At 44.4% G+C, this 226,537-nt stretch overlaps 5 protein-coding genes across 10 annotated transcripts in view; 1 reads left to right on the top strand and 4 right to left on the bottom strand.

Moving 5' to 3' along the window:
* Positions 1 to 14,211: 14,211 nt before the first annotated feature.
* LOC132823029 (copine-1-like) lies at positions 14,212 to 109,434 on the bottom strand. Of its 3 annotated transcripts, none has more exons than XM_060836568.1 (16): positions 109,343 to 109,434; positions 46,625 to 46,778; positions 42,674 to 42,853; positions 40,845 to 40,919; positions 39,904 to 39,975; positions 37,679 to 37,762; positions 34,755 to 34,844; positions 32,780 to 32,875; positions 31,276 to 31,362; positions 30,704 to 30,763; positions 25,235 to 25,368; positions 25,075 to 25,129; positions 23,945 to 23,996; positions 20,797 to 20,930; positions 18,782 to 19,018; positions 14,212 to 16,335 (listed from the first exon to the last, which is right to left on the bottom strand). In XM_060836568.1, the coding sequence occupies exons 2-16, from the start codon at positions 46,754 to 46,756 to the stop codon at positions 16,222 to 16,224; spliced, it is 1,602 nt and encodes a 533-aa protein (XP_060692551.1). In that variant the 5' UTR covers positions 46,757 to 46,778; positions 109,343 to 109,434; the 3' UTR covers positions 14,212 to 16,221. The 3 variants fall into 3 exon arrangements, with proteins under 3 accessions (XP_060692551.1, XP_060692549.1, XP_060692550.1); XM_060836566.1 differs by lacking the exon at positions 32,780 to 32,875 and adding an exon at positions 32,632 to 32,730 and having other exon boundaries at positions 14,213 to 16,335; XM_060836567.1 differs by lacking the exons at positions 32,780 to 32,875; positions 109,343 to 109,434 and adding exons at positions 32,632 to 32,730; positions 53,698 to 53,787 and having other exon boundaries at positions 14,213 to 16,335.
* On the bottom strand, positions 86,717 to 109,432 carry rbm12 (RNA binding motif protein 12). Of its 2 annotated transcripts, XM_060836564.1 has the most exons (3): positions 109,343 to 109,432; positions 94,162 to 94,247; positions 86,717 to 92,606 (listed from the first exon to the last, which is right to left on the bottom strand). In XM_060836564.1, exon 3 carries the CDS (start codon positions 92,579 to 92,581, stop codon positions 90,077 to 90,079), a length of 2,505 nt encoding a protein of 834 aa, XP_060692547.1. In that variant the 5' UTR covers positions 92,582 to 92,606; positions 94,162 to 94,247; positions 109,343 to 109,432; the 3' UTR covers positions 86,717 to 90,076. The 2 variants fall into 2 exon arrangements, with proteins under 2 accessions (XP_060692547.1, XP_060692548.1); XM_060836565.1 differs by lacking the exon at positions 94,162 to 94,247 and having other exon boundaries at positions 109,343 to 109,418.
* A 6,482-nt stretch (positions 109,435 to 115,916) lies between the features above and the next one.
* On the bottom strand, positions 115,917 to 142,874 carry LOC132822857 (tyrosine-protein kinase HCK-like). Its single transcript, XM_060836230.1, has 9 exons — positions 142,771 to 142,874; positions 139,374 to 139,454; positions 136,249 to 136,352; positions 132,850 to 132,996; positions 124,036 to 124,218; positions 121,253 to 121,329; positions 119,885 to 120,038; positions 118,152 to 118,283; positions 115,917 to 116,083 (listed from the first exon to the last, which is right to left on the bottom strand). Exons 1-9 carry the CDS (start codon positions 142,872 to 142,874, stop codon positions 115,917 to 115,919), a joined length of 1,149 nt encoding a protein of 382 aa, XP_060692213.1.
* A 19,788-nt stretch (positions 142,875 to 162,662) lies between these two features.
* On the bottom strand, positions 162,663 to 176,248 carry mrgbp (MRG/MORF4L binding protein). Of its 2 annotated transcripts, none has more exons than XM_060836189.1 (5): positions 176,033 to 176,248; positions 170,115 to 170,236; positions 165,859 to 165,967; positions 165,154 to 165,228; positions 162,663 to 163,294 (listed from the first exon to the last, which is right to left on the bottom strand). In XM_060836189.1, exons 1-5 carry the CDS (start codon positions 176,154 to 176,156, stop codon positions 163,122 to 163,124), a joined length of 603 nt encoding a protein of 200 aa, XP_060692172.1. In that variant the 5' UTR covers positions 176,157 to 176,248; the 3' UTR covers positions 162,663 to 163,121. The 2 variants fall into 2 exon arrangements, with proteins under 2 accessions (XP_060692172.1, XP_060692173.1); XM_060836190.1 differs by having other exon boundaries at positions 165,859 to 165,940.
* Positions 176,249 to 222,145: 45,897 nt separating this feature from the next.
* Positions 222,146 to 226,537, top strand: part of LOC132823027 (elongation factor 1-alpha 2) — a 30,522-nt gene continuing 26,130 nt past the window's right edge. The window contains exons 1-2 of one of the 2 annotated variants that reach the window (XM_060836561.1): positions 222,146 to 222,250; positions 222,864 to 223,035. In XM_060836561.1, coding sequence (XP_060692544.1) covers positions 222,892 to 223,035 — 144 coding nt within the window. In that variant the 5' untranslated portion in view covers positions 222,146 to 222,250; positions 222,864 to 222,891. Of the gene's footprint in view, positions 222,251 to 222,498; positions 222,632 to 222,863; positions 223,036 to 226,537 lie in introns of those variants that run through there. The other variant, XM_060836563.1, reaches the window with a different exon arrangement.

The raw sequence follows: 226,537 nt of genomic DNA, 5'->3' as shown, positions 1-226,537 counted from the left end.
ATCTCAGACTAAGCCCCACTCTCTGCAACTGGATCCTCAGTTTCCTGACCCACAGGCCACAATCAGTGAAGATTGGGGACAATATTTCATCCCCACTAACACTCAACACTGGAGCCCCCCAGGGGTGTGTACTTAGCCCCCTACTGTACTCACTGTATACCCATGACAGCGTCACCAAATACCAAACTGATGCCATTTACAAGTTCGCTGATGTCACCACCATAGTCGGTCAAATCTCAGATGGCAACAAAGCAGACCACAGACAGGAGGTAGAAGACCTGGAAAATGGTGCACTGCAAACAACCGAGCCCTCACTGCTGGCAAAACCAAGGAACTCATTATTGACTTTAATGGAAAGTTACTCATGCCCCCCCTACACATTAACATCACAGAGGTGGAATGAGTGGAGAGTGTCAAGCTCCTGGGAGTGGTCATCCACAAGAAGCTTTCTTGGACTCTTCATGTGGACACACTGGTTACAAAGGCCCAATAACATCTCTTCTTCCTCAGGCAGCTGAGGAAATTTGCCGTGACGGCGAATACCCTTGCCAACTTTTATAGGTGCCCCATCGAGAGCATTCTGTCTGGATGTATCACTACCTGGTATGGCAACTGTACCATTCAAGATCGGAGACGGTTACAGAGAGTGGGGAACTCGGCCTGGACAATCACAAAGGCCAACCTCCCATCTATAGAATCCATCTACCAGGCCCGCTGTCAAGGAAAGGCCGCCAGCATTCTCAAAGATCCATCCCACCCTGGCAATGTTTTTCTACAACCTCTACCATCGGGGGGAAGGTACCAAAGCCTGAACACACACACCAACTGGTTTCGTAACAGTTTCTATCCTACTATTGTTAGATACTGAATGGACTCACAAACTCTTAACATTCACCTGTACCTGTGTTTTTGTTTTTGCCGCTGTTTACTTATTTAGTATCTATGCTATTTAACTCTGTGATCTGCCTGCATTGCTCATACGACAAAGCTTTTCATTTGCCCTCAGTACATGTGACATTCCATTCTATGACGTTCTGTGACGTGATGTTTCGTTCTACTCCATTCCATTATCTCTGGCTGGGCCCAGTATTTATTGCCCGTCCCTAGTTGCCCCCTTGAGAATGTGGGGGTGAGCTGCCTTCTTCAACTGCAGCAGTCCATGTGCTGTAGGTTGACCCACAATGCCCGAAGGGAGGGAATTCCAGGATTTTAACCCAGTGAGCTAAAGGAACAGCGATATATTTCCAAGTCAGGATAGTGAGTGGCTTGGTGGGGAACTCGCAGGGTGTGGTGTTCCCCTGTATCTGCTGCCCATGTCTTTCTAGATGAAAGTAGTCATGAGTTTGGAAGGTGCTAAGATTCTAAATGTATGTTGTTATATTGAAATATTAAAAACTGATGCCTGATGTTGATTATTGGACTTTGCTGTTCCCTGCTGGCCATCAAGTTCTAATGCAGAAACGACAGAAGCCTGCTTGAGGTTCCTACGTTTTGATAAGGCAGTACCTGAACCCACACTGTGCCACCTCATTCACTGCTGAACCAACTGTCTGGCAAGGACACAGTTTCCACAGAGACTGGAACCCTCATCCCTCCTGTCAGAGGTCACCTTAGGGGGAAGCAACACTGTTCAAAGCAAAGATTAAAGATTTCAGTTTCAATCACCTGGGGACATACTGGGGACTCAGAGTTAATCAACAGCATTGAACAAATGATTAGGGACTGGGATTAATGATTTAAAGCAGGGAATGTGCCTGTGGAGAGAGGGAGGGGAACTTCCTTTCTGGAAGTACTCAGGAAGGGGCCCTCTCCAAGTATTGTGCGTCACGGCTGTTCTGCACCTCCTGCTGGTGACAGGTTGGCAGGAACAGGTCGCTAGGGTCAGAAAACCGAGCTAGACCCATTCCAAATAACCTCGCTCTGTCGTCAATACTCAGCCTGATCCAAAGAAGGACAATTGTAACAATTCAGAACAATGGATTATTGGGCGGGGGGGAGGATTACTGCAATAAGATGGGGGGGGGGCGGGGTTTAAAGAGCCCAGATAGTATGGGAGTCATTCTCACATCACCCTGGAAGTGTTTGGCCAGGGCGTGTTGAAGGGATCAGGTTAGGGTTGAGGGAGGAACTATCATTTTTATTTCTGTGTGATTTTCCACATGATAATTAAGGAGTATGACACGTTGTTTACGGTGATCGGATAAACTGAGCATGGCTTTCATTTTCACAGAAACCTGGTCAGAATGAAGCAAAGTTGGAACAGAATTGGAACTGAGCCCAGATCACTGAGCAGTTCTGGACTTTTCTCCAACTCTCCAGATCTCCAAGATCTCTGTGTTCCTTTCTTTCTGATCTTGTGTATTCCGGATTTCCAAAGCTCCACCATCAGGGGCTGGCTGTTCATCCAATAGGGACCCTTCATGGAGAATCCTAAGCTATGTTTGGGCCACGTGTGCACCATGACCAAGAGCCAACTCAGAGAGAAAGATACAATGAGACTTGGAGTTCAACCTGAGTTCTGTTGAAAGTAAATGATTTGGACTAAAACATCTCATTCACCAGTTTTACTGGTTTCTCTTCCTGGAAACCTTTAGTTTGATAATCAGTCCAAAGCCCAACAAACACCTTGGAATATCTTACTACATTAAAGGTGCCATACAAATGCAGTACATAAATTCACGATGTGCTGTTGAGGGTCAGGGGGGAAGTATGCCTCATTTCCCAAACTGTGAAAAGAATATGATTCATAAAGGCAATTAACTGGAGCTTTCCATTAAGGAAACAATAAGAGAAGGTTGCGCACATGACCATCGATCTATCAGCACCTGGCAGAGAAAGGGAGAGAGCTTCACAAACAAGGCCACGTTCTTTCAAATAATGGGATACTCTCGAAATACAAACACCCCTGCCTCTGTCACAGAGGGACAGCTATGGTACAAATTCCACACCAGCACTGTATGACACATCTTCATTTTTTGCTCAACTGACAGATGAAAAGGCTCCCCCTCACCGTACACTCTTTCAGTACAAGGTTTGTGTAAAGATTTGTGGCTCGGGTGCTGTGGATGTAGGAGTGGGTGTGGGAGTGGGTGTGGGAGTGGGAGTGGGAGTGGGAGTGGGTGTGGGTGTGGGAGTGGGTGTGGGTGTGGGTGTGTACACTGAGCTGGGAAGTTGGTTTGCAGACATTCCATCCCTGTCTGGGTGACATCTTCAGTGTTTTGCAGCCTCCTGTGGAGTGCTGCTGTACTGTAACTTCTGGAATTAATTTGGTTCAGTCTCTGCCGCTTCCAGGTGTTTGTTGGTGTGGGCGGTATATTGGGTCTAGGTCGATGTGTTTGTTAATGGAGTCCGTGGATGAGTGCCAGCTTAGAACATTCCTGCACAGTACAGGACCTTTAGCCCTCGATGTTGCGCTGACCTGTGGACCCAATCTGAAGCCCATCTAACCTACACTATTGCATTTTCATCTATATGTTTATCCAATGACCATTTAAATGCTTTTAAAGTTGATGAGTCTACTCCTGTTGCAGACAGTGCGTTCCACGCCCCTACTACTCTCTGAGTAAAGAAACTACCTCTGACATCTGTCCTATATCTATCACCCCTCAACTTAAAACTATGCCCCCTCGTGTTAGCCATCACCATCCAAGGAAAAAGGCTCACACTGTCCACCCTATCTAACCCTCTGATTATCTTATATGTCTCAATTAAGCTCCCTCTCAACCTTCTTCTCTCTAACGAAAACAGCCCAGGTCCCTCAGCCTTTCCTCATACCAGGCAACATCCTGGTAAATCAGTGGCAAAGACAAAAACACAGGTACAAGTGAATGTTAAGAGTTTGAGAGTCCATTCAGTATTCGTACAACAGCTGGTTTTGCAACAGTTTCTACCCTACTGAGAGAAAACTGAAATTTCTCTCAAACTCTTAACATTCACCTGTCCCTGTGTTTTTGCTTTTGCCGCTGTTGACCTGTTATTTACCTGCGGTATATACTTATCCATCACTAAAGTAAACATAAATGAATTGTGGTCACTATCGCCAAAGTGCTCACCTACCTTTGGGCGGCACGGTGGCACAGTGGTTAGCACTGCTGCCTCACAGCGCCAGGGACCTGGGTTCAATTCCCGCCTCAGGCGACTGACTGTGTGGAGTTTGCACGTTCTCCCTGTGTCTGCGTGGGTTTCCTCCAGGTGCTCCGGTTTCCTCCCACAGTCCAAAGATGTGCGGATCAGGTGAATTGGCCATGCTAAATTGCCCGTAGTGTTAGGTAAGGGGTAAATGTAGGGGTATGAGTGGGTTGCGCTTCGGCGGGTCGGTGTGGACTTGTTGGGCCGAAGGGCCTGTTTCCACACTGTAAGTAATCTAATCTACCTCCAATCTAACACCTGACCGGGTTCATTACCCAATACCAAATCCAGTGTGGCCTCGCCCCTTGTTGGCCTGTCTACATACTGGGTCAGGAAACCATCCTGCACGTGTTGGACAAAAACTGACCCATCTAAAGTACTCAAACTATAGTATTTCAGGTTAATATTTGGAAAGTTAAAGATCCCATAACAACTACCCTGTCACTCTCAATTCTAGGAATTCTCTGGCTGTCCTGTGTTTAGCATGTCCTATGATCGTTGTGTTGTCCCAGTCAAATTTATGCTCCTTGTCATCTGTATGGGGCTACTGGGGACAGTTGGTCGTGGCGTTTAATGGCCAGTTGGTGTTTGTGGATGTGGGTTGCTAGTTGTCTGCCTGTTTGCCCTATACAGTGTTTCGTGCAGTCTTTGCATGGAATCCTGTAAATTACGTTAGTCTTGCCAATGATGGGTATGGGGTGTTTTATCCTGGTGAGTTGCTATCTGACCGTGCCTGTTGGTTTATGGGCTGTCATGGAACTGAGTGGGCGGAGAAGGCTGGCTATTATTTCCGAGACGTTTTTTTAAATAAAAAGTAGAGTAGCTAGTGAGATAGTTCATGGGTTGTCCTCGTCACATTGCCTATCTGTTAGGCATCTGTGAATGACGGTGTAGGGATATCCATTCTTGGTGAAGATACTGTAGAGGTGTTCTTCCTCTTCCCTTCATTGGTCGGGATGGCTGCAGTGTGTTGCAGCTATTTTGAACAGGATCCTAATACAGCTTCTCTTGTGTGTGTTCGGGTGGTTGCTGTTGTAGTGCAGGACCTGGTCGGTGTGTGTGTGGCTTTCCTATACATCCTGTGGTGCAATCACCGTTCTGTGTTCTATCCACCATCACATCCAGGAATGGGAGATGATTCTTGGTTTCCTTCTCTCTTGTAAATCTGATCCCTGTGAGTATGGTGTTGATAAACCAGTGTGTGTTCTCAATTTCTGTTTTCTTAATAACAAAAGTGTCATCCAAGTATCTGATCCAGAGTTTGGATCGGATTTGTGGGAGGGCTGTTTATTTCACTCTTTGCATCACTGCTTCTGCTATGAACCCAGAGATGGGTGGGCCCACAGGTGTCCCATTGAGCTGTTCATATTTGGTTGTTGAATATAGTGTGTGTCGTCAAGCACAGCTCTAGTAGTTTGTGTACACAATCCTTGTTGATGGGTTCCCTGTCGTGTCGTCTGTTCTGTTTGTCCAGGAGGTTGCATATTGTTTCTCTGGCTAAAGTTCTGTCAATTGAAGTGAATAGTGTTGTTACATCAAATAAGACCATGGCTTCGTCCTTGTCTATGTTTATGTTCTTGATGTTGTCTCAGAATTCCTGTGGTGAGAGTGATCTGCTAACAAGACGTTTTAGTTTTTGTGGAAGAGCTTTTGCCAATTTTGGTGATGGAATTCCTGGGAGTGCCACGGTGGGTCTAAGTGGTATATCTGGTTTGTGTACCTTGGGTAATCTGTAAAGTCTTGGGGTGTTGATGCCTTCTGGTTTCATCCTTTGTAGGTCAATCCTGGTTATCAGCCAGTTTCTGTGTCAGTTCCATTGTGTTGTTTATTCCATTGGTTAGTTGTGGCATGGAGGTCACACTCCCTCTGCAGGCAGGTGTCAGTATATGCAAGGAGTTTCTCTACTTTCTGAATATACATACTGTGTTTGGTTTTGTCCATAACCTTTGTCTGCTGGTATTTGCCATTTCTGAATGTTTTAGGGTTTCTTTCTCTTTGATGTTAAGGTTGTTCATTTGACTTTGCTTTGTTAGTAAGGATATAATTCTTTGTCTGGCTGTTTGCTGTGTGCTTTCAGTTAGTCTGTTAGTTCTGAGCATACATCCTGGTGCAGCTAGAGAATCTGTTGTTTTTACATCCCTGAGGTTGTAGTGGAGTTGGTATAGCATTTTCTGTGTCTGTAAGCTGCCTGCTGGAGAGGTTTCTAACCCAGGTGTCTGTCGTGTTGTCTTCTTTGCTGTTGGTAAGCTTAGCCATTTTAGCTTGTAGTGGCGTTCTCTTTCTGCATGCGGTGTTTCACGATGATGGCCTGTTCAATCTTTTGGCCTTTCAGTCTCATCCCCTTCCTTCACTCGTCCTGCTGCTAATGCTTCATGTATTTATGGGGCAATGAAAAATAAGCTTTATTTTATGGACCAGCTCATAAATGTTTTCCTTGCTGTTGTAACCTTCGGGTCATCATTAATAGACTGAAGAGAACAATTTTGCAGAGCTTGGGAGAAAAGATAGTGAAAGAAAAGTCCTGGAAAAGGTACTGAGCAAACTATTGGGATTGAAGGCAGACAGGGTCCCAGGGCCCAAAGGTCCACATCCTCAGGATAGAAAGGAAGTGGCATCAGAGAGACTAGATCCATTGGTTAGATCATTCCAAAGTGCCCCAGGTGTGGGAAGGTGCCTGTGGTTGGAAAAATACTAATATAATGTCCTCATTCAAAATAGGGGGGTGGGTAGAAAGTAGGAAACTATAGACCAGTGAGTTTAACGTGTCATTGAGAGACCATTAGAATCCATTACTAAGGAATAATTCGGACATTTGGAAAATCAAACTACAAGCCATCATGGCTTTGTGAGGAGTAAACCACATTTAACAAATTTGCTAGAGTTCTTTGCAGAGGTGTTAAGTAGATAATGGGGGCCCAGCAGATGTGGTATATCTGGACTTACAGAAGGCATTTGCTTAGGTGTTTTGCACAAAGAGTTAATATACAAGGTCAGATCATAGGGTTATGGGTAATTTATTTGCATGAATTGAGAATTGGCTAGCTAATGGAAAGCAGAGTCAGAATAAATGAGTCTTTTTCTGGTTGATAAGATATAACTAATGGTGTGCTGCAGGATTTGGTTCATAGGCCAAAACTAGTTTCAATCTATATTAAAGCCTTGGATAGGGGAATAGGAAGTACAGGATCCAGATTTACAGCTGACACTAAACTAGGTGGGAAAGTAAATTGCAATGAAGAAATAGGAAATTTACAAATGGATATTGGTAGTTTAGATGAATGAGCCAAAATTTGGGAGATGAAGTTTAATGTGGATTAGTGTGAGGTCATGCGTTTGGGTCAGAGAAATAGAAAGGCAACTCATTATCTAAACGGAGAGATATTTCAGGGTTCTTTAATGCAGAGGGATCTGGGTGCGATTGTGCATGAATCACTTGAGGTAGGTAATCAGGAAGGCAAATGGAAGTTTGGTGTTTACTACTAAAGGAATAGAATAAAACAGTAGTGAGGTGTTGCTTTACAATGTTGGTTCTGGTGAGCAGTTCAGAGGAAGACTCCAGAGATAAATGGTTCATCTAAGAGAGATTGAGCAGTTCAGGCAGATATTCTCTAGGAGTTTAGATTAGATTAGATTGCTTACAGTGTGGAAACAGGCCCTTCGGCCCAACAAGTCCACACCGACCTGTCGAAGCGCAACCTACCCATACATTTACCCCTTACCTAACACTACGGGCAATTTAGCATGGCCAATTCACCTGACCTGCACATCTTTGGACTGTGGGAGGAAACTGGAGCACCCAGAGTAAACCCACACAGTCAGTCGCCTGAGTCGGGAATTGAACCGGGGTCTCAGGCGCTGTGAGGCAGCAGTGCTAACCACTGTGCCGCCCACAAAGTTTAGAAGAATGAGAGGATATCTAATTGAGGCAAATAAGATGCTGAAGATAATTGACAAAGTAGATGGAGAAAGAATGGTATTGCATGTAATCTACAGTGAGAGTTCCATCAATGTCCCACAAGACTGCATACTCAGCCCCTTATACACTCAACCGTGGGCTCAAATTCCACCCCAACTCCATTTACAAGTTTGCTAATGACACCACCATTGTAGGTCAGATAAATATCGATAAGACTGAATACAAGAAAGAGATAAAAAGCTCAGTGGCATAGTGTAAACACAACAATTGCTCCATCAACATCAATAAAATGATGAAGCTGGTCATTGACTTCAGGAACTGGAGTGGAGGATACGACCGTGCCTGGATCAATGGAGCTGAGGCGACTGTGGTCAAGATTGTCAAATTCCTGGGCATGATAGTCACCAACAATCTACCCTGATCCACCGGATCCATCTTGCAACAGTCAAGAAAGCACAACAAAGTCTCTACTTCTTCAGGAGGCTAAGGGAATTCCCCGTCCACAATGACTCATCAATTTTTATAGATGTTCCACAGAAAGCATCCTATCCGGATGTATCATAGCATGGTCTGGCAGCTGCTCTACCCGAGGCTGCAAGAAACCACCGAGAGGTGTGAACACAGCCCAGTCCATCACACAAACCAACCTTCTATCTATTGACTCAGTCTACACTTGCCCACTCGCTCGGGAAAGCGGCCAATATCATCAAATTATACTCTCGTCCACCCTCTTCCCCAGGGCAACATTATACAAAGTTTCAAAATACATACAAATACACAAGTATGGTCTTTACTTTAATATCAGAAGTGTAATAGGTAAGACTGATGAGTTAATGGCGTTGATTGACACAAGGAAGTATGACATTATCGTAACAGAAACATTGTTGAGGGAAGGGCTGAACTGGCAACTCACCATTCCAGGGTACTTGGTCTGGTCTATCTGTGAACTCCAGACCCACTGCAATACCCACATTCTGTGAATGAATTTTTTTTAAAAAAGTGGATACCTCTTGTATTTTTCCCAGCCCCAACAGCCAAACTAATATTTCAATAATCTCCGCTAATTTAGCAACCAGTCAGGAATACCTCCTCCATCTTTATAAAGTATCAGTTGATCCCAATGCTCTCTCATTGCCTGTCCTTTTACCTTTCACAAATTACTAACGCTTCCCCACATTCAACTTTGCCTTATCTGCATCTAAAATTCCTACAGAGGCTCCTGACTGTGTCAGGAAGAGAGAACTAGAATTCAAACTCCACGAGGCATAAAATTATCAACATTTTTATAATCACCAAAACTGTCCTTTTTTCCTCTACATTACTGTTACCGAGAACAAAATGGTCATCAGATTTCTTCAATAATCTCAACAATAACTCATTTACTAGAAACAAACTCAGGGTATAAACACTCGGTCAAACTGGTTCGTAACTCATCTGCTGCACAGAATTAAACTGGATTCTCCTTAATCTGAAATACACGCGTGCATGCACAAACATACACACGTGTACATGGGCAGGATGAGATATGATTGCTCTTCAGGGCTGTGTCGAGTCGGTGAAGTTAAGGAAAACCCTGTGAATCAAAGATTCAAACTACAGGGGGTATAAGGGTAAAATGAGATGACATTCTCTCAACTTCTTGACAATGGTATCACAGTTGTGAGGAGGAGTCACTGGACCCGAAACGATTACTCCGATTTCTCTCCATAGATGTTGCTAGAGCTGTTGAGCCTTTCCTGCAATTTGTTTTTGTGATTTCCAGCATCTGTAATTTCCTTTGGTTTATATATACATTACAGTTGGCCACAGAATGACAGAGGGCTACTGTAGGAGCAAGTCTGTTAGACAAGTATTGTGATGGACTTAACAGCTGGACATTCAGAGTCTGATGGGATCAGAGATATTATCGCCTGGAACTTACAAAATTTATCAACAAGGTGCTTTATAATCACCCCTGGCTGGTCTCCTATCAATGTGAGATCAGTCAATATATTGCTACCCATGCCCTAACTCAGTGGTTAGCACTACTGCCTCACAGTACTAGGGTCCTGGGTTCGATTCCAGCCTCAGATGACTGACTGTGTGGAGTTTGCACATTCTCCCAGTGTCTGCATGGGTTTCCTCCAGGTGCTCCTGTTTCCTCCCACAGTCCAAAGACATGCAGGCCAGATGAATTGGCCATGGGAAATTGCCCATAGTGTTAGGTGCATTAGTGGCGAATAGATCTGAGTGGGTTACTTTTTGTAGGGTCGGTGTGGACTTGTTAGGCCCAAGGGCCTGTTTCTGCACTGCAGGGAATCTAATCTAATCTAAACTTGCACCAAGTCTCGTTTACTCATCACCCAGCGTGCCCGCTGCCTCTTTCGAAAGCTCTACACTAATTTAAAATTCACCAATCCCTCAGTGGTCTATCTCTGTTGATTTCTCCAGTCCTATTGACTTTCTATCCTCCCAGAGATCTCAGTGCTCATCCAACTCAGGCATGTCGAACAACCAACTTTAAAACCACTCCGTCAGCAGTTGTGCCTTCAAACGCCAAAGCCCGAAGCTATGGCATTCATCTCTCCTCTCAATCCTCCTTTAAGATACTCCTTAATCGTACCTGAAGTACTCCTGAAAAAATAAATTTTGCCAAAGCTTTGGAGCTTGCACTCATCAGGACAGTTTGCAAGAAATGCCAAAATGAAAGGAGAACACACTGGTACTGCACTGAGAGCCAGGAGGCTTCCACCCACTGAGTTCGGACTGGCCATCTGTGTAAAACACAAACCTGCAGCAATGAGGTTTCCTAATAAAGTAGTGCAAAGTTAGGGATTCGGAGGGGGTTTGTCAGGGTAGATGCTGAGAGGATGCACAGGGATATCCAGAACTGGCTCAGGGAGGGAACTGTTACAAATAAAAAGGTCTCCCATTAAAGATGGAAACTTCGTCTGAGGGCCATCAGTCTCTGTAATTCCCCATCTCCGAAGGGAAGTGGAGGCTGGGCCATGGAATACACTCAAGACAGAGGTAGACAGATTTTCAGGCTGGGAAAGAGTCAAGGGGAACAAACAGGAAAGCAAAGCTGAAACCATAATCTTATTGATTGGTGAAGCAAGCTCAGGGATTTACTGCTGCTCCTAATTCTTATGCAAGGTGGTGGCATTAAATTATAGATGCATTCTCTGCTCCAACTTTAATACATAATGACTTCAAACACATGTTCATAACTTTTTATTCAAAACCCATAATTATAGTAAAAACAAAGAGTTACATTTAAACCAACTGGTCACATTCTACTACAGCTTTGGTCTGAACAGGAAGCCTGGTCCTGTGTTTTTAGAGAGGGAAAGGGAAATGGGTGGAGAACAAAGGAAACACCAACGACAGGATAGACCAACACTTTAATGCTTTGTGAAATAATTCCACTCGCCTGTTCCTTCAATAAATTGAGATTCAAAGTCTGAATGATCATATTTAATACATGAAGTTGTTGGGATTTTATGAATGAACTTGCAGATCTGATAGTGACACTGTTAAAACTCAAAGCGAGCATGGTTTGGCAGGTTCACAAGAAATCAAAAGGTGTGACTATAAAATTGGACAAGTGTACATTTAGCACAGGCCTGAGGTCTGTTAGCCTCCTCGGGCATTCTGCCTACTTTAGTAAAGGCAGCAATGGAGTGGTTTAGAGGTCTGCTGTCTCAGTGTTGACAACGTCTCAACATAACTTTCTGACCATCATTCAAATACCTTCAATTGGAACAAGGCAGGTCAGCAGCTGTAGTGTTGCGACCTAGTATCATTATCACGAGACTATTGATTCATACGGGAGAAAGTGAGGACTGCAGATGCTGGAATAGCACAGCAGATCAGGCAGCATCCAAGGAGCAGGAGATTCGACGTTTCAGGCATAAGCCCTTCAGCAGGAACGACTGAATTAATGAATAGAACCAGGTAAAATTCTGGGCTCTGGGTTTGAATCCCACCATGGTAGATGGTGCAATCTGAATTCAGTGAATAAAAAATCTAGAAAGGAGTCTGATGATAACCATCAAACCATTGCCGATGTTATCAAGCCCCACCTGGATCACTAACATACTTTAGGGAAGGAAATCACTGTCCTTATCTAATCTGGCCGACATGGCTCCAGACCCACAGCAATGTGGTTGAATCTTGACTCTCCTCTGGGCAACTAGGGATGGGGAATACATGATGGCCCAGCCAACAACAATCCCATGAATTAATTTTAAAAATTAGGCAACCATTTGGGATTCAATGGCTATTAGATTTCTGGGTGAATAAACACCAAGCAAAAGAAACTGCAAGAGCACTCACCAGGGAGAGCAGTGATAGGACACTGGAAACCATGAAACATCAGGAACTTATCTCAACTCATCTTAACAAGGTGTTCAAACATTAACTACATCAACTTTGCAAACAACCAGCAACAAGAGTACTGGGCTAATGGTAAGATTCTTTGTAGTTAGCGAGTAGTGGCGTCATTTCCAATGGTGATGTCATTTCCTGTTCTTTTTGTCAGGGGGTGGTAAATGGGATCCAAGTAAATGTGTTTGTTGATAAGAGTTCCGTAAGGATCCCATTTACCACCCCCTGAGAAAAAAGAACACGAAATGACAACACCAACCCAAGGAAACCCAAACACAAATAGAAAGTGGACTATACTACCAGTGTTTTATCTGAAGGCTCACTGAAAATGTTACCTAGTATGGTGACACAACATCTGAAAACAAACTGTCCAGCTCAGTGAGCAAACCTACATCCAGATTCTTGGTAGTGTAGATGAGCAGAGGGATCTCAGTGTCCATGTACATAGATCCCTGAAAGCTGCCACCCAGGTTGATAGCATTGTTAAGATGGCATATGTTGTGTTAGCCTTTATTGGGAGAGGGATTGAGTTTCGCAGCCACAAGGTCATGCTGCAGCTGTACAAAACTCTGGTGCGGCAGCACTTGGAGTATTGTGTACAGTTCTGGTCACTATTATAGGAAGGATGTGGAAGCTTCGGAAAGGATTCAGAGGAGATTTACTAGGATGTTGCCTGGTATGGAGGGGAGGTCTTATGAGGAAAGGCTGAGGGACTTGAGGACGTTTTCATTAGAGAAGATGATTGAGAGGTGACTTATTTGAGACATACAAGATAATCAGAGGGTTAGATAGAGTGGACAGTGAAAGCCTTTTTCCTCGGATGGTGATGGCTAGCACGAGGGGCCATAGCTTTAAATTGAGGGGTGATAGATATAGGATAGATGTCAGAGGTAGTTTCTTCACTCAGAGTAGGAGGGGCGTGGAATGCCCTGCCTGCAACAGTTGCAGACTCGTCAACTTTACGGGAATTTAAATAGTCATTGGACAGACATATGGATGAAAATGGAATAGCATAGGATAGATGGGCTTCAGATTGGTTCCACAGATCAGCACAACATTGAGGGCTGAAGGGCCTGTACTGTGCTATAACGTTCTGTGTTCTAACATTATTAGCTGGCGATTTAAGAACAGAAACTTGGTGGTGTTTCCAATCATAGCTTGGGAATTTTAATGACATAATATTAGTAAAATGCCAAGAACTAAAACAGTCTGGCATGGCTTCCCTCCCATCACTGGTTTGGGTGTGTCTTCTTCCCACTTTAAATTATTTAACTTGCAAGTGGAGTGTGGAGTCAAGTGCAGAAAGTAAACTATTACAATATCACAATGTGTGGGTCGGTTGCTGGGTATTGATTCATGGGGAGGTCTGCACCCACACCATCACATTGGGAAATGGCTGAGTCCAGCCTGAGATACAGAATGTAAACAAACTGCAAGGGCTTCTCGGCTGGAACTCTAAATGGTCAGCAGCTCTTTATTAAGTGTCGAGTAATGAGAGAATCTGCGCTCGTGTTGTATTCTTCTGTCTGTCCATTTCAGCTCAGTGTGGGGAGACTGATGTAATCATTTAGAAGGTGACGAGGATCTACTCTTCCAATTTATGAAGGGCAAATCATTGTTAACATCTCCCTGTGGACCGTTGTAAATCCAGTACTTGGCTAATGTAGTCATGATTTGGAGATGCCAGTGTTGGACTGGGGTGTACCAAGTTAAAAATCACACAACACCAGGTCATAGTCGAACAGGTTTAATTGGAAGCACACTAGCTTTTGGAGAGACGCTCCTTCATCAGGTGATTGTGGAGGGCTCGATCGTAACACAGAATTTATATTAAAAATTTTGCAGTGTCTCTGTGTTACGATCGAGCCCCCCACAACCACCTGATGAACGAGCATCGCTCCGAAAGCTAGTGTGCTTCCAATTAAACCTGGTGGACTATAACCTGGTGTTGTGTGATTTTTAACTTGGCTAATGTAATTCACCAAAGTGATACTAACTTGGAAGAGGAAAGAGCTGACTCCAAACTTGACCAGCTTAGTTACAGACTGTACAAATGTAAGGTGTCAGGGACTGACCCCACCAACAGGTGGGGGAACTGTCGGAGGCGGCCCAGGGAAAGGCAGCTGGAGACCTCTTGATGACAATTGAACAGGAACCGGCCAATTATTCACAAAGGCAAGTGTTTAATTTTGGCAAATTGGGAGCATTTCCATCTGTTCCCCAAACCCACCCACTACCGCTGTAGAAAAATGACCTCTTTGCATTTAATGTTGCATAAAGTATAAAAACTAAAACATTGACAAACAAAACAGTTTTTAAAAAGTATTTTGTCCCAATGCAAGATAAATAATGCAATTTCATAACCTGCCAACATACAGACATTAACCAGTACCCACTGACAGACTGAAAATAGTGAAAAAACACTGCAGCAGAAAACAATAACAGGTCAAAAGCTAATAGCTGAAAAATACCAACCCCAGGAAACTTGGTTACAGATCACAGTGTCTTCATACATTCACTGCCTTTTCAAGAACAGGAATGAAAGCATTCTAAAGCCAATTGCCACCTATAGTACCCAGATACTCGATTATTGTAAATCCATTAGCAACATCTCTATAAAGTGCATGCAGCAGTGATTAAAGCTTTGGAAAGTCAGCTGTGCGAGGCAGCAGAGAATGCACTGAACAGTTAGAGTCAATATTGGTTTTCACAAAGCTCTCTCAGATACACAATGACATAAACAGAGCAAACAGTCAAGGACAAAACGACTTATAAACTAGACAACTCAGTCTGAGATGGAACCCAAATTGAGGCGGTTACTGATTAGGCTATCTGGAAAATGAAACCAAGTGTCTGTGAACCCCTGGCTGTTGTGGAATGTGGTGTGAATCCAGCCCAGGACCAGATAAACCAGAGGGGCCTCACCTGCCTTTCAGCCCCAAAGAAAGCTGGGTATTAAACGCCAGCCGGAGTGAAAAGGCAGCCGCATGCTAGCACAGAGCAGTGGGCGGGGCTGGGGCAGGGGAACAGATGTGTTTAGATCATGCTCCAAACCAAATTCCTCAACCAAGAAATAGAATCCGATAGGTCACATTGAAGAATAAGCCAGCAAACAGCTTGCATTGAGAACTTGGATAGGTTTCACATCCCCAGCCCGCAAAGCCACTAGTCAGCAGCACTGCTGCCTCACAGTACCAGGGTCCCAGGTTCGATTCCAGCCTTGGGCAACTGTCTGTATGGAGTTTGTACATTTCTCCCTTTGTCTGTGTGGGTTTCCTCCCACAGTCCAAAGATGTGCAGGTCAGGTGAATTGGCCATGTTAAACTGCCCATAGCGTTAGGTGCATTAATCAGAGGGAAATGGGTCTAGGTGGGTTACTCTTCAGAGGGTCGGTGTGGACTGATTGGGCCGAAGGGCCTGTTTCCACACTGTAGGGAATCTAATCTAGTAAAAAAATGACGATTGTAAGTCAGTTCTGGTGGGCTATCAGTAAAGCCCCAGTCCTCCCAGAACTGTTTACAGACTGGCAACAGGTACTTGCATATAATTTTAAGCCTTGTAGTTCACAGAGGAGGATTATGGAAAACTGCATTTTAAAATCTGCTATGTCAAGGTTAAGTGTTTAAAAACAAACTTCTACAATCTGCAGGATTCGAAAAAAGTTGGCAACACTGGGTATACTTGTATGTGACCGACATCAGAAGAGGTTCTGGTCCCCGATTATAACATGTGGGTGTCTGTGTGCGTGTATACAGAGGTTGGTGCAAACGTTACACAGACACAGTGCAGCCCATGTCCCGGGTGAAGGGTTACTGGGCTGGCTTCGGTGGATTCAGTGGTGCCAGATTTCTCATCTTGAAGTATGACACTAGCTGCTTAGGCACCTCTGCCAGGACAGTCTGGGCCAGGGCTTCCTTCGGAGCCTAGAAACAAAACAGGTAATAAGTAAAACCATGTGTTAACCTTTGTAGAGAAACACTGGTCTTTACAAGCGCCTATAGTCTCTCACAACAGTGACTAATCAAATTCCACAACCTTCCCATCATTGCATCAAGGACATGAATCATAAAAGTGACTCAAACAAAAGAAGGAATTATTTTCTATAACTGATACTCTTTATCCTTATCTGAAGAAGGATGCTCTGTATATGTAGGAGGGTTATCAGACTGACTTTTGAGATGCCTGGACTGACTGAGAATAGACTAAATTGGTTCGGATTATATTCACTGGAGGTTGGGAGAATGAAGGGGATCTCAGAAACCTATAAAATTGTAACAGGATTAGACAGAGTCAACGCAGGAAGGATGTTACCAATGACAGGGAACCTGTTTAAGGATACAATGTAAGACTGAGATGAGGAGAAATGCCTTTACCAAGAGTTGGAGATGCTGGTGTTGGACTGGAGTGGACAAAGTTAAAAATCACACAACACCAGGTTATAGTCCAACAGGTTTAATTGGAAGCACTAGCTTTCGGAGTGACGCTCCTTCATCAGGTGGTAGTGGAGGAATACTATGATAGTTTCACTTCTTTCATGCGTAAATCACAAAACCTTTTTTAAAATTTACATTCTCAGGTTAACTGTAACAATTGGTGTCAGCCAGATAAGATGTTGAAGGTGTTAGCCCCTAAGTGCTGTTGTCTGTGCCATAATGTTTAGACTGACTCTAATCTAAAAAATGAGGTAGCAGAGTCTTACATGGATTCATGAATCCACATGAAAGAAGTGAAACTAACATGGCCATTCTAACAGATGAGAGACTTAACAAACAATCAAGGTATTTTTCAATGTCTAATTTCAGTTACATCACACTGTAAACTTTTGCTATAAATTCTGTGCCTTACAATTGTGTCCTCCACAACTACCTGATGAAGGAGTGACGCTCCAAAAGCTAGTGCTTCCAATTAAACCTGTTGGACTATAACCTGTTGTGTGATTTTTAGCTTCACCAGAGAGTGGGGAGCCTGTGGAACTCTGTCACAGAAAACAGGCTGGGCCAAAACATTGAATGATTTCAACGAGGAGTTAGTATTGGTTCTTAGGACTAAAGGCGTCAGAGGGGGGATATGTGGAGAAAGTGGGAACATACTATTAACTTGGATGATCAGCTAGTGGAGCAGGCTCAAAGGGCTGAATGGCCTACTGCCATTTTCTATGTTTCTATGTAAACTAGCCAGAAATTGGAACCAACTGCCAACCAGAGTAGTTGGTGCAGGCTGTGATGATGTATTTTAGGGGAGGCTTGATGAAATTAGATTAGACTTACAGTGTGGAAACAGGCCCTTCGGCCCAACAAGTCCACACCGACCCGCCGAAGCGCAACCCACCCATACCCCTTACCTAACACTACGGGCAATTTAGCATGGCCAATTCACCTGACCCGCACATCTTTGGACCGTGGGAGGAAACCGGAGCACCCGGAGGAAACCCACGCAGACACGGGGAGAACGTGCAAACTCCACACAGTCAGTCGCCTGAGTCGGGAATTGAACCCGGGTCTTCAGGCGCTGTGAGGCAGCAGTGCTAACCACTGTGCCACCGTGCCGCCCACTCATCTTGGAAGGAGTAGGATTCCGGGGTTTGGGTGGGTGGGTGGAGCATGGGGTTGCTGTGGAACAGCAGCACCACCATACACCACATGGGCCGAATGGCCTGTTTCTACACTGAAGACTCAAAGTTGAGTCAGACCTCAGTCTACCCAACGTACAATGATTGGCAGACTCCGTGAAGGAAACAAGATTCAATACCTTGCTAAATGCAACAAGTGCTTTCAAACACAGCAGGCAATCTGTACGTAACAAACTCCCTCCAGCAGTAACAGCCAGATATTTGGATTCATTGATGTGAATAGGTGGACAAGGTCACTGGGCCAATAACCCCAGGGCAATTCCTCCGATCTTCCTTAGAATAGTGCTATGGAGTATTTTACCTTCACCTGATAAAGCAGCTGAGTATTAACTGTGAAATATGAAAAACTAAACACACAGGAGTCTTATTCGGTCAGTGCAGGAGAGGAGTTCTTCAGCTAAATCCATAACCCAGCTCTCTGAAGGTAGCCCTTTAAATTACCAGGTCTCTATTTCCAAGTGCTGCCAAAACGTGGGGAGGGTCTTTACCATTCTTCAGGCAGCGGGTTCCAGATCCACCCAGCTCCAGGTGAAACATTTACTCAACTCGCATGGATCTATCTTAAAGCCTCGTCCAAATCCTGAACAAAGGGTCAGCCTGTATCTTGTGTTCCAGTTTGAAATCACTACCCACTGTGGTGGGTGTTACACACCATAGCTCAGGCAGGTGGTTAGATTCGTGTGAAAGAGTTGCAGAGCGTTAGACAGAGCCCAGTTTAACTCTCAGTCTTTTCTACTTACGTTCTGAAACTGTCTGAAGGGGACAAACTGCACAATGTCTCGGACGACAGGCTCTCCGGCCAGCGACTTCAGGACACCATCATCACCATCAAGGAACTCCATGGCTTTGAAATCCGCGCTGCCAACACCAACTATAATGATGGACATCGGCAACTTTGAGGCTTCAACAATCGCATTCCGTGTCTGGTCCAAGTCAGTAATCTCCCCATCGGTGATAATCAGCAGAACGTAATATTGCTGAAAGGCCAGAATCAGAACCAAAACAGAGATGATGCAAATACCAAGATCCTCAGAACTTACTGCCCCCAACTCCACCGCCCCCTGCCATTTTCCCAATGAAGTTCTTTAAGAGAGATGAAGTAAGTTTCACAGGCACTCAACACACCACTCCTGTCTCCCAGCTGCTCTATCGAGCCATTTAACTGCAGAAGACCATGCCCATAGCCAGACAGGAACGTGGGGTGAAAAAAAAAATCACTGGATAGAGATGACTATGCTGGGGCTTATTTCCTGGAGCATCAGCAGCTGAGGAGTGACCTTATAGAGGTTTATAAAATAACAAAGGCATGGATAAAGTATTTTCCCCAGGGCAAGAGAGCCCAAAATCAGACACCATACGTTTAAGGTGCAAGGGGAAGAATTTAAAAGGAACTTCAGGGACAATTCTTTCACACAGAGGGTGGTGCATATATGGAATGAGTTACCAGAGGAAGTGGTGGAGGCTGATATGATTACAACATTTTAAAGGCATCTGGATGGATATATAAATAGGAAGGGTTTAGAGGGATATGGGCCAGGTGCTGGTAAATGGGACTAGATTAATTTAGGAATCTAGTCGGCATGGACAAGTAGGCTGAAAGGGTCTCTTTCCATGCTGGACAGCTCTGAGAAGATTGAACAGTCCTATCCCCACCCTCGCTAGCTACAGACCCCACAAACTGATAAGAACGTATCTGACCCCTGCTAGCTGTTACTCAGTATAGTGTGGAAAGGACTGTTCCATGAATCGAACCACAAAATCTCCCTTACTCAGGACTGACCGATCTATTGATCAACTGTGTGGTTTTCCTCCAGGTCCTCCAGTTTCCTCCCAGAATCCAAAGATGTGCAGGTCAGGTGAATTGCCCATAGTATTAGGTGCATTAGTCAGGGGTAAATATAGGGTGGGCGAAGGGGTCTGGGTGGGTTGCTCTTCAGAGGGTCGGTGTGGACTTGTTGGGCCGAAGGGCCTGTTTCCATACTGTAATTCGCCTAATCAAACATCTAAACTCACCACAGGTTTTTCAATATCACAAAGCCAGGACCCTTTCCCCATTCAGAAGAGGGAGGCTGAAGGAGCATGGGAACACCACCACCTCCAGGTCACATTCCAGCAGAACCGGAATCACCTGGAAGCTACACTGAATAAGGCAGCAGATTCCCAAAGGATATCGAGAACCAGTTCTTTAATATCAAGCCTGACAATGTTTTGTGACCAAGCTTTACTGGCACAAAAGTCATCACAAGATCCAAACTAGTTATGACACTCTCTCACAAAGCTCCGACAATGGGATTAAAAAATATCAAGATAATAAGCATATTGCTGCACAACACAGATATTGTCTACTGCCTTGGGAACCATTTAGCACTAGCTACCTGGTCCCACGTCCCCCCTATAGTGCAGTGACATTGCTGTGGGCACAGCCCAGTAAGAGCAGCAGAAAACACCAACTTCTTCACACCTACTCCTGCTGATCCCTGCAAATCTCCATCAAGTGTTACTGAAGGACAAATGTTGGCTTCGTCTGCAATGCTCATTTCCCATGAACAAATTAAAAATCCAACTCTCTTTTGAAAGTTTTTACTGAACCTTCTCTCAGCCCTGTGTTAGACAACGAACCTCATTTCTCCTATGGCTCTTTGGCCAACTACATGAAACATCTCTCTTCCAGTTACTGATCTTTTTATCAGCAAGTTGCTCTTAATTCACGGAATTTTTAAACACTGCGCTCCAAGCTCCCTGCCTGGGTACTCACCGCAGCCGTCCCTGCCTGAGTGGAAGCAGCAGCGAATCGCGACACGTGGGTTATAATGGGACAGAAGTTGGTCGGTCCATATAGCCTGACGTTGACAATAGCATTTCGATACGCATCAATAATCCCCTGTACTCCTGTTAGCACAAATTGGGGGCGTGGGGTGGACAGTTGGTCGGAGACAGGGGAAAGTGGAGCAGTGGGAGGGGCAGTAGGAATGGGAGAGAAAGAGAGACAAGGAGAGACAGACCAACAGAGGTGATGACAAGGGAGAGAGAGAAGTAGAGAGCACTATTACTCAGTCTTACATAGACTGCACAGATGGGAGATCAAACCAAATATTATGGCAAAAATTCTACTAAAGAACATGTCATCATTCTGTCCCCTTGGTGAATCACACCTTCATTCCCTGTTGAGATCTTGGGCAATTCATCATTTTTTCCCAATCAGGACTACAGCATCGATCCCCACACTGCCTGTTATACAGTGTCCCAGCGCCCCAGTGTACAACGCCCCAGCCTAAAACTAGGTCCTCTTACTGTGAAGGCCATGTCATTTTATCTTGTGCTTTTTAAGATTGTTGACTGAAATGGGCAAGAAATGTTTCAAAACTGGTGTCGTCAAGGATTGCTGCAGATTTTGACAAGTCACCTGACCCTCATGGCAAGCAATATTGAAACAGCTGCTGGAATGAGCAGCAATTACTGACAAACTGGAGACGAGGGGCTCCATATTCAGGGGGAGGTCTGGCTGGCAACACAACGTTTTTATTGGTCTATGGACTGGTAACTAGTTACTGAGGTGAAAGATCTTTTGCCTGCCAGTCTTGTGATCGGCTCTCAGGTAAATGAGCAACATAAAGAGAAATGATCAAATCTCAACCAACTCAGGAGCGGTTTCTCTTTTCCTCAGAATCAAAACCCACTTTAAATCTGAAGAAAGCCAGTTCCTTCAGCGGTTTCTGTACTTCCAAGTCTCTGACTTTTTAACTTATTAAGTCAGAGATCTTTTATAAATGAATAAACAACATGTGACTCTTGCAAAACAGTGGAATTATCCAAAAAAAAACCTTCAGCAAGAATCAACCCAATAGATCTTGTGAACAAACACTAGAGAATTATTTTGCATGTTTGTATTCTCCCATCCCAGTCTGTGCCAGTGTGCATAAGGGGATGTTAATAAGTTGATCAGTAATTTGTAGAGCTTGACCCAATGTTTGCAATAAATAGTAATTTTCAATAAAGCACAGAAATCTGATATGGGCTTTCCTTTAAGATTAGAAGTAAACTATGGGATTATGTGCTTTTTAAAATATACTACGTTTCTGGCAATATGGGGATTAACGAGGCTTGACTACCAGTGTGTCACTTCTGAGCGATGACACCACCTTCCTTCATCCTACATTAGTGGTGGTCAAATGGGGCTCTTATTTTGGCTTCTCAGGGTCAAGAGTTTCTGCCCTGAGTCTTCACCTGACTGAAGAGATTGACCAATGGAGCTGGCTTACCAAGGACAGCATCGAATATAACAGCACACAATAGGCCATTCGGCCCTCAGTGTTGCACTAACGTGTGATGCAGTATTTGTAGATTCCCTTCTCTATCAATTTGGAGGATGTGGTGAGGGTGTTACTGATGTTGGTGCACAGTCCATGTCTCTTAACAGTACATAGACAACAAAAACTCTATGTGGTAGGACTTTTGTTGACAACAAAGACCTCAAAGTCAAACCCTCGCTTCTGTAGTTTGTAGAAGCTGGAGTGATTGCAGCCGATTGGATGTTCTTGCCATTAACAGCGTTTGAGAGCAGTGGATGGGAAAGGCTCATTATATTCCAGAAGGGGGAATATTTGACTGGCCAGGTGTGGGCTAATAAATGTTGCCAAAAGAAATTTTAGGGACAGACTGAATTTCCTTACACAGAATTGATGAGATTGAAAGTGGATTTCTGAACGTGGTGCAAATCTTCTCCCCTTAGAATGAACCAGGTGATAAAAACATTGAGACACCTCAAGGAACAACAATAAGGAGAGGTCATTCAGCCTCTGAAACAGCCCTTCCATTAAAGGATGGCTGATCCATGACTGCATGGCAGCCTCCCACAGTCCTGAATACCATTAACTGACAAAACGCTACTCTGTTATCCTGGAAACTTAGGAGAGGCCACGTATATAGTCTCAAAAATATGAATACAATCCCATGTCAAGTCACTGGAACAAAACAGAAGCAACTGGACATTTCATTAGCACTATATCAAAACTCATTGGAAGGGAATTGTTAAAGCTCAGCTTCCAACGGCTAATCCCTTCAGTTTCAGAAGCCAAAGTGATACAGCTTTGTTTGATGGGAGGCAGACTGAGTGCTATTTGTAACATCAATAATATGTAAATCTCACAATAACCCTCAATGTGTACGAAGAGGGGAGGCTTCGAGAGTGAGGCAAGGCTTTCTACTGCACAGTTATTCAAACTCTAATGGCTTCGACTGGCTGTGATCAGATACACTGGAGGAGCAACTGAGAAAGGTTCAATGGTTTCCAATTGGCAGCAGAGCCACTGAGGAGCAGGGGATGGAGAAGGAATAGGAAATGCATCTCTCCAACTCATATCTTGGAATATTCTGAACACCAAATGTAATGCTGTCCCCTCCCAATCCTCAATTTGTTTCACATTTTCCAACATGAACTGCCCATCTCAATCCCAGAGTTAACAACCTTCACCAATCGGCCCTCAAAGCAGTGAGGGGGGAATGTGGGGCATGGTGTTGTGGGTGGAACACACAAGGATGGTACATACGTACTGTACAAGGTCAGGCCATTGGAAGACAAATTAAAATATAACTTGAGTATGTGAAAAATGCCAGGGACACTGCATTTTCATTTGTATTTTTGGTATGGCATTTCAGGTTACATAGGGGCATTCTGTGCTAGCTCAAAGCTCCATTTAAACAAATGCCTACATGGGTGACTTGTGATTTTACTGTACCCAGTATCACCACAACACGGAGGTGGCTATGGATGAAATGAAAGCCAAACCCAACAGACAAGCTTGCCAGAATTAAGCAGGAAGACACTGAACAAAAAGCACATTGCGCTACACTTGCCTTCCTTTCTACTCCATGACCTCAAACAGACAGATGGAGAAATCTCCTACCTTGACAATATGGGTTGGTGGCATTAAAATTCAAGGAAAACTCGTGGGAAACCTGCAGGAAGTAGGAAACAACAATTAGGTTTAAAATCTTCCTCACTGAAATTCTCTGACCAACCTATTGCCCACACCCCCAGGTTCACCCCTTCCCATTGGGTCAATGCCTTGTACCTACATTACTCAGTGATCAGTCTCACTCCTGGATCACAGGATAAGACAGGCTTGGAGCACATTGCCTGCATGTGTGATGGAGTCAAAACGTATGGTGCTGGCAAAGCACAGTCAGGCAGGCAGCATCCAAGGAGCAGGAGAGTCGACGTTTTGAGCATAAGCTCTTCATTAGGATGCATGATTGAAGCATTTAAGAGGCCAGTGGGTGATTATTTATATAGAAACAATGAGCAAGGGTTATGGTACAAAAGCAGGAGAAGGTCACGAAGTTGTAATATTCAGTTAAAGAGCTGGTGAAGACATGATAGGCTGAATGGCCTCCTTCTGGGATTGGGTAAGGTGACAACAGTCCAAACAGCAGATGGCCCTACACAGCTGACCCAGAGACCCATAACTGTTCAGCCTAAGGTGCCGGAGCTCCACTGGGGTGTGGCAGCTTCTCTGTTGGAAGCTCAAGGATATAATGTGGTGGTTAGCTTCAGATCGATAGCCCCAGTTCAGAAGGACATTCAGAGATACTGGGGATTGATGTTCTTCAACAGACAAGTTTTTGCATGTTGTGAACTTTTCAGAAATGGTGGTTAGACAGCGGCACGCTTTAGTTTAGTGCACCAAGTCAGGTTGCAGACTCAGGAGCAGTCAGTCAAGTAATAAAAGTGTTCATTTTGATACAGTTAGGTCACAGATATTCCATGTGGCATTCTCAACCTTAAAAACAAGATACAGACTCAATGGGCTGAGGGGCCTTTTCCATATGATTCTATGAAATGCAGCAGTAAATCTGCGTGGAGAATGTAGTAATGATATTTACATTGTAAATTCTTCCATGGTAAATGCATTTCAGTATCATAACTGAAAAATCATAAGCAGAAAGCAACATGGGGAAGGTTTGTAACAATGCAATGCATAAGACACAGCACCACCCCTGCAAACCCAGGGCTGTGCCTCTCCATTGCTCTTACCTTCCAATCGGGAGGAACTTGAGCCCCAAACCCAAATGCAGGAAACAGCTTATCTCTGTGGACACAGGGAGAGCAATGATGAGGCAGAACTCAATACACTCAGTGGGTTCTCATTTCATTAATCCACCAGCCAGCAGTGTCCTGAAAACAAGGAACTCACGTATCGTAATCCTGCACAACCTGGCCGACAGACCAGATGGCACTCAGGTACTCGTTGACTCCACTCGGGCTGATGTAATGTAGCGAGTCTGAGGAGCGGGGATCTCCGTTTGATCCAGTGAAGTCGACACCGACCTGAGAAAGGGGAAAGTTGTGGAATACATTCAGTGAAAAGATGCAACATCATAAACTGCACTCCCAGAAATACAAATTCTGAAGTCCATATGCACGTGCTGTTTGCAAATCTCCTGCTGTTAACACTCCGACATCCCACATTTAGAAGTTTCCAAAATAAACAGGTCATGCTGTAATGCCACTTTCCCACCTGTAGCACTGTTACAGTGTCTCAATTGTACAGCCTCCTGTACCCTCCATCAAACCAACGCTCTCTTCTTCCGTACTGTTTTGAAATTTAATGATGAATATTAAATCAAGTCAAGTCAAGTCAAGGAGTGACTAACTTGATGGAGTCATACTCTATGACTGAGGCTCTTTGGCCTACTACATCTATGCCAACTAACACACACCAAACCACACAGACTCCATTTACCTGCATTTGGTTCACAGCCTACCATGTTCTAGCAATGGAGATAATGGAGACTAAAATCGATCTGATCCACTCTGAAAACGACATCTGGCTCCACTTCACCTGATGCTGGCCCTTCTTTTCTCCTCACAGTTATCAACACCACAAGAGACTGACTTGTTCAAAACTGTCCCCCCCTCAGCTTGAACCTGTGCCATCTTGTGGTTGACCTTCCCACCGTGGGAGAAAGCGTCTGACTTTCCTGCCTCTCAATTTTGTGGATCTGTCAGGTTACCCTTCAGCCTCTGTCTTTCCAGTGAGAGAGTATCCAATCTCTCCTCAGTAACCAGGCAGCATCCTGGTAAACATTCCTCGCACACTCTCCAAAACCTTCATGCCCGCTGGCAGTGTAGCAACCAGAACCGCGCACAATTTTCCAAAAATAGCCTAACTAAAATTTTGTACAGCTGCAACATAACTTGCCAATTTTTATATTTGATGCCCCGGCCAATGAAAGCAAGGTTGCTGTATGCCTTCTTGACCACCTTATCCTCTATAAAGGAATAAGTTGATTAGGGATAGTCAACATGGTTTTGAGAATGGTTAGTCATGCCTCACAAACCTTACTGAGTTCTTTGAGAAGGTGATCAAATAGGTGGATGAGGGTAAAGTAGTTGATGTGGTGTATATTTCAGTAAGGTGTTTGAGAAGGCTCCTCACGGTAGGCTATTGCACAAAATACGGAGGCATGGATTGAGGATGATTTAGTGGTTTGGATCAGAACTTGGCTAACTGAAAGAAGACAGAGGGTGGTGGTTGATGGAAAATGTTCATCCTGGAGTTTAGTTACTAATGAAGTACTGCAAGGATCTGTTTTGGGTCCACTGTCGTTTGTCATTTTTATAAATGACCTCAATGAGGGCGTAGCAAGATGTGTTAGTAAATTTGCAGACGATACTAAGGTCAATGGAGTTGTGGATAACGACGAAGGATGTTGTAGATTACAGAGAGACATAGATAAGCTGCAGAGCTGGGCTGAGAGGTGGCAAATGGAGTTTAATGTGGAAAAGGATGAGGTGATTCACTTTGGAAGGAGTACCAACAGTAACGACTACTGGGTTAATATTCAGATTCTTGGTAGTGTAGATGAGCACAGAGATCTCGGTGTCCATGTACATAGATCCCTGAAAGTTGCCACCCAGATTAATAGGGTTGTCAAGAAGACATACAGTGTGTTAGCTTTTATTGGTAGAGGGATTGAGTTTCAGAGCCATGAGGTCATGCTGCAGCTGTACAAGAGTATTGCGTACGGTTCTGGTCACCGCATTATAGGAAGGATGTGGAAGTTTTGGAAAGGATTCAGAGGAGATTCACTAGGATGTTCCATGGTATGGAGGGAAGGTCTTATGAAGAAAGGCTGAGGGACATGAGGCTGTTTTCATTAGAGAGGAGGTGGTTGAGAGGTGACTTAATTGAGACATATAAAGATAATCAGAGGGTTAGGTAAAGTGGACAGAGAGTGTCTTTTTCTTCGGATAGTGATGGCTAGCACGAAGGGGCATAGCTTTAAATTGAGGGGTGACAGATACAAAGAGACGTCAGCGGTAGTTTCTTTACTCAGAGTAGTAAGGGCAAGGAACGCACTGCCTGCAACAGTGGTAGACTCACCAAGTTTAAGGGCATTTAAATGGTCATTGGATAGACATATGGATGAAAATAGAATAGCGTAGGTTCGATGAGCTTCAGATTGGTTCCACAGGTTGGCACAACATCAAGGGCCAAAGGGCCTGTATTGTGCTGTAATGTTCTATGTTCTTATCCATATGTGTTACCACTCTCAGGGATCTGTGGACCCATATGCCCAGATCCCCCTATATGTCAATGCTCCTCAGGGTTCTGCCATTTATTGTAATATTAACACTTATATGTGACCTTCTAAAACACATCACCTCACATTTGTCAGTATTAAACTGCATCTGCCAGAATCTGTAATTTATGTATATCCCACTGTATCCTTTGATAATCCTGCAGAATATCTGCAACTCTGCCAATTTTGGTGTCATCCACAAACTGACTAATCAGACCACCTATATTTTATTCCAGATCGTTTAAACATATTACAAACAATAGAGGTCCCAGCACTGACCCCTGCGGGACACCACTAGTTACTAAATTCTGGGAAGCACTTCTCCATCGCTACTTGGTCTTCTATGACTGAGCCAGTTCTGTATCCATCTAGCCAGCTCACCCCGGCTCCTAGGAGAGTCTACCTTCTGTAGCAGCCTGCCATGAGGTACCTTATCAAATGCCTGATAAAGTCTGTGTAGACAACATCCACTGCCTTTTCTGCAATCATTTTTGTCATCTCCTCAAAATACTCAAAGGGGTGATATATGACGTACCCTGCAGAAACCCATTCAAGCCCATTCATTTCCAAATCTGAATAAATCCTGTCTCTCAGTATCTTCTCCAACAGCTTTCCCACTGCTGATGTCAGGCTCACTGGCCTGTAATTCCCTGGATTATCTCGGTTTCCTTCTTAAACAAAGGAACATTGGCCATTCTCCAGTCCTCTGGAACCTCGCCTGAGGCCAAAGAGGATGTAAATATATTGGTTAAGTCCCAGCTGTTTCAACTTTTACCTCCCACAGTATTCTGGGAGATCCTTGTTTACCTTAATGCATTTCCAGACAACCAGCACTTCTTCCTTCATTATGAGTATTCATACACCTTTCCCGAACGTCAACATCCCTCTCTTAGGTGAATACCGATGTAAATTACTCTTTAAGGATCTCACCCATTTCCTCTGACTCCACACAACCTCCTTTCTTTATCCTCGAGTGGGCCTGCTCTTTCCCTAACTACCCTCTTGCTCCAACGTATGCATAAAATGCCGTGTGATTCTCCTTAACCACGCTGGCCAAAGACATTTCATTGCCCCTTTTAGCCCTCCTGATTCTCCTTTTGAGCTCCATTCTTCAATCGCTTTGTCTATTTTTTTGTTGTCTAGCCCTTTGGAGTACACTTCCTTTTTTTCTTATTAAGCTTATAATTTGTCCACTCATCCAAGGTGCCCAATTCCTGCCATTCCTGTCCTTCATTTTCACAGTGCCCATCCTGCACTCTAACCAACTGGTCCTTAAAAGACTCCCACATGTCAGGTATGTATTGACCCTCAAACAGCTGCTCCCAATCCACATTCTCACTGGAACTTTGATTACCTAGCCAAGCTCATTTCCCAGCCCCAAATCCGGTGTGGCCCACTCATTCAACTACCCACATACTGCTTCAAACAACCTTCCAGGACTCACCAAATTGGTCCCTGTTCAAACCCTAAGCATTAAGTGAACCCCAGTCAACACAGTGGAAGTTAGAATCACCCACCTCAACAACCCTGTTATTTTCACATCTTTTCAGAATCTGTCTACATACCTCTTCCTCTATCACCCACTAGCAGCTCGGGGCTCTGCAGTACAATCCCAGCATTGTGACTGCACCCTTCCTATTCCTGAGCTCTACCCATAATGCCTTGCTGCAAGTACCCCCAAGGGTGCCCTCCCTCTACACAGCTGTGATTTGCTCCCTGACTAGTACTGTAACTCCCTCACTACTTCTGCTTCCTCTTCTGTTTCTTCTAAAACATCAATATCCCACAACACTTAGCCGCCAACCCTGTCCCCCTTTCAGCCATGTCTCCGTGATAGCAACACCATCATAATTGTAGAATACTGAAAGAGATTGATTCCCTCAGTAGGGATGTCCACACAATACATGAGCCATCTTTCGTTCCAGATGCTGTTAGACCGACTGGCCAAAACCCACAACATTCCTGACCCTCACTTCATTCTGTTAAAGGAAGAAAAGCAACACTTTCCAAATCAAACACTGCACACAAAAAAATCCTGACCTTTTGTATCAGCCTCACTCAAACCAGAGAGACCGAATTATCTTCTTAAATATAAATGCCCACACCCTTGAACAAAGTAATGTTAATATTAATTGTCTGTGTATAGTTCCTGAGGTGGGAGCTATAGACTGAGAGAGGTTTGTGAGGTCACTTTAGAGGTAAGCTAATGACCAGTGTCAGCCTATTCTCCAACTGATCCAGGTCAGAGAGATTAATCACTGATCAGTGCATGTACAGGGAGGTGGGACTGAAACTAGGGGGTAAAATAAACTATTGTGGACAGAATTTCAAACAGAGATTTCCGATGCAATTGTTGTTTCCTACTGCCTTCAGGTTTTCCTTGAGTTTCCAGCCCAACAACCCATGCTGCCAAAGTACAGGTCATTTTGCTATAAGGTCCATTTCATTAATGCCAATTTGCTATAACACAATTGACAAATCGGGGACACTGCTTCTAAAGTGTAAACCTTTAAAGTCTGTATTGCTTATAATGCGGTTCTGGTCCTATTAGTTTAAATAGTGCTGCTATTTTGTGATTTTCTTATAACACAGGATTGCATGAAAACGGAACTCCCGCGTTATAGCGGAGCCAACTGTAGGTAATTGGTACAGGACTGGAGTCCCATACAAACCTAACCTGCCGAAGGATGGGCAGTTTTCCTTCACTTTAAGGTATCAGTGAACCAGGTGTACTCTGCTATCTTCATGGTCACTTTCACTTCATGGTCCCTTTGTTTGTGGGCTTTGTCGAACTGTATCAACCTTCTGAAACGACCAGGTTGGGAATTGAACTCTTACTCTCTGGTTTACTGAGGAGATGCACTTTCATGGATTTTAGTTTCTGACCTGTACACATTAGAATAGGAAGTTCTCCAGTATCAACCACTGTACAAAACTATCAATTTCAGCCTCCAGTTCAGTACATGGCCTGTAAGATATTACGTCACAACTACAGACAGAGATTAGGAATAGCCCACTCTCTAAACCACTACCTTACTGCATTCAAACTCACTCAAATACCATTGAAATTTACTTACTGTGAAATTAATCTGACATCCACCCATAACGTAATCCAGGAAGGAGTATTCAGTTTCCAGCTGTTAAATAAAACAAGGTGGAATTAGTACCACTTGTGGTTGCTGGTCTCTGAAAATGTGGGCAGAGACAGAATCTATTCCCTGTGCAGTGAACTCCAGGACAGGGGACAGAATTGCAAACGTAGTGTTTGGTTGTTCAGGGATGGAATCAGGAGGCACCTTTTCATATGTAAACCAAAAAAAAATGTAGAGGTACTGAGAGCCAATTAAAAGCTACAAGTGAAGATATCAGATTTTTATTAGAGCAGAGAATCAAGGTGTGGAAACAGAATCGACCTAGTGATTAACCATTATCTAACTTAACAGCAGAGCAGGCCAGAGGGGCTGAATGGTCTCCTGCTGGAGCTGTGGAGGGGCTGAATGGTCTCCTGCTGGAGCTGTGCCAGTGCAGCTAATGCTGAAGGCCGTTAACATTTTATAATGGGATCAGGGAGCAGCATGGTTCTAACAATGAGTAGATTCTTCCACAAATTTAGACACTTCCTGGGAAGTTTATTTCAGGATTTACATACCTTGCAAGATCGAACCCGAATAATGCCAGAGTTCTTGTAGCTCTTCTTCTTCTTTTTCTTCTCTGGGTTAATGCATTCAAACTCAATCTTCAGGGGAAAACACACCAATCAGAAAATGGCACTTTGTATAATCACACATTTCAATTCTTCACTCCAGACCTAGACTCCATTCCCATCACCCATCTTCCTTCAGCTAGATACAGTAACACGTTTTCCATCTAATCTGCCGACCATCTCTAGACCCCAATGGCTTCACCTCTCTCTGGTATTGATGACCTTTTCCACAATGGCTGTCATTTTCCTACTACAAGAAGAATGTTGTGAAACTTGAAAAGGTTGAGAAAAGATTTAAAAGGATGTTGCCAGGGTTGGAGGGCTTGAGCTATAGGGAGAGGCTGAATAGGCTGAGGCTACTTTCCCCAGAGGGTTGGAGGCGGAGGGGTGACCTTATAGGAGGTTTACAAAATTATGAGGGGCATGGATAGGGTAAATAGACAAGCTAATTTCCCCAAGGTAGGGTGAGTTCAAAACTAGAGGGTTTAGGGTGAGGGGGGAAAGATTTGTAAGGGATCTAAAGGGCAACTTTTTCATGCAGAGGGTGGTGTGTGTATGGAATGAGCTTACAACATTTAAAAAAGCATCTGGATGGGAGGTTTATGACTAGGAAAGGTTTAAGAGCGATGTGGGCCGAGTGCTGGCAAATGGGACCAGATTAATTTAGGATATCTGGTCAGCATGAATGAGTTAGGCTGAAAGATCTGTTTCTGTGTGACATGGAATGACTCTTATCAACTCTTTGTCAGGGACCAGACCGGCGGATCTCCTACCTTCTCTTCCAACTACAATCCGCAGGCTTTGAAAGCCCTAGCTTGACACCAGCTGCTTCTTTAATGGGCGGAATATTCTATTTTGGTTACAAAGCTCTCTTGAAAGCCTGAAACCAGCATCATCCCCAAATCTGCATAGTTTCTGTTTTCCTGTTTGTTTATCTCCACTGTCTCCTCTTGGACTGAGATCAAGTCCTCACCAGAAAACCCTGTGCTCAAGTGAGCAGTTCTTCTTTCTGCGGAGCTGTACCCACTGTGACTAACCTGACCTCCCCCTAAAAAGGCGCAGAGGAAGTGGGGAAGGAGGGAAAGAGGAAGTGAGGGAGGAAGAAAGCACCTGAAAGAGAACGAAGAGTGTGGGAAGGTGCAAACAAAACCAGAAGTTTACAGGACGGACAAGCCAAATTTGCAAAAACAGAAAACAACACCGCAGCACAACACAGGGTCTGTGAAGAAGGGGGGGTTCTAAATAAAAAAGCATATGTCACCTAACGTAAAGGTTTGAGAGAGAAATTAAGAAGGTTCTCACCGGATTCCCCATTTCCACTTCCTGTAGCTTAGAGAAGTTAGTTTCAAAAAGGCCTATCAGATCATGAGAGCCATCACCATCATAGTCAGAGCAGGTCACCTACAGGGAAAAGGGGACAGCCAAGATGGAGAGTTAGACAGGGCCTCACCACTTGGTCCTTTGCTTCCAACAGTTTCTGAGCAGGAGCCGTGCACTCCCCTATCAAATCGGAGCCTGTGCTTTCATCCTTATCGTAAATAGCCACCTAACATCAAACAAACACAAAGTGCAGCGTGAATATGTTTGGGGGAACGAGGGTCACAGAGATGAAGATGGCCTCCCTTTCAAAAAGGGAAACGGCAGCTTCATGATTCACCTCACCAGGATGCACTCCCAGCCCAGCGGAGGGGAGACGTGGGGCACCTGAGATCCACAGCCTTCAGTCATCAATCACTTGGTGCACCAAGACTGGTGAAAAGCTATTTAACTGCGCAAGCATCACAGCCGAACACTTTCCCATCTCCATCCAACGTCAGCACAAACAAGTGTTTAGTACAAGTCCCCAGGGTGAAAGTGGTGAGCAGTTGCTGATTTTCTGCTCACCTCCAATGCCCAAATCCTTTCCCTATCGAGGGGAATTGAGATTGGTTGGAATATTCCACAACGGCAGGTCAGGTAACCCAGAACAGACAGAACTGGGGTGGAAAATCAGAGAGTGGACAATGCACTGACCAACAGAGCTGCCTGAAGAGAGAGCTGGTGTACCCAGATAATTGTAGGCAGAGCAGAAGAAATAGGAGCAATAGGCCATTCAGACTATTGAGCCCACTTTGCCATTTAACACAAGCTTGGCTGATCTAGGGCTTTCATTCCACTTTCATGCCCCCTCCCCACACCTGATTTTCTGAAAGTCCGAAACTCTCTCTAACCCAGCTTCAAATATTTTCAATGGCGGAGCATCCAGAACCCACTGGAGTACCGAATGTACACGATTCACAACCCAGTGAGCAAAGAGACTTTCACCCCAGTCGGAAAGGACTCTGAGGCCTGGGCTCCGGATCTTGGATTTCCTGCCCAGTGACAACAATCTCCGAGCACCAATCCTACCCAGCCCCTTCAGAATTTAAATCCCCACTTCTTACATTACTCTGCCCTTCTGTAAATCACTGTCCAGAACCACTGAAACAACAACAAGTGTGTAGCCAGTTCCAACAGGAGCTAACAGAGGAGCTGGGAGCAGGCTGCTGGGCTTTATACCAGAGAGTAAAAAGTGAGGTCTGCAGATGCTGGAGATCAGAGCTGAAAATGTGTTGCTGGTTAAAGCACAGCAGGTCAGGCAGCATCCAAGGAACAGGAATATTGCCTGTCAATCGAACTGTATTTCCCTAATGACTTGATTAATTCCAGTCACTACATCCACACTCTCTCCCCGCCCATAAACTTCCCTGCTCCAAATAGAACAGTTTCAACTTCACCTTGGATGCTGCCTAACCTGCTGTGCTTTAACCAGCAACACGTTTTCAGCTTTATACCAGAGGCTCAGGTAACCATTCAGACAAACTGCACTTCAAAAGTTTTCAATAACCACAATCCAGAGTATCTTTGATGTGTAACCTGGACCAAGGTGAGATGGCGTGAAAGTACAGATGCTTTCACTGTGTGCTGGAGCAGGCTTGAGGGGCTGAATTGCTTCCTCTTGCTCCCATGACTCAGAGCATGAAATATCCAAGGAGCTGGGTAAACCTAGGGCAGCAGAACACCACATAATTTAAATAGATGCATTAACTGGTCAGTAAATGAAACCAGGAGAAAGCGAGGACTGCAGATGCTGGAGATCAGAGTCAAAGAGTGTGGGGCTGGAGACGTTCCGATTGCAGCAGGATCCTGATTCCTGATGAAGGCTTTATGCCAGATGTTTCAACTCTCCTGCTCCTCGGATGACCAGCTGTGCTTTCCCAGCACCACACTCTTTGAATAAATGAAATCCTCCAGTTACAGCTCCATTGAAGGGTCCATTTCCTGACAGTAGCTCCCCAGTCACTGGGCACAGATTTAAATTCCTGCACTACTTAAAGGGTCAGCTCCCAAACAGAACCACCTGGAAACTCGGGAATGCTCCACAGAAAAGGACTCAGCAGCTGTACCTTAATGGGCTTCTGCATATCTCCGTTACACAGCGACTGCAAAGAGACAGAGAAAGGCTTCCAGTTCGGATTCAGATTGTTCTTAATAACCTGCAACCAACAGTAGAGGAAGAGAATGCTGTTAGAACATCAGAACCAGTGTCGACATCCTTCCCTGCAAGAAGCCACAATCAGAACAGGAAGCCATTCAGCACGTTACGTCTGTGCTAACTCCTGATAGAGCTACCCAGTACTCCTCCTCTTTCCTCAGTACTGAAAATATTTATTCTTCAACTTCCATCCAAATCTCTCTTGAACAGTATTGTTAAGTCTGTTCCCACCACTGTCTCAGGGATGCATTCCAGATCACAATGGAGTACAAAAACAAAACCACTTCCGGTTCTTTTATCAGTTACTTTGTAACTGTGCCTTCATATTGCCTGTCAATGGAACTGTATTTCCCTAATGACTTGATTAATTCCAGTCACTACATCCACACTCTCTCCCCCCCATAAACTTCCCTGCTCCAAATAGAACAGTTTCAACTTCACCATATCCACGTAACTCGAGACTCTCATCCCTGTTGTTGAACAGTCCATATCGGTGCTGGAAATCCCATATACCATCTGTGGGGATGGTTCGGAAGGTCCTGCAGCTGAACTTTAAGTGACTGGCTGAACTGGAACTGCTGGTTTTCACTGGCAACCAGTCCAGTGACTTCTCAAACTAGAGTGCTCACCCCAAACTACAGCTCTGCAGTAACTGTACTGGTCAATCACAGAGGTGCGAGAGAAACAAGGCTATAGTTGTAGGGGATTTCAATATTGCTAACACTAACTGGGATTGCCTAATATGAAAGGATCAGACAGGTTGGCAGTTTTAAACTCTAGGAAAAAGATTCTGACTCTTAACTCCATCTATGCCTCTCATAATTTTATAGACTTCCATCAAGTCTCCCCTCGGCCTCCACCGCTCCAGAGAAAACAACCTGAGTTTTTCTAGCCTTTCCTTGTAGCTCATACCCTCTAATCCAGGCAGCATCTTGGGAAACCTCTCCTGTACCCTCTCCAAAGCCTCCACACCCTTCCTGTATTGTGGTGACCAGAACTGAACACAATACTCTTAAGTGTGGCCTAACCAAAATCTTATAAAGCTGCACCATGACATCCTGACTCTTGTACTCAATTCCCCGACCAATGAAGGCAGCATGCCATACACCTCCTTTCCCACACTATCTCCTTGTGGGGCCACTTTCAGAGAGTAATGGACTTGAACCCCAAGATCCCTCTGTACATCAATACTGTTCCGAGTCCTGCCATTAACTGTATACTTTTCCTTAACATTTGATCTCCCGAAGCATAGCACCACACACTTACCCAGATTAAACTCCATCTGTCATGTCTCCGCCCATATCTGCAGCTGATCCATATCCCACTATATCCTTTGACAAACTGTCTACATGATTCATAACTCCACCAATCTTTGTATCATCTGCAAACTTACTAGCCCAACCATCTACATTTTCATCTAAGTCAGTTTTATAGGTATCACAAACAGCAGAGGTCCCAATATGGATTTCTGCAGAAACCCAACAGTCTCAGACCTCCAGCCTGACAAACATCCTTCCACCATTACCCTCTGCCTTCTATGGCAGCCACATCACCGTAGATCCCATGCATTTTAGTCTTCTGGATGAGCCTACCATGAGAGACCTGGTTGAAATCCTTACTAAAATCCATGTAAACAACATCCACAGCCGTACCCTTATTGGCTTTTTTGAGGTGACAAAGGTGGTCAATCAAGTCAGCACAAAGTAATGCTGACTGTTCCTAATTAATCCATGCCTTTCTAAAACGCTCGTAAATCCTATCCCGAAGAATTCTGTCCAACAGCTTCCTGACCACCAACATGACCATCACCAGTCTGTAGTTTCCAGGATTCTCCCTATTTCCCTGATTGAACAGAGGAACAACAATAGCTACTCACCTGCCCTCTGGGACCTCTCCTGGGGGTAATGAGAACACAAATATCTTGGTCAACGTAATGACAGACCAGAGATGGGTTTGATGAGAGGCATCGACAAAGTAGATTAAGAGAATATTTTCCCTATGGTAGACATGTCTAAGGAGAAATGTTTTCCCCCAAAGGGTGGTAGCAATATGGAATGTGCTGCTTGAGACAGCGGTGGAGGCAGGTACTCCCGCAACATTTAAGCAGCATCTGGATGAGCCCTTAAAATACCCGGATTTAATAGGCTATGGACCAAGTACAGGTAGATGGTTTTTGTTGGTCGGCATAGACATGGTAAGCAGAAGGGCCTGCTTCAATGCTGTATGACTCTATGACTCTTGTACCTCTAAGACAGCAATCCAGAAAAGCCTACCTGGACTAGTTTCTCACCAGGTCAAATGATAAATGGTGAAAGCAGAGAGCAAAGCTACATAAACAAAACAAAGTCACTCCACTACCCGTTACACAACACTCAACCCCATGGTCAATAATAGACTGGCCAACTTTTAAGGGCATTTAAATAGTCTTTGGATAAATATATGGATGAAATGCGAATAGTTTAGGTTGGGTGGGCTTCCAACTGGATCCACAGGTCAGCACAACATCGAGGACTGAAGGGCCTGTACTGCGCTGTAATGTTCTTTGTTCTATTTCCAGAAATATCTTCAGTTACTCACCCAAACCTCTCATCAATATTAAAGTAAGAAGTAGTTTTTCAGACTTTCAGAACATTTTAATGCAACAGAATGCTAATCTATATATTTATACACAAAACATATACTATATACAGCTATCTATAATATGTAATGGAAGGAAGAATTGAAGGGAAACAGAGTGGGTTAACTCTGAGTGTCTGCACAGGCAATCTGGAGTCAAGCAGCTTGTATCAATGGGGAACATTACACTTTGTTTTGGTTATATTAAAACGTCATTACCTCTGATCGGTACGCTAGTTGCCATTTGTCACCATCTCCCTGCCTGTAGAGCTCCAGAAATGGATCAGATTTCCCCATGAAATCCTTTAAAAAGGTAAAAATAAAATAAAGTTCACCAAACAAAATATTGCAAAATATTCCAATTAACTTTCATGTGCACATTTTATTGGCATCCCACCCAGTGACAACAGTATGTACCATCTACAGGACACAGTGCAACAACTCACAGATTCCTTCAGCAGCATGTTCAAAACCCACAACCACTACCACCCTGAAGGAGCAGATGCTTAGGAACACAACGACCTGGACTACCTTGGCTTGGAACTATTAAGGGACCATTTTTTTTCTTTTGAACTTTGTAAGGAAGTAGAAGTCTGGCACTGTTAAATAGTTGAGAGGCTGGGAGAGTTTTGCAGCTTGGAAAAATCATGTGTGCACATTTTTAGCTGTGCAAGATAATGTTGCTTTTCAAAGCAGAGAGATTATTATTTTGAAACCTAATGTCATCAAGAGTTAAGACTACCTAAAGACAGCCTTCAGATTGGTTGAGCAGGGTTTGAGCAATGTGACCTGTAGGTTTTTCTCTATCTGAAGTCAATTATTAACTTGTAAGTATTTCTGTAACCATGGCAATTAATTAGCTTTTGAAGACTGGCTGTAGAGTGAATGGACTTGGTGCATTACTAAATTGTCTTTTGTTTATATTGTTTCATGGACCAGCCTGGTAAATAATGGGGCATCAAAGACGTGTGTTTTTGTTCTGGAATCTGTTTTTGTTTAAGGTTAAGGGAAATGCCTGTAGCTGAGGGGGAGTGACTTCTAGTTTCACTGGCAAGAAAGAGAAGTTGATGCCAGGTCCAAACCAGCCATGATCGCGTTGGATGGCAGAGCAAGTTTGAGGGGCAGAATGGCCTACTCCTGTGCTTATTTCCTAAATTTCGATGTGTAACTTTGAGCTTGAGAAATTTATCAAACTGGATGTTTGCAATACTGCCCCCGAGAAGGGGCTGACAGATACAATTAATCTGTTACCTTGAAGGGAACAGGCTACGTTAGCCCCAGATCAGAAGTGTTGAGATAAAAACCCTGAAGCTACTTAAAGCTGAGCCCAGTGAAGCTCAGGTGTGTGGTCATTCCAAGAAGAAGCTATCACAGTTCAGAGTCCAAAAGGTGAAGTCGCAAACAATTCAAACTGACTTAGATTTTTGATACAGGTGCATGCATCATACAAAGTGTGTCTTGGGAACTGTTTTTGGGTTGTTGTGGGGATTATATGAAGCAGTTTCGTTTCATTTCAACTTATAAAAGAATGTTTTGGGATTAATGTGATCATGCTTTTACTGCATGTTTAAAATGTGAATTACAAGTTGTTAGTTTAGATTATTCTATTTTAACTACCAGCCTTTTGTAATATATTTCCATTTTGCTGTGAAAGCAAAATCTGCAGCATTTCATGTCTGTGTTCTTGTGAGAGAACAATTCATTAAAACCAAAACAAATGAACATCAAGTCAAGTTTCTGTCTGGGATCTGACTGTCCAGTGGACTCCAGCTGGGTTTACGTCAGTTACAACAGAGTCACTTCCCGTTGATGATATAACCTGGTCTGAATTGCTTTTGGCCTGAGTAGTGGTCAGTCAGGCAAGTTGATCTTGTGATGGTTTGTGAAACAATGTAGCAATGATTATTAAGTTAAAATGTGACACATAGAACAAAAGAGCTTTTATATCACACCCAGAACACACTCTGGGAACTCCCTTCCCAAAAGCACTGTGGGCATCCCCGTACAAATGGTTTTAACAGTTCAAGGTGACAGATCACCACCACCATCGCCTTCTCCAGGATAATTAGAAATGGACAGTAAATCTGACACCCACATCCCAAAGGAAATAACTGTAGGGAAGAGAATATTTGAATTCAAGATGGGATCAATCAGCTCAGGTTTGTCTTTATGGCCAGCCCCCATCAGTAATCCAGTGCACTAGGAAAGGTTTCGCACCTTTGCAGGAAACAGATCTGGAAGCTTCCTACTTTTATTTATTGGGTTGACCAGGAAAGCCTCTCCCATTGTACATTCCTCGTTCTCAAATGATACACACATTACAATCATCAATTACAATCTCATATTACAAAGAACCGTGTATTTTAGACTTGTATCCTCAGGTAGCTGCAGCTGAAGTGAAAGGTTAGCTCTAACACAAACACTTGACAGAGAATGTTTAGCACCTTGTTTTCCAGGTTTCTTGCTTCCAGTTGTAGAACTGCAGACCGTTTATCCCGGATCTCCTCAGCCACTACCTGAGCACAGACACAAAAAAAGCACCACACCAGAATTGAAAACTCAAAGTCTCAATGGGATCTTGCAGGACGTTTCGGCACATGCTCGGTCAGGAGTTTATTCCGAGTATCCAATGATGCATGCAACATGCACGAGGCCCATTAGATACTTTATCTAACACTGTGCAGTCCCTATGCTAGGAGTGTTTGATGGGGACAAGGTAGAGGAAGTTTTACGCTGTATTTAACCCCACGCTGTCCCTATCCTGGGAATGTTTGATAGGGGACAGTATAAAGCTCCCTCTATGTTGCCTCAAAAAATGCATTGCAAACCTCAACAGCATTTATCACTAAGTGCTTTCTAAACTCTTGGACTGCAGACTGCATTTAGCTTGCAAGCTGGTACTTTGCATGAATTAGATTTCAAGAGTGGACAGGCCTCAGTGAACTTCTATCCTTTTACTTTAAGCAGGGTCGAATCAAGTTCCAGGGATAAGCAGCTAAACACACTCACCATCCAATCTATTCAGGTTAAAGACTTAGCTCTCATATTCACTACAAATGAAATTCTAATCAATTGATAAGATTGTATTATTTGAATGTTTATACTGTGTTAAAAAGAATGTAAAGGCTTTAAAATATGCTACATATTGACTCAAGATAACCCACTGCCTTGACTGATTGTTCCGCAGCCAAACTGATACAAGGACATTGTAGGTTCCACATTTCCAATTAATTACCCGTGCTGCAGCAAGGACCCTAGCTCTCCTCATCTCTATCTCTGGGCAGATGAAAGAACAGAAGAGATCTAGAGAACCTGAAGCCCACCTGGAAGTATTTTGCATTTGCAGGGTCAAGGCGAAAGGATGCTGGGTTGAGGGTTAACTTACAGTGATGTTCCCTTTTCCAGCCAACTTCCCCTTCTTCAATTGCAGAGGCCGAGTGAATGACTTACTGGAGACAATCTGAAAGGTACAGGAAAAGGGTGAGTGGAACAGAAAATGCACCAATCCCGAACTCCCCTCTCTTTTTCCCTGATAACCTTGCACCAATCCCAAACTCATCCCTCTCTCTCTCTCTCCCTGACAATTCTGCACCAAACTCATCTCTCTTACTCTCCCTGATAACCCTGCACCAATCCCAAACTCATTCCTCTCTCGCCCTCCCCCCACATTATCCTGCACCAATCCTAAACATCACTGTCTCATCATAGCCCTGCATCGATCCTCTCCTCATTCCTGATGAAGGGCTTATGCCCGAAACGTCGAATTTCCTATTCCTTGGATGCTGCCTGACCTGCTGTGCTTTAACCAGCAACACATTTTCAACTGCATCAATCATAAACTAACTCCAACGTCTCACTCTCTCCCTGATAACCCTGCACCAATCCCAACGTCATCCCTCTCTCTCGCCCCCCCCATAACCCTGCACCAATCCTAAACTAACATCACTGTCTCATCATAGCCCTACACAGATAATAAATTCACCCACTGTCTCACTCTCTCCCTGATAACCCTGCACCAATCCCAACGTCATCCCTCTCTCTCACCCCCCGATAACCCTGCACCAATCCTAAACTAACATCACTGTCTCAACATAGCCCTACACAGATAATAAACTCACCCATTGTCTCACTCTCTCCCTGATAACCCTGCACCAATCCCAAACTACTCCCTCACTCTCTCTCCCCTTAGCTCTGCATCAATTCCAAACTAACCCCTCAGTTTCACACTCTCCCCATAGTTTTCAACTCCTGATACCTCAAAATAACAGAATTTTATGGTGAATTAACAGCTGTCATATTATCACCAACTTTGCAGACAGGATGACGAGTGGTGAGGATGTCAATGATGCTACGGACAGACGTAAATAGGTTAGACGGGGGGGGAGAAACTCAGCTGATGGAATGTAATGTGTGTGTGGGGGGGTGAGGTCATGCACTTTTGCAGGAAGAATGGAGGAGCTGAATATTATTTAAATAGAGGAAGACTGCAGAAAGCTACAGCCCAAAGGGATGGAGTCCTCACCAATGAATCATTAAGATACTAGATTCCAAGTTCAGCAGGGAAGGCAAACGGAATGTTGGCCTTTACTTCAAAAATAGGGAGGTTGAGCGAAAAACTATAGAAGGCACCAGTCAGGCTACAGCTGGAATACTGAATGGTTTTGGTTGCCTTATCTAGGGAGAGGTATACTGAGCAGTGGAAACAGGCTAGAGATGGTGCATTAGGTTGATCCTGGGTCTGGAGGGATTCCCTTATAAAGTGAGTGGGTGGGGAGGTTGAACTTGTATCCACTGGATTTCAGAAAAATCAGAGATTTTAAAGGAAACTAACAAGGTTCTTAGAGAACTTGATATGGTGGATGTAGAGAGGTTGCAGTCCCTGTCGAATCTAGGACCCGGCAGCACAACATCAGAATAAGGGACTGCACATTTAAGACAGAGATGAGGAGGAATTTCTTCTCCTAGAAGAGTGTGAATCTGTGGAATTCTTTACAACAGAGCACTGTCAAGGCTGGGTCATTAAGTATTTTCAAGGCTGAGATAAGCGTTTTTAATCAGTGAGGCAATCAAGGGTTACAGGGGAAAGGTAGGAAGGTGGAAATGAGGATTATTAGAGAGACAGTCCCTTTGGGATTTTCCACATACAAATGAAGGAGGACAGGTAGTAAACGCAGGATCCCTGAAGGTAAATGAATCAAACACAAAGGTACTTACCTGGCCCAGTGTACACTCAACTCCTCCCAGATAGTCGTCATCACTCAGATTTGTGGATTTATTGTCAATATCGTAAATGCCAAACTTCAATTTCTGCACACGCTCAAAGAAATAATCCACCTCCAGTTTCTTGGCAAACTGGGGACTCTGGCAGTTTTTAACCCTCTCTGTTCGGTCCAGCTGTGGGTCAGAGACCAATAGAATTAGTCATGTACCATTTGTCATTAAAGGCAAAATAACAAGTCTGTCCTGCTGAGACGCTGTAACATGGTCTTTATTCAGTGAGAGTCTTGGTTCACAGGGCAGCTTGCTCATCTCAGAGTCTAAAAGCCCTAGAGTTCACACTCTTAACTGGGCAAATCCAAAACAGTGCTATGGGAGTACTGTTCTGTTGGAGGTGTCATCTTTAAATCAAAGACATTAAACTAAAGCCTCTTCCATCCTCTCAAAAGAATTTGAAAGATCACAATACATATTAAAAGAGCAGAGGAATTTTCTGATGTCTTTGACACTTTAACATTCAATCGTTATCTAAGTGCCAATGACTTAGTTCTGTATTTAATTTTGGTCTGGGAGAAAGGGAGGACTGCAAATGCCGGAGATCAGAATCGAAAAGTGTGGCACTGGAAAAGCACAGCAGGTCAGGCAGCTTCCAAGGAGCAGGAGAATCGATGTGTCCGGCATCAGCCCTTACTGCTGAAGGAAATTCTCCCGCTCCTTAGAAACTGCCTGACCTTCTGTGCTTTTCCAGCGCCAGAGTTTTCAACGTTAATTTATCTGTAGCAGCTTGCTGCGCATAAATTAGGTCCACATTTCCATATTTTCAACAGTAAATAATTGTCCATAAAATTCTTCAGGACATTAAAGGTGTCAAAATTGATAAATAAGGACATGGTAGGTGAATTGAACTAGAATTCTGCATTGGTCTTCCCTCGAGATGATATAAGTAACATCACAGAAATTCAAACCAGAAAGTGAAAGACACTGAAGAAAATATCACCAGAGAAGTGGTACTGAGTAAATAAAAGTAAAGCTGAAAATGTGTTGCTGGTTAAAGCGCAGCAGGTCAGGCAGCGTCCAAGGAACAGGAAATTCGACGTTTCAGGCAAAAGCCCTTCATCAGGAATGATCCAGCAACACATTTTCAGCTCTGATCTCCAGCATCTGTAGACCTCACTTTTTACTTAAATAAAAGTAAAGGCAATCAGGGTTTGGTTAGCTCAATTGCCGAGGCGGTTGGTTTGTGACGCAGAGTGAAGCCAATAGAGTGGCACCAATTCTTGCAATGGCTGAGGTTACCATGAAAGGCTCTCTTTCTCAACCACTCCTTGCCTGAGGCATGGTGACCCTCACGTTAAACCACCATCAGTCATCTGTAATGAAAGAGCAGCCTCATGATCTGGTAGGACTATGATGACTTTGATATAGCGAGTATGTTGATGGAGTTGTGGGCTGACATGCATCTGGGGGCTGACGGGCTTCATCCTGGAGTCTTCACAGAACTGGCCAGTGAGATAGCTATGGCATTGGTTTTAATGGCCAAAACTCCCGAGATTCGGGAATGGTTTCATTAGATTGGAAGATAGCAAATGCTTTCTGCCACCTTGCTTTATTCCAGGAGGAAAACAGGAAATTACAGGCCAGTTTACATCTGTCACAGGTAAAGGTTAGAAGCCATATAAACACATTATTATGGTGCATCATTACAAAGACACGTCATATTTAATGTTTGCGTGCTTTGAAGGATTCTGGACACCAGGATTATACTGAGAGGTCAATGAAAGGACACTGGAACTTATTTTGTAAAAAGGCATTGCTTAGACTTCACAGGGGGCTTGTTTACTGCAGAGAACCTGTCGGGATTTTATGACAGTCAGATTGCAGATTGTGATGCTGGAGATTGTTTGGACTTATTGCTTTGTGGGCAGTCTGCAGGGAGCCTGGTTTTGAAGGGGGGGGCGGGGTCGGAGATTGAGGCTTAGACATTTATTGTTGCATAATACAATTTAATGTGTTAAGAGAGTTTTACATCTTTGTTGAATAAGTTTTAAAATAGAACATAGAACATTCCAGCGCAGTACAGGCCCTTTGGCCCTCAATGTTGCGCCAACTTGTGAAACCAATCTGAAGCCTATCTGTCCTATGCTATTGCATGTACACCCATACATAAATCCAATGACCATTTAAATGGCCTTAAAGTTGGCGAGTCTACTACTGTTGCAGGCAGTGCGTTCCTACTACTCTCGGAGTAAAGAAACTACCTCTGACATCTGTCCTATATCTATCACCACTCAGTTTAAAGCTATGTCCCCTCATGTGAGTCATCACCATTTGAGGAAAAAGGCTCTCAGTGCCCACCCTATCTAACCCTCTGATTATCTTATATGTCTCAATTAAGTCACCTCTCAACCTTCCTCTCTCTAACGAAAACAGCCTCAAGTCCCTCAGTCTTTCCTCAGAAGACCTTCCCTCCATACCAGGCAACATCTACATAAATCTCCTCTGAACCCTTTCCAAAGCTTCCACATCCTTCCTATAATGTGGTGACCAGAACTGTATGCAATACTCCAAGTGCACCAGAGTTTTGTACAGCTGCAACATGACCTCGTGGCTCCGAAACTCAATCCTTCTACCAATAAAAGCTAACACTGTATGCCTTCTTAACAACCCTATCAACCTGGATGGCAACTTTCAGGAATCTATGTCCATGGACACACAGAGATCTCTCTGCTCATCTACACTACCAAGAATCTTACCACTAGCTCAGTACTCTGAATTCCTGTTGCTCCTTCCAAAGTGAATCACCTCACACTTTTCCGCATTAAAACTCCATTTGCCACCTCTCAGCCCAGCTCTGTAGCTTATCTATGCCCCTCTGTAACCTGCAACAACCTTCAGCAGTATCCACAACTCCACCGACCTTCGTGTCATCCGCAAATGTACTAACCCATCCTTCTACACCCTTACGTACGTCATTTATAAAAATGACAAACAGCAGTGGCCCCAAAACAGATCCTTACGGTACCCTACTAGTAAGTGAAGTCCAGGATGAACATTTCCCATCAACCACCACCCTCTTTCAGCAAGCCAACTTCTGATCCTAACCGCTAAATCACCCTCAATCCCATTCCTCTGTATTTTGTGCAATAGCCTACCATGGGGAACCTTATCAAACCCCTTACTGAAACCCACATACACCACATCAACCGCTTTACTCTCATCCACCTGTTTGGTCACCTTCTCCAAGAACTTCAAGCCAGGAGCATCTGGAATAAGTTGGGTGAACATGCAGATGTCACTTAGTATGGTGACGAAACATCTGAAAACAAACCTTCCAGCTCAGCGAGCAAACCTACATCCAGAGTGATCTGTCACAGGGGTCAGTGCTGGGACCTCAACTTTTTACAACTTAGATCGATGATTTGGATGAAGGTACCAGAGATATAATTGCTAAACTTTCTGATCATACAAAGATTGGTAGAAAGGTACATCACAAAGAGGTCATGAGGAGATCCTAAATATAGATACTGTTAACTGTGTGGGTAAAGGTCGCCCCCACCCCACCAAACAGACAGTATCCATAAACCTATCCAGAGGCCTGTGCATTGATTTTTCTTGATGCCAAGGTCCTAAACACCAAGAGATCCTGCTTATAGATTTCCACAACTCTCCTCCTTGAAGTGCTCCCTCAAATGTACCTCTTTGACCAAGATTATAGTCACTCGCCCTAAAATCTCTTATGGGGCTTGATATCATAGTCTGTTTGACAAATATTGCTGAAGGAGTTGGAGAGGTTTTGCTTCCCAAATAGCTCTATATAAATGCAAAACTGTTTTTTAGTCACTGAAGGACTATGAGATTTTAATGGAATAAAACCTTACAAAGTGAGAGCATGCTACTTATTTCAAGTGGCTTCAGAACTCCCAAAGGTTACCTCAGAGACAGCATTACCTCCATCCACTGGTCGCCTGCCTCAGTGTTTTGAAGTAAAACACATAGTGGGTCTGACATTGAACCAACATCTTTGTCCATCAAATTCTCACAGGAAATGGTCAACTGTACTTTTGTCACACAATGTGCCATCTTGGAGAAACGACTCTACGTTCTTAAAGAGAAGAAAAAACATAATTAAAAAGGCCATTGGTATACAGGTGAAAAGTCCTCAATCATAAATACATTTGGTTCTCTTACCAGGTTCATTCAAATCACTGAATTATCAGGAAACAAATGAATGGTCATGTGAAATTTACCTATAGATTGCATTTTATCCCCACCTTGCTGCAAATGTTGGAAAATTAAAAATCACTTAATATACAGTCTGCGTCTGCAGCCTCAAACTTACAAGAATTTTCAAGCCTACAACATAATTAATGTTCCAATTGTTTAATCTGGAACAGCCTGGGGTCAATACTCATTCAGGAGACCAGAATAATATCTAGCTCCTTCTCTTGTCCTTACAGCACAACATTCAATTTTGCAATCAAACCAGCCACTTCAACTCCCTCTCCCACTCTCCCAAGGCCATGCAAATCCTGAGCCACCTCCACCGTCAAATTCCAGCCACCCACCAACTGAAGAACGAACACCACCTCTTCCACCTTGGGACCCTTCATCCACATGGCATCAACGTGGACTTCACTAGTTTCCAAATCTCCCCTGCCCCCAGATCCAGTCCTCCAGCTCAGCACCGCCCTCCTGACTTGTCCTAACAGTAGGCTCCAACCTATCACATATCGCCTTCTCACCTACCTTCCTCCAACCCCACACCAACATTTATCTCTCAACCCCCCCTTCCCCATCCACATTCCTGATGAAGGGCTTATGCTTGAAACATCGACTTTCCTGCTGGGCAGAAGTGGGTACTGCAGAGGCTGGAGATTAGAGTCAAGATTAGAATGGTGCTGGAAAAGCACAGCAGGTTAGGCCTCGGATGCTGCCTGACCTGCTGAGCTTTTCCAGCACCACCCTTTTTGACTTTGACTCTCCAGCATCTGCAGTCCTCACTTTCTCCTAACAGTACTGAAAGACTACCTTTAACACATGGACTGCAGCAGTTTAAGGCAGCTGCTCACCACCACTTTCTCAAGGATAATATGGCTGGCAATAAATATTGGTCTCACCAAGGACACCCTCAACCACAAATCACTAAAATAAGTGATATTTACTGCTCATGTGCAATGAAAAATGATAGAAACTTTACATTACTGCTGTAATAATTCATACTAATTAGTAGTGAGAAACCTCCGACTGCATGCACTACCAGGTCAAAGCCAAGGAGGAAGCATTCTTCCTATTGCCACTAAAAGGCAGGTGGAATTTTAACTCCTACAGGGTGTGGTCACTGAGAGCATTCAAGGGTGTGACTGATGGATATCCATTGGGCAAAGGTATTGTGGGAGGAGGATCAAAAGGCAGGCTAATGGAATTGCCCACAGATTGGCCACCATCTAACTCAAAAGACAGCGCAAGCAAGAGGTTGAATCACCAATTCCTGCTCTTAATTAAACTAGTCCAATGATCTATTTAACAAAACATGTATTACGCATGAGCCAACAGACTTTCCTGTGATAGCCTACATTACAATCCAGTCCAAGCATCAGCTGCAAATTAGTACAATGCTCTTGATTCAAGTCAGCAGTCATGGGTTCAATTCCCAGCCCAGACACAAGGCAGGTATGCCCAGCATGGTACTGAGGGAGAGCTGTCCTTGTCAGAGGTGCTGTCTTTCAGAAGAGAAATTGGATGCAGGCCCCACCTGTCCTGTCTGACAGGTTATCCCAGGCACTATTTTAAAGAGCAGGGCTTTCACTCCAGCAGGGCAGCTCAGTGGTTAGCACTGCTGTCTCACAGTGCCAGGGACCGGGGTTCAATTCCAGCCTTAGGCCACTGTGTGTGGAGTTTGCAATTTCTCCCTGTGTCTGCTCGGGTTTCCTCCAGGTGCTCTGGTTTCCTCCCACAGTCCAAAGAATTGGCCATGCTAAACATAGTGTTAGGTGCACTAGCTAGGGTATATGTAGGGAAATGGGTCTGGGTGAGTTACTTTTCGGAAGGTCAGTGTGGACTTGTTGGGCTAAAAGGCCTGTTTCCACACTGTAGGGAATCTAATCTAATCATTATCAGAGAGAGGAAAAAACAAACAGAAATTCCTGGAAAAACTTAGCAGGTCTGGTAGTCAGAGTTAATGTTTCCGGTTGCAAGAACTCAGGATCATTGAACCCGAAACATTAACTGATTTCCTTCCACAGAGGTTACCAGACCTTCTGAGCTTTTCCAGCAATTTCTGTTTCTGATTTACAGCACCTGCCATTCTCTATTTTTTTTAATTTAAAAAGTCATCTGGTCATTAACACATTGTTTGAAGTGTCCCTGCACTTTGACCTGGTTGTACACCAACTAAGAAGGTTCCCACATTGTGGAATCTAGCCACGTACAAATCTCATGTTACGTTTCCTAAACTGATCTCTATTCAATGGTCATGGACTCTATATCCGGAGGCTGTGAACATTACGAACATAAATCCAAGTTTTTCCTTCATTTGCAAACCACCAGTGAAAGTTCAAGGAGCTCTATCTGAAGCCAAGTATAGACTAGAACGCACTGTGATATCTGCCGGTGTTCCCCACTGTCAGGTATATTTGCTGGGTATCAGCTTTCCTGATGGGCAAGGAGGTGGGGTGATCAGCAGTTCAAAAGTAACTCTGGGTGCTCACCTACAGGAAATTATTATTGGAGCTGCTTATGATGGGGCTCAGAATGTGCTTATATATTAAACAAAGCAGCATTCTTTAAAGTGAACAGTTTCAATTCTGAGGGGCTGTGTGGCTTTCGAATGTCCAAACACAGTGGAGGGATGACAAGAATGAGCTAACTTAAAGTCTCAAACTTCATAGACAAGAGGAAAGAATAGTGAGAGCGAGAGAGATGTAGCATCCACTAGCTAACAACATACAGAGACATTCATTGTCTAGATTCACCCGAGGAATACCCACTTCACTGGTGCAAGGAGGAGACCCCAATTTAGTCTGAGAGAGAAACTGCCTCACTCAATAAGAATGTGAAATTACTAATGGTCCACGCCACCAACCCTTCAAAAACTCTAACTCTTTAAGCCCAGTGTTGTTCTGGTGCATCTGCATTGTACCTACAGGAGTATTGACCTCAGAAGGTAATCCACCCACATTAAGGTCAGTAATGGGAATGAAACACCTTACTCCTTGAGGAACATATCAGCCATGATCAAATGCTGAGTAGACCCGATGGGCCGAATAGCCTAATACTGCTGAGAGCTTATGGTCTCCAGACTTGATCTGTCCGAGGCTCTGTGCAGCTAAAACATTATCACTTCCACCCTTTCCAGATTTTCAGCTAAACACCTACTTTCACATGGCCATGTGGATTTTTTTCCTATCTGTTCATTAGGTTTTGAAGTCAGAAGTCACACAACACCAGGTTATAGTCCAACAGGCTTATTTGAAATCACAAGCTTTCACAGTGATGTCCCTTCATCAGGTGAAGTCTTCTGACAAAGGAGCAGCGCTCTGAAAGCTTGAGATTTCAAACAAACCTGTTGGGTGTCATGTGATTGCTTTGTCCACCCCAGTCCAACACCGGCACCTCCAAATCATAGTTTATGATGGACAGTGAATTCCGTTGTACTTTCACAGCAATTAGTCTCTCAACATGAAAATATATTCCAAAATGTCTCTCTTAAATCCAAAATGGACGGTCCACATTCTCCCTTAAAACTTCCATCCCATGTTGAAGTTTAATTTCTACAAATTTGCCCATTCACTTTCTGTACTTTGTAATTTGCTGCTCTCCACTGACATATCTTATTGTATCTTTAATATTTTATTGTCAACTAAAAACCTGGAACTAATACTCTCCATTTCTCTGTTAGTGGTGTATATGATGAAAAGCTGAGACCCAACACACATCCAAAGTGAAACGCCCAAAGCCAGACCTTGGCAGAAGAAAAAGGCGGCACTTTATGGTGAGGGCTCTAAAATAAGCTTGGAGATTTGAAACTGCTCAACCTGCGCTTCAAAGCGAAACATTAAATCAACAATGTAAAACTGCAGATTCAAATCAGGAGTCAATAGATAAAAACAAACAGTTGGGTAACTCAGTAACCCTGAGAAAACATAACATTTAATGACAGCAAGCTCCCTCCTGCTCTGTCCAACAGGACATGCCAGAGAGCAGGCTCCAGAAACTACATACAGGACAGCTTCACTAGTGTAACGTCCCAGCTTGACTCCCATTAAATGAAAATTGAAGATCCAGTCTCATAACTGATTCTGGTTCCTCCCCTTGATAAACACCATCAGTGAAACGGTGGATCCTAAAGTCAAACTGCAAGTAACTCAACTGTGCTATGTAGTCTAGTTTTTGGAATGCAGAAATCAGCCAACGTAATCATTTGGTCATCTGCTTTTTTTCTATTAATTCCTTGCAGATCAGGTCACAATCATTAGAGAGCAATAATTTGCTCTGCAAACCCAGACCCCCTTCCTCCATTATAAATCCTGCCAAAAGCCTTCTCAGAACTCCACACAATCACCACAGTTACACCATGCACATCAACAACATTTACAGGCCAATTCCCATTTGTAAAATACCCTTTAAACTTCGTTCCACCGAGTCCTATGCTGCATGGATTAATCTGGTCATACACAGTTCAAAACAGCGATGAGCAGACAAAAAGGGCACGCCCTGCTGATACTGCACTACTCATTGCCTGTCTTCAAAGAGACTCCTACACAAAATGTCTGACAGATTCATTATTCAAAGTATGAGGAATTGGCAACGGAGGTAAACCAGTAACTGGAAACATTTTTTTAAAATTACATTGCTTAACAACTAGTTTACTGTGCTAAGTGAAGTTCAATGTCTTAAGGATAAAGTTAGAAGGGGAAGAATCTCAATTATGGTAAACACATAATTAGTTCTCAAACCATGCACTCAGGCTGCTGGGCCGAACTGGGGAACATGGGATAATAGGTTTCTGATTTAAAAGGTGACTGTGCTTCAGAAATACCAAAATATCTGACAAACCACTGCTCAACCATTTGTTCATAAACCTGCAATGCAAAGGATATGAGGAACATTCAAAATAAGCAACAAATAAAAACTTGAAGGGGGAAAAGAACTACTGTGCTACAAAGAGGAAGCACGGGAGAATTAATCAGTTTCCCCCCAAATAAGGGTTAACACAGGAATGATGGGCTGAATCATCTCCTATGGTTTTGAGATTCTATAAATTGCTCAGCATTTTTTGGAGGATTAACAACCCACAGCATATTCTCGGAGAGTTAGTGAACACAACACAAACCATATGAAACATTCAGGTGGTGACAAAAGGAAGTACTTGATCATTTTTGAAAACTCCTTTAAAAGGATTTTAACAACAAAAGCAACTCAAATAATAAAACACCTTCCACACCCTCTTGGTAACACAACCAATGAATCATTTTTGAAATTTGCTGACAAAGATTCATTGGAAACCCAGTTGTGGACAGGCCATAAAGGGGGCTGCAAAGACAGGATACAAGATCTGGCAAAACCATGGCAGATGGGAGCATAATGTGGAAAAATGCAAACTTGTCCATTTTGGCAGAAGACTAAAAACAACATATTATCTAAATAATGTAAGATTGCACAGCTGAGATGCAGAGGAACCTGGGTATCCTCGGGTTTAAATTGTGTACGGTTAGTATGCAGGCAACAGAAGTAATTAGGAATGCTAACAGGATGTTATTTATTGAGAGGGAAAATTAATATGGAAATAGGGAGGTGATATTTCAATTATACAGCCTGATGAGACCATACCTAGAGGACTGTGCAGTGTTGGTCACCTATACTGTATTCCTGCTCCTGATTCCTATGTTTCAATGAAATACATTCAATGTAGTCACATATGTAGACAAACATGGCTGTTAATTTGCATGTGGAGCTGTCATGTTCTTCCTATAATAGCTGTGGAATCTTTAGCATCCAGCTGAAGGGGTAGAGAAGGTGAACTGGCCATGCTAAATTGCCCGTAGTGTTAGGTAAGGGGTATATGTAGGGGTATGGGTGGGTTGTGCTTCGGCGGGTCGGTGTGGACTTGTTGGGCCGAAGGGCCCGTTTCCACACTAAGTAATCTAATCAAAAAAATTTGGAGAAGGACAAGGCTTAAAATCTCAGCAGGCAGACTGTATTTCTGACAGTGCAGCACTCCCTCAGTAGTGCTACAGTGTGTCAACCTGGACTGTGCTAAGTGGAAGCTGAAGGCAAATCTTCTGTCTCAAGAGAAGTTGGTAAGTAAATGGAAATCAGAATGTGGACATTGAGAAGGGAGTCACAGGAATTAGATCGTGGAGAAAACAGGGGAACATTTTGAAATCAGTAAAGCAAAAAAAAAAGGGCTGTGGTCGTTGTAGTTCTGAAACGAAAACAAATTGCTGAAGAAACTCGGCAGCTCTGGTACTATCTGTAGAGAGAGAAACAGTCCGAGTCCAGTGGCCCTTTCTCAGAGTGCTCAGTACACAGGAGGGTGGAGCACTATGTAGGACAGGCTGCCACAAGTTCCAGGTGTAGGTGCACCGTGGTGACAATCTCACTGGGATAACAATCCCGAGAACCCAAGTTTCACTAAATGCCTCACTGCTGCTGTATGCCTTCTCCATTTCAATCAGACACAACCCCCACTTCAAAAACAAGCCATGTTTGTGCAGAAGGTCGAGCTAATTGTGCCTGAGAGCTAGGATAGTGCTGAATACACAGCGTTCCCCCCCGTGCAGGCATTACTCCACCCCGTCAGCAGCAATTCACTCACACTGCAGCATTTCTCAACAACACCATAACATTACAAAAAACACAACAGACTTTAGCTACACAACACTAACAGGAGGTTCGAGAACAGCAGCTTCAGCAGAGACTTTCTGGAATCTCCCCCTGCCCAACAGGGATCAACCAGGGGCAGCTCCTGTGGGACACTGGAAGGAGCCCTCACTGTCACTGTGTCTCAGTGGGATACTCACTGCGGTACTCAGGGACACTGTATCGTGAATCTCTCCTACACCAACCGCCTCCCAGCTCCAGACTGATACACACCAAACCCAGCCACCCTCCCCAAAGTGATTGGCTGACCTCCCAGACAGGGATCCCAGCCATTGATCCATTTCAATGTCAATCACAAAACGTAGCCGGAATCAGGGAATTCCGCCTTGGTGGAATTTGGGTGTGAGCAGAGAGAGAGAGACAGACATTCACATGGGGAGAGAGAGAGAGAGGCAGGCATTTCCGACTCTCAGGCAGAGAGAGATACACTTAGACTCACAGGCAGTCACTGACAGTTTCAGGCAGAGATAGAGTGTCACATACAGGCAAGGAATACTGACACACACACAGAGAAAGATAGCAAAAAGTCAAAGATCATCACAGACTCTGTCACAGGTAGCCTCAAACACCCAACTCCCACACTGCACTTTCTACACACATTCCCAAACACTATACATCATACACAGGGCCCTCAATCCTATTCTCAAACACTCTGCACAATCACTCCTTTCTGCATTTAGGAATCAGGCCTGTAACTTTCTTTAGCATCTTTCTTTAATTACTTTAGATCTGTAACAGAGAACTAAAACTAAGCTGTGCTGCAGATGCTGATTTAGCAAGGACCAGCTAACACTCATAATCACTTCGGGTTCAAGTCCCAACCGCTCCAGAGATGTGTTGTAAAATCCCTGAACACTTGCATTTAAAAAAACCTACATAAGATACTGAAGCAGAAGTGGGCCATTCGGCCCATCGAGTTTGCTCTGCCATTCAATCGTGGCTGTTATGTTTCTCAACCCCATTCCCCTGCCTTCTCCCTATAACCCTTGATCCCCTTACTCATCAAGAAATTATCTCTTGTCTTAAATACACTCAATGACTTGTCCTGCACAGCCCTCTGCAGCAATGAGTTCCACAGAGGCACCACCCTCTGCCTGAAGAAATTCCTCATCTCCGTTCTAAAGGGTCATCCCTTCACTATGAGGCAGTGCCCTCAGGTCCTCGTCTCTCCTACTGGTGGAAACATCTTCTCCATGTCCACTCTATCCAGGCCCCTCAGTATTCTGCAAGCTTCATTCAAATTCCCCCCTCATCCTTCTAACCTCCACTGAGTACAGACCCAGAGTCCACAATCACTCCTCTTAACAAACCCTCCATCCCCAGGATCATTCTTGGGATGCTCTCCAACACCAGAACATCACCCCCTTAGATACAGGGCCCAAAACTGCTCACAATATTCCAAATGCAGCCTGACTTATACAGCCACAGCAGTATGTCTCTACTCTTGTATTCTAGCCCTCTTGAAATAAAGATTAACATTGTATTTGCCTTCTTAGCCACAAACTGAACCTGAATGTTAACCTGAAGAGAATCAAGAACGAGAACTCGAGGCCTTTCGTGCTTCAGTTTTCCAAAGCCTTTCCCTATTTAGAAAAAAGTCTATGCCTCTACTCTTCCTCCCAAATGCACTTCACACTTTCCCACATTGCATTCCATCCACCACTTCTCTGCCCACTCTCCCAGTCGGTCTAAATCCTTCTGCAGCCTCCACACTTCAACACTACCTGTCCCTCTCATCTTTTGAATCATCTGCAAAATTAGCAACAGTACCCTCAGTTCCTTTGTCCAGATCCGTGCAGAACACCATGAATAACCAGTTGCCATCCTGAAAAAGACATCTTCATCCTACATTGACTGACTGGCAGAAGGCAATCCTCTATCCATGTCAGTACCTTGCCCTGAACACCATGGGTTCTTCTCTTATTTAGCAGTTTCCTGTGCAGCATCTTGTTAAAAGCCTTCTGGAAATCCAAATAGATCCTGTCCACTGGCTCTCCTTCGCCAACCTTGCTTGTTATCTCCTCAAAGAAATTCTAACAGATTTGTCAGGCATTATCTGTCCTCGAAGGCGTCACACTAACTCAGCACTTCAAAGTACTCCACAATTTCATTCTTAATAATAGATTCTAAAATCTTCCCAACAACCAAAGTTAGGCTAACTGGCCTATAGTTTCCTGTCTTCTGTCTCCCTCCCTTAAACTGGGGTGTTACATCAGCCATTTTCCAGTCCTGCAGGACTCTCTCTGACTCCTGTGATTTCTGAAGATCACAGTCCAATCACTCTACATCCCCTCAGCTATCTCCTTCAGAATCCTGGGGTGTAATCCATCTGGTCCAGGTGAGTTATCCACCTTCAGACCTTTCAACTGCCTCTTAGTGATGACCATTACACTCATCTGTCCCCTGACTCTCCATTTCTGGTATGTGTCTTCCACCATGAAGACTGATGCAAAGTTATTAATCAGTTCCTCAGCTATTTCTTTGTTCCCATATTTACTTCTTTCACCATCAACCCTCAGCCTAGATTCACATCTGATTATATTTCTTGCTCTGCTCCAAATATGGGGAGGAAATGTGGTATTGTCACTAGACTAGTTTAGGAGAAAGTGAGGACTGCAGATGCTGGAGACCAGAGTTGAAAAATGTGGTGCTGGAAAAACACTAGACTAGTTTAATTTGGAAAACTTAGCCAGCACAGACGAATTACACCAAAGGGTCGGTTTCAATGCTGTATGACTATTAATCCAGAGACCCAGCTTACCACTGTGTCAAACAAAAAACCAGAAAGCAATCCGGATGCTAGAAATCAGAAACAAAAACAAATTTCTGGAAAAGCCCAGCAGGTCTGGCAGCATCTGTGGAGAGAAATCAAAGTTAATGTTTCAAATCCAGTGATCCTTCCTTCATTTCAGTTCTGAAGATGATTCACTGGAGCTGAAATGCGTTCTAAATCATGATGCAAAACCTATTTTTCCAGCCATTTTGTTTCGACCCATTGTGCCACCATGCTGACTATGTAATGTTCTGGAGCGTCAGGTTCAAAGCCTGCCATGGCAACTGGTGGCATTTGAATTCAATAAAGACATTAGGAATTAAGAGTCAAATGATGACCATGAATCCGTTGTCAGATAAACCCATCAGGATCATAAATGGAAAGAAATCTGCTGTCCTTGCTGATCTGGCCTATACATCACTCCTGAGGGAGAGCATAATTACTGTCTGGGCATTTAGGGATGGGCAATAAATGCTGGCCTAGCCAGTGATGCCTATGTCCCATGAATGAAGATTTTAAAAAAAAAAGCACCTCTCAAAGTACTGTACAGCCAATTAAATGCCTTTGAAATGCTGTCACTCTTGAATGCAGTGTTGTGTAATTTATAAGTAACAATTAGCCAACACTGTTCCTATTGCAGTTCACTGTAGTAAGTGTGTACAAGTTGTGTAATGAGTTGTGGACATTAATTAGGAATTGACTTGTGTTCCCCATGTCATTAATTTATGTTCTTTTGTGTAAATAGCTTTCTTTCAATTTGAGAATAATACCTATTGCCATGTTTTTGCCTGTGATTGAACAGGCCGACTCCCAGCCCACAGATTTTCGAGGCATGAGACATAGAGTCTCATGATGTACTGGAATCTGGAGGACAGGATGCTGTTCTTTCCTCATCAATTGCTCCATCTCATAAAGACATTTGGGCTCACAGCAGTTTGATGGAGCAGCTGTTGTCACTTTGAATGATTGGTAGAAAGCTCCTCTCAGTCAGCCATGTTAATATGCCATGCTTCAAGGAGATCTTCACACACTAACCAGTCTGTAACTTCCATCTTCTGCCTCCCTCCCTTCCTAAACAGGGCTGGGACATTAGCCATTTTCCAGGTTATAGCAAGGATGTTATTAAACGGAGGGTTCAGAAAAGATTTACCAGGATGTTGCCAGAAATGGAGCATTTGCAAGATAAAAATAGACTGGAAAAGCTGGGATCTTTTTATTCCACTGGAGCTTAGGAAGTTGAGAGGTGACCTCATTGAGGTTTATAAAATTATGAGGGGCATAGAGAAGGTGAACAGCAAGGGTCTTTTCCCCAGAGTGGTGGCATTTCAAACAAGGGGGCACATTTTTTAAGGTGAGGGGAAAGACTGAAAAAGCACATGAGGTGGTAATTTTTTTTAACCATTCTCTGTTTATGTGTAGAATGAGTTGCCAGAGAAAGTGGCGGATGCAGGTACAGTTACAACATTTAAAAGACATTTGGGAAAGTACATGAACTAGAAATGCTTGGAGGGATATGGGCCAAGGGAAGGGGGGGGTGGGGGCAAGGAGAAAACTAGTTTAGTTTGGGATTATGGTCAGCATGGGCTGGTTTAATCGAATGGTCTGTTTCTGTGCTAGTATGAATCTATGACTCCTCTGGGACCCTCCCTGGTCCCAATGATTCCTAAAAGATCACCACCAATGTTTCTACAATCTCCTCAGCTATCTTCTTCAGAACTCTGGATGCAGTCCATGTGGTTCAAGTGACTTATCCACCTTCATACCTTTCAGTTTCCCCAGCACCCCCTCCTTAGAAATGGCCATGACACTTATCTATTTTCACCTTTTCCAGAATATAAGTCCCCTGGACCTGATGGCATTTATCCTAGGATTCTCTGGGAAGCAAGGGAGGAGATTGCAGGGCCATTGGCCTCGATTTTTGTGTCCTCGTTGTCTACAGGAATAGTGCCAGAAGACTGGAGGATAGCAAGTGTGGTTCCCTTGTTCAAGAAGGGGAGTAGGGATAACCCTAGTAACTATAGGCCGGTGAGTCTCACTTCTGTTGTGGGCAAAGTCTTAGAGAGAATTGTAAGGGCTGGGATTTATGAACATTTGGATAGGAATAATGTGATCAAGGATAGTCAACATGGTTTTGTGAAGGGCAGGTCGTGCCTCACAAACCTTATTGAATTCTTTGAGAAGGTGACTAAGGAGGTGGATGAGGATAAAGCAGTAGAAATGGTGTATATGGATTTTAGTAAGGCGTTTGATAAGGTTCCCCAGGGTAGACTACTGCAAAAAATACAGAGGTATGGCATTGAGGGTGCGTTAGAGGTTTTGATTAGGAATTGGCTGGCTGGAAGAAGACAGAGGGTAGTAGTTGATGGTAAAGGTTCATCTTGGAGTGCAGTTACTAGCAGTGTTCCCCAAGGATCTGTTTTGGAATCACTGCTGTTTGTAATTTTTATAAATGACCTGGAGGAGGGGCTAGAAGGTTGGGTGAGCAAGTTTGCGGATGATACGAAAGTCGGTGGAGTTGTTGACAGTGAGGAAGGATGTGGCAGGTTACAGTGGGATATAGATAAGCTGCAGAGCTGGGCAGAAAGGTGGCAAATGGAGTTCAATGTAGGTAAGTGTGAAATGATTCACTTTGATAAGAGTAACAAGATGGGGTACTGGGCTAATGGTCGGATAATTGGTAGTGTGGATGAGCAGAGGGATCTTGGTTTCCATGTACACAGATCTCTGAAAGTTGCCACCCAGGTAAATAGTGCTGTGGAGAAGGGATATGGCGTACTGGCTTTTATTGGTAGAGGAATTGAGTTCCGGAGTCCTGAGGTCATGTTGCAGTTGTATAAGACTCTGGAGCGGCCGCATCTGGAGTATTGTGTGCAGTTTTGGTCGCCATACTATAGGAAGGATGTGGAGGCACTGGAACGGGTGCAGAGGAGGTTTACCAGGATGTTGCCTGGTATGGCAGGAAGATCGTATGAGGAAAGGCTGAGGCACTTGGGGCTGTTTTCATTGGAGAAAAGAAGTTTTGGGGGTGACTTGATAGAGGTGTACAAAATGATTAGGGGTTTAGATAGGGTTGACAATGAGAACGGTTTTCCACATATGGAGTTAGCTATTATGAGGGGGCATAGCTTTAAATTAAGGGGAGGTAGGTATAGGACAGATGTTACGGGTAGATTCTTTACTCAGCGAGTCGTGAGTTCATGGAATGCCCTGCCAGTAGCAGTGGTGGACACTCCCTCTTTATAGGCATTTAAACGGGCATTGGATAGGCATATGGAGGATAGTGGGCTAGTGTAGGTTAGGTTGGCTTGAGTCGGCACAACATTGAGGGCCGAAGGGCCTGTACTGTACTGTATTTTTCTATGTTTCTATGTTTATATCTGCCCCCAGATTCTCTTGAAGTTCCGGTATGTGCTTTCTTTGTCCTTCTCTAGAATACTAGCAACCTGAGAGCTGAGAAAAGACAACCTCATTGTAGAGACACTTTTCCATCATTTGGGCTGACAGTGTCCAGTCCTTTGTAGCTGGTATTGTGGGAAATCTGCCCAAATGCCTGCGGAATTGGTTTCGCAGAGGACACTTATATTTGTCTAATAATCTTACCATTGGGTCTGGAGGATGTGGATGAGGCATTGCTGGTGGAATTTCTCTAGTCCTCTTTGTGTTGCAGATATGTAAAATATTGGCAGGAAGAACAAAAATGGCGACACGTATTGTCTAAGTGGTGAGAAATTACAGAGGTCTGCAATGCAGAGGGATCAGAGTGTCATCATGCCTGAATTGCAAAAAGTTATTGAGTGAATACAATAAACAATTAGGAAATCCAATGGGATGTTATAGCTTATCATGAGATGAGTCAAATAAAAAAAAAATGAAACAATGCTTCATTAACAAAGGCATTGGGACCATGTCTGGAATACTGTGGACAGTAACTGTCATTTTATTGAAGGAATATTGTAGATTCATTGGAGGCAGATCAGGGAAAGTTCTCAGAGATATCTGGAATGGGTAACAGGTCTTATACCTGGGTAACCGGAGTGATTAGCCATATTAGGATTACATCTGCTGGAGTTAAGACAACTTAAAGCCTAAAAAATGTCCTGTGGGATCTTGTGAAAAGGGTATTTATTTTTCTTAGAAAATCTATGCCTGGAAATCACTGTTTAAAAATGAAGGATTCCCCAAAAAAGGATGTATTTTTTCTTGAGTGCTGTGAATCATTGGAACTCTTTTTTTAAAAAAGTGTGTCTTGGAACATTTTCAGGCAAATGTAGATAGATACTTGATAAACTAAGAGTTGAAAGTGATCAGGGATAGGCGGGAATATAATCACATCACCCATGATCAGATAGAATGGTACAGCAGGCTCGAGGGGCCGAGTGGCCTACTTGTACCACTAAACCATGTTGGCATGTTCTATCCCACGGTCTCATTTTGCCACAAGAACAGTTGGGATAGCCGTATCTGCATTACCGAAATCCGATTAATACTTTTCTATTTTCTCTCCACATCCTTGACTTTAAAATAATTGCTTTGAGCTACTGAGCCCCTCAAAACAAATTTTTTTTACAGCCTTTATGCTGTCCTCATTTCAACACTAAACAACTTCATGATCTCTGACTTCCAATATTCTTTGTTCCTTTTCATGCTGAAGAGGAGTAATTCCAAACTTGCTTTTCCTTTTCAGAGTTCCTTCACTTGCAGTTGAAGAGTTTCTTTGATAGCATCTGCATTGTCCTCACTACAAATCTCAATTTACAAAAATTTTGAAATGTCCCATGAATAAAGCTGGAGGCTGAACACTAACAGCTATTATCCCCTACAGTTCAACATCATTCATGACAACCCATATACTAAAACAATCCAAATACTACAGGCATGGGCTGAAAAGAGGAAAGTAGCAATCACAAATGCCTGTGAATGACCATCTCCAATCAGAGATAATCTAATAATTACCCTTTGACAGCCAATGACATTGCCATCATGGAATTCCTTCACTATCAACATCCTGAAAGTTACCATTGATCAGAAATGCAACTGGACTGGCCATATGAATACAGCGGCTAGGAATACAGCATAGAGTCATAGAGATGTACAGCATGGAAACAGACCCTTCGGTCCAACCTGTCCACGTCGACAGATATCCCAACCCAATCTAGTCCCACCTACCAGCACCCGGCCCATATCTTTCCAAACCCTTCCTAGTCATATAACCATCCAATGCCTCTTAAATGTTGGAATTGTATCAGCCTCCACCACATCCTCTGGCAGCTCATTCCATACATGTACCACCCTCTGCGTGAAAAAGTTGCCCCTAGATTTCTTTTATATCTTTCCCCTCTCACCTTAAACCTATACCCTCTAGTTTTGGACTCCCTGACCCCAGGGAAAAGACTTTGTCTATTTATCCTATCCATGCCCCTCAATTTTGTAAACCTCTATAAGGTCACCCCTCAGCCTCCGATGCTCCAGTGAAAGTGAGTAACTCACCTCCTAACTCCTCATAGCGTGTCCATCATCTATAAGACACAAGTCAGGAGTGTGATGGAATACTTCTCATTTGCATGGATGAGTGCAGCACCAACAAACTCAAAAAAAAACTTCACACTATCCCAGACAAGCAGCACACCTATTTGTGGATGTTGTGATATTCACTCACTCCATTATCAGAAGCAGCAGTGCGTACTAACCACACAATGCACTACAGAAAATCACCAGGGCTCCTTACGCAGCACAGTCCAAACCCACAACCATTTCCATTTAGAAGGACAGGGGCAGTAGACGCATGGGAACACCACCCCCTGAAAATACTTCTCGGAGCCACTCACCATCCCAACATTGCCATTCCTTCACTGCTGCACTACTCTGGAATATATTGAACCACTAAATCTTTTTCATCTTGCTTACTTCCCATGTAGTGGCCCTATCACTTAAGTGCTACTAATGATGGCTCTCCAAAACATTGGGGCTGTTTTCCCTGGAGAATTGGAGACTTAGGAATGACCGTAGAGGTTTATAAAAACATGAGGGGCATGGATTGGATAAATAGACAAAGTCTTTTCTCTGGGGTGGGAGAGTCCAGAATTAGAGGGCATAGGTTGAGGGTGAGGGGGGTAAAGATATAAAAAAGAGACCTAAGGGACAACTTTTCCCAAGCAGGGGTTGGTAGGTGTGTGGAATGAGCTGCCAGAGGATGTGGTGGAGGCTGGTACAATTGCATCATTTAAAAGGCATCTTGATGGGTATATGAATAGGAAGGATTTGAAGGGATATGGGCCGGGTGCTGGCAGGTGGGACTAGATTGGGTTGGGATATCTGGTCAGCATGGATGGGTTGGACCGAAGGGTCTGTTCCCATGCTGTGCATCTCTATGACTGTATCTGAGCCTTGAAACTGCCATGGGACGAAATGAAGGGGCAGTCGATGGGCTGGGAGATGGGGGCAGAGTCTAAATCCATGTGATGTACACTTTAGCCAGATCAACCAAAATAAAAAATTTTCATTCTTAGTTTTGTCAGAACCTAAGAAAGAGGCAGGAACAGATCATCCTACTCTTCAAACGTGGTCCCCAACCAGAGAATGGTCATGACTGTATTTGTGGTTTGAGGCAGTGTTAGTGGGTCTCCCATCAAAAACTGACTGATCTCAACATTGTCAGGTAACAAGTCAGTATGAAAGTTATATCAGACTATTTAAAATGTTTTATTTGGTTTAATTTGTTTTGTTTCTTTAAACTCAAAATCTATTCCTATATTGTGAAGAGATAAGTTGCTGCTTTTAAGTGAGATTTATAAAAAGGCAGTAATTGTGATTAATGATCAGAATAAATCAGCACTGTATAGCATTCTCATTTTAAAAACACGTGGTATTAAGCATGAAACTAAAACAACACAAGCAAAAGCATTGTTCAATGATGAATAGAAATGACACTGGAGGAATTAACCAATCACAACAATTCACATCACATTTACCCAGTGCCCCCACATGACCTCTTCCATTTGTTCAATCTTTATTGACCATTGCAAAGTTGTAAAGAACTCTTGATTTAATGCACAGTGAAACCTTCACTCTCTCCCCTCTAAACCGAATCTCAGAAAAGATTTGTGTCAACATCATTTTCAATTACCACACCAACTGCCTTTAAGATGCAACTGTCATCAGAGAAGCAGTTTCCCGCAGTGGAATTGTAGAGTCACAGAGCCAGAGATGTACAGCATGGAAACAGACCCTTCGGTCCAACCTGCAAATGTGTTGCTGGTCAAAGCACAGCAGGTTAGGCAGCATCTCAGGAATAGAGAATTCGACGTTTCGAGCATAAGCCCTTCATCAGGAATAATTCCTGATTCCTGATGAAGGGCTTATGCTCGAAACGTCGAATTCTCTATTCCTGAGATGCTGCCTAACCTGCTGTGCTTTGACCAGCAACACATTTGCAGCTGTGATCTCCAGCATCTGCAGATCTCATTTTTTACCCTTCGGTCCAACCTGTCCATGCCGACCAGATATCCCAACTCAATCCAGTCCCACCTGCCAGCACCTGGCCTATATCCCTCCAAACCCTTCCAATTCATGTACCTATCCAAATGCCTGTTAAATGTTGCAATTATACCATCCTCCACCACTTCCTCTGGCAGCTCATTCCATACACATAGCACCCTCTGCATGAAAAAGCTGCCCCTTAGGTCTCTTTTATATCTTTCCCCTCTCACCCTAAACCTATGCCCTCTAGTTCTGGACTCCCCGACCCCAGGGAAAAGATTTTGTCTATTTATCCTATCCGTGCCCCTCATAATTTTGTAAACCTCTATAAGGTCACTCCTCAGCCTGATGCTCCACTGAAAACAGCCGCAGCCTGTTCAGCCTCTCCCTATAGTTCAAATCCTCCAACCCTGGCAACATCGCTGTAAATTTTTTCTGAACCCTTTCAAGTTTCACAACATCTTTCCAATAGGAAGGAGACCAAAATTGCATGCAATATTCCAACAGTGGCCTAACCCATGTCCTGTACAGCCGCAACATGACCTCCCAACACCTGTACTCAATACTCTGACCAATAAAGGAAAGCATACCAAATGCCTTCTTCACTATCCTATCTACCTGCAACTCCACTTTCAAGGAACCGTGAACCTGCACTCCAAGGTCTCTTTGTTCAGCAACTCTCCTCGGGACTTTACAATTAAGTGTACAAGTCCAGCTAAGATTTGCTTTCCCAAAATGCAGCACCTCGCATTTATCTGAATTAAACTCCATCTGCCACTTCTCAGCCCATTGACCCATCTGGTCCAGATCCTGTTGTAATCTTAGGTAACCCTCTTCGCTGTCCACTACACCTCCAATTTTGGTGTCATCTGCAAACTTACTAACTGTACCTCTTATGCGCGCATCCAAATCATTTATGTAAATGACAAAAAGTAGAGGGCCCAGCACCGATCCTTGTGGCACTCCACTGGTCACAGGCCTCCAGTCTGAAAAACAACCCCCCACCACTACCCTCTGTCTTCTACCTTTGAGCCAGTTCTGTATTCAGCCACAGATCTACTAAACTCATCTCAGTTGACTTCAAAACAACTTGACTCATCGGTCTGAAGTCAAGACTGGATACTTCAACTATTCCTTGAGGTCCGTATATAAGCAACACATCTATCAACAAACACATTGACGTGGATCCCATTTACCACCCCCGAGAAAAAGAACGGGAAATGACATCACCAAAGGAAATGATGTCACTACAATAATTTACACCACCAACCCCAGGAAACTCAAACATATAAACAAAAAGGCTACAGCACAGTGCTTCATTCGGAGGCTCACTGAAGATGTTGCCTTGTATGGTCACAAAATATCTGAAAACAAACCTTCCAGCTCAGCGTAGAAACCTACATCCAGAACCATATCCTTGTTGTTATGCCTCTTCAAACCTTTACCCTCTTTGATATCAATATATCCCAAGGAGGTTTACACTACTCTGAACTAGCAGATTTAGAGATCCAAGCCTTACCTTATTTTCCTTTATGCATTCACAAGATGTGGCCATTCCTTGCCTGTCTCTAATTGCCCAGGTGGCAGCTAAGAGTCACATGTAGGCCAGGCTGGTAAGATCAGCATATTTTCTTCCCCAGAGGATATTAGTGAACCAGATGGGGTTCTTCCCAATCATTAAAGTTTTAAATCCAATTATTTTATTGAGTTCACATTCCCCCATCTGCCACGGCAGGATTTGAACCTGGGTTCTCCGAATATTACCTGACTAATAGTCTAGTGATAACACCACTGAACTATTGCCTCCTCTTACAAACAGCAACACAAAAAACAATGACATGCACAAAAAATTCACAATATCTCCCTCAATGATTTTATTACAGCATTTGCTTTCGGTGAAATATAAACTAAATAGCTGGATGAAGGTCTTGTCAGTATGCTCCAAACTGTGCATGCTGGAAATCTGAAATGGAAGAACTTGCTGGAGAAACTCAGCAATTCTGGCAGGATCTGCAGAGAGAGAAACAGAGTCCAGTGACCCTTCTTCAGAACCTTGTTTTGGGTCACCAGACTTTAAACATCAACACTCTCTCTCTGCAGATGCCGCAAACCCTGAATTTCTCCAGCATTTTCTGTTATTTCTTTCTACTTGTTAAACACAAGCCTGATGTTTTAGTATTCCCCTGTTCCTGAGTGTGTTTGAAAAGGATGCCTGATGCATTACAAAACCAGTTGGTAATGCCCCAACAAAATATTTCCAGGAACTCGTGTTGCCTTTTTCATGATCCAATGTATCATAAGTATTTATGGATTGTTTCTAAAACAAATTCAATTATATCATGCTTAATTTATAAATCCAATTACAGGCTGAAAAAGGTGTGTTATAATGTGTCACTAACCAGGAAGGATGACAAACTGCTTGTATGTATTGCATAGGTTAGCAGTACACTTGTTTCACCATGCTCACCAGTGTAAGACCCTGCTGACTGCAGTAATGAGTAGTTTAGCTCTTAACAATCCATCAACACAATAATTATAGTGATGAATTGTACTAGACCACCAGGCTAGTTCCCAGCCGTGGGAAATTACAGGGTGGTTCTGAGTTTTTCACATTAGGAGCGGAGCCATACATACCAAGGTCTCTGTGATTTATTACATCCTTTGGGATATCTAGTGCCACAGGACCAGAAATTTGCTTCAATTCAATATTGGGATGGTGAAAGCCATTCCTTTCTCCCTGCTAACTCTGATGCTAGACATCAGTCTCCACCATTCCAATGACCACCTGGTTAGCCTCCTATTTTCACCCTTCATAACCTTCAGTTCACCTCAGTTACCCATTTCCTAACTCGCGCCACGACACTGCTGAAGTTACATTAGTTCCCAGCCAAGTAATGTTTCATATTTAAACTTCCATCTGGCACCCTCTGTGGCCTTCCCCTTTCCAACCTCTGTAACAGCCACTGGCAATTCAGCTCTCCAAGATTCCTCTCATCCTTGGGATGTTCGATTGTGTTAATGTAAATGTAAATTGTTGCTGTATCCATGAGAGCCTTTTGGGTGAAATTATGTTCCATTTTTCTACTCCACTGAGCAAAGTGAATGCCTTACTAAAGGCCTAGCTACATTGTCTGAAATATGCCCTCTAGCTATCTTTATTCTGTTTAAAGATTTTTTATTTTGCCATGCTAACTCCTTTATCATACTTTTTAAAGAATTTGTTTGTGGGATGTGGGCACCACTGGCTGGACCAGCATTTCCTGTCCATTCCTAATTGCTCAGATGACAGTTAAGAATCAATCACACTGTTGTGGGTCTGCAGTCACATATAGACCAGACCAGCCATCAAATTTCACTAAAGGACATTCGTGAACCAGATGGGTTTTTTTACAGCGCTCAAACAGCAGTTACATAGACGTCATTAGGCAAGCGTTTTTATTCCAGAATTTTATTAAATTCAAATATCATCGACTGGGATTCAAACTCATGTTGTCAGAACATTCTGGATTACTAATACGATGACATCATCATGGCCCCATATCCCACAGCACCTTTCCCAAAAGACTTTGTCCATCTCAGATCTTGAGAACTCCAGCTGACATTGGTCTTTTGGGGTTGGGGTAGATAAGATGAGAAATGAAGATTTTCACTATCCTCGTGTGAAGAGATGCTTTGTGGTTAGCACTGCAGCCTCACAGCGCCAGGGACCTGGGTTCGATTCCAACCTCTGGCAACTGCGCAGGTTTCCTCCCACAGTCCAAAGATGTGCAGGTTAGGTGAATTGGCCATGCTAAATTGCTCAGTGTTCAGGGATGTGTCAGTTAGCTGTATTAGTCAGGGGTAAAATGTGGGATGGTGGGGCGAAGGATTGGATCTGGGTGGGTTGTTTTTCAGAGGGTCGGTGTGGACTTGTTGGGCCAAAGGGCCTGTTTCCACACTGTAGAATTCTAATTCTAAAAACAAATTCTAATTTTAACCTAACTCTAATATTAAAGATTATGCTCCCTTATTCTACCACCTGTTTCTTGAGGAAATGGCTTCAATTTACACTTTCTAGTGATTTAATATTGTGAGCACCTCCATTAAATCCTGGCTGGAATACTGAGCACAATTTCAGGCACTACACTTTGAGAAGGATGTCAAGATCTGTACAACACCAGATATAGGATATGGGGTCAGCACCTCAGTTGGCTAGGGTGATGCAGAATGAGCCAAAGACACTGGTTCAACCCTCTGACTGTAGTCATTCATTGGACGGCTGACTTCTCACCTTGCCCCATGATGTAGAGTGTGGCTTCCCTAAAGCCAAGTCAAATTCTCTCTAAAAAGGAGAGATTTACTTTTGTGAATTATGGTTAATCATATAAGAGATGAGAAATTGGTGAAGCTTCAAGTCGAGGAGGCTCATGAGAAATCAGAGAGGGTTGCTTTGAAACAGGGGTTTTGATAATAGAAGAGAAACTTTCACCTCGTTTGAAGTCAAGTTGGAATGAAAACAATTAACAAAAAGATTATGCAGGAACTGAGGAATCTCTTATGAGGGTTGTTGAGTATTGAACCTCTCGACCTGAATGACAATGGTAGTGGTAGCAGTTGAGGTAGTACATGGAAAAGCCAATCAACAGAAACTTGACAAAGACTTAGACAATAGGTGCAGGAGTAGGCCATTCAGCCCTTCGAGCCTGCACCATCATTCAATATGATCATGGCTGACCATTCCAAATAGTATCCTCTTCCTGCCTTATCTCCATAACCCTTGATTCCACTATCTTTGAGAGCTCTATCCAACTCTTTCTTAAATGAATCCAGACACTGGGCCTCCACTGCCCTCTGGGGCAGAGCATTCCACACAGCCACCACTCTCTCGGTGAAGAAGTTTCTCTTCATCTCTGTCCTAAATGGTCTACCCCGTATTTTTAAGCTGTATTTTTTAAACTTGTATCTAAGGATGACTCATTTTCAAGTTATGACGGGAAATGTTAATGAGTGGGACTCTTTCAAATAGTGATTAGGCTAGTGATCGTTTTCAGCCTGATAACTTTTTTATTCATTCACCGGACGGCCAGACAGCATTTATTGCCCAGAGGGCAGTTAACAGTCAATCACATTGCTGTGAGTCTCGAGGCACACATAGACCAGACCAGATAAGGATGGCAGTTTCCTTCCCTAAAGAACATTAGTGAACCAAACAGGTTTTTACGACAATCGACAATGGATTCACGGTTATCATTAGACTCTTAATTCCAGATTTTTAAAAACTGAATTCAAATTTCACCATTTGCTGCGGCAAGATTCAAACCCAGGTCCCCAGAACCTTACCTGGGTCTCTGGGTTAACAGTCCAGCAATAATACCACTGGGCCATCACCTCGCCAGATGATTTTAACTTATCTTCATATTTTAACTCTTAAGAAATTCAATCATCTCTACACCTCCACTCAACAAATCCTCACTCGAGATCTCAGGGAGACCGATCAGAAGCACTATCCCGAATTGAGCAAACAGCTTTGGTGCTCTGATGATGATTATGTTTAGTATGCGTGTGGGAAGTGACTCATGGATGAAGCACAGTCCCTGTGGTTACTGTTTTGAGAAAGGTAGGGGAGGCAAAGGAATCGAAATCACGTAAGATAAACATAATGGGATGCAAGGAGACTCCTTACATGGATGAGGCAAACTAAGCCAAATGGCTTTCCACATCTGTATCTAGTAAACTGTTCAAACCACTTTATTCAAATAATTAAATGATGTTTTAAATGGAAATGACATGTTTCTAATGTAGTCTGAACACATCAGTCAAGTCAATGACAGTGACACGTGATAAAGAAAGTGTTCCACAGTTATTTTAAAGTTGCTGAATATGCTCATTTTCTCAAAATAAACAGATACTCTCTTAAAATTAACCTTGGGAATTCTGCCAAAAGCCGAGTGGTTAACTGTAAACTGTTTCAAATGAGCCGCATAGATCAGGATAGCCAATTGGGACAGAGATGAGAAGGAGTTCCTTCACTTGGAAGGTTGAGAATTCTGAAGAGTAGGTAAGCATTCTGAAGAGTCATACCTAAATTTGATCCCAGAACTCTAGGCATGCTCCAACTAGCGTATTATTGAATATGTGGGACAACATTCTGTTGGCAGTTACACACTATTGTAAAGCCTGTCAGGGCTGAGTAGTCCAAACCAGTCTTTGGGGATTGGCAGCAACATTTATAGCACTTGAGAGTTATTGTACAGTAGCATGGATTGGCATTGGGTGAGGTTCTCCACCTTATTCTTGAATGTTCTTCTGAGGTACGATTAAAGTCTTATGTATTCTATGATCTAATCTGTGATGAAAATTGATTTATTCTATGAGTTTTTAGTAGGCTAAATCATCTCCCTTCCCTTGCTCAACATTACATGACCATAGGCACCAGGAGACATTGTGGAATATCTCAAGAACCTCTCAGTGTACCATTGGCTGGAATTTCAGGTGTGAACCTTCATCACAGATGCTGTGGTGACATTCTGAAGATAGTAAAGCCTTGCAGACATCTAAAAGCCTGTTGGAACCCATCTATTCTTATAATTCTTTGCATATATTTAGTACCAGAACCACATGCCTGCATTAAAAGGTGCTTCCGATTATGGAGTAATGATGGAAGGAAGTGTCCTGGTCATCAGTCATTATCTGGGCCTTGGGAGGTTACAAAATCTTACAACCTCCCAAAACAGTGCATCATTTCTTAAAAGTAAATCATTTTGTTTCATAGACATCTCAAAAATCTGAAAGTTCAAACAACAAATTGTAAGATCATGAAAATCAAACACAACTTAAAACTGTGCTTAGAACTCAGAAAAAAACGAGATGCTAGATGAACATCAAACCCTGTCAACACTCAAGTGCAACAGCAGAATGTTTAGGGCTCAATGTAGGGGTAGCTGAGTATTCAGCCAGTTTCGAGAGTATGGTGCTGGAAAGCACAGGTGGTTAGGTAGCATCCGAGGAGCAGGAGAATCAACATTTCGGGCGTAAGTCTTTCATCAGGATGTTTGGCTGTTTCAGACTCATCTCAACATCAAAGAGAAAAATCAAAATAAACCCAGACTGTAGCCATTTGAATTTGATTAACAGATTTGTTAGAGGAATAAAATTAATTTATAAAACGGCTGATCTATTGTGGATAGAGAAAGTATGGTTTATTTTTAGTGATCTCAGATTATGAATCAACATGGCAGAAGGATGTGCTGATTGATAGACAACAGGAACTGGGTTCAAACCTATTGAAAGTTGAATATCTGTCTTGAACCAACCTGCCTTGTTTAAAATTTAAAGTAAGTCTGGCAGTTAATTGTCAATTATCAAGAATGCTGCATTCCCATACAATACCTCTAGCATACAGATTCCACTTGTCAACAAGTCAGCATTCTCCTCTGATACATTATGCTGTTTTCCTTTTACTTTGGTGTTTCTTGTAAATTGACTGAATGAGTGCAAGATGAAAAGCTTAAATAAAATGTGTCTTTTTATAGTTGTACCCAAGTTCTGTCCTACCAAATGACTATGTAATGTGGCTTTGTTGAGGACCATATACATGTTGGAGTAGGCTCATCATTCTCTCCCAATCAAGAATGGCACAAATGTGAAAGAGCAGTGAACAAGTATCATGTGCTAGGATTTGTAATTTTACAAATCTCTAATATATACTTTGGTTATCAAGAGAGAATATCCGAATAAATGGTATTGATGAAATACTGGACTATAACAAGATTAAATAGGCAAATCAGGAAAGCCTTTATGTTTTTTATCAGGGAAGTTACAGTCACACAGCATAGAAACAGGCCCTTCAGCCCAATTCATCCATGCCAACCAGCTTTCCCAAACTAGTTCCATTTGCCTGTGTTTAGCGTATATCACTCGAAATCTTTCCTATCCATGTGGCTGTCCAAACTGTTTTTAGATGTTGTAATTGCACCAGCCTCCATCACCTCCTCTGATAGCTCGTCCCATACACGCACCACCCTCTGCATGGAAAACTTGCCCCTCAGGTCCCCTTTGAATCTTTCCCCTCTCACCTTAAACCTATGCCCTCTCAATTTGGAGTCCCCAACCCTGGCAAAAATATTTTTACCAACCACATTATTTATGCTCACCTTGATTTTATAAACTTCTATGAAAGGTTCAAGACTGGAACAGCCTCCTATGCTCCTGGGAATGAAGTCCCAGCCTATCCAGCCTCTCCTTTTGACTCAAACCCTCCAGTGTCAGTAACATCCTTGTAAATCTTTTTCACACCATTTCTAGTTTAACAGTATTCTTCCTATAGCAAGGCAACCAGAAATCTGTGCAGTATACCAAATGTGGGCTTCGCAATGTCCTGAACAATTGCAGCCATTGTCTTCAGGCCCAGTTAAACTCCATTTCTTCGTCAGCACCTCCTTCCTTCTCCTCTGACCACTGTTTGAGAACTGAATTAGAAAGAGACATTCTTTGCTTCCTATTTGATCCTGAGCTCAGCTGCAACCGACATCCTCTCCACCACCAGGTTTTCTAATACCACACAACTCCAGCTCTGCCTCATGCAGGCCTTTGTTACCTCTAGACTCAAATTATTCTAATGACCTCCTGGATCAGCTGTTATCTTGCACCCTATATAAACCTCAGCTCATCAAAAACTCTGCTCCTCGTATTCTAGCTCATGCAAAGGTTCACTTTACACCAATCCAATCAGATTTCAATTGAAAATTCTTGACTTGGTTTTCAAATCCTTCCCCAGTCTCTGGAAAATCCCGAAAACTCAAATGCCACCAATTTTGGTAGCTCGTCCCTGCCCAAAGTTCAACAGTCTTGGCCCCTAGTTCTAGAATTTCCTCCTGACGCTGCTCTCTTCTCCTTTAAGATACTTTGGATCTCCACTGCGCTTGTAGTCACCTATCTTTAGGGATCATGTGTCTTGATGCTAAATTTTCTTTTGAACATACAAATAGAAAATTGGAACAGGCGCAGACCATTTGCCCCTTCGAGCCTGCATATGAGTATGATCATGGCTGACCATCCAACTTCTCCCCATACACACTCTGAACTCTTTAGCCCTAAGGACTATATCTAAAGCATCCTTGAAAATATACAATATTTCAGCCTCAACCAGTTTGTGCGCCAGAGAATTCTACAGGTTTATCACAATCTAGGTGCTAGAATGTGCCCTCATTTCAGTCCTAAATGGCATATCTCATATCCTTAGTCTACTGGTTCTGTATTTCCCCGGTCATCAGGAATATCAGTCCTGTTAGAATTTTATAGGTTTCTAGGAGATCCCCTGCCCAATTCTTGAAAATTCAATTGAATATAGTCATAACTGGTCCAGTAAAAGGAGAAGTGCTATATAAATGCAAGTTGTTGTTGAAAGATGAAGGCAGTCCTCACAAAATGTTTGGAAGGAAGGAGAGATGCATCAGCTCTCCAGACTGGAGTTTCATTTGCAGACTTCTCTAGTCAACATTTTCATTTTTTGATAACCCTGCAATCACTTTTCTGTTTCTCTGTAATCTCACATTTCACCAAGCCTCCGATGCTTAGCACTTTGGCCCTAATTTTAATAGGATTGGTCTTGACAACATTGCATCACTGACTTTCTGCTTGGGAGCTAGTGTGGTAATTTCTGTTACAATCATAATGTGCATGCATTCACAGCAACACAAAACGTACTCATCCAGATTGTGTCAACAGGTAGAGGAAGACAAAAAAGTCAACGTGAGCCAATTAAGCACAAGAGTGTCAGTAACAGGACTGACCATCCATGTTAAGAGTATAATTTCAGAATTTTTGGATAAAATGACAGTGGGCAGATTTGTTTAAATAAATTCTTTAACAGATTTCTTAAACAGACTCTTAAACAGATTCTTTAAATAAAAGGTTTGAAAAATACCCTACCCCTGTTTCAAAGTTCCTTTGGTACTTACTTAACAGCAAGTCAAACTGATCAAAGGTGATTTTCCAAAATGCCCTTATAAAGCAGGGTATTTGAGTTGCATGAGCTGAAAATGTGTTGCTGGTTAAAGCACAGCAGGTCAGGCAGCACCATGTCAATCTTCAGGGATCAATCCTAATGAATATTTTAAAATTAAACCGCCAGTTGCTAACCACCATTACAAATTCTCAGTACAGTGGGAAGTTACTGGATAGTACACAGGGGCGAATATGTATAATTCTTAGACTGTACTCCTGTCACTAACCTTGGTTTAAATAATTGCTATCTTTATTTCCTTTACTGTAATATGGGGGTTGCTATAAATAGTTACAGCTCAAATCAGAAAATCTAATCAGAAGTTGTGCAATATGTTCTAGTGCAAGGAATCTCTCTTTATTCTACAGAAACAGAAAATACAAGCAAGCCATTCAGCCTCTCGATATGATAATAGCTAATCACTAAATATTCAGTATGCTGTTCCTGCTTTCTCTCTCTATCCTTTGATCATTTTGGCCCAAGGAACTAGATTTAACTCCTTGAAATCAGTGAGAATTCCACAGGCTCACCACTCGTCCTGCACTTATCATCTCCTCCTGTTTGAATTTTAGAAGTTTCTACATGATACCTTTCCAGTCTTTAAACTCCAGTGAAAATAGATATTTTCTAAGCAGCACAGTGGTTCAATGCTTAGCACTGCTGCCTCAAGGCACCAGGAACCCAGCTTCAATTCAAGTCTCGAGTGACTGAAGATTTACAAGGACATACCGTAAATATTTGAGCTATAGGGAGAGGCTGAATAGGCTGGGGCTGGTTTCCCTGGAGCATTGGAGGCTGAGGGGTGACTGTATAGAGGTTTATAAAATCATAAGGGGCATGGATTGGATAAATAGGCAGGGTCTTTTCCCTGGGGTCGGGAAGTCCAAAACTAGAAAGCATAGGTTTAAGTTGAGGGGGCAAAGATATAAAAGGGATCTAAGGGGCAACTTTTTCACTCAGAGGGTGGTGCGTGTATGGAATGAGCTGCCAGAGGAAGTGGAGGAGGCTGGTACAATGACAACATTTAAAAGGCATCTGGATGGGAACATCAACAGGAAGACGTTGGAGGGGTATGGGCCAAGTTCTGGCAAATGGGACTAGATTTGATCAAGATATCTGGCTGGCGTGGGCGAGTTGAACTGAAGAGTCTGTTTCTGTGCTGTACATCTCTGTGACTCCATAATCGTCCGTGAGGAATATATTATTTTTCCCACTGTGTGGGTTTCTTCTGGGTGCTACGGTTTCCTCCTACAATCCAAAAATGTGCAGGTGAGGGTGGATGGGCCATACTAAATTGCCCATGGTGTCCAGGGGTGTGCAGGCAAGGTAGGCTAGTCACAGGAAATGTCAGGTTACAGGATAGGGTAGGAGGCTGGCTTCAAATCTAATGTTGAGCTTACTTTATGCACATCCTAAACAGTGTAAACTCGTATGCCTGGCTTAGTCTAAACACCCTATCATCTGTACATTCTTGTGTGTCGTGGTCTGCCTGTACTGCTCACAAAACAATACTTTCCACTGTATTTAGGTATATGTGACAATAAATCAAATTTACTCTTCGATAGTTAGGTGCTGATTTGATGGGCTGAATGGCCTCCTTCTGCACAGTAGGGTTTCTAATGATTTTAAGGAATCTGCTCAGAGATGGAGCAGGTGGGATGTGAACTCGTGTCTCCAGAGTCACAGCTGGGGACACTACCACTGTCACAAAGAGCTCACCTAAACTTCTAGAAAGAATGGATTCCATATGTGGATATTCAACAATATGCCATTCTGTTCCAGTCTTGCACCTGGAACCAAGATAATGAGGATCTGAGCTGTAGTCTTAATGTTTTGCAACTTCAGAAAGGAGGATTTCATCTGCAAGCTGCATTTTAAGTCCTGTACAGCTAAATTTAGGTTTACCTTTTGTTAAGTCATGTTTCAGTCTTAACTGGATTGGTTTTGTAATAACTAATAGGTAACGGGTAAGGCCATGCGTGGCTAACAGATTATGCAAGCCTCAGTTGATAGAGTGCCACAGTTTACTACTGAAGTTTTGATCAGTTTTTGAAAAAAAAAACTGAACAGTAAATTCTGACAATGTAGCTGTTAGGAATTTAGTAAGAGTGTCCTTGAATGTGAAACATTCACTAACATGTATTTATCCAGCATCTTTAGTGTAGTTTAAAAAACCCAAGCAGTTTCACAGGATCGTTATGAAACAATCCTTGATGCGGAACTACATTAAGTGAATATTAGGAGAGACAGAAGAGAGATTTGCAGAGGGAACTCTAGAGCCTTAGGTCTAGACATCTACGGTTCTGGATTTTAAAAAAAATCAGGAATGCACACTCAAGAGGGCCAGAATTTGAGTCATGCACAAGTCTATACAATTTGTGTTTCACTAACTATTTTAAATGTGCAATTTGATGTTCCACTTAAATTTTGCAAATGAAATACCAACACCAATCCTAATAATTTTAGATTTTTACTTGAATCTAGCCTCATCTCAGAGGTGCCAGATCAGATATACAGAACAGCACAAGAACAGGGCTCTTCAGCCCACCAAGCCTATGCCAATTCCTAATCCTTACTTAAACCCACTACTTATTTACCATGCACGGTATCTATCCCTCTATTCACCTTATGTTCATGTGTCAGTTAAGATACGCCTTAAACCTTGCTAACATGATTGGTTCCACCACTTCCACTGACTGTATTCCAGGCACTCTCACACCACCTGCTGTGTGATACACCTTCCCCACACACCTCCCTTAAAACCTTTCCCCTCTCACCTTGAACCTGTGCCCTCTTGTAGTTGAACTATTGCCCCTGGGAAAAAGCCTGACTATCCAGACTCTCTCTGCCTCTCAGTTTTCTAGACCTCAATCAGGTCATCCCTCAGCCTCCATCTTTCCAGCGAAAACAAAGGTTATCCAACTCTCATGACTAAAACCTCCAGATGAAGCAACATCCTTCTCTGCACCCTCTCCAAAGCATTTACAACCTTCTGAGAGTGTGGCAAACAGAACCGCATACGATATTCCAAATGTGGCTGATCTAAAGTTTTATACAGCTGTAAGAAAACTTGCCAATGTTTATATTTGATGCCCCAGGTGAAGAAGGCAAGTGTGTTGTCTGCTTATCCACCTGTATTGCCCCTTTCAGGGATTTGTGGATCTGTACATCCAGATCCCTCTGTTGCAATAAGTTTCCCGGAGGGATGAGTGGGGCCGGCCACATTCTATTTAATCCCATGAGCAGCTCAATACATCATACGTCTACTGCACAAAACCAAACTGCTTCAAGCCGTTGCTGATGAATTGCCTTGGATCACACAATTGTTTTCCAATTTTAGGCTCGATAGGAGAATGTTTTAGGTTGTGCATCACAGAAGTGGACCTTGCACTGGCCATTAATGAGGACAACATAATGATTGTCACATTGTACATCATAAGGAAGTAGTTTAACTGTGCTTTCATTGTCCAGTGTTGTTACGAATACACTAAACAAGCTTGGGGGCAATATGCAACAAAATTTCAAATCTCAATTTCACAGACCAGGCAAGATGAGCACATTTTGTTGAGAAGACTATTGTTTCTGAACATACCCTTTCAAAGAGATACCCAGAAGGAATTTCATGCTATAATAAATCTTCAGATTAAATCACCAGGCCAGAGGTTACCATCAAATATCATGGATTGAATCAGCAGCAAACGAAGGGCACAGCACACTCGGCATCTCACAGCATAGGAACTAATTTGACAATGTGTGCCTACAACATCTCGCTGAAAGCTATCTATTCAATTTGTGTTTCATTGCACTATTTTTGCCCCATCACACTGTCAATTTCCTTTCCATCAAGTATTTAACTAAAGTTAAAATTGGATGTATTTCCTCCACCAAATCAGAATTCTACAACAAAAATTACCTCCCCCAGCAGTTTTGCCAACTACCTCACACAAAAGCATTGCAAATTGAAGTAGAGTAACCACAAGGCCCATTCACCATTTTGATACGATCATGCCTGATCTTCTAACACAACTGTACTTTCCTGAACTATTCCTATGTCCCTTGATTGTATAATTCTAAGAATGCACTTCTGCCCATTGTATGCTAAATCTACACTTATCCCACTTAGATTTAGATTAGATGTTTGTAGATTACCTACAGTATGGAAACAGGCCCTTCGGCCCAACCAGTCCACACCGACCCTCCAAAGAGTAACCCACCCAGACCCACTTCCCTCTGACTAATGCACCTAGCACTACGAGCAATTTAGCATGGCCAATTCACCTAACCAGCACATCTTTGGACTGTGGGAGAAAGCCAAAGCACCCTAAAGAAACCCACACAGACACGGGGAGAATGTGCAAACTCCATACAGGCAGTCGTCCGAGGCTGGAATCGAACCTGGGACCCTGCTGCTGTGAGGCAGCAGTGCTAATCACTGAGCCACTGTGCCGCTCCTTACCAGCACTTGGCCCATAACCTTAAATGTTCTGACATTTGAAATACTTATGCAAGTACTTCTAAAGGTAAGGTTTCCTACCTCAGCGACCCACACAGACATTCGCCATCCTGATTGAAAGATATTTTTCTCAAATCCCCTCTAAACCTCCTACCTTTCACCTCAAAACTATGACGCCTTATTACTGACACTTCAACTAAGGGTACAGCTGCTTTCTATCCACTCTGTTCATACCCTCAATCTTAGCCTGCTCAATTATGTCCCCTCTCATCCTTCTGTTCTAAAGAAACAACCACAGTCCATCCCACCTCTCTTCATCACTGAAATGCTCCATCCCAGGCAATATCCTGGTAAACCTCCTCTCCATCCCTTCATATAGTGTGGGGACCAGAACTACACACACTACCCCAGCTGTGGCCTACCAAAGTCCTGCACAGCTCCAACACGATCTCCCAGCTCTTATAACCTATACCACAACTGATAAGCAGGCATATGAGACATTTGCCTTTATTTACCCTGTTAGCCTGCCCTGCTACCGTCAAGTACCCAAGATGTCTCTGTTCCTCTGAGCTTTCTAGTGTCCTACCATTCACTTAGTACTCCCTGATCTTGTTACTTCTTCCAACGTGCACCTCAAAGTGATCAGGTTTGAATTCTACCTGCCCAATCTGTTTATATCCTCCTCCTTCCACACTGTCAACCATCCAGCCAATTTTTGTATCATCTGCAGATTTACATACCATTTCTCACCTACATAGTTTTTCTATATCACAGGACTAATATAGGATCCAGCACTGATCACTTATGTCACAGTACACCTCCAGTCTAGCAAACAGCCTTCCGTCAACACCCTCTGTCTCCTGTCACGAAGCCAATTTTGGATCCAACTTGCCAACTTACCCTGGATCCATGAGGTTTTTTAATAACCATCTTTATCAGTCTCCCATGGGGGTCCTTGACAAAGGCTTTACTGAAATCCATAAAACTACATCAAGTGCACTACGCTCAAAAGACTTGGTCATCTCATCAAAAAATTCAACCAGATTTGTTCTGCATGACCTCCCTTTGACCAAGTCGTGCGGCCTATATCTGATCACACCTTGTCTCTCTAAATTCAGGTTAACCCTTTCCTTCAGAACATTCTCCATTACTTTCCCTACCACTGATGTGAGACTCAATGCTCTGTAATTCCGTAGTTTCTCTTGACCTCTTTTCTTTAAAAGTAGAACCACACTTTGCTGTCCTCTGGAGTTTCCCGTAGCCAGAGAGGAATTAAAAGTGTGGGTCAGGGTCCCGGTGATTTCTTCCCTGGATACATTCATCAGACTCCGGGATTTATCTGCTTTTAAGCCCATCAAAATCTCCAAGACTTCATTCCCTATTATCAATCTGCTCAAGAACCTCTACATCCTCCTCCTGTGAACTGATGACAAGATGTGAAGCATCCAAGGAATAGGAAATTCGACGTTTCGGGCATAAGCCCTTGAAGGGCTTATGCCCGAAACGTCGAATTTCCTATTCCTTGGATGCTGCCTAACCTGCTGTGCTTTAACCAGCAACACATTTTCAGCTCTGATCTCCAGCATCTGTAGACCTCACTTTTTACACGACAAGATGTGAAGTACTTATTTAACACTCCAATGTTCTATGGCTCCACACTCATTTCTCCCATGATTCCCAAACAGCCCTACTCTTTCCCTGGTTATTCTGATCCTCTTGACCAGAGAGAATATCTTGGGATACTCTGTAATACTGCTTGCCAGCATTTTTCATACCAGCTCTTTACGCTCCCAATTGCCTGAAGTCTCCCCTTTCTATAGTCCACTCAGACTTTTGTTAATTTGCTCTCTTTGTGCCTGTTATTGACCTCTTTTCCTTTTTATCGTTTTCTGAATGTTCCTGAACATCCAGGGGCTTAATATCCTATATTTCACCCTAAAGGGATCACATGTTGGGTTTGTACTCTCATCTCTTCCTTTCCAATGCCTCCCATTGCTCTGCTATAGATTTATCTGTAAGTAGGCGACCTCAGTTTACCTTGGCCAGATCATGCTTTGTTGTTTTTTTTCTAAAAAAAAGGAATCGGTCTTCTCCACAATCCAAAACCAGTTTTGTTGCAGACCATCATTTTCCCTTGCCATATACAAATATAAAACTTATGTTGCGGTCTCTATTATTAAAAAGCTCCTACACTGCCATCTCGAATCTCTGTCTGGCTTCATTCCCCAGAATGAAGTCCAGGACTGCACTGTCCCTTGTTTGACCACCGACATAATGCTATTTCTATATTCTTCCTACCAAAGTGAATAACTTCATATCATACTTCATTCACCAAGTTCTTGCCATTTACCAAGCTGCCTTAATGTTGGTCTTTCTTGGTCACAGCTTACAAAACTCAGTGCGAATGTGTCAACAGCAAACTTGTGATATATCTCACTTGCCATTTCATTTACATTACTTACACTAACTAAATAGCTGAAGCCAAATAATGACTCTCGTAAAATGATACAATATTTTAACTATGTTAATTTTTTAAAAAGAAAAAATGTAACAGGAAATTAGCATTGAGATAATTTACGTGGAGAATACATTAAAACATTTAATAAACTAATGGCAGTATCTTCATAAAACCATAAAGAAACCTGTCCCTCAAGTCTGCTCCATTCAATAGAATTAAGGCTGTTGCAACATTCCTCACATCCACTTTCCTTCCCTTTCCCAATAATCATTGATATACTGAGAGATTCTGAATCAGTCACAACCTTAAAAATGCAAAAGGATTCTCAACCCTTAGAAAAGAAACTAATCATGAAATTTGTACCCTTTTATTCTAAGACAGTGCCCTCTGGTCCTACACTCTTCCATGACGGGGAGTATCCTCTCAGCATTTACCCCGTCAAGCCTCTTAAGACTCCTGTATGTTTCAATGAGATCACCTCTCATCCTTCTAAATTCCAATGAGTAGAGTCCCAGCTTGTTTAACCTTTGCTCATACCACAGATGATCCTGGTAAGCCTTCTCTGAATGGCTTCCAATGAAACGTCCTCCCACAAAAAAAAATTCAGCTTTCACATTATTTGCGGTGCAGTCACCATTATGTGCTGACTCATCCTTCAGCCAAGAATACTCTGTCAAACCCCTTCATCATTTTAAATACCTCTATGCTTTGAGGACAATCCCAGCTTTTTCTAGTGTCTCCACATAACTGAACTACCTCATCCCTGATTTCACTCTCTACAATTCAGAATTCCTCAAGATTCATGGTGCCTAGAATTGGATGTATTAATCCAGCCAGGTCCAAAGCAATGTTATACAAAACCCTTTTACAGGACCTTTGAAATTCACAGTCATCTAGGTCAAGGATAGCTGATACATGGGTACACCACCACCTACAAGTTACCTATAAAGCCTTTCACCATCCTATCTCTCAAGCTTATTGCTGTTCTTTCACTGTCACTGGGGTCAAAATCCTAGGGTCCTCCTCCAAGGGCATTGTGAGTCTACCTGCAGCACAAGACTAGGAGAAAAAGTGAGGACTGCAGATGCTGGAGATCAGAGCTGAAAAATGTGTTGCTGGAAAAGGGCAGCAGGTCAGGCAGCATCTAAGGAGCAGGCAAATTGGCATTTCGGACATAAGCCCTTCTTCAGCACAAGACTGGCAGCTCACCACCACCTTAAGGGCAACAAGGGATGGGCAATAAGTGCTGGCCCAGCCAACGATATTACTTACATTTGTTTACAAGACGTGGGTATGAATTCCTTACTACCTGTTTACAAATCCAAGAACCCGGTAAGTTTTCTGCAGTTTGTTCCTAGCCACACAATTGTTCCTATCCAGAAGGAAGTATTTGGCCCTACATATCTGTATCATCTCTCCAAATGATCTTCATGACTTGGTGTTATTCTCCTGTCTTTTCCCTGTAACACTGCACATCATTAGAATGGAAACTGAGTCAATTCCATCTCGAAAGCCTTGATTGAGCCTGCCCCATCACACTTCCAGGCAGTGAATTTTGGACCCTTAGTAGCCTGCAAGAAATTATTTTCTCTCACAACGGGCTATGACATTTCTTTCCTTACAGGCCGACGTGCATCAATACGGCAAGATCATCGCCTGCTCTCCTTTTAAATTGGCTATTAATAGTAATCCTACAGTTATATTCTGTTGATATCAGCATTTGTCTCGAATCTATTCACCTACTAGCTGAACAATCATAATGTACCGATCGAGTTAGCTGATCCCCCTCATTTGCTTCCAGCCTTTAACCCTAAAAGTGTCTGTTAGCAAGGTCATGAAGCTGCCTACCATGTACCGCAATTTGGCCTGGATCGGGAATGGGAGAACAGGAGGAGACTGTTAATTAGGAAAATATCAACCTCTGCTTTACACATCAGCTCGTGGTTTAAAACGGTGCAGCATCTCATGGGTGTTGCTGGTGTGTGTAGCAGGAAATGGCTGCTCGGAGGACGGTCAGAAACAGTGTACAGCCTATTCTCAGTGAACAGTGCAACCAATAATGCTGAGTTACCACCAGTTACACTGGGACAGTCCTGCTAGTGTTAAACCGACTGCGATCTCGCGTCCACATTGAAAGGGAACACTCCGAAGCAGGTTCCGACAAGGCTAGACAGAAAATAATTGGAGGGGGGAAGGAAAGACTTCCATTACATTAGGAAATGTTTAGGTGAAAAGTGTGCAGTAGATATATTTGTTTTTTTGTATTGGTACTTGTGAACGTCTCTCCTTCACTATTTGTGTCAGTAGGGACACAGGCTCTTCATTTTCCCCGGGTTTTATATAGCTCAAATGTTTCCCAACTACGCACCTCCCCACTCTTCCCCAAAGTTGCCTACTGAATAGTTTCGAGGACATTACTCCTTCTCTGGGTATGATGTATTTTTTTTTTCCTTTTCGCCCCCAGACCCCTTCTTTTTTCCAGCCTTACTGGGGTAACTGCTCCTCTTCCAATCTTCTGGGCTGATGAAGTAGCTCACGTCTGCATCGTGTTTGTCTAGACAGTTGCTGACTGTTTAGTTCCAGGTATATGCTGCTTGCATCACCGATTTCCAGCATTTACTGTTTTGGCATTGTATGTTGTTTCAAGCAGATTATAGTCTGCCTCCGGAATAACAAAGTCATGTTACCTTCTAAGATGCAACCCTTTCACAATGGGATAAAGTTTCCACACCAACTTGCACCGAAAGAACTATTAGAGAAATCAATTCACACTGCACTTAGCGGAAATATCAATATATTTACTCACTGCAAATGTTCTTTAATTCCCTGATCACCATTGAGATTGGTCCCTTTTGTGGTTATATTACCACTTCCCAAACAGAAGTGACGCTGTTCAAGAAATTCCCACTCATTCTCAGAGCACTGCTCAAATTTTCACACCCAACTGTTACAATTGGTCCATTGCAGGTTGATAAGTTGCAACTGTTGTAGATATGACCATTCAAATATCCATATAGCCGAGAATGGAATAGTGTAGGTTAGATTGGCTTCACAGGGCGGTGCAACATCGAGAGCTGAAAGAACATTACAGCGCTGCACAGACCTATGTTCTAAATCGGTTTATGTAGCATCTCACTGAAACATCAGCAGCCCTGACTGAAGGAAATTAAGTTCACAACTATCACAGGTGTCAGTGCAAGAGTTTATTCATTGGTTTAAAAAAAAGCCTTTGGCTGATCTGGTTAAGTATCAATTCCTCAGACTGATGCAGCATAGACATGGGTGTTCCAGCTCAGGTAACACCAGGACATAGCCATTACTAAGTCACGTTGCTTCTCGTCAACCGTGTAACAAAGTTTCTAACTACAGCAGCGATAATAACTAGACAAAGTAACACTGCCCGTTAGTATAACAGCTTATAGTCTGCGAAATTAATTTGCTCACTCTTCTGAAGGCTTTGGGCTCAAATTACAATTTCACAACAAGCTTATCCAGTAATAGGCAGATCCAGCGGACCGAGGTGGACATTGGAGTGCACTGGTGAGCTAATTTTAGCCAGGTAAGTACTGCTACAGATTGCTAAACTACAGGAGCTGAGGCTGAGTGTGAGAGACTGGGGTACATACTGATAGGAGGCTCTTGCAATCAACCTTTCCTAGGCAAGTGTTCATTTCTGGTATATAGATAAGATGCTGTGAAATTCGAAAGGATTCAGATAATGCTGCAGGGTTTGAGCTATAGAGAAAGACTGAATAGGTTAGGGCTACTTTTCCTGACGCACCAGAGACTGAGGAGATTTATAAAATCATGTGGGGCAAGGATAGGAAAAATGGCCAATGTCTTTTCCCCAGGGTAGGTTAGTCCAAAACTAGATGGCATAAGTTTTAAGATGTGGGGGGAAAGATTTAAAAGGAACACTATTTTCTCAGATGGTGGTACGTGTATGGAATGAACTGCGATAAGAAGTAGTGGAGGTGGGTACAATTACATTTAAAAGGCAGCTGGATAGGTATATGAATAAATGGTTTAGAGGGATATGGGCCAAATACTGACAAATGGGACGAGATTAATTTAGGATATCTGGTCAGTTGGACCAAAACGGACTGTTTCCATGCTGTACAATTCTATGGTGCTAACTGCGACTGGCTACCGAGTGAAGGAGCAGGGGAAATGACAGATTAGGGAATCACAGCAAAGAACGTGCCTCAGGAAGAAGAAAATCTCTTGTGACACTCATTCAAAAGCTTCCAGTAGAGGCACTTCCATGCAAAGTTAGTTACATGTGGACAGTTGGGAGTCCTGCTTCTGCTGCTGAGGTTAGAATACCTTTAAGGCAAAGATGTGTTTTCTTTGTGCCTGAATAACAAAGAATATGAAGCCAACACTCGATTAAAAGGAAAGCATTTCTACTATGAAAATCTAATTTGGTTGAGAACAAACATTGGCTAGGTGTAGTGTGATGACGACAATGGACCAGCAAACTCTATCATATAATAGAACAAGAACACTGATGATGTTTTACTTGCAGAGTCAAAAAGAAAAATTACAATCAAAATATTTCAACTGAGCCCAAATTACTCAGCATTTTATAGGGCTTTTGGAATGCTTAACAGCAATGTAAATTGGTTTTCTACAATGATAGCTCTGGAAATCTTATGTCAAAGTAGAATGGAAAGTCTGCACAATCAGAAAGCTTGCTTTCAAGATATCTTGGTAGTTGACAACACAAAGTCTAGCAGAATAGATTGGCCACACCATCCTACCATCTTTGGAAATTAAACATTGCACCAAACAAGTGGTGTGTGTTTCATGAGCTCTTCCTTCTGGCTGAAGTAATCATAATTTAAGGTAAGCCTCAAACCAGTTCTTTCTGAGTGTTCGAATTCTTAGTACGAAGGTTATAAACATATGATCTGACAGGGCAAATTTGGCAGAGGCAACACCAAGAAAGACACTTGAAGTAGAGGTTGAAATGTTGACATCAACCTGAAATGGAAACAGGCATGATAACCATTTCCCCAATATCATATTTTGATCAAGAAATGGGAAATTAGCCCAAACCCTATTAACGCCCCTCTGAAATTAGCCTCTAAAGAGGTACATAGGAGAGTTGTGTGTAATTTTGGTCACTTGTGTATCACACTTAAGTTATATAACTGAATTCAATAAGACCAGTAAGTGTAAAATGTCACCCGATACGGTCATGTGTTTCCAGACAATAGTGTCCAAATTGTTCTTCGGGATACAGGGAGTCTACAATTCCAACTGTCTAGCCTAAAAAAATTCACAACAGCTGATTTTTAATGTCCTTCCATGTAGCCTAACAAGCCATTCAGTTGTAATGATTTCTATAAGACTCAACTGCAACTAAAGCTGTGCAAATAAAATGCAACCTTGCAAGTGTCACAACAGAGAACAAATCAGAAGATATCTGCACACCAAAACGTAAATTAATCCACCAGTGGACTTATTCAACCCCTTTGTTCCTTTCCAAACAGGCATCAACCTACCTTTTCCAAGTTGTTATCACGGCAGTGACTTTACAAGTTTGATCTCTGCACTTAAACATCAAACGGAGGCAGCAGAATCTGCAGATTGCAGCCAGGTAAAAATCAAAAATCTCAACCATGATGGCATCAACTATGTGTCATGTGAGTGAAAAGGAGCATCATGCAGGTACATCCACTCCTCAGCAGCTTTCTTCACACAAATATTTCAGTCTGTACATTAACTTGGTACATTTCTGCAGACACCTGACTTTCAATGAGTTACTGCTTGAGAATCAAAAATGTATTGTTTTGCACCACCACTGAATAGAAGTATTTGCAAAGGTGGGTCACCAATCAAAAGCATAAATCAATAATCAGATGGCCCAAAATGTAAGTGGTGAGTTTCCTCTGCCCAAATAAAGAAATGGCTTTGCAAGGTCATCCCTCTCAAATAATGTTTGCTAAAACACCCAACTGTGATTTAAACCATTTGCGTACAACCAAAAATTCAAATACCATGAGCCTTTATTTCATGACATTCCAACTATGGACATTTGAGAATATTAAGAAAATCATTAGAGCCAATGCAGGATCATTTAAAAAATAACCAGTTTTACAAAATCATCCCAGTTTCTGAAACAGAGATGCCTTTCTGTGCCAAAGTTAACAGTTAAATTGAATGAACGCAAGATGAAAAATACAGAAAAATGCAGTTGTATTCAAAATTGATGCCTGTTCTGCAGATTATCATCAGAACATTAGCTGCAAAGCACTACACTTACCACTATACAAGCAATGCATTTTTTTGAAGTTGTACCTACTATATGTTCCACAAATATAAATGCATAGCACCAACAAATGAATGTTAACATGAAGCCAAACTGTACTTTGTGCACAGAAGGTCCACTGATTCTTTGGAAAAGACCGCATATTCCAAACTGTATATGCAATGTGACCAGCATAATGTTGAGCTTTAACACACCAGTGTCCTTAAAGCAATGTCAAAATGGCAATGAGTTGGCAAAGTAAATTAGACACAAGCAATTTGGACAAGTCAGACAATGAGTTACACTTGCCATTTTATGTATGCAGTTTAAAGAGGTCGTGCAAGAGCAACAGAACAAAACACTAGTTCCAAGTATGCACAACTTTTCTGAAGATCAAAAATAAATTGAGAATATACCATAAAGACAAGCCAGACAAAAATCTCATTCTCTTGAGAATAGGAAGTCATCATTCTTAAAAAAAAACTAATTGGAGGAAAAGTATCTAATAGTCTCCTGCAGTTAAAGTCAAATCTAACCCAACAATCATTAGAGCTTTTCTTTTGAATCATTACCTCTTTGCAGGAAGTGGGAAAAAGCAAAATGGGCTTTGTTCTGCTTTAGGAAGCAGCAAACATTATAAAGGTTCTTGTTTGGCAGGGGGTGGGGGAATGAGATGCTGCCAAAGGGACCTTGTAAAGAAGGAAATTTTATATTTAGAGAATTTCACTTTGATCCCCAACTGTGATGTGATTCCAATTCCTTGAAGAACTAAAAAGTTGAAGGATTTTTAATGTGGAATTCCACTGTTGCAGCTGCTCATTGAAAATACTGTTGCATATAAATTTTCTTCTGAAATGAGGTAAATTGTAAATATAGATGATCAATGAGGAAAATCAGACAGGTAATTGTGGTCCTCTCATCCATTTAAGTCAGTATTGGACAACTTTGTTACCAACAAGCCATCAGATTCAGATATCAGATACACTTATGTTGCACAAAACATTGGAAAAACAAAACAAAGCCACCAAATTTGCCATTTGTCTGGCCATTTCTCTTTTAAAAGCAATACAAGGTTTTATATCTAAACCTACAAGAGCTGTTTCCTTTATTCATCACGGAATGCATTTTATTGACAAAAAACTGAAGATAACGGCGTATGTACAACTTGTTCTTTTACATCATGGTTCAGTTCAACATTTTTCCTACTGATCTCACCAAATAGATGTAAATGCAAAATTTATCAGTCTGCAAATTACAAAGGCGATCTTCAAATGTAACTGTACCAGTACAAAGATGCTTAATATGTTGCAACAGCAGAAATCCAGATCACACAAAGAACAATGCAGTTCTTACAATACTACTTAAGTAGTTTATGGGGACTTCTCACATTAGCTCACTGAGCAGACTTCAATCTAGTTTTGAGTTGAATTTGGTTCATGGGTCAATCAGCATGAATGCAGAGTCACATTGCCACTCAAAGTACCGTCAATTTCATCACAATATTGGCTACTTTTGAGACCCATTTTGCGTGGGAGCTGAATCTGTGCTCGTGAGTTAAGACCAATCTGTTCCAAATCCTGCCCTACTGCCTCAAACATTAAATTCTACTGGTACAGTACATTGTGGGATTGAAAACCCAAAACTGGAAGTCAGAGATGGAATATCCCAAGATGCACTGTGTGCAGTTACAGATGCTCAGTGAACCAATAAAAGTCCTTTCTCACTATACAATGTAGTGTTGCATACGTTTCAGATCTCCTCAACATCATTGCAAAAACACATCAAAAATTCAAATAAGCAATACGCATCGTCTTTTTAGTTAAAAAAAACAGCATCACACTTTTACTGATTCATTTTGTATCTTTTACAAAAAACTTACGGATATGATACAGTAGGATTATTGAGGCTTGGGTCATTAACAAGGCTGTACAATATTTCCCCAAACAGGGCACTCTCTATCCAGCATACATTTGCTTACAAATACATTTCAAAATGCTAGTTACTCTAAATCTCTACTAGCACTGCATGCTGGCATGAATACAATGAGCATTTCCCAGTGCCAGAAAGGAATACAGTTGCAGCTTGCATTTAAAAAAAACACTGTTACAAGAATTCATTCGACCTTTGAATGGGGTTACAAGGATCTTTTGTACACCTTTACAAACCAGCAAGTAACAAAATTTTAGAAAAGTATAATGCAGAAATTATACTAAGTGCATCAGCATTAAAAGTCTTGCATTAGCCAAATTCTACAGCAAGAAACTGGCAGCCTGTAGTGGTTTAAAAAAAAGAAAAAAAGTTCCTCCGAACTGATTTCACCACCCTTGCAGCATTAATGTGAACAGTGTGGGTACTAGCAGAACAAATAGATAACTAGCACACAAATGAGCTCCATAAACAGTATGATATCAAGCCTTGGGTCACACAATAGCACAAGTTCAAATTGAACACGGAAGTGAAACAACTTAACCTGCAATATGCCGTGTTATATACAGAGATTGGAGAGAATGGCTACTCTCAAACTCAAAAGTTTTGAAAAAAAATACCATGCCCAGAACAAAGGGTCAACATGCACATTAAGAACTGAGTTTTCAACTTACTTGTACCCTAGTTCCTACTATTTTCACTGTGTCTAATGGCAGCTGACAATGAAACCCAAGTGCACAAAATACTATAATTTACATCAATGTCCAACCTAGGTTTAGCTCTCAGTTTTAACTTGCAAGGTTAATTATCTGCCAAAGTTGCCAAAGACAGAGCTTCTATCCACTTAACATTCAGGGTTCCAAAACTTAAAATAATTGCATTGAACAAAGAATCATGGCTACATTAGCATCTAATATGCATCTGTGCATAGACTGGTTGCCTAAGTATGAGGAAGCTAACAGTTTCATGGATCTACACAAAACATCCATTTCTGCTAGGTCTACACTATCAGTGGCGCATTTACAATTTCCACTGGACATCTAAATATTTTCATCAGATTCCAAAAATTGGGGGTCAAAGTGTCAGTTGCAAACACTTGCAAGTTTCAGGCCAGAAGTTCAGATAACCTCCATGTTAAATAACTAAGCTTATGGGAAGCCTACACAAAGCTACAACCTTAATTTAGAATTTGGAGTTATCCCAAGACAAGTTTCACTTTCCTGGATCCCATTGGTCTGTCACTCAGGTCAACGACAGCTGACATTGCTTCATTGCAGGATTCAAAAGCAACCATTGCTTCACCTGTAGGCATGCCTTGCTCGTTGAATTGCAAGCACACAGAATCGGGAATCACACGGTAGCCATAAAAGAAATCTAAAATTTCATCCACAGATACTTTGAAGGGCAAATTTTGCACTTTAACCACTGTTGGGCTTTTGGTAGTTAAAGGACCACTTGCAACCCTTGGCTCAACACTTGCTCCTGGAAAACTAGTGACACTGCTGCTTCCAAATGCAGGCCCTCCTGTTGGGCCATCACCGATACTAACACTGACCCCTGATCCAGGACTCGGCCCTGGTCCAAATATGTTAGTCGATCCACTAAAGCTACTAACAGGGTTGAACGGTGGTACAGGGCCATTAAGATTGCTTGAACTGACAGTTGGTGAGAAAATGCTGTCACCTCCAACACAGGGGAGGAAAGGAGGATCAAGGGTCCCTTGGTTTGGATTCTTCTGGCTCTTGGTTTGAAATGGTGGATTTGTTTCCATTTCTTGCTTTTGTTCAAGAGTAATCAGTTGAAGAAATGCATTACGTCCATTTAACTTCTTGCGATGCAGTCGCTCAGCCTTCTGTGCCTCCTCTTCATTTAGAAACTGCACAAGGGCCTGCCCAAGCCCTTGGCCATTCGAGTCAACAAGAATCTGGACACCATTTTCTGCTAGTCCAATACCTTCCAAAAACTGGAACACATCACTTTTGGTTACATTATAAGGTATATTCCATATATGACCACAAATCTTTGGTGAACTAGACACTTCCTCAGTTTTCACTGTTACTTCTCTCTTCTGCTCATTTTGCACAAAGCTGTGCGCTCGCTTCTGAATGTTTTCTAGCTTCTCCAACATCGCTTTTTTAGTAATTGGATGAACCTGGATGAAGCGACTGCCCATGTACTGTTTGTGGCGACACAAAGCTGCCTGGTAATCAGTGTGAGTTTTAAATTCTACAAAGCCTTCACCTGTTGCTCTTCCACTTGGTCCATATACTATGTAGATGCTATCTTCTATGAGTTCCAGTTTATTGAAGAATTCCATGATGTGCTTATTTTCAGCCTCATATGGCAAGCCTTTCAAATAAACGCAGAACTCCTTATCATGAGGGGAGCGTGATCGTGATCGTTCACGTTTGCTTGGAGATTCAGACCGAGATGTATGAAATGGAGGTAGGCTCTGTCCATAATGCCCAATGGAAGGTGGGGGGCCCATGCTTTTGGGTGTACTAAAGCCAACAGTAGTACTAAGCCACTGCCTCTCTGTTGCAGGGAATACATTAGCAAATCTCTGGCCCATCATCATTTTTCCATGTCGCTTCAGAGCCTCAAATGTGTCCGAGGAACTATAAAACTTCACCATTGCATCTCTGCTATTGCGACCTGGATGATCTTTCATCATGTGCACTGCTTCAATTCGGAGTCCATGTAAAAATTCCCTTACATCTGATTCCATTGCAGTGTATGGCATCCCATAGATATGGGCATACACATCATCAGACTTAATTGGCGGTGGCCCTTTGTTAATTGAACTATGGGAATTCATGGGGTGCAGTGGATTTAATGAACCTAGAGGACCCATGTACATGGAACTTACACTATTACTGATGCCTAATGTAGACCCAGAACCATTCATTCCACTGGGCCCAGAGCTTCCTAGAGGAAGAGTACTACCTGCATTGATGGGCATGGGTGGTAAGCTTGGTATTGGAGGTATAGGTGGCATGGGAGGAATTGGAGCGAGAGGTGCTATAGGAGGAAGGGGAGGCACTGGTGGCAGGATACCAATTGGAGGAATTGAAGGCATAGGTGGCAGTGATGGCATTGTAGGTAAAGGAGGAAGTGGTGGTAAAGGTGGTACGGAGTTTATTGTATTCAGTGGTGGCATAGTGCTGGCTATAGTTGAACCCATGGTAAACCCAGGGCTGCTAAAAGTGGGATTGAGGCTCGAGGGTGTACTTCCCATGCTGGCAGCAGAAAAGGTGGGCACATTTTTATTCCCTACGTTCTCATGTAACGAGGAGGTTGTGGTGACCATAGTGGGAGTGTTTAAGTTAGGCATAGTTGTCGGTAAATTACCCCTTGCAGTAATACTAGTATTACTAGTTGGACCTGGTCTACTTGAGCCGACTGGTGGCATATCCACATTACCAGTTTCAAAACGCCTACGACTCAGCTCAATCATATTTTGCATTTCAGTTTTACTACTGAGTAGGAGTGATACTTTGGATCCTTTAATTGTACCCCCACCACGCATCATACCAAGCCGTGCATCTTCATCTGTGGAGAAAACGATGAAAGCCTCACCAAGTTCACCACCTACAATATGCACACCACCATCAGGAATGGTTAATCCAGAGAAGAAGTGGCGGATATCCATGGTCCCCGCCACAATGGGGAGACCCTGCAAGCGGATGACCACGGCCATGCTGAGCACAATCAATAACAACCACCTGCAGACGAGAAAGGCACGAACTACGTCAGACTTGTTAGAACAAAACCAGCCTAACCAGAAATGTAAAATGTACTTAGCATACAATATAAGCCATCACAGGAAACCGACTTCTTGCAGATATTGTACCAGTTTTAAGACAGGATTTTAAATCAACATTGCATAAATAAGTCCAACTTGCATAATACTAATTGCTCAGCAATTAAGAAACCACAACAGTAAGATACTTCCCTTTACCACTACAAATGGCATTTATTACAAAATAATAACGGACCAATACGAGCTTTACCAAAGAAAATACAACACTGAGCTACATAAGGAGACATTAGGACAGATAACCAAAAGCTTGGTTGGTCAATTACTAGATTTAAGAGTGAGAAATGAAAGAGGCTTTGCTCAGGAAGGAACATGCAGACTACAGAATCTAGAAGCTGAACAGTCAGCTACCAAAGATGGGACAGTAAGAAACCGGAATTAGAGGAGTCAGTGAGTGATGGATTAATTACATATAGGAGGAGGTGGTATCAAAGCAATTTGACATGGTGAAGAATTTTCAAAATTGAGTTATTGCCAGACCCAGATTCAACATAAGTCAGCAAGCACAGGGGTCATGGGTGAACATGGTTTGGGTAAGCCAAGATTTACAATTGGGGAGAATGTCCTGGAGCAACAGTCATGTCTAGAGGTAACAAAGGCACAAATGGGGTTTCCAGCTGATATCTGATGCAGGTTGTGGAAGCAGGCAGGCAGGCAGTCAGATGGGGACAGGAATGGTCTAGTTCAGTCTTAGCTGCATGGGAATGGGTTTGTAGTGCTGTTCAAAGACAAGTGTTCAGAAAATCAGTACTATGAAGTGGAGTGAAGCTATGCTTGTCCTTCTGCTTATTGAACGATCAGTATTGGACAAGTCAGAGTGGAGAGTGTTTTTAGCATGCAAATCAAATCTGACATTTCTGGCATATGTTTTTTTGAATGGCAAACCTTCTTACAGATGCATTGCAATTTACAATATTGAATATGAATGCAAAAACAAGTAACTGCAATTCAGATTTCAAATCTATCTCAGCTTGTAAAGCATACCAGAATTTGCAACAGTCAGACTACTATAGTAAGCAAACTCAAGTTTAGTTGATACACAACTATTCTGGGTTTGTTTCTGTGCTCATTCCATGCTAATAGCCAATTCTGCAAATTTTGAAGATAGGATGATCACACATGGTTTTGCAAACTTAACACTTCTGAATAACAATGTTGCAGGTCAAACATTAAAATTCAATGCCAATAAAGAGCACTGCAGACAGAATTTACAGCTTAAAGCAGAGTCATGTGTCTGAATTTAAAAATAAAATCTTCAAACAAAATAGCCAATAAATTGGAGTCTGACATATTTAAATCATGTTAATCTACCAAACCTCAAGGTAAATGCCCTTTTACTAATACCAATTAAAATGGTAAATCTCAATGTTTCAGCTCAAAATTTTAAAGCAACTAAGTTGGAGCCTGCATAAATTTTAAAATTCTATATCTAAAACAACCTGTACAGAAGAGAATCTTACCTGTAACCAAAACAGTGGCGTTTCCCTTAAGCAGCTGAGGACACCAGCCAATCCTGTTGTCAACCAATTTAAACCAACTTTACAGACTGCAGAAAGAATAAACGGGATGACAAATCAATGTCTGCAATATGCAAAGCAATCAGCCTGTTGGCGTGTACATGAATGTCACCACGTAAGACCACATCTTGTGGAATCAGTTCAAGCTGAACATTTCAGAATTCCTCAACTTTCCATGTTATGCAACATTAACCATCAAATCTCCCCTAGCTAAATATAAAGGGAGACTGAATTCAAGGCAATAATCAAGTCTCCATAGCCAACTGAGGGGGAAAGCAACACAGGAAATAGGAGGCTACTCAGCAAAAGAGAATTCCCTGGATTCGTTTCATGGAAACTTGTGAAAAGATTTTTCCGAAGTTCAATCTTCAATGCAGTACAACTCCATGGATGCCTGGGACCTTCCTTTTTCTTACTCAAGTAGCCACACTAGCATAATTCTAGACCAGAGGGGTCAGAAAAGTTAGCAAACCTTGCTGACACAGCCAAACACAAACCCACCATGGTCTAACGCACACAATCTCCAGAGATTAATGGACAACAGCCAAGTTCTTGTTAGTACAAGAACTGCTGCTTACTATCACAAGAGTGGTACCCTTCTGTTCAACTCACTAAGATAAACTCTGAAGAATAGGGATTAATTCTGGGACTTCACTGGTCTGTATAGTTCAGCTATTTCACACTGAGCTGCAGCAATTTGGAACAATACACACGTCCTAATTTGAAGCAATGAGGTTTGGCATTTGAATTTGGTAGATGACAGAAAATGTTGGATTTAATAACTGTTGTATAACTATACTATGTTCATGAAGATTTTAAATTAGAAGACTTGACATTGTCCACAGCAACGAGGTGAGGGACGATGTATTCTACCAAAGAACAGTTCAGGCTTTCTACAATGCATGACCATTACCTATTTAGAAATATCATTGACCAGTTTCTAATATAAGCAATCTATTTGCAATTTGTTACCTTACCAAGAGAAACTTCCACAAATACTCCACAGTTTAACAAGCTAAGAGATTTTTACAAAGTTTCACCTGTATAAATTTACCTTAAAAAAAACAAAATTATGCTTGCAATCAGACTCCAAAATTTCTGAAATTCACTGGCCAGGGTTGGGAGAAATTGTATGCTATTAACAATCATTTGATTTACAATGTAAATGTTCGGGTATATCATTAGGTTTGTCAATTTTTAAGAGTAACATGGTTCATGAAAAATATTGTGGTAAAAGGCAATTTAGCTTCATGATGTAAATAATTTAGAAGTCATGCATTAAAATTGACTTGAGAATTCCTGTATTATGCTTAATTATTCCACAAGAAGCTAATTGCTCAAAAGCATTTACCCAATGTGTAAAAATTGCCCCGAAAACAAAAGACCATAATAGGGAATGAACAGTTAACTGGGGTGACTTTGATAAAGGATTAGGCTTAGGACTGATAACATAAGACAACAATCTCAGAGCAATAGCTGCAGCTGTGAAACTTGAATTACAGTCATCATCTGAACCCAGAGTTTAGAGTCACCATAGTACTTTGAAAAAAAATGTCTGTTACAAAGCTCTTGACCGACTGGTAATATTATTACCAATAGCTAGTGCTGCTTCAGGTCAAGAATGCGTTTAGGGATTTGCCGTGAGGAATAGAAATCGTGAAAAACTGTGTGTTTCAGTGAGAATCCATATCATCAGAAGTGGCATACTCAATTAGAAATTTAAACTTTTGCTAACTATAATGTGATTATGTGGGTAGATGCAATATGTTCTTTCCAGAGCACTTTTTGGTCTACCCTTTTGTTTAACCAGTAAATATAAAGAAACAAAATGGACAATCACTATTTGAAATCTTGAAGTTGATGGCAAGTCATTTAACGTGTGACTCAGTTAAGAGAACAAAAATCAGACAAAAGACCTTAGATTCTATCTTACCTTTGCCCCTACACTCGTATCCTGACTAATGTTAACTAAAATTTGTACAAGATACAGTGACATGCTCTTAAAGATCATTCTAGAGGCGCACACAAGGCTGTCAGTGGCAGCATGTGGTAGAGTTAGCAAGCCCGAGCAAGAGATTCAAAAGTTTCATTGCTCCAGGCTCCTACACATCCTCAATGGCTGTGGAAAAACATTCAATGCAACCTAGCAAGTGAAATTTTACTTCAGAGTAGTGAGGGAAACCAAGTTAACACTGAGTCCAGTATGACTTGTTCATAATGAATTTGAAACATGTCTCTCCACAGATGCTGCCAGACCTGCTGCGTTTTTCCAGCACTTTTTGAATTTGTTTCAGATTTGCAATACCAGTAGTACTTGGCTTTCATATGCCTAGAACTTCAATACAATCCAAAACTACAGTACGATGTAAGAAGATTTTTAACTACCTCCCCTATTTTAATGATACAAAACTATCTTCCTAACATTACTGAATCCAGTCTAGTTTGTTCTACTGTTTAATGTACGGAGTTATGACAAATAAGCCTAAAATAGAGAACATTGGTCTTAAAAAATTAATGATACTTAGATAAATGCTTTTCATGCTCAATGTTGTTAGAACACGAATGCATTATTAAAGTGATTTTGAAGCTAGTTGTGTGCGTTTTCAAAAGTGTGTGGGAACTGTATTGGAAATAGTCCCAAAGTGCAGCAGAAACTGAAATGATAAACTGACTGGCTTCTTCCCATGTATGCCCTTCAATGATTAAAACAGGGATCATTGAAGTTTCTTTTAAAAAGAATTCTGATCAGACGTGACACTGCCAAACCCTGAATAAAGCTTCTATCCTATACACAAAGTAATTTCCATTCAACCACGAGCACTGGCACGGCAATTCCACTTCCTTCATCAGTCAGCCTGGAGGCAGAAGTGAACCTGCCAATTTAGCATCAATTCTGCCATCTTGAAAAGATAACTTCAATTAAATTTTTACAAAGCAGTGGAATCTGAGAAAATTAAAAGTCTGAATTTTAACCTGTATACCCAATTCGATTTTTATCACCCACGTTCTATAAATGAAAAAAGTTAAAAAACAAGAACAGTGTGAACACCTCAAAAGACCAACCTATGTTGGTAAAAGAAAATGGTGACATTTTCTTCACATATAAATAATTGTTAATTACTGAAGTAAAAACACTATGGAATCAACAAGATATTAAGTACTGGATGTTCTAAAGGGGAAGCATCGTAATCCCCATAAATTAATGATTTTATGCCATTCTTTTGTCACTTATTAAACACAGAATACCAATTTTTGTGGCTAAAGAAGTTTCTCAATAAACTACTAGATTAAGTAGTTAATAACTGTATAAGGACTAAGTCAATTTTGCTCCAGCATACTATACAAAATTGTAAACTCTTACTGTACTATTACAATAAAAAAGATCAGCAAGTGCAGCCAGGTTTCCTTAGGTTACTACAACTATACCAAGAATTTCAGCAATGTAAAAAAAATGAAAAAAGCCATCCATGCATCCTCAATTGTGTGAAGCACCTAGAGATTCTACTACAGATTTGACTTTCCAAACATGGCTGTTTGGAAAACAGATACAGGGTGCAATCTTGGAGGATATGTACACATTACAAGGACAAATCAAAGCAACTGCTTATTAAAGTCAGTCACATCAATGCAATTTACCCTGTAGGGCTCTACCATCATTGCACTAACCAGAATGACAATACATTTCCTGGTGAACCAAATCCAACTACGCATCAATCAGCACAGCCAGACTGGCCAATCCATTGGTAGGCCCGTCAGAGAGCACATGCATTTGCTCCATATTTGTAGCTGTTCCACTTTAATGTGGTTATTTACATTCAATGTATATGAAACAAAATTACTACTTCTTGCTCAAGTGCAGATCTGGCCATTTAACCAGCTTAAGATTTCCACCCCATTAAAAACAAGTGTAATAAAGACGATACTGAATAATGCATAGATGGTGCCAGACCTGCTGAACATTTCCAGCATTTATAATTTTGTCTCTGATTTTTTTTTCTTTCAGTTCTCATTTCAATGCATCATTCCAGATTATCTCTGGATTTAGCAAAACTGAGCCAACAGGCATACCAAATATTGCTTCACGTGAAGGCTGTGGAAACCAAAATGCAATTATAGTGAACATCTCAGTGTGCATTAGAGCGGATTACAAAAATTAAAAGCATAATCAACTACTGGTGTAAATGCAGGAAACAGAACAGCCAACTCACACAGCAAGATCCCACAAACAGCAATTACTAATCTTGACTCAGACAAAAGTGGTACCCATCATGTCATAGATGACACCAGTACTTCAATTCTGGCACAGGGTGGCTAATAAACATCAACAAAAACGTAACTCCACCTCACACAGGGAGATTTACACCAACTGTAAATTTGAGAGAGACTGACTCTCCCATCAAATTGAGCACAGCAAGGCCACAAGGAAGTAAGGTGAAAATTAAAATGTCTCAACAAATGCCAATACACATACATAGCAATCAGCAAAATCAATATGGACCATCAAGTCGTCTTTGTTCAGGATAGGCAACAGAATCATTGCCTAAGAAACAGGAAAAGCAAGTGATGTAGTCCAACTAAATGTCAAACAGACCATTACGGTAACAAAACACAAATTAATCCGAACACCAGTTCACTGGTATTTACCATCTCTCTGCCACAAACAAAACCAGAAGTATGCAAGTCGAGGAATCATCCGTAGCCTTTACTCAGCTGAATTGCAATGCCAGTTATGAAAGCAGTGAACAAGATACTGGCAATTAGCTCAATTCACAACAAAGTGCACAATTATACTTAGAGGAAGGATTAAGAAAAATACAAACATTTGCATATTTAAACTCTGTAAATCACCATTCTGTTCCAAAATAACTTGCTATACAACACAATTCAACACAAACAAAACAAGAAAACAGAATAGGAACTTTTCCCAGAATGACATGAGACAAAATAACCATCACTTTGAAAAGTTCTAAACCACAATCAAATTCTAATAGCATCATCATTTATTGTGAAGCAAGATTTTCCAACCAGAAGAAACTGATCATTAAAAATTCTGAATACAACATGCACCAGCAACAAATTGTAGAGACAAACTAAATCTTCACGGAAGCAACTCGAAAAGAGCACTTAACTGCAGACTTAAAATAAGCTTTACACAATTTTAAATTGGATTCAGTTAAAGACACCTTCTTCAATGAATACACATTCAAAAATCTTTACAAAAGCCCTTGTTAAAAATTCAATAGCTTGAACAATTAAACATACCTTTGTAGAATTACCACAAAATTAACATATTATAACCCAGGAGATCTGCTGTACTAAATAGTTTGAGTTCTCAAATACACTTATCTGAAGTGATAAGAATACCACCACAACTTGTTCATTTTCTTAAAACTGTACCACCACTGTTCAAAGAAAGCAGGATCTTGCAATTTTACCACCAGCATATTAAGTAGAATTAAACTCCATAAATGCCACAAAACTTTAGTTCATTAAATCAGCTTGTACTGTTTGATACATCATTCCAAAACAAAACCAAAGTGATCAAAGTTTATAAATTCCAAGCTCAAATAAAATTCTGCTGCAAATACTACTTGACCTATAAAAAATAAAACGGACCTGCCAAATCATTAGCTTCAATCAAAAGGTTGACTCATTTTAGATCAATTCCATTATTCAAGACAACTGATGCATTATTTGTTCCACAAAGCAATATAAACAATTGCTAGCACCCATTTGCTGCAAATTTCCACTCCATCTTTATCAATTCCTTATAAAATATAATAAACATAAATATGCATTTCATTCCAAAACAGACAGACAGACACCACTTTCAATCATTTAGAGATTTATTTAACACTGTGCTTGAGACCACCTGAAGCCTCAAATCACTTCACAGGCAATAAATTACTTTTTGTAGCAGTCACTATTGTAATATGGTACATACAGCAGAAAGCCAAATCCTTTGAAAGCCACAATTATCAAACCAAATTCACACAAACAATCCAGAAGCTTCACAATTTGAAACGTAAATCTACAGATTTAAAACTGAAGTCTCATATAGATTCTGAATATTTCTCAGTACAAGCTACTGAACAGAATACCGTAAAAATCAACCTATTGCTTAGGAATGCCACAGTGACCTTGAAAACATTAAGTACGTACATCCCACCAGAAAACAGATGATCTGTCCTTTTCAGATCCGAAACAGATATGAACACCATTCCAATATCAAGAAAGCAAACAACACTACCTAACAAAACGGAAACAATCAGTCCTGAAAACAATCAACTTGAAATGTAACAGTTCAAATTTAGTTCACATTTTCATATCCTTAGTGTAGGAGGAAAAAATTGATTTTCTTTGCTCTATATTAAAATCATCCTCATGATGGAGGATTTCAATGCCATCATTAAAACACTCCAAGATCACCTTTAAAGCTGCTTATATCTCACACAAGAAAATGCATTGCACTTGAAAAGTGAGCTTTAATCAGTTAGAGACATGGAATCAGACAGCATAGAAAGAGACGCTTTAGTCTTGAGTCAGCCATATTGACCAAGTTTTCCAAACTAAACTAGAACCATTCATTTATTTGCATTTGGCCCACATCCAGAGGTGAGAAGGCAGGTAGTGAGGATGACAAAATTAAATTATTTTGGTCAAATGAAATCAAAAACAGGGCTCTTCAGTTACAGAAGCCTGATAGTCAGCACAGACTATGGATTAAGTTTGAGACTTCAATTAAAAAAGGCTGAAGGATTCCACAAGTAACCAGAAGAATCGGAGGACTGGAAGGAATGGAAAGACACCAAAGACAGCTGGGCAAGGGAACAAAAAGCTGCATCAATTGATATCCAATGGACCTTTTAAGGGGTAAAGTTGCCACAGCAGTGATGTGCTGAAAATGTGTTGCTGGTTAAAGCACAGCAGGTTAGGCAGCATCCAAGGAACAGGAAATTCGACGTTTCGGGCGACAGCCCTTCATCAGGAACCTACAGCTGTGATGTGACCTACACTGAACAGCAACTGAGATTAGTTTTGATTCACAGGATGTGGTTCTTTTGGGCAATGCATACAATTATTGCCCATACAAGTCAAGGTGGTGAAACAAAGGAATGAGTTACTGTGCAATTTCAAAAATCAGTTAGTCAACTACATTTGTTTGGGACTGAAATTCTATATCATAAGAACAGAAGGAGACCCCTTGAGCCTGCCCAGCCACTGAATAGGATCATGGCGATCTGACATTCCTCACATGCACTTTCCTGTTCTCTCCCCATACCCTGGATTCCTGACTGTTCAAGAATCTCTTTCAGCCTTAACTTAATGCAAGGACTATACTGGGCAGCACAGTGGCATAGTAGTTAGCACCAAGGACCCAGGTTTGATTTCAGCCTGGGTGACTGTTTGGAGTTTGCATCGTTTCTGTGTCTGCAGGGGTTTCAGCCAGGTACTCTACTTTCCTTCCAGAAGACAAAGATGCGCTAATTTGGTGGATTGGCCATGCTAAACTGTTGAATAGTGTTCAGGGAAATGCAGGCTAGGGGAGTTAGCCATGTAAATTCCGGATTATTGGGATAGGGCAGTGGGTCTGGGAGGGATACTCTTCAGAGGGTTAGTGTAGAATCAATAGGACAAATGGCTTCTCACCGCACTGTAGGGATTCTCTGCTCCAAGGCAAGGAGTCCAGACTTTAAAAAACCTTTCGAGAGAAGAAATTCCTCCTCATCTCAGTCTTAAATTAGCACCCTTAATACTGAGACTATGTCCTCTGGTCGTAGATGCATGAAGGGAAACATTCTATCAGTATTTACCCTTCCAGAAACCAATATATTTCAGTGAGACCACCTTTTATCCTTCTAAACTCCAGTGAATACTTTGTACGCAAGACAATTTTTCCATCATCCTACAGAACCTTCCAATGAAATGACATCGCTTCTAAAATAAGGGGACCAAAACTGCCCCCATAATAACAGAATGGCTACAGCACAGCAGTCATTTAATATCAGTTTGCCTGCTTTATTTTCTTAGGTAGTAGATAGTTGAAAATGTGTTGCTGGTTAAAGCACAGCAGGTTAGGCAGCATCCAAGGAACAGGAAATTCGACGTTTCGGGCCAGAGCCCTTCATCAGCCCTTCCTGATGAAGGGCTCTGGCCCGAAACGTCGAATTTCCTGTTCCTTGGATGCTGCCTAACCTGCTGTGCTTTAACCAGCAACACATTTTCAACTGTGATCTCCAGCATCTGCAGACCTCACTTTTTAGGTAGTAGATAGTCTGAACCACTGTCTGCATTAAAAAAAAGTCGTCACCTTTGACTCACTGATATTTATAGCAGAGTAAGATACCATTCAGCCCACCAAATCCATTCTCAAAGATCTGACAATATTAATCCCTTTTTCCAGTTCTTGCCCTGTAGTCCCAGAGGCCACGGCAATGGCAATAAATTTCTAAATATGTTTATATGTTAAAAGAGTTTGTCTCAACTACTCCTTCAGGCAGAGTTCCAGACTCTAACGCCCTCAGAGTTAAAAAAAAGTCTCAACTCTCCCTTAGTTCTTACTTCTCATCCGAAATCTGTGCTCCCTAGTTACTGACCCCTCTACTAAAACTGTCTTCTTATTCCACCTATGCTTCACTATCAGATCCCCTTTGAATCTTCACTATTCCAAATAAAAGAACCCCAGCCTGCCAATATTTCCTCAACATAGGCTGTCGAGCTGAAGCAGCATTCTGGTAAATCTCCTCTGTCACTGTCTAGTGCAAACTTATTTCTTGCTATAATGTGGTGACTAAAACTGCATGCATTATTTGAGTTGAGGCCTATTTAAAATTTTACACAGAATTAAAACAAAGCACTGGACCTTAGTTCCAAAGAAGTCTTTCTCTGCCAGACCTGCTCAGTTTTCTCCAGCATTTTAGATCTCCAGCATCCACAATATTTTGCTTTTATTTCATTTTTTATACACCCAGCATAACCTTCTAACTTTTGGCTATTTTTCATTATTTCAGTTCTATTCCACTGTCTAGATCCCCTCATGATTTTGAACACTTCTTTCAAACATTCTCAAAGAACAACCCCAGATTCTCCAATCTATATGCTCCTTTCACATTGCCACCTAGGCTATTATAGCAAGCATCCTACTACAGGCTCCAGTTCTCTCTATGCCGTTTATTTTCAGTGTCCCTACTTTTTGGTTATCTCCTTGAGGTTTTTTGGGGTCAATAATTTTGCGAGGGCCAAGCTAGAGAAAAACTGCTTCCATCAGTAGAAAAATCATTGATCATGGACCAAGTTTTAGTACTTCTTAGCAGCAGGAAGAGGAATGGAGAAATACCCTCATGCAGAGGGTGGTAGGATCTGGAACTCTGCTCAAAAATATGATAGATGCAGACATCCTCACCATACATAAACTCTTGAGGTGTCACAACTTAAGATTAGGATGTTGCATGGTCTGGAGGGAAGGTCTTATGAGGAAAGGTTGAGAGACTTGATCTGTTCTCATTGGAAAGAATGCGGCTAAGAGAGGATTTAATAGAGACATACGAGATGATCAGAGGATTAGACAGGGTAGACAGTTAGAGTCTTTTGCCTCGGGTGGTGACGCTAGTTTCTATGAGAGGACACAGCTACAAATTGAGGGGTGATAGATTTAAGACAGATGTCAGAGGCAGGTTCTCTACTCAGTGTAGTCAGGGCATGGAATGCCCTGCCTGCCAATGTAGTTAGCTTAACCACATTAGGGACACAAACAATCCTTGGATAAGCACATAGATGATGATGATGGAATAGTGTAGGGGAATGGACTTAGATTAGTTCACAGGCCAGTGCAACATCAGGAGCCAAAAGGACTGTTCTGCGTTGTTTTGTTCTATGTTAAACTGACTAGCATTTGTAACCAACACAGAGACAGTGGTCCAACTGGCTACCTCCTATGTCATAATCTTTGTTTTCTTTCTACAGAAGTAAAATCTCTAATCCCTGGAAGCCCATCAGAAACTTTTTGAGCATTGCTGCATCCCCGCTAAAGCTTATTCAAGTAAGCCAGATATAATGTGGTGCATTGACTAAATTAGGTTGAGGCACTTCAGGTTTATGTTGGCATCAAATCAGATTTCACCCATAGGGGAAAATAATTTCTTTCAAGGAGTGATAACAGAGGAAAAAAAATAATTTTTAAGCAAATGGCAAAGCAATAACTCTTTTTAGGAGATTATATAACATACACTTTAAATATTAAAAGCCAAAACTTTGCATCAAAAACAAATAATGCACACAATATCCCTTACCAGTCAGAACTTGAAAACTAGTATGACTTTCAGTCCAAATCGTACTGCACATACCTCATCTATCTTTTAGAGCCACTTGCCAGCAAGTTAGAAAGCAGAATTGGGACCAAAATAATTCATGCGATCAGGATTAAATGCCTAAAAAACAAAGGCTGAACAGGCAAAGTTTAACAATATGGTTGACATCAGAATTCTAATCAAATCTCAAATCATTCTATTCAATTTATCATTTAGAACATTAACAAAGTTTAAAACTTAAATGTGTGCTACTGATATTTCTCCTGGTGTAAAACTTGAAAACTTATCAAGTAAAAGCAACTCATCACTTATTGTTCTCCTAAACAGAACTACATGCATCTGCTTTTAATAAGAACCTTGTTGTACGGTTCAGCAAACCAGAAATTATAGTTTGGTGGGTGGAGGCTTGGAAAATTGCAACATTACTTTTAGCAAACAAATTCATCACAGTCAGATTTCACAATATATTCACCTGCATGCAACATCATGCAACTGCCCCTGAAATAACCTTATTAATAGAGAAAAGCAGGTCCCACAACTGACCAGCCTACTGACACTGGCGTGAAGAGTGACCATTGAGGCTTGTCTATAAAAACTATGGAGATGCATTTCAATCAGGTATATTCAAGGGGAAAACAAAACTGAAAAGGGATCACTTGCACGCAGACTCCCTCCACACTGCTGCAGTCATGTGGAGGTGCCGGTGTTGGAATGGGGCGGACAAGGTCAGAAGTCACCACACCCAGCTTATAGTCAACATGTTTATTTGAAATCACAAGTGTTTGGAGTACTGCCCCATTGTCAGGTGAAGTGAAGCGAAGCAGATAGGTACAGAATTTATTGGCAGAAAGATCAAAAGATCGTACAAATGGTGTGATGGAATGGTGCAATCAACAAGTCTCACAAGACTATGGACATTACTCCTGATAACTATATTTACTTTCAAACCACTAGGAGGCCAAAACTTTATTAAATCACACCGCTGCTTGAACATTCATTTGAAGAAAAGAACTGTGGATGCTGGAGATATGAATCAAACTCAGAAATGAGGAACCTATTATCCGAAGGACACTGGCAGGGAGTACAGTTAACCGAATTGTGGATAATTGAATGTCAGACTAAAGTTTAGCCAAGCATTGGGATCTTGCAATCTTGCCAAATAATCCAATATTCGGACAATCGCTGATCCTCTGTAATTGTTTCAATTCAGCTTATTTTAATGGCCGTTTTAAAATTTATCCATAGACATAAAAGGCGTTTGTCAAAACAAATTCCTTAGTAACCACAATTCCACCAATGGAATAGGTGGTCCATAATAATCCATTAAAACAGTTTTTAAAGTTGTAAAATAAACAAAAGGATTGTACCAATAGCATTTGTTTTGGAGACAAATGTGTTAAGGTCTCCTATCATGTCACTCATCCTCACCGTACCTAACTTGTTTGCCCTGCAAATTAATACTTAGTTCTAAAACAATATTTTGGTTGACTTTGCTAAATTTTGAAACTGATACTGGAATCCAGAAGACCAATATTTAACGTAAAATGCAGAAATATCATTCAACAAATTTCATGTTAGACACTCCACCCATTTTCAAATTTCAGTGAATTCAATTTAAGAGTTAATTCTGGATTCATAACCACCAAAAATTTGATTGAGATTGGTCTACTCGGCATGTTGTACATTAGTGAAAAGATGATAATTCTACTGATATGCTTAACACAAAACTGTGCTTTAGATAAAAAGATTGTGCTTTAGGCTGTTTGACCACCTTTAAAATTTATAATTGAAAATAGTTTCTAAAGCTGCAAAAGGAAAATATAACACAGCCTGACTCCATACCATACTTCATTAAGGTTCTCAGAGATCAACACAACGCAAGACTCAAGTCTCCAAATTCCTGGTGGAATCATAGGAATTTCAGCACAAGGCATCATTCAGCCCATCATCCCTGCGCCAGTTCCACTTTGGAACTAACGCCTCTAAACAATGGCTTTGCTCTCTGTACATTTTGCTTTTGTTCAGATGTTTATCTAATACTATTTTCAGAGACTGATCAACAGTATTTCAGCAGATCTCTACTAGCATGAAAACTTTCCAAATTCACTTAACTGTGTGCATGAGACACAGATGGGGAGAGCGAGAAAGGAATAGAGGGAATAAAATTACACGAGATTTGAACACTTCCTTTTGAATTGAAATTTGTAAAAATCTGAAGATTCTCAGGGTAGTCAAGATAAGAAAAAACACAAGATCAAGCTCTGATGAGGTTTTAAACTGATAGTTCATTTCAACTGATCAAGTAACTACTATACCACATAGGTCAACAAGTGGCTAAATCTTAGTGGGCAGTTGGGACAGTGGTTGTTGAATACAGAGTCTCAGAAAGGTGTCAGTCAAATTGCCCTGCCAATCTTGACATCAGACTTGTTGAATTGATGGTCATCCAATCGAAGCAAGAAAAGTCAATTCGTGCCTTGAAACTTTAACCAAAAGGGCTAATAAGAGAGAGAAACAGCAAATTGTTTGGTCCTTCAAGCCTTCTCCACTATTCAGTAGCTGAGTTAGTAAGTAGATACAAGAAAATTTGTAGAGTAAATAAACTGATACATTAGGATCTCTAAAAAGAGCTTTTCCAACAGTGTAAAATTAATCTTTTCTACAATTAAGATCAGGGAATTTTAATATTTTCAGTTTAAAATATTTCTAAAACTCTTCATCGCTGAAGTTTACTGTATTTTTCAGTAGTGGCATCAATTTTTTTTCCACAAATGCTTAAAAGTCCTCATTACTCCAATTTGAAATTTCAGCCAATATTCAGTTTAGGATTTTGGGTAGTTAACTTAGTGACAAAAATGAGCTTATTAAAGTATCCAAACATGTTGGCCTGCACCAACCAGAATTTACCAGATGCTAATCAATTGTTATTTAAAGCAGTGGAGATTATGCATATTTATGTTGAGAGACAGAACATTAAGTGCCCAGAATTAAAAGGAAGATACTGTACTTTGCCAAGCCAATTTAAAAACAACACCAAATGAAAAATGGCAAAGTTGATTCAAAATTAACTAATGTCCCAAATGAACATTCAAGTACCACAGCTGCAATATAAAGCTAAATTATTAGAGGCTCATCCTCTAGTTGCAGTCTCTAAGCTGGGATATACCTGATTGGTGAACATCACAAACAATTGTGCCAGCAACAATGGATGATCTTCACAAAATATTTCCACATCATACATCCAAGTTCAAAATAAACAAAGTCTGTAGTAGTGCAAATGCTGTCAGTTGTGTTCTAATTTTCAGGAGTGTTGTACTCCTGGTTTCAGATGATGTTTACAAAAAGACTGTCACATACTTCAGCATTTATAGTATGATGCATTAGATTCATATCACTAACTAAAAGCCAAACCATCACAGCTTTTATGCATTAACATTTAGTTAACAAAAGCACCAAGCACATGTTAGAAAACATGGCAAGTACCAAAACCTAATGCCTCAATTAGATTGAATGTGCACAAGAACAGGGTTACAAATGTGTTCATAAATAAGTTTAATTTGTGCTTAACATAATATGAAACTGAGTAACACTATTAGAATAGACACTAGGCAACTAAATAGCACTTGGTCAAAACTGCTTCAGGGACAAGCAATGTGACAAATTACACAATCTAACAAGGTTTTACAACAAGCAACACAAACAAACCAGATCTGGCTGACATCCATTTTACAGCAAGGCCCTAAATAAAGAAAATAAAATGTTAAAAATGCAAGTAGTATACAAATCAATACTAAAAAAAATCAAAAGATCACAGGTCCAACCAGCCTGACATGAACAAGGTTAATGCACATAAATACCCTACCATTTCAAGAATATTTTCCTTCTGCTCAAACTTCATTCTTTTTTACTTTGTGATTCTAAAAAAAACAATCCAATTTGTTCCACACAGATCCATTTAGCAAAAAAAAACTCTGATCAGCAAGCCATGGACCAACACATGCAGATCATTAGACGGGATACATTACATGAGATTGCACTTTGAGAGTAAATATCCTTTACAGCTTTTAAAAACGTGCAGTATCCACAAAATGAAACCAGTAAATACCTGCAGAATATTTGAGACACAAAATCTGGATCTTGAACAGTTAAAAAAAAAACAAGGCCAATGTTTTAATTTGCCTTCAGGATTAAACAGTATGTGGTTGGCTCTGAAATCCTCCTTTCGATTTTAGACAGAAATACCACTTGCTTTTAAATATTACAATAGAGCCCAAGAGGTATGTACTGAGTGATTTAAGCTGTGTGCCCGAGCTTTAGGAAGAATCCTCCCCACAACTACCCCACCCCCACCCCACTTCGACCCTGGGTGTGGAAGGAATTGACCCACATCTCTCCCCGTCTCCTCCCCCTGGTCTGGGCTCTGGGAGGACTCGTGCCCCACTCCCCAACTCCGGATTCCTTCGACGGTCCCTCTTGCTGCGCATGCACACTCTTTGTCCCCCTCCCCCCGCACACGCACAAAGCGCCGTATCGCCCTCACACAAGCCACCGCAAATTCAGACTCCATTCCACTAAAACCCATTCACTGTAATAATCCAACCAGCAGTGAGCAGAGGGAGACCCGGGGGGGGGGGGGGGCTGGGGGAGAGGCCTACCCGGGCGCCCTCCCGCGGGGAGGCCTAGTTGCTCGGTCCGCCGATAGGCCCGAGCTCGGAGTTACAGAGAGAGGGAGAGAAACAGCGGCATTTACTGACAGACAACACAACTCATTCCCGGCCCCGCACGGCCGCAGGAAGCCGAGTCAGCGATGCCCTTACCGGTGACACGGGATCTAAAGGATTAACTAGGGGTGGGCCTGAGGGTTTAAGCGAGCGGACGCCCTGCTGCTCTCCCGCTCCCGCTCGTTTCCTCACTCAGCCTCAACAACATGGCAGCCAGGAGGCAACCCCGCCCCCATCGTTTGCGTCTGACGTCGGAGGTCTCCGCCCCCAGCCGACGTTCATTAACGTCATCGAGATAGACCCCGCCCCTTAGGATGCGGGTCTGACGTTAACGCCAACCAATTTCCGACGTCACCGGACGGTATCCGCCCCTTAGTGTCTGCGTCTGACGTTGGCACCAACTGGTCCGCCCTTTACCTGACGTCTCGCGGATAGGCTCCGCCCATTTAGTGCATGCGTTTTCTTTCAACGGTAACTGGCCCCGCCCCACAGGAGCCTGACTCCGCCCACTACCGAGGTCATGGCGTCACTCCAGGGAGATGATTTGGGTCAAGGGTTCGAGTCCCATCAGGTTTAGTGCAGACTTCTAACTTCTATAAATTTGTGGAATTAAAAACTGGACTGAATGGTGACCATGAAAAACCATTATCATTTTTTGCCAATCTGGTTCGCTAATGTCCTTTTATGTGAAGGTCATAGAGAAGTACAGCACAGAAACAGACCCTTCAGTCCAACTCATCCGTGCTAACCATCCTACCCTAATCTAGTCCCATTTGCCAGCACCTGGCCCATACCCCTCCAAACCCTTCCTGTTTATATACCCATCCAGATGCCTTCTAAACGCTGTAATTGTACCAGCTTCCACCACTTCCTCTGGCAGTTCATTTCATACACGTACCACCCTCAGAGTGAAAAGGTTGTCCCCTTTGGTCCCTTTTGCATCTTTCCCCTCTCATCATGAACCTATGCCCTCTAGTTCTGGACTCCCTGACCACAGGGAAAAGACCTTGTCTATTTATCCTATCCATTCCTCTCATGAATTTATAAAACTCTTATAAGGTCACCTCTCAGTCTCTGAAGCTCCAGGGAAAACAGCCCCAGCCTATTTAGCTTCTCCCTATAGCTCAAATCCTCCCACCCTGGCAACATCCTTGTAAATCTTTTCTGAACCCTTTCAAATTTCACAACATCCTTACGATAGGAGGGAGACCAGAATTGCATGCAATATTCCAGCTAGTATAAGACTGGCATGGACAAAGTTAAAAACCACATAACCTTCTAACCCAACAGGTTTGTTTGGAAGCACTAGCTTTCAGAATGCTGCTCTTTCATCAGGTAGCTAGTTATAAACCTGTTGGACTATGACCTGGTGTTGTGTGATTTTTAATAGTGTCCTTTAGTGAGGGAAATCTGGCATCCTTCTGGCATGGATTTCACCAGTTTCGTCATTTCCCCTCCCCCCACCTTACCCCAGTGCCAGTCTGCTAGCTCAGCACCATTCTCATAACCTGTCCTACCTGTCAATCTTCCTTCCCATTTATCCGCTCCATCCTCCTCTCCGACCTATCACCTTTACACCCCATCTCCACCCACCTGTTGCTCTCTTAGCTACCTTCTCCCCAGCCCCACCACCCCCTCCCATTTATCTCTCCACTCCAGAGGCTCCCAGCCTCATTCCTGATGAAGGACTCCTGCCCGAAACTTCGATTTTCCTGTTCCTTGGATGCTGCCTGACCTGCTGCGCTTTTCCAGCAATACATTTTCAACAGTGAAAATAGGCCCAGCCCATTCAGCCTCTCCCTTTAGCTCAAACTCTCCAATTCCAGCAACATCCCAGTAATTCTTTTCTGAACCCTTTGAAGTTTCACAACATCCTTCCTATAGCAGGGAGACGGAGACCAGAAGTGACCGTTTAGTGAGTGAATCTCAATGAGTCTACATCCCATGAATGATTTTACAAAAATCAGGAAATTATGTTGAAACCCATAAGGAATACTTTCCACCCTGGGATATCCTGTCCAATTTTGGACACCACTTTTGGAAGCCAGGATGGAGGACTGAATGTGAGAGCCGGAGTAGCACAATGGGCTAAATGACCCCTCCCTGCTTGACATTTAGTTTCTATGGTTCCAATCACAATAATCTCACATCCTTTCAGGTCTGAGCTTTCTGACATGGAGAATGAGAATATATCCAGGCTGATTGGATCGCTAAACGATGCGTTTGATGTCAGTTTGGAGAAAATATTCCACAGTAAACGCAATTATCCATATTTAAGATTGACAGTAACATGTATGATGAGGAACTTATGCTCAAACCATTGACTCTCCTGCTCCTTGGATGCTGCCTGACCAGCTGTGCTTTTCCAGCGCCACACTTTTTGACTCTGATCTCCAGCATCACTTTCTCCTATTTAGAGGCATGTATTTGTACATTAACATTATAGAATTCCAATATCAGTGTCTTGTGTGCAATTCTGTAATCCTCACTGAGGGATGGACGTAATTGCACTGGAGAGGATGCAGAGGAGATTTGCCAAGGTGTTGCCTGGGCTGGAGAGTTACCGTAATAAAGAGAGATTGAACAGACTGGTGTTGTTTTCCTTAGAGCAGAGCAGACTGAGAAGGGATATGATTGAGATGTATCAAATGATGAGTGACATAGACAGAGCAGACACAAATAAACATGTCTCCTTGGTGGAGGATCAATAAACTGGAAGCAAAATTTTAAGGCTGGGGGCAGGAAATTTAGAGGGGATGTGCAGAGAATGTTTTTCACCCAAAGAGTGATGGGAATCTGGAACTCACTGCTACTAAGGGTGGTAAAGTCAGAAACCCTCATAACATTGAAGAAGTATTGAGATGTACATTTGCTATGCAACAGCAGACAAGTCTATGGACCAAGTGCTGGAAAATGAGATTAGTATCGTTAGGTAGTTGGTTTTGACCAGCACAAACTCTATGGGCTGAAGGACCTTTTTCATTGCTGAAGACCTCTATGATTCTATGACTTATCAATAATTTCTTTTACACCACCAAAGTATTTAAGTCGGTACAAGCCAACAGGTGTCCATTAACAACGAAAAGCTTTTTATTTCAAAATAAATGACACATACTTCCAGAACGAAAAAAGGCATCACTTGAAGCATAGCCTGGTGAGGGCATAGTTGATGCATTTCTGTGGCATATGCACAAAACTTGAACATTTTAACTTTTACAGAAACTCTGTTCTAATTATCAGATTTCAATTTAACAATTGGCACAGTGTTCACTAAAATTGCCTCCACTATATTCTGTCCCTATATAGTTCCTCCTGAACCGACACAGATTGAAGCTAGAGATTCCACATTGATTTGCAAGGAATTCATCACCTCGTGATTTCAACTTGCCATGGATCCCAGTTAGCTGTGTATTCCTTTGCTGGCAGGTTTAAAAATGTTCTCTCTTCTTTATAGCTTCCTTCTATAATGGTTTTTGTTTGAAATTCAAGACTAGTTGCAACCATGAAGAGGTTATTCGAAGCTAAGAAATTCAAAGCTCCATTGTGAAAATAGTCAAGGAAGAGGCTGTCAGACTCTCAGGACCAGGAATTGAAAGAAACCTGTAGATATTATAGAAGGGAATCCTCTCTGTTGTTTAAGTACTGTAAACAGGTGCTGTTAGGAATAGATGGAACATTGTATTTTTACTATAAGTTTTGGAATATTTCAAATATATTACTTGTAAACAACTTGTTTTACTATTTTATCTTTTTTTCTTTTGCATAATAAACTTTTGTTTCATTGTTAAAACCAGATCTGCACTGTTATGTTTTTGTATTTCAGTAAGAGACCACATCATTAAATAAAGATGAAAAGATCTATCAAACCAGATTTCAGAGTTGATCTGCCGGGGCAGCATGGTGGCTCAGTGGTTAGCACAGCTACCTCACAGCACTAGGGACGTGGGTTTGATTCTGGCCTCAGGCGACTGTCTGTATGGAGTTTGCACATTTTTCCTGTATCTGTATGGGTTTCCTTTGGATGCTCCGGTTTCCTCCCACATTCCAAAAGATGTGCAGGCCAGGTGAATTCGCCATGCTAAATTGCCCATAGTGTTAGGTTTTTAATCAGGGTTAAATGCTGGGAAATGAGTCCGGATGGGTTACTCTTCAGGGGTTGGTGTGGACTTGTTGGGCCAAAGGGCCCGTTTCCACACTGTAGGGAATCTAATCTAATGAGAACATCATATCCAAACATTACATTCACAGAGTGGGCTGGCATCAATCTATTAGACTATAATTGAAGAGCATGCATGAATAAAGTGTGCTGCTTCAAGTCATTGAAGGTAAGATGGAGTATGAGATATTTAAATCTTCAGGTCACATACAATAATGATAGCAAGAACATAACTCATAAAAGTTACACTGACATACTGACTGCGAGACGTAAGAAAACAGTAGGGCAAATCTTAGTTGATATTTTCACCCTTATCGAAAATGAAATAATGCAGCACTAACAAAGGACTAAACTGTGAAACCACTGCTCTGGATAAATTGGGAAGATTCCTATCAGGTTATTTTTCTGAAGGTGCAGTGAACTATTTCCTAGAACAGAGTAGGAAAAAACCCAACTCCTTACTCCTTTCCAAAACAATCTGAAATTCATAACAACCAGCAATCTGCAACAAATCCAATCAGTGGATTTTAATAATGTAATCTCCTCAATCCAATCAAATTTCTTGACTTTGTGCTTTAAATAGTTAATGCATTTAAGAATCAGATAATTGAGTACACTGATGAGAATATTGTAGTTCAATTTCTGTTTCAAAGAGCTTCTCGAATCAGTCTTACTAATGAGATATCGATAAACTGGAGCTCTGGGCAACGAACATTTCATACAAATAAGTAACCTCTCCAGGAGACATCTTGTTTCAGACTGCACACTTTTCTCACTAAAGATCTTCACATTGCTCAGCAAAGTCAAATTGGTTTGAGTCATTCTCAGACAAGAGTTCATTCAATTTCCACACCAAGTCAAGATTTCAACTAGAGTAGTCAAATGTTTACAAGAGGACTAGGAAGCAAAGTAGATGTGGATACATAGAAAGGATTTACGTTTCTATAGTGAGTACTGTTCCTGACCTCAGCACCCCCCCCCCCCCCCCCCCAGTGTGCTTTATAACTAATGTTGTACTTCTAATGTGTCGTCACTATTTCGTTCAAGATCAACTTGTTAAGACATCTCTACTGCTCGAACTTCAAATAATATTGATCTTGCTTTATGCACCTCCTGTGGAGCTGTAAGCCTGTCTGTCTCGCTCAGATTAACCTCCCTATGATCCGTATGCTTTTGTCTGCATTGATCTGCCTGCACTACTCCCAAAACAAGTTTTTCATTGTACTTAGGTACATGTGACTACAATAAACCAAATCAAATAAATTCAAATCGGACTTGAACCCATACCATCAGGCTCAAAGGCAGGGACACTACCACTGAACCTCAACACCCTTTGTGTAGTCACGATTATTCTGTAGGAAATGCAGCCAGTAATGTTGAACATATCAACCTCCCAGCAACAGCACTGAGCTAAATCATCTAAGTGATTAATATTGACCAAGACACCAGGAAGAAACCCTCTGGATTTTCTTCAGACATCATGATGTAATGCTGCATATTCATTTGAAAGGACAGATGGAGCATCAGACCCAAAGCCAGTGCCTGCCCATACTGGTACAGTGTTAAATTGGTATAATCTCTGTTACCCAATGAGAACATACACTGTTTTGGTCCAGTGTAGAGAACCGCATCTAGAGAGAGCAGAAGGGTGGTGAGGGAAATTGCAATGTTGCAGTGATGTCGAATGGTGTGTTTACATGACACCGAAACAATGGAAAGAGCTACTAGACTGTCCTGTATCTGACCTGGTAATGCTCAGTGTGTTACTGTGATGTGGAACTTATCCATGCTACCTAACTCTGTGATCTGCCTGCATTTCTCGCCAGACAAAGCTTTTCACTGTGCCTGGTACACGGGACAATAAATTCAATTTAATTCAATTCAACTCAACTGCAGCAAGGCAGAGAGCCACCATGTTAGAGAGAGCAAAATTGATAAAGTGTGTGTCTTCAAATTACAACTCATTCCTCTGTTCTCTGTTAGAAAGTGGAGGACACTGTGGTTATAGAAACATTCTCAGTCACCTTTCCCAGTGAAGGATTCAAACTGATTTTCAGCAAGGCATTGGCTTTGACATTTCTGTCTTCCTTTTGGATTACATTAGAATAGATTCCCTACAGTGTGGGAACAGGCCCTTCGGCCCAACAAGTCCACACCGACCCTCTGAAGAGTAACCCACCCAGACCCGTTCCCCTCCACCTAATACTACGGGCAGTTTAGCCTGGCCAATTCACCTGACCTGCACATCTTTTGGACTGTGGGAGGAAACCGGAGCACCCGGAGGAAACCAGGCAGACACGGGGAAAATGTGCAAACTCCACACAGGCAGTTGCCCAAGGCAGGAATTGAACCCAGTCCCTGGCGCTGTGAGGCAGTGGTGCTAACCACTGAGCCACTGTGCTGCCCACAATAATTCATTGTGGTTTGGTTTATCAGATATAGTCAGTGCGGGAACAACAACACACTCTGGATGATAAAACAAGGACTGAAAGAGTTAGCACAGCAAAGGAAGGATCAGAGGTTTTGCAGCAGGTCACGCAGTAGTTGAAATGATGGCCGGCTGCAGGGCTCCTCCCCCCAGCACATCAACATGACATGATACAGCTCCTCTGGGCAGCCCAGGGGGCGTTGCATGCGAAGACCACTTTCCAAAAACTGAACAGTTTGTAGAAAGGTTAGACCTGAAAACAAGGAGACAGCAATGAATTCCCCAATACAGGTTAACCAGTTTGGATATTGAATTCAGTAGAAAGAAAGATCCAGCAATGAGAATCAGGTGTCAGTGAATGTGAGCATGAAGTCATTGCACTGTTGTATAGGCTGTCTGATTCAAAAATGTCTTTTATGGACGCAAACTCAGTCACTGAAACTCAGTCACCGAGTTTTAAGTCTCTGATGAAATGTCACTGACCTCGACCTTTTCTTTATTAAAGTCCTTCAGGGGATGTGAGTGCATTGGCTGGGTCAGCATTTACTGCCTGTCCTTAGTTGCCTTTGAGAGGGTGGTGGTGAGGTACATGAACTCTCAGCACAGACCTTCTGACTGGTTTTAGCATTTCCTGTTTGTAAATTAGCTGCATTTTGTTTCTCTATTTAATAAAATCAAGGATCCCAAATGCCCACAGCTCTCTCATCTTTCCCAATTTCTGGACATAAAGCCCAGGGCTTCCAGCCCATGCACATCCTATAAACCCTTTAGTTTACATTGCCTATTCATGATCTTCCAACCAAAACATACTGATTCATACTTTGCTGTGTTAAATTCCATTCCCATGTGTCAGTCCGTTTCTCCAATCTGCCTGTATCCTCCTAATGCCTGCTACCTCTTCATTGGTTTGTACTTTTCCATGTCTCATGCCATCTGCAAAGTCTCAAATTACATCCTGTATACCCGAACCACAGTCATTCATGTTCTCATGCTCAGTTCCATAGAGACATAGAAAATAGGAACATACAGCCCTTTGAGCCTGCAACAACCTTCAGTATGATTGTAACTGGTCATCCAATTCATGAGGTGAAGACATTTCTCCTCATCTCAGTCCTAACTGGCTTAGCCTGTATTTTTAGACTATGATCCTTGGTTCTGGACTCCTGGTCATCAGGAACATTCATCCTGTGTTTACCCTGTCTACTGCTGCTAGAATTTTATAGGTTTCTACGAAACCCCCTCATTCTCCAAAACTCAAGTGAATATGGTCCAAAACAATCCAGTGTCACTTCATACATCTGTCCGACCATCCTAGGAATCCTTCTGGTAGATCAGTCTCCATTGCACTCCCTCTGTTGTCAGAATATCTTTCCTCAGATAAAGTTAAAAATCACACAACACCAGGTTATAGTCCAACAGGTTTATTTGGAAGCACTAAGGAGCAGCGCTCCGAAAGCTAGTGCTTCCAAATAAACCTGTTGGACTATAACCTGGTGTTGTGTGATTTTTAACTTTGTCCACTCTAGTCCAACACCAGCACCTCCACATCATGGCTTCCTCAGATAAGGAGACCAAATTACACACAATACTCCATAGTCTCACCAAAATCTGTACAATTGCAGCAAGATATTCCTCCTCCTGTACTCGAATCCTCTCATTATGAAGGCCAACATACCATTTGCCTTCTTCACTGCCTGCTGCACCTGGAATTCTTACTTTCAGCAATTGGGAGAGAGTTAAAGACGGGTCATGGGACTTGAAACAACATCTCTGCTTCTCTCCCTTCAGATGCTGCCTGACCTGGGTGAATTTCTCCAGCATTTTCTGTTGTTACCTTTCATGACATTGAATATCCAATGGGACTCAGGGTCTGAATTCCAGATGAAGTCTAACCAACAGTTTGAACATAATTTTTGCATCTTTGTGCATTAGCTCCAGAATCTGGGATCTTCCTAAGTTAGGTAATCTAGTTTGCCCTAACCCCTATTTTTAATGCTTTCTGATGGAAGTTATTTATCTGATGCACAGCTCATGATTCTATGATCTCATACCCCTCCATTCTCAATATTTCTTTTCTCCGACTCATTTAGTTTTACACAGTGGATTGGTAAATGCTGCCAATTGACACCCAGGCTGCATCAGCTGGTGTTGTATGAACACACATCAGTCACTGTAGATATTTCAGAAATGTGACTTATCTAACAGCCAAGATTATGTCAGTGGTGGTTGGAAGCAATGTTGGATGTTGTCAGTCTATAATTGGCAGTTCAACATCTTCACCATTCACAATCATTGGTTCCTTGGGTAAAGGTGGCACTTACCTGGGTATGGCGTTTGCCCAAAAGTCACCAGTTCCATCAAGAAAATCCCAAAGGACCAGACGTCAGATTTTGTAGTGTGTGTCTCCTCTCTGAAGACTTCAGGTGCAGTCCATTTAACTGCAACCTTTTCATCTGGAAGCACAAAAGCATGGGTATTAATTGGACAGCTCTTTCAAAGAGCTGACACAGATATAGTGAAGTGAATGGCCTCCTCTGCAGGATTCCATGATTTTATAAATGGCCCGCATGACGATGCATGGACTGAGATGGATAGCCATATGGGTAAAGTTTGTGTTGGATGGTAGGTCAATGGCCATTATTTTAGGTAAACTATTGCCTTCCCCACCCCTCCTGAGGGACAGTGTAAAATGCAGTTTGAGGGTCATGCGAAATGAAGCGAGAAATTGCATATCTACAATCCCATAACAGCCATTTGATTACTTTTGAAGAGTCTTTGCCTTCTAGGGCAGTCCCTCACGGTTGAGGATGACTTGCACTCCTGTTTGATGAGGTTCTGGGATGGCTAATGCATGATTTACACATTTTACCAAATGCATAGCATGTGGTAGTTGAAGGGTCAGAGAGATGAGAGTTTTGTTTGCTCCCTCTGATAGCTCAATATCTCCTTCGCATGATCTAATGGAGTTTCTCAATGAGCTCTGTCCTTTCCCCAGCAAGCCTTCTTCATTTGGGCAGACACAAACCATTGAGCCATGTTTGAATCGGGTTAGATTAATGCTGTCACCGTGGCTACTCAATGGCTGTTGGCTATTCGGCTGCTGTTGACCTCACATCCTGACAGTACATTTGCTGATGTCTACTTGTCTGTACATGAATGTTTTTCAACAAAATAAATGTGCAACTTAAAACAGAATTTGGCCTCCTCTGCCCACCCTGAAGGTGGCGAGGTTAAATCAGCCTTTCTACAGTGACTCAATCGCTAGCACTGTTTCCTCACAGTGCAAGGGACTGGGTTCAATTCAAGCCTCTGGGGACTATCTGTATGGACTTTGCACATTTTCCCCGTGTCTGTGTGGATTTCCTCCGGGTGCTCCGGTTTCCTCCCACAGTCCAAAGATGTGCAGGTGAGGTGGATTGGCCATGCTGAATTTCCCCTAGTGTCCAGGGATGTGCAGGCTAGGTGGATTAGCGTTGGGAAATGCAGGGTTACAGGGATAGGGTTGGTCTGGAAGGGTTGCTCTTCGGAGTTCAGTGCAGACTCGATGGGCCATATGGCCTCTATCTGCACTGTAGGGATGCTTGATTCCATTCAGTCCCTAAATTAGATCCATTCACTCAGTGCAGAGGGGATATGTATCCTGGAGCTTGGTCATTCTCAGAGCTCAGCCATGTATTAGATACATTCATATAGCTCACTGCACTTCATTACCCAGAGTGTCTTCCAGGTTTCTATTGAAACACATCAGGAAGTGACCATTGAGCCCCTTGATCCTGCTCCACCAGGACATGGCTCATCTTCTGCTGGAGTCCCAGAGCCTGCTCTATTCTCTTCATTGTCTCAGCACTCTAAAATCAATCAACGTTTGTCTTGGACATCCCCAATGACTGAGCATCCACAGCCCTCAGGGAATACCAAAGATTCATTACCCTCAGAGAGAAGACATTTCTCCTCAGCTCAGTCTGAAATGGCCACCTGTGCCAATGACCCTGTGCTTTTGACTCCCCAACCAGGAGAGACATGGTCTCAACATCAAACTTTCAGTCACACGTACCTTTCAAGAGGATGTATCTCTGTTCTTTCAGTTTCTGAGTGAGGCTGAAATCTCCAATTTTGCACTCCAGGTTACCATTGAGAAGAATGTTTGCCGATCTCAGGTCTCTATGCACATACGCATTCTCTTCCATATAAAGCATTCCATCCAAAACCTGCAGAAATCCAGAGGCTTGTCACCACTGGTTGATTTCCTCCCATATTGTCTGATTTCACTCTCTCTCAGTGCGATTCCCAAGGGTCCTCCAGAGGTGGTCTTTGGTAGGGGGCTGCTCCTGAATACAAGTCACTGACCCAGCAATGTCACAGCTGAGAACCAGCAGAACTTCCACCATGACCACCCTCACATTGTCACACATCAGCCCAGATCCCGTCTACCCAGCCTGAGTCAATACACATGGAATTACAGTCAAGTGATTTCACAGCCACCAACCATGTTGTTTGTTTGAAATCAGTGCGAAAAAAATGATAGTTCATCACAAGAGAACTACTGTGATCATTTTATAACTTTTTAGAACATTTCAAGTAAATATATCTGTTATAATTGTATTTTATTCCTTGAATTTCTAAGAAAATGAATTTATGTGATGCCACTGTCTGGGTCAACATTTATTGCCCGTCCCTAGTTGCCCCTTGAAAAGGTGGGGGTGAGCTGCCTTCTTGAACCGCTGCAGTCCATGTGCTGTGGGTTGACCCACAATGCCCTTGGGGAGGGAATTCCAGGATTTTGACCAAGCGACACTGAAGGAATGGTGTTATATTTCCAAGTCAGGATGGAGAGTGGCTTGGAGGGGAACTTGCAGGGGGTGGTGTTCCCATGTATCTGCTGCCCTTGTCCTTATAGATGGAAGTGGTCGTGGGTTTTGAAGGTGCTGTCTGAGGATTGTCAGTGAATTTCTGCAGTGCATTTTGTAAGTGGTACTCACTGCTGCTACTGAGCATCCGTGGTGGAAGGAGTGGATGTGTGTGGAGAATGAATTCATAATTCCCTTGTGATATTTAATGAAAACATGAACGCACATACATTTATTTCATTTAGGAATTAAAAATCAGCAAATCACATATAACTATATAAAAATCCCCTGAACTCCAAGAAGTTGTTTGCAGTGGCAAGTGAAAAGTGGATGGGGAAGGATTGGGAGGTGGGTCAAAAGGCTTTTGCCCGAAACATCGATTTTCCTGCTCCTCGGATGCTGTCTGACCTGCTGTGCATTTCCAGCACCACTCTAATCTTGACTCTAGTCTCCAGCATCTGCAGTCCTCACTTGCACCAAAAAGGCTGTTTACCCCAGTGGTCGGTACAACAACATGTTTGTGAGCTGCATCCTGTTAACTGGAAAAATGCAGCACCTCACTCAGGTACACTTACCTGTAAAGCAAAGTCAATCAGTAGCACCAATTCCAGCTGCCTACCAAGGTCACTCCTCAAGTAACTGTTTAGATTCCCTTCAGGAGCAGAAAACAAATCGGTTATTTCAAGTACCTCTACTTTTTAAGCTTTGCCCCTTTGTCCTAGACTTTCCAACCAGTTGAAATAGTTTCTCTCTGTTGACATTATCGGTTCAGCTTAATATCTTGAAAATTTCTATCAAACCACACCATAACCATGCAAAATAAAAATCTGTGGATGCTGTAAATCAGAAACAAAATCAGAAATTGCTGGAAAAGCTCAGCAGGTCTGGCAACATCTGTGTAGAGAAATCAGAGTTAATGTTACTGGTCCGGTGACCCTTCCTCAGAACTGATGGTAGGCTGGGAAAATGGCAGTTTATATGCAGAAGATAAGGTGGGGGGAGATGGGTAAAGAGTAAACGATAGGTGGGGATAGAACCCAAAAAGAGAGAAGAACAGTTGGGCAGACAAAGGATTGGATAACAATCTGACTAGGAGGGTGAATATTTGTTAATGGAGACTGTTAGTGGCTAACAATAGGTAGTGTGTAAGGGCAGACCGTTAAATAACAAGGCCTGGTGTGTGGGGGTTAGGGTAAGGACATGACTGAGCTCAAACCTTAAAGTTATTGAACTCAACGTTAGATTAGATTACTTACAGTGTGGAAACAGGCCCTTCGGCCCAACAAGTCCACACCGACCCGCCGAAGTGCAACCCACCCATACCCCTACATTTACCCCTTACCACGATGGGCAATTTAGCATGGCCAATTCACCTGACCCACACATCTTTGGACTGTGGGAGGAAACCGGAGCACCCGGAGGAAACCCACGCAGACACGGGGAGAACGTGCAAACTCCACACAGTCAGTCGCCTGAGTCGGGAATTGAACCCAGGTCTCCAGGCGCTGTGAGGCAGCAGTGCTAACCACTGTGCCACCGTGCCGCCCACACGGTCTGGAGGGCTGCAGGGTCTCCAAGTGGAAAATGAGGTGCTGTTCTTCCAGCTTGTGCTGAGCTTCACTGGAGCACTGCAGCAAACCTGAGACAGAGATGTTGGCCAGGGAACAGGGTGGGGTGGTAAAGTGGCAGGCAACTGGAAGCTCTGGGTCATTTTTTGTGGGCAGAACGTAGATGTTCTGTGAAGTCTGTGCTTCATTTCCCCAACGTAGAGGAGACCACGTTGTGAGCAGCAAATGTAGGAGGCTAGATTGAGTGAAGTGCAGGTAAAGTTCTGGAAGGTGTGTCTGGGCCCTTGAATACTGAGGAGGGCAGAGGGAAATGGGCAGGTGTTACACCTTCAGCGGTTGCAGGGGAAGTTGTCGTGGGGCTGTGGGGGTGGTGTTGGGAGTGAAGGAGGAGTGGACCAAGGTGTCCTGGAGGGAATGGTCCCTGTGGAAGGCGGACAAGGAGGGGAGGAGAATGTTTGACTGGTGGTGGCATCTCTGGAGGTGGTGGAAGTGGCTACTAATGATCTTTGGGATATGGATGCTGGTAGGATGATAGGACAAGGGGAACCTTATCAGTATTGTGGGAGGGAAGAGAGGGCGTGAGGGTGGAAGTACAGGAGATGGGTCAGACCAGGCTGTGCTGAGGAATGCTCAGTTGAGGAAGAAGGTGAACATTTTGGAGGTTCCCTTGTTGAAGTTGGTATCATCAGAACCGATACAGTTAAAAATCACACAACACCAGGTTATAGTCCAACAGGTTTATTTGGAAGCACTAGTTTTCGGAGTGGTGCTCCTTCATCAGGTAGCTCGTGGGACACGATCATAGGACACAGAATTAATAATAAAAGATTAAAGTGTCATACAACTGATGAACAAATCTAGATTGCTGTTAAGTCTTTCTTCCTTTAGAATGGGTTGCAGGTTTTGATTCATTAATATGTAAATCCCACAACTTCTTTCAAGTCACATTCCTGAGATAGCTTAAGGTTTTATAGATAAAGGTGACATCTCAACTCAGACAATACACTAAAGGTATGATGCATTGTCTGGTTCTATTTCCAAAGTAGGTTCCAATTCCAAAGTAGGAATTTATAAAATGTCACATGGACCGACTGCCTACAGATTGTGTGCTCATTGAACAAAATAGAATGTACCTGCAAATACAAATCTGTGAGTGCAAATTGGAGCCTATTTTAGTAAAAAAACAGTCTGATTCAAGATTGGGATACAGACAGACTCCATCCTCACACCTTTAATGCATTGTCTGAGTTGAGATGTCACCTTTATCTATAAAACCTTAAGCTATCTCAGGAATGTGACTTGAAAGAAGTTGTGGGATTTACATATTAATGAATCAAAACCTGCAACCCATTCTAAAGGAAGAAAGACTTAACAGCAATCTAGGTTTGTTCATCAGTTGTATGACACTTTGATCTTTCACTATAAATTCTGTGATCCTATCTCACTAGCTACCTGACGAAGGAGCAGCACTCTGAAAGCTTCCAAATAAACTTGTTGGAGTATAACCCAACTTTGTCCAGCCCAGTACAACACCAGCACCTCCACACCAACACAGATATGTGAGAGACAGAGAAACTGGGAGAATGGAATAGAGACTTTACAGGAAGTGGGGAAGCAGTCGTTCAACATGGAGCTGAGTGTAGTGACACTTAAACGTTTTCACTGTTCTTTTTTGAAATGCATGTAACAATCAATCATTTAGTTTGATTCAGATAATCCAATTGACAAAGTGGGTGTGTAGGTGATTGTTAGTGGGACTTCCCAGCACCTGTACCAGGCTTCACCATTACCTTGGCTCATGAACTCGGTGATGATGAGCATGGGCTGTGATTGTGTCACCACTGCCAGAAGTTGAACCAGCCGGTCATGCTGAAGAGCTTTACGAATGCTGACCTCCCTGAGGAAGGCTTGGTTTGGAGTCCCGTCCACACTCTGCATCTTCACAGACACTCGGACATTAGTGCCATTCAACCCTAACGGAATAAAGAGTCCCAAGTTTATATTGTACTTTTCACAACATCCAGACATTCTAAAGCAGCTGCTGTCCAAGGTTTATAGAACGATTTGTAGCCTGGGTGCGAGTTGCCGTGGTTGTGAGTATGTTCGCTGAGCTGGGAAGCTGGCTTGTAGATGCTTTGTCCCCTGTCTGGGGGACATCCTCAGGGCTTTGGAGCCTCCTGTGAAGCACTGCTGTACTGTGTCTCCGGGAATTTATTTGGTTTTGTTCCCACTGCTTCCGGTTGTTGGTTGTAGTGGTGGGTGTATTGGGTCTAGGTCTGTATGCTTGTTGATGGGGTCCGTGGATGAGTGCCATGCTTCGAGGAATTCTCTGGCTGTCCTCTGTTTGTCTTGTCCTATTATTGTTGTGCTGTTCCAGTTGGAGTTTTGGTCCTTGTTGTCTGTGAGTATAGATACTAAGGATACAGCACAACAATAATAGGACAGCAAACAGAGGACAGCCAGGGAATTCCTAGAAGCTTGACACTCATCCATGGACTCCATCAATACATTGAGTTAGCCCCAATATACCGACCCCTATAACAAACAACTGGAACCAGCAACTGGAAGCAATAGGAATGAAATCAAATAAATTCCAACTGACACAATACAGCAGTGCTTCATAGGGGGCTCCACTGAGGATGTCACCTAGACAGAGGACAAAATGTCTGCAAATCAAAATCCCACCTCAGCCAACATAACCACAACAACTGTGAGATGCTGTACCTTTCTGAACTGTTGTGTGAGCTATACTCATTGTGTCTTTTTATATTTCTGCATTTTTGACAGTGGACTGAAATTGGGAACAGAGCATTTTAAAAACCAAGGATTGTTGAAGGACTGCTTCAATGTTTGGAAAGCTGGAACCTGATCCTCATTATATGGGTTGTTTACACAGCTGCTGGTTCAGGCAGACCTGGATGGTTTGCAGACAAGCTGGAGCCACGGGCTGTGTCCAAATGGAGTTTCAGCTGGAAACATGGACTGATCAGTCTGTTAACTAGTGACCAATTAACAATGACAAAGGCCTACTGCATGTCAAAAGTCACATGGTTGCTATGTATCTGAACCGTGACTAAGATCGAGAGGAGCCTTCTGACCTACGCAGGTCATAGAGGTCAACCACAAAGAAAATGACCCTTCGGCCCATCATGTATGCACCAGTGGAAAGCAACCATCCAACTATTCTAATCCCATTTTCCATGCTTGCCCATAGTCTTGTATACCTTGGTATTGCAAGTCCACACCTAAATTGTTCTTCAATGTTATGAGAGTTTCTGCCTCTCCCTCCCTTATTGGCAGTGCATTCCAGATGCCCACCACCCTCTGGGTGAAATAAAAATTCCTCACATTCCCTTTAAACCTCCTACCCCATTATCTCATGATCCAAAATTCAGCTCCTCAGAGGACACTCTTCAAAATCACTTGGAAGCGTTTTTTGCTTAAGACATTTTCTATGCAGCCAGTTCAGAGATGTTATGACAAACTCCTGGAGCAAGTGGGTCTTGAACAGAGGACTCCTAGCTCAGAGGTAGGAACACTACCACTGTGCCACAAGAGCCCCTCACTCCAAAAGCACCCTCTGTTTTCAGCAGATGAACCACTTGAAGCCCAAAGAAAACTAGGTTTATTTTCCCTCAGCTGTTTCTGTAAGCTGTGACTTTTAAATAATAAGACAGAGATCTTTATAATGTGAATCAGTCACTCTGTGCCTGATAGAACATAGAACAGTACAGCACAGTACAGGGCCTTGATATTGTGCTGACCTTTTATCCCTATTCTAAGATCAGACTAACCGACATACCCCTCGTTGTGCTATCTTCCATGTGCCTATCCAAGAGTCGCTTAAATGTCCCTCATGTATCTGACCCTATTACCACTGCTGGCAGGGCATTCCACACACCCATCATTCTCTGTGTAAAGAACTGACCTCTGACATCTCCCCAAAACCTTCCTCCAATCACTTTAAAATTATGCCCCCTCATCATAGCCATTTCTGCCCTTGGAAAATGTCTCTGACTATTCACTCTATCTATGCCTCTCAATATCTTCTACATCTGTACCAAGTCTCATCTTTCTTCACTCCAATGAGAAAAGCCCTAGCTCCCTCAACCTTTCTTCAGATGACATGCCCTCCAGTCCAGACAGCATCCTGGTAAATCTCCACAATATTCCAAGTGTGGTCTAACCAGGGCTCTATCGAGCTGCAGCATAACTTTGTCACTCCTAAACTCAATCTCCCTGCTAATGAAAGCTAACACATTATACGCCTTCTTAACAACCCTATCAACTTGACTGGCAACATTTGATGGATTATTGGACATGTACCCCAAGATCCCCCTGTTTTTCCACACTGCCAAGAATCCTGCCTTTAACCCTGTATTCTGTATTCAAATTCCACCTTCAAAATGAATCACACATTTCCAGGTTGAACTCCATCTGCCACTTAGCCGCCCAATTCTGCATCCTGTCAACGTCCCATTGCAACCTATGACAGGCCTCCACACTATCCACCACTCCACCAAACTTTGTATCATCAAAAAACTTGCTTACCCACCCTTCCACTTCCTCAACCAAGTCATTTATAAAAATCACAAACAGTAGAGGTCCCAGAACAGGTCTGTGTGGAATACTATTGGTCACCGAGCTCCTGGCTGAATACTTTCCATCCACTACCACTTGCTGTATTCTTTTGGTCCAGCCAATTCTGTCTCCAGACAGCCAGATTTCTCTGTACCCCATGCCTCCTTACTTTCTGAATGAGTCTACCATGGGGAACCTTATTAGACACCTTGCTAAAATCCATGTACACCACACCCACTGCTCTACCTTCAACTATTTGTTTTGTCACTTTCTCAAAGAACTCAATAAGGTTTGTGAGCATGACCCACCCCTCGGGGAGAAAGTGAGGTCTGCGGATGCTGGAGATCAGAGCTGAAAATGTGTTGCTGGAAAAGTGCAGCAGGTCAGGCAGCATCCAAGGAACAGGAAATTCGACGTTTCGGGCATAAGCCCTTCATCAGCCCTTCCTGATGAAGGGCTTATGCCCGAAACGTCGAATTTCCTGTTCCTTGGATGCTGCCTGACCTGCTGCCCATGACCCACCCCTCACAAAGCCATGTTGACTGTCTCTAATCAAACTATGGTTTTCCAAGTAATCATAAATCCTGTCTCTCAGAATCCTCTCCAATAATTTGGCCACCACTGACGTGAGACTGATTGGTTTGTAATTCCCAGGATTATCTCTATTCCCTTTCTTGAACAAAGGAATAACATTTGCCACCCTCCAATCATCTGGCACTACCCCAGTGGACAGTGAGGAGACAAAGATCATTGCCAAAAGTGCAGCAATCTCTTCTCTCGCTTCCTGCAGTAACCAATGGTGTATTCCGTCTGGCCCAGAGGAATTATCTATCTTTCTGCTTTGCAAAATTTCCAGCACATCCTCCTTCCTAACATCAACCTGTTCTTGCATACCAGTCTGTTCCAGGCTGTCCTCAGAAATGTCAAGGTCCCTCTCAGTAGTGAATACTGAAGCAAGGTTTTCATTAAGGGTCTCCCCTACCTCCTCCAACTTCAGGCACAAGTTCCCTCCATTACCCCTGATCTGCCCTACCCTACTCTGGCCACCCTCTACTTCCTCACACAAGTGTAGAATGCCTCCTGTAAATATGTGAAAGCATCTGGAGAAGGAAACTGAAAAGCGTCATTCTAATCAGTATAAGAATTATCTCGACAGACCCTGGGAACAGGGCCCAACTGAACTACCTTCCCAGCTCCTCCCTCCATCTAAACACACATGCTTATTTGCCCTGTGTGTTTGTGTGTGTGTGTGTGTGTGTGTGTGTCTGTGTGTGTCAGTACGTGTGGTTGGGTATGTGTGTGTGGGTGCGTGTGTCTGAAGTGTGTGTGTCTGTGTGTGTGGTCCATAGTGGTTTATCTATAGTCAGAGTCTTTATTTGCAGTAAATAAATTGTAATAAATAATATGTAATAAATAAATAACACTTGTTAGATACAGAAACCTTGTTTAAGCTCTCAGGCTGGGTCTAATCGGGATATTAATAGGCTTTTTAAATTTGGTGATGATTCTGAGAATTGCAGGCTTGACTTCCAATGTAGGGCATCATTCCTGTAATGTAGGGAATGTGGTGGCTAACAGACACATGGAAAACTCCCACAAACAGTAACGTGACCGTGATAAGACAACCATTTGTATATATAGATCCTGGTGAGAAGGTTAAGGACAATTACCCTGCTCTCCTACAGAATAGTGCTGCTGGATCTTTCATATCCCGGGAGTAGATGTGACCTCAGTTTAGTGTCTCATTCAAAAGATGAACCTACACCTTAAACAGTGCAGCACTCCCCCAGAGTGACAGCTCAAACTGTGGGTTTGGGTGTCTGGAGTGGAACTTGAAACCATAACCTTTGTGATACTGAGGAGCTCCAGGTACTCTTCGCCAACCTTTACAGGCATGTTACTGAACACTCTCTGGAACAGGTGGGACTTAAACCCAGGGATTCTGGGCTAGAGATAGGGAAAGTACCACTGCATCACAAGCCCCTGGCAGAGGAGCTACATAATGAATCATGTCCCACTGCCAAGGTGGAGCTCAGGGATTTGTGATAGGTCCGAATTGTAGCATCGAGATCACGGAAGGTGGGAGAGCTAATGGAGACCAGAGGCAGGAAGGACCTTGCAAATAAGGATGAAAATGTCAACATCAAGAGATTGTCAAATTGGGAGCCAAGGTTGATCAGAGGGCACAGGGGTTATGGGGAAAGGTGGTGTGAGTTAGGAGATGGATGTAATTAAACGCTGGGCAATATGGAAACATATTTAAATGTAGGATGTTCACAACCTTTCATAGAGAGAACAGAGAGGTTACTGTAGTATAGTGGTTACATCACAGAGTTATTAATGAAAATGTTTGAGTTCAAAAGTGACCTTGAGGCTGTTAGATTGTGGCAAAAACCTCAATTGGTTGATTAATGTCCTTCAGGGGAATGAAGCTTCCATCCTTACCCGATCTGGTCTACATGTGACTCCAGACCCAGAGTAAGGTGGTTGACTCTTAACTGCCCTCTGAAATGGCTGAGGGAGCTCCTCAGATGTATCAAAATAAAAGTCCATTCAGCCATCACCTCCTCAGGGTAAATACAGCCAGCCAGTGATGGTCACAGCCAGTGATGGTCACAGCCAGTGATGGTCACAGCCAGTGGAGTGAACATTTACTTACTCATCCTGCCTTCTGCAAAATGTCCAACTTCTGGTTTACTTTGCAGAAGAACGCACTTCCTCGGAATTTCAAAACTATCCGTTTTTGAAATACTTTGAGAGTTTTTGAGTGGGGGGCTCGCGAGCCTTTGGCACAGACCATTTGCATTTCCTACAGAAATAGATTCAATTGAACATTTTAGTTTGTTTGATGGTGCAATTTGGGATAATCAGCGACCCACAACACTCCTCCTGGATGCAGGGAAACTCCACCCAGCATTGCTACCTGAGCATCTCTCTTTAACGAGTATGTTCAGGTTAAGACTCCAGCCTGAGATCTGAGCACAGTTTAGACTCAGATTCAATGAGAAACTGAAGGAGAGCTGCAATGTTGGAGCTGAGTCTCAGACCAATGACTCCAGCTGTCTGTTTGAATTAGATTAGATTAGATGAGATTAGATTACTTACAGTGTAGAAACAGGCCCTTCGGCCCAACAAGTCCACACCGACCCACTGAAGCGCAACCCACCCAGACCCATTCCCCTACATTTACCCCTTCACCTAACACTACGGACAATTTAGCATGACCAATTCACCTAACCTGCACATTTTTGGATTGTGGGAGGAAACCAGAACACCCAGAGGAAACCCACGCAGACACGGGGAGAACGTGCAAACTCCACAAGGGACAGGAAAAAACCCCTGCTGCTTTAGAGAGAAACTCATGCTGCTGATCAACATTTTTTTTGCTTTACAGAAGAAAGCTAATGGCTATTAGGCCTGTTGTGTAGATATTGACTCTCTGCAGGAATAGTACCAGCAAATCCTCCTCTTTCCTCATCATCCTGTGAATTCTTTCACTTTAGATAATTCCTCCTGCTCTCTTTTGACACTTCATTAGGTCTTGCTGCCAAGAGCAGCACAGTCTGGATCCTAACCTCCTGTTGTGGAGAAAGGTCACCTTGTGGTGCAGCTCAGTGGTTAGCACTGTTACCTCACAGTACCAGGGATCCCACGTTCAATTCCAGCATTGGGTGACTGTCTGTGTGGAGTTTACTCATTTTCCCTGTGTCTGTATGGGGTTTCCTCCCACAGTCCAACAATGTGCAGGCGAAGTGGGTTAGCCATGGGAAATGCAAGGTTATGGGGATAGGATGGGATTCTCTTTGGGGAGTCAGTATGGGCTGAATGGCCGTTTTCCATATTGTAGGGATTCAATGATGAAGTTCCCCAACAAATCATATACTCTCTGCTTCTGAATTCCTCTACCAATTGGACGTTTCTCTGTATTTGCTCAGTCCAGACCCCTTGTGATTTTGAACACCTTGATCAAATCCCCTCGCAATGTTTTCTTCTCAAAAGAAGACAAGCACAGCTTCTCCCGTTTGTACACAATGTTTCATCCCTGGATCCATTCTTTCTCTGATTTTTTTAATATTCATTGAGAAGTTGTGTCAGTTTCTTTACTTTCCCTAACTGCCCCTTGAACTCAATGGCTCCTTAGACAATTTCAGAAATGGTTAAGAGTTAAACACATTCTTGTGGGTCTGAAGTCACATGTAGGTCAGGCTGGGTAAGGCCAACAGATTTCCTTCCCTAAAGGGCAAGAGTAACCCAGATGAAGTTTTATAACAATCAGCAATGGTCACTATGTGGCCTGCCTTTTAATCCAGTATTTTATTGAATTTAAATTTCACCACCAGCCATTGTGGGATTTGAAAACCTGACCCCAGAACATCAGACTAGGGCTTTGCAATATAGAATTACTGAAACTCAGGACTATTCCAGCACATAAGGAGGACGTTCAGTGCATCATGCTTCTACTTGCTTTTCAAATGAACATCATTATCTTGTGCTAACCTCCTGCCTTTTCCCCAGACCCTTGCACATTATTTCTATCCAGATAACCATCCCATCCTCTCTTTAATGCTTCACTTGAACCTGCCTCCACCACATTTCTAAACAGCTCATTCCTCACCCTAACTCCTTACTGAGTGAGAAACAGCTTCTCCCTGTCAACACTGTCCAGGCCATTCATGATTTTGAAAACCTCCATCAAATCTCCTCTCAGTCTTCTTCTGTCCAAGGACAACAGTCCCAACCTCTTCAATCTATCTTCATCACTGAAATTTCTCATTCCTGGAAACATTCTTGTAAATCATTTCTGTACTCTCTCCAATGTTTTCCCATCTTTCCCATAATATGATGCCCAGTACTGGACACAATACTCTGGCTGGGACCTAAAAAGTGGCTGATACCGGTTCAGTGACGCTGCTCCAACTGCCAGCCCCTTTGTCTGATGCTTTCACATCCCTCCAGGGTGAGGAGTGAGTGCTCGAACTGACTCCAAAACCAAATATCAGCCAATGGGAATCAGCAGCAAGATTCAGGGTGGGGGTGGAGGAGAGGGAATTGGATTAAGTGGGAAGAAAGTAAAATTGGGAACTGAAATAGTATGATAATAATAGGATGCACTCCACGTGTAACATGTATTTCTGGGTCACAAGCAAAGATTGAGGCTCAGTCCTTAAACTATGTTTTCAAATTTGTGTTGCAAATGTTTCGTCCCATGTCTAGGTGACATCCTCAGTGATTGGGAGCCCCCTGTGAAGTGCTTCACAGGAGGCTCCCAAGCACTGAGGATGTCACCTAGACAGGGGACGAAACGTCTGCAACACAAATTCCCAGCTCGGCGAACAGAACCACAACAACGAGCACCCGAGCTACAAATCTTCTCACAAACTATGTTTTCAAACTCACACACACAGAGACCATTCAGCCCCTCATGTCTGTGTCTGTTCTTTGAAAGAGTTAATCAATTGAAATACATTTTTGCATTTGAGTAATGCCTTACATGTCCTCAGGACATTAGAAAACTCTTCAGTCACTAAAGCATTTTTAAAGTGTAGACACTGTTGTAATGTAGGAAATTCAGCAACCAATTTATACATAGGAAGATCCCACAAGCAGCAGTGTGATAATCATAGACTCCCTACAATGAGGAAGCAAGTCATTCGGCCCTTTGGATCCACACCAACCCTTCGAAGAGCATCCCACCCAGTCCCACACCCCCCACACTATCCCTGTATCCCTGCATTTCCCAGGGCCAACCCACCTACCTGCACATCTTTGGATTTAATTATATATTTTGTGAAGTTGACAATGGGAATAAACTTTGGACAGATTACTGGTGAGAAATCCCCTACAGTTCTTCAAAGTAATGATGGGAATCTTTGAATCCACCTCCAAGGGCAGATTAATCCTTTCGAAAACTGAATATCTTTTGGAACTCATAGTGTTCTCAGCTACCAAAAGTAATCTCACTTCTCTCTGTTTTATTAACCCCAACAGTTTCACCAAAGCAGATAAGCAAGATCAAAACTTACTGTGATAATACTTGACTAGCTCTGGTAGGCTGATGAACTTGACCCGTGGATTGATGTAATAGCCACTGGGCCTGTTGGATACTTTGTAGGACATGACTCTAAAATCCAGCTTGGGATCCCAATGCTTCACCAGTAAAGCATAGCAACCTAATGCAGTAAAGGAGAAATGCTTCAGGAGATGGGAGAAACTAACTCCGGCTCCATCCGATCCTATCCTTGGATGCTTCTCCAATACCGGCTCTATCCCAGGAACATACCATGCCATAGTCTGGTAAATACAATGCTATACCTCACCACAGCCCCTTGCCTTGGTTAGATCCCAATGACATGCTTAATGAACACATTCTCTATTTGACTGTGTGCACCCCTCAGTAATGTATAGTATTGTTGACCAGGCAATGTACAGATGGTGAGGGAGATGGAATGGTCTACTATTGGTTTTGCGATGATGTGGAGGTGCCGGTGGTAGACTGAGGTGTACAAAGTTAAAAATCACACAATACCATTTTATAGTCCAACAAGTCTGATGTAGACAGGCTCTAACCTCACACCTTTAATGCATTTTCTGAGCTGAGATGTCACCTTTTTATTATAAAACTTTAAGTTATCTCAAGAATGTGACTTAAAAGAAGTTCTATGATTCATATATTAATGAACTAAAACCTGCAAACCATTCTAAAAGACGACAAACTTATCAGCAATCTAGGTTTGCTCAATATATCATTTAATTGCAAGGCACTGTGACCTTTTGCTATAAATTCTGTGTCTTATGATCCTGCGCCACGAGTTACCTGATGAAGGGGCAACTTTCTGAAGTTGAAGGTGTGTACTGTACCTTTAAGAGAGAATGAAGGCAGGTACCTGTAATGTACTGACAGCAGTCTCAGTGTGTGTTGGAAAATTGAAATTACATAACATTTGGCTGTGACCAAGCAGTTTAAATTATGCTCAAAGATACTAAAAACCAATCAAATTTGAATTTTACTGTTTTGACAACATTGAACCAATGAGAATATCTGATGTTTTGGGGAGAAAAAGCAGGCATTTTGGATAGTTAACCAGAGAAAGAGCACCAACAGCCATTTGAACAATTGCTTTTTGCCATATTTTCTCTAAAAGGTACCTTTTTTGTATGAAACATCTTTGCAGCAGAAGATTGAAGATGACCCAGGAAGATCTACAAACAGAGGAAGGTCAACACTATCTGGTTTAGAAACTTGAGTTGCTGTAAATTTAATAGGGGCTTTATTAGATCAGTAGGTTTTTATAGAGTGGGAGGGAGAGAACAAACCTTCAAGAGGAAGGAGGCTTAGAGTTGGAAATAATTGTTGTTTCATGTTCATTTTAGAGTTAAGGAATGAAATTGTTATTTTTCCTTGAAATAGTGGAATTTGGGAGTTCTCTGTCACTTGTACTTTAACAGATTGAAGTAAACTTTTCTGGGTGTTTGGTTTAATTAGCAGATTAACTGCCAGATAAACCTGTTGGACTATAACCTGGTGTTGTGTGGCTTTTGATCTTGTTTTTGTATTCAATGTCAAGGTGGGGGCATTGCTGACAAGGCCAGGGTTTATTAGCCCTCCCTAATTGCCCTTGAAGATGGTGGTGAGCTGCCTCCACAAATCCAACTGAGTGGTTTGCTCAGCTACTTCAGTTTGAACGAGCTGCATTGGTCATGGATCGCAAGCCTGTTGGTCAGACTTGGGAAGGAGAGCAGGTTTGATTTCTGGATGATACAAACTCTGTACATGTTAGTATGGGGTGGGGGGACAGAATTTAGGAGGAGCTGAAACATGCAAGTGGAAACATGCATTTAGGTGGAAACATGCAAGCAGTTTTCAGAATGGAACATTGCTGCTCATGCACAGCAATGCAGGGGTGCAGGGGTTCCAGATATACCTTCACTCATTCACTCTGAGTAAATATCACCCATTCTCAACAAAGTCATGCAGGGCTATTAAACTGTCCCTAAGTATCAAACAACTCAAATTCTCAAAGAGAATTGAGGGCAGAGTAGTGGATGTGATCTATAAGGACTTCCGTAAAGCGTTCAATAAGGTTCCTCATGGTAGATTGGTTAGCGAGGTTGGATCTCATGAAATACAGAGAGAACTAGCCACTTATGTACATAACTGGCTCGAAGTAGACAGAGGGTAGTGGTGGAGGATTGCTTTACAGACTGGAGGTCTGTAACTAGCAGTGTGCCACAAGGATCGGTGCTGGGTCCACTGTTTCTCACCATTTATATAAGTGACTTGGATGTGTTAGTTAGTTATAATTAGTAAGTTTGCAGATTGTAGTGGAGAGTGAAGAAGGTTACCTCAGAGTACAACAGGATCTTGATCAGATGGGCCAATGGGCTGAGGAGTGAAAGATGGAGTTTAATTCAAGTAAATGTGAGATACTGCATTTTGGAAAGGCAAATCAGAGCAGGACTCTTACACTTAATGGTAAGGTCCTGGGGAGTGTTGCTGAACAAAGAGACCTTGGAGCACAGGTTCACAGTTCCTTGAAAGTGGAGTTGTAGGTAGATAGGATAGTGAAAAAAGTCTTTGGTTTGCTTTCCTTTATTGGTCAGAGTACTGAGTACAGGAGTTGGGAGGTCAAGTTGTGGCTGTACAGGACATTGGTTAGGCCACTTTTGGAATATTGGGTGCAATTCTGGTCTCCTTCCTATCAGAAGCATGCTTTGAAACTTGAAAGGGTTCAGTTAAGATTTACAAGGATATTGCCAGGGTTGAAGGATCTGAGCTTTAGGGAGAGGCTGAATAGGCTGGGACTGTTTTCCATGGAGTGTCGGAGGCTGAGGGGCAACTATATGATAAACAGACAAGGTCTTTCCCCTGGGGTGGGGGAGTCCAGAACTAGAGGGCATAGGTTTAGGGTGAGAGGGAAAAGATATAAAAAAGGCCTAAGAGTCAACTTTTTCATGCTGAGGGTAGTACTTGTATGAAATGAGCTGCCAGAGGTGGTGGAGGCTGAATAGGAAGGGTTTGGAGGGATCTGGGCCGGGTGCTGGCAAAAGGGACAAGATTAGATTAGATTAGACTTACAGTGTGGAAACAGGCCCTTCGGCCCAACAAGTCCACACCGACCCGCCGAAGCGCAACCCACCCATACCCCTACATATACCCCTTACCTAACACTACAGGCAATTTAGCATGGCCAATTCACCTGACCCGCACATCTTTGGACTGTGGGAGGAAACCGGAGCACCCGGAGGAAACCCACGCAGACACGGGGAGAATGTGCAAACTCCACACAGTCAGTCGCCTGAGGCGGGAATTGAACCCAGGTCCCTGGCTGGTCAGCGTGGACCAAAGAGTCTGTTTCTGTGCTGTACATCTCTCTGACTCTATAACTTCCAGGCCAAACTCACACAGTCACTCTCTGAGTTACCTTTCTTTGACTGGCTCTCTCTGATCAGGAAAGTTCCCTCTTTGTTTTCTGGTTGGAGAATTATTCTCTCTGCTTCTTTGCCACTCAATCCTTTAAAGAACCACCTGTGAAGAACAATGGCAAACCATGCTCTCAATTTCTGGTGGAATAGCAGCAAATCCGAAATATCAATGTTAAGCTAGAAATCACAGGTATCCACCACCATTCTGCTCTCAATCTGGCTTAAAGCCAAATCATTAGCATTGAAACACAGTCACTGTTGTAATGTAGGTGCTAGGTCATGTGACATGTGCTAACGTCCCTGGACGAGCAATCTAAAGGCAAAACCTAACATCCTGGAGGATGTTATGGTGAACTTTAAATGCAGTGAATATGTCAGGAATACTGAGCTAGTCTCAGTTATGGTGTCCAAAGCAACAAACATTAAGAAACTCATCTGGTTGACTAATGACCTCTCGGGAAGGAAATGTACCATCCTTTCCTTCCCTAGTCTGGCCTACCCATCACTGCAGACCCAGTGTATTATGATTGACTCTGAACTGGCTGAGCAAGTTCCTCAACTCAAGGGTCATGGGGCTGGACAACACATGCTGGCCATGTTATACTGACATGAAATAATGAAAGAATAAATTTGGCAATGATCGCCACTTTGGGTGCTGTAAGATCCTGTAAACAGAATGACCAGTTGATCCTCTGATGTTTATGGATGACTGCATGCAGACTTCACCTGCTCTTTGAAACCATCCAATGAATGAGTTCTTTCACATCCACTTCAGAGGGCAGACAAGGCTGAGATGACTGACCTCCAACAACCACAACCACCTTCCTATGTGTCAGGTATGACTCTAACCACCAGAGAGTTTGCCCCCTGATATCCATTGATTCCAGTTTTGCCAGGGCTCAGTGATGTCACACTCGGTTGAATGCAGGCTTGATGTCAGGGGCTGTCCCTCTCCCCTCCCCTCTGGAATTCTGCTGTTTTGTCCATGTTTGACCCAAGGCTGTAATGAGGTCAGGAGCTGAGTGACTCTGGGGGAACCCAAACTGGGCATCACTGAGCAGGTTATTGCTGAGCTGGTGTTGCTTGATAACCCTGTGGATGACACCTTCCATCACTTGACTGATGATCGAGAGTGGACTGATGGAATGGTAATTGGCCGGGTGGGATTTATCCTGCTTTTTATGTACAGGACATACCTGTTTGGGGAGATGTCCGTGTTGTAACTGTATTGGAAGAGCATGCCTTGGAGTGTGGCAAGTTCTGGAGCACAAATCCCCTTTACTGCAGAGGGACCTCAATTATCCGAATATCAGATTATCCGAAGGAGATCTCGAGGTCCTGATAGAAACATTACATCAAACAGCTGTTTCAACCCTGATTACGTCTTTTGTTTACACTGATTAAAAACGAACTCGGCTCACTGAAATGTTCCTGGGAACAGTCCTGGACAGTCCAGGCACCATCTCCAAATAACTGACTTCTCTGTCACTCTGTCTCTCTGTCTCCACACTTTCCCTGGAGCTCCACACAAGAGTGTACTCTGAATCCCCCCTTCCCCAGATAATCTCTCCGACATTGTCCTGTACAGGGCACAGGTGGAACCTGTCAAAAAAGTTTCAGTAAAACGGTGTGTGTGTGTGTGTGTGTGTGTGTGTGCGCGCGCGCTCTTTGGAGACTCACCCCACAAAGGCAGCTGCAGTCTTACTGTTGATGTCCACTCTGGCTGTCCCGGACGAGGAGCGGGGGGGTGGCAGGGGGTGGGGCGGGTGGGCAGGCGGGCGTGCAGATGGGACTCGGTTGGTGGGTGGAGTGGACAGGGGAAGGGGTGAATGGGGAGACAGGTGGTGATGCTGGATGGGTTTGGGGCGGCTGGGTAGGCGTTTTTTGGGGGCGGGCTGGGAGCCAAGGGCCTGTGCGCAGTGTACTGCTACTTTGTCTCCTGAACGGGGAGCAGACTTAACAGAGAACTCTGAGCCCCAGAGGAAAGGCAATGAATTGATTAACCGAATAATTGATTATCTGAACAAAATAGTGCCCTCCCATCTTGTTCAGATAATCAAGGTTCCTCTGTATTGCTGGCATGTCGGAAGAGCATGTAGCCTTTACAATATCCAGTGTCTCCAATTATTTCTTGGTATCACGTGGAATGAATGAAATTATCTGAAGCCTGCTATCTGATGCTGGGGATCACTGGAGGAGGCCTAGATGGATCATCCACTCGGTATTTCTGGCTGAAGATTGCTGTGAAAGCTTCAGCCTTATCTTTTGCCCTGATGTGCTGGGCTCTTCCATCATTGAGGAGGGGGATACTTGTAGAGCCTCCTCCTCTAGTGAGTTGTTGAATTGTCCACCACCATTCCTGACTGGATGTGGCAGGACTGCAGAACTTAGATCTGCTCCATTGGTTCTGGGATCATTTAGCTCTGCCTATCACTTGTTGCTGTTTGACATGCAAGTAGTCCTCTTTGGTGGCTTCACCAGATTGACACCTCATCTTCAGGTCTGCCTGGTGCTGCTCCTGGCATGTCCCCCTGCACTCGCTATTGAAACAAAGGATTGATCTCAGGAACAGCATCTCTGACGGTGCAGCATCTCCTCAGCGTTGCACTGATATGTTAACCATGATTAAGTGCTCACAGCTCTGGAGTGGGACATGAATGTATAATCTTCTCAACTCTGAGCCAAGCTGATATTTGCGGTGCTTTGTGATGGCGATTCCTCACAAGGTTGGCTCCTTGGTGCCACATCTATTACGAAGAGCCCCCTTGCTGAACAACAGCTGCAGCCTCTGCAGCCCATGCTATCTCAGATTTGTTCATTGTGTCCTGATGGATCTCAGCTTCAGCTGAAAGTCTCCTTTCTCATCCCACTAACAGCCTTCCCACCTAACTTTGTGTCATCCACAAACTGGCCTATGGTCCATTCACTTTCCTCAGCCAAATCACACTGATCTTTACTCTGATAGGTCCTTGCACCGATCTTTTCTCTAATAGGTCCTCACAGACTGATCTTTACTCTGATAGGTCCTTGCACATATCTTTACTCTGATTGGTCCTCACACACTGATCTTTGCTCTGATAGGTCTTATGAGATGAGGTGTATTTAACAACAGCTGTTCACCTACGTTTCCTCCTCCAGTGGTTTGCTGTCAGTACCTTGATCCCTCAGAGACTCTGCCCTGAACAGAGACTTAAAGCTTTCTGATCTGAAAAACAGAACAACAATTAGAAAGATGAGCTACAATTTCCAACTCAGAAAATGGCCTTTTAGCCCCAAGGACTGTTTAGGTGCCTCATAAGCGCACCCCCCCCACCCCCCTCAAACTGTCATGATCTCATTCCACCAAACATTTCCCGATTCCTTCCCCCCACCGCCCCCATGTGTTCCTTTAGCTATCACCTGGACATGTCAGTATTATTTCCTGCTGTTTCAGTTGTAACAAATCCCACTTCCTCACCACTCCCTGGGGAAGGCTGTTTTGGTGGAAAAAAGGCTTTGTTTGAATTCCTGTTTGCATTTTTATTGATTTGTTAAAAAATCTTTTAATGGGATGTGGGCCAGTATTTACTGCCCGTCCCTAATTGCCCCTTGAGAAGGTGGGGGTGAGCTGCCTTCTTCAACTGCTGCAGTCCATGTGCTGTGGGTTGACCCACAATGTTCTGAGGGAGGGGATTCCAGGATTTTGATCCAGTGACAGTGAAGGAGCGGGGATATATTTCCAAGTCAGGATGGTGAGTGGTTTGGAGGGGAAATTGTAGGGGGTGGTGTTCCCCTGTACCAAGGATTACTCAACTAAAACTTGGAATGGCTGGATTGTATTAAAAGGAAAGGCTGGTCAGTCTAGGCCTGTACCCTCTGGAGTTTCACCTCTGACTTATCTGAAATGTATAAGATCCTGAGGGCACTTGACCAGGTAGATGTGCAAAGGTTGGTTTCTCTTGTAAGAGAATCTAGAGCTAGGGGTCTGAGTTTAAAAACAAGGGGGTACTCATTTAGGACAGAGGAGAGGAAGCTTTTTATTCCTTTCAGAAGATTGGGAGTCTTTGGAACCCCCTTCCTCAAGAAGCAGAATCTGTAAATATTTTTAAGGCAGAGGTTGATAGATTCTTGATGACCCAGGGGCAGAAAGATTATCAGAGAAATTCAGGAGGGTAGAGTTGGGGTTAAAATCAGACCAGCCATTGAATGGCAGCGCAGGCTTGAAGGGCTGAGTGACCTTCACTTGTTCCTTGTTCATATGTTGCTATTTTTGTATCTGCTGCCCTTGTCCTCCTGGTTAGAAGTGGTCATGGGTTTGGAAGGTGCTGTCTGAGGATCGTCGGTGAATTTCTGCAGTGAATCTTGTAGATGATACACACTGCTGCTCCTGAGAGTCAGTGGTGGAGGGAGTGGATGCTTGTGGATGTGGTGTTGTTTCAAATAGCTCTTAAAGAACATGCAAATTAATTTTTTTAAATTTTTGTTTGTAATAAACTTTAACGTTCTTGTTAATAGTACATTGGCAGCCTCATGTGATCGTGTTCAGCCTCACTGGAATCAAATCCCGGAAATAAAACCAATGTCTCATCAAGTCAGGTTTCACTCTGGCATCAGGCGTGTCCAGCATGGGCATCAGCTACAAACACATCAAAACAGGATGGAAGCAGAGCTGTAAAGATATCTCACAGTATATGAAGCTGTGGTGAGACACATCTGGAGTATTGTTTAGAGTTTGGGGTTCTCAGCTACAGAAAGATTTATTTCCTGTGAACGGAATACAACAAAGACTCACCAAACTAATCCCCGAAACGGAGAGATTGACTTCTGAGGAAATATTAAACAAACTGGATCATTATTCTCTGGAGTTTAGAAGAATGAGAGTATGTTTTATTCAAACAAACATAATCCTTACAGGGGAGACCAAAAAAGAAAATGCTGGAAAATCTCAGCAGTTCTGGCAGCATCTGTAAGGAGAGAAAAGAGCTGAAGTTTCGTGTCTAACTGACCCTTTGTCAAAGCTTTGACAAAGGGTCAGTTAGACTCGAAACATCGGCTCTTATCTCCTTACAGATGCTGCCAGAACTGCTGAGATTTTCCAGCATTTTCTCTTTTGGTTTCAGATTCCAGCATCCGCAGTAATTTGCTTTAAATCCTTACAGGGATTGAGAGGGTGGATGTGGGAAAGATGTTTCCTCTGACTGCTCGTGTCAGTGGTTTAGGATTAGGGGACCCGGGCTCAGATAGAGGCACTGGCCTTCCAGGGCTGGTATGAGGAGGGGCTTCCTCACTCAGAGGGGGTGGTTTCTGTTTTCATTTGTTCACGCTTTGTGGGTGTCACTGGCAAGACCATTGTTTAATGGCCAACACCAAATCTCTGAATCTTGAGAATTCTCTGTCTTGTGGGAATATGGAGGGAATACTTAGTACATCCCAACTGAGATTGATAGATTTCAATAAGTTAAAAATTTCAAGGGAGCTGGAGGCAGTGCGGGAAATGATGTTGAAGTAGGTCAGCCCTGATCTCATTGAGTGGGAGAGGCATATGTTCTGAGAAGGTTGGTGGGGAGCTGACACACAGACAGGATGAGTGCTTTGCAAAACACCTAGGTTCTATCACAAAAAAGATCCTGAGCTTCCAGTTCCCTGCCACTTTATCACCCCACCCTGTTCCCTGGCCAACATCTCAGTCTCAGGTTTGCTGCAGTGCTCCAGTGAAGCTCAGCACAAGCTGGAAGAACAGCCCCTCATTTTCCCTTTGGGGACCCTGCAGCCCCACGGACTCAATATCGAGTTTTCAAATAATGTTCATGTTGACCTTACATTGTACACCTCCTGTACAGTATAACCTGTATCCCTCGCTCTGTCTAACCTCCCGATGATCTGTAGGTCCTTATTTGCTATAATCTGCCTGTACTGCTCACAAAACAAAATTTTTCATTATACTTAGGTACACATGACTAAAATAAATCGAATCAAATCGATAATTTTACAGCCTGATCCATCCTTCCATGTTTTTTTTACTGACCCCTGCATCCTGGACCTGTCATGAAATAGGTTGTTGCTTTCAACAGAGCCACCCCACTCTGTTCCTCTCTCAACGCTCAGCTCTCATTCAGCATCAATAATCTTCTCATGTCATCTACCCCTTTCATATCTCTTGCTCTCTCTCTGGGTGCTAGCTCCATCTTTCCACTTCCTTCACCACCACAACCCCCCTCATTGCCACACCCCCTTCGGCATAAATACCACCTTTTCCTAGTAGCTATCAGTTCTGATGATGGGTCACTGGAATCAAAATGTCAGCTCTGTTTTCTCTCTCCACAGCTGCTGCCAGACCTGCTGAGTTTCTCCAGCAATCTCTATTTTTGATTTTGATTATCTTTGGCCAGCTTTCTTCGTATTCCCAGACAATCCTTATAACCCAGAAACCGCCACTCACTTCCTCATTCCCTCTACCAGAGTTTCTCTGACCTTGTCGTACTGAACATTCTGGATCACAGTATGAAGTACACACCAAAGCAGGGACAGCATCAGGAACATACCTGGTGTTGTGCTCCTTCACATCCTGGTCTTCACTTTGCTGCTCCTCATGTTCTCTGTCACCTTGCGGCTCAGCACAAGGGCTTCCCTCCTGACCATCAGACATTTTGCCCAGCTCCAGTCTACCAGCCTGAAGTGGAGAAAAGACAGGCTCTATTTTGTCAGGTCTGATTCTGAAAAATATTTCGGGTCAATCGAGAGATTTGGTTTTGGTTGGTGAGAGAGGAAGCCAAGATGGATCATCCAATCAGCACCTCTGGGTGAAGAGGGTTATGAATGTTTCAGCTTGATCTTTTGCACTGACCTGCGGGAATCCCCCATCATTGAGGAAGGGGCTATTTGTTAATAATTAATTATCCAGCACCATTCATGACTGGATGTGGCAGGACTGCAGAGCTCAGATTTGAGACATTGTTTGTGGAACCGGATAGCTCTGTCTATCACTTGTGACCTCAAGTGTCCAACCTCCATTTTCCTCCCTTTTAGCCAAAAACAGAACTAGCTGTGGCCCCTTACACCCGATTGTTTGATATTACAGACTTCAGAACTTCAATAACTGTTCATGGGTTGAATAAATTAACAGAAGATAAAGTGTTACACACAGAAAAAATTTAGTCTGGAATAAACTGGTAAAAGTCAAGGACAAACTTATACATGAATTGGAAGCAATTGGCCATATCTAGATTAGATTACTTACAGTGTGGAAACAGGCCCTACAGCCCAACAAGTCCACACTGACCCTCCGAAGAGCAACCCACCCAGACTCATTCCCCTACACCTACCACAACAGGCAATTTAGCATGGCCAATTCACCTAACCTGCACATCTTTGGACTGTGGGAGGAAACCCACGCAGACACGGGGAGAACATGCAAACTCCACACAGACAGTTGCCCGAGGCAGAAATTGAACCCAGGTCTCTGGCGCTGTGAAGCAGCAGTGCTAACCACTGTGCCATTGTGCCATCTAGCTAAAGGAGGAGTGGAGGCTATTTGAACACAATTACCTTGGTACCTGTATGATAAACAGAATGCTTTATGGCACAAAGACAATGATTGGCCTGCAGAAGGATTTAAGGAGTTAGTCACAGGAAAGCTGTGTCTTCAAACAGACAGTCAATGTCAAATATAATAAGAACAAAGAAGCTACTTCTGATAAAAAAGCAAATTGCAGACTTGAGGCAATTTAGATGAAAGGACCTTAAAGAATCATCAGTAATGGTCTGAAGGATAAAAATCTGTATAGGAATCGAACACTAGAACTCCCCCTTTAGCAGAACTCTGGAGAACAATGTCCCGAGACACATCCAGAGACGGACACCATTGGTGGGACATGGGCAACTTCCACATTAATTGGGTAATAGCCAGGGCAGATTGTAAGTCTGAATTTGCTTACTTAAGGGGTCTTATTTTGGTTGCTACATACAACAATGTTTATATCATTGTTTCAGTATTTGATTGTCTGCGAGATTTCTTAATAAGCAGCTGAATTAAAGGCAGCTTGTGGTGATTTACCCATTACTGTGTCATTTAGCACCATGGTCATGTCTTACAGCTTGCCAGTGGATATCTTCAATGTGAAGATAGGACTTTGTTTCTGCAGTGCCTGTGTGCTGGGGCCTTGCACAGAAAGTTGGAGCCCTCCAGGTTGAATCTCAGCCGAGAAACATCCGGCAGGGGGAGGCTGTGGGGAAGGAATGCAATTTGGAGTGGAGCTGTGGTGAGGGAGTGAAGCCCCAGTGAGAATACATTGCGTTTTAGGTGGGGACAGACTCTGCATTCCAGAAAACATTGCAGCCCTGTGCTTCTCTACCCCCCTTTCAGTGGTCATCTTCATTTCTCTTCATATTAACACCACAATTTGTCCAATTAGTGGTCCTGTGAGGTTCCTGAGACCTTTTAACTGTATGAAAGACACCTTCTGAAAGCAAGCTGTTACTGCCACTGCATTTGGACAGGAGCAAATTTGCCTTTGACAACAAATGGCAAAATAATTATAAAACCGAAACTGTTGCAGGGGAGTGACTAAAGACCAATTGTTCAGAAACAGAACTACAGCCTGACGAAACCAATTAAATTGGGTTCCATTGACAATAGGAATTAATAATTTTTGCCGGCTTATTCCAAGTTAATTGTGATTGTACAGAAAACTCTCACTTTTACTTTTTTTTAACTGAGTAGGTAATGATTTGATTCCAGGTCACGTACATCTCCACTGAATAGTCCTAAGTCACTGTATCAACCTAAACAGAATTTAAAGGAACAAACATCATATAAACTCGATCTTACCTTGCTGTTGGATTCTCATTCTGTAGAATTCCAGATCTTCCTGTCATTTATTGTCAGAATTTGTCTAATTCATGACTTGGAGACAGCTTACCCTCTCACAGCAGAATAACCCCAGGAACAAAAGCTCCCTTATCAATTCACTGAAAGTGCAAAGTACATGAGTCCTTGGCTTGGGCGGAAGCACACGACAAGCTTTATAAAGCATATTGCAGGACTAGGCAAACACTCTCACAGATTAGGGAGAATTAGACACGTGGGGATCGATTATTTCATTGCAATGTCAGTTTGTAGCACATCGTTATTATTTGGAAACTTTGACTTGAAAATAGATTTTAGTTTTCAGTTCTGTAAAGGTCACTTGTAATCTTTGGGAGGTTAGAATGTCATTTTTGAAAAGTGAGTTTAAACACCTTTTCCGAGAAAGAACAAGACTTCAGTTAAATGATTTAGATAAATTATTTTGGGAGTAAATTGTAGAAATGTTGAGTTTTTTTGACAGATTGAGAGGCAGAGAGGGCCCCAGTCAGGTCTCATCCCAGCGGAAGGCTAGCTTTGTTTGAGTAAGGCGAGCTGTTCGAACTGGGATGACATTTTGAAAGTTTTTAGCAATTTCATCAGACAAGGCTTTTCTTGAAATTCGGTTGGGAAAAGCAGTGAAATATTTGGTGCCATGTAACAGAGTCAATAATGGAGAGAATTAAAACCTAGTGACTGGATAAGAAGGAAACTCTTGCAACCTTACATTGGAATCAAACAGTTAAAACGGGAATGATACTGTACTGGGTTTGAGTGTCCGGAAAAGACATTGCTGGGATAGGAGTTGAAGTTAACATCTATCTAAATGTTTATTTATAACTATTTCACATACCTTTGAATAATAAACTTGTGTTCTTTCATTAAAAGAACATTGGCAACTTTGTGTGTGTGTAAGCAGACTGGCCAGCACAGTAACTGAATGACAAAAACATGGTCTATCAAGCCACGCTTCACTCTCTGGGATCTGATAGGTCCAGCCTCATCATTAGCTGGGCTTATAAAAGAAGGTATGTATTATACAATATGATAATAAAACAATGATTCTAGCGATAAGGGATTTGTCTAATGAATTCTATTAGATTTAAAATAATGATGGAAAAGGATAGACCAGATCTAAAAGTTGAAGTTCTAAATTGGAGAAAGGTTAATTTTGACGGTATTAGGCAAGAACTTTCAAAAGCTGATTGGGCGCTGATGTTCACAGGTAAAGGGACGGCTGGAAAATGGGAAGCCTTCAGAAATGGGATAATGAGAATCCAGAGAAAGTATATTCCTGTTAGGGTGAAAGGGAAGGCAGGTAGGTATAGGGAATGCTGGATGACTAAAGAAATTGAAGGTTTGGGTAAGAAGAAGAAGGAAGCATATGTCAGGTATAGACAGGATGGATCGAGTGAATCCTTAGAAGAGTATAAAGGCAGTAGGAGTATACTTAAGAGGGAAATCAGGAGGGCAAAAAGGGGACATGAGATACTTTGGCAAATAGAATTAAGGAGAATCCAAAGAGTTTTTACAAATATATTAAAGACAAAAGGGTAACGAGGGAGAGAACAGGGCCCCTTAAAGATCAGCAAGGCGGCCTTTGTGTGGAGCCGCAGAAAATGGGGGAGATACTAAATGAATATTTTGCATCAGTATTTACTGTGGAAAAGGATATTGAAGATATAGACTGTAGGGAAATAGATGGTGACATCTTGCAAAATGTCCAGATTACAGAGGAGGAAGTGCTGGATGTCTTGAAATGCATAAAAGTGGATAAATCCCCAGGACCTGATCAGGTGTACCCTAGAACTCTGTGGGAAGCTAGATGAGTGGTTGCTGGGCCACTTGCTGAGATATTTGTATCATCGATAGTCACAGGTGAGGTGCTGGAAGACTGGAGGTTAGCAAACGTTGTGCCACTGTTTAAGAAGGGTGGTAAAGACAAGCCAGGGAACTATAGTCCAGTGAGCCTGACCTCAGTGGTGGGCAGTTTGTTGGAGGGAATCCTGAGGGACAGGATGTCTATGTATTTGGAAAGGCAAGGACTGATTCGGGATATTCAGCGTGGGAAATCATGTCTCACAAACTTGATTGAGTTTTTTGAAGAAGTAACAAAGAAGATTGATGAGGGCAGAGCAGTAGATGTGATCTATATGGACTTCAGTAAGGTGTTTGACAAGGTTCCCCATGGGAGACTGATTAGCAAGGTTAGATCTCATGGAATACAGGGAGAACTAGCCATTTGGATACAGAACTGGCTCAAAGGTAGAAGACAGAGGGTATTGATGGAGGGTTGTTTTTCAGACTGGAGACCTGTGACCAGTGGAGTGCCACAAGGATCGGTGCTGGGTCCACTACTTTTTGTCATTTACATAAATGATTTGGATGCGAGCATAAGAGGTAAAGTTAGTAAGTTTGCAGATGACACCAAAATTGGAGGTGTAGTGGACAGCAAAGAGGGTTAACTCAGATTGCAACAGGATCTGGACCAGATGGGCCAATGGGCTGAGAAGTGGCAGATGGAGTTCAATTCAGATAAATGCGAGGTGCTGCATTTTGGGAAAGCAAATCTTAACAGGACTTATACACGTAATGGTAAGGTCCGAGGGAGTGTTGCTGAACAAAGAGACCTTGGAGTGCAGGTTCATAGCTCCTTGAAAGTGGAGTCGCAGGTAGATAGGATAGTGAAGAAGGCGTTTGGTATGCTTTCCTTTATTGGTCAGAGTATTGAGGACAGCAGTTGGGAGGTCATGTTGTGGCTGTACAGGACATTGGTTAGGCCGCTGTTGGAATATTGCATGCAATTCTGGTCTCCTTCCTATCAGAAAGATGTTGTGAAACTTGAAAGGGTTCAGAAAAGATTTACAAGGATGTTGCCAGGGTTGGAGGATTTGAGCTATAGGGAGAGGCTGAACAGGCTGGGGCTGTTTTCCCTGAAGCGTCGGAGGCTGAGGGGTGGCCTTATAGAGGTTTACAAAATTATGAGGGGCATGGATGGGATAAATAGGCAAAGTCTTTTCCCTGGGGTCGGGGAGTTCAGAACTAGAGGGCATAGGTTTACGGTGAGAGGGGAAAGATATAAAAGAGATCTACGGGGCAACGTTTTCACACAGAAGGTGGTATGTGTATGGAATGGGCTGCCAGAGGAAGTGGTGGGGGCTGGTACAATTGCAACATTTAAAAGTCATTTGGATGGGTATATGAATAGGAAGGGTTTGGAGGGATATGGGCCAGGTGCTGGCAGGTGGGACTAGATTGAGTTGGGATATCTGGTCGGCATGGACGGGTTGGACCGAAGGGTCTGTTTCCGTGCTGTACATCTCTATGACTCTATGAATGAATGAAGAGGGATTGAGCAGGTCAGGCCGATCCTCTCTGGAGTTTAGAAGAATGAGAGGAGATCGAATTGAGACATCGAAGCTGCTAAAAGGGATTGACAAATTTGACATAGAGAGGATGTTTCTTCATGTGGGACAAAGTAGAACATGAGGTGATAGATTTAGGATCCGGGGTAGCAGATTTAAAACAAAGATGGGGAGGAATTACTTCTCTCAAATGGTCGTGGATCTGTGGAATTCACTCTCCCAGAGCATGGAGGATGCTAGGACATCAAGGATATTGAAGGAGGAGACAGAAGGTTTTTAATTAGTACAGTAATGAGGTGAAAGGTTACAGAGAGCAGGCAGCAAAGTGGGGTTGAGGCCGAGATGAGATCTGCCATGATCGGATTGAATGGTGGAGCAGGCTTGTGGGGCCGAATGGCCTCCTGCTGCTCCGAGTTGTGTATTCTTCAATGTTTGGTCACCATCTGGAGAAGTAAGTCTGAATTTCTATATGAGACTCTGAAGAAAGCAGGATGCTGCTTAAAAGGAGGAAATTTAATTAGTTGCTGATGTTTGATCCACACGGGAGGAGCTATTAGCTCAATTAACTGGATGGGCAGCATGGTGGCCATCACTCAGGTGAAGGTGCTCAGGAAGCTGAAAGGTCTGAAGGTGGATAAACGTTGAACCAGATGGACCATACCCTGGGGTTCTGAAGGAGGGTGCTGTGGAGATGGTAGAGGGATTGGTGGTGATCTTTTAGGAATCACTGGAGTCAGGGAAGGTCCCAGAGGACTGGAAAGTGGCTGATGTTATTCCCCCTATTTCAGACGGGAGGGAGAACACAGGGAACTATAGGCTGGTTAGCCTGACGTTGGCCATTGGTAAGATTCATTATTTAGGATAAGATTACGGAGTAATTGAAGGTAAGGGATTAAGGGTTATGGCAGGTAAATGGAGCTGAGGCCACGAAAAGATCAGCCATGATCTTATTGAATGGTGGAGCACACCCCAGGGGCTAGATAATCTACTCCTGCTCCTGCTCCTTCGATTGTTCTTATGTAGCACTTGGACGTGGTCGATAAAATAGGGCAGAGTCAACATGGCTTCGTCAAGGGGCACTCATGCCTGACAAATTCTTTGAGGAGGTGATGAGCAATATAGACAAAGGAAAGCACGTGGACATGATCTATTTGGTTTTCCAGAAGGTCTTCGACAAGGTATCACACAGGAGGCTGATGGATAAGCTAAGAGCCCATGGTGTTCGGGGCAAGGTACTGCCATGGATAGAGGATTGACTGACTGACAGAAGGCAAAGAGTAGGGATAAAGTCGTCTTTTCCAAGATGGCATTATACATTAATGTTGTGGCTCTGTTCGCCGAGCTGGGAATTTGTGTTACAGACGTTTCGTCCCCTGTCTAGGTGACACCCTCAGTGCTTGGGAGCCTCCTGTGAAGCGCTTCTGTGATCTTTCCTCCGGCATTTATAGTGGCTTGTCTCTGCCGCTTCCGGTTGTCAGTTGCTGTCCGCTGCAGTGGCCGGTATATAGGGTCCAGGTCGATGTGTTTGTTGATAGAATCTGTGGATGAGTGCCACGCCTCTAAGAATTCCCTGGCTGTTCTCTGTTGGCTTGCCCTATAATAGCAGTGTTGTCCCAGTCGAACTCATGTTGCTTGTCATCTGCGTGTTGGCTACTAACGATAGCTGGTTGTTTCATTTAGTGACCAGCTATCCTTAGTAGCCACACATGCAGATGACAAGCAACACGAATTCGACTGGGACAACACTACTATTATAGGGCAAGCCAAACAGAGAACAGCCAGGGAATTCTTAGAGGCGTGGCACTCATCCACAGATTCTATCAACAAACACATCGACCTGGACCCAATATACCGACCACTGCAGCGGACAGCAACTGACAACCGGAAGCAGCCGATTCAAACCAGTACAAATGCCGGAGGAAAGATCACAGAAGCACTTCACAGGAGGTTCCCAAGCACTGAGGATGTCACCTAGACAGGGGACGAAATGTCTGTAACACAAATTCCCAGCTCGGCGAACAGAACCACAACAATGAGCACCCGAGCTACAAATCTTCTCACAAACTTTATACATTAATGATCTGAACAGAGGAACTGAGGGCATTGTTGTGAAGTTTGCAGATGACACAAAGATAAGGGAGAGACAGGTAGTGTTGAGGAAGTCGGCCTGCAGAAGGAATTGAACAGGCTGTGAGAGTGAGCTAAGAAGTGGCAGATGGAATACAATGTGGGAAAGTGTGAGGTTATGCACTTTGATAGGAAGAATACAGGTGTAGAATATATTTTAACTGGAGAAATGTTTTGGAAATCTGAAGCACAGAAGGGCTGGAGTAGTTCAAAATTTTCAGGTTCAGTTGGTAGTTAGGAGGGGCCATGCAATGTTAGCATTCATTTCAAGAAACCCAGAATACAGAGGTGTACTGCTGAGGCTGTATAAGGTTCTGGTCAGACTGCATTTGGAATATCGTGAGCAGTCTAGGGTCCCGAATCTAACGAAGGATGTGCTGGCCGGGAGGGGTTCCAGAGGAAGTTGACAGAGACTGACCCTGGGATGAAGGGTTTGTCATGTGAGGAGCGATTGAGGACTCTGGGACTGGACTCAATGGAGGTTAAAAGGATGGGGGGGGGATCTAATTGAAACTTACAGAACACTGAGGGGCCCTGGATAGAGTGAATGTGGAGAAGATGTTTCCACCAGGAGGAGAGACTAGGGTTGAGGGCACAGCGTCAGAGTGAAGGGACGACCCTTCAGAACGGAGATGAGGAGCAATTTCTTCAGCCAGAGGGTGGGGACTCTGTGAGACTCATTGCTGCAGAGGGCTGTGCAGGATAAGTCACTGAGTGTATTTAAGACAGAAGTAGGTAGGGTTTTGATTAATAAGGGGATCAAGGGTTGCATGGAGATTGCAGGAGGGAGGACTTGAAAAATGTGTCAGCTGTAATTGAATGGCATAGCAGACTCAATGGACTGAATGGCCTAATTCTGTCTCTGTATTGTTTGGTCCAGTAGGGTTCAGAATAACAGCAACAGCACGGTTTTATGTGGGGCTCCCTCAGCACTGACCCTCCGACAGTGAGGCACTCCCTCAGCACTGACCATCCAACAGTGTAGCACTCCCTCAGCACTAACCCTCTGACAGTGCGGCACTCCCTCGGCACTAACCCTCTGACAGTGCGGCACTCCCTCAGCACTGACCCTCCAACAGCGCGGCACTCCCTCAGCATTGAACCTCCGAAAGTGCGGCACTCCCTCAGCACTGACCCACCAACAGTGCGACACTCCCTCAGCACTGACCCTCCAAAAGTGCGGCACACCCTCAGCACTGACCCTCCGGCAGTGTCCAATCCCTCAGCACTGACCCTCCAACAGCACGGCATTCCCTCAGCACTGACCCTCCAACAGTGCGGCACTACCTCAACACGGACCCTCTGACTGTGCGGCACTCCCTCAGCACCGACCCTCCGACAGTGTGGCACTCCCTCAGCACTGACCCTCTGACTGTGCAGCACTCCCTCAGCACGGACCCTCCGACAGTGCGACACTACCTCAGCACGGACCCTCCGACAGTGCCCAATCCCTCAGCACTGACTCTCCAGCAGCGCGGCACTAACTCAGCACTGAACCTCCGAAAGTGCGGCACTCCCTCAGCACTGACCCTCCAAAAGTGCGGCATTCCCTCAGCACTGACCCTCCGACAGCACGGCATTCCCTCAGCACTGACCCTCCAACAGCACAGCATTCCCTCAGCACTGACCCTCCAACAGTGCGGCACTACCTCAACACGGACCCTCTGACTGTGCGGCACTCCCTCAGCACGGACACTCTGAGTGTGAGGCACTCCCTCAGCACGGACCCTCCGACAGTGCGACACTACCTCAGCACGGACCCTCTGACTGTGCTGCATTCCCTTAGCACGGACCCTCCAACAGTGCGGCGTTCCCTCAGAACTGACCCTCCGATAGTGGGACACTCCCTCAGCACTGACCCTCCGACAGTGGCCAATCCCTCAGCACTGACTCTCCAACAGTGTGGCACTCCCTCAGCACTGACCCTCTGACAGTGTGGCACTCCCTCAGCACCGACCCTCCGACAGTGTGGCACTCCCTCAGCACTGAACCTCCGAAAGTGCGGCACTCCCTCAGCACTGACTCTCCTACAGTGCAGCATTCCCTCAGCACGGACCCTCTGACAGTGCGGCATTCCCTCAGCACGGACCCTCCAACAAGTACGACACTCCCTCAGCACTGACTCTCCAATACCGCGGCACTCCCTCAACACGGACCCTCTGACTGTGCGGCACTCCCTCAGCACTGACCCTCCGACAGTGTGGCACTCCCTCAGCACGACCCTCTGACTGTGTGGCACTCCCTCAGCACAGACCCTCTGACTGTGCGCCACTCCCTTAGCACTGACCCTCCAACAGTGCGGCACTCCCTTAGCATGGACCTCCGACTGTATGGCCCTCCCTCAGCAGTGACCCTCCAACAGTGCGGCACCCCCTCAGCACAGACCCTCTGACTGTGCGCCACTCCCTCAGCACTGACCCTCCAATAGTGCGGCACTCCCTTAGCATGGACCTCTGACTGTGCGGCACTCCCTCAGCACCGACCCTCCGACAGTGCGGCATTCCCTCAGCACGGACCCTGTGACTGTGTGGCACTCCCTCAGCATGGACCCTCCGACAGTGCGACACTACCTCAGCACGGACCCTCTGACTGTGCTGCATTCCCTCAGCACTGACCCTCCAACAGTGCAGCACTCCCTCAGCACTGACCCTCCGACAGTGCAGCACTCCCTCAGCACTGACCCTCCGACAGTGCGGCACTCCCTCAGCACTGACCCTCCGACAGTGCGGCACTCCCTCAGCACTGACCCTCCGACAGTGCGGCACTCCCTCAGCACTGACCCTCCGACAGTGCGGCACTCCCTCAGCACTGACCCTCCGACAGCACGGCATTCCCTCAGCACTGACCCTCCAACAGTGCGGCACTACCTCAACACGGACCCTCTGACTGTGCGGCACTCCCTCAGCACCGACCCTCCGACAGTGTGGCACTCCCTCAGCACGGACCCTCCGACAGTGCGACACTACCTCAGCACGGACCCTCTGACTGTGCTGCATTCCCTTAGCACGGACCCTCCAACAGTGCGGCGTTCCCTCAGAACTGACCCTCCGATAGTGCGACACTCCCTCAGCACTGACCCTCCGACAGTGGCCAATCCCTCAGCACTGACTCTCCAACAGTGTGGCACTCCCTCAGCACTGACCCTCTGACAGTGTGGCACTCCCTCAGCACTGACACTCCAACAGCGTGGCACTCCCTCAGCACTGAACCTCCGAAAGTGCGGCACTCCCTCAGCACTGACCCTCCAACAGTGCGGCACTCCCTCAGCACGGACCCTCCAAAAAGTACGGCACTCTCTCAGCACTGACTCTCCAATACCGCGGCACTCCCTCAACACGGACCCTCTGACTGTGCGGCACTCCCTCAGCACTGACCCTCCGACAGTGTGGCACTCCCTCAGCACGACCCTCTGACTGTGTGGCACTCCCTCAGCACAGGCCCTCAGACTGTGCGCCACTCCCTCAGCACTGACCCTCCAATAGTGCGGCACTCCCTTAGCATGGACCTCTGACTGTGTGGCCCTCCCTCAGCAGTGACTCTCCAACAGTGCGGCACTCCCTCAGCACAGACCCTCTGACCGTGCGCCACTCCCTCAGCACTGACCCTCCGACAGTGTGGCATTCCCTCAGCACGGACCCTGTGACTGTGTGGCACTCCCTCAGCATGGACCCTCCGACAGTGCGACACTACCTCAGCACGGACCCTCTGACTGTGCTGCATTCCCTCAGCACTGACCCTCCAACAGTGCAGCACTCCCTCAGCACTGACCCTCCAACAGTGTGGCACTCCCTCAGCACTAACCCTCTGACAGTGCGGCACTCACTCAGCACTGAACCTCCGAAAGTGCGGCACTCCCTCAGTACTGACCCTCCAACAGTGCGGCAGTCCCTCAGCACGGACCCTCCAACAAGTACGGCACTCCCTCAGCACTGACTCTCCAATACCGCGGCACTCCCTCAGCACTGACCCTCCAACAGCACGGCACTCCCTCAGCACTGACCCTCCAACAGTGCGGCACTACCTCAACACGGACCCTCTGACTGTGCGGCACTCCCTCAGCACTGACACTCCGACAGTGCAGCACTCCCTCAGCACTGACCCTCCGACAGTGCAGCACTCCCTCAGCACTGACCCTCCGACAGTGCCCACTCCGTCAGCACTGACCCTCCAACAGTGCAGCACTCCCTTAGCATGGACCCTCTGACAGTGTGGCACTCCCTCAGCACTGACCCTCCGACAGTGCGGCACTCCCTCAGCACTGACCCTCCGACAGTGCGGCACTCCCTCAGCACTGACCCTCCGACAGTGCGGCACTCCCTCAGCACTGACCCTCCGACAGTGCGGCACTCCCTCAGCACTGACCCTCCGACAGTGCGGCACTGAATTACTCGGTACTGTGCCGGTAGTGAGAGTGTACATTATGAGCTCAATGTCTGGATTGAGATTTGAACCCACTGCCTCCTGCCTGACTCAGGTTTGTTTAAAACAGGCTTTAATCACTCTGAGTCAAGTTCACAATGATGCTGGAAAAGCACAGCAGGCCAGGCAGCATTCGAGGAGCAGGAGAATCTACGTTTTGGGCAAAAGCCTTTCACCAGGAATGAGGCAGAGAGTCTCGGAGGTGGAGAGATAAATGTGGGGTAAGGGGGAGATAAAGGTAGCTGAGAGTGCAATAGGTGGATGGAGGTGGAGGTAAAGGTGATAGGTCAGAGAGGAGGGTGCAGCGGATGGGTGGGAAGGGAGATTGGCAGGTAGGACATGTCATGGGGACGGTGCTGAGCTGGAAGGTTGGAACTGGGGTAAGGCGGGGGGGACGGCAAATGAGGAAACTGGTGAAGTCCACATTGACGCCCTGGGGTTGAGCGGTCCCGAGACGGAAGATGAGGTGTTCTTCCTCCAGGCGTCAGGTGCTGAGGTAGTGGCGATGGAGGAGGTCCAGGACTTGCATGTCCCTGGTAGAGTGGGAGGGGGAGTTGAAATGTTTGGCCACGGGGCAGTGGGGTTGATTGGTGCGGGTGACTCGGAGATGTTCTCTGATCACTCTAAGTTGTGTTTCTGAAGCTAAATCTTTTCTGTGTGTCCGGAATGTGGAGACTAATATACCGTTCTCATTCAGTTTAACTGAAGTCAGCTCCAACCTCTGTGTGAGGGTTGGTGTCCTGTGGAGGTGCTGTAAGTGTGCTGGTTCCTGTTGGGCTGTGTTCAGGCGCAGTGCATTTGTGAACTTTCTAAACTTTGCAGCAATCAGTGTTTGAGCTAACCCCTGTGTGCTCCCTCCTTACAAAGGATTTGATTTGGAGGAGCTGGTGTTGGACTGGGGTGGACAAAGTTAAAAATCACACAACACCAGGTTATAGTCCAAGCGGTTTATTTGGAAGCACTAGCTTTCGGAGCGCTGCTCCTTCATCAGGCGGATGTAGAACAGGACCATACAACACAGAATTTATAGCAAAAGTGTTACAGTGTCATGGAGCTGTAATGATTTATTAAACAAATTTAGATTAAGTATTTCATCTATAAGAATGGGCATGTTAGTTTCAGTTCTTTAATATGTCAATCCCAGAACTCTTTTTAGGTAACATTCTCAAGATAACTTCAGTTTTTCTAACATTAGGTGCCATCACACTCAGGCATTAAGGTGCAAGGTTAAAGTCTGTCTGTGTCTCAATGTTGAGTCAGACTGGTGCTATTTCTAATGTGGGGCTTACAGAACCTTACATGGATTTGTGCAGTTTTTGAGCAAAGTAAAATTTAATTCTGCAAATACATTCCATAAACCTATATGTGTGCGCATGCAGGAGAGACAGAATGAGTGTGTGTATGTGACATGCATGTGGGTTGGTTGTATGTGAGATTGTGTGTACTTGTGTGTGTTGAGTGATGGGATACAAGCCTGTGAGAGGGTGCATGGGTGAGTGTGTGGAGGGGTGCATGTATGTGCATGAGAGAGCTTGTGTATGAAAGATGGTCATGTTAGTATGTAGGAATGTGTATGTGGGTGTCTGTGTGGTGGAGTGGGGTCACCTGTAGTGTGACATGAGCCCGAGGTCCTGGTTGAGACCATCCCCATGGGTACCGAACTCGGCTCTCAGCCTCTGCTTGGCCACCCTGCATTGTTGCTTGTCCCGAAGTCCACCTTAGAGGATGGTCACCTGAAAGTCTGAGGGTGAATATCACGGACCGCTGAAGTGTTCTCCAACTGGGAGGGAACACCATTCATCCATTGCCACAGTCTCTGCTCGGTCTTGCCAATGTACCATGCGTCAGGTCATCCTTGCCTGCAGTGTATGAGATAGATCATGTTGGCTGAGTCATCAGTACTCACCGCATACGTGGTGGGTGGTGTGCCCACATGTAATGGTGGTATTTGTGTCGACACTCTGACACGTCTTGCAGTGGTTACTGTGACAGGGTTGTACAGTTTTATGGTCGATGTTGTACAAAGGATTTGATACGGTCTGGAGAAACTAACTCCTCTGGTTATGGGAAGGGAGAAAGTGCTGTCTAGAATGGGCGGGGTGGGGGGGGCGCAAGTGGGCAGTGTAGTGGCGAATGGAAATACATCCTTGCATAAAGGATAGTGAAACTCTGGCAGTATCTCCCCCAAAAATGCTGCATTCAACTAATGAACCTAACAAGGAATGGTTCCTCTACAGGTCGGAGGATGCTCAGTGGGTGGACAGAGGTAGATTACTGAAGAAACAAAACCAGAAATTGCTGGAGAGGCTCAGCTGGTCTGTCAGCATCTGTGGACAGAGTCAGAGTTAACATTTTGGGTTGAGTGACCCTTCCTCAGAACTCTGTTTTCTAACTGGCATAAAGCATCAGAGGAATCGCAGATTCAAATGAGAGGAACTGGATCAGGAGGAGGAAAGACAGAGTCAAGGTAAGGGGAGATGAGTTCTGAGGAAAGGTCACTTGACCTGAAACATTAGCTCTGATTTCTCTCCTCAGATGCTGCCAGACATGCTGAGCTTTTCCAGCAATTTCTAATTTTGCCTTTAATCTTTTCCATGTATAAATGAACATATCTTAGTACAAATAATGCTGCAAACAAAGACCCTGAAATAGAAACACTGAAACAGACATTCATATTTGACTAAAGCACCAAAGGATATTCTATGTGTGTACACACACACACACACACACACACACACACACACAGCCTTCCTCACCCCTCTCCCCACCCCTTGTCATGTGGGAATTCAGGTGATTTGAGAGATGGTTGACACTGTCTCCTTTCAGTAACTACCCCAAGGCTGATCTGTACTCCACCACCATACCATCGTTATCCATCAGAGCCTTGGGAGCTGCCCAGAATCTGTCGCACGTTTGCAGACTCAAAACTACTTGCATTGATGGGAAATTTAAGAACTTTGGATAATGAAAGCTGATTTCTCATTTGGATCCCACTCAATCTGAACTCCCCATCTTGCTCACTGTCCAGTGCAGCTCGGATCACCTGCGAGCTGTGTGCTGGAATGTGGCTCAGCAGTATTTACACTCTTCCCCACACACTGCAGGGCCACGTTTGGAAAGTGATGATTGTTGTATGTAAACAAACACTGCTGGCTGGCTGTTTCTTTCATATTAATTTTTGGCATTTAACTGTTGAGGATTTTATGTTCAAAGAACGCATATGTTTCATTTCCACTCAAACCCTGAGTAAGGAAGTTCCGAGATGCAGGCAAGCAGATTAGACTGAGTATAAGCTTTCTATTTATAAACTCTTTGGAAGATTTTATGAGATTAAAGGTGCTATATAAAAGCAAGTAGTTGCTGTGATCCTTGGATTTACTCCCCACGGTTACATTCACATTCGGCAAATGAAACTTCACATGGAAAGGAATCTACTATTTGAATAATAAAAACACAGAGTGCTATAGAAACTCAGTAGGTCTGATAGAGTGTAGAGAATGTGAGGACTGCAAATACTAGAGAGTCAGAGACAAAACGTGTGGTGCTGGAAGAGCACAGCAGGTCAGGCAGCTTCCGAGGAGCAGGAGAGTCGACATTCCGGTCATAAGCAGTCCTGATGAAACGCTCATGCCTGAAACGTCGACCCTCCTGCTCCTCATCTGCTGCAGACTTGCTGTGTTTTTTCCAGCGCCACACATTTTTACATTTTCATTCATGTCAACAGGGAAAGAGTTAATATTTCAAATCCAGTATGACTCTTCAACAGAACTCCAACTCAGAACTCCAGTCATAACCAGACTTGAAACGTTAACTCTGTTTCCCCAGCATTTTGTTTTGAATTCAGATTGCCACCGTCTACAGTACCTTGGAGTTATCTGGTATTCCAGTGAATGGATTCATAAAAAGCCCATTGAGGTGAAGCTCTAGGATGCCTTTCTTTGGATTTTCTGGCTGGGCCCAGTAATTATTGCCCCCTGAGAAAGTGGGGGTGAGCTGCCTTTTTGAACTGCTACAGTCCATGTGCTGTGGGTCAACTCACAATACCCTTAGGGAGGGAATTCCAGGATTTTGACCCAGCGACGGTGAGGGAATGTTGATACATTTCCAAGTCAGGATGAAGCGTGGCTTGGAGGGGAACTTGCAGAGAATGGTCTTTTGTCACAGTCTACTCAGACCCCTTGGCATCATGGTAGCCCACAAACCCACCAACACACTAAAACAGCAGCTAATGAACTTGAAAGACCCTATACAGACAATGAGCAAAACTAACCTCATTTACAAAATACTGTACAAGAACTGTAACAAACACTACATTGGACAAACAGGCAGAAAACTAACCACCAGGATACATGAACACCAACTAGCCAATAAAGACATGACCCTCTCTCACTGGTATCCTCATATACGGATGAGGAAGGACACCGCTTCGACTGGGACAACACATCCATCCCAGGACAAGCCAAACAAAGATATGCCGGAGAATTCCTAGAAGCATGGCATTCCAACCAGAATTCCATCAACAAACACATCGAGTTAGACCTCATCTATCACCCCCTGAGAAAAGGGACAGGAAGTGACTTCACCACAGGAAATAACATCACTACAGGAAATGACATCATCAACCCAAAGAAACCCAAACATATAAATGGAAAGCAGGAATTTTCAGCATTGCTTCGTATGTGGCCCACTGAAGATATCACCTGTAAGGTAACAAAACATCTGGAAATGAACCTTTCAGCTCAGCTAGCAAACCTACATCCAAAACCTCAACTTGAGCTACAAATCTCAAAACTCGATAAGAGAATGGTCATAGAGATGTACAGCATGGAAACCGACCCTTCAGTCCAACCCGTCCATGCTGACCAGATATCTTAACCTAATCTAGTCCTACCTGCCAGCACCTGGCCCATATCCCTCTAAACCCTTCCTATTTATATACCCATCCAGATGCCTTTTAAATGTTGCAATTGTACCAGCCTCCACCACATCCTCTGGCAGTACATTTCATACACTGTACCACCTTCTGAGTAAAAAGGTTGCCCCTTAGGTCCCTTTTATATCTTTCCCCATTCACCCAAAACCATGCCCTCTAGTTCTGGACTCCCCAATCCCAGGGAAAAGATTGGATATTTATCCTATCCATGCCCCTCATGACTTTATAGACCTCTATAAGTTCACCCTCAGCCTCCGACGTTCCAGGGAAAACAGCCCCAGCCTGTTCAGCCTTTCCTTATAGCTCAAATCCTCCACCCTGGCAACATTCTTGTAAATCTTTTCTGAACCCTTTCAAGTTTAACCACATCCTTCCGATAGGAAGGAGACCAGAATTGCATGCAATATTCCAAAAGTGGCTTAACCAATGTCCTGAAACATATACTCCCAACTCCTATAATCAACGCTCTGACCAATAAAGGAAAGCATACCAAAACCTTCTTCACTATTCTATCTACCTGCAACTCTACTTTCAAGGAACCATGAACCTGCACTCCAAGGTCTCTTTGTTCAGCATCACTCCCCAGGACCTTACCATTAAGTTTATAAATCCTGGCCTGATTTGCCTTTCCAAAATGCAGCACCTCACATTTATCTAAATTAAACTCCCATCTTCCATTCCTCGATCCATTGACCTATCTGATCAAGATCCCGTTGTACTCTGAGATAACCTCCTTCACTGGCAACTACTCCTCCAATGTTGGTGTCATCTGCAAATTTACCAACTACACCTCCTATATTCACATCCAAATCATTTTGAATCTGCTTTCCTTGTCCTTCTCCATGGAAGATACTATCTGATGATTCCTGGAGCTTGTATTGTAGGTAGTCCACACTGCTGCTACTGAGCCTCGGTGCTGGAGGGAGTGGATGAGATGCCAATCAATGGAAGCTGCTTTGTCCTGGATGGTGTCGAGCATCTTGAGTGTTGTTGGAACTGCCCCCATCCAGGCAAGTGGGGAGTATTCCATCACACTCCTGACCTGTGCCTCGTAGATAGTGGACATGCTTTGGGGAGTCAGGAAGTGAGTGACTCACTGCAGTATTCCTTGCATCTGACCTACTTTTGTGGTCATTGTGTCTATATGAATTACTGGTCAATGGTAACCCCATAATGTTGGTAGTGGGGGGGATTCAGTTATGGAGATGCCATTGAAAGTAAAGGCTGATCGTTAGATCATCTCTTGTTGGAGATGGTCATTGTCTGGCGCTTGTGTGACCCAAATGTTTCTTGCCAGCATGATGAATGTTATTCAGGTCTTGCTGCATTCGGACATGAGTGCTTCAGTACATGAGGAGCTGGGAATGGTACTGAAACATTGCATAATAACCATTAGTGAACAGCCCTGATTATGACCTTATGATGGAGGGAAGGTCATTGCTGAAGCAGTTGAAGATGGTTGGGTCTAGGACACTATCCTGAGGAACTCCTGCAGAGACATCCTGGAGCTGAAATGACTCACCTCAAACACCAACAATCATCTTCCTATGTGTCAGGTAATGACTCCATCCACCTGATTCCAGTTTTGCTCAGGCTCCCTAATGCCACACTCAGTCAAATGCAGCCTGGATGTCAAAGGCAGTCTCTTGACTCACCTCTGAAATTCAATTCTTTTGTCTGTATTCTTGAAGCCGCAATTCAATAAGCAAATCTTGGCATGAAGCAATCCACGTCGAGCACGCAGGATTCTGAAGTCTCTGGGATTGTAAAGAAATGTATAGCAAGAAGCTTTTTCTCCAGAGTGGGGGCCTCAATTACTAGGGGTCACGAGTTCAAGGTGAAAGGGGGAAAGGTTTAAGGGAGATATGCATAGAAAGTTCTTTACGCAGAGGGTGGTGGGTGACTGGAATGCATTGCCAGCGGAGGTGGTAGAGGCAGGCACGATTGGGTCATTTAAGATGTATCTAGACAGATATATGAATGGGCAGGGAGCAGAGGGATACAGACCCTTAGAAAATAGGTGACAGGTTTAGATAGAGGATCTGGATAGGCACAGGCTTGGAGGGTCAAAGGGCCTGTTCCTGTGTTGGAATTTTCTTTGTTCTTTGTTCTATACAAACAGAAGTTTTAAAACAAATATTTCAGAATGTAGCAAGGCTTATCTAGTCAATATACCTGGGGACAAAATCTAAGAGACAGTGATATCTTCAATCTGAAGTGTAACAATAGGTATGTGTCAAATTATTAAGAATAAATTATTTGAATTGTAAAATTGAAGAGTACAGGAGGTGACCAAACAGCTATCGAGTCTGCTTCATGATGGAATAAACCTGCTGTGCATAAAACTCTTGTGCAAGCTAATAAATAGTGAAGAATTACATTATTTGTGAGCATTCATTCTCTGACATAATAAAAAGATTGCTATTTTAAATTTAAACTCAACATCATTTTAAAATAAACCATTCTGAAATATTTTCCTTGAGCAGAGCAGTAGCAATAGACCCTAGCATTTCCCCACCATCAATCACAGACACAGTCAGACTTTCAATCAACTGAAGCACTTCTCTGATGTGATGTGACACTCAGTAGGCACCAACCCTGCCCAAGTTTCACCTGCAAGTTTAACAAGCCCTGTGGTGGGTGTTGTTTCTGCAACTGGGCTTCTTCAATTTGACCTGACTCTCAGTTCACACCCAACTCCACCCAAGTTTCATACTGGTTCGTTCAATTTTACACAGTTCACAAATATATTTTCAATCTGGTTTTAATGTGAACAAACTTGAAAAAATATAATATGACCCGGAATAATGAGTGAACAGGATAAGATTAAAACGTAAGCTAGCATCCCACAAGAGTCACAAAGACGGTTTAGGAAATTCCAAACAGGAAAGATGCGAAACAGTTCAGAAGAGATTAATTTCTCGTCCAACATCGCAGACCTTGGAAAGGCAGCTATCAGACTGGATTAAAATGTCATTCAGACGACCTGTTCAACATCACATGCTGCGAATGACAAATCAAACTAAGAGGATGATGAAAGACAAGTCTTTGCATCCTGAGGCATTTCAGTCTGTGCTCTTTATGCAGTCACCTCAGGTGAGTTGGAGTCTCTCTCAACCCCTCTCTCACTCACTCCAGTGAACCAACATGTTGATTTGTCCAAAACTAACAGTGGCTCCTTGATACACACCAGTCGAGAGGTGTCAATTAAATACGCCTGCGTTTGGCTCCACTGGGGCTGGAGGGGTTACTGCTCACGCTCAGAAGGTTCACAGTGGCTCGGTTCCTTTTCCGCTTGTCGATTACCTCCTTAGTCCCAAGCTCACCGGCTACCAGCGTTCTCTCCTTCACTGCTGGCTTCTCCATCATCTTCATGTTACCTGGACATGCAAGAATCAAAATCAATCATTGTTCAAGAAAGATTGAATCATTTCCACAAGATACATTCAAAGCCAATACTCAAATTAATTGCATTGCTGCGTTACATTTTTGACAATTTGTTTTTGCAGTTATAGCCATTTGCCATTGCAGACTATGTTTCATGTCAATGCATCGATAATAATGACTAGGTCAATAAGTAGCACACTCATCGAGACAGAGTTCACAATGCAGGGTGGCATAAGCGCAGAGTAATGGAGAGCGCCGCACTGTCGGAAGGTTAGCACCGAGGGAGTGCTGCACTGTTGGAGGGTCAGCGCCGAGGGAGTGCCGCACTGTCGGAGGGTCAGCGCCGAGGGCGTGCCGCACTGTCGGAGGGTCAGCGCCGAGGGCGTGCCACACTGTCGGAGGGTCAGCGCCAAGGGCGTGCCACACTGTCGGAGGGTCAGCGCCGAGGGAGTGCTACACTGTCAGAGGGTCATTGCTGAGGGAGTGCCAGTGTCAGAGGGTCAATGCTGAGGGAGCGGACACTGTCGGACAGTCAGCGCTAAGGGACTGCTGCACTATCGGAGGGTCAGTGCTGAGGGAGTGCTGCACTATCGGAGGGTCAGTGCTGAGGGAGTGCTGCACTGTCAGAAGATCTGTACTGAGGGAGTGCTGCATAGTTAGAAGGTCAGTGCTGAGGGAGTGGGCACTGTCGGAGGATCACAGCTGTTCTAATGGAGGTGCCTTCCTCAGATAAATTGCCCCTGGATCTTGTGTAATATTTAATTTTCAACGAACATTATCTAAAGTGACTACCTCCATGTTTATGTGATGCTGTTTATGGGACCTTCCAGCCTCCTGCTTCACAGCTGCAACTAATTGAAACACATGACGTTATGTAACAGAACATACCAAATGTTTGAAATGAACGATGATATCTGTCTGCAACGCTGTGTCAAACTTTGTCCATTATTAATTTGGTTGGACATGCAGATGGTGTCACACCCTGAATGGAGTGATTGCAGATCTCCAGAGATGAGGATGTGGGAGTGTCTGTCCCACACCAGCTTTCCTGGCAGGAAGGAAGGCTGTGCCCTTTGCTGGTTGGCCACGTGTAACTGGAAGCCGCTTGGAAATGTCTTGATTCAAATCCTAATGAGCTCTACTTGGGGGTGGTGTGGAGGCTTGTGTGGACAAGAAAATAGCAGCATGGACCAGTTGGTGGGTCTGTGCTGTACATTCTGTAGCAAGCAATTAAAAGTAATTGTATGAATCTGTAAACTACCCTCAATCACCAGAACAATCACATAACATGACTGGTGTGGGAAACAAGACCAATCTTTTAGCTTTGTTCAATGCTGATGAACAGTCATTGGACTGGAAACATTAAGCTGTGTTTCTCTCCCCACAGATGGCGCCAGACCTGCTGAGTTTGGCCATTAATTTCTGGTTTTGTTTACTATGGGGTAATCTTATGGAGTTACTGAGACATCATGTCATCTCCCAACCTGCCTGTAGAGTCTGTGCACCCTGGGGTGGAAGTGTTTAGCCTGCCTGAGTTGTCAGGCGGACCGAGTCTCAGACAGTGTCAGCAGGGTATGACACTGAGAATTCCATGGCCATGTCAGTCAGAGCACATACACAAACAGTTTGCAGAGACCGTGCTGTCTGAGTGTCCCCTCTGAACCTGATACAAACGTTATATGTCCCTAATGCTCAGGACCAGCTCACTGAACATAGATTCTTCATTTACCATCTAGGGAAGTTCACCATGCATTTAAAAGAAGGCTTTACTGTACTCGCTTCAGGTCTTTCTCAGCTTAGCTCCATCTCACTTTGACGCTGAAGCAGAGAGTTGAATAGACCGGGTACGTACCCTCGTCAGCAAGTGGCTGCTCCAGCAACTCCTCTTTGTGTTCATCCTTCAGTTCTTCCTCTGGTCCACTCTTGCCTGTGGTTGAAGATTCAAAACATCACCCACCAAATTCATAAAGTGAAACCAAGGGTTGACAATGACCCCTGCACTGGAGAGTGCGTGTGAGAGAGAGAGAGAGTGTGTATGCGAGTGTGAGAGTGAGAAAGAGACAGAGGGAGAGAGAGTGTGTATGTGAGGAGAGGGAGAGAGACACACACACTGTGTGTGTGTGTGTGTGTGTGTGTGTGTGTGTGTGGGGTGGGGGATGGGGAGGGTTGAGTGGGTGTGGTGTGTCAGCTATCCCCGCACATACGTCGGGTGACCATGACAGTTGCAGAAAGTGAGGACTGCAGATGCTGGAGACCAGAGTCGAAAAATGTGGTGCTGGAAAAGCACAGCAGGTCAGGCAGCATCCAAGAAGCAGGAGAGTCGACGTTTCAGGCATAGCCTTTTGTTCTGATGGATTTTCCTGCTCCTTGGATGCTGCCTGACCTGCTGTGCTTTTCCAACGCCACACTGTCTGACTCTGGCCATGACAGTTGTGAGGTTCAGTCCTCACTGTGGTTTTCTGGTATACAGGATTGTAACTGAGGTGGGTTAGAAATGTGAACTTTACAGAGCCACAAGCCCAGGAACGAATAAATCTGCTTGTCCACAGCTCCATACCTTCTTTTACTTCATGAATAATGTCTTCAGGAAGAACAAAATTCCGCTCGCCATTTGGGAAAGGGAGGATTTCTGATTCGTGCTGGAAAACAATGGATAACAAAGGAACCTAAACTGAGAAAACAACAGTTATAAAGTCCTTCACGTAGAAAATCTTTGCAAAGTGCTTCAGATGAACACAATGCAAACGTCAGTCCTGTGAAGTATGCTGCGTTGTTGTACTAAGGTGCTATATGAATGTAAATTTTGTTGGCGATAGAAGACAAATGGCTTGCAGTAAAATGACACTTTGCAAACCTTCAATTCCTCTCTCCAAAATGTGAATGGTGCTGATAATTATAGCACCTTGCATTGAGTAAGCATTTTTAACATTGCAAAGGGTCCCCAAGCATGGAGGAACAAAGAAATGGGAATCCCTGACTGTGGGGGAAGGTTCGCTGAAAGTCTGGTCACTGAGGGTGCAATAAACAACTGGGGCAAAGCGTTTAGATTCAAGGGATTGGAGTGTCCAGCTTTTGGTTACCTTTCCACCTCTATCCTCATGTGCATCAGTGTCAGTTTTTGTTGATAACTGCTCCTGTGAAAAGCCACAGATCGTTAAAACTGAGTGACCCATGACTAATTTCTAATCTCGATTAATGTAATAAGCTTTCACACTAGGTAACAGTTTTAAAAGGTCTCTATGTTGCGCTCTGGGAATCAGTGACATAGCCAGCATTTATTCCCCATGTCGGAATCTGGGAATCAGTGACATAGCCAGCATTTATTCCCAACGTCAGGATCTGGGAATCACTGACACGGCCAGCATTTATTCCCCATGTCGGAATCTGGGAATCAGTGACACAGCCAGCATTTATTCCCCATGTTGGGATCTGGGATCACTGACACAGCCAGCATTTATTCCCCACGTCAGGATCTGGGAATCAGTGACAAGGCCAGCTTTTATTCCCCATGTCGGGATCTGGGAGTCAGTGACACGGCTAACATTTATTTCCCGTGTCGGAATCTGGGATCAGTGACAAGGGCAGCATTTATTCCCCATATCGGGATCTGGGAATCAGTGACACAGCCAGCATTTATTCCCCATGTCGGGATCTGGGAATCACTGACACGGCCAACATTTATTCCCCATGTCAGGATCTGGGAATCAGTGACACGGCCAGCATTTATTCCCCATGTCGGGATCTGGGAATCAGTGACACGGCCAGCATTTATTTCCCAAGTCGGAATCTGGGAATCAGTGACAAGGCCAGCATTTATTCCCCATGTCGGAATCTGGGAATCAGTGACACAGCCAGCATTTATTCCCCAAGTCAGGATCTGGGAATCAGTGACACGGCCAGCTTTTATTCCCCATGTCGGGATCTGGGAATCAGTGACACAGCCAGTTTTTATTCCCCATGTCGGAATCTGGGATCACTGACACGGCCAGCTTTTATTCCCCATGTCGGAATCTGGGATCACTGACACGGCCAGCATTTATTCCCCACGTCGGGATCTGGGAATCAGTGACACAGCCAGCTTTTATTCCCCATGTCGGGATCTGGGAATCAGTGACACGGCCAGCATTTATTCCCCATGTCGGGATCTGGGAATCAGTGACACGGCCAGCATTTATTTCCCAAGTCGGAATCTGGGAATCTGTGACAAGGCCAGCATTTATTCCCCATGTCGGAATCTGGGAATCAGTGACACGGCCAGCATTTATTTCCCAAGTCGGAATCTGGGAATCAGTGACAAGGCAAGCTTTTATTCCCCATGTCGGGATCTGGGATCACTGACACAGTCAGCATTTATTCCCCATGTCGGGATCTGGGAATCAGTGACACAGCTGCAAATGTGTTGCTGGTCAAAGCACAGCAGGTTAGGCAGCATCAGTGACACAGCCAGCATTTATTCCCCATGTCGGGATCTGGGATCACTGACACAGTCAGCATTTATTCCCCATGTCGGAATCTGGGAATCAGTGACACGGCCAGCATTTATTCCTCATGTCGGGATCTGGGAATCAGTGACAAGGCCAGCATTTATTCCGTATATCGGGATCTGGGAATCAATGACTCGGCCAGCTTTTATTCCCCATGTCGGGATCTGGGAATCAGTGACAAGGCCAGCATTTATTCCCCATGTCAGGATCTGGGAGTCAGTGACACAGCTAACATTTATTTCCCGTGTCGGAATCTGGGATCAGTGACAAGGGCAGCATTTATTCCCCATATCGGGATCTGGGAATCAGTGACACAGTCAGCTTTTTTTCCCCTTGTCGGGATCTGGGAATCAGTGACATGGCCAGCATTTATTCCCCACGTCAGGATCTGGGAATCAGTGACAGGGCCAGCATTTATTCCCCATATCGGGATCTGGGAATCAGTGACAGGGCCAGCATTTATTCCCCATATCGGGATCTGGGATCAGTGACAGGGCCAGCATTTATTCCCCACGTCAGGATCTGGGATCAGTGACAAGGCCAGCATTTATTGCCATCCTCTATGCCATTGTGTAAAGGGCATGGCCCAATAAACAACACCCCCCGCGCCACCTCCCAGGAGAAAGTGGGGACTGCAGATGCTGGAGATCAGACTCCAAAAGTGTGGTGTGGGAAAAGCACAGCTGGTCAGGCAGCATCTAAGGAAAAAATGAGTCGACATTTCGAGCATAAGCTCCTCACCAGGAATGTCAGGAATGTTCAACAATCCCCCTCCTGCCAGATTAGTGTTCTGAAGACTTGGGTTTGAAACCCACTCCGACAGTTAGTGAACTTTTAGTTGGAATGAAATCTGGAATTAAAAAGCTAGCCTAATGGCAACAATGCCAACACTTTTTGCTGCAAGTCTAAAGTCACATGTAGTCACATTATCAAAGAATCCCTAAAGTGTGGAAGCAGGCCATTTGCCCCATTGAGTCCACACTGTCCCTCCAAACAGCAGGTGAAAATGAGGACTGCAGATGCTGGAGATCAGAGCTGAAAAATGTGTTGCTGGAAAGATCAGCAGGTCAGGCAGCATCCAAGGAGCAGGAGAATCGATGCTTCTTCAGGAAGGGCTTATGCCCGAAACGTCGATTCTCCTGCTCCTCCAAACAGCATCCCATTCAGACCCTTCCAGCTACCCTATCCCTGTAACTCTGCATTTTCCCATGGCTAATCAACCTAGCCTGCAAATCCCTGGACATTCTGAGTAATTTAGCATGGCCAATCCACCCGAACCTGTAAACCTGAGAGAGGAAACTGGAGCATTCTGAGAGAACCCACGCAAACGTGGGGAGAATGTGTATACTCCATAAAGACAGTCACATAGAATCGAACACAGGTCCTTGTGCTGTGAGGCAGCAGTGCTAATCACTGATCTGCACATGCCTTGGAGAAAAGGAGGATGAGAGGGGACCTAATTGAGGTATACAAGATAATGAGAGGCATTGATAGAGTGGATAGCCAGAGACTATTTCCCAGGGCAGAAATGGCTAACACGAGGGGTCATAGTTTTAAGCTGGTTGGAGGAAAGTATAGAGGGGATGTCAGAGGCGGGTTCTTTACACAGAGAGTTGAGAGAGCATGGAATGCGTTGCCAGCAGCAGTTGTGGAAGCAAGGTCATTGGGGACACTCAAAAGACTGCTGGACATGCGTATGGTCACAGAAATGTGAGGGTGCATACATGAGGATCAGTGGTCGGGACAACATTGTGGGCTGAAGGGCCTGTTCTGTGCTGGACTGTTCTCTGCTCTAAATGTGAAGGTCGAGCTCCATGCCTAACAGATTTTTTTTTACAACAATTGACAGTGACACGATTAGCTTCAGCTAGCTTTTAATTTGATTTTTATTGAATTCAAAATTTCATCACTTGCCACTATTTCAAGTTAAAGGGCAAAAGGTTTAGAGAAAATCTGAGGAAAGGGTTTTTTTTACATCCAATGGATGGTGGAAAACTGGAATGCAGCACCAAATTTCATCTGCCATGGTGGAATGTGGACCCATGGCCTAGTCCATTGACATTCCCGCTACATCACCATTTCCGCTAAGAGACAGGGGAGCACCAACACTGTCTGGATGAACCTAATTACCTGCTTCTGTGCTCTGATTTCTGCAGAACAATCTGAGTCCCCATACATAACTCTGAACAACTAACGAGTACAAAATACAACCATCTGTGATTGATCGTCATTGTGCTACCGTGTGGATCTAAACAGAATTCTCCAAGTGAACACTTACCCTTCAACCCAACAGACCCAAACCAAAGCCATATCGTAACCTGCAACATACCAGGGCTTGCATGTCATACATGACATTTAAATGCTCCCAAACGATTTTTGAGGAGACTTGGCGTCCGATATTCTGGCTGAATTTGTCCCGAATACAGATCATGTGGAAGTGCCTGTTTACTCCTGTTGAGAGAGAGAGAAATCTGGAGTTATTCTGCATTGAACTGAATGATCAACTATGCTGTTTGGAGTGTTGGTGCCGAGGGGCGTACATTGAACCAGGTCAAAAGGAAGAACTCACCTGCTCTAACCTTGCTGAGTTAGAGTCATAGAGTTATAAAGCACAGAAGAGCCCTTCAGCCCATCAAGTGAGTGCTGGCATACCTACACTAACCCATGTTCCTGCATTAGGCCCATAGCCTTGAATTTTATGACATTTCAAGTGCTTGTTCATGTACTTTGTAAAGGTTGTGAGGTGTCCCAACCCATCGACCCTCCCAGACCCCTGCCACCTTGTGGCCGAAAAAAAAACTTTTCCTCAACTTCCCTCGAAACTTCCTACCTTGCATCTGCAAACTATGCCCCCTCACCATTAACCTTTTAATGAAGGGGAACAGCTGTTTCCTATTCACCCCATCCATACCCCACATAATCTTATACACCTCAATTAGGTCCCCCACTCAGCCTTTTCTGGTCCAAAGAAAACAACCCAATATCTTTACGAGTTACCTGGTTCAGAGATATTAGAACGTACCTCTGGAGCAGGTGGGACTTGATTCTGAGTGTCTTGGTCCAATGGTAGGTGCATTACCACTGTACTCGAAGAGGAGGCGCTCCTCATTGCTAAAATGCTCCACCCTAGGCACCTCTCCTCTGCTCTCCATCCAGTACAATCACATCCTTCCCACAGTACTCCAGCTGTGGCCTAACCAAAGACATGTACAGCTCCAACATAATCTCTCTGATTTTATCAGCTATGGCACAACTGATAGGCAAGTGTCCTGTATAACTTCTTAACAACCCTATTAATCTGTCTTTCAGAGATCTGCGGACAAGCATCATAGGATCCCAGTATAAGAATGCAGAAGCTATGCCGCAATTATACAAAACCCTGGTTAGATCCCACGTGGAGTACAGAGAGCAAGTCGGAGCACAACACATTAGGAAGTCATGATTTGGAGATGCCAGTGTTGGTCTGGGGTGCACAAAGTAAAAAGTGAGGTCTGCAGATGCTGGAGATCAGAGCTGGAAATGTGTTGCTGGTTAAAGCACAGCAGGTCAGGCAGCATCCAAGGAACAGGAAATTCGACGCTTCGGGCATAAGCCCTTCATCAGGAATGAGGAAAGTGTGTCCAGCAGGCTAAGATAAAAGGTAGGGAGGAGGGACTTGAGGGAGGGGCGATGGAGATGTGATAGGTGGAAGGAGGTCAAGGTGAGGGTGATAGGTCCGAGTGGGGTGGGGGCGGAGAGGTCAGGAAGAAGATTGCAGGTTTGGAGGGCGGTGTTGAGTTCAAGGGAATCGACTGAGACAAGGTGGGAGGGGAAATGAGGAAACTGGAGAAATCTGAGTTCATCCCTTGTGGTTGGAGGGTTCCCAGGCGGAAGATGAGGCGCTCTTCCTCCAACCATCGTGTTGTTGTGTTCTGGCGATGGAGGAGTCCAAGGACCTGCATCTCCTTGGTGGAGTTAAAGTGTTGAGCCACGGGGTAGTTGGGTTGGTTGGTCCGGGCGTCCCAGATCGGGTGCAGCGAATGCAATAGATGATGTGTGTGGAGGTGCAGGTGAATTTGTGGCGGATAAGGAAGGATCCCTTCGGACCTTAGAGAGAGGTAAGGGAGGAGGTGTGGGCCCAAGTTTTGCATTTCCTGCGGTTGCAGGGGAAGGTGCCGGGAGTGGAGGTTGGGTTGGTGGGGGGTGTGGACCTGATGAGGGAGTCACGGAGGGAGTGGTCTTTTCGGAACGCTGATAGGGGAGGGGAGGGAAATATATCCCTGGTGGTGGGGTCCGTTTGGAGGTGACAGAAATGACGGCGGATGATACGCTGTATACGGAGGTTGGTGGGGTGGTAGGTGAGGACCAGTGGGGTTCTGTCCTGGTGGCGATTGGAGAGGCGGGGCTCAAGGGCGGAGGAGCAGGAAGTGGAGGAGATGTGGTGGAGGGCATCGTCGATCACCTCTGGGGAGAATCTGCGGTCTTTGAAGAAGGAGGCCATCTGGGCTGTACGGTATTGGAACTGGTCCTCCTGGGAGTAGATGCGGCGGAGACGAAGGAATTGGGAATATGGGATTGCGTTTTTACAGAGGGCAGGGTGGGAGGTGTAATCTAGGTAGCTGTGGGAGTCAGTCGATTTATAGTAAATGTCCGTGTTGAGTTGGTCGCCCAAGATAGAAATGGAAAGGTCTAGGAAGGGGAGGGAGGAATCTGAGACGGTCCAGGTGAATTTGAGGTCGGGGTGGAAGGTGTTGATAAAGTTGATGAACTGTTCAACCTCCTCGTGGGAGCATGAGGCAGCACTGATACAGTCATTGATGTAGCGGAGGAAAAGGTGGGGGGTGGTGCCAGTGTAGCTGCGGAAGATGGAAGATGGACTGTTCCACATATCCTACGAAGAGACAGGCATAGCTGGGGCCCATGCAGGTGCTCATGGCAACTCCTTTAGTTTGGAGGAAGTGGGAGGATTGGAAAGCGAAGTTGTTCAGGGTGAGGACCAGTTCAGTCAGTCGAAGGAGGGTGTCGGTGGAAGGGTACTGGTTGGTGCGGCGGGAAAGGAAGAAGCGGAGGGCTTTGAGTCCTTCGTGATGGGGGATGGAGGTGTACAGGGACAGGATGTCCATGGTGAAGATAAGGCGTTGGGGACCGGGGAAGCGAAAATCATGGAGGAGGTGGAGGGCGTGGGTGGTGTCCCGAACGTAGGTGGGGAGTTCTAGGACTAAACCGTGTCGAGGTATGCAGAAATGAGTTCGGTGGGGCAGGAGCAGGCTGAGACAATGGGTCGGCCGGAGCAGGCAGGTTTGTGGATTTTGGGCAGGAGGTAGAAACGGGCGGTGCGGGGTTGTGGGACTATGAGGTTGGAGGCGGTGGATGGGAGATCCCCTGAGGTGATGAGGTTATGGATGGTCTGGGAGATGATGGTTTGGTGGTGGGAGGTGGGGTCATGGTCAAGGAGGCAATAGGAGGAGGCGTCCGTGAGCTGGCGTTTGGCCTCAGCGGTATAAAGGTCAGGATGCACAAAGTTAAAGATCACACAACACCAGGTTATAGCCCAACAGGTTTAATTGGAAGCACACTAGTTTTCGGAGCGCCACTACTTCATTGGGGGGGGGGGTTGTCTGTAGGGGAGTGGAGGGCGTGTAGGGGGAGTGGGGTTTTATGGGGGGCCGGGGGCGCGTGGGGGGAGCTTGGGGGGCGCATAAGGGGAGTGAGGGGTGTAGGGAGGGAGTGGGGGGTGTAGGGGGAGTGTAGGGGCAGTAGAGGGGTGTAGGGGCGGTGGAGGGGCGTGGGGCGGTGGAGGGGCGTGGGGGAGTGGGGGGTGTGGGGGAGTGGAGGTGTTGTAGGGGGAGTGGAGGTGTTGTAGGGGGAGTGGAGGGGTGTAGGGGGAGTGGAGGGGTGTAGGGGGAGTGGAGGGGTGTAGGGGGAGTGGGGCGTGGGGGGGAAGTAAGGGGGAAGTGAGGGGGAGAATGAGGGGGCAAGTGAGGGGGGAGTGGGGGAAGTGAGGGGGGAGTGGGGGGAAGTGAGGGGGGAGTGGGGGAAGTGAGGGGGGAGTGGGGGGAAGTGAGGGGGGAGTGGGGGGAAGTGAGGGGGGAGTGGGGGGAAGTGAGGGGGGAGTGGGGGGAAGTGAGGGGGGAGTGGGGGGAAGTGAGGGGGGAGTGGGGGGGAGTGGGGGGGGGGGGGAGTGGGGGGAAGTGAGGGGGGAGGGGGGGAGTGGGGGGGGAGTGTGGGGGGAGTGGGGGGGGAGTGGGGGGAAGTGAGGGGGGAGTGGGGGGAAGTGAGGGGGGAGTGGGGGGAAGTGAGGGGGGAGTGGGGGGGAGTGGGGGGAAGTGAGGGGGGAGTGGGGGGAAGTGAGGGGGGAGTGGGGGGGGAAGTGAGGGGGGGGGGGGGGGGGAAGTGAGGGGGGAGTGGGGGGGGGAAGTGAGGGGGGAGTGGGGGGGGAAGTGAGGGGGGAGTGGGGGGGGAAGTGAGGGGGGAGTGGGGGGGGAAGTGAGGGGGGAGTGGGGGGGGGAGTGAGGGGGGGGAAGTGAGGGGGGAGTGGGGGGGGGGTGGGGGGGGAAGTGAGGGGGGAGTGGGGGGGGGTGGGGGAAGTGAGGGGGGAGTGGGGGGAAGTGAGGGGGGAGTGGGGGGAAGTGAGGGGGGAGTGGGGGGAAGTGAGGGGGGAGTGGGGGGAAGTGAGGGGGGAGTGGGGGGAAGTGAGGGGGGAGTGGGGGGAAGTGAGGGGGGAGTGGGGGGAGTGGGGGGAAGTGAGGGGGGAGTGGGGGGGGAGTGGGGGGGAGTGGGGGGGAGTGGGGGGAAGTGAGGGGGGAGTGGGGGGAGTGGGGGGAAGTGAGGGGGGAGTGGGGGGGAGTGGGGGGAAGTGAGGGGGGAGTGGGGGGAAGTGAGGGGGGAGTGGGGGGAAGAGGGGGGGGGAGTGGGGGGGAGTGGGGGGGAGTGGGGGGGAGTGGGGGGGAGTGAGGCGGAGCGGGGGGGAGCGGGGGGGGCGGAGCGGGGGGCTGTAGGGGGAGTGTGGGGGGGTGTTGGGGGTGTAGGGGGGAGTGGGGATGGAGTGGGGATGAGAGTGGGGGGGGAGTGGGGATGAGAGTGGGGGGGGAGTGGGGATGAGAGTGGGGGGGGAGTGGGGATGAGAGTGGGGAGGGAGGTGGGGATGAGAGTGGGGAGGGAGGTGGGGGGTGAGAGTGGGGAGGGAGGTGGGGGTGAGAGTGGGGAGGGAGGTGGGGGTGAGAGTGGGGGTGAGAGTGGGGGGGAGGTGGGGGGGAGGTGGGGGGGAGGTGGGGGTGAGAGTGGGGGGGAGGTGGGGGTGAGAGTGGGGGGGGAGGTGGGGGAGAGAGTGGGGGGGGAGGTGGGGGTGAGAGTGGGGGGGGAGGTGGGGGTGAGAGTGGGGGGGAGGTGGGGGTGAGAGTGGGGGGGAGGTGGGGGTGAGAGTGGGGGGGAGGTGGGGGTGAGGGTGGGGGGGAGGTGGGGGTGAGGGTGGGGGGGAGGGTGGGGGTGAGGTGGGGGGGAGGTGGGGGTGAGGTGGGGGTGAGGGTGGGGGGGGAGGTGGGGGTGAGGGTGGGGGGGAGGTGGGGGGGAGGTGGGGGTGAGGGTGGGGGGGAGGTGGGGGGGAGGGTGGGGGTGAGGGTGGGGGGGAGGTGGGGGTGAGGGTGGGGGGGGGGGTGGGGGGGAGGTGGGGGTGAGAGTGGGGGGGAGGGTGGGGGGAGGTGGGGGTGAGAGTGGGGGGGAGGGGGGGTGAGAGTGGGGGGAGGGGGTGAGAGTGGGGGGAGGGGGAGTGAGAGTGGTGGGGGGTGGAGTGAGAGTGGTGGGGGGTGGGGGGAGGTGGGGTGAGAGAGTGGGGGGCAGGGGGAGGGGGGGGTGAGAGTGGGGGGGAGGGGGGGTGAGAGTGGGGGGAGGGGGGTGAGAGTGGGGGGGAGGGGGGGGGAGAGTGGGGGGGAGGGGGGGGGAGAGGGGGGGGAGGGGGGGGGAGAGTGGGGGGGAGGGGGGGGGGAGGGTGGGGGGGGGGGGGGGGAGAGTGGGGGGGGGGGGGGGAGGGGGGGAGAGTGGGGGGGGGGGGGGAGGGGGTGAGTGGGGGGGGAGGGGGGTGAGTGGGGTGAGTGGGGGGGTGAGTGGGGGGGAGGGGGGTGAGTGGGGGGGAGGGGGGAGTGAGGGGGGAGGGGATTGTGGGGAGGGTGTAGGGGAGTGGGAGGGTAGAGTGGGGGTGAGCGGGTGGAGAAGGGGAAGCGGGGGGGGCCTGGTTTCCCCGCGGGTGGGGGGTGTCTCCCCCCCCTCACTCACCGACAGGCTTGTGGCCCAACATCGCGTGGAAGAGGCAGACCTCCACCTCCGGGCTCCAGGACACCGCCTCCTCCTCCCGCTCCTTCTCCACAGGCGGCGGCAGCGGCGCCTGCACTTCAGCCATAACCGACCGCGAGCCCTTCACCGGGGCCACCCGGACACTCCAGCGCCGAGGCCTGAGGCCTACCCTCAACGGACAACTCTCGGCCCCTCCCACCTCCCTCTCGGCCCCTCCCCCTTCCTCTCGGCCCCTCCCCCTCATTTTCGGCACCTCCCCTCTCCGCCCCTCCCCCTCCATTTCGGCCCCTCCCCCCCCCCCCCCCCCTCCCCTTGGCCGCGCCCCCGCCCATACTTGGCCCCGCCCACACCTGGCCCCGCCCCCTCCCATGCCCCCAGCCCCATGTGGAGCCTGGCAGCAGCCTGTGGTGAGAGCTGAGCTGTCAGTTGTTGCTCAGGGCTGGCTGTGCTAACCAGCCCACTGTGTAATTACTGAGTGAGGGCAGGGGCCTGCTCCAGGGCAACATTGCTGCATGTGATCCTGGACTCCAGGGCAACATTGCTGCATGTGATCCTGGACTCTAGGGCAACATTGCTGCATGTGATCCTGGACTCCAGGGCAACATTGCTGCATGTGATCCTGGACTCAGGGCAACATTGCTGCATGTGATCCTGGACTCTAGGGCAACATTGCTGCATGTGATCCTGGACTCCAGGGCAACATTGCTGCATGTGATCCTGGACTCTAGGGCAACATTGCTGCATGTGATCCTGGACTCCAGGGCAACATTGCTGCATGTGATCCTGGACTCCAGGGCAACATTGCTGCATGTGATCCTGGACTCTAGGGCAACATTGCTGCATGTGATCCTGGACTCCAGGGCAACATTGCTGCATGTGATCCTGGACTCCAGGGCAACATTGCTGCATGTGATCCTGGACTCTAGGGCAACATTGCTGCATGTGATCCTGGACTCAGGGCAACATTGCTGCATGTGATCCTGGACTCCAGGGTAACATTGCTGCATGTGATCCTGGACTCCAGGGCAACATTGCTGCATGTGATCCTGGACCCCAGGGCAACATTGCTGCATGTGATCCTGGACTCCAGGGCAACATTGCTGCATGTGATCCTGGACTCCAGGGCAACATTGCTGCATGTGATCCTGGACTCCAGGGCAACATTGCTGCATGTGATCCTGGACCCCAGGGCAACATTGCTGCATGTGATCCTGGACCCCAGGGACTTGGCCGATAATCAGAAACAGGGGTGGAACTTCACCCTTCAAAGGTCAGAATGCTGCTGCCTGGTCCCCTGCAGACAATACTTTGACTAGCCCTGCCCAGACCAACTACTGTTAGAGACAAAACAACTGTAGATGCTGGAATCCCAGGTAGGCAAGTCGGAGGCTGAATGAACACAGCATGCCAGGTAGCATCAGGAGGTGGAGAAGGAAACGAGTTCCACCCAAAATGTCAACTTCACCTGATGCTGCTTGGCTTGCTGTGTTGGAACATAGAACATTACAGCATAGTACCCGCCCTTCGGCCCTCAATGTTGTGCCGACCTGTGAAACCAATCTGAAGCCCATTTGTCCTGCGCTGATCCATTTTCACTCATATGTCTGTCCAATGACCATTTAAATGCCCTTACAGCTGGTAAGTCTACCACTGTTACATTGCGTTCCACATCCCTACTACTCCCCTCCTGCTAGCCATCACCATCTGAAGAAAAAGGCTCTCACTATCCAGCCTATCTAACCCTCTGATTATCTTATATTGAGAGTGTAGTGCTGGAAAAGCCCAGCAGGTCAGGTATCATCTGAGGAGCAGGACAATCGATGTTTTTGGCATAAGCCCTTCATCAGCCCTTCTTTCTGGTGAAGGGCTTATGCCCGAAACATTGATTCTCTTGCTCCTCGTGCTGCCTGACCTGCTGTACTTTTCCAGCACTGCACTCTCAACTCTGATCTCTAGCATCTGCAATCCTCACTTTCTCCTTATCTTATATGTCTCAATTAAGTCACCTTTCTCTTATGAAAACAGCCTTAAGTCCTTTGGTCATTCCTCATAAGACCTTCCCTCCATACCAGGCAACATTCTAGTAAATCTCCTTTGAACCTTTTCCAAAGCTTCCGCGTGGGCGGCGCGGTGGCACAGTGGTTAGCACTGCTGCCTCACAGCGCCTGAGACCCGGGTTCAATTCCCGACTCAGGCGATTGACTGTGTGGAGTTTGCACATTCTCCCCGTGTCTGCGTGGGTTTCCTCCGGGTGCTCCGGTTTCCTCCCACAGTCCAAAGATGTGCGGGTCAGGTGAATTGGCCATGCTAAATTGCCCATAGTGTTAGGTAAGGGGTAAATGTAGGGGTATGAGTGGGTTGCGCTTCGGCGGGTCGGTGTGGACTTGTTGGGCCGAAGGGCCTGTTTCCACACTGTAAGTAATCTAATCTAATCCTTCTAATAATGAGGTGACCAGAACTGTAAGTACTCCAAGTGCGGCCACACCAGAATTTTGTACAGCTGCAGCATGACCTCGTGACTCTGAAACTCAATTTCTCTACCAATAAAAGTTAACACTGTATGCCTTATTAACAACCCTATCAACCTGGATGGCAACTTTCAGGGATCTATGTACATGGACACAGAGATCTCTCTACTCATTTACACTACCAAGAATCTTACCATTAGCCCAGTACTCTATTCCTATTGCTCCTTCTAAAGTGAATCATCTCACACTTTTCTGCATTAAACTTCATTTGCCACCTCTCAGCCCAGCTCTGCAGCTTATCTATGTCCCTGCGAAACCTGCAACATCCTTCAGCACTGTCCACAACTCCACCGACCTTAGTGTCAAATTTACTATCCCATCCTTTTACACCCTCATCCGGGTCATTGATAAAAATGACAAACAGCAGTGGCCTCAAAACAGATCCTTGCCGTTCACCACTAGCAACTGAACTCCAGGATAAGCATTTCCCATCAACCACCACCCCCTGTCTTGTTTCAGCTAGCCAATTTCTGATCCAAACTGCTAAATCACCCTCAATCCCATACTTCTGTATTTTCTGCAATAGCCTACTGTGGGGAACCTTATCAAATACCTTCCTGAAATACATATACACCACATCCACCTGTTTGGTCACCTTCTCAAAGAACTCAATAAGGTTTGTGAGGCATGACCTACCCTTCACAAAACCGTGTTGACTATCCCTAATCAACTTATTCCTCTCCAGATGATTATAAATCATTTCTCTTTTAACCTTTTTCAACACCTTACCTACAACCAAAGTAAAGCTCACAGGTCTATAATTACCAGGGTTGTCTCTACTTCCTTTCTTGAACAAAGGAACAACATTCACTATCCTCCAATCTTTTGGCACTATTCCTGTCAACAATGTTCTTCCAGCCTTCTGTCTATCTACCTCCTAACTCAGCATGGCCTCCTGGCTCCGGGAAAGGGAACATGGCAGCTGCAGAAACTTTATTCCTGATGAAGGGCTCTTGCCCGAAATGTCGATTTTACTGCTCCTCGGATACTGCCTGAACTGCTGTGCTCTTCCAGCACCACTATTCCAAAATCTGGTTTCCAGCATCTGCAGTCATTGTTTTTACCCCGCAGAAGGTCGGGTGGCAATGTGTGGGTGGGCATGAGCATGGAGCAACAGTGACCTTCCCTCCCCTTGCTCCTGGTGTAGGCCAAACCCTTCACCTCACACCTTGTCCCAGTGTCTGTAACTGCATGTTACCAGTGGGTCTACTCACTAAACCTTTTTGAGATTTTCAATTAAATTAAACTTTTTGGAGTGCTACTTACCACTCTAGCTGTCATTCTGTAATCCACCTTTACTGGTCCCACCAAAATCTCACATATTTTAATAAGATCACCCCCTTGTTCTTCTAAACTCCCAAAGATACAAACCTGGTCTGTTCAACACTTCCTTTTAGATTGCCTGCCTCATCCCAGTAATCAGTCAATGAACCCTCTCTGAACTGCTCGGAGTAGGATGGATCCAAGGGATTTCTGTGTGAGAATATTCATTGCCCATTAAAAGCTAGACTTGCAGCTGGGTTGTACTTAAATCTGTCATTCTTACCCAACTTGCTCATATAATACTCTGGGCAGAACATGGCTAACTCTTCACTGTTCATGAAATGGCCATGCAAGACACTCCTGGGTAAAAACTGAAAGAATTACGGATGACGTAAATCAACAACAAAAACAGCAGTTGTTGGAAAAGATCAGCAGATCTGGCAACATTTGTGAAGAGAAATCAAAGTTAATGTTTTGGGTATTGTGACACTTCCTCAGAACTGATGGTAATGAGGAAAACGCTGGTTTTTATGCAGAAGACAGGGTGGGGGGAGGGTGTGAGGAGTAAACGATAGTGGGGAAAGAGCCCAAAGAGAGAAAAGAACAATTGTGCAGACAAAGGAGTGGATAACAATCTGACTAGGAGGGTGAATAGCTGTTAATGGAGACTGTTAGTGGCTAACAATAGATAGTGTGTAAGGGCAGACTGTGAAATAATAAGGTAAAAACAAGGACTGCAGATGCTGGAAACCAGGGTCTAGATTAGAGTGGTGCTGGAAAAGCACAGCAGGTCAGGCAGGAGCAGGAAAATCGACGTTTCGGGCAAAAGCCCTTCATCAGGAGTAGAGGCAGGGAGGCTGCAGAGTGGAGAGATAAATGAGAGGGGGGTGGGTGTGGGGAGAAAGTAGCATGGAGTACAGTAGGTGAGTGGGGGTGGGGATGGAGGTGACAGGTCAGAGAGGAGAGTGATGGAAGGTAGCAAAGAATACAGTGGGTAATGGAGGTGGGGATGAAAGTGATAGGTCAGAGAGGAGGTTGGAGTGGATAGGTGGAAAGGAAGATAGGCAGGTAGGACAGGTCATGGGGATGATGCTGAGCTGGATGGTTGGAGCTGGGGTGAGGTGGGGAAGGGGAAATGAGGAAACTGTTGAAGTCCACATTGATGCCCTGGGATTGAAGTGTTCTGAGGTGGAAGATGAGGCGTTCTTCCTCCAGGCGTCTGGTGGTGAGGGAGCGGTGGTGAAGGAGGCCCAGGACCTCCATGTCCTCGGCAGAGTGGGAGGGGGAGTTGAAATGTTGGGCCACAGGGTGGTGTGGTTGATTGGTGCGGGTGTCCCGGAGATGTTCCCTAAAGCGCTCTGCGAGGAGGCGTCCAGTCTCCCCAATGTAGAGGAGACCGCATCGGGAGCAACAGATACAATAAATGACATTGGTGAATGTGCAGGTAAGACTTTGGTGGATATGGAAGGCTCCTTAGGGCCTTGGATAGAGGTGAGGGAGGAGGTGTGGTGCAGGTTTTGCAATTCTTGCGGTGGCAGGGGAGGGTGCCAGGATGGGAGGGTGGGTTGTTGGGGGGTGTGGGCCTGACCAGGTAGTCACGGAAGGAACGGTCTTTGCGGAAATGGAAAGTGGATGGGGAAGGAAATATATCCCTGGTGGTGGGGTCTTTTTGCAGGTGGCAGAAATGTCGTCGGATGATGTGGTTTATGCGAAGGTTGGTGGGGTGGAAGGTGAGCACCAGGGGCGTTCTGTCCTTGTTACAGTTGGAGGGGTGGGGTCTGAGGGCGGAGGGGCGGGATGTGGACGAGATGCGTTGGAGGGCATCTTTAACCATGTGGGAAGGGAAATTGCAGTCTCTAAAGAAGGAGGCCATCTGGTGTGTTCTGTGGTGGAACAGGTCCTTCTGGGAGCAGATACGGCAGAGGCGGAGGAATTGGGAATACGGGATGACATTTTTGCAAGAGGTAGGGTGGGAAGAGGTGTAATCCAGGTAGCTGTGGGAGTTGGTGTGTAAGACCTGGTGTGTAGGACATGGGGGAGTTCAGACCCTAATTTTGTTGGACTTGATATTGAGTCCGTGGGGCTGCAGGGTCCTAAGTGGAAATGAGGTGCTGTTCTTCCAGCTTATGCTGAGCTTGACTGGAGCACTGCAGCAAACCTGAGACAGAGATGTTGGCCAGGGAACAGGGTGGGGGGTAAACGTGGCAGGGAACTGGAATCTCTGGGTCTTTTTTGTGGACAGAACGTAGATGTTCTGTGAGATGGTTACCCAGTCTACGCTTTGTTTCCCCAATGTAGAGGAAACACACCTTGGTGTTATTTTCGGATCTTACTTGCTTCTTCAAAAGCACAATTTAGGCCATTTAGCACTTGGAAGTGCAAAACATAATCACGCAGAGTCAGCACAGCTTCATGAAGGGGAAATCATCCCCGACACATGTATTAGAATTCTTTGAGAAGGTAACAAGCAGAGTGCATAAAGGGAGAGCAGATGTAATATTTGGATTTTCAGAAGACATTTGATAAGGTGCCACACGTTAGGCTACCTAATAAGTTGAAAGCCATGGTATTGGAGGTAGCACATTGGCTTGGATAGGGCATTGACCAATTAATGGAAGATGGAGCTTCTTTGGACTGTGGGTTTCCAGTGGTGGTTAGCCATGGGAAACGCAGGGTTACAGGGATAGGGTGGGTTTGGGTGGATAACTCCTTGGAGAGTTGGTGTAAATTCGATGGGCCAAATGATCTGCTTCTGCACTATTGGGATTTCTTGAGTAGCCAACATAGAGGGATGGGCCTTCAGCTAAAGGCGCAGACTCGGAAAGAGGCAGCCTCAGAGAAACCTTGTTTTACGTGGAAGAAGCAACGTCACGCTAATAGGTTCATGGTACACTGTGCTATGCGTGGTCTTTCCATTCTAAAAAAATTAGCTGGAAACCTTGGTTCCATAAGACTATTTGATGAAAATACAAAGCGCTGGATCTCCTACACAGAGAGATTCCATCATTTTGTTTAAGGTAATGAAATTGAAGTAGATGTGGACATCTCTGAATCCCAGAGAACCGTGGAGTTGGGGTGGGGGGGAAACCTTCTCACCTTCTGCCGAGTCTGCTACAGCCAAAGAAACCAGGCTCAAAATACTAAGTCTACCACAGAACTATTTTTCACCAAACCTGTTCTTTGTCTATGATTATTGGTAATTGCAAAAAGGTTTAGATTCCACAAAATCGACCAGCATGATGGTGAATCTACGTTTTTAGCAATTTTGAAATGTTAGCAATATGCTGCAAGGTCAGAGACAACTTAGCTTATGCTATCAGAGACAGAACGGTGCGTAGATTCAGAGGTGAAGCAATCCAGAAGAGATTACTGACCGACAGAAAGCAGTCCCAATGGAACAAGCAAGAGAGGAAGCTCAACAGAAAACATGGAGAAGTGAAAGTTCACAAAGTGGTGCCAAAGAAACAAGCCCCAGTACAGACTGAAAATTGTCATCAGTGTGAGAGAAACAGGCAACAGCACATTACTGGTATAAAGAGGCAGTTTACAGAAAGTGTAGCAAAAACTGGACACATTGGATGGGTGTGTCTGAGGAAGAAACATGAATAACATACCAACATTGAACAAGAGTACATAAACGTAAGAACATAAGAACAGGGGTACATCATCTGGCCCTTTGAGCCTGTTTCACCATTCAATAAGGTCATGGCTGATCTTTTCATGGCCTGGCCTCAGCTCCACTTACCCGCGCTTTCACCATAAAGCTTAATTCCTTTACTGTTCAAAAAATGATCTATCTTGGCTTTAAATGCATTTACTGAGGAAGCCTCCAGTACTTCCCTGGGCAGGGAATTCCTTAGATTCACAACCCTCTGGGTGAAGAAGTTCCTTCTCAATTCAGTCCTCAATCTGCTCCCCTTAATTTTGAGGCCATGCCCTCTTGATCTAGTTTCACCCACCAGTGGAACATCCTGTCTACTTCAATTTTGTCTATTCCCTTCATAATTTTATATATTTCTATAAGATTTCCCCCCCCCTCCATTCTTCTAAATTCCAATGAATATAATCCCGGTTTACTCAGTCTCTCCTCATAAACCAAACCTCCTGAATTCCAGAATCAGCCTAGTGAACCCTCCCCTGCACCTGCCCCAGTGCCAGTACACCCCTTCTCAAGTAAGGAGACCAAATCTGCACGCAGTCCTCCAGGTATGGTCTCACCAGGGCCTGTACAGCTGTAACATAACCTCTCTGCTTTTAAACTCAATCCCTTTAGCAGTGAAGGACAAAATTCCATTTGCCTTCCTAATTACCTGTTGTACCTCTGTGATTCCTGCACAAGGACACCCAGGTCCCTCTGCACAGCAGCATGCTGCAATTTTTTAATCATTGAAGTAACACTCCTTTTTACTGTTATTCTGACCAAAGTGGATGACTTCACATTTATTAACATTGTACTCCATCTGCCAGAGCTTTGCCCACTGTCTATGTCCCTTTGTAAAGTTTCACAGTCTTCTGTATATTTTGCTCTACCATTCAAATTAATGTCATCAGCAAACTTTGACACCCTACACGTGGTCTCCAACTCCAAAACATTGATGTAAATGTGAATAATTGCAGTCCCACACTGATCCCAGAGGCACACCACCAGTCACTGATCGTCAACCTGAACAGCACTCATTTATCCCGACTCTTTGCTTCCTGTTAGTCAACCAACCCTCTATCCATGCTAATACTTTACCCATAACACCTAGTATCTTTATCTTATGTAGCAGCCTCTTATGCGGCAGCTTGTCAAAGAGTATGAAGAAAATCAACACTGTACATAAAGGGCATGAGAGAAGCTCAGACTCTGTCTGAAGAGAAGCTGAGATACTGATCATTACTGGTGATGCCAACTGATACTGGATCACTCCCTTACTGAAAGTAAACTGATAAGGATGTGAGTAACATCCTCATTTGATTTGTTGAAACCACCCATGACAAGTGATATTGCTATAGAGTCATAGAGTCATAGAGATGTACAGCACGGAAACAAACCCTTCAGTCCAACCTGTCCATGCCGACCAGATATCCCAACCCAATCTAGTCCCACCTGCCTACATCCAGCCCATATCCCTCCAAACCCTTCATATTCATATACCCATCAAGCTGCATTTATACCAGCCTCCAGCACATCCTCTGGCAGCTCATTCCATACACGTACCACCCTCTGCGTGAAAAGGTTGCCCCTTAGGTCTCTTTTATATCTTTCCCCTCTCACCCTAAACCTATGCCCTCTAGTTCTGGACTCCCCCAACCCCAGGGAAAAGATTTTGTCTATTTACCTGATCCATTCCCCTCTTAATTTTGTAAACCTCTATAAGGTCACCCCTCAGCCTCCAATGTTCCAGGGAAAACAGCCCCAGCCTGTTCAGCCTCTCCCTGTAGCTCAGATCCTTCAACCCTGGCAACATCCTTGTAAATCTTTTCTGAACCCTTTCAAGTTTCACAACATCTTTCCATTAGGAAGGAGACCAGAATTGCGCGCAATATTCCAACAGTGGCCTAACTAATGTACTGTACAGCTGCAACATGACATCCTAACTCCTGTACTCAATACTCTGACCAATAAAGGAAAGCATACCAAACGCTTTCTTCACTATCCTATCTACCTGCGACTCCATTTTCAAGGAGCTATGGACCTGCACTTCAAGGTCTCTTTGTTCAGCAACACTCCCTAGGACCTTACCATTAAGTGTATAAGTCCTGCAATGATTTGCTTTCCCAAAATGCAGCACCTCACATTTATCTGAATTAACCTCCATCTGCCACTTCTCAGCCCATTGGCCCATCTGGTCAAGATCCTGTTGTAATCTGAGGTAACCCTCTTTGCTGTCCACTACACGTCCAATTTTGGTGTCATCTGCAAACTCACTAACTGTACCTCTTATGCTCACATCCAAATCATTTATGTAAATGACAAAAAGTAGAGGACCCAGCACCGATCCTTGTGACACTCCACTGGTCACAGGTCTCCAGTCTGAAAAACAACCCTCCACCACCACCCTCTGTCTTCTACCTTTGAGCCAGTTCTGTATCCAAATGGCTAGTTCTCCCTGTATTCCATGAGATCTAATCTTGTTTACCAGTCTCCCATGGGGAACCTTGTCGAATGCCTTACTGAAGTCCATATAGATCAAATCCACCATTCTGCCTTCATCAATCCTCTTTGTTACCTCTTCAAAAAACTCAATCAAGTTTGTGAGACATGATTTCCCACGCACAAAGCCATGTTGACTATCCTGAATCAGTCCTTGCCTTTCCAAATACATGTACATCCTGTCCCTCAGGATTCCCTCCAACAATTTGCCCACCACCAATGTCAGGCTCACCGGTCTATAGTTCCCTGGCTTGTCTTTACCACCCTTCTTAAACAGTGGCACCACGTTAGCCAACCTCCAGTCTTCTGGCACCTCACCTGTGACTATCGATGATACAAATATCTCAGCAAGAGGGCCCAGCAATCACTTCTCTAGCTTCCCACAGAATTCTAGAGTACACCTGATCAGGTCCTGGGGATTTATCCACTTTTATGCATTTCAAGACATTCAGCACTTCCTCCTCTGTAACATGGACATTTTGCAAAATGTCACCATGAGAGGAAACAATAGAATCTGAATTTCCAACAAGAGAACAAAGCCAAATTCTTCAAAAAGGTCAAGAAGTATTGGGTGAAGAATGATACCAACTGGTGGGAAGTCGGTATGAGCATAGGGTGGACTGATCTCCTACACTGTACAGAGATAAGAGACAATCTGGTATGGAGAAGACATGCAGATCAACTCTTGACAACTGTTTCCAGTGACATTAACAGAAGATCCACAAATAACTGTGTCAAATACACACCTGAGGGTGGGCCAGTGACTGGAGCATCTGAGGGAAACAGTACCACAGTGAAGAATACCTTGACACTGTGTAGATTTCTCAACATTTCATCAGCTCAGGAAAAGACAACAACAGATGATGTTCCTAGCATTCATAAAACACCAGAGAAAAAACAAACAGATGCCTGAAGTGCTCATGACCACATGGGAATCAACGTGCTCTGGAACGTCTTACTACTGACTGCTGTATTTATGAATGTTTTCATTGTAGGTAGCTCTGATGGGAGGGAGGCAGGGATGTTGTGGATCTTTGTCAGTATGTAGACTATCACTAGAAAAGTCCAATCACAAGACATATCAATGACATTATCGGCTGTCTGATGAAGGAGCAGCGCTCCGAAAGCTAGAATTTCCAAATAAACCTCTTGGACTATAACCTGGTGTTGTGTGATTTTTAACTTTGGAGTAGACAGACAGCTCTCTCTAACCCTGTCACGTGTAGAGTGAACACCTCCTTAATAAAGCTTCTGCTGTTCAACACTTCAGCATCACTGCACCTTCTCAGAAATTAACAAGCTACAATTATTTGCAATTTTTATTAATGACTTGAATAAGAAAAGTCCATGAATTATTGCCAGGTTTGCAGATGGCACAAACATAGGGGAAGGAAGTGATCAGAGTGACATAAAGAAGCTGCAGAGGGACATAGACACATTAACAAATGAAATATAATATGGAGATCATGAGGTTGTGCTGTTTTGCAGGAAGAATAGTGAAACTGAATATTATTTAAATGGAAGGCTGGTCCAAAAGATAAGAGCCAATGAGAGCAAAGACAAGTTGCCAAACAGGATCCAAAATTGGCTTACAAGTAGGAGGCAGGAAGATGATAGTGGATTGTAATTGGAAGCCTGTGACCAGCAGAGTACCACAGGGATCGGCGCTGGGACCTTCTCTGCTTGTTACACACGTCAACAACTTGGATGTGAATGTAGAAGGTAAAATCAGGAAGTTTGCCAATGATGGAATTTGGTGGTGTTATTGATAGTGAGGAGGATGGTCTCAGGCTCCAGTCTGATATTGATCAGCTGACAAATTAGGAAGAACAATGGCAGATGGATTTTAATCCCATTAAGTGTAAGGTGATGCATTTTGGGAGGTCTAATAAGGGAAACACATACACAATGAATAGCAGGCCCCCAGGGAGTACTGAGGAACAAAGGGACCTTGGTGGACAAGTCCATAGATCCCTGAAGGTGTCAGCACAGATAGACAGGGTGGGGAAGAAGGCCTGCCGTCACTAGTTGGGGCATAGAATATTGGAGCAAGGAAGACTTGCTACAACTCTATAAAATATTGGTTTGGCCACAGATGGGACACTGTGTGCAGTTCTGGTTGCTACATTATCAGAAGGATGTGATTACACTAGAGAGGGAGCAGAGGAGATTCACCGGGATGTTGCCTGGGATGGAAAGTCTGAGTGATGAAGAGAGACTGGATAGGCTGGGTTTGTTTCCCCTGGAGCAGAGGGGGCTGAGGGAGAATCTGATTGAGGTAAACAACATTATGACAGGCATATACGCAGTAGACTGTGAGAATCTTTTTCCCATGACTGAGGTGTCTCAGACCACAGTCATTGAGTCATAGAGATGTACAGCACTAAAACAGATCCTTCGGTCCAACTCGTCCATGCCAACCAGATGCTCTAAATCAATCAAGTCCCATTTACCAGCACCTGGCCCATATCCCTCCAAACCCTTCCTATTCATATACCCCACGCAGATGCCTTTTAAATGTTGCAATTTTATCAGCCTCCACCACATCCTCTGGCAGCTCATTCCATACACGTACCACTCTCTGCTTGAAAAAGTTGCCCCTTAGGTTTCTTTCATATCTTTCCCGTCTCACCCTAAACCTATGCCCTCTAGTTCTGGAGTCCCCAACCCTAGGGAAAAGACTTTGTCTATTTACCCTATCCATGCCCCTCATCATTTTGTAAACCTCTATAAGATCACCTCCAGGGAAAACAGCCTTAGCCTATGAACTATGAACCTGCACTCCAAGGTCTTTGTTCACAACACTCACTCGGACCTTACCATTAAGTGTAGGCACGAGTTGAAGGTGAGGAGCAAGTGGTTTCAAGGAAATCTGGAAAAGAGTTTTTTTCACCCAGAGGGTGGTTGAAATATGGAAGGTGCTGCCTGAGAGGATGGTGGACGCAGGTACTCCCACACCCTGAAGGAACGTCTGGATGAGCCTTCCAAGTACCAGGGTGTAGTCGGCTATGGACCAAGTGCAAATAAATGGGATGAGTATAGTTTGGTGTTTGTTGTTTGGCAGAAACATGGTGGGCAGAAGGGCCTGTTGCTATGTTGTATGACTCTGTGACGTAAATGAAGAAGACTACAGAAAGCCACAGAGAGTAACGATATGTGAGGGGGAGGGGATCCTTGTCATGAATCGCAAAAGGTTCATCCAAGCTCAGTATGTAATAAGGAAGGCAAATAGAATGTTGGCCTTTATTCCCAGGGGAATGAAGTACAAAACTAGAAAGGGTTCTGGATCAGTGGTGCTGGAAGAGCACAGCAGTTCAGGCAGCATCCAACGAGCAGCGAAATCGACGTTTAGGGCAAAAGCCCTTCATCAGGAAAAGTTTTGCTAAAATGATGCAAGGCACTAATCAGACCACAGCTGGAATGCTGTGAATAGTTTGGGACTCCTTATCTAAAGAAAGATATGCTATGGTTGGGGGCAGTCCAGAGAAGGGTTAATAGACTGATATAAGATAGGGAGAGGTGGAGTAGATTTGGCATTGGTGGCTTGAAAAAATAAGAGTGACCTTATTGAAAGCTACAGATTCTTTGGAGACTTGACAGGGTAGAAGTGGAAACGTTGTTTCTCCTTGTGGGAGAGTCTCAAACCAGAGGGCATCATCTTTGAATGAGGAGTTAGACATTTAAGATGAAAATGAGAAGGAATTCCTTCTCTCTGTGGGGAGTGAATCTGTGGAATTCTTTATCACTCTTGAGGCTGGGTCATTAAGTATATTCAAGACCGAGAGACATTTTAATCAGTAATGGGAATCAAAGTTTATGGGAAATGAAATAACTCCACTGAGACCAGTATCTCATCACCAAGTCTCCCCTTATTTACACGGGAAGAGACCTTGACCCTGATCCAGCTCCCTCAGAGCCAGCTCTCAGAGTAAACAGAACTTCTGACATTCCTGATTATATCTGTCAGCCAGGGCTCCTTGATTGGATCAGATTAACAGCCCCAATCAGGGAACTCACATTCTGTGAGATCCACTTGGCTGACCTCGTTACAAACACTACAGGGAAAAGGCAGGAACAAGGAGCTGAGGGTGATCAGATCAGTCATGATCTCATTGAACGGTAGGACAGACTCGATGGGCTGAATGGCCTACTCCTGCTCATATATCTTATGCTGGACTGTTTATTGCAATGTGATTGGTTGTTCACGACCATCTTTATCCCTGACAATATGGGGGGTAGTAGGGACAGAAGGTTGATTTGTTGAGGGAATGAGGGCTCTATGGAATCCCACCACCCATACAACCCAGGGTGAGGGGGCTCGGTCACACTCATTACATGTGATGATCCCACCTGATGTTAACTTAGAGCTCTGAGCCTGATCTGTGGGCTCCACCCTCAAGCACAGCTGTTCCCATGGAAACCTTGACACTGAGTCAAAAGCTGGATCCACAAACACTCGCTGATAACAACAACAAAAACTTTTCTTTACACGGCACCTATGATGTGGCAAATCATTTCAATGTGTTTGTCCAATGTTAGAGATTGGTTCAGTTGGGCCTCTATTCACTAGAGTGAGAGGGGACCTGATTGAAAGATATAAACTTTAAAAGAATTGGACAGACTAGATGCAGGGAGGACGTTTTCCTGTTTGGGAAGTATAGAGCCAGGCGATACAGTCTCAGCTTACTGAGGACAGAGCTGACAAACAAGCTTTTCAGTCAAAGAGTAATGACCCTGAAGAGTTTTCTACTACAGGTAGTTGGAGAGGCCAAGTGATTGAATATATTAAAAAAAAGATAGATAACTGCTTAACTATAAAAAGCATCAAGCGATTTGCAGAGAAAGCAGGAATATAGCAGTGAGATAGAGGATCAACCATGCTTATATCGAATAACAGAGCAGATGCAAAGGACTGAAAGTCATACTCCTGCACCCTACTTCTATGTTTCAGGGTTAATTTTGATTAAGCTACAGAGGGCAAGTTAAGAGGAGAGATTATACAAATCACATGTTTTCTCTCCAGTTGGGAAAGTTAAAGGGAAATCTGATCAAACTCTTCAAGACAGTACCAGGAAAAGACAGAGTAGCTAAACTATTTCCATTGGCTGGGGATTCTAGAACTAGGGGGAATCACCTGAGAATGAGGGCCAGACCGTTCAGGAGAGATGTGAGGAAGCACTTCCACACACACAGGGTGGGAGAGGTTTGGAACTCTCTTCCACAAACGACAGTGGATGCTGGAGCAGTTGATAACGTAGAAACTGAGATAGATACATTTTCATTAAGTAAAGGTATTAAAGTCTATGGCTTAAAGGCAAGTCTATGGAGTTAAACAATGATCTTACTGAATGGTAGGACAGACTCAAGGGACTGAATGGACTGTATGTTTTTATACATTTGCAAGGAGATCTATTAGGGGTAGCTCTTTCAAAGGACCAGCTGAAACTGAGGAGACATTAGGGTAGATGATGAATAGAGAGAGGTTTTAAAGTAAAGTCTATAAAGAGGAGAGAGAATGGGCCCTGAGCTCTTGCAGACACAGATAGTGAAGCAGAGTGAGAAACACAGGAGGTGCTCCGAGAGGTGAGAATTAGGCGAGCAGGAGAGATTTTGGAGAACAGGAAGAAAATTAAAGAGGGGTCAGACAACAGAGAGTTGTGGGAGGTGGGGGGGGGGAGCGGGGTTCAAAATGAGGATGAGGGCAACTCAGGATTGCTAATACTTGCAAACCTGCTCAGGTTCACACAACAAAGCTCGAGTAAAAGAAAGTCATTGTCTCCCTCTGAAGTACAGAGCGGATCTGAAGAACAGAGGATTGTTTGCTGGTAGCAGATGATGGGATTGACAGTGTCAGGTTTCAGACAGCTGCTTGTCCTAGATTTCAGTCATTCAGTGATCACGTGGACAGAGTAATTGAAGATCTGACACTGAGTCGCCTGCTCACTCATTGCGACCCAGCCATTTCCATCATTCCCAAATCCCAAGGGGGAGGTCAGACAGTGGAAGGGCTGGCGTTGATATAGCAGCAGAACTGTAGAGAGCAGTTTCTCACTCCCCCACCCCCCTTCATGGGCTTTCCCTTCCCTACTGTGAGCGGGGGATGATTTCACCCTGAATGCAGGTTCAATTATAAAACCTCACAGGATATCAGGAAGCCATTCAGCTCCCTGTCTCTGTGCTGGCCCTTTGCCCAATAGATCTCCTCTTTGCAAATTTATAAAAATATTTAAGTTAGGAACAGGATTAGGCCCTTCAGCCCCTCGTGCTTTCTCTGTTATTCAAAAAGATTGTAACTGATCTGATGACTCGACATTCCTGTCTGACCCTGATCCAGCTTTATCCTCTTGTTTAACACGAATCTCTCTACTTCGGCCTTAAAAATATTCCACCAACAGAGGAGACAGAAAGATCCAAAGACTCATGACCCTGACAGAAAAGAAAAATTGTCTAATCTCTGTATGAAACAGCACTCCCTGGTTTTGGACCAACTCCCCAACAGAAAACCTCCTTCCCACATCCACCTTGTCCAGACCATTCAGGATCTCAGACACTTCAATCCAGTCTCCCCTTGAGGCCATTCAGCCACTCAAGCCTATTCCACTATTCAATGAGTTTATGACTGATCCGTGGCCTAATCCCACATTCCTGCCTTTGGACTATATCCCTCAGTATCTTTGTCTACCAAAAGCTTATAAATCTCAGTTTCTAAATTAACACCTGATTCTGCATCCACTGCTGCTTGTGGAAGAGTTCCAATGTTCTACTGCCGTTTGTGGGTAGCAGTGCTCCCTGTGGGAAGGTGATGGCTCAGTGGTATTGTCACTGGTCTGTTAATCAGAGAGGTAAAAACAACTAATGTTCTGGGACCAGCACGGTGGCACAGTGGTTAGCACTGCTGCCTCAGAGACCCAGGTTCAATTCCCGCCTCAGGCAACCGTCTGTGTGGGGTTTGCACATTCTCCCCGTGTCTGCGTGGGTTTCCTCCGGGTGCTCTGGTTTCCTCCCACAATCCAAAAATGTGCATTTTAGGTGAATTGACCACGCTAAATTGCCCGTAGTGTTAGGGGAATGGGTCTGGGTGGGTTGTTCTTTGGAGGGTTGGTGTGGACTTGTTGGGCCGAAGGGCTTGTTTCGACACTGTAAGTAAATCTAATCTAATCATGAGACTGAGGTTTGAACCCTGCCACAGCAGGTGGTGGAATTTGAATTTGATAAGTATCTGGTATGATAAGTCTGGCAATGACCATCGATCCCCTGTCAATTGTTGGGAAGACCCCATCTGGTTCACTAATGTTCTTTGCCATCCCTACCTGGACTGACTTATATATGAGTAAAAAATGAGGTCTGCAGATGCTGGAGATCACAGCTGAAAATGTGTTGCTGGTCAAAGCACAGCAGGCCAGGCAGCATCTCAGGAATAGAGAATTCGACGTTTCGAGCATAAGCCCTTCATCAGGAATGAGAGAGAGTAGCCAAGCAGGCTAAGATAAAAGGTAGGGAGGAGGGACTTGGGGGAAGGGCGATGGAGGTGGGATAGGTGGAAGGAGGTCAAGGTGAGGGTGATAGGCCGGAGTGGGGTGGGGGCGGAGAGGTCAGGAAGGAGATTGCAGGTTAGGAGGGCGGTGCTGAGTTGAGGGAACCGACTGAGACAAGGTGGGGGAGGGGAAATGAGGAAACTGGAGAAATCTGAATTCATACCTTGTGGTTGGAGGATTCCCAGGCGGAAGATGAGGCGCTCCTCCTCCAGCCATCGTGTTGTTATGTTCTGCCGGTGGAGGAGCACCGACTGACTCCCACAGCTACCTGGACTACACCTTCTCCCACCCTGCCCCCTGCAAAAACGCCATCCCATATTCCCAATTCCTTCGTCTCCGCCGCATCTGCTCCCAGGAGGACCAGTTCCAACACCGCACAGCCCAGATGTCCACCTTCTTCAAGGACCGCAGATTCCCCCCAGACGTGATCGACGATGCCCTCCACCGCATCTCCTCCACTTCCCGCTCCTCCGCCCTTGAGCCCTGCTCCTCCAACCGCCACCAAGACAGAACCCCACTGGTTCTCACCTACCACCCCACCAACCTCCGTATACAACGTATCATCCGCCGTCATTTCCGCCACCTCCAAACGGACCCCACCACCAAGGATATATTTCCCTCCCCTCACCTATCAGCGTTCCGCAAGGACCACTCCCTTCGTGACTCCCTCGTCAGATCCACACCCCCCACCAACCCAACCTCCACCCCGGCACCTTCCCCTGCAACCGCAGGAAATGTAAAACTTGCGCCCACACCTCCACACTCACTTCCCTCCAAGGCCCCAAGGGATCCTTCCATATCTGCCACAAGTTCACACACATCATCTATTGCATCCACTGCACCCGATGTGGCCTCCTCTATATTGGTGAGACAGGCCGCTTACTTGCGGAACGCTTCAGAGAACACCTCAGGGACGCCCGGACCAACCAACCCAACCACCCCGTGGCTCAACACTTTAACTCTCCCTCCCACTCCACCGAGGACATGCAGGTCCTTGGACTCCTCCACTGGCAGAACATAACAACACGACGGCTGGAGGAGGAGCGCCTCATCTTCCGCCTGGGAACCCTCCAACCACAAGGTATGAATTCAGATTTCTCCAGTTTCCTCATTTCCCCTCCCCCCACCTTGTCTCAGTCGGTTCCCTCAACTCAGCACCGCCCTCCTAACCTGCAATCTTCTTCCTGACCTCTCCGCCCCCACCCCACTCCGGCCTATCACCCTCACCTTGACCTCCTTCCACCTATCCCACCTCCATCACCCCTCCCCCAAGTCCCTCCTCCCTACCTTTTATCTTAGCCTGCTTGGCTACTCTCTCTCATTCCTGATGAAGGGCTTATGCTCGAAACGTCGAATTCTCTATTCCTGAGATGCTGCCTGGCCTGCTGTGCTTTGACCAGCAACACATTTTCAGCTGACTTATATATGACTCCAGACCCACAGTGATGTGTTGACTCTTAACTGCCCTCTGGGATGGGCAGTAAGTGCTGGCTTGACTGGCGACACCCTCATCCTGTGAACGAATAATAAAGAAAAAGTCTCTCCTGAAGAGTCTGGCCCTAACTCTCAGACTATGCATCAAGATTAGAGTGGTGCTGGAAAAGCACAGCAGGTCAGGCAGCTTTTGCCCAAAACATCGATTTTCCTGCTCCTTGGATACTGCCTGACCTGCTGTGCTTTTCCAGCACCACTCTAATCTTGACTCTGATCTCCAGCGTCTGCAGTGCCCACCTCTGCCTCTCAGACTATGACCCTAGTTCTACAATCTCCAACCAATGGAAATAGTTTAACTTTATTTACCTTTGCTGTTAATATCTTGAAGACTTCAATCAGATCACCCCTTAGCCTTCTAAATTCTAGGGAAACCAGGCCTAATTTGTTTAATCTCTCCTCATAACTTAACCCCTTATTCTTGTAAACTTGCACTGTACTCTTTCTGAGGCCAATCTTCCCTTCCTAAGGTGTGGTGCTCACTGTACTCCCAGTGGGGTCTAACCATGGTTTGGTATAACTGCAGCATAATGTCTGTATCCTTGTACTCCAGTGATCTAGGTGTAAGAAACAGCATTCCATTAGCTTATTGATTATTCTCTACGAGTAAAAAATGATGAAGGGCTTATGCTCGAAACGTCGAATTCTCTATTCCTGAGATGCTGCCTAACCTGCTGTGCTTTGACCAGCAACACATTTGCAGCTGATTATTCTCTACACCTGTTTGTGATGTTTTAAAGATATCTGCACTTGAATCCCAAAGTCTCTTCAGACGTCCACTGTATTTACCTTCACACCATCCAGAAACTACCCTGATCTATCCTTTCACAGTCCAAAATGGACAAGCTCCCACTTGAACAAGCCGCCACATTCCTGCCCTTTCACTTAGTCCATCAATATCCCTTTGTAATTTTATGTTGTCGTTTACATTATCTCCCACGCCTAACTTTGTGTCTTTTCGTTATTCATTTTTGTGGGATCAGGGCATTACTGACTGGACCAGTGTTTATTGCCCGTCCCTAGTTGCCCCTTGAGAAGGCGAGGTGAGCTAACTTCTTGAACTGCTGTAGTCCATGTGGGGTTGACCCACAATGGCCTTAGGGAGGGAATTCTCGAAATCTGATCCAGCGACAGCGATATATTTCCAAGTCAGGATGGTTAGTGGTTCGGAGGGGAACTTGAAGATGGTGGTGGTGTTCCCATGTATCTGCTGTCCTTGTCCTTCTCTACAGAAGTGGTTGTGGGTTTGGAAAGTGCTGTCTGAGGATCTTTGGTGAGTTTCTGCAGTGAATCTTGTAGATGGTACACGCTGCTGTTACTGAGTGTCAGCGGTGAAGAAGTGGTTGCTTATGGTTGTGATGCCAGTCAAGCAGGCTGCTTTGTCCTGGATTGTGTCAAGCTTCTTGAGTGTTGTTGGGGCTGCTCCCATCCAGGCAAGGGGGAGTACAAGGGAAACCTTGATTATCCGATTACCAATTATCCAAAAGTCGGATTATCCGAAGGAGATCTCGAGGTCCTGATGGAAACATTACATCAAAGACGTGTTTCCAACTGTGATCGTGTCTTTTGTTTACAGTGATTAAACAGGCACTATCTCCAAATGACTGACCTCCCGCCCTCTCTCTCCTCACACTTTCCATGGAGTTCTACAGAGGGGTGGACCCTAATGCTTCCCCCCCTCTTCCCAGGAATAATCTCTCCAATATTGTCCTGTGCAGGGCAAACACGGAACCTGTCAAAACCTTGCAGTAAAAAAGTGTGTGTGTGTGTGCGCGCGCACTATTGGGAGACTTACTCCACAAAGGCTGCAGCAGCAGTCTTATTGTTGGTGTGCAGTCCGGATGCCCCAGAGAGGGGCTGGGGGTGGTGGGGGTGCTGTGTTGGGGGTGGGGGCTCGCGCACTTTATGCTGGGGGGCAGGGGCAGTATTGGACTGGGCTTGGGCAGGGGGGTGAGGTTGGACGGGGTGGGTTCAAACCTGGTTGGAGGGAGACGGGGTTGGACCGGGTTGGGGGTGGAGGTGGATTTGGATCAGGTCAGGGGCAAGGGGCGGAGTTGGATTGGGGGGAGGGCAGGGGGCAGGTTTGGATGGGGGTGTAGGGGGTGGGGTTGGATGGGGGGGTAGGGGGCGGGGTTGGATGGGGGGGTAGGGGGTGGGCTGTTGTTCAACGTGTGTTGCTGCAGTCTCCTGAACAGGGAGCAGACATTAAAACTCTGGGCCCCAGAGGAAAGGCATTTAATCGATTTTCCAAATAATCGATTATCCGAACAAAATAGTGCCTGCCCATCCTATTTGGATAATCGAGTTTCCACTGTATTCCATCACACTCCTGACTTGTGCCTTGTAGATGGTGGAAGGGCTTTTGGGAGTCAGAGGTGAGTTACTCACCGCAGTATTCCCAGCTTCTGAGCTGCTCTTGTAAACACTGTGTTTATGTGATGAGTCCTGTTGAGTTTCTTGTCAATGGTAACCCCAGGATGCTAACCAGCCTATTGACCTGGACCACAGTGTTCTCACTATTAACAAGGTCCCTCTCTCTCATGAATATTGAAGCAAAAAACTCATTTAGGGACATCCCTACTCTTCAGACTCCAGGCACAAGTTCCTTCCACTGCCCCTGATCAGCCCTACCCTCTCTCTGATCATTCTCTTATAACTCATGTACGTGTAGAACGCTTTTAGTTTTTCCCTAATCCTTCTCGCCAAGGCTTTCTTGTGCCTCTTAACTCTCCTCGGTTCATTTTTGAGTTCTTTCTGAGCTACCCTGTAATCCGCCAAAACTGTGCCAGATCCTTGCTTCCTCAACCTTACATAAGCTTCCTTCTTCCATTTAACAAGAGGCTTCTCTGCTCTTGTCATCTTAGACTCCTTCACCTTACCATTCCTTGCCTGTCTCAGTGGGACAAAGTTATCCAAAACTCGCAACAAGTGCTCCTTAAACAGCCTCCACATTTCTGTTGTGCCTTTCCCATAGAACAATTGTTCCAATTTATACTCCACAGCTCCTGCCCAATGGCAATATAATTTCACCTCCCCCAATTAAATACTGACCCATCCCCCTCCATGGCTATGGTAAAGGTGAGGCAGTTTGTGGTCACTGTCACCGAAATGCTCTCGCACCGAGAGATCTGACACCTGGCCTGGCTCATTGCCTAGAACTAAATCCAAAATGGCCTCCTGCCTGGTTGGCCTATCGACGTATTGAGTCAGGAATCCTTCCTGGACACACCTAAGAAAATTGGCTCCATCCAGACCATCTGCACTGAGGACCTTTCAATCAATATTGGGGAAGTTGAAGTCACCCATAACAACAACACTGTCACACCAGCTCTTTCCAAGATCTGCTGTCTAATCTGTTCTTCCATCTCTCTGCTGCTATTGGGGAGGTCTATAGAAAACTCCCAATAAAGTGACTGCTCCTTTCCTGTTACTGACTTCTACTCATACTGACTCAGTAGACAAACCCTCCTCAACAACCTCCTTTTCTGCAGCTGTAATGCACTCTCTAATTAACAATGCTACTCCCCAATGTGGCATGAATGTTACTTGCCACTTATCACCCCAAGCCTGGATATTGTCCAGACCTTGTTGTATTTGGACACAGACTGCTTCAGTATCTGAGGAGTTATGAATGGTGCTGAAGATTGTGCAATAACCATCAGGGAACATCCCCACTTCTGACCTTACGATGGAGGGAAGGCCATTAATAAAGCAGCTGAAGATGGTTGGCCTGGGACACTAACCTGAGGAACTCCTGCAGAGATGTCCTGGAGCTGAGATGACTAATCTGCAACAACTACAACCATCTTCCTAGGTGCCAAGACTGACTCTAATCAACAAAGAGTTTGTCCCCTGATTCCAGTTTTGCTAGGGCTCCTTGATGCCACACTTGGTCGAACACAGCTTTGATGTCAAGGACTGTCACTCTCACCTCCCCTCTGGAATGCTGCTCTTTTGTTCATGTTTGAACCAAGGCATCAGTAAGGTTGGATTTATGACCTCTATGCCATTATCAAAGTTATTGATAAAAAATGTGAATAATTGAGGCCCTAACACTGATCCTTTTGGGACACCATTGGTCACATCCCACCAGTTTGAATATCTACCCATTATCTCTACTTTCTGCCACTTGCCAGTTAACCAATTTCCCAGCCATGTTAATAATTTGCCCTCAATTTGGCCTTCCATGTTATTGAACAATGTTTTATATGGGACTTTATCAAATGCCTTCAAGAAGTCCATATAAATGACATTCAAAGGCTTTCCACTTTTGAAGAACCTAAACAGCTGGAAATCTGAACAAAAACAGAAATTACTGAGAGAACTCAGCAGGTCTGGCAGTATCTGTGGAGACAAAGCAGAGTTAATGCTTTTGGGTCCAATGTCCTTACTTCAGAACTCACTTTCCTACTTCAGGGAAAAGACCTCAGCTATTCACCCTGTCCATGCCCTTCATGTAGCTGTTATTTTCTGTGAGGTGGAGCTTTTTCCTCTGTGGGGTGTAACCTGGTTCTGTATTGTGTTAAATGTTTCATTAAACACTTCCACTGTTTGTCACAGCCAAAACAGAAATTGCTGGAGAAATGCAGCAGGTCTGGTAGTAACTGTGGAGAGAAAGCAGAATTGATATTTTGGGTCCAATGACCCTTCTTCAGATCTAATGATAGCTAGGAAAAGATTGGTGTAAATGCTGAAGAATGGGGGGGGGGGGGGGGGTGATGGGGGGAAGTTAGGAGGAATAAATGATCAATAAAGGTGGTGCCATGAGAGAGACAAAGACAGTTGGGTAGACAAGGGAATGGGTAAAGGTCAGCCTGGGAGAATCAACAGTTCCTAATGGGGACCATTGGTGGTTGACATTGTGTTTTTGTGGGAGCAGTCCATATGATGCCAAGGCTGGTATGTGGGGGTTGGGGTAAGCGCATGGGAGACGATGCCATAGGCCCTAATATTATTGAACTTGATATTGAGTCCAGAGGTTACAGTGTCCCTGAATGGAAAATGGGTGTTGTTCTTCCAGCTTGATCTGAGCTTCACTGGAGCACAAGGGGAACCCTATAGCTGTTGCGGGAAGGAAGGGAGGGGTGAGGGCTGAAGTGTGGGAGGTGGGTCAGACCCGGGTGAGGACCCTTGCACCAACAATGCTGGGGAATGCTTGGTTGAGCAAGATGGTCACTTTGGAGACCCACCTGTTGAAGTTGGCATCATCAGAACAGATACATTGGAGATGGAGGAACTAAGGAGCAAACTTCTTCCAAGAACTCCAATAAATTAGTTAAACATATTCTCTCTTTGATTAAACCATGCTGGCTCTTTCCAATGAAGCAAGGTCATTTCTAACTATCGCTCAGAGACCATCTTTGATGAAGTACTAGCCCTTTACCTTTATCTAACTTGTTTTTCTTTTTGAACATCATATTACCCCAAGATGTTCAGGACCCATTTTTGGTCATCTGCAGCTACAGCTCTGTAATGACTATCAGATCACATTGATTTACTTCAACCTGTACTGTCAAGTCACCTACTTATGATGAATATCACATGCATTCAGGTGCAGAGCCTTTATCTTACAACATCTAGGCTTGATGGTTAATGTATCCCTAAGTTTCTTTTCTCTGCTCCTTCCTGCCATTCTCTGACCCTCGTTTCCCTTGTTCAAATTTTAGTCTCTTTCCTTGTCTCTACTCATTGTTATATCATATCTTTCCCATTATTCAGTTTAAAGCCCTCTCTAATTCTCTCACTGTGCAGTTTGCAAGAACACTGATCCAAACCGTTCAGGTGAAGACTGTCCCAATGATACAGCCCTCCACCTCCCCAGTACTGGTGTCAGAGAGCCACACACTGAAACATACTTCTCTCACACCAGTCTTTGAGTCATGGATGAGCCTCCCTAATTTCATGTACTTTATGCCAATTTGCACACGGATCAGGTAATGTTCATAATAAACATGCTCTCTCATACAGCAGCCTCAATATATCACCGTTCCTGCCTGTATTAATGAGTGTACATTAATAATTTAATTATATTATTCAATTATGTATGTTCATTTTATGTTTTATTAACTTTACCACTATTGTTGTACTGTTTTAAACCTTAAGAACATAAAAGACTTTAACTGCCTATCAGAGATTCACCAAACAGTGAGCTTCAATGGAACAAGAACCAGCCCCAATCAGCTCCAATGACTCTCGCTCTGTTTCCAATCATTTTACACTTGTCTGGCAATAACTTATAAATCTCAGACTTAAAACGATTAATTTAAACCATTTAGAATACACAGAATATCAGTCCTGTATATGTTATAGGGTATAATTATCCCAGTGTATATTGTAGCATCCCAGTGAATGTTATAGAGAGTCACAAGGCTCTTCTGCAACCTCTTCTGTCAGGCGGAAGATACAGAGGCTTGAATACATGAACCGACACATCCAAGAACAGTTTCTTCCCTGCAGTTATGAGGCTGCTGAATGGCCCTCTCTCACTTCAAATAATGTTGATCTTGCTTCATGCACATCCTATGCAGCTGTAACCCTGTATATCTCACTCTAAGCACCCTACATTCCATAGGCTCTTGTTTGCTATAATCTGCCTGTTCTGCTCACAAAACAAACTTTTCACTGTACTTAGGTACACGTGACTAAAATAAATCAAACAAAAACAATCAGTGTAAAGGTCGCATTTTAAAATTTTCTTTATATTCAGTGAGCGGAATTAAAAAGGAGGGTATTGCTTGTCTCACCTTTCTCTGCAAACCACCCATTGAAAGAGGAATAAAACACATTCATAGATATTGAAAGGACAAATTTTCAACCAGTGAGTGAAAGACTGAGTGTGAATGTGCAAAAAAAACCTTATGTTGATATCAGAGAACCAAACAGAAAGAAAGAAAGCAACACCTGAAATCCAATGGTCCAGGCTGGTGCAATTGAATGGAGTTTTGGGATTTGTCCCCCTTTTCTTACCTTAATATCAAGGTCTAGTCTGTCTTTGCAAGTTCGTCTATTTGTGAAGTTGGGGGGGGGGGGGGTGGATTTAAGAAGGGGTAAGGTTTAAATTGCAGACTTGTAAGACTGCTTTTTATATTTGCTTTTTGTCTTTGGATCATGGAAATTTATTTGCAAAAAACATTGGGATTCTTGTTAAATCAGAAACCTTGTGAGCATTTGTTTTAACCTGAAATTCTCAGTTAGGCAAATTGGAGACAATGATTAGTTTGACTCCAAGTTTTCCCATCTGAGGCAACAACAGGAATAGTGGGACTAGATTTTCAATGTGTTACCCCAGTAGATTGTAACAACAGCCCCAGAGTTTATAATAGAGTATAGTAGTCTCATAGTACATTAGAGAAAATAGCATTTGCAGTGTATATAACAGAGAACAGCAGTCCTTGTGTAAATTATAGAGAACAGCAGTCCCTATGTACATTATAGGGAATAGCAGTCCCTGTGTATAGTACAGAGAATAGCTGCCCCCTGTATATTATAAATAACAACAAGCCCTAGTGCGTATTATGGAAAAGAGCAGCACCTGTGTATATTATAGAGAATAACAGTCCCTGTGTAAATTGTAGAGAATAGCAGTGCCAGTGTGTATTTTAGAGAATAGCAGCCTTTGTATATATTAATGAGAATAGCAGTCCCTGTGCATATTATAGAGAATAGCAGTCCCTGTGTATATTATAGAGAATAGCAGTCCCTGTGTATATTATAGTGAACAGCAGTCCCTATGTATACTATAGAGAACAGCAGCCCCTGTGTATACCGTAGAGTATAGCAGCTCCTATGTATATTATACAGAATGGTAGTCCCTATGTATATTATACAGAATAGCAGTCTCTGTGTATATTACAGAGAATAGCAGTCCCAGTTTAAGTTATAGTGAATAGCAGCTCCTGTGTTTATTACAGAGAATAGCATCTACGCTACATATTATAGAGAATACCAGTCCCTGTGTACATTATAGAGAATGGCAGTCTCTGTGTATAATATAGAGGAAAGCAGTTCTTGTGTATATTATAGAGAATAGCAACCTCTGTGTATATCATAGAGAATAGCAGTCCCAGTTTACGTTATAGTGAACAGCAGCTCCTGTGTATATTATAGTGAACAGCAGATCTGTGTATGTTATAGAGAATAGTAGTCCCTGTCTATATTATAGAGAACAGCAGCCCCTATGTATACTGTAGAGTATAGCAGCCCCTATGTATATTATACAGAATGGTAGTTCCTGTGTATATTAAAGAGAATGGCAGCTTCTGTGTTTGTTATAGAGAATACCAGTCCCTGTGTATATTACAGAGAATAGCAATCCCAGTTTATGTTATAGTGAATAGCAGCTCCTGTGTTTATCACAGAGAATAGCAGCTATGGTGCATATTATAGAGAATACCAGTACCTGTTATATTATGCAGAACAGCAGCCCCTGTGTATATTATAGAGAACAATAGCCCCTGTGTATATTATGGGGAATAGTAGTCCCTGTGTATATTACGGAGAAGAGCAGTTCCTGTGTATATTATGGAGTATAGCAGTCCCTGTGTATATTATAGAGAACAGCAGTCCCTGTGTATATTACGGAGAATAGCAGTTCCTCTGTATATTATAGAGAATAGCAGTCCCTGTGTATACTGTAGAGAATTGCAGTCCCTGTGTATAAATAGAGAATCGCAGCCCCTTTGTCTATTATAGGGAACAGCAATCCCTGTGTATATTATCGGGAATAGCATCACCTGTGTATATTACAAAGAAGAGCAGTCTCCACGTATATTATAGAGAATATCAGCCCCTGTGTATATTATATAGAATAGCAGTCCTTTTGTATATTATAGAGAATAGCAGTCCCAGTTTATGTTATAGTGAACAGCAGCTCCATGTTTATTGCAGAGAATAGCAGTCCCTGTGTATATTGTAGAGAATAGCAGTCCCTGTGTATATTGTAGAGAATAGTAGTCCCAGTTTATGTTATAGTAATATCAGCTCCTGTGTTTATCACAGAGAATAGCAGCAATGGTGCATATTACAGAGAATACCAGTTCCTGTGTATATTATGGAGAATAGCAGCCCCTGTGTATATTATAGAGAATAGCAGTCCCTGTGTATATTATGGAGAATAGCAGAACCTCTGTATATTATAGAGAATAGCAGTCCCTGTGTATATTACGGAGAAGAGCAGTTCCTGTGTATATTATAGAGAACAGCAGTCCCTGTGTATATTATAGAGAACAGCAGCCCCTGTGTATATTACGGAGAATAGCAGTTCCTCTGTATATTATAGAGAGTAGCAGCCCCTGTGTATACTGTAGAGAATTGCAGTCCCTGTGTATATTATAGGAAATAGCATCACCTGTGTATATTACAAAGAAGAGCAGTCCCCATGTATATTATAGAGAATAGCAGCCCCAGTGTAAATGAAATACAACAACAAACCCCAGTGCGCATTACAGCGAATAGCAGTCCATGTGTATACTATAGAGAATAGCTTTCCCATTGTGTGCTATCGAGAATTGCACTCCCTGTGTACATTATAGAGAACAGCAGCCCCTGTGTATATAAAAGAGAATAGTAGCCCCTGTGTATAATATAGTGAATTGCAGCTCCTGTGTATATTATAGAGAATAACATCCCTGTGCATTTTAGAGAGATTAGCAGTCCCCGTGCATATGATAGAGAATAGCAGCCCCTGCGTATATTATAAAGGAGCTTCTGTGTAAATTGTAGAAAGTTACAGTCACTGTGTGTATTTTATAGAGAATAGCAGCCCCTGTGTACACTATAGAGAATTGAATTGAATTGAATTGATTGTCACATGTGCCGAGGCACAGTGAAAAACTTTGTCTTGTGAGCAATACAGGCAGATCACAGAGTTAAATCGCACAGACAAATAAACAATTGTTAACACCGGGAAAAACAAAAACACAGGTACAGGCGAATGTTAAGATTTTGTGAGTCCATTCAGTATTCTAACATCTTTAGGATAGAAACTGTTGTGAAACCGGCTGGTGTGTGTGTTCAGGCTTCTGTACCTTCCCCCCGATGGTAGAGGTTGTAGAAAAACATTGCCAGGGTGGGATGGATCTTTGAGAATGCTGGCGTCCTTTCCTTGACAGTGGGCCTGGTGGATGGATTCTATAGATGGGAGGTTGGCCTTTGTGATTGTCCGGGCCAAGTTCCCCGCTCTCTGTAACCGTCTCCGATCTTGAATGGTACAGTTGCTATACCAGGTAGTGATACATCCAGACAGAATGCTTTCGATGCCGTACTTATAAAAGTTGGTGAGGGTATTCACCATCATGGCAAATGTCCTCAGCTGCCTGAGGAAGAGGAGACGTTGTTGGGCCTTTGTAACCAGTGCGTCCACATGAAGAGTCCAAGAAAACTTGTTGTGGATGACCACTCCCAGGAGCTTGACACTCTCCACTCGTTCCAGCTCTACGCTGTTAATATGCAAGGGGCATGAGTAACATCCCATCAAATGTCAATAATGAGTTCCTTGGTTTTTCTGGCATTGAAAGCTAGATTGTTCCAAGTATTCCACCACCCGTCTGTAGTCTGTTTCATCGCTATCTGAAATTCAACCGACAATGGTGGTGTGTCATCAATGAACGTGTAAATGGCTCTGGATTAGGTTTGCTCGCTGAGCTGGAAGGTTCAGTTTCGGATGCTTCCTCACCATACTAGGTAACATCTTCAGTAAGCCTCTGGACAAAGCACTGCTGATGATTCCTGCTTTATATTTATATGTTTGGGTTTCGTTGGGTTTCTCTGTGTCTTCTCAAAACTGTAAATGGCATTAGTCTGGTATTTGGTGACACAGTCATGGGTATACAATGAGTAAGTAGGGGGCTGCGAACGCATGCCTGGGGGCTCCAGTGTTGAATGTTAATGAGGATGAAATATTGTCCCCAGTCTTCATGATTGTGGCCTGTGGGTCAGGAAACTGAGGATCCAGTTGCAGTCCCTGTGCATTTTAGAGATTAGCAATCGCCATATATATTATCGAGAATAGGAGCTCATGTGTATATTATAGAGAATAGCAGCTCCTGTGCATATTATAGAGAATAGCAGCCCGTGTGTATATTATACAGAGTAGCAGTCCCTGTCTATATTCTATGAAGAGCAGTTCCTGTGTATACTATAGCGAATAGTCACCCAAGTGTATATTATGGAGTATAACAGACACCAGCGTATATTCCACAGAATAGCAGCTCCTGTGTATATTTGAAAGAGTTGTAGAGTTACTGTTTCATGTGCTGTTGCATTGTTTTGGAACTTTGGAGAAAAGTCAAAACAACAGCACTTTTAAAAGGGAGAAGAACAGACAAAGGAAACACATGTTCAGGCAGTGCAGGAGGAAGAGAGAGAGAGTGAGTGAGAGAGAGAGAAAGAAACCCACATTGCTCCCTGACACAGCAGCGAACCTGTGCAGTTACTGCCTTTGCTGGTTGAATTCAAGTATTGCTGGACATCGGAGTGCATCCTGGAAAATTAACAAACAGTGAAATTCACAACTAACCTTGGAGGAACCTGTTTGGGAGAGGTCACAACACAAAAACAGAAGAGTGAATATTTTAAGTGTGAACTTACAGTAAGTCTGCAGTAGTGAGTAGAATGGGTTCTTTCTTGATTATATTTTATACTAAGATATGTCTCTTGATTAAACTTAAAAATACAAGCCATAAGTATTAAATTAGCCTGGAGCAGTGTTTTTTAGAGGAATAAGACAGTGCTATGTTTCGGGTCTGTAGATTGGAAGAGGCAAAAATGGCCTTTAGTAGAGTGATGTGCTCTTCTTGTCAGATGTGGGAGTTTAGGGAAAGTTTATGTATTACTGAGGATTATATCTGCAATAAATGCCATTGGTTGTGAATCCTATCAGATTGAATGGATTGGTTGGAGAGACAGTTGGAGGCAATGAGGAATTTACAAGAGCAAGGGGGTGCGATGGATGGCAGTTATAGGAAGGGAAAAAATTTGCAGATACAGTCACATAGATGGTTAACTCCAGGAAAGGTAAGAGAGGTAGGCAGGTAGGGTAGGAGTCTTCTGTGGCTATTCCCATTTCAAACAAGTATGCTGTTTTGGAAAATGTAGGGGGTTATGGATTATCAAAGGAATGTAGCATGATCAGCCATGTTTCTGGTATTGAGACCGGCTCTAATGCAATGATATGTTGGGTTCCAAGAAATCAATTGTGTTAGAGGACTCTCCAGTCCAAGGTATAGACAGAGATTTCTGTGGCCAACAGCATAAAAACAGAACAGTGTGATGCTTCCCTGGTGCCAGAATCAAGGATGTCTCAGAGAGGGTGAAGAATGTCCTCAAGGGGGAGAGGGACCAGCAGGAGATCAGTGTACACATTGGAACCAATGACATGAGATTAGATTAGATTCCCTACAGTGTGGAAACAGTCCCTTTGGCCCAACTAGTCCACACCGACCTGCCGAAGATTAACCTACCCAGACCCATTTCCCTCTGAATGATGCACCTAACACTATGGGCAATTTAGCATAGTCAATTCACCTGACCTGCACAACTTTGGACTGTAGGAGGAAACTGGAGCACCCGGGGGAAACCTACGCAGACACAGGGAGAATGCGCAAACTCCACACAGACAGTTGCCCAAGGCTGGAATCAAACCTGGGACCATGGTGCTGTGAGGCATTAGTGCTAACCTCTGAGCCACTGTGCTGCCCTAGGGCATAGGGAAGGGAAAAGGATGAGATCCTGAAGGAAGAATATAGAGAGTTAGGTCAGAATTTTAAAAAGAGGTCCTTGAGAGTAGTAATATCTGGATTACTCCCGGTGCTATGAGCTAGTGAGGGTAGGAATAGGAGGATGGAGCAGATGAATGCATGGCTGAGGAGCTGGTGTATGGGAGCAGGATTCACATTTTTGGATCATTGGAATCTCTTCTGGGGTAGAAGTGACCTGTACAAGAAAAATGAATTGCACTTGAATTAGAAGGAAACTAATATATTGACAGGGAGATTTGTGAGACCTTCTTGGGAGGATTTAAACTAGTAAGGTGGGGTGGGTGAGACCCAGAGAGATATTGAGGAAAGAGATCAATCTGAGACTGGTACAGTTCAGAACAGAAACGAGTCAACCAGTGAGGGCAGGGGAGAGAACAAGGTAGGATTGATAAATTAAACTGCATTTATTTCAACGCAAGGGGCCTAACAGGGAAGGCAGATGAACTTAGGGCATGGTTAGGAACATGGGACTGGGATATCATAGAATTACAGAAACATGGCTCAGGGATGGGCAGGACTGGCAGCTTAATGTTCCAGGATACAAATGCTACAGGAAGGATAGAAAAGGAGGCAAGAGAGGAGGGGGAGTGGTATTTTTGATAAGGGATAGCATTACAGCTGTACTTAGGGAACACATTCCCGGAAATGCATCCAGGGAAGTTATTTGGATGGAACTGAGAAATAGGAAAGGGATGATCACCTTATTGGGATTGTATTATAGACCCTCTAATAGTCAGAGGCAAATTGAGAAACAAACTTGTAAGGACATCTCAGTTATCTGTAAGAATAATAGGGTGGTTGTGGTAGGGGATTTTAACTTTCCAAACATAGACTAGGCCCGCCATGGTATCCCATGGGATCTCTGCTATCGGGATTCATAGCAGAAGTGGTAATGCAAAGACTAGAACAAACAGCCTTATCAATCATCAAACCAAAAATCTGGGTTCGCTATGTAGATGACACCTTTGTCATCACAAAACGAAACAAGATAGAAGAGACATTTAATATCATCAACAACACCCTCACAGGCATAAAGTTCACCAGGGAGGAAGAGACTGACAACAAACTCGCATTTCTGGACGTCACAGTAGAAAGAAAGGACAACGGAGAACTACAAACCTGCTTATACAGAAAACCGACAAACACTGACCAAATACTCAACTACCCCAGCAACCATCCCAACACACACAAATGAAGCTGTATCAGAACACTATTCCAATGAGCCACCACACACTGCAGCACAGACAAACTTCAGAAAACAGAGGAGAACCACCTATACAATGTATTCAAGAAGAACGGATACTCAAAAAATACAGTCCGCAGATTCCTCAGGAACAAACCACGACAAGCAGACCAAACACAGCCAGGTACCCTAACCACCCTACCATACATCAAAGAAGTCTCAGAAATGACAGCCAGACTACTAAGAACCCTCGGAATCCTAGTAGCACACAAACACACCAACACTCTCAAACAAAAACTAACAAACTTAAAAGACCCAATACAGCCCATGGACAAAACCAACGTCATCTATAAAATTCCATGCAAGGACTGCCACAAACACTACATAGGACAAACAGGAAGAAAGTTAGCCACCAGGATACACGAACACCAGCTAGCCACAAAAAGACACGACCCTCTCTCCCTCGTAGCCCTACACATGGATGAAAAAAAACACCATTTCGACTGGGACAACACATCTATTCTGGGACAGGCTAAGCAAAGACATGCCAGAGAATTCCTAGAGACCTGGCACTCCAACCACAACACCATAAACAAGTACATAGATGGCACAAGCCATCTACCAACCCCTCAGAAAACAAACAGGAAATGACATCACCACAAACCCCAGGAACCTCATCCAGGAGAAAGATATAAATAGAAAGCAGGAGACAATAGCTTCACTTCACTTGGAGGTCACCACTGATGATGTTACCTAGCCAGGTAATGAAACGTCTGGATATCAAACCTACAGCTCAGCGAGCAAACCTACACCCTCAACCTCAACCTGAGCTACAAACCTTCACAAACCTTGCGATTTACAAGGATGTTGCCCGGGTTGGAGGATTTGAGCTATAGGGAGAGACTGAACAGGCTGGGGCTGTTTTCCCTGGAGCATCAGAGGCTGAGGGGTGACCTCATAGAGGTTTATAAAATCATGAGGGACATGGATAGGATAAATAGACAAAGTCTTTTCCCTGGAGTGGGGGAGTCCAGAACTCGAGAGCATAGTTTTAGGGTGAGAGGGGAAAGATATAAAAGAGACCTAAGGGGGCAACGTTTTCACACAGAGGGTGGTACATGTATGGAATGAGCTGCCGGTGAAGTGGTGGAGGCTGGTATAATTGCAACATTTAAAAGGCATCTGGATGGGTATATGAATAGGAAGGATTTGGAGGGATATGGGCCGGGTGCTGGCAGGTGGGACTAGATTGGGTTGGGATATCTGGTCGGCATGGACAAGTTGGACTGAAAGGGTCTGTGTCTGTGCTGTACATCTCTATAATTCTATGTTGTGCATATTATAGAGGGCAGCAGCCCTTGTGCATATAAAACATTGAAGATAGATTGTGGGTGGCACAGTGGTTAATGCTGCTGCCTCACAGTGCCAGAGACCTGGGTTCAATTCCTGCCTCAGGTGACTGTCTGTTTGGAGTTTGCACATTCTCTGCGTGGGTTTCCTCTGGGTGCTCTGGTTTCCTCCCACAGTCCAAAGATGTGCAGGTCAGGTGAATTGGCCATGCTAAATTGCCCGTAGTGTTAAGTGAAGGGATATGGGTGGGTTGCGCTTCTGCGGGTCATTGTGGACTTGTTGGGCTGAAGGGCCTGTTTCCACACTGTAGGTAATCTAATCTAAAAGAACACTACAGGCCCTTGATGTTTTGCTGATCTTTTGTTCTACTCTAAAATCAGACTAATATATATACCCTTAAATGTACTAACTTCCATGTGTCTATCCAAGAGTCGCTTAAATGTATATTGTGCAGAATAGCAGTTTCAGTGTATATTACAGAGAATAGCAGCCCCCTCTGTATATTATAGAGAATAGTAATGCTGTGTATATTTTGGAGAGTAGCAGTCTCTATCTATACTATAGCGAATAGCAATCCCTGGGGATATTAAATTAGAACAAGTCACTGAGTATATTATAGAGAATAGCAGCCCACCGTATATTAAAGGGTCCAGCAGCCCTTGTGTATATTAATGAGAATAGCAGCCCCTGTGTATATTGTGCAGAACAGCAATGTTGTGTCTATTGTAGTGAATAGCATCCTGTGTATATTTGAGTATAGCAGCCCCAGTGTATTTTAGAGACAATAGAAGCCCCCTGTGTCTACTATAGAGAAGAGCAGTCATTGTGTGCATATTATAGAGAATAGCAGTCCCTGTGTATATTATAGAGAATAGCAGTCCCTGTGTATATTATAGTGAATAGTTGTCCCTGTGTGTATTCCGAAGAATAGCGGTCCCTGTGTATACTACAGAGAATAGCAGCCAATGGGTATATTATAGAGAATAGCAGTCCCTGTGTATATTATAGAGAATAGCAGTCCCTGGTGCATATTGTATGGAATAGCAGCTCCTGCGTATATTATAGGGAATAGCAGTTCCTGTGTATATTATAAATAACAATAATGCACAGTGCATATTATAGGGAATAGTAGTCCCTGGGTATATTATAGAGAATAGCAGTCCCTGGTGCATATTGTATGGAATAGCAGCCCCTGTGTATTTTATAGAGAACAGCAGTTCCTGTGTATTATTATACAGAATAGCAGTCACTGTGTATATTACAGAAAACAGCAGCCCCTGTGTGTATTATAGAGAATAGCAGCCCCTGTGTGTATTATAGAGAATAGCAGTCCTTGTGTATATTGTAGAGAAGAGTGGCCCCTGTGTATATTATAAACAACAACAAGGCCCAGTGTGTATTATAGAGAGTAATAGTCCATGGGTATATTATAAAGAATAACAGCCCCGGTATATAATATAGAGAATAGCAGCTCCTCTGTATATTTTCACAGAATGGCAGCCCCTGTGTATACTGTAGAGAACAGAAGATCCTGTGTGTATTATAGAGAATAGCAGTCCCATGTATGTTATAGAGAACAGCAGTCCCTATGTATATTATTGAAAATAGCAGTCCCAATCTGTATTCTCTGGAATAGTAGCCCCTTTGTATATTATAGTGAATTTGAAGTCCCTGTGTGTATTATAGAGAATATCAAGGATTCAGTGCAAAGAAACAATTTAAAAATAGACATTGAAAACGCACAACAATAGGTATACCTCTGAAATATGGATGGCAGCAGTACAAGAAGATAGCTCATCATCATCTTATTGAGGGCATATAGGGGTTAAGGCACGAAATCTTGGTTGAGCTAATAATACCCATTTTCCATAATTGAATAAATAAATGAGTGTTCCTTGATGTAACTTTTTTAGGAATATAACCTTCGACTAGAATGATGCAGGTGAGAGTAGTTTGAAGGTTCACACTTCCACAAAGACTTTCTGCTTATCTCTGCAAACAACTGCAAATCGTGGCTGAATTGTATGACTTCTTTTATGTCCTTTCCAAAGAAATAGTTGGCAATAGTTGAAATATTTCTGAAGATGTTAATGATTCTTGTGTTTTTCAGTGTTTTCTGTCCTATAACAATGACGAGAAGGTAAAAATCAGCTAAATTCTTGTCGTAGTTAAATAGTTTCTTGAAGACACTGATTCTTTTTTTTAATATCAGCTGTTGAGCTCTTGCTGAGACTTCCAAATTACTTAATGCAGGATATAAAATTATCATGCAAAATGTTCCAATTAGAGTAAAAGTTTCACTGTTATTATAGAGTGAGTATATAATTGAGAATAGCAGTCCCTGTATATATTATAGAGAACAGCAGTCCTTGTGTATATTAGAGAGAATAGCAGCCCCTGTATTGTTGAGTTAAAAATCTCACAACACCAGGTTATAGTCCACAGGTTTATTTGGAAGCTTTCGAAGCACTGGTCCTTACAGATGTTATCAGTCCCTGGATATATTGTCAAGAATAGCAGTCTCTGTGTATTTTGTAGAGAATAGTGACTCATGTATATTGTGCAGATGGTAGCAGTCCCTGTGTCTTATTGTGCATTGAACTTTGCATATATGTGCAGAACACAACAGCTACTTTGAACATCACAGGATTAGCTGTCCCTGTGCATTATAAATAACGTCATTTCTTGTGTACATTATGAGGAACAGCAGCTCCAGCAAACAAAGCAAGGAACATTCTGTATAGATTTCACTAAGAAACAGATGGACAGTTTTTTGTGTTACTACAAGACTCAATGTGTATTTTCCTGCCTGTATATTGTGTATAACCCAATGGTGAGCTTTGAATCTTGCTGATTGGCCAATTCTCACCACATGAAGATCCGGCCAATATAATCCCCATGTTTGCTGTGTTGTGCAGTGTATGGACCAACCAGATCCACATCAGATCAGGGCTAACAATTTATTTTTATTTTCCAATGTTTACTTTTAAATTGTTATTTAGCACTGAGTCCTTGCAGGCTATATCTAGTTGAGATCTTGACATTCTCCCAATCCCTCCACCTCCGCTGCATCTACTCGGATGAGGAAACATTCCACTTGCGAGCATCCCAGGTGTCCATCTATTTTCAAAAGTGTGCTTTTCCTCCCTCCATCATCCAGACAGCCCTTCACCACACCACTTCCATTCCCTGTAACACCACTCTAAACGCCTCCCCCCCACCAACACAATAAAGACAGAGACCCCTTGTCCTCACCGACCACCCCACCGGTCTCCGCATCCAACGCATCACCCTCAAACACTTCCACCAACTCCAAATAGACCCAACCACCAAGTACATCTTCCTCTCCATATCCCTCTCTGCCTTCCGCAAGGACTGTTCCCTTCGACAGTTCACTTTATATATTAATGATCTGGATGAGGGGACTTACTGAGATATTTGTTTAAAATCACACAAAACCAGGTTATAGTCCAACAGGTTTAATTGGAAGCATTAGCTTTTGAAGCGCTGCTCCTTCATCAGGTGATTGTCATCAGATATTTGTATCATCGATAGACACAGGTGAGGTGCCAGAAGACTGGATGTTGGCTAACATGATACCACTATTTAAGAAAGTTGGTAAGAACAAGCCAGGGAACTAGAGACCAGTGAGCCTGGTCTATACTGAGCCTGGACCAGTGAGGTGGTGGGTAAGTTGTTGGAGGGAATCCTGAGGGACAGGATGTACATATTTTTGGAAAGGCAAGGACTGATTAGGGGTAGTCAACATGGCTTTGTGAATGGGAAATCATGTCTCACAAACTTGATTGAGTTTTTTGAAGATGTGACAAAGAGGATTGATGAGGGCAGAGTGGTAGTTGCGATCTATATGGACTTCGGTAAGGCATTCGACAAGGTTCGCCATGAGAGACTGATTATTCTCATGGAATACAGGGAGAACTAGCCATTTGGATACAGAACTGACTCAAAGGTAGAAGACAGAGAGTGGTGGTGGAGGGTTGTTTTTCAGACTGGAGGCCTGTGACCAGTGGAATGCCACAAGGATCGGTGCTGGGTCCACTTTTCATCACTTACATAAATGATTTGAATGTGAGCATAAGATGTTTGCAAATGACATCAAAATTGGAGGTGTAGTGGACAGCGAAGACAGTTACCTCAGATTACAATGGGATCTTGATCAGATGGGCTAATGGGCTGAGAAATGGCAGACAGAGTTAAATTTAGATAATTTTGGGAATGCAAATCTTAGCAGGACTTATACACTAAATAGTAAGGTCCCAGGGAGTGTTACTGAACAAAGAGACCTTGGAGTGCAGGCTCATAGCTCCTTGAAAGTGGAGTCACAGGTAAATAGGATAGTAAAGAAAGTGTTTGGTATGCTTTCCTTTATCGGTCAGGAGTTGGGAGGTCATGTTGCGGCTATACTGGACATTGATTAGGCCACTGTCGGAATATTGTGTGCAATTCTGGTCTCCTTCCTATTGGAAAGATGTTGTGAAACTTGAAATGACTCAGAAAAGATTTACAAGGATGTTGCCAGGGTTGGAGGATCCAAGCAATAGGCAGAGGTTGAATGGGGTAGGGCTGTTTTCCCTGGAGTGTCAGAGGCTGAGGGGTGATCTTATAGAAGCTTATACATGAGGGGCATGTATAGGTAAAATAGACAAAGTCTTTTCCCTGGGGTTGGGGAGTCAAGAACTAGAGGGTATAGGTTTACGGTGGGAGGGGAAAGATATAAGAGAGACCCTAAGGGGCAACTTTTTCACACAGAGGGTGGTGCGTGTATGGAATGAGCTGCCAGAGGAAGTGGTGGAGGCTGGTAGAATTGCAACATTTAAAAGGCATCTGGATGGGAATATGAATAGGAAGGGTTTGGAGGGATGAAGTCCGGGTGCTGGCAAGTGGGACTAGATTGGGTTGGGATATCTGGTCGGCATGGACGAGTTGGACCGAAGTGTCTGTTTTCGTGCTGTACATCAGTGAACAGGCAGGTAGTACTGAGGAGGTGAGGAGACTACGGAAAGATTTAGACAGTTTAGGAGAGTGGTCCAAGAAATGGCTGATGAAATGCAATGTGAGCAAATGTGAGGTCTTGCACTTCGGAAAAAAGAACACAGGCATGGACTACTTTCTAAATGGTCAGAAAATTCACAAAGCCAAAGTGCAAAGGGATCTGAGAGTGCTAGTCCAGGATTCTCTAAAGGTTGACTTGCAGGTTGAGTCCATGGTTAAGAAAGCGAATGTAATGTTGTCATTTATCTGAAGAGGGTTGTAATGTAAAAGCACTAATGTGCTATTGCCACTTTATAAAGCTCTGGTTAGGTCCCATTTCGAATACTGTGTCCAATTCTGGGCCCCACACTTCAGGAAGGACATACTGGCACTGGAGCGCGTCCAGCGGAGATTAACATGGAAACCCCCTGGAATGGTTGACCTAGCATATGATGAACGGCTGAGGATCCTGGGATTGTATTCATTAGAGTTTAGAAGGTTAAGGGGAGATCTAATAGAAACTTACAAGATAATACACGGCTTAGAAAGAATGGACGCTGGAGAGTTATTTCCATTAGGTGGGGATACTAGGACTCGTGGGCACAGCCTTAGAATTAGAGAAGGGTCAATTTAGAACAGAAATGAGGAGAGATTTCTTCAACCAGAGAGTGGTGGGCCTATGGAATTCATTGCCACAGAGTGCAGTGGAGGTCAGGATATTAAATGTTTTCAAGGTAGAGATTGATAAGTTCTTGATCTTGCAAGGAATTAAGGGGTACAGGGAGAGTGCAGGTAAGTGGTGTTGAAATGCCCATCAGCCTTGATTGAATGGCAGAGTGGACTTAATGGGTCAAATGGCCTTACTTCCTCTCCTATGTCTTATTGTCTTATGGACAGTCCTTGGTTCACATCATTCTCCCCACTAACCCCCCGAACCCCCAGGTACCTTCCCCTGCAACTGGAAAAGATGCAAAACCTGCCGGCATACCAACCCCCTCACCTCCATCCTGGGCCCCAGACAGTCCTTCCAGGTGAGACAGAGGTTCATCTGCCTCTCCTCCAACCTAGTTTACTGTATCTGGTGCTCCCGATGTGGTCTTCTCTACATTGGGGAGAACAAACGTAAACTCAGGGAATGGTTCACCAAACATCTCAGCCAGGCCCACAGGGGCTGACCGGACCTCCCAGTCACCGAAGATTTCAATTCCCTTCTCATTCCCTTTCCGACATGACCATCCTTGGCCTCCTCCATCAAACCACAACATCTATTGGAGGAACAACGCTTCATCTTCCACCTGGGCAGCCTACAGCCTGGAGGACTCAACATTGAGTTCTCTAATTTCAAATAATCTCTCTTCCCTTCCCCCAATGCCCTTCGCAGCCCCTGCCCCTTCCTTCCACTGCTCCCTGCCACCAATCTGATTCCTGCTTCCAGCGGGCGAAAGTGAGGATGGCAGATATTGGAGATTAAAGTCCTGATAAAGGTCTTTTGCCCAAAACATCAATTCTCCAGCTCCTTAGATGCTGCCTGACCTGCTGTGCTTTTCCAGCACCACACTCTCAACTCTTCCTTCCATTGACCAACCAGATCGTACCCTCTACCTGTCTTCACCTATCCCCACTTCAACACCCTGCCCCCATCTCCCCCTTTATCTGCAGCTCCTCCCACACCCACCCCAGTCCTGAAGCAGGCTTACACCCAAAACATTGACTTTTGCATTTCCTGATGCTGCCTGGCTTGCTGTGTTCTCCCAGCCTCCTGCCTGACCCTCCTGATGCTGCCTGCCTTGCTGTGTTCCCCCAGCCTCCTGCCTGGCCCTCCTGATGCTGCCTGGCTTGCTGTGTTCCCCCAGCCTCCTGCCTGTCCCTCCTGATGCTGCCTGGCTTGCTGTGTTCCCCCAGCCTCCTGCCTGACCCTCCTGATGCTGCCTGGCTTGCTGTGTTCCCCCAGCCTCCTGCCTGACCCTCCTGATGCTGCCTGCCTTGCTGTGTTCTCCCAGCCTCCTCCCTGTCTACTATATCTTGATGCATGGTATTTGTATGAGTGTGTTGACAGTATAGTGCAAAGGGAGAGGCCATTTGATCCATCATGGTTGTCCTACCTCTTGGAAAGGATGATCTAAACGGTCTCTCTTATCTGCTGTTTTCCCATAGCTCTGCATTTTGTTTCCCTTCTGAAGTATTTATCCAAACCCCTTTTGAAAGTTATCATTGAATCTCCTTCTACTACCCCTTTGTTGATTGTTTTAAATCTTGAGCCAACCTCCTGTTGCTGACCTGTTTACCAGTGGAAACATTTTCTCCCTGTTTACTCTCTCAAAATGTCTCATAATTTGGAACATCTTTTTTAAGCCTTGCATTAATTTGCACTGTTTCCATGGTAGAGATGGAAACAGTTTTGCTATTGATATGTTGAGCAAAATAAAGGATCATTCTTCAACCCTGAACTTGGAAGAGGTGATGGCATAGTGGTATTGTCACTAGACTGTGAATCCAGAGACTTAGGTAATGTTCTGGGGACCTGGGTTCAAATTCTACTATGGTGGAATTTGAATTCAATACAAAAAAAAAACTGATATTGAGAGTCTAATGATGACCCTGAGAGTCAGGAAATCCTATCTGAGTTACTAATATTCTTTAAGGAAGGAATCTGCCATCCTTACCTACTCTGGCCTACATGTGACTCCAGACCCATCACCCACAGTAAATGTCCTCTGGGTAACTGGGGATGGGCAATAAATTCTGGTCTGGCCAATCTGTAATGAATGGGGGAGAAAAAGAATGAGGAAGCAATTACTCACAGAACAATGTAGAGCTGTCTTCCACATGAGTTGCTATCATTTACAATATACACAGAAATTGCTTTTAAAAATTATTTGTTCATGTGACGTGGCTTATCCTGCTTTTGTCACCCATCCCTAATTGCCCAGAGGACAGTTAAGAGTTAACCACATTGCTGTAGTAAAAAATGAGGTCTGCAGATGCTGGAGATCACAGCTGCAAATGTGTTGCTGGTCAAAGCACAGCAGGCCAGGCAGCATCTCAGGAATAGAGAATTCGATGTTTCGAGCATAAGCCCTTCATCACATTGCTGTAGGTCTAGAGTGATGGGTAGACCAGACCAAGTAAGGACATTAGTGAACTAAGTTGGTTTTTATGACAATAAGCAGTGACTACGTGGTCACCACTTGACTAGTTTTAAACTTCCAGATATTTGAAAATCAAATCCAAGTTTTACTACCTGCCATGGTGGGTTTCTAATCCAGAACATTACCCCTGGGTTCTGGATGACTAGCCCACTGACATTAACACTACAACAACACTGTTACCTTCTCCAATTCTTGAAAACATACACAGAAATTGTCATTCCCTGTAGTATAGACAGGGGTGGCTACTGGCTACAATGCACACAGCAGCTGCAATTTCCCACATTAAACTCCCAAATCAAAGCAAAATACTAGAGATTCTCAAAATCTGAAGCAAACACAGAGATTGCTGGAGAAACTCAGCAGGTTTGGAGAAAGGAACCAAGTTAATGCTTTGAGTCCAGTATGACTCTTCTTTAGTGTCATATCAGACTTGAAATGTTAACTGTACTGCTCTCCACAGATGCTGACAGACCTACTGAGTTTTTCCAGCATTCTCTGTGTTGATTTCCTTGATCAAACATTAGATCCACATTATCTGTCATATATACAGTAGCTGATATGCTCTATGATACGTAGAGAACATCATCCACAAGTATATAGAAAAAAACTAGCAATTCTGTCCAATATATGCAGGAAATGTTATATTAGAGGCTACACAGAGGCTATGGTACCCATCAGTCTGCACAGTGGCTGCTGCTTCCTACAATGTCCACCATTGTTGCTATTGTCTACAGTATACAAAGAGTCTGCTATTCTGTATAATGTGTACAAGACCAGGCATTCTCTATAATACACAATAAGGCTGCCAATCTCTATGTTGTACACACGATCTGCTATTTTTTGTGGTATACACAAGAGTTGCTATTCCCTTTACTATACACTCAGATTCATTCTCTATAACACATACCACGACTGCTATTCTTTTGAATACAACATAGACTCTGTAATACCTGCAGTGTTGTATTTGGTATGATACAAAGGGTAAATTTTATTCCAGAATTTCTCTTTTCCTTGTTGCTTTTTCACCTTTCTCTCTTCTCTTTCTCACCTCCCTTTTCCTCTTGCTCCTTCTGTTCATCCCTCTATCCTCCCTCCTTCTCCTTCTGTTCAACCCTCTATCTTCTCTCTCCTTCTGTTCATCCCTCTATCCTGCCTGCTTTCTCTCTCACCTAGCTCCCTTTGTTTATCCATCTTTTCTGCCTCCTCTCTCCGATTTCCCTTTGCTTATCCCTCAATCCTCCCTCATTCTTCTGTTTATCCCTCTTTCCTCCCTCCCTCCCATGCTCTCTGTTCATCTCTCTATACTCCCTCCTCTCTGCTTTTCCTTCTGTATTTATCTCTCTATCCTCCCTCCTTCCCTCTCTCTTATCCCTTAATCCTCCCTCTCTCTCTATTTATCCCTCTATCCTCCCTTTCTCTCTTTATCCCTCTATCCTCCCTCCCTCTTTATCCCTCTATCCTCCCTCTCTCTTTATCCCTCTATCCTCCCTCTTTATCCCTCTATCCTCCCTCTCTCTTTATCCCTCTATCCTCCCTCTCTCTTTATCCCTCTATCCTCCCTCTTTATCCCTCTATCCTCCCTCTTTATCCCTCTATCCTCCCTCCCTCTTTATCCCTCTATCCTCCCTCTTTATCCCTCTATCCTCCCTCTTTATCCCTCTATCCTCCCTCTCTCTTTATCCCTCTATCCTCCTTCTTTATCCCTCTATCCTCCCTCTTTATCCCTCTATCCTCCCTCTCTCTTTATCCCTCTATCCTCCCTCTTTATCCCTCTATCCTCCCTCTTTATCCCTCTATCCTCCCTCCCTCTTTATCCCTCTATCCTCCCTCCCTCTTTATCCCTCTATCCTCCCTCTTTATCCCTCTATCCTCCCTCTCTCTTTATCCCTCTATCCTCCCTCTTTATCCCTCTATCCTCCCTCTTTATCCCTCTATCCTCCCTCTCTCTTTATCCCTCTATCCTCCCTCTTTATCCCTCTATCCTCCCTCTTTATCCCTCTATCCTCCCTCCCTCTTTATCCCTCTATCCTCCCTCCCTCTTTATCCCTCTATCCTCCCTCTCTCTTTATCCCTCTATCCTCCCTCTTTATCCCTCTATCCTCCCTCTCTCTTTATCCCTCTATCCTCCCTCTTTATCCCTCTATCCTCCCTCTTTATCCCTCTATCCTCCCTCTTTATCCCTCTATCCTCCCTCTCTCTTTATCCCTCTATCCTCCCTCCCTCTTTATCCCTCTATCCTCCCTCTTTATCCCTCTATCCTCCCTCTTTATCCCTCTATCCTCCCTCTCTCTTTATCCCTCTATCCTCCCTCCCTCTTTATCCCTCTATCCTCCCTCTTTATCCCTCTATCCTCCCTCCCTCTTTATCCCTCTATCCTCCCTCCCTCTATTTATCCCTCTATCCTCCCTCCCTCTTTATCCCTCTATCCTCCCTCCCTCTATTTATCCCTCTATCCTCCCTCCCTCGTTATCCCTCTATCCTCCATCCCTCTATTTATCCCTCTATCCTCCCTCTCTATTTATCCCTCTATCCTCCCTCCCTCGTTATCCCTCTATCCTCCATCCCTCTATTTATCCCTCTATCCTCCCTCTCTATTTATCCCTCTATCCTCCCTCCCTCTTTATCCCTCTATCCTCCCTCCCTCTATTTATCCCTCTATCCTCCCTCTCTATTTATCCCTCTATCCTCCCTCTTTATCCCTCTATCCTCCCTCTCTCTTTATCCCTCTATCCTCCCTCTCTCTTTATCCCTCTATCCTCCCTCTCTCTTTATCCCTCTATCCTCCCTCTCTCTTTATCCCTCTATCCTCCCTCTTTATCCCTCTATCCTCCCTCTTTATCCCTCTATCCTCCCTCTCTCTTTATCCCTCTATCCTCCCTCCCTCTTTATCCCTCTATCCTCCCTCTTTATCCCTCTATCCTCCCTCCCTCTTTATCCCTCTATCCTCCCTCCCTCTATTTATCCCTCTATCCTCCCTCCCTCTTTATCCCTCTATCCTCCCTCCCTCTATTTATCCCTCTATCCTCCCTCCCTCGTTATCCCTCTATCCTCCATCCCTCTATTTATCCCTCTATCCTCCCTCTCTATTTATCCCTCTATCCTCCCTCCCTCGTTATCCCTCTATCCTCCATCCCTCTATTTATCCCTCTATCCTCCCTCTCTATTTATCCCTCTATCCTCCCTCCCTCTTTATCCCTCTATCCTCCCTCCCTCTATTTATCCCTCTATCCTCCCTCTCTATTTATCCCTCTATCCTCCCTCCCTCGTTATCCCTCTATCCTCCATCCCTCTATTTATCCCTCTATCCTCCCTCTCTATTTATCCCTCTATCCTCCCTCCCTCGTTATCCCTCTATCCTCCATCCCTCTATTTATCCCTCTATCCTCCCTCTCTATTTATCCCTCTATCCTCCCTCCCTCTATTTATCCCTCTATCCTCCCTCCCTCTTTATCCCTCTATCCTCCCTCCCTCTATTTATCCCTCTATCCTCCCTCACTCTATTTATCCCTCTATCCTCCCTCCCTCTTTATCCCTCTATCCTCCCTCCCTCTTTATCCCTCTATCCTCCATCCCTCTATTTATCCCTCTATCCTCCCTCCCTCGTTATCCCTCTACCCTCCCTCCCTCTGTTTATCTCTCTCTCTCTCTCTCTCCGCAGTATGTTATTTTGGTGAAGGTTCTTTACCGCATTGCTGTAGGAGGGGGGGAGGGAGAAGGGAGGGAGGAGGCTTGTCAGTATTTGCTGAGACCGCCCACCGCCGTCCGCAATAAAGATCAGCGAGAAGCGGCAGCAGGTCTCCCCGGCAGCAGTGCAGGTAAGAGCGGGCAGGCGAGGCAGGATCACCCCGGGGGGGGGGGGGGGGACAGGGAACGGAGCGGGGGCTAACCCTGGGGGAGGGCTGGGGTGTCTGCACTCCATTAGCAGGAGCTGTGTTACAGAGAGTCAGAGTGAAAAGGGAATAGGATTAAATAGAATGGAAGGAGGGGGAGAGATGGTCAGATAGTGAAGGAGGAGGAATAGATAGATAAAAGGGCGCAGAGAGACAGAATAAAACCAGGAATAAAACCAGCTATTCTTCCAGACGGAGAGAGAGAGAGAAGCGATTGGGTGGGAAATGAAAAGGAGACAGTCTACTAATGTAATCATTCCAGACAAAGAAATGTTTTAAAAGCGAGGAATTGGGAGATTGGGAAAGGTAATTACATTTAGGGAGAGGGTGGGATTGACAGGGAGTTATATTTAGACCAATCTCCATGAACTGAAACCAGGCACCTGCTGGGATCCTTTGGAATATTTTCCCCCCTCCTCCCTTTCCAAACCCAGGACTGGGTTTGACCCTTTCACCTTCCCTGTGGCGGGGCTGACTCGGAGAATTCCCCCTCCCTGACTCCTCTCTCTCTCTCTCTCTCTCTGTGTGTCTGCTGCAGTGATCTGTCCCCAGCTCCAGCCCCAGCCATGGGCAAAGAGAAGATTCACATCAACATTGTGGTCATCGGTCATGTCGATTCCGGCAAATCCACCACCACCGGACACCTCATCTACAAATGTGGGGGCATCGACAAGAGAACCATCGAGAAATTCGAGAAGGAGGCGGCAGAGGTAACGGAGAGTTGTATCAGCTTCCCACTTCATCCCAGCACCTTCCCACTCCATCCTAGCACCTTCCCACTCCATCCTAGCACCTTCCCACTCCATCCTAGCACCTTCCCATTCCATCCTAGCACCTTCCCATTTCATCCCAGCACCTTCCCAAAGCCATACCAGCACCTTCCCAAAGCCATCCCAGCTCCGACCCAACAGCTTCCCATTTCATCCCAGCCCCTTCCCATTTCATCCCAGCACCTTCCCAACTCTATCCCAGCACCTTCCCAACTCTATCCCAGCACCTTCCCAACTCCATCCCAGCTCCAACCCAACAGCTTCCCACTTCATCCTAGCACCTTCCCATTTCATCCCAGCACCTTCCCAATGCCATCGCAGCTCCATCCCAACAGCTTTCCACTTCATCCCAGCACCTTCCCAACTCCATCCCAGCTCCATCCAAACAGCTTCTCAACTCCATCCCAACAGCTTCCAGCTTGATCCCAGCGGCTTCCCACTTTATCCCAAATCCATTCCAGCAGCATCCCAAATCCATCCCAGCAGCTTCCCCACTGAATCCGAGCTACATTGCAGCAGTTTTCCATCCCAGTCTCAGCTCCATCCCAGCCCTGGTTCCAGCACTTTTCCCAGCACAGCTTCTAAGATGTTACCATCAGTGTCCCAACACATTCCCAACGTATTCCTACCATTGCTTTAGCACACTCACATTTCCAGTATGGTCCCAGTTGAGCCCCAGCAGAGCTTGGTCCACACCCCTGACCATATTAGGAGCAAGAATAGCCCATTCAGTCCCTTAACCCAATATTGTAGAGGTTGAAAGATTACATCCTATTTGTTTACAGTATATTTATATTTTAAATGTTCCTTTCCTTCATTTTAATTTTCTGGAGTAGGATTTGTTTGCAGACGGTGGTCAAGTCCTGTTTTTTTAAGAGAATGAGCTATGACCTTACCAGTTTGATGCCTGTCTGTTTGTTATGAACTGTCCAGGTTTGACCCTAGTGTTTGCTGGGATTGAGTTAACCTGCAGGTCACTGCGTGAGCCCCTGGGAGAAATATCTGACTTTTTAAAAAAATGCACAGTTGTCCCCATTTCTTAATTGATTCTGAAGTGGTTGAAGATGTTATCATTGGCTGTTGGCATTGGGTGGGGCAGTGGGTTAAATAAAGACATCCCAGATCTGCCTGTTCAGAGTTGGAAACTTGCCATAGACGATGATTGCAACGCCAACCATTCTAACAAACCGGTTAACAATTGGCCGTTTGCTGATCATGTGATTGGTGACATCTTGTGGTTTGTGAGGTCCTGGATGATGGAAGCAAGCAGACGTGGGGACCATCCTTGGAAATGGCTTCTCTGTATTGTGTTACAGTTTGTGTCCTCCAGGCTTGACCATTCTCTAAAGTTCACACCAACCCCCTCTCACCTCCCATAGGTTCACCTACATTACCTTCCCCTCGACAACAGCACCTCAATTTGCAAATTTCTCAACCTCGTTTTTAAATCCTTCCATGCCTCATTCCTCCTGTCTTTGTAATCTCCTGTAGCCCCACAAACCTCTGAAATTGCTGCACATCTCCAGTTTAGTACATGTTCATTTTAATCTCTGCCTTTGATGACCTCCAGCTGCTTGAACTCCAACCCCTGCCTCTCTCGCTCCATCTCCTTAAAACTCATCTCACCAGGCCAAATAATCCCTTTAGTGGTTCGATGACCTTTTTTGATAATGTTACTATGAACCTTGGATTTCTTTATTACCTTAATGGTGCTCTATAAATGCAAGTTGTTGTCCTTGGTTTCCATGGTGATCTATTCCAGGCTCAGTGTCTTTGCTGACTCACTAATGGATTAGACCCTTCAATAGTTGTCATTCGCCAGGCATTCAGAATATTCCAGTAATGTGGATGTGATGGCTGCAGGATTGAACTAATTTTACTTGTGCTTTTTCTGACACCTGCTATTTTTTTTCAAAGCTGATACGTTTTGGGAATTATCTGTGATCGTGGGACCTTAACCACCATCAACATCAATTTTTGTTTTGCATTTAATGTCAAATATGTTTGTCTAGTGATTCAGCAATTCTAAGCTCATTGTTTACCCTCTTTCCATTTTTATATTCTTTACCCATCTCATGGATGACCCTTCAGATGCAGAGAATGTGCTTTGAAAGTGGTTGGAAATATGACAGAACATTCTGGAAGCTTCAAGGCACCCTATTTTCCCTGGCCCTACCCAACTACTCATGTCTCAGGGTTTCCTGTCATCCTGGGCATATATCCTGCCTCACATCCACCTGTTCCCACTCATCGGTCACTTTGACAATATCCACCCCAGCCTCAAGTCGAAACTGCCCACCACACCTTTGTTACATCCATATTGGTTATTCCATCTAAAACAGACATAGCTGGAGAAACTCAGCAAGTCTGGAAGCACCTGTGGAGAGAGAAACAGAGTTAATGACCCTTCATCAAGCAATTGAACCTGAAATGTTAACTCTGAGCTGCTGAGATGTTCCCAGCAATTTATGCTTTTGTTTCAGAAATGTGGAATTCCTATAGTGCAGAAAGAGACCATGCACCACTGAGTCTGTGCTGACCCTGAATCAGCATCCCTCCCTATTCCCAGAACACCACATCGCCCATAAGACCGTAAGTCATAGGAGCAGAAGTTAGGCCATTCAGCCCATTGAGTCTGCTCAGATATTCAATTGTGGCTGATAGGTTTTTCAACCCCATTTTCCCGCTTTCTCCCTGTAACCTTCGATCCCCTTGGCAATCACGAACCCATCTATCTCCGACTTAAATACACTCAATAAGCTGACCTCCACAGCCTTTTTTGGCAATGATTTCCATAGATTCCCCACCCTCTGGCTGAAGATGTTTCTCCTTATCTCTGTTCTAAAAGGTCTTCTCTTTACTCTAAGGCTGAGGCCTTGAGTGCTCAATTCTTCTGCCCGTGGCTAATCCCTGGACACCATGGGCAATTTCCCATGGCCAATTCACCCTAAACTGCACATCTTTGGACTGTGGGGAAAACTAGGGCACACAGAAGGGACCCACGCAGACACAAGGAAAAAATGTAAACCCCACACAGACAGCCACCTGAGGCTGGAATTGAACCCAAGTCCCTGGTGCTGTTGAGGCAGTAGTGCTAACCACTGAGCCACCATGACACCCATATCTTCAGGATCTGTAGTTCTTGGTTTTATTATTTGATTATTCCAGTGTTGTCCTGGTTGGTCACCCAACCCCAAACTTCAGCTTGTTTTAAACTCTGCTACCCTTTTCCCATCTCTCACCATGTTCCCTTCATGTATTGACCCCTGCGTGCCCTGGCTGGGACACTGATTTGAAGGTGTGTGACCTCACAGTTAGTTAGAAGTTCCTGTGTAGCAGGACAGTTGCTTCAAAATGTCACGTGGTTGGTTCCCGCACAGAGGACCCTTTCTTCAAACAAGCTGTGTGGAGTTTGCACATTCTCCCCGTGTCTGCGTAGGTT

Source organism: Hemiscyllium ocellatum, chromosome 15 (genome assembly GCF_020745735.1).
Source record: "Hemiscyllium ocellatum isolate sHemOce1 chromosome 15, sHemOce1.pat.X.cur, whole genome shotgun sequence".
NCBI lineage: Eukaryota > Metazoa > Chordata > Chondrichthyes > Orectolobiformes > Hemiscylliidae > Hemiscyllium > Hemiscyllium ocellatum.
This window is presented reverse-complemented; position numbering and strand designations above follow the sequence as displayed.

Excerpts from the sequence above, each read along its gene's own strand:
- rbm12 (XM_060836564.1), bottom strand. The coding sequence starts at position 92,581 with ATGGCCGTGGTCATCCGCTTGCAGGGTCTCCCCATTGTGGCGGGGACC.
- LOC132823029 (XM_060836566.1), bottom strand. The coding sequence starts at position 46,756 with ATGGCACATTGTGTGACAAAAGTACAGTTGACCATTTCCTGTGAGAAT. Across the intron at positions 40,920-42,673 it reads TTGAGTGTACACTGGGCCAG|ATTGTCTCCAGTAAGTCATT; the intron begins GTAAGTACCTTT and ends TGTACCTTTCAG. Across the intron at positions 16,336-18,781 it reads CCTTCAGACAGTTTCAGAAC|GCTCCGAAGGAAGCCCTGGC; the intron begins GTAAGTAGAAAA and ends TTTTGTTTCTAG.
- mrgbp (XM_060836189.1), bottom strand. The coding sequence starts at position 176,156 with ATGGCTGAAGTGCAGGCGCCGCTGCCGCCGCCTGTGGAGAAGGAGCGG. Across the intron at positions 170,237-176,032 it reads GTTGGGCCACAAGCCTGTCG|GAGTAAACAGGCACTTCCAC; the intron begins GTGAGTGAGGGG and ends CTCTCTCAACAG. Across the intron at positions 163,295-165,153 it reads GCAGCCACTTGCTGACGAGG|GTAACATGAAGATGATGGAG; the intron begins GTACGTACCCGG and ends TTGCATGTCCAG.
- LOC132822857 (XM_060836230.1), bottom strand. The coding sequence starts at position 142,874 with ATGTCTGATGGTCAGGAGGGAAGCCCTTGTGCTGAGCCGCAAGGTGAC. Across the intron at positions 121,330-124,035 it reads CACCGAGTTCATGAGCCAAG|GGAATCTAAACAGTTACTTG; the intron begins GTAATGGTGAAG and ends CTGCTCCTGAAG. Across the intron at positions 118,284-119,884 it reads GAGATACATCCTCTTGAAAG|ATGAAAAGGTTGCAGTTAAA; the intron begins GTACGTGTGACT and ends TTGTGCTTCCAG.